The sequence below is a fragment of the Pan troglodytes genome, chromosome 21, assembly GCF_028858775.2.
Source record: "Pan troglodytes isolate AG18354 chromosome 21, NHGRI_mPanTro3-v2.0_pri, whole genome shotgun sequence".
Lineage (NCBI taxonomy): Eukaryota > Metazoa > Chordata > Mammalia > Primates > Hominidae > Pan > Pan troglodytes.
In genome coordinates, this window is record NC_072419.2 from 52,417,755 (window position 1) to 52,703,351 (window position 285,597).

A 285,597-nucleotide genomic window follows, 5' to 3' on the forward strand; every position below is an offset into this window, starting at 1 on the left:
TTATTGAGACAGGGTCTCACTGCCGCCCAGGCCTGGAGTGCAGTGGTGCGACTGTAGCTCACTGCAGCCTCGAACTCCTGGGGTCAAACAATCCTCCTGCTTCAGTATCCTGAGCAGCTAGGACTACAGGCCCATGCCACCAAGCCTGCCTAATTTTTATTTTTAGAGACGGGGTCTCGCTATGTTGCCCAGGCTGGTCTCAAACTCCTGGCCTCAAGACAGCCTCCTGCCTAGGCCTCCCAAAGCCCTAGGATTACAGGTGTGAACTGTAGTGCTTGGTCTGGAAGGAACTATTATTATCTTCCCATTTTATGGGTGAAGAAACTGAGGCTCAGAGAGGATTAGTAACTCCCAAGGCCACGGAGCCAGATTTAATGGCAGAGCCCGGATTAGAAGTCAGGCCATCTCACCCCAGAGGCCCCCTCAACTCAGCCTCAGTTTCCTGATTTTGGATTAAAGTGCGTTTGCCCTGGCCCTGGGTTCCTGGCGTGTCCCTGGGCCCTCGCCGTACTGCCCTCTGCAGCCTGCCTTGTCCAGGACCGGCGGGCGGGCCAGGGACTGAGGGGAAGACAGGGGCTCTCCGTGCCTCATCGCCCTGTCCCCCACCCCGAGGCCCAGCCCAGAGGCGGGCTTCCTCCTCTGCCCCGCGGGGGGCCGCAATAATTGCTAATCAGCCACCGCTAATTATCCGGCCCATGGAGAGGTGAGCGCAGCAAGGGAGCGCGGAGGCGGCGCAGGACCCGGGTTCCAGCCCAGGCTCGCGCAGCGGGACGCTGGCACGACGCTCTTCATGCTCTTCGTTTCTGGGCCTTGGTTTCCCTGGCTACACGTAGGGGTGGGAGAAGGCAGTAAGTAGGGCTCTAACTCTGAAATGCAAGGGAAAGAGCCTCGCTGCCTACCCCAAAGAAAGCTAAGGTGGTTGCACAGCTTTTGATTGGAGGCTGAGCTCAGCCTGGCTGCCTGCTTTAAAACCTGGATGCTGGGGTAACGAGGTGGTCAACTCTCACTTTTCTCATCCATTAAAGTACTGATATCCACTTAAAACGGTTATAAGGGTTCAATATGGTATTTGGAATCGTTCCTGACGTATAGTAAGTGCTCAATAAATGAAGCTTACGGCTAGGGAGCATTATGCTTACGTTATCTCATTTAATTCTCAGAACAACTTGGGGAGGGAGGCATTATGACAGATGGGGAAACTGAGGCTCAGAGAGGAGAAACCCCTTGTTTCGTGAACCAAGCATCCATTCATCCCTGCATCCATGCTGAGCATTTGCTGAGCACTTACCATGCTCCAAGCTCATTGCTGACACAGACAGACTACTACCTCCCGCTGCCTTGGGGCCCAGGCTCCAGCAATTTGAATTTCCACCCCTCTGGCTCTCCCTGAGAGGGACACCTCCCCACTCCCTTGTAGTAGCTGGGGAGGATATAAGGGGAGGCCCACCCCGTGGACACCCTTGGGGTTCGGATGCCTAATGATCCCCCTTCCCATCAACAACTCATGTAAATTTCTTTCGTAATTACACTGAAAGCTATCAAACTATCTAATTTAATTTCTCTGCAAAAATAAATAGCTAAAGTGGCCCTAGGTACTGGCATAAATCCTTCAGGCAGAACAGTCTTAGATTGCTGCTTGTGCAGGCCTGACTGGCCACAATACACACTTAATAAGTACATATTTATTGGGCCCGTGCCCCCCTTTGGAAGAAGAGGCAGGGATTCTGTTGACTCAGCCAGAAGGAGAGGAAAGCGATTGGGGCCATGGTGGTAATGTGAGGAGGAGAGGAGGGAGCGGAGGGAAAATATGCTGGGTAGTTAATTATCCGTCTTTGTACATCCATAACTTTTTATTAAACAAATATGCAAATGCTGCCTAACTGGTTGCCGCTGCCTAACTGGTTGCCTTCACCTGGGTCTGCCTCCAACATGAGTGTTAATGTGCAGTTGGGCCTGTGGGGAGGAGGCCTGTCTGCAAAGTGGGCCAGGGCTGGGTCAGTGTCTCCTCTCTCCCTCACTTGCTGTGGCTCCCCTGGTCCACTGGGCCCCGCATCATTACTCCAATGTGCTTACCCAAGGCCAGTGGGTTATGCCTTCTTAATATCACTCTTCAGCAGTCCCATCTCTCTTCCTGGATGCTATGGCTCAGCATCAGATGACATCCTTTTTTTCTGGCTTGTTTCTTCCTCTCCAACCTCATTTCCTGTCCTTCTCCCTCTTGCCTGGAGTGCCCCCACCCAGGCTCGCTGCACCTCAGGCCCTTTGCACTGGCTTTATCTCTGGAATGCTGTGTTTGCAGGGTCAGCTCTTTCTTTTCATTCAAGTTTAAGGTCAGTGTTGCCTTCCCCAACCACCCAGTTGAAAGTGCCCCTTTTGGTTTTTTGCTACCTTGTTTTGCTGTTTTTTTTTCAATAGTACCTATTACTCTGATAATTTTCCTTTTTTATGTATTAGTTTTTCAAATTTCTTTTTCTCTCCCACTGGAATGTAACTTCCGAGAGACCAGCCTTGTGTTATTTATTGCTGTATCCCCAGTGACTAGAACAATATGCATAGTTGGTCCTTGCAAAATGTGCATTACCTGAATGAATGAATAAAGGGAAGAAGAGCTTCCTCACTCCCATTTTTGTTCCCCAGTCACTCTCTTCTATTTATGCCATTCAAGATAATCTTAAAAACACGAATCCTACTGTGGACAACCTTCCCTGACTCCTTAGTTCTTTGGAATAATATCCAAGTTCCTTTTCCTGCCCCTTTATGACCTGGCCTCTGTTCACCTCTCCAGCACTCTCTCTATCCACCTCAGTTCCCTTCATCCTACACACACATTGGCCTTCACACGAAGCACCAGGCTTCCAGCCCTGCACAAATTGTTCTGGTTGCCAAATTCTCTTTCATACCCTTCTTTGCTTGGTCAACTCCACCTTGTCTTTTGTGTCTCAGTCAGGCATTACCTCCTCCAGGAAGCCCTCCTGTGTAACCTCCTTTTTGCCTTTCTCCGTTGTGACACTTTCCACTTTGCCTTCTTACCTTTCTGTTACCTTTTGTAGATGGAGAGCTTCAGGAAGGCAGGAATGGTATCTAGTTTCTCATCATTTAGGCAACAATTGCAGAACTGGAATATGAACCAGATTCTGAATTAAGAAGATAGGTTCTGGAGCCAGCCTGCCTGGATTCATATGCTAACTCTGCTATTTACCGGCCATAGTAGCTGCCCTCTAAGATGGCCCCCGATGGGGTTGTGGCATCTGGTATTCTTGCCTTAGTGCAGACCCCCTCCCCTAGACTTTGAGCTGGACCTAGTGACCTGCCTCTAATAATACAACATAGCAAAAGTAATAGGATGTCACCTCTGAGATTAGGTTATAAAAGATTGTGGCTTCTTTCCATCTTGCGCACCCTCTCTTGCTTGCTGTCTTGAGGGCAGCCAGCTGCTATGTTGTGAACTGCCCCATGGAGAGGCCCACGTGGCAAGGAGGTGATAGCTCCAGCTCTACAGGCACCGGCTAAACTCCACATGGATTCCTGGCCTGCAGAAACTGTGAGATAACAAATGTTTTATTGTTCTTTTGTTTGTTTGTTTGTTTGTTTTGAGATGGAGTCTCACTCAAGGTGGAGTGCAGTGGTGTGATCTCTGCTCACTGCAACCTCTGCCTCCCGGGTTTAAGTGATTCTCCTGCCTCAGCCTCCTGAGCAGCTGGGATTACAGGCGTGTGCCACCACGTGCGGCTAATTTTTGTATTTTTAGTAGAGACAGCTTTTCACCATGTTGGTCAGCCTGGTCTCAAACTCCTGACCTCGTGATCTGCCCACCTCGGGCTTCCAAAGTGCTGGGATTACAGGCGTGAGCTACCGCGCCTGGCCAGCAGTGGATAATTAAATACTGAGTAATCACGGGGAAGTTACTAGATCTTTCTGTGTGTCAGTTTCTGTATCTATAAAATGGGGATAGGCTGGGCGCGGTGGCTCACGCCTGTAATCCCAGCACTTTGGGAGGCTGAGAAAGGCGGATCACTTGAGGTCAGGAGTTTGAGACCAGCCTGGTCAACATAGTGACCCCCGTCTCTACAAAAAAATATAAAAAATTAGCCTGGTGTAATAGCGCATGCCTGTAGTCCCAGTGACTCGGGAGGTTGAGGCAGGAGAATTGCTTGAACCTGGGAGGTAGAGGTTGCAGTGAGCCGAGATCATGCCACTACACTCCAGCCTGGGCAACAGAGTGAGACTCTTTGTCTCAAAAATAAAATAAAATAAAATAAATAAAATGGGGATAATGATTGTACCCACCTTGTGGGCTTGTTTTGAGGGTTGAATCAGTGTATGTAAAGCTCTTAGCATAGTGCCTGGTATACAGTAAGTGCTGTGTAGGTGTAGCTCTTATATTCTCAGGACCTAGGAGGTGCTTAATAAGTGTTGAGCAGAAATAAACATGATCAGATAGTAGTTACTGTTTACTCCTCCCTCGACATGAAGGTCCCGCTTCTCCAGATGGCATTCGAGGCCCATTATGACTCCCTGACCTCGGCCAGTTTCATGGCTGTGGTGCTGGACACTGTTCAGCCCGCCATATCTCATTTCATTCTTATCATAGAGCTACCCTATGAGGTTGGAACTGTTTCACAAACGTAGAGACCTGGCTTCAGAGAGGTTAAGTAACTTGCTCAAGGTCACACAGTGAGAACAAGGTTAAGCTAAGATTTGAATCCAGGAATGTCTGGCTTCTGGTTCAGCTTATTTGCACGTCCTCAGTGCCTCCCAAGGGCCTGGCATAAGTAGGAAGTGGGTACATGGCCACTGAATGACCAACTGCTTGCCCTGGGTGAATATTAGTTCCCCCATCTCCCGCATTTGTCGGGGAAAAAAACAACAAAAAAGCTCACCCCTGCCGAGAGATTTTGGAGAGCAATGCTTAACCCAGAGGACCGACCCGCCAATGGGGGCCTGGGGCATATGCCCAGCGGCCCTGCTCAGTGGCCTGCTTTAATGCAGGGGGAGGAAGAGGCAGTGGGAGCCAGCAGGGAGAGCTGCCCATTAGCCCTAATTAGCAGCCCGTCTGGAAAAGAGCTTGGGCAGAAATTAAGATGCTGTCAGTGGGTCCCAGCTGGGTCGTAGCAGAGTGGCAGCTGCAACATTTCCAGAGCCTGAGCTTGAAACACTCAGCTGGGAAAGCCTCTCTGCCTGTTTCCACCTGGACCCAGCGGCCCCTGGGAGACAGCCAGACCCTCTTCCAGCCAGACAGTGATCACCCAGACACCCCCACCCCCTACCATGCGTGCAGAGCACTCACAAAGCCCCCACTCCTTGGTTGTCTCTGTGGGGCCTCCTACACTCCTGCAAGATGGAACTTCTATACCTGTTTTGCAGAAGAAGAAACAGAGGTCATGAGAGCTTTACTGCTGTGCCCAAGACCCACAGTTAGGAAATGGCAGAGTTTCGGGGGGACCCTTGGCCCAGTGCCCTAAGCCCAAGGCTTGGGGATGGGAAGAGGAGGCCCCAGAAGGATCCTGACTAGGGCTGGGATAGGCGGTTAGCAGGAGGACAGGGGAAAGTGCCTAGGCCCCAAGTCACCATCATTGACTCCATCCCCTTACCCCAACCCAGGGGAGGGAAGAGTGCCACCAGTGCCACCTCTTCTGCGGGAAGAAACAAGTTATGCCATAGAGGTGGGCCGGGTGGAGGGGAAATAGAAGTGGAAGAACAGGAAAAGCAAACGTCAGGAAGGACCCAGCCTGCCTCCCAAATCTTCACTTCCTCTCTTAAAGTGCTAAGAATAAACTAGGATTTAAAATCAAGCTAAAAATAAAAAAAAATCACAAAACCCTAAAGCTGCCTTCCAAGAAACCAAAGGCAGTGATTCGGGCAGCAGACATGCTGTGGGAAAGCCCTGCTGGACGGCAGGCAGGGCTGTGCAGTGGGAGGTGGGCCAAGGGGGCCAGGGTCCAAGGGGGCCCGCTTCGGGCTGTCAGTGTTGTTATTCATAATAACAACAGGTCAGGTGTCCCGGGTTTATGACACACCAGCTACTTGCTGGGTGCTTTGTAGAGATTAACGCTTTAATCCTTGCAATTAACCTCCTAGGGGTGGGTCCATATCAGTTCTTGTTTCATAGTTGAAGAAATAGGTGCAGGGGGTGAAAGGGCCTGTGCAGGTGGAGGAGAGAGATTTCCACTACAAATCTGTCCATCTCCAGAAGGTTGCGTGTGTCTCAGCTACACCAGACTGAGATGGGGGGATGCTGCCAGCTATGAGGGAGTCCATCATTTTTACCTCAAAGAATGACTTAGATCTTTTACTTTGAATAAGTTTTGAAAGCAGAGCAGAGAGAGAACAGGCAGATATTGACTGCCTGGGAGGCAGCGAGGAAGAATCACTTCCTGGAGGGGAGACTGGGGTCTCATAGGAGACCAACGCCTGACTCATCACAGATCTGGATTTGGTGGAAATTTACCCCAACCTTGGGCCATCTTTCATCCCCCTAGACCTTGACCAGGGGTTGACATTGACAAAGTCCCACCTATGGGCTGCACCTTGCCTATTTTGCCAATAAAGTTTTATTGGAACACAGCACATCCACATCCACTTTTACTTCTTGTCTGTGGCTGCTTTCATGCTATGGTGACAGATGCATAGTTACCAGAGACTGTGTGGCTCTCAAAGCTGGAAAATACTCACTCTCTTGCCCTTTGCAGAAAAAGTTTGCTGATCCAGATCCTAGATGACATAATCATCCCTTTAAGATTTCAGAATCCTGGAACATCAGAGCCAAAGCATTCACACAGAATATACTGTCCAGCTGGGGCACAGGGAGGGGAAGGGACTTGCCCAAGGACACACAGCAAATAGTGAAAGAACCAAGCAGAGAGTCCTCAGCTCTTGCATTGGACTGATGCAGTGGCCAGGCGGGCGACCTTGAGGAAACCCTGACAGCATCAATGCTAGTGCTGACAAGTGCATGGTTTGCACGTCCCTGACAATCCCTACATGGCATTAAATAACACTGAACTGTCACCTAGTGAGAAACGTGGTTCCTCCTCAGTCCTCTTTCAGTCTTTCGATTATGTCAAAGGGAAAGTTGGGTTTGGGGATCGCATGTCTTTATCACTTCTCTAATACTCAGTAATCTTCCTCTGTAATAAAGAGAGTATAGACCCAGACTGAAGCCTTCTGCAGGCAATGTTATCAGACCCGGCATCAGTAGCCCTGTTTAGTGTGCTTATTTTTACATCACCGTCTATGTTCTGTGTTACTGTTTTTCCACTTAATGTACTGATGGAAGTTTTGCTTTCAAAATAAAACTAAGCTTAAAAAGGAGGTTGTTGGGGGAAGAAAAACATTAAGTAAATAATAGTTCAGATTGTACTTGGATAGAGCAGAAATCATGAATATGGTATTTGAATGGCTGAGACAGGGAAAACACCGATCGATTCCATAATGTTTCCAGAACTGCAGTTCCAAGGTTCCGTGATTTAAGAGCAGAACTTGGTCTCAGAGCAAGGGTAGGGCTGCCATCCCGGTGGTGCAGGCTGCCCACTGCACAAAGCCTCCAGGCCCTCATCTGGATGACGAGTGACTTCTAATTCACATGAAGATGTGCTATGGGCCAGCAGGCTCCCCAGCCAGGTGCCCTCATCTCTGCCTTCTGACTTGAGGTACAGATCCCATGGGATGGGGACATCTTGGAGGCAGCCAGGTGATTGGCAGAGGTCAGAGAATAGAGGTCACTGAGATAGGGGTGCTCCCTGTTGCCATCTGGTCACCCTGCCTGCAGTGAGGCTGCTCCTGTCCCAAGCTGCTGCATGACAATGCTGACCTTGGTGGCATGGGCTGTGAACAGCCTTCCATAGGACCAGGCCCTGCAGACAGATCAACCTGGATTAGAGGGCTGCCTCTGCCACATGCTCACTGTGTGACCTTAGGCAGCTTGTCTCCCACCTCTCTGAGCCTCAGTTTCCACAACTGTGCAACAGAGCTCCTTAGTGATTGGACCTGACCCCCAGGGTTGTCCTGAGGATGTGCATTCAGTGGCACAGGGAATGAGTGACACACGGTGAGGGCTGAATAAACGGCAGGTAGGCTGAGCATTCCCCATCCTGAGAGGGACCCTCTGGAAGTGTCACGGGGTGGTCAGCTCTCCCAGAGGTCACGGATGGGTCTGCATGAAGCTGGTGGCTGCAGGGAGGCCAGGCTGACTCCCGCAGCCACTGCCAGGCTGAGTTGATGGCAACTGGCTCTCCAGCTGCCAGGCAGCTCTTGACATTTTTATAGGCAGATCACAGGTAATGAGCTTTCCCTCCAGAACCTAGGGACATTCTGGAAAATTGCGTTCGGATTGAAGTGGGATGGGAGTGGGGAGAGCAGGTCCAGGAGGTGAGAGACTCTCCTTGCCTCTGCCTGCCTCCATTCCTACCCTCATCCCCACTGCAAAGGGGAGAATCAACCAAAACCATCTAGCCACATGGGGGCCCAGACCCCTAGGGACGGTGCGGGAGGCAGATTTCTCTTCCCTCTTGGCATTCCTTTGTGCTGAGCTCTGTGGTCTCAGAGGCAGATTCCCTGGCATTACAGAGGGGCAGCGACTGTGCTCCAAAGGCCTCCTTTCTTCCTTCCATGTGTGCATCCTGCATCACGTGTGCATCCACCATTCCCCCACCTGCCCTCCCACACATCAACAGATGTTTATGGAGCCCTCTCCTTGGCTATGCATTGCACTGTGTAAGGCCCTGAGGACAGGGCGGTAGACAGGACCAAGAAGAGGTGTCCATCCTTCCCAAGAACATTCACTCACTCATTCATTTACTCAACAGATGTTTACTGTGCTTCTGTTATGTGCCAGCCACCATGGCTAGTGGCTATACAATGATGATCAAGAAAGATAAGGTTCCTCTACTCAGGGGCATCAGGAGGATGGCCCTCCAGGCTTCAGGATGGGCACTGATGGGTACTCCTGAGAATAAAGGTGATGGAGCCCTAAGGCTGGTGATGAGTGCTTACGGTGCCCCCAAAGTCATCACTGATGACTTTCATCAGTGATGGTATCCTTTCAGCAATATTGGTATCCTTTCAGCAATATTGGTATCCTTTCAACGATGATAGTATCCTTTCATCAATGATAGCATCCTTTCATCGATGATGGTATCCTTGACATATTAGTGTTAAGTATTGATATGCTTCAAGCACATCAGTTACGGACACTGTCACTCCTAGGGCATCAAGGATGGGTGCTAGTGGGTAGAAACCTTTTGCTTCTGTGAGAGATCTTGGTTCATCCTCCCCATTTGGCCTTTCTTCTTCCACTCAAAGCTCTTGCAGGCAGACAGACCTATGGTGGACTCTGTGGCCCAAGACGTTATATGATGGTGGCCGTCCCACAGCCTCCCCCACTGAAAGGGCTGGCTTCCCACTGGAGGCCAATTGATTCTCTTGCCTGGGCTTCTCTCTGCAGCTAGAATGTCATTTTCCACAAAACCCTCTTTCTTGTAATTACTGAGAATTACTTATGAAGAGAGAGAGGAGAGAGAGAGAGTGTGTGTAGGTATTGATTGCCACCCTGAGAAGCTCAGGAATCATTTAGAGTAGATTAACCTAACTTTCTTTTGCCTTTTGGGAAGTTGGACTCTGAGTTATTTAAGGAGATTAATCAGCTCATAAGAAATCTGGACAGCCTTCCTACCTCTTCTATCTCTTTTTGGATTAGCTGGGGCCATGTCATTTTCACCCTGCCTTCGAAATATCCTTTTCCTCACTCTCTAGCACTCCGTCTACATTTTCACTATTATTGCCCAGTCCATTTAGTTCAGCAGGATTCTCTGCGGCTCCTCTTTTGGGGAATGGGTGGAGGCGTCCCTGGCTGCCATTAGATTACCGTGATAGCCTTGTTGCCTGGATCTTGGGTGGGCACAACCTCAGGGAGAGCTGGGCCACTCCAGGCAAGTCTCCTGCATCCAAGCCCGGGGTCTCTGCAGCTGTCACGTAGGAAGAGTCCAACCATTCCATTCTAAAATGCAGTATTTTCCAGAGTCTTTTCTGCGAGGTTTGCACATTGATTCTGCAGATGCTAATCCTATCCATCCAGTCTTCCGGACTTCCAGGTGCTGCTCATCCATCCCCTCCTCTTCCCTTCCAGGACGCTATCCCAGACTAAGCACTAGTCCTGCTTACTGAGGCAGAGAGGATGGGAAATGAGAGGAGAGAAAGGAAGCCCGAGAGGGGAAAGGGAGAAGAGAAAAGGTGGTGAGTGGCCCCAGGGAAGGAGTCAGCATTTGCCTGACTCTGCGACACATTTTGTAGAGTGCAAAAAGGGCAGGTTCCGGAGCCAGACAGACTTGGGGTTAAATCTCAGCTCTACTCCTTCCTAGCTTGGTGACCTTGGGCAAGTCACTTTACCTCTCTGAGATTTCATTGTTCACATGGGATGATAACAGTTCCTAGCTCACATTACCATTGCCAAATGAGATCTTGTATGTGACATGCTGAAAGCAAGGCCTGGCGCTTAGTGGGTGTGCCATTGACAGCAGGTGGATATCGCCAGGCCCCAAACATGGGGGACTCCCAATGAATCTTCTGTAAAGACTTGATGTATGATATGGAACTTCATCCTTGGGAGCCTCTTCTCCTCTTCCTCATCCCTCTGTCTCCAGGTAGCTGCAGAAGGAGCAGCCAGGATACCTGGGTCTTTGGCAGGTGAGGCCCAGATTCTCAGCTCCTGGGAAGCTGAGAATATTGCAGGTCCTTGCTGCTGCTTCTCTCCTCTTCCAGGAAAAAGTTTGAAGTCAAATGGGTCCCGAGGTGGAATATTTTCCAAATGTCAGTGCAGTCTGTGGTACATTACAGCTAAATGTGATCATCTTAGTGCTGGGCTCTGAATGTCAGCGCACTGGCCGTGATGGAGTGACAAATAGCAGGTTGACAGGTGGGGCTGTGGCCCCCCCTTCCCCTGGGAAATCAGCCTGGGGAACTGGGCCATCTCTGGGTTCAGCAGGTGAGGACCATGGGCCTCTGTGGGGACACAGAGTGGGCTTTGAGGGGTCCTGTGCGTGTGGTGTGTGCATGCATGTGTGCACATGTGGCAATGTCTCTGTGCCTGTACACTTCCTCTTTGGTGTGCACAAATGCTCAGACACCCTGGGAGGGAGTTCACTAAGCACAGCTGGAGATCTGTGTGTGGCTGTTGTATGTGTGTTCTTCATCTCCATCTCCATCATATTCTCTGTGAGTCTACACTCATTAGTAGAACTGCTTGCATGGTGTACACACATTTTCACTAACTGACCGTGAGACTGCGTGTACCTGTATAGATAGACACCATCTATCTCTTGCAGTCTTTTCTATTGTGTACATGTGTGTACATGATCTTCCTGTGCCCATATGTGTAGTTGTGTGTGTGGACAATTGTGTATGGTTCTGTGAATAGTATTTGATTGTATACGTGTGTGTGTGTGTGTGTGGTTGTCTAGGTTTATAAATTCCATCTCAACAGCAAAGGTGGAAGGGGAAACTGGAGTTGGGAGAAGGCTCTCTGCCTCACTGCCCTTGTGGTGGGGCATTTTGATGGTTGCCTGCCCTGTGGGGCCTGTGATTGGCTGGGTGGGATGGGGATTAAATTGCCTCCAATTACCAGAGAGTAAGCAGTGAGCTGTGAGGCCAGGGGGACGGTGCATGGATGCCAGGATCTGACAACCACAACGGGATTAAGAAGCGCTGTGTATGCAAGCGGCCTCATGTATCTGTGTGAGGCTGCGTGCTTGTGAATGCCTGTGACTGTGTGTTTTGCATCTTTGTGGGCGGGTGTATTTGCCCATGAGAATGCAAACAAGCATGTCTGTGTTGTGTGTGTGATTATGAGAACACAGGTGTGTCCCTGTGCATCCTTCTATGTGGCTGTCATTGTGCCTGCGTGGGTGTGCTAGCATGCATCTGTGTGTCTGGGAATGTGTGTGAGTTGTTGTCTGCGTCAATGCATATCTCCATGTCTGTGAGCATGTGTGTCTATGTATATGACTCTGCATGCGTCTTTGTGTGTGAGGGTTCTGCTTTGAGTGTGTGTGTCCTTGTGTGAGACTTCACATATATACGTGGGTCTCTGGTTTTCTCTGAGTAGTGTGTGTGTGTGTGTGTGTGTGTGTGTGTGTGTGTTTAAATGTGAGGGTCTCAGTGAATCAGTGGTTAGGAGGGAAGAGGTAGGGAGAAAACTGTTCTCCATCCCATCCCCATCCCAGCTGGTGATCAGAATTCCAAGGCCTCCTCCCTCTGACCACACCTGAGTACAAGCTTCCACAAAAAATGGGAAGACTCCCCATTAGGGAGCCTGATGAGGGGTCTGTGAGCTGGTGCTGAGCCTGGAATGGGGGATGCCATGGGTTGAGTTGTGTCCCCCTAAAATTCATATGTTGAATTCCTGAAGTAGTTGTACATGAGAACGTGACCTTGTTTGGAAATAGGATCGTTGCAGATGTACATGGCTAAGATGAGGTTATCCTAGAGTCGGATAGGCTGCTAATCCAATATGACTTGTGTCCTTATAAAAGGGAAAATTTGGGCCAGGCACGGTGGCTCACGCCTGTAATCCCAGCACTTTGGGAGGCCGAGGCAGGTGGATCACCTGAGGTCAGGAGTTTGAGACAAGCCTAGCCAATAGTGAAACCCTGTCTCTACTAAAAACACAAAAATTAGCCAGGCGTGGTGGCAGGTGCTTGTAATCCCAGCTACTCGGGAGGCTGAGGCAGCAGGATCGCTTGAACCTGGGAGGCGGAGGTTACAGTGAGCCGAGGTTGCGCCAGTGCACTCCAGCCTGGGCAACAAGAGCGAAACTCCATCTCAATAAATAAATAAATAAATAAAAATAAATAAAAAGGGGAAATTTGGACCCAGACACAGATGTGTTGAGGGAAGACGATGTTAAGAGACACAGAGAGAAGATGGCCATTTGTAAGCCTAGGAGAGAGGCCTGGAACAGATTCTTTCTCACCGCCCTGCTGGCACCTGGATATCGGACTTCCAAGCCTCCAGGCCTGGGAGATCATTTGGTGCTGTTGTTTAAGCCATTCAGTTGATGGTGCTTTATTACAGCAGCCCTAGGACATGAATCCAGGGGATGTGAAGTGCTCAAGGGCTTCTCCTCCCACTGCCCTTCTGCTCCCTATGGACCCATTTCACAGATGTGTGTGTTGTGATCAGCGGTGGCCTCCTCTTCGCTCCGTCTGCTCTGAAGCACTCCTCCCTAGAGGCCTCAGTTTAGTAGCCTCCTTTGGGAGACCTTTCAGATAATCCCACCCCTGTCCCTCTCCCAGCCGTTCCCTGTCCCCGGATCTCACCTTCCTTCAAGCTGTCCTGGCAAGGCCAGGCTTTATCACCTTCTCAAAAGTAAGTACATTTTCTCCCCATTTTTCTCTTCTCTCTGCATAGCTCTGTGTCCTTGCATACAGGAGGTGCCCACTAAAGGTCTCAGTGAGGATTCCCAGGTTTCCAACCTCTTCCTGGGCTTGGGATGGGAAAGAGGATTTGTCCTCACCCCTCCTTCCCCCTACACCATGCCACCTCTTCCATGTCCTAACAGCTGCTGTTTATTTTGTTCTTACTGTATGCCAGGGCTAAGCTAGGTGCTTTAGTGGGGGACCGCTTCCTCCTCTGAACAACCCTATGGGGTAGCTGCTATTTTGGCTTCATTTTCCAAAGGGGAAATGGAATCAGAGGGAGGATAAATAAATGGTCTAAGATCACACCTTAAAATTCACAAATGCCAGATCAGGAAGGAGCTTTAGGAATCTGTTAGGTTACCCCTCTCAGCTGCCCCTATTTCACAGCTGGAGAAACGGAGGTCCAAGTGGCTCTTCTCCCTCCACCTGCCTCTGGTGCTCCACAGGGCTCACCCCTGACTGTCGGATCCCATTGTTTTACACACTGTCCCTGTGCCTCCTACTCTTGCAGCTTCAGCTTTCCTGAAGACACCAGTGAGTAGAAAGACCACTTTAGTCTCCGCTCCTCCTCCTGAGCTCCAGCCCTGCATTTCCACATCTTGTGCATGTGGCCTGCAGGCCCCTCAAACTCAGCATGTCTAAAATCAAACTGATCTCTCCTGACCTCAGAACCAAGGCTTCTCCTGGGTTCTCTGGCTCATTACCAGCTTTGCCGCCCTTGTCACTCAAAGGCTGAAGCCTTTGACCTCCTCTACCCACCATCCCCACACGCGGTCAATTGCCAACTCCTGCTGGCTCTTTCTTCTAAACTATTTCTCAGATCCACTGACCCAGTTTAAGCCTCAATGTCTCTCTCTGAGGGTCCTGTGTCAGCCTTTCATATCAGCTAGAATTAGGTTTGGCTGCTTGAGACAAAAGACCAAAGTGACAGAGACTTTGACAAGTTGGAAGTTTATTTGTCTCTTATGTGAGCCGAGTCTGGAGATGGGAGAGGTTCAGGGCTGGTATGGTAGCTCTATGAGGTTGATAAGAACCAAGTCCATCCATAGGGTATGACCTTTGTCCTCATGGCTCAAGGTGGCTGCTTGAGCTCCAGCCATCTCAGCTGTGTTCAGCCAGCAGAAAGAAGAAAGGGACAGTAAAAAAGAGGCAAAGGGCATGAGTCAGCAGCCTTTTAAAGAGGTGTCCCAGAAGCTGCTACATGGCAATTCTTCTAAGGTTGTATTGGCTGGGACTCAGTTCATGCACAGTTCATACACAGCTGTGAAGGAAGCTGGGAAATGTGGCCCTTGTAATAGAAGGCCACGTGCCTGGTTAAAATTTGGGGCTTCTCTGATTAAGGAAGAAAGTGAGACTGTGACCTCCTCCCTTCCTCACTGGTCTCCCTCTCATTTCTTTCATCCTCTAATCCAGCTTGGGCAAGTAGCCAGGATAATCTTTCTAAAATGCAAATCTATACATAGGGTTGCCAGATTTAGCAAATAAAAATACAAAATTCCCAGTTAAATGTAAATTCCAGATAAGTAATATATAAGTAATTTTGCATAAGTATGTCCTGTGCAATACTTAGAATACTAATACTAGAAAAATTATTTTTTATTTATCTGAAATTTGCATTTAACTGGGCACCCTGCAATTTATCTGTCCAGCCTATCCACATACTTTTCATGGTTCCCCACTGTTGTCAGAAAAAGACCCGAGCTCTCTGGAAGGCTTTGCTGGGCCCTTTGCAATCTGTCCCCCAACTGACCTGTCTAGGTCCTTGTTCCCTGAACAAGCCCTGCACTGCTTCCGCTGTCTCCAAGCCCCCCAAACCTTTGCTTAAGCTCTTTTCCTGGGAGACTGTCCTTCTCTATCTGAGAAGGCCCATGCACCCAGAGGGAACATGGCCCCTGTGGCTCTAGATTCCTGGGGACATGGCAGGGACGAGTGATTATTTGCTGAATGAATGAAATGATGGGTCCAGGGACACGCGCAAATGAGAGGCAAGGTTGGAGTGGCTCCCTCACATTATGACTCCCTGTACAGTGCTCTCTGCACCCAGGTTGGCTCATGTGGGCCCAGCACTGGGATCTCTGTCCCTGGGGCCTTCATTTTCCACAATCCCACGTCTGGGCATGGCACCCCCCAGCACACAAGGGGTTAAGCCAGCCTTGGAGTTGGGAGCTGGAGCCCATGGAGTCCTTCCTGACAATAAAGCTAATGAATCCCTCCTTGCTGTTTTCTCTTGCACAATAACATTTAATCATCATTTGCACAGCAGATGAGAAGTTTGCAGCAGATGCAATTCTGCTTGACTGGCGATTTCTGCGTGTGGGCATCATTCTTGCTGTCCCCAGCACACCTGACGATCTGGGGTTGGGCAGGCTGTGCCCCAGAGAGGGTGTGTGTGCATCCACATGATAGGGATCTGACTCCACACACGTGTGGGAGATGGGCTTTGGAGGCACGTGTCTATGTGCGTGCTTGTCTGTGGGGTTGAGTTAGGCACATGGGGCATGGGTATGAGTGAACTGTGCTGGGCCTGCCTAAAGGTGCACGTGGACAGAGGTGGTTAATGCCTGAGGACACGTTGTCTGGAAGTTGAGGAACCTACATGGAGACAGGCAGATGCACATATACCATTGCATGTGTGTGAGTGCTTGGTGCAGATCTGAGCATTTGTTGGAGGATGGCTGTTTGTTTAGGTGCTTGTACTTGATCGTGTATATTATGTTCATACACACAGACCTATGTCCTCACATGTACAAATGCATCTATGGGACCATGCGTTTGAATTTGGAGTTTGTAATGGACTGTTCCTGAGGTTACATTTGCTTTCCTGTGCGTGCATACAAATGGGCATATGACTGAGAATGAGAGCATGGGGTTGTATGTTCATGCACAGAAGTACATTTGAGGGTATGCACACATATGTGCTATGTATTTGAGTGGGAGTTTCTGGGGACACACATATGTTAGTGAATGGGTACGAATATATGCCTGAATGGGAAAATATGTTTGCTTATTGAAGAGTACCAGTGGACACACATGTACATGCATGTAAAAGAACTTATCTATGGCAGGCATGTGCATGCTCTGAATACAAACATGAGTGCACACATGAGAGCTTGCCTCCCGTGCACGCATAGCATGCTGGCATGTGTCCACATTTGCAGACCTGCAGGGATATGCTCTGTGTGTATCGCTGTGAACATGTCTGCATTGTGCCCACAGGTGCGAACATGTCTGTGGGTACAACCTGTGCATGCATCATGTGCTGGCATGCTCATGCACATGCTGGAACATGAGCCGTCTTGCCTCAGAGTGAGGGCTGACAGGGTTGCATTTTCCAAAAGCTCAGCGACCAGTGACAGAGCTGGCCTGGGAGTGCTTGCTGGCAGGAGGTGAGTGGAGCTGCTGATTTGTGACCTGGGGGTGGGCTGTGATGACGGCTGGCTGATGGATGCAGGCGCTTAGACACCCTGTATGACAGCAGCCAGCTCTCTGAGCTGCCTGAATCAGGAGGTGGGAGTTTAGTTCTTGACCTGTGCTGCTCAATGCTGGCTTCCCACCTCCCTGGTGCTTGTCCACAGCCACATGAGGACACACACACACACCAGAGACACAGACCCAGGCTTGGACAGTGGCCAGCCAGCTAGGCCCCTCTGTCCATCCTGCTCCCAGCTCTGCCATCCCCTGAAGTGCCTCCCCTTCTTACCAACATGCTTCTCTGTTCTCCCAGAAACTTCACTCAGAATCAGAGTCATCTAGGCCCTGTGCAGAGCCGTGGCGTGTGGGAGTGTGAAATCATTTCAGGCCTTTAAAGGCTTCATGGCCTTGGGCAAAGCATGGTTCATCTGTGAGCCCTGGGTTCCTCACCTCATCCTCATAAAACAGGCCTAATGAAAGCACCTGCTTAAAATTAAACAAGGCAAATTATGTAAAAGCACTAAACACAGTAAACACAGCGTCCATTCTCCATGAGATTTACCTATCTTAGTATTAATTATGTACGGTGCTGAGAACAGGGCCTGGCATGCTGCAATGCTATATAAGTGTGCTGTCACCGTCATCACTACTATCGTCGTCGTTGTCATTAATATCCCTGGTTCTGAAATCCTTGGCCAATTGCACCTCAATTCTTGCTCAAGACCCTGAATACTCTTTTATCCCATGATAATGATGGTGATGGTGACGATGATGACAACAAAAGGGGAATATTTTTCTTTTCATCTTCCTAGATGCCTTGTAAGAAGGTCAGGCGTAGTAAATGGAAGGCTGTTTATTTTCTAAGCTCCTTGATAGAGCTGGGTTTGCTCATTTGGAGCTGGGAGCTGGCATGGTTGTATTTTCTGCCTAACACAGAGAGGATGTGGAACTCTTGGGGAACCTGGTGGGAATCAATGAGACAGATGACCAGAGGCTGTGCATCCCATAAAACCCTGCTCTATGACCCCAAGTCATCAGAAAAACTCACAAATGCTTGGCATGAGTAGACACCTTGTGCAACCCAGTGAAAGTGCAGGACTCACTGGATTTCACTCTGGGATGGCTCAGCACCCAGTGGAGACAGCAAGAGTGGATGCAGGAGCTGGAAGCAAAGGGGATCGAGGGAACGTTACCTTTTCCTCCACACCCCACTCTGGAACTAGCAGAAATCACGGGGTGCTTGAGGACTTCTACAGGCTGTGGAATGCAGTGGCGGGTAGAGGAACGAGCTCTCTCAGAGCACAGACAGGGACTTTTGGATACACCCAAGCATATGTTTGGGGCTTCCTGTGTGCTGGACACTGTGTGTACTGCTGACGGGGTAGGTTCTGGGGGTCAGAGCACCCGGGTTTAAATCTCAGCATTTCCAGTTATTCGTCATTTGATCTTGCACAAGTTACTTAACCTCCTTGTGCCTCAGTTTTCTCACCTGTAAAACGAGGGCTGCCTCATTGCATTGTTGTGGGATAAAATGCGTTAATTTATGTAAAATGCTCAGTAAGTGTCAGCTGTTGCTATTGCGTTTTATCCTTATTGCAACCCTATGAAGTAGGTGGTCTGAGCATATGCACTTTATGGATAAGAAAACAGAGGCACACAGAGGGTAAATAACTTGTCTGAAGTCACACAATGGCCGGGCGTGGTGCCTCATGCTTGTAATCCCAGCACTTTGGGAGGCCAAAGCGGGAGGATCACTTGAGTCCAGGAGTTTGAGACCAGCCTCGGCAGCATAGCAAGACGCCATCTCTACAAAAAGTTAGCTAGGTGTGATGGTGCATGTCTGCAGTCCCAACTACCTGGGGGGCTGAGGTGAGAGGATCGGTTGAGCCTGGTATATTGAGGCTGCAGTGAGCCATGATTGTGCCATTGCACTCCAGCTGGGCGACAGAGCAAGACCCTGGAGAGAAAGAAAGAAAGAAAAAGAAAGAAAGAAAGAAAAGGAAAGAAAGAAAGAAGGAAGGAAGGAAAGAAAGAAGATAGAGAGGGAGGGAGAGAAAGAGAGAGAAAGAAAGAGAAAGAAAGAAGGAAAGAAAGGAAGGAAGGAGAAAGAAAAAGAAAGAGAGAGAGAGAAAGAAAGAAAAATAAGTAAAGAAAGAAGAAAAAAGAAAGAAATCATATGGTGGGTAAATCGTAGAGCCAAAGGCTCAGAAGGCGAATCTGGATAAATAATGTTCTTTATTTCTGGCAAGATCTTTGACTCTGTGTGACCTTGGGTAAGTCATTCTCCATGTGTGAGGTTTAGACAGGATGTTCAAGGGACCTATGACTTCATGTCCGTGTGTCCCTCTGGACATATAATCTGCCTGTGACCTCCTTCTTGGCAGGGTCAGTATCTGCTAAGGCAACCAGTGCATGTGGAAGGGACAGGCTTGGAGTCGGGGGAACCTGTGCCGCCTCTGCTCTGTCCCATACTAGCTGGGAGACCTTGAACCAGCCACTTTATTCCCCTGAGTTTCAGTTTCCCCTTTCTACAATGGAGCTGGCAACCAACCTCAGAAATGCTATTGGGCTTCTGTATGTGAGAGCTGGGCACACGAGGCTGAGAGAGGTGGCTGCACATCTCCCCAGGGGTCCCCAAGTTACCATGCCCATTTGTAGCATGAGCTATAGGAACCATGGGTTAAAGGTCCCACATACGATGATTTGGGGGTTCCCAAATATTCCCCCACTTGGGCTTACCATGCTAACCCCACATCCCTGCCACTGGCCACTCTCAATGGACTTTAGAAGGCATGTTCAAGTTGAGCAAGTTATCAAGCTCCTTAACCTGGCCTTCAAGTTCTTTTCACAACTACCTCCAACCAGCCTTCCCTGCCTCACCTCCCACCACTCCTCCACCCTGCGATCCAGCCCCCAGGGCCAAAAACCCTTCCTGAAGCTGCCATACACTTCTTACCTTCTCCCCACCCCCAGCCTTTGCAGATGCTCTTCTCTCTGCTTGGAATACTCTTGCTCGCATGGCCACCTCACATCCCATACTCATTCTTCGAGACCGAGTTGAAGTTACTTCCTCTGGGAAGCCCTCCAGGATTACTCAGTCTTTCTTTAGTGCTTCCAGGATCTTATTCTGTTAATTCTGCTACAATTCTTACCAAACACATTATTTTTGGCTGCTTCAGCTCCCTGATCCACTTCCTTCCTCCAACTTACGTCTTGAGCTACTGGAAGGGAGGAATTACCTATCATCTATGTAACCCTTGGCAGTTTACTACTCTCTTAGCCTCAGTTTCCTCATCTGTGAACTGGGGCTGACAGTACCTAAATGAGAAAAAATAATGCAGGTAAGGCACTGGGACATACTAGCCATCTCTGGATCTATCACAGTGGACCTTGGCAAATGTGGAGGGAATGAATGAGAGCTCCCTGGGAGGGTAAGAAAAATAAGGCTAATAAGCATTTATTGGGAACTTTCCACATGTCAGGAAGGCACTGAGTTCAGAGCTTAACATCCACTATCTCCTTTAAGACTTTTAATAATCCTTTAAGGAAGAGACTATCATTATCCCCATTTTACAGATAAGGCAACTGAGGCTTCAGCAGTGGAGGACCTTGATGAAGGATGCCCAGCTAGCAGGAGCTGGAATTCATGTTGGATCAATGTGGAATGAATGAATCACTTGGGCGTGGGGGGAGGTGGGAGGACAAATAACCTGTATCTTATAATCATATGGTTTTAGAGCTGGAAACTCTTCAGGTGACTTAGTCCAGGGGTTCTTAATTTGGGATCCATGAGTGGGAAGACTGATGGGTTCCAAAGCCAGACAGATAAGGTCCCCCCATCTTGCCCAGTGGTTTCTGACCCCTCTGTCTCCTGCCAATCCTTGCATCCACTCAAGTCCTGGGGTCACCCAGCTTGTTCTTGCTTGGCTCCGCTGGTATTTCAGTGTGGTCTGAGACTCCTGAAGGCTCTGCAGTTGCCGGGAGTGTCCTTATCCCCCATGCAGGGCAGGATCAGGAGCCGACAACTGCAACCTTTTCCCCTCCCCTGGGAGATGTAGGGAAAAGGGGAAGGGCATCTGGAGCAAGGGAGAGAGCTCAGACCTTGGAGGCAGACACACTGGGCTTCTAAGAACCACAAAGATAAGAATAGTAACAAAGCCTAGCATTTATTGAACACCTACTATGTGCCAGGCACTGTCCTAACCACTTGACACATATGAACCCTTTTTAGCCTCACAACTCTTCGAGGTAGGTTCTGTTATTAACCCCATTTGACAGATGAGGAAACTGAGGACCAGAGAAGTGAAGTGACTTGCCCGAGGCCAGGCAGCTGGTCAGTGCCAGAGGCTCTGCCATTCACTGGCCAGGTGCCCTTGGACGGGTCACAGCCACTTCTCTGGGGTCCTTTCCCCTTCTATTCCGTGCAGGACACCACCTCATGGTTTCTCTGACGACTGAGCTGGTCTCTGTACAGTGTCCCAGCACACAGTAGGTGCTTAGTAAATGAACAGCCTTCTTTCCTCTTAACTCTGATGGGGGAAACCTGGGGTGGGGGCATCTCAGCGGCGTGCTCCCTCCAGCATTCTCCCCCAGGCCAGGATTGAGTGACCCGCCCCTTCCCGACTCTGCAACGCCACCCCCATCTCCCATTCTAACCCCAGAGCCACACCGTGCCCGGTCTCGCCTCAGTTTTAATGCCGTTGGTCAGAATCCCGCACCTCTGGGCTCCAAAGCTGCACCCCTAGAGGAGGAGGAGTGGAAGAGTCCGCTCCTAGCAAGTCCCCCCTCCGTCCAGCCGCCAAGGGAGGGTTGGGGGAGGGCAGGAAAGGGGGTCCGCGGGGGAAACGCGTTGTCCTGGGGCCCCGGCGTGTGCTGGGCGGGTGAGCAGCTGCGCCCCGACGGCAGGGCGCGGGGCTAGGAGGCCTGGGCCTCGTCGTCCCCGCGGTGGCCGGCGTAGAGCGCGGCCAGGGGCCGGAAGCGCGGACCCCAGCTGCTGAGATAGGCGAAGTCCTGCTCGGAGCCCGACGAGCCGCTGTGCAGCGAGCTGAGCGAGGCGGCCGGCGAGTCCGCGCCCTCGAAGGCGTAGGTCTGGAAGGCGTCGTAGGGCGGCACCGACAGGTCCCCGTCCGCCAGTGCCACCTTGCGGCTGATGAAGTCCCTGAACACTGAGAAGTCTGGCTCGGGGCTCGGCGGCCCCTGCGGCAGCGAGTGGCGCTCGGAGGGCAGGTGGGCCTGCGGGGGGCTGCCCGCGCCCCCGCCCGAGCCCCCGCCCGCGCTGCCGCCCCCGTCGCCGCCCTTGAGCTCGCCGAAGTCGTAGAGGCTCCGCAGCGCCGACATGTCGTAGGCTTCGGTGTCCTGCTCGCCGCCGCCTTCGTCGTTGTATTTGATGACGTTGTCCCGCATGTCCTCATCCTCGTCCGAGCTCAGGTGGCTCTTGTGGTGGCGCCTGAGGGTGAGGATCAGCAGCACCAGCACTGCGAGGGGGACAGAGGGGGCAACTGAGGGCCAAGCCCCGCCCAGGGCATTAGAAGGACCCTCTACCCCATCTCCTCCCGCCTCCCACCAGCAGAGTGGGCCCAGCTTCAACATTCCCACAGATTTCCTGGATTTCTGTTCAAAAAGCCATTCTTGCAATCAGAACTGAGCTGAGTGTCTGGAGAGGTAGTGAGCCACCCATCTCGGGAGGTATGCAAATCGAGGCTAGATTACTCTGGGGTGGAGGTGGCCAATGGGAGAGCAGTGTTAAAGGTTTTCCTGGGTGTTGAGGCCTGAGGTCTCCCTTCTCAGCCCTATGAAGAGATACACTCTCTGAGGACTCTAGGTGCTGGGGGTGTGTAGCAGGCAGCTGAGAAACAGAAGGAGCTGGAGGAGTGAAAGATGTCCTTCACCCTGACCTCTCTTTCACCCTCACCCTCCTCTGCCACACCAGAAGTCTTGAGCTCCTACTCAATCCTTTGGTTCTCAGGTCAAGGCCTGCAGGAACCCTTCCCTGAGAGCTGCAGGCCAGGTTCCATGCCTTCCCCTGCAAGATTCCCCAGGACGGGGCTCCTTCCTCTATCATACTGGTTCTCAAAGTGCGGCCCCTGGGCAACAGCAGCATCCTCCTGGGAGCTTGTTAGAAATGCAGACCCTTGGATCCTGGCACGGATCTTGTGGCAGTGGAGGGGGATCTGTGTTTTAACAAGACCTGCAGACCTGAAGAGGCAGCTCAAGTTTGAAAGCCACAGCTCTGTCATAGACCAGACCCTGCTGTGTTACCAGGTCTGTCTCCACCCCAAAACACACAGCCTAAGCTAGGACCTGGGAAATGTTCCTCTATCTTGGTGCCTGGCATGCAGTGAGCACTTGAAGCATGCTTGTTGAATGAATGAATGACTAAAGGAAGAGTTGGATGGAGACTTGGGTAAGTGAATGAATGCTTGTCCCCTCTTGGCTTTCTTCACTTGATTTCCAGGACTCCACATTCTCCTCCTCCTCCCACCTCACTGATCACTCATTCTCAATCTTCTAAGCAGGTTTCTCCTCGCCTCTCTTAACTCAGATGTCCTAGGATTCAGACCTCGGTTCTGTATCCATGCTCCCTCTCTTGGAGCTCTCCTTTGGTCTCAACAGCTTTAAAAGTTCCATTTAGAAACTGACAATTCCCATATCTAAGCCTCCAGCCTGGACCTCTCCCCTGAAATCTAGATTGTACATTCAATTTCCTACTCAACATGCCCTCTTGTTGACCAAGCGAATCTCAAACTTAACAGGTTCAAAGGTGAAATACTAATCTTTCCCCCTTCCCCACCCCGAGTCTCCCCCACCTCAGTGTTAGGAACCCCGACTTTTCAATTACTCAGGGCTTCTAAGTCTCTTTTGTTGAGTGCTAAATCTCAGTGTCTAGTACATGGGAGGAACTCACTGGATGGATGTATAGGTAAATGATGATGGGTGGATGGACAGACAGATGGACAGACATGTACGAGGTACTGTGCTGGGCACTGGACTCTTCTTGCTCCTCCAAACAGCTCCAGTGGCCAGAGCTGGCTGTGAGGGCCATGGGGCAGGGCACCTGCTCACCACCTAACAAGGTGGCTTGTGACAGGGAAGAGCACGAGAGCTGGGGACAGGCCCGGAGGGAGGGCACAGGGAAGGAAGGTGTCAGGAGAGAAGTGGGAAAGATGGATGGATGGCTTCTGGAGCCGAGGCTGGGAGCTCTGGAGGGGGATGCCCGCGGGAGCAGATGGTGAGGTTTGCGGGTGGCGGGCGACAGATGTGCCAGGCCTGATCAGCGATTCCACCCGTCACCTTTAGAGCACTGATGTGCACTTTCTTCGTTTGTGGGCAATTAGGCAGAAATTTGTTTGCACTGCCTCGGAAAATGAAACCGCTGTAAAGTGCACCCTCTGGAAAAAGGGTTTCTGAGCCATGGGCTGGGGTGGGGGGAGAAGGGGGGCCTCCCAACTATGAGGAGCCTGCCCAGGGCCTCTGCTGGGACCTGAGGAGGTACAGCCTGGCCACAGGCAGGTCCTCAGAGGGTGGACAGAGGCCGTGCCAGTGCTAGCCAGTGAGGGTGGGGGGAGGCAGCTGACATCTCCCAGGGAGCAGAGCAAGGCTGGAATCTGCACTTGGACCTCCCTTGAGCTCCTCTAGCTTTGGCCTCAGTGCCCTTCTTTACTTGGGTGGTTACAGCTGTGACAGGTGGCATATGGCCACTCAAATCCAGGTTAGCTTCTGAAACTTGACCTCTTCATTGGGGAGACTTTGGGGTGCAAATGGCTGCTAGTGGCCTGGTACCAGTGTAGATTTTGCCCCCCTCCCCCACCACCAATGACTTGAGATTTTGCTCTCAGTTTAGATTCATAGCAGGTGGTGTAGTTAGAGGAGCAGAGGACACAGGGTGAGAAGACCTAATATCAAATCCAAAGATTATCCAGTACCCTTACACCAGCCACCTAACCTCTCTGACCCCCAGTGCTTTCATCTGAAAAATGGGATGATATGCCTGGCCATGTGCTTGTGAGGTTCACAAGAGCCCTTTTTACTAAAAGTCCTACATAGAGACTAAAAAAGGACCATTCACATGAGAAAATTTTTTAAAAATATGCTAGGGTGAGGTTTGGGCTACACGTGTAGGGGGTGGGCCACAGTGAGCTCATCCCTGGAGTTGGTGGCGGGGCCGTTCTGCACTTAGAAGACTCCTCATGGGGGCTGCTTGTTAGAGCTTGGAGATGGTTTGGCCAGCCCATCCTCATGTGGAGAGGGAAGCTGAGGCCCCATGGGGGCTGGTTAGGAAGGAAACCCAGGACTCCAGGATGGGGCCAATCAGGCAGGGCTGGGTGGCTCTCGATGGACTCACCGACCAGGATGAGAACGCAGACCAAGAGGGCGATGAGGGCGCCGGGGCTGAGGGAGGCGGCCATGACAAAGGCCGTGGTGTTGCAGGACTGGATGGCGCCGGAGCTGTCGCAGCCACAGATGCGGATGGTGAGCGTGCCCGTGCTGCTCAGCGTGGGTGGCCCACTGTCTACCACCAGGATGGGCAGGAAGAACACGTCCTGCTCCTGCCGGTTGAAGCCCACGTGCTGCGTGTGCACCGCAGCGGTGTTGTCTGTTCCGGAAGAAGGGGGAGCGGTGTGACTTGGGGCCGGGGGTCAGCATCCTTGTCCTAGCCACCTCCTGATTGCATCGTGAGATTTGCCTCCCTATGCCCCAAACTACAGCCTCCCAATGGACTCATGGGTCTCTTCTCTGATCTCCCAAAATTCTATTACCAGATGCCTCCAAATTCTGCCCCCTGCTGCCCAAAGATTCTGTCCCCCAAAGTCTACCCTCAGCTGCCCAAAATCCTGTCCCCATGTAGCCCACGATTCTGTCCTCAAACCATCCCAAGATTCTGTTTTCAGCTATTCTAAGATTTTGTCCTCAGCTGTGCCAATGTCCCCAGCTATTCCCAGATTCTGTCCCCAGCTAGGCCAAGGTCCCGTCCCTGGTGATGTCTTTTTTTTTTTTTTTTTTGCCATTTGTCTCAACAGCTTGTTTTTGCTCTAGATTCCACCCCAGCTTCCCAGCGTATTCTGGGAAGTCCTATAGGGTCCTTGGGTTGTGGTTTGTTGGGCCCTGACAAGTCCTGGGTCATCAGAAGGGACTGGGAACTCTGGCTGGCATCTGCCTTTGGCTGTGGGATCTTTCTGTCTTTCATACCCCAAGGCCAGTTGAGAGTCCTGGAGCCTGACAAGGAGTCTCTGCCTAAGAGGCTGAGCCTAGAGGGCTTGGGGCGTGGTGAGGGGCCTGATGAGGGGCCCTGGAGCATCGAGGCCTTCTTCTCCACATCTTTCCTTTTCACATAGGCGGCCAGAGAGGACAGTGAACAAACACAAATGGAACTCATGGCACTGGTTCAGCCTGTCACCAGGGAAGCCAGGCAGGACGCAGGGGGATGGTGGCTGGCCTTGGAGCACAGGCTGAGGTGACAGGTGGCACCCCCTTCTCCGCCCTTTCTGCCTCCTTCACACCTGTTCTGTAGGAGTCAGGCTGCCTGACCCTCTGTCATTTTGATGGCCTCTCTCAGTTCTGCACATGCAGGGGTACAAAGTGCCCAGAGCTCCGAAGGCTGCTGCCCCTCCCTTCACAGCCAACTCTGCCAAAGGGGGCCCTGCCTTCCTGCTGGGGGCCTTCAGTCCTCCTTCTCCCCACGGTCTTCAGTCTGCTGTTTCTAATCTGAGAGCCAGATCTGGGAGATCTGTTGGCAGCCTGGGTTCCTTACCCTGCTTCGTGGCCCCAGTTAACCCAGCTCCTTCCCCAGACGCCCCCAATTCAGTGTCCCAGATCTGGCCTTTCTCATCATGGATGCTATGCAGGAAAAGGAGCCCTACGAAGGTCTGACTTGTGGCCTTTGGCACATCTCAGAAGTGGACTGCAGGTCCAGATGCCGCACGACTGGCCGTGAGTTGGAGGCTGCCCACGAGGTGCCGGGAACATGAGGGTTCATTCCATTAGCCTATCTCCTTTTACACACATTTGAGAATTTCCATTAAAATGTTGAAAAATAATGCAAGTCTATCATTTACTAGCTGGGGAAACCCACTGAGCTTCTCTAAGCTTCAGTTTACCCATCTGTAAACTCAGAAAGGGTATCATGCAGGTGTGAGGATTAAATGGTGTAATTCACACATAACCCTTAGAAAAGTTCCCAGCCCATAGAAATGCTCAATAATGCTGATTAATATTTTTTCAGACCCCGCCCCCATCTTCCCTGTGCTGCACCCGCTGCCGGCTCCCTGTCTAGGCCGCCCTGCCTTTCCTCATAAAGTTCCTGCTATCTGGAACACCCTCTTCACCTTCTTGCCTGGGCAAATTCCTCATCCGTCATGCTCCAGCTAAATGTCACCTCCTTTCTTGTGGCCTCCTTTCTCCGCTTCCCTGGGAAGGAAGGATTTATGGCTCCCCCCTCCCTGCTCTGACTACGCAGGTGCCATGCACAGTTCTGTTACAGCACTTGTCACGTTGTGTTAAGTTAGTGTGTGCCTGTTTCTCCACTGCATGGCCGGCCAGGGCTGGCATGGAGCCAGTCTTGAAGAGCAATCCTTGAATGAACCACAGCTTTTGGGAGAACTGGTGGTCTTGGGTCAGCCCCTCAGGTCACTGCTGCCACCCTGTCCCCGGAGCTTACATGGGGTGGTCACACTGGATGGCAGCTCTGGTGGCCACCTCAGCCAAACAGAAGCAATTAAGGCAGAATCTCAGGCCCCTTGGGTTGGAAAGCCTTGTGAACTTGGCAAGGTTGAGTCAAGTTCGACAGTTCAAACTGGCTACATTCAGGCTTGAACTCTAGCTCTCCCGCCAAAGGATGCGTCAACCCCAGCTGGGAAAAATCTGCCTTCTGCAGGGGAAGAAAGGGGGCTGGAGGGCAAGATGGGAGAAAGAGGGAATGGCATGGGATCCATTTGTACTGAATGGATTTTTTTTATGCATCAAGGACTCTCTGCATATTTTAAATACATAGTAATGTTTAATCCTCATAACCTGTTAAGAGTTGTGGCATTATTCCCATTTTGTATATATGGAAATTGTGGCTCAGAGACAAGTGACTTATCTGAATTTTTCCAGTGAAAGCATTCTTCCTTCCTTCCAACCATCCAACAAATCTTTTTTTTTCTTGAGACAAGGTCTCACTCTGTCACCCAGGCTGGAGTGCAGTGGTGTGACCTCAGCTCACTGTGACCTCGGTCTCCCAGGCTCAAGCAATCCTCCCACCTTAGCTTCCTGAGTACCTAGGACTACAGGTGTGCACCACCATGCTCAGCTAATTTTTTTTAATTTTTAAAGTTTGTTTTGTGTGTGTGTGTGTGTGTGTGTGTGTGTGTGCAGATGAGGTCTCATTGTATTGTCTAGGCTGGTCTCGAACTCCTGGGGCTCCTCCTGCCTCAGCCTCCCAAAGTGGTGGCATTACAGGCATAAGCCACCATGACTGGCCTCCATCCAACAAATCTTTATTAACTACTATGTGCTAGGCACCATGCTAGTCGCCATGAGAAAACAATAGAGAGCTACGCCAGCTCGCTGCTGGTCCTGGATCAGAGCTCATATTTTCATGTGAGAAACAATGCTAATCAAATAAACCCATAATTTAGTCTACAATTACAAACCATGGTGAGTGCTGTGAAGGAAGAATATAGGAAGAGCACATAACAGAGCACCTGAGCCAGTCTAGGAGGTCGGGGAGAGCTTCTTGGAAGAAGTGATATGATTCCTGAGCCCGAACAGTGAGTTTAGGGAGAGGGGACAGCGTATGCAAAGGTCCTGAGGTTGGAAGAAGCATAACACACTCAGGGACCCGGGACACTCAGAGGACACTCAGTCCTTTGTGGCTGGAGGAATGAGGGTAATAGCTACAATGAGTCAAGACGAGGCTGGAGGAGGAGGCAGGTGGAAAGTCTGGGAGGCTGTGGTAAGGAATTTGGGTCATTTTCCCTTCCTTCCCTTCCTTCCCTTCCTTCCTTCCCTCCCTCCCTCCCTTCCTTCCTTCTTCCTCCCTCCCTCCTTTCTCTCTTTTCTTTTTCCTTTCCTTTCCCTCTTTCTTTTCTTTCTTTTTTTCTTTCCTTCCTTCCTTCCTTCTTTCTTTCTTTCTTTCTTTCTTTCTTTCTTTCTTTCTTTCTTTCTTTTCTCTCTCTCTCTTTCTCTTTCCTTTCTTTCTTCCTTTCTTCCTTTCACAGAATCTTGCTCTGTCACCCAAATTGGAGTGCAGTGGTGCAATCTTGGCTCACTACAACCTCCGCCTCCTGGGTTCAAGCAATTCTCCTGCCTCAGCCTCCTAAGGAGCTGGGATTACAGGCGTCTGCCACCATGCCTGGCTAATTTTTGTACTTTTTAGTAGAGACGGGGTTTCATGATGTTGGCCAGGCTGGTCTCAAACTCCTGGCCTCAACTGATGTGCCTGCCTCAGCCTCCCAAAGTGCCATGATTACAGGCATGAGCCACCACTACTGGACAGAATTTGGATAATTTTCTTAAAAGCAACAGGAGGCCATTGATTGGTGGGCTTTAAGCAAAGAAGTGACCTAGTGACAAACCCATTCATTCAACAGCAAGTAGGAATTGAGCATCATCTCTCTGTCAGGACTATTCTAGCCCCTGGGGATACTGCAATGGACAGAATGGATGCGGTCCCTGTCCTTGCTGGGCCTGTGTTCTAGTTGAGGCAGCTTATCATCTAAAATGCAGGAGTCGATGTGGAAGAACAGCCAGGAAGCTCTCGTGTGTTTTAGGTGTGAGATAATAGTAGTAGTGGAGGCACAGAGAAGTAGGCAGATTTGAGAAATGAGCGGCTGGCTCCGGCTCAGCTTCAGATTGCCAAGCAAGAAGAGGGATGTTTGTCTCTCAGGGTTGCTGTCTTGGGCCATGGGACCATATGTTCTGGGAACTCTGGTCCCCACCACTCCTCCACCCCATGAAGGGGAATCCCCAGGCATCAACCCTGAATGCATCAAGCTGCCCTCCTGGGCAGCAGCTGGCTTCAGTTGGGGAAGCCTCTGGCCACCCCAGTCCCCTACCCCACCCTTCTAGGTGGGATCTGTGCCCAGCGCTGCATCCATCCATCTGGCCTGACATACATCAGTGTCAATCCCTGGCTGCAAAGGCAATATTTATAAATCACGTTTCCAAACTGGCTACACATTTGTACAAAGAAACAGATGGGTTGGGGTAGCCGTTTGTCACCTAGGATATTTATACAGTGAGGAGGAGGGGGCTTGGCAAGTAGTGGGAAGGGGCTGAGGGACTGGAGGAGGAGGCCTTCCACGGCTGCTGTGACCTCAGCGTGCTGCTGCCACCCTGTCCCCGGAGCTTACACCAGGTGGCACTCTGGATGGCAGCTCTGGTGCCCCTGCCCTCCCCCCCAGCTAAACAAAAGCAATTGAGGCAGAATCTTGGGCCCCTTGGGTTGGAAAGCCTGGTGAACTTGGCAGAGTTGAGCCAAGGCTAGCTGTGTTTCCTGTGACCTGCTCAGGATACTATTGGACTAATGAATAGGCAGGGCCGTACTGGTTGTTAAAATATTGAAATACTTCCAAAAAAGGCTTAAATAGCTGTTGACACTAAGCCCCCCAAATCTCTCCCTGCTGCCTCAGCCTTTTCCCCAGGCAGCCTCCCAACTTTGACACAATCAAGCCACGAAGGAGTTAATGCCTGGTGTAGTAAAGTTTCCAGGGTCCTGCTCCAGGTTTTGGTCAGCGTCCTTTCTGATTGGCCATCTGAGCTGCACTGGTTGTTAAATCTGTTTATTATTTTTCATTATTTATTTTAAATTATTGATTGACTGAGACAAGGTCTCACTCTGTCTCCCAGGCTGGAGTACAGTGGTGCGATCATGGCTCAATGGAGCCTCAAACTCCTAGGCTCAAGTGATTCTCCTGCCTCAGCCTCCTGAGTAGCTGGGACTACAGGTGTGCACCACCATGCCCAGCTAATTATTATTATTATTTTTAAAGAGATGGGTTTTCACTGTGTTGTCCAGGCTATTCTCAAACTCCTTGCCTCAAGGGATCCTCCTGCCTTGTGCTGGAGTTATAAGCATGAGCCTTACATATTTTTAACAGGACTCCCAGGGGTACAGATGGGTCTGGCTTCAGAGGCCACTAAGGCCTCCGCATTGGGTGTGAGTGTGTAAAGGCCTTGAGAAGGATCCCAGACCTGTTCCAAGGCCAGAAGGAACCCACATGATCTGGCCCCCTCGCTGACCACATCTCCTCCCAGTCCTGTCTCTTACTCACTCTAATCACACAGGTCTCCTCCATTGCTAATCCACCCCAGTCCTGCTCACCACAGGGCCTTTGCACTTGCTATTTCTTCCACTGGGGTGGTCGTTTTCTCTCATATCCTTTAGGTCCCTTCTCACTATGGATACCCTTGGAGAGTCCTTCCCAGGCCACCCTATTTAAGAAGATAGCTTCTCCTCTTACCCTGCTTTCTCTCTCTCTCTTTTTTTTTTTTAGATGGAGTTTCGCTCTTGTTGCCCAGGCTGGAGGGCAATGGTGAGATCTCACCTCACTGCAACCTCCGCCTCCTGGGTTCAAGCAATTCTCCTGCCTCAGCCTCTGGAGTAGGTGGGATTACAGGCATGCGCCACCATGCTGGACTAATTTTTGTATTTTTAGTAGAGACTGAGTTTCACTATGTTGGCCAGGCTGGTCTCGAACTTCTGACCTCAAGTAATCCGCCCACTTCAGCCTCCCAAAGTGTTGAGATTACAGGGCTGAGCCACTGTGCCCTGCTTTACTTTTCACTGTTTCATTGAACACATTTTATCAAACACCTACGATATGCCAAGCACTGCTCCAGGCACCTAGGGTTGAACAAAGTCAAGTCCAGACCCTTGTGGAGATTGCATTATTCCTCCACCCCAGCCACTTATCATCCCCAACATACTTTTTTATTTGTGTCATTTCTGTCCAACCTCACTAGAATATAAACTAGGTTTTGTTGTGTTTGCTGTTGCATTTCCAGGACCCGGAGCAGACCCCGACACAGAGGCTTTGTGTCTCAATAAACACTCACTAAATAATTGCTGGATGTAGGAATTGACAGTTCTAGGTATTAATACTATATCTTGGTGGCCCTTATCTTACTGGGGCTACCTAGCCACCCGAGGCAGTAGGTGTTACTCCCATTTTAGATGATGAAACTGAGGCTTAGAGAGGATCAGGCGCCCCAGCACTTTGGTAGGCCGAGGCGGGCAGATCACCTGAGGTCAGGAGTTCGAGACCAGCCTGGCCAACATGGCGAAACCTCGTCTCTACTAAAAATACAAAAATTAGCCTGGCGTGGTAGTGTGTGCCTGTAACCCCAGCTACTCTGAAGGCTGAGGCAGGAGAATCTCTTGACCCTGGGAGGCAGAGGTTGCAGTGAGCTGAGATCGCACCACTGCACTCCAGCCTGGGCAACAGAATGAGATGCTGTCTCAAACAAACAAACAAACAACAAAAAACCCCACACGCATACACACACACACACACACACACACAAACAAAAACAACAACAAACACAAAAAAACCAGAGAGGAACAGGAGCTTGCCACGGTGGTATAGAGCACCCTTCGCTGAGCCTGGTCCCTTATTTCCAGTCTGGTGACTGCCCCCTTCCCTCAGTCTATTCCTTAAAGGTTCAAACATCAACATCATGAGAAACTTGTGAGAGCCAGAGGGGAGGAATCTCACAGTGGACTCAGGCAGGGCAGGGCAGTTTGCTTTCCAGGTGGTGTGCTGAGGCAGGAAGCACACTGGACTTGGGATGGGGGTGGGTTGAATCCTACCCACACCACCGACTCCCTATATGACCCTGGGCAGGGCTGTTTCTCTCTTAGAGTCTCAGTTTCATCACCTGTAAAATGGGGAGAGGAGTCAGAAAACTACCTCACAGGATGGCTGTGAGGTTGCAGAAAGAAATGTGAGTGGGCCTGGCGTGGTGTCTCATGCCTATAATCTCAGCTCTTTGGGAGGCTGAGGCAGGAGGATTGTTTGAGCCCAGGAGCTCGATACCAGCCTGGGCAACACAGCAAGACCCCATTTCTACAAAAAATAAAACAATTAGCCAGATGTGATGGTGTGCATCTGTAGTGCCAGCTACTCAGGAGGCTGACGCAGGACTGCTTGAGCCTAGGAGATCAAGGCTGTAGTGAGCTATGATTGCACCACTGCACTGCTGCCTGGGTGACAGAGCAAGACCTTGTTTCAAGAACAATTCCAAAAACCAAAAAAGGAATGTGAGTGGAATAAAGCAGTTTTTAAACTGCAGAGTGGGCTGGGCACAGTGGCTCACGCCTGTAATCCCAGCACTTTGGGAGGCCGAGGCAGGCCGATAGCTTGAGCTTGGGAGTTCAAGACTAGTCTGGGCAATACGGCAAAAATCCCGTCTCTGCAAAAAATACGAAAAGTAGCTGGGCATGGTGGCACACATCTATGCTCCGAGCTACTTGGGAGGCTGAGGTAGGAGGATTGCTTGTGTCTGGGAGGTGGAGGTTGCAACGAGCCACTGCACTCCAGCCTGGCCGACAGAGCGAGACCCTGTCTCAAAAAAAAAAAAAAAAAAAAAAAATCAAATAAAAAGCCAGAAACCTGCAGGGTGGGGAGTGTGTGCACGTGGCTTACTTCAGTCTCCACTCAGAACGGGGGCTCTTTCCACCCTGGACTCTGGCACAATCATTCCTCATTTATTCCCTGTCTATATCTTCCCATCTGCCATTTCTTATCCTTGGGACGCCCTCCTCCACTCCACCAACCCACACCCTGCTTGTGTTTGGCCAGTGGGCTGGGTAACAGCTCCAGCTTGGCCCAGACTTTCCATGTGATCTTAGATCCAACATAGGCCCTGTGGGCGCCTCCGTCCCTCTGTCTATAATATGGGAACAGGGCAGGGAGACTGTGCCCCTCCCTTCTTGCATCCTAGGGTTTGGAGGCTCACCTTGGATGTCAAGCAGAGAGAAATGAGGGTTGCTGGGAGCTTCAGGCACCAGGCGGAAATAGAAGCGGTGCCCGCCTTGGGGCTCGTCTCTGTCCACCACGCTGATGGTCTGGATGAGCTGAAGGGTGAGGAGGGGATAGAGGGCTAGTGGTGAGGCTGAGACCACTCTGGGTCGAGGTAGAGGGTGCTGCTGGCCAGTCCTGGAAGCAACGCCCAGTCCCCACCCCCTCAGGGGTACCTGGCCTGGCTTGGCATCCTCGCATACAGCTGCCTCGTAGGGTGTGGCCAGTTCTGGGGGATTGTCGTTCACATCCAGGATTCGGATCCTTAGGGATGCCCGGGATAGCTGGGCATGATTGTCTGTAATGAGAGCACAGGAGCAAGGGGAGAGGCATCAAGTGTGAGATCTAGATAGCCTCCTCTCTACTATGAGGACAATAGTAGGCAGTGGGGTCATGCTGAGAAATTTGTGGGTTAACCAAGCTGGTACAAGGACCAGAACTGGGAACATTTGGGCATAAGTTAAGTAATCATCGCTGTAATCACCACCACCATTACCATCAACCTTGGCACCATTGGCATTATCACTACAACGCTTGCCACCACAATCACCAGTAGCACCCACTGCCATCACCAACACCATCACCACTGTCAGCATCAACACCACCATCACCATCCCATCTCCACCATGGCCACCTTTGCCATCACTACCACTATTACTATTACCACTGTCATCATTAAGCCATTACCAATACCACTATTTGCATTATCATCAGTGCGTCTATCAACATAACTATGAGTACCACCATCACGATCCTTACACTGTTACCATCACCACTGCCATCACCACCATCACCATCAGGTCATCACCATCACTACCATCACCATTAGAATTAGCACCACCACCACCAGAACCACATCCTCTAGTACTACACCCATCATCTCTACCATAAATAATACTAAAGCCATCACCATCACTACCCTCACCACCACCACCACCAACCCCATCACCATCACCAATATCACCAATACCACCACCATCTCTTCCATAGTCACAACAACCACAATCACCAGCCCACCTATTACTACTATTACCCCCATCATAATCACCAATATTACCATCACATCCCTGGCCCCCAACAACACTGTCATCACCACTGCCATCCCCACCCCCTCACCACAGAGCACACAGCATGCACGTGGAGCATCTACATTCATTATTTTAAGTATCCTTGCAGAAATCCTGTGGTTTGGTACAATTTCTATCCCCATATTGCAAAGGAGAAACTAAAACGTGGGATGCTTTCTAGACATGGGTTGGGGCAACTAAACTCCAAGACTTCTGCTTTCTCAAGACCTGATCCTAAAAGGGCCAGACAAGTCCAAGGAGGTAGATCTTCGCCAGCAAAACCATGATGTCCCCACCTCTCCAAGTTGGGACGTCTTCAAGATCATGGTCCCTGTCTTATTTATCTCTGGGCTACCAGCATTGTGGGATATGGTACAGGTAAATTCTAATATATTAATATTTGCTGAATGAATGAATGAAGCCTGGAAAAATTGAGACTGCAGGAGGCTTGAATTCCAGGCGTGGCTGTGTCCCTGACCCAGTGTTTGGTCTTGGGTAAGACCCTGCCTTCTCTGATGTCAGTTTCCACACCTGGAAAATGAACAGAGCATAGTGATTATGAGCAGTGCTGGGTAGTTCTGATTCCAGCTCTGCTGTTTTATGTCTGTATAATCCAAGCCAGGTCATTTGACCTCCCTGTGCCTCAATTTTCTCACCTGCGAAATCGGTCTAATATTGACCCAATTATGCCTAGCGTTCCATTATTGGAACGCTAAGCATGTGAGAGTTATTTATATCCTACTGCTCAAGGACTTCGCCAAGGTCTGATTGCAAAAATTCAAAAAATTGCAACCTCAGGCATAAATGGGTTAATAGGTCGGTGAAGAGACAGATTGAGTTAATATCTGCAGGGCATTTGAAACTGTGTGTACAACACGTAGCAAGTGCTATATAACCATTTGTAAATAACCAGACATTCTCGAAGGGTCCTATTAGCAATAACATTAAATAATTCTAGGATGTGGAATACTTCATCCCAGCCTGTCCTCTCTAAGCAGTGCCCTGAATGTTGGTGCTTTCTAACCCCTCACCAGCCCAGACCTCTGAGTGCTCACTGGTGCCCCATCCTCTGCTATCTTGGCTACATGTTCATTACTGACATGTTCATTACTGACATGTTCCACCTGCCAGTGACCTCAGGAACATCTCCTGGAGGAGGAAACCACACCTCACTTCCAAGCAGTGACTTGGAAGATGGGGCTCTCTGGCTGGGCTGGCAGGGAGCTCTCTGAGGGGCAGCCTGAAAGCTTCCAGGCATCCAGGCTCCCCATGAGTTTCACGGGGAGTGGGACTGGTTGGCTGCCTCCTGCTGTAAACTCAGGATCCACTGTGTGCTGACGGCAGCTGCTCACGTGTTGATAAAGAGAGAAACAGAGATAGGAAGGCAGGTGCAGCCACCTCCTGGGGGGGCGGGCGGCGGTCAGGAAAAGGAGGGGGCTGAGTTCTTAATTAATTCAGACCCCAGCTTCTCTCTGGAGTTCCCCTTAGCCAGGGGCACATTATCTTCTAAGCTCACCAGATCTGCCACTCCAGTGATTAGAGGGGGCTTTTCCAGGGCGAGAGATGGGAGTCGTGACTGGGAATGCCGGGTGAACCGTTATTTTTAAGAGTGCGTTGCCGGAGAATTTCAACAGACAGACGGTCGGTGCTTTTGGGAAGAGGGGGGTGAGGCCCACAGCCAGGAACAGGCGCCTCTTTCCCAGCAGAGGCAGAGGGAGAGTAGAGGGGGCGGCCAGGGCCTGAGTGCCCTTACAGGGCACTTTCCCCTGCAGTGGAGGGTGGTGGGGGTGTGTGGGCTGGAGGGAGAGACAGAGTCCTATGGGCCATGTCGAAGGTAGAGCAGGATGGACTGCTGAGTGAGTGATCCGCTCCTGGATGCTCACTGCGGGTGAGACCCCCATTATAGCACCTTTGCTTTGGGCTATGCTCGGCCTCTCTTACCTCTTCTTTTAAAATGTCACAGGTCACCTTGTGAGAAAGCCCTAATGTCCTTGGCATGAGTGAGAGTCTCAGACCTAAGAGGTGGGGCAGCTGAGTGACCCCTAAATTGCCATCTGCAGATCTTATTCTAGGAATTCCTGAATTTAGGGCTGGCCTGGAATCCCAGAGCTCATTGGCTGGCCCCAGGTCAGTACCCATTGCCACTGCCATTGCCCTTGTGGCAGTGGGTCTCCAGCACAGCTGTACATCACAATCACCTGGAGAGCCTTTAAAAACACCGATGCCCAAAGCTTGGTCAGTGATTTTTTTTTTTTTTTTTTTAAACAGCTCCAGAGGATCAGCCCGTAGCAAGGTTTGCAAACCACTATGCTAGGGTGACTGGGAGGCGGGGGGAATCCAGCCTGATTGGCTTCCTCCAAACCCTTCCTATCACAATTAATATCATTTATAAGAATGGAAAATAATCGTATTTTGCCACCTTAAATGTTTCTGGGATAAAACAAGGAATCCATCTGTTGATTAATCTTGATCTCTGTGCAGGATTTTCCAATTCATAACACTCTCTCTTATTATGACCTCATGTCATCCTTGAAATAACCCTTGAAGAAGACCTTGTTAAACCCACTTTCTGGATGAGGAAACTGAGGCCCACGGAGGGGCAGGAGTTTCCCCACAGCCCTAGCGGAGTCAGCAGCAGAGCTGGGGTTGGGTCCGAACCCTCCCGACTCCAAGTTCAGCGCTTGGTCCTGATACAATGTCAGGGGCCCTCCTGCTGCCTGGTCATTTGTCCATTCAGTGGCGGCTACGGCTTAGACCCAGGCCCAGTGGATCTCACCCAATGGCCGGCTGCAGGTGCCCCCTCCAAGGACTGGGTCCCCCACAGCCCTCCCCTCTTGGCTTTTCAGTTCAGCTGACTGACATGCAAATTAGTTTAATTATTTCTTCTTCTAAAATAAATTATATTTTGCAGTAGCTGCAATATGTTGTGTCAGGCAAAATTACATTCAATATTTTTAAACTAATTGATGCAGCCTTGAGGAAGGCTGATTGACAGCCCGGGGCTGAGCAGGCCTGCAGCCTTAACCGATTCCTAAATTAAAATTAAACGTGCTTTGGCCCGGTGCTTCCTCCTTGAACTGCCTCACCATTAATCCGGGGGGGTGGCAGGTGAAGCCCCGGGGGTCTGAGGGACCTGAGGAGTCTGGGCAGCTCAGGGTGCCTAGGGTAGAGACCAAACTTGGGGCAGGAGAACTGCTGTGCAGTGGGGCAGGTCTCTCACCTTCGCTGGGCCTCAGAGTTTCTTCTGTATAATGGACAGGGGATTGGACTGGACAATCTGGAACTGAAACCTGTGGTTTTTGCTGACAGTTGTGGATCAAGCATCTCCTTTGTACCAAGGACTCAGCAGTGAACAAGACAGCATGGTCTCGTTCTAGTGGCAGGTACAGACATTACTCCAGACTGTGATAAGAGCTGAGGGAAGAAAGTTAAGGAGCTGTGAGAGCTTGGAGCAGGGGGTCTTATCTGGTGGGATGCAGGATGTTTTTCCTGGAAAAACATGATATTTCTTCTGAGTCCTGCCGAGTCCTGACTGGGAAGTAATTGTATGAGGGGGATGGGAAAGAAAAGACTGTCTCAGGCAGTGGGATCAGCACGTGCAAAGGCCCTGGGGTGGGAGGGGAGGATGTGGATAATGAGACTCTGGATCTCTTCCAAGGAGGATCCCAGCCCCTACTATAGTTACTCATTTGACATCTGGACCAACCTGAGTGGGCGTGGTGATGGGGATGGGGGCCAATGGGAAGGCAAGAGGAGACGGGGCCTGGCCTGGTGCCCCTGTTAGGGCACTCCTATGAATGTGCTCCTCCCTGGAAGAATGGCAACAAACACACATTAAGCACGTGCCAAGGACCAGGGTCTGGGCTGCCCCATTTCGTCCTGTCAACCACGGTGGGAGGCAGGGAGTGCTGTTGTTGCTGTTTTACTGATGAGGAAACGGGCTCAGAGGGGTGAGAAAACTTGCCCAAAGTCTCATAGGAGCTGGGACTCGAACCTGGGTCTGGTTTTAAAGGGGAGTTGTTAACCACCACATGATGTTGCCTTTCTTGTCTTTAGCTGTCAGAATCCATCTTGCCTTCAAGGCCCTGAACAAATTTCCCTGCTTCCTCCAGGAAGCTTTCCTTGATTGCTCTCAGTTCTGGGCAATCCAAGGATAAGCCCAAGTCCCCCATGCCCACAAGGCCCCCCATGATCATCCTGCTGTGGCCTCTCTGGCCTCGTCGCTACCCCTCCCTCCCTCTTTCACTCTGCTCCAAGTTTGCTCCTTTACCTCCTTCAGGTTTTGGCCCAGATTTCTTCTAGGAGAGGCCTCCCCTAAAGACCTTATTTCCATGTGCCCTTTGCCATCCTACCAAATACCACTTCCCTGCCTTATTCCTCTTTGTAGCATTTACCCAGCACCCTCTGTTTTTATTTAACTTTCTCATCCTCTATCTCCTCCCCTAGTATGTAAGCAGAATTTTTGTATATTTTCTTTACTGCTGTATCCCCAGCAACTGTGTGCACACTACATAGTAGGTGCTTAATAAAGATGTGTCAAATGAATGGATTCCACTGTCTGTGGCATTTCTGACCATGGCCACGCTCCAGGAGGGATGCTGGGGAGGTGCAGGGGGAGAAACTGAGATCTTCTTGGATGAACTGACTCTGTTGTATCAGGGGTTGGGTCCCCTCCATTTCAGAAACAGTCTAGTGCTGGGACTCTTCCTGCCTCTCTCTTTCTCTGTCTCTTGACCAAGGTTTTCTCATCGGTAAAACAAATGGAGTTGGATTCTGTGGCTCTCCTTGGCTGTCACAGAGAAAGACAGAAGCCTGGAGAGAAAGAGAGAAGTGAAGCTGCAAGAGTGGGAGTGGGAAAGAGAGTGGGGGGTGGAGTGGGAGGGGGAGAGAGAGAGAGGAGAGAGGTCAGCTCAAAGAAAGTGCCTTCCCTCTCACTTGCAGTGGCGGGGATAGAGCAGAGCTTGGACCCTCTTCTCCACTATCCCCCCAGCCCCTCCCTCCTCCCCGAGGGAGTTAAATTGCATCCAAACACCAGGCTCTGATTAGAGCTGGCCAGCTGGGCAGGAAGATTTATCATCCCAATTACAAGCCCGCCAAGACAAGCAGGCAGGACAGTGAGGCGCATGGGGCGAGCGGATGGGGGTGCTTCAGGGAAGGGGGTGTCAGGGTAGACAGAAGCGAACTCCTTGCACTCCCTGCCCTGTCCCCATGCCCCCCAGTGGGAGCAGGAGGCTCAGGTGCTCTTCTCTGTCCCTTGAAGGGACTTCAGTGATCTATTTGGTTTCCACATGGAGACTGGAAGCTTTGACCTTATTGGGGGGACGTTTATTCCTCCAAGGAAGGGGTGGGGGAGGACTTCTGGGTGAAGCAGGGACCCTGAAATCATAACATCCCTGAAATTCAAAGGGGAGATGTGGGAACTTTCCTTCCCCAGTGGCTGAGCTGGTCCCTAATGTTCTGGGCTGTCCTACTCCATGGATATCACAAAATCTTTGTTCCCCTTGGGGTCTGTTAGGTACTCAAGGTGGCACAGGATCCCAGGAGTCATCCAGTCCAAGAGGACCCCGGGCCTGATTTGCACACCTCTGGTGACAGGGAGCTCACTGTCTCTTGAAGCAGCCCCTTCCATGCAGAGCTGTGACATGTCTCTTTCCCGGGCAGCCTCCCTGGAGCTCCCAACCACCTGCCCTGGTCCTGCCCTGGACCCTCCAGCCCAAAGCTGAGCCTGACAGCCTCCCATATGTTCCCCCGACTCCATGTTTGCCCCCTCCAAGCCATCCTCCCCACGAACCCGAGGGAACACTGGGGACCAAACATCTGATCACGCCATTCTTCTGCTCAAAGACCTGCGCTGGCTCCCTGTCACCTCCAGGAGATGTCTGGTTCCTCATGGGACACCAAGGCCCTTTCTGTACAGGCCCAGTGAGCTTGTTCACTCACCCCTTGCCTCACCTGCTCTGGACACCCTTCAGCTCCAGAGCCTGGCCACACCCAGCCTCTCTGTTCTCAGAATGGCCTCAGACATCCAAGCTCCCAGGCCTTTGCACACAGGGGGCTTTCTGCCGGGAACACCTGAATCCCCTTTCTGCCTGGCACACCTGAATCCCCTTTCTGCCCATGGAAAAACTTCCTTGGCCTTTGAAACCCAACTCAGATGTCCTCTTGGCCAGGTGCTGGTGCTCATGCCTGTAAGCCCAGTGCTTTGGGAGGCCAAGGTGGGAGGATTGCTTGAGCCCAGGAGTTGGACACAAGCCTGGGTAACACAGTGAGAGCCCCCTCTTTACCAAAAACAAACAAACAAACAAAAACCACACACACAAAAACAAAAAAATAGATGTCCCCTCCTCTGGGAAGGGTTTTCTGGCCCTCGCTGGGTAGGCCAGGCTCTCCCTGCTCCTCAGGAATTGCCGCGACCCCATGACTTTCACTGTGTGTTGTCACTGACTGTCAATGGGTCTCTCCCCACCCACCCGTGAACTCTCAGGTCAGTGGCCAAGCCTCGTTCATCACTGGGTCTCAGAGCCCAGCCCTGGCTGGGGTGGGTGACAAGAGGCCTCAGAAAACACTGGCTGCGGGTACATGGCTTGTTGGTGTGTGTGTGGGTCCCTGCAGGAGAAACTGAGCACTCTCTGCTGCTCAGACCCCACTGCGACCTTCACTCCTCATCCCTGTCCCTTCCTCCAGCCTCCTTAGGCCTCCTCTATGGTCCTTCTGAGAGGCACAGACTGGGAGTCAGAAAGCCTCATGGGGGAACTCCCTTCCTTGGCGTCTGTCTCCCCAGGTTGGGTATGGGGCTGGAGGATGGGTGTAGGGCTGGAGCCCATCATCTCTGACATTCCCTCTCCTCTCAGATTCTCTCCCTGACTATTAAGAGCACCTACTGTGTGTCAGGCACACAGTAGGCACCTGCGCTAGGCACTTGAGGCACATTATTTCTAATCCTTGGGGGATTTATGTTTTATAGAAAGCACTCAGCACAATGCCTGGCATATTGTAAGCTTTAAATAAATAGAAGCTGCTATTATTATTAATTATTTTTTGAGATGGAGTCTCGGTCTGTCTCCCAGGCTGGAGTGCAGTGGTGCAATCTTGGCCCACTGCAACCTCCACCTCCTGGGTTCAAGCAATTCTCCTGCCTCAGCCTCCCAAGTAGTTGGAATTACAGGTGCCCACCACCACACCCGGCTAATTTTTGTACTTTTAGTAGAGATGGGGTTTCACCATGTTGGCCAGGCTGCTCTTGAACTCCTGACCTCAGGTGATCCGCCTGCCTCAGCCTCCCAAAGTGCTAGGATTACAGGCGTGAACCACCGTGCCCAGCCAGGAGCTGCTATTATTAATAGTTACCATTGTCACAGCTATCCGGTAAACTAAGTATGATTGTCACCATTTTGTAGATGAGAAAACCAAGGTAAAAAGATGGGAGTGACCTGTCCAGGCCCACCCAACTGGGAACCATGAGACTAGAAGCATTTCTTCTCCATCATGCATTCCTGTTTTTCCAACTGGGCACGCAAGCCCATTCATTCATCCATTCAGTAAACACACATGCCTACTGTGTGCCTGGCCTGTGTGTGCTGCAGGTATAGACTGGGCCCTGCCCTCATGGAACGTACAGTTTCCCAGGGAAGAGCGATCTTCACTGAATACTCACACAGACGCATCTAAAAATCATAACACGTGCTCTGTGGCATGAAGGGAAAAGCAGGGCGCTGTGAGACGTGACTTGGCCTGGGGTGACCCAGATGGGGAAGCTTCTGGCGAGTCTGGTTAACCCTTTGCTGTCCTGGACATCTAGCTATTACCCCTCCAGATCAGCTTAGGGCTGGATGACTCTTGAGAGTGTGGCTGGGTGCCCCCCTTGGCACTCCCGCCTCCCAGTGTTGGCTTTCCAAGTCTCCCCTAGACGCCCCCCACCCAGTCTCTTTGAAGACTGTCCCTTTACAACTGCCCTTTCCACCGAAGGATTCAGACACAAATTGTACTTTAAATTCAATATCAGTCATTAATATTTCATGATTACAAAACGTTAAAGATAATGTCAGTGGAAGGAGCGTCTGCATGGGCAGAATGGATGACTCAGAAGTTCGGGGAGAGGGGAGCCGGCATACTAAGTGGCTCGGGAGTCTTTGAGGTAATCCAGTATGACAGGCGGCGGCTCCCGGCTGAGTGCAACATTCTCCGAGGTGCTCACCAAGTGCCGCCACTGTGTATAAATATTTCCCCTCTGATTCTTGTCACCTCATGTTTATTATGACCAGGAGCAGGTGGGGCCACCGTGACCCTCTGAGTTTCCCTTCTGTTTTTGAGGAAGCCAAATGGACGCTTTGGCAGGAGGGCATGGGGCTGGGCGGGCAGACCCGATGGCCATGCACCTGGGGCTCTGGCTGGCTCCTGGGAAGCCGGAGGTCTTGGGTCAAGCCTGCCCCTGCCAGGACTTGCTCTGTGATCTTGGGGCCATCCCTGTTCTTCCCTGAGCCTCTGTTTCCTCATCTGTAAAATGGGGATAATAAGTTTGTTCCCATCTCATGGAGATGGTAAAAAGGAAGAGTGGGTCAGTTATTTGTGGCAGCTTTTTTTTTTTTTGAGACAGAGTCTTGCCTGTTGCCCAGGCTGGAGCGCAGGGGCATGATCTTGGCTCATTGCAACCTCTGCCTTTGGGTTCAAGCGATTCTCGTGCCTTAGCCTCCCCAGCAGCTGGGAGTATATGCACGCGCCACCATGCCCAGTTAATTTTTGTATTTTTAGTAGACATGGGGTTTTGCCATGTTGGCCAGGCTGGTCTCGAACTCTTGAACTCAAGTGATCTGACCCCTTTGGCCTCCCAAAGTACTGGGATTACAGGCGTGAGCCACTGTGCCTGGCCTGTGAGAGCTCTTGATTTTGTGCCAGCACCAGGGAAACAGGACTGGAGGGGCAACTGAGGACAGCCAGGCTCTGGAGTCAGGCAGGCTGGGGTTGGGAACCTGGACAAATGACTTCGCCTTGCTGAGTCAGGTTCCTCATCCCCACAGTGAAGATGGCAGTAGAATGGACACCCCTTAGGGGTGAAGATTTCATGAGCTCATCACAAGAAAGGGCCCGGAACAGAGTCAAGACCGACAGATACCATCAACTGAGCACTTACTAAGCACTAACCACTAGGCTAAGTTCTTCCCATGAGCTATGCTGTTTGATCCTTCCACCAGCTCTCTGAAGCAAAACCATTCCTTTTCCCATTAATTAATATCCTGGGTGAGGAGTGGGCAGAGGCTGGGGATCACAGCTCAGAGAAGGGGGGTCTCGAGCCCAGTGGCTATTCTTCTCCTTTCAGAGATACATCTCCTTCCCCACGGTCAGTAACTGGGGTTGATGGATGGGATGGGGGTGGGGCTCAGACAGCAGAGAGTGCCCAGAAAAGGGAGGCCATGCAGCAATGCCGTGGGGACCAAGCATGCCTGGTCCAAATCCCAGCTTTGCCAGTGCACATCTTTGGCAAGCAAGTTTCCAAACTCTCCAAGCCTCAATTTTCCCATCAGGAAAATGGGTGCTAATCATGCTACTGATCATAATTCAATAAAGTATGTGCTGGAAAGCATCTAGGCCAGGATATATATATATATACACATATGAAGCAAAAATTGTAAAATGTTTGTGGAGGAGTACCCCTCCCCCGATTCTGTCTCCTATGAAATGGCAGCCTTACAGGCTTCGTATGCTATTCTAGCTGCTTTCTGAAAGAGATCCACTGGATAGAAGCACAATGCTTAACCCAAGAGGAGATTGTTGCTGGTGGTGGGACATTGGGCCGGTGATAGACTGGTGGCAGGGGTGGGGGGAGGGGGCGGGGGGGGGGCGTGTATCTGAGAGTAGAGAGAGGAGGCATCCCTGCCCAGCAGCCAGGCCAGTCCTCCCTCACTCCATCTGCAGCCCAGAGCCTCAGTTGCTACCCAGGGAACAGGTTTGAGGAGGCAAGGAGGGGGAGCTCTCTTCCCCCAAGTCCAGCCACCACTTCCTCTCCAGCCACCTTTGTTATCTCCCTTTCATGCGGTGGAGGAGTGGATTCAAAGCCTCCAGAGCAGCAAGCACTGAGGTCTGAGCCAGCTTTGTATTTCCTTTTAAACTGCAGTTGAAAGAGACGAAGGGAACTTCAGCCTAGGGACTTCCTCGACCCCAGAATGGGCCAGTGGGGCCTGAGAAATGGGGGGATGGCAGCTAGGGGAGGAGGAAGAGGGCTGGCAGGAGGAGCTTGGGTCGGGAGGGGCCTGGGGCAGAGGGGCCTGGGATCCTGATGGGCAGAGGCGAGTTTGAATGTTGCCTAACCACCTGCAGCTCAGAGACTCAACCATATTCCTGTTGTCATGATTGCTTATTGGTGGCTCTGTTGATGCCTGAGACCTTGAGGGCTGATGGGGTAGAGAAGCTGGGAAAGCAGGTGGAGGCCATGACAGTGGCAGTGTTCTCAAGGGTACTCCCCCTGGCCTCTCTCCCAGTGCTCTCAGCTCCTCACCTGCACAGCCTTACTTACCTGGATGCCATGTCTCAGGGCTCTCTCTCTTTCTCTCCCAGCTCACATTTCTCCCTAGCTGCACCAAAAAGACACACACACACACACACACACACACACACACACACACACACACATATATTCTTCCAGAAACTCAGGCCAAACACCCTGGAGTCATCCTTGACCCTTCTCCATCTCTCCCCAGGACATCAGCCCATAAGCAGATTCCACTGGCTCTATCTTCAGCCTGTATCCCAAAGCCAGCCACTTCTCACCTCCTCCTCCCCTCCTCTGTAGCTACTGCCCTGGGCCAGGCCATGGTCCTATCTCCCAAGCACTATTGCTTTCAGCTTCTAGCTAAGGCCCCGTTTCCCCCTCAGGCTCCAGGCTCTTCTCAATGCAGCTGCCAGAGGTACCCTGACGGAGAACATCCCTCCTCTCCCCAAATGCCTCCAATGACTCTAACTTCATTTGGAGTAAAGTCCAAAGACTCTCCAGTGGCTCTGGCTGACCACGCTGCCCCTCATCAACCACACTGGCCTCTTTGCTGTTCCTCCAACGTGCTTGGCAAATTACACCGCAGGGCCTCTTTGCACTGGCTGTTCCCCCTGCTTGGAATGCTCTTCCTCCAGATGTCAGCATGACTCCCTCCCCTTTTGAGGTCTTTGTTGAAATGTCTTTTCCTCATCTCTTAGATGTTCCCCTAAGAGAAGCAATGCACCTCCTCCTCCCAGTTCCCTTTCCCAGCCTCCTTCTCTCCTTGTTTCTTCTTAGCACTTAGCATCACCTGACATATTATGTCCGTGCTTTCTCTCTGTTGATAGTCTTGTTCTCCCTATGAGGACAGAAGCTTTTCTGTCATGTTCAAGGCTGGATCCCCAACCCCTAAAACAGGGCTTGCGAATAGCAGATGCTCAATTAATGATGAGAGAAGAAAGCCTAGTTTGAGACCAGCCCTACCCCCTTGACTTGGAACCAGCCCTACTCCCTTGACTTGGAACCCTGCTGGATCTTTGCTCGCACCCATCAGCTTTTGCCCTCGCCTTCACCCCTGTGAGATCTTTGTCTAGTTTCTTTCTCTTCGCACCATCCCCAACCTTTGGCCCCTCCCCCGTGGGCTTTGACTGACAGTGCTGCCTTGGCTCTGCCCTCAGCCCTTGGCCCCTCCCTTCAGCTTTTGCTCCTGGGCCCCATATTTGCCCTTGGAGGGGGCGTGGCGCCCAGCTCACCCGCCTCCATGGCCAGCACCGTGATGTTGTGCCAGCCGGCCGTCTCGCGGTCCAGCCCCTTGCCAGTCACGATGGCGCCTGTGTCCGCATCGATATCGAAGATCTGGTCCAAATCTGATTCGCGGTCAATGGCGTACCTGCGGGGGGCAGGGCAGGGCTGATTGAAGGTGCCCCAGTGCCAAATGGAGCCCATGTCCTTTTCTCCCAACCCCACTCCAAGAGAGGGACCGCCTGCCTTGGACACACACAAGGGGCAGAGAAACGCCTTGCGACCGAGGAGGAGCGGGAAGCAACTGGGTGTGCATTTCACTTGCACGGGTAGCTGCTGTGACCATGGGCAGCCCTCAACCTTTCTGAGCCTCAGTTTCCTCAGTTGGAATGGAGCTAATAATTTGTACCTGCAGTTGTCGTGAGGGTTGGAAGCTGGCAAAATGCTTGGCACAGTTAGACTCACTGATACTCTCTTCTTTCCTTTTCTTTTCTTCTTTTTCTTTCTTTCTTTCTTTCTTTCTTTCTTTCTCTCTCTCTCTCTCTCTCTTTCCTTCCTTCCTTCTTTCTTTCTTCTCTCTTTTCTTTTTTGTTTATTTATTTTATTTTATTTACTTATTTTTTGGAGATGGAGTCTCGCACTTTCGCCCAGGCTGGAGTGCAATGGCGCCATCTTGGCTCACTGCAAGCTCCGCCTCCCGGGTTCACGCCATTCTCCTGCCTCAGCCTCCCGAGTAGCTGGGACTACAGGTGCCCGCCACCACACCCGGCTAATTTTTTGTATTTTTTAGTAGAGACGGGGTTTCACCGTGTTAGCCAGGATGGTCTTGATCTCCTGACCTCGTGATCTGCCCGCCTTGGCCTCCCAAAGTGCCTGGGATTACAGGTGTGAGCGACCACGCCCGGCCCTCTTTTCTTTCTTTCTTTAGCCAGGGTCTCACTCTGTTACCCTGGGTAGAGTGCAATGGTGCCATCACGGCTCACTGCAGCCTCCATCTCCTGGGCTCAAGCCATCCTCCTGACTCACTGAGCCTCCCGAGTAGCTGGGACTGCAGGTGCGTGCCACCACGCCCAGCTATTTTTTTTTTTTCAGAGACAGGGTTTCGCTATGTTGCCCACACTGGTCTCGAACTACTGAGCTCCAGCGATCCGCTCGCCTTGGCCTCCCAAAGTGTTGAGGTTACAGGCATGAACCACTGCACCCTGCCGATTCTTATCTTTCCCTGAGAGGTGCCCCTGGAACTGAGCTTGAAGGCAGAGACCGGGAGTGTGGGTGGCGTTCTGGGCAGGGGAAACAGAAGGTGCAAAGGCGCGGCGGCTGAGAATTATCCCAGAAATGGCAAACACTGCAAAATGGTTCGAACCGGGAAGTGGGGAGAATTCGGCACCAGAACACACCGGCACAGCACAGTTGGCGTGTACTGGGGAGCCAACGGGGAATTTTGAGCAGGGGAGAGGGGGGCAGTTGTGGCATTAGGAGGCTTCTCTGGGGGCCGCGGCGTGGACACGCCCAGGGACACGCGCTGGGCGAGTGCCGTGGGAGGGGGCTTGGGGACACGGCCGCCGGCTCCTCCCGCCTGCGCAGCACGCGCGAGCTAATCTGCAGCTTTTCCGTTGCCGCGTGAAAAAGCCCTTTGTTCCGCCTTCTTCCCGGGCCTTTGTGTGGCGGCTCCAGGCCTTAAAGGCCCGTGTCCAAAACATGTCTCTGGCGGCGGCGGCCCAGAGAGGCCTCGCCAGCTCCGGCCGCCGCTTCCCCATGCTGATAACGCTGGTGGGGGCGCCGCGAGGCTGCGCGCGGACAAAGGCCTCGAATGCCAAGCAAGCGCTCATTGTGCGCCAGGACAAAGCAGCCTGGTAAGGCGGGGCCCCTGCGCAGCCACCCGGCCCCTCCCACAGGCAGGAGGAAAGGGGCCTTTTTGTAGCCTCCCAGAGTGGGGAAGGGAGGACCCCAGAAGCATTGCCTGCTGGGGACCCAGAGCCCTGAGATGACCCGTCAGTGAGGCCTTGGCTGCATTGCCAAACCTCTCTGGGCCTCAACTCCCCCATCTCTGAAATGGGGATATTGACACCCAGTGGGACTTCGTGGGTCTGAAAGCAGTCAGAGCTGGGTTTGAATCCTCTGCCACTGATTCTACCTGTGTGACCTTGGGCAAGTCACTCCTTGGCTTCTGTTTGCTCACCTGAAAAAAGAGGATGACTCCTACTCACCCCACATTGTGGTGTTAGAGGAGGGGCGGGCATACAGGACAGTCCTTATGCTTTTCATGTTTACTGTCCTGGAGGTGAATGCCTATGGCAAACTATAAAGGGCTGTGCCTATGGGTGTAGTGGGCATTATAAGCCGATCCCCTGAACCCCCAGTTTAATGCTCCATACTGTTCCTAAGCTGCTAAACCCGTATTCTTCTTGCCCCTGGCCACCTTGAGTCCCGCTAGCCTGGGTGAAAGTACGTGGGGAGGTTCAGACCCACGATTATAATTCCTCCCTAGCATGCACCTAACAGTTTGGAGCCTGCTTCTCCCCCAACCATCCCTCCATTCATTCCTTTATGCCCTAAACACTAATTGAGTGCCTTCTCTGTGCTGGTCTGTGCTAGACTCTGGGGATAAAGTGGCAAGTGAGATAGAAGAGGTCTCGGTCAGGCGTCTTATGAGGCTGATGTGATCTCCCCCATTTTACAGATGAAGACACTGAGGTCCAGAGAGGAAACTTGCCAAGCTTAGAGCTGCCAAGTATGGTTGTGCAGGTTGTGTCATGCACAAAGATACCAGGCCGAAGTGGGGAAGCAGGGGTGAATTCCAGCGAGCCTTCTGCTTGCCCAGCCACGTGTCCTAGACCAGGAAGTATCAAAGGGGGGCCTGTTTCTTATTTATACAAAGGTGACAATGAGCTAGTGATGCCGATGCCCTGCTCAAGGGTGTACAGTGACTCTGTCACAGAACTGAAATTTGAAACCAAATTGGGGATTATCTCCAAGAGTTCTTTTTTTTTTTTTTTTTTTTTTTTTTTTTTTGAGACGGAGTCTTGCTCTGTCGCCCAGGCTGGAGTGCAGTGGTGCGATCTCGGCTCATTGCAAGCTCTGCCTCCTGGGTTCATGCCATTCTCCTGCCTCAGACTCCTGAGTAGCTGGGACTACAGGCGCCCGCCACCACGCCCGGCTAATTTTTTGTATTTTTAGTAGAGACGGGGTTTCACCGTGTTAGCCAGGATGGTCTCAATCTCCTGACCTTGTGATCCGCCCACCTCGGCCTCCCAAAGTGCTGGGATTACAGGTGTGAGCTACCATGCCCGGCCGCCGGAGTTCTTTTTAGCCTGACCGACAGCCCATCCAAAGTTGAACCAGCGAAATCCTCGATGCATGAAGCTTCAGGGTCCCCTTTGCCCCAGCCTGGCCCCGTCAGATATCTGAGTCCAAAGGAGGTTGAAGGAGGCTCTTGAGCATCAGCTCAGCTGGAAAGAACTTTGGAGACCTCCTCCCATTCTACAGGTGGGAGGATAGAGGCCAGGAGAGGACCAGAGACATGACATAGCCTGGGCTTCTGATCCCTCGTCAGGGCTGGGTGAGAGGCCGGGCTGATGGGAGGATGCCAACTGCCTTCTTGTTGTTTCTCCTCCCTTCTTGGCTCAGAGCTGTCTCCTCTCTCCTCCCTCCATGCTGCTGCTGCTCCTCCTCCTCCTCCTCTTCCTCCTTCTCCTTTTCCCTGTTTTTCTCTTTTGTTCTTTCCTCGAGGGGAAGGGAGGGGCTGGAATCTAAATGGAGGCAGCTGTTCCCAAGGCCATAGGGCGGGGGCAGTGGGGACCCGCCATTAACTAGCTAAAGACCTGGGGCTGGGGGTCAGTTTGGCTGGCTGAGCCCAGGTGTTTTTGTTCCAGCTCAGGGAGCCAGAGAGTGAGTGGGAGGGAGGGAAGCAGGGAGGGGTGGGAGGAAGCAGTGTGTGGCAGGGGCTGTGGCCTGGCAAACTTAGGGGTGGAGGGGTGGGGTGGGGGCGAAGCTTGTGCAGCTCACGTGTAGTGCTCGCATGGGTTGTGTATTTGGTCTGTGTTGTGGGTGGACAGTGTGTGTTTTGTGTGGCGTGAATATGTGAGTGGTGTTCCTGTGTGTGTGAGATTGTGCATTATAGTTGAGCAGCGGCTCAAGAGGCAGCAGCTCAGCCCTGGGTCTGGATCCAGGTCTGCATTGCCCCCAGGCAAGTCACTTCCATCTTTAATTCCCAGCAAAATAGAGATGATAATCCTACTTTGTAAGTTGTCGGGAGAATGAAACGCATGTAAGGTGCCTAGCTGAGTTCCAGGAAAATTACTCCATGAATGGGAACTATTGTCACTCTAATTATTATTCAGAGATGTCTGGCAGGGAGTACACAGGAGTCCCCCCAACCCAGTGTGTGGCTTGCATGCCTGGGGGCGGGGAGGTAAGATGTGGGGACACAGTAGTCTGAGAAGGACAGGAGGAAGCTGTGGGTCTAGAAGGTTCTGCTTAAATTTTGCAGTCCTACTTCTCATTTGGTGACAACAACCTGAAGGGCAGCAAGGGGAACTAGAACAGGTGAGGCTGGGGGAATAGGGAGAGAATATAAGTTTGTGGCAGCTCGTGTGTGTGTGCACCCACACATGCAAGGGAGGCCTGGGAATGGTGCTTAGGGGTACAGATCTGATGCCCATCTGCCTAGGTTTGAAACCTAGATGTGTGACCTTGGGCAAGTCACCTAATCTCTCTGTTCTTCAGTTTCCTCTTAAAAATGGAGATAGTAGGCTGGGCACGGTGGCTCACACCTATAATCCCAGCACTTTGGGAGGCTGAGGTGGGAGGATCATGAGGTCAGGAGTTTGAGACCAGCCTGGCCAACGTGGTGAAACTCCGTCTCTACTAAAAATACAAAAAATTAGCTGGGTGTGGTGGCATGTGCTTGTAATCCCAGCTACTCATGAGGCTGAGGCAGGAGAATCGCACGAACCCGGGAGGCAGAGATTGCAGTGAGCCAAGATCGCACCATTGCACTCTGGCTGGGGAGATAGTGTGAGACTCTGTCTCAAAAAAAAAAAAAAAAAAAAAAAAAGAGAGAGAGAGATAGTAATACCTACCTCACAGGCTGGTTGTGAGGTTCGGACAAGTGACTACCAAGAAATCCTTAAGATGGTTCTTGGTGTACAGACTAGCTCTTACTTTTCTTTGTTGAGCAAGACTTTGTATCATGAGCTCTTCGAATCCTAAGATATTGTCATCACTCTCATTTTACAGAGGAGGAAACTGAGGCTCGGAGAAGCCAGGTATCTTGCCCTGGGTCACACAGGGCTAGTTAGTGGCAGAGCCAAGCTCCCATGTCTGTTCAGAGCCAGAGGTCTAACAGCATCCTCTTAAGGAGCCAGCCAGGTACACCTGCTAGCATTTCTGTGTTAGCAACAGCACAAAATGCTGCTGTTGTCAAGGTTAGGGTGGAGAAAATGGGGAGGGTGCTGCTTCCTGGCTGGGGTGCACGTGTGGTTTTCCTCTACATAAATATGTGCATATATAATGCATGCAGGCATAATAAATAGGGAAGGCTGCAGGCTTATGCACATACAGGGTTTCTGGTGTGCCTGTGTGTGAGTGCATGAACATACATGCAGCTGACTGAATGATGCAGCTGCCGCCCAAGCTGCTCGTGTGTGTGTGTGTCGGGGTGTAGTTCGGGAGCCTCTTCCAAAACAAAGCAGCCTGCCTCCTGCTTCACTGTCCCAACCAAGGGATTCCTTTCTGCTCACTCCACCCTATCTGTGACTCTTTTCCCCCACTCCCTTTAGGCATATACAGAAAAGCCCACACATGATGCCTGGAAAATTGTATGTGGTTAACACTAGTTGCAGAATGAAAGGGAAAAAAATGGGTGTGCAGACCACCAAGAAAAATGGGAATGACCATTTCTTGAGGGCCTGCTATATGCTAAGCACTTAATCCTTCTTCCAACCCTGAGAGCACCAGGCACAGAACTTGGTATGTGGTAGACATTTAATACCTATGAATGAGGCACATACTATTATGATGTCTATTTTAGAGATGGGGAAACCGAGGCTCAGAGGGGGTGCATTGACTTGCCCAAGACTCCACAACTGAGCTGGGATTTGAACCCAGGTCTCCTCTGATTCCAAAGCCCTTGCACTTTCTGCTGCACCACACTGTGGAGTGCTGGGTGGAGAAAGGAAGTGTTCGCTTCCTCTGCTGCAGTGTGGACTAGCTGTTTTTGATGCTCAAAGGAGACTCACAATGGGGCTAGGTAGGAACATGGCTGGGCTGATAAATGGCCAGTCTATCTGCAAACCTGCCTAACTGAGAGGTGGGCCCATCTGAGCACTTTCCTCCCTCCTTCTCAAGCCTTCTAAGGCTTCCCACTGCCTACAGGATAAAGTCCCACTTCTTCATGTGGCATTCAATGTCCTTCGCAGCCTGTCTCCAAGTGCTCCCTTGTCCCTTGTCGTGAGCTTGTCCAGCTGGTCTCGCTGCTCCTGAACTTAACCTCCTGGCTCCATGATTCTGTCCCTGCCATCTCTCCTCCCCATCACTCCAACCTGGGGCACACTCTCCCCATTCCAAGCCTTGTCCTCTTCATCCCCCTGCAGGGGCCTTTTGGGGCAAACCTCTGTCACTCCCCTTCCTGGTGCATAAACTACTCACCCCTCCCTGGAGCTCCTCAAGCCCCTGCCTCAGCCCAAGCCCACTTGGACCTGGACCTGTCACTGGATTCGTTCACACGGGCCAAGCCTTCCCACTGGCCCATGTCTGAGGCCATCATCTCTGTGGCCAGTGCACAGGGGAGGACACTGCACCAGTTTAGGAACTGCACTAACCACAAGGAGAGTAAGAAGCAGGAGTGAAATGGCCAAAGGCTGGATTCAGGAAGTGGTGAGTCATGGGTCAAACCCCGGTGCTTCCCCTTTTGAGCTGGGTGGCCTTGGGAAGTCATTTCCCCTCTCTGACTCTCAGTTTCTTCATCTGTCAAATGAGTACAATACCCTCTGAAGGGTAAATGTAGTAACATGAGGCACCTTCTACTATCTCCAGTGCAGAGGCTAAGAAAAATCTCTCTGTACTGTCTGCTTTCCTATAATTTCCAGGCACTCACTGTGCCCTGCAAACCATGCTAGGCAAAGTCTCCCAGGATGCCACCTCATGTCTTCATTTCCAGGGACACGCCAAGCTTGTTCCTGCCTCAGGGCCATTCTACTTGCTGTTCCCTCTACCTGGAATGCTTTTCCTCACATTTTTGCATGGATGGCTCCCCATCATTCTGACCTCAGCTCATGTGTCACATCCCTGACCACTCAATTCAAAGTGGCCCTCTGTGGCCCCAATCCCTCCTTATCCTATCACTCTATTTTCTTCATAGTGCTTTCAGCAGTTATTCCATTTAACCATTTGCTGTCTGTCTCTCTGCAGGAGAAGGCAAACTCCACGTGGGCAGGGATCCTGTTTTATCATCTCTGCTTCCTCACTGTGCACAGAACAGTGCCGGGCACAACTCAATGCGGAGTTGCTGCCTAAGCCTGTGACCCTGAGAACGCAGGTGCTGCCAGAATGGAACCCTTAGAGCGAGCTGGACTCTGGCAGCACACATGGCCTGTGAGGACCCCTTCTCTGTCTCCCACAGACCCTCAATGGCCTCCCATTTCCATTTTTGTACCCCACAGTCTGGGAGCTCCACCCCAGTTCTGTCCTTGGCTGAGTCATCTTGGTGTCCCCAGGCCTGGCTCAGGGCCTGGCATGGAGGAGGAGCTGGGTAAATGTTTGTGGTGTTAAATTGGACCAGTCTCCAGCTCCTCACTGCCTCCACATCTGAGGAGCCCCAGGGAAGGGGCCGACAAAGAGAGATGAAAGAAGGTGAGAAGCAGGTTTCAAAGTTGGCCCTTTCAGTGCAGATAAAAGCAGGAGGGAAGGGAGCCAAAGCGGGGAGGAGGGAGAGGACTGAGAGGGGGCATGGAGAGTGGAATTGGAGAGGAGGGGAGCCGGCAGATGGGAGGACTGACCTGGGGCCAAGGACTCGCCTCCCGCTCCGTGTTCTTACCTCCCTGGGAGAGCCTGCAGAATCCTCCTCCCCTCCCTGGGCCTCAACTCCGAGACAAACAGAGGTGACAGTGCCCTTCCTGGAGAGGTCTGGGCCCAGGCCAGAGGCCAAGGGGGTTGTTCAGAGACTATGCCACCAGCCCGGGTGGAAGGGAGTGGAGGAGTTCAGAGGCAGTGACAGGATGGCATTGGCAGCGAGTGTAGTGAAAGTAGCGTGGGCATTCTCGGCTTCAGGACAGAGTCTGAGCTCCTCAGCCTGCCTCTGAGGCCCTGTTAGACTTCACTTTTGTGCCTCATCTTCCCCAGCCCCCTGTAGCGATCACAGTCTGCTCTTCTCCAGGCACACCAACCACTCCTCTGCCTGTATACCTCTGCACAAGCTGTTTGTCTGTCTGGAATGTGCCTCCCCTAATATTTACACCATACCCAGATACCTAGGTCAGGTCAATTCCTGCCTCCTTCAGAAGTCTTCCCAGACCCCTGGGGCTATCTCCCAGTCTGAGAATCCATGAACAGTTAAGCAGGATAGCATCTGTGTGTCTCACTTAGGGCTGCCATGTAAGGTTGAACAGGCTGTGCACTGCACAATCCTGATAGAGCCATTCAGACAGACAATGACGGAACGTTGCCCTCTGGAGTTGCACAATGCAGAGGTCCTCAAATAAACTTTCCCTCTCCCTCTCCTCAATGCCCAGCACAGGGCTAGGCTCATAGTCAGCTCAGGGGTTACTCATTGAATAGGTACAGGGGTTTTGGGAATGAATCAGGGAGCCCCAGTGCCTCCTTCCCATCCCTCTAACACTGGCCATCCCCCCAGCCCCTAACCTCCTCCTCTGGATCAGTTTCTTCTACCGCCTTTCCTCCCTCTTCTATCTGAACATCTTCCAACCTAGGCTACTGTCAGAGACTCCCCAATACTTACAGCTCCCAGACCCTTCCAGGGACCCCAGCTGCCCCATCCCTGCTCTGCCTCTGGCTTGCCTGTGTCTGTGTCTGTTTCTTCCCTTTTCTGATTTCCTCTCCAAGGTGCCCTTCTGTTTCCACATTGCCAGGTCAGTCCCTCTTGTCCTCTTTTTATGGGCTTTTCTTTCTCTCCAGTCTCTTCCTCTCATTGTTGGTCTCTCTACATCTCTGTGAGTCTGTTTTTCTGCCTCTTTTTTCAGTCTTTATTTTTATTTTTTAGTTTATTTTAATTAATTTATTTATTTATTTATTTTGAGACAGTTTTGCTCTTGTTGCCCAGGCTAGAGTGCAATGGTGCAATCTCGGCTCACTGCAACCCCTGCCTCCGGGTTCAAGCGATTCTCCTGCCTCAGCCTCCAGAGTAGCTGTGACTACAGGTGTGCGCTACCACACCCGGCTAATTTTGTATTTTTAGTAGAGACGGGGTTTCACCATGTTGGTCAGGCTGGTCTCAAACTCCTGACCTCGGGTGATCTGCCCACCTCGGCCTCCCAAAGTGATGGGATTACAGGCATGAGCCACCACGCCCGGCCTCTATTTTTACATATCATTAATTCACCACATATTCAGCACGTGTCCACTGAGTGCTGAGGCCTGGGCTAGGCCCTATGGGTATAGTGGTGAACAAATAGACGTAAATCCCTACCCTCAGACAGCTTACCTTTCAGTAGGAGAGACAAAAAAGGTAATCAGAAAAGCAGGTAGCATGTCAGATGGTGATGAAAGGTAATAAGGAAGCAGCAGAGGAAGACAGGGGATAGGAAGAGTCAGGGCTAAGGGTTGGGGTGGAGTTGAAATTTTAGGAAGAGTGGCCAGAGAAGGTCTCACTGAGAAGATGACTTTTGAGCAAAGACCTGGAGGAAGTGAGAGAGCGAACTATGGGGGCTATTAGGGTGAGAACGTTCTAGGCCGAGGGATCCGCTGTAGCACAGGCCCAGAGTGCAGGTGAGCGTGGTGTGTTTGCAAGGCTGTGAGGGGGCCAGTGTGGCTGCAGCAGAGTGGACTGGAAAGGAGAGGGAGGTGTGGTCTGAGAGGTTCAGGGAGGCCAGAGCTGTCATTGTAAGGGCTTGGGCTTTTATTCTGAGCCTAGTAGGTGTCTTTGGAGGGCTTGGGCAGAGCAGGGCCAGGCTCTGGTTCACATTTGAGCAGGATCAGGCTGGCTCCTGCAACAATTCTAGGTTAAAGAGGGGTGAGGACAGAATCAGGGACACCAGCAAGGAGGCAACTGCAATACTCCAGGCAAGAGAAAACGGTGGCCCGGACCGAGGTGGTAGCAGCAGAGGTGGTGAGAAGTGGTCAGATTCTGGATCCATTTTTAAGGTAGAGACAGCAGAATTCGCTAATGGATTGAAGGGAGGCATGAGAGAATGAGAGGAGGCAAGGATGCCTCCAACGTTTTTAACCTAAACAACTGGAAGGATAGAGCTGTCATTCCCAAGATGGAGATAACGGCAGGCAAACTGGTGGTTTTTTTTTTTTTTCTTTTGATGGAGAGACCAGGAACCCAGTTCTGAACTTAAGTTTGAGGTGTCTAGCGGAACACCAAGGGAGATGATGAGAGGGAAGGGGGTGCAGGGAGAAGACTGGGGGAGTCCTGGGCACAGGGATGGCCCAGTCGAGAGATCAGGCAGCCAGCAGCGCGGAGACCCCGCCAGTGCAGTGCCCGCCTCTGTGTCTGTCCCTCCTGGTTCTCTCCCTTATTGGCCTGGCTCGCCTGCCTGTCTCATTGACTGTTCTCACATCTGCTTCCTTGGCTCTCTGGCTCCGTGCCTGTTTCTCTCCACCCGTGCGCCTCTCTCCGCGCCTCCCTCCCCCACGCAGCCCCTTCCTTCGGCCCTGCCCGCCCCAGCCCTCCTCCCCTCTGCCCGCAGTCTGTCCGCGGGGGCGATGGCGGGATAGCAGGCAGCAGGCGTCGGCCCCGGGCGGGGGTCTCACCGGACGGGCCGGTTGGCGGCGTCGGGGTCCCGCGCCGTCACCACGCCGACCAGGGAGCCCACCTGCGCGTCCTCCTGCACCTCCAGGAGGCCGGAGGGCGGCCGGAACTCGGGGGGCTCGTCCACGTCGGTCACGGCCACGCGCACGATCGCCTGGTCGCGGAACGTGCCCAGGTCGGCGAAGCGGGGGTCCACGAACTTGTTGAGGGCCTCCAGGATCACGGTGTGCACGGGCTGGGATTCGAAGTCCAGGCGCTGGGGGAGGGAGCAGAGGGCCGGTTAGTGGGTGGGGTCTGGTGGACACTGAGGCCTTCACGAGGGAGGCCAAGGCAGGCGGGGTTGGCCCAAGGTCACACGTTGTCTCAGCAGGGGCGGCAGGGATGTTTGGGCTGCATTGCAGAACTGACCCAGACCAATCCGGTGGGTTACGGGTGGAGAAACTGAGGCTCCTCGAGGACAGTCTTGCCTAAGGACACAGCCACTCCAGGCTAACGCGCTGAGCACCCAAACTTCCTGCTTCCCAGCGCAGTGTTGGCGGCATATTTCATTAGCTTAGTTCACGAACACAAAGCACCTACTGTGTGCCAGTGCTTTAAGTATATTAACTCAACTTGACATCAACCCTAAGAGGCTTGTATTCTTATGATCTGATGTTACACATGAGGAAAACAAGGCCCAGAAAGGCTCAGTAACTTGCCCAAGTCACCGGGCAGTGAGTGAGTCCCTAGCAGAGCCAGGATTCCCTGGTATGCAGGAGTTAGCAACTAATGTGAGTTGAGCCCGATAAGCCGGGCTGCCTTAGAGCTTTCCTCTGAGATCTGGCTAAATCCATGCTGAGCCTGTGCTTCTTATCGGGGGGTGCTAATGAGTGACCCTCTGATGAATGAGCTCCATGGCTGTGTGTTAGCTCTGACCGTCTAAAGACACTGCCTATAGCAACGAAAAAGCCATGTCATGGAGCTGCAGGGACCTCAGCTACATGGTGGGGGAGCGATCTGATTGGCAAGAGTGACCTTCCAGGAGACTCACAGGCAGGTGCCTACCCTGTGTATGGGGTCCCCCCATTGCTCTCAGAATCCCCCACCCCCGACTTCTCCAGCAGCAAAAACAGCCGTGTCCTGCCTCCAGCCTGTTGCCTGGGAAATCAGGATGCAGGGAGGCAGGCGGTGGCCTGGCCTAGGAGTGAGTGATGGACTCTGGAGCCAGGCCATCAGTCTGCTCCCTGAGCCATCACCGACTCCGCAGAGACACCCTAGGCGCCACTGCTGGAGTGGGCGGCAGGAGGGGGCCTGAGAGCTGGGGGTGGGGGAGATTAAGCAGCCCAGGGGATGAGAGCAAATGCTGTGCTGGAGTCCCCAGGCTGAGTTTGAAGCCTGATTCTGCTGCTCTGTGAAGCTGGGTTTCTCTGGGCCTCCAATTCTCCATCTGTAAAATGGGCTCATCTAACAGTTAAGGATGGACGGAGATCAAAAGACTGAAAATCACTAGTGCTTAAAAAAGGGAGATTCTAGAGCTGGACCCCCTGAGCCTGTATCCCTACTGAACGATACTAGATGCATGGCCTTGGGAAAGTTACTGAACTTCTTGGGGCCTCAGTTTCTCATCTATAAAATGAACGATAACAGCATCTCAGAGGGTTGATGAAGGGATCAATTGAGTTAATACGCACAAAGTAGTTGAAGGGTGCCTGGCACGTGGCAAGCACTTTATCACAAGTAGTAGCTATTATATTATTATCCTCTGGAAAGGAGCTGAAGGAACTGGGCATTTTCTCTATCCTCAAGCCCTCAATGCCAGGTAAAGAGCGGGTCGTTATGTGCTTGCTGAGCGAAAGAAGTACTGTTGAGGGCAGATGTTGGAAGGCAGAGCTCAGGCTGATAGGCACAGATTTAAGGAGACAGATGCCAGCTGAATGGGAGGAAGAAGAGCTGGACAGTGGCAGAAAGTGAGCATTCTGTCGCTGGAGATATACAAACAAAGGCCTATGACCACTTGTGGGCCAGTGCAAGGGACTTAGACCTCCCATGGGAGAGTGGGGTCGGAGTGGGTGGTCTTAATGGCCTTTGCAGCCCTGAGTTGCCAAGCCCCTGACCAAATCCTGGAAGATGGATTTTTGCCTCTTTATTTGACCTCCCTAGGGATCGCTGAGTTTGCAGTTTTAGTTTCTGGTTCCTGGGCCAGCCAGTGGGCAAGGAAGGCTGTTAGACTCAGGAAGGAAAGAGCTTTGGAGTCACCAGACCTGGGTTCAAATCTCTACCATGTGCCTTACAGGTGTGACCTTGGGCAAGCCCCTTTACCTCTCTCAGCGTCTATTTTCTCAGTTATAAAAATGAGGATAGTAACCTCAGCTTCAGAGGGAAACATGAGGATTAAAGGCAATGAGGAGTGTGAAGAGGCTGGCAAGGATGTGAAGCACACATCAGAGTGTTTGAGGGTGTGGATTCCCATCTGGATTGAACCCTGGCTCTGACAACCAGCTGTGCAACCTCAGACAGGTCACTTCACCTCTCTATGCCTGGTTTGCAAAAGGGGAATGATACCATCAGTGTTTTTCCAGGTTGGTCCTGGACCTCTAGAGAGAACTAATCCATTGAGTGGAGTGAGGTGGGGCTATTCGGCTGCCCAGAGGCCTCCCTGATCCTCCCGCCCCTGAGGCCTGCCTCCCCCATTCCTCCTGAGGCAGCTGCACCTTCTGCACTACGATGATGGCCTCCTGAGTGTCGCTGTCTGTGGTGACCTTGAACACATCGCCGCCGCTGCCGCTCTCGTCCTTAAGGTGGTAAGTCATGTCTGTGTTCTCTCCCACGTCTGAGTCCTCAGCCTTCACACGTCCCACAGCCGTTCCAATGGGGGCTGACTCCTGGATGCTGAACTGGTACATCTCTGTGGGGGACACGGCCATGAGCAGGGATGAAGGCAGCCCCTACCCCAGCCTCTGCCAGCAGTGAGGGAGGGGACAAGGGGGCCCAGGTGAGCCTCTATGGAGGACAGTGCCTGAAAGGGGCTCTCAGCTTGGCCAGAATGGGGGCTGGGAGAGGAATGTCCCCTGCAGAAGTTTGGGTGGCAGTGCAAAAGGAGGGTTTAAATTCTGACCTTTGGGTTTATTCACTGGTTGATTTGGTAAAATGCCTGCAGTTCTTTGGGCCTCAGTTTCCCTACCTAGCCAGTGACAGGGACAGAGGAGCACAGTGATAAAGGCCAAGACTCTGGAGTCAGTCCTAGCTGTGTAACCCCGAGCCTCAGTTTACTCATCTGTAAAATGGAAATAAATAACGATGGTGCCTTCCTAACAGCTGTGTGGTTATGACAACTAACTTAGATGATGACGCCTGTAACATGCTTAGTACAGTGCCTGGCACTTGGTAGCTACTCAAGAAATAGAATAAATTGTGTTAAAATGGTGGGGCTTCATACTGATTTTGCTGTTGATGTTAACGGTAGTTATTCCTTCATTTCAATGTATACATTGAGCACCTATGATGCCCCCAGACATCATGCAGTTCTAGACACTGCAGTTACAGCAACAAATAAAATGGACCAAAATCTCAGCTCTCATGTTGCTTTCCTCTTAATAGAAAGGGAAAGACACTAAACAATCACATCAGTGAAACACATGGTATGTCCAACGGTGATAGGTACTTAGGAGAGAGATAAAGCAGGGAAGGTGTGGGAGTGCTGATGAGGGTGTTGCGCAGTTTTAAATAGGCTGATCTAGAAAGGCCTTGCAGAGAAGATGACATTTCTGCAAAAGTCAGAAGGAGGGGAGGGAGCGAGCCAAGCAGATATTTGGGAAAGAGTATTCTAGACAGAGGGAGCAGCAGGTGCAAAGGCCCTGAGGTGGGTGCTGTGCCTGGCATGTTAGAAGAATGGCAAGATGGCTGTGTGGCTGGAGGGGAGGAGGAGAGGGGAAACCAGAAGGAATGAGATCAGATGGGATGGAGGCTGCAGCTTGCTCTCCAACCAGAGCTGAGGTCGAGGTGAGGATGACTTGCTAAGTGATGGGCCAGCCTAGCTGAAGCAGGGTCTGTGGGGATGTGTCTCTTGGGGGCTCCACAGGTCTTGGTAACCCTTGCGTGGAGTGGCTGCCTCTGATTCATCCTCATACAGCAGCCGGGGTGGGGCACTTTCTGAAACACGAGATGAAGATGCCACTCCCCTGCTTTAATCCCTTTTATAGCTCCCCATTGCCCTTGGGATGGAGTTGTGCAAGTCCCTTGGCCTGCCCTACAAAACACTGCCTGGCCCCTTCTGGCTTCTCCAGCCTTATCCTCCAATCCCCACTCCATCTCTAGCTTCAGCCTTGCTGAAGTTCTTGTGATTCTGCAACTGACTCACTCTCTCTCACCTCCAGGCATCCCCTCTCTGCCTTTGCCTTCCCAATTCCCTCTCTGTCTTCTAGTCTCACTGAATGTTACCTCCTCCAGGGAACCTTCCCAGACCTCCAGGCTCTGCTCCTGTGCTCCCTTGGCCCCCAAGCTTATCCCATTGTTAGAATTACTGCGTTTTTACTCTCATTTTCTGTTTATTCTCTCTCTTGGGTATGAGCTGCTGGAAGAAAGGGACCACATCTCTTATTCATCAGGCATTCCCAGTGCCTGGCAGAATGCCAGGCTGTCGCATAAATGAAATGTGTGAGGGACTAGTGAGTGTATGAATGAAAACCAGCATGAGTTACCAGTAGACACTCACCAGATTAACACAAATCAAAGAACGTGACAGTACCAGGAGTCAGTGAGGATGTGGTACAATGGACATGTGCGTTTCCTCATGGGGGAAAACTGTTTGGCTTTATTTGGTAAAGTTAAAGATGAGTACATCCCATGACCCAGCAATTTCACTCCTCTGTATCCATAGAGAACAAGTGCAAATGGGCACCTGGAGACCTGGGGCAACAAGGTTCAAAGCAGTCTCCTTCCCAATGGCCCCAAACTGGAAATAATGCCAGTGTCCACCACCCCCAGAATAGATAATTATGGAATACTATACAGCAAAGAAAATGAATAAATTACAGCTACCATCAACATAAGTTCATAAACACAATTTTGAGAGGTAAAAAGCAAGACAAAAACAATTTGTATTGTATGATTCATCCCATATATATAAGGTTCAAAAATGGATGAAATTAGACTTGTGACTGGTGATGCCTGCGTAGATGAACAGACTCAAAAGATGACCATCACAAAAGCAGGTAGTGGCTAACTGGAGGGAGGAGTTGGGGAAGAGGCTATGATCAGGAAAGGGCATATTAGGGCTTCTGGGGTCCTGGCTGGTGGTCATAGGATTGTTTGCTTTATAATTATTTGTTGAACTGTTGTTTTTGTGTGTTATAGTTCATGATAAGAAAGACGGAAAGAAAAAGAAAGGAAGGAGGAAAGGAATGACGAGCAGGAAAGCAAACCTTCTAGGGGCCCTGGCCTCCTCTCTGCTCTGCCCCACCCCTTCCAGTTCAGAGCTCATTCAGAGCCTGGCACAAGTGGGCAGAAGACTGGGTGGGGGTGCCTCCCACCCATGCCACCTGTCTGCATGGGGCTGCCTTCAGGGGCTGGGGCTGGGCTGGGAGATTGGGCAGTGGGATGGCTTCTGTGCCAGGCTCCCTGGCACCGGGAAGCCAGTTGGTGAGCTCAGCTCACTCTGCTCTGTGTCTGAGCTGAGGCTGTAGGCCGCAATGATGCTGCGCTCTCAGCTAAGGGATTGGATTCCCTTATCTCTCGGGGGTCAGTCCCCTGTGGCGGGGCCTAATGTGAGAGCAGCAGACCTCAAGTAATGACTCACCCGATAGGAATCAGCCCAGCTCCCACGGCATTTAGTCTCTGCCAGCTTTGGTGGCTTCCCTGTCGTGGCTCTCGGCCTGAGCCTGGGACAGAGGGGTTGGCTGGGCTGATAGGGAGCCGGGAGGCTGGGCCGGAGACATCCCCCAACCCCTGCTGTGCCAGCAGAGGCAGAGGGTGGAAAGGCCTCCTAATTCAGAAGCACAGAGTCTCGCTACCCAGGCTCAGAGGAGGAGGGAAATGCCTGTCACTCAGACTTAGTTTTTCTCTGCACAACCTCTATCTGTCTGGGGGCTGAGCTGCCTCTGCCTAGATCCCTGGGTGCCCCCTTTCTCCCCAATACCTTCCCTCTGCAAGCCCAGGTCAGCGGCATGGGATGGCCCAACAAGTGGCTAGGGGAGGGGGCAGGGGCCAGTGAGGGGTTGGAGGATGGACGGAAGGGTGGATGGGTGGGGCTCCCCCTCTGCCGGAAGCAAGAGGAGGTCTGGGAAGGTGATGGCATGTTACTTGGCTCTGTGGAGCATTGGACAGCCCTGGGGTCTTCCTTGGTAGGAAGCATGGTTGGAGGGGGGCTGGGGGATAGCTGGTGGCTTGGGAGGACAGACAGACAGACAGAAAGAGAGGGGGAAGCCCTTCTTTTGGTGGGAAGTCTAAAGGGAAGCTGGGGTCAGCAGGTGGCTTGGATGGGGTAACAGACAGACACACAGATGCGCCTTCCTCTGGGAAGGCCTCACTCACTCTGCGGGAAACGGGGCGGGTTGTCATTGACGTCGGTGACTACGATGGTGACGGTAGTGGAGCCCGAGAGGCCACCCAGCTGACCTGCCATGTCTGTGGCCTGGATCACCACCTCGTAGCGCTCCTGGCTCTCGCGGTCAAGGTCAGGCACAGCCGTCCGGATTACGCCTGTGGGTGAGTGAGGGTGAGGCCAGGGCGCCCCACACCACCTGCCCACTGATGTGGAGACCCCTGTACAGGCGGGATTCAGACCCTGTGACTCCTGGGAAAATTAAGCTCAGGAGGAGAGTGGGCCACACAAGGACATCCATGTGTCCACCATGTGGGACAGGGCTCAGTGTACACCACACACACTCACACACGCTCATACAGATACAGATACACATGCCCACACAGATATACTCACACATGCTCACACACCCGGTCACACAGATAGATTCACACACTTGCTCATATGGATGCAGATACTCACACATACACACATGCTCACACAGATGCACACACATGCTCATATACTCACATATACTTCTACAGATACATTCACACAGGCTCACACAGAATAACACACACAGGTTTATTCACAGGTTTATTCCCAGATACATTCACACACACACAGATACACACAGATACAAACAGATACATTCACACACACAGATACCTTCACAAACTCATACACACTCCTATAGATACACTCACAAACACATACTCATATACCTTACAGATCCAGACACATGCTGCCACTCATACACTCACAGACTCACACAGAATTACATACAGGCCTATACAGATCACCCACACACATACCTGCCCATGCAGAAATGCACATGGGCTCAGATACACTCACACATCCATACAGAAACACACACACTCACACCTGGCCATACAGATGCACTCTCGCAAATAACTCATACTCACATACACACAAACACACAAACACATAGATACACTCTCAAATACACACTCAACGATCCACACACATTCACACATACTCTCAAATACACATCCTCCCACACAAACACACACAGACACATTAACATATACACACACACTCTCATACACACTGTAACACATACACACACTGAAATACATACACTTTCTTTTTTTCTTTTTCTTTTTTCTTTTCTTTCTTTCTTTTTTTTTTTGAAACAGAATCTCACTTTGTTGCCCAGGCTGGAGTGCAGTGGCGCGATCTCAGCTCACTGCAACCTCCTCCCGGGTTCAAGCAACTCTCCTGCCTCAGCCTCCTGAGTAGCTGGGACTACAGGCATGCACCACTATGCTTGGCTAATCTTTGTATTTTTAGTAGAGACAGGGTTTTGCCGTGTTGGCCAAGCAGGTCTCAAACTCCTGGCCTCAAGTGATCCACCTGCCTCAGCCTCCCAAAGTGCTGAGATTACAGGCGTGAGCCACTGCACTTGGTCTCAAATACATACACTTTCAAACACACTTGCTCACACACATTGCACCTGCATTCTCTCACACACAGACACAACACAAAAGCAACTGTGTGACTCCCCTGGGCAACCAGTCCCACTTTTGGGGCCTCTGTTCCCCCACTTGACATTCTATGCATGAACCAGGCCTGTGTCAGTAACACACAGCCCAGAGCCAGGCATGGAGCAGCAGCTTGGCGGGTGTGAACTGGACTCACGTCCACACTCATGTACACTCACTATGCTGTCACACTCACCTGTATACACACACGCAACGTAGTTCACACATTTGTGGAGTATGGACATAAGAACACATACAAAGTCCCTCACACACATGCACACTCATAGCTACCACCTCACATTCTTATTCACACCCCCTCCCACAACCAAATTATCCCCCAGCCTTAGAGGCGCACCCCAACCCTCTCCAGGCCCTAGATCCTCTATCCAGGCACCAGCTAATCACTGAGCAGACAGTCCTCCAAGCTGTTATTGGAAGCAGGGAGGGCAGCAGGCGGGGGGGTGACCGCAAGATTAATTCTGCTGTGGGGAAGACTGGGCTTCTTGTCTCCCTGCCAGTAGAAGAGACAAGGGTAGGGCGGGGGAGTCGATGAGGCATTCAGAGCCTCTCCCACCACCCACTCCAACCTGCCGAGCACCAGGTGGTGACAGGTGGTGCCCGGGGCCTGTGCGCCAGGTGGAGTCATGCACCAGCAGCCCCATGCTGCGCCCCATAAAACCCAAGCTCTGACACCTGATGTCCCCCAACAGTCCCCAGACTCCCATACAGGCAACAGAATGGAAGGAGAGGCTGTAGGGCGTGTGTGTATGTGTGGTGTTTGTGTGTGTATTTCTGTGTGTACCTGTGGTAGGTAGGCAGAGGTGGGGCAACTAAGGGGTGGTCCTGCTTTCGTGGGATCACATGCAGATATGGAATGGGTATTCTGCCTAATCAAGGTCACACAAACCATCTAACAGTGGCCTTCTCAACGCCTCAGTAGGCCCCCTCCTGACCCCTTCTCTACCACCACTGGTCTTCCCAGGAACAGGGGAGTCTTGGCAGTGGATTGCCTTGGGATAGATTCCAGATCTGCCATTTCTTTGGTCATGTGATTTTGAGCTAATTCCTTCACCTCTTTGAACCTCAGTTTCCTTATCTGTAAAATGGGACAACCACCATACTGACTTAAACAACAGGATTTCTCAAACTTGGCACTGTAGTCATTTTGGGCAGGATAATTCTCTGTAGTGTGTGTGTGTGTGTGTGTGTGTGTGTGTGTGACCTGTATGTTGTAGGATATTTAGTAGCATCCTTGGCCTCCCGCCACTAAATGCCAGCAGCACTAACCGTCGCCTTAGTTCCAAAACTGTCTCCAGACATTGTCAAATGGACCCTGGGGCAAGATTGGTTGAGAACCACTCGTATAGGATTTCATCTCATGAGAATTACATGTAATAAAAACAACTAATGTTTATGTGCATTTGCTCTGTGTCCGGCATTATTCTAATCACCTTAGGTGAATTGCCTCATTTAATCCTCTCAATATTCATATGTGGAAGGTGCTGTGATTATACCTGTTTTACAGATGAGGAGACAGAGGCACGGAGAGGCTAAGTACCTTGTTGAAGGTCACACGTGTAGAAAGTGCATAGCCAGGACGCTGAGGCTTTGCAGCCCTGGACAGCAGGGGCTGTACAGGGAAGGTGGGGTGTGTCATATTCTCCACCCTGGGGGGTTGGAAAGAGAGAACGGAAGGCAGACAGAGGGGAGGAAGAGAGCGAAGGTGATGGACAGGGAAGAGGAGAGAAAGAAGAAAAGGAGTCCCAGGGAAAGAGAGACAGGGAGAAACCTAGTGAGAGACAGGAGGAAAGAGACAGAGAGGAAGGGAAGAAAGGAAGGTAGGGGAGGGGAAGGGAGGGGAACAGACAGAGAGGGAGACTGAAAGGGACAGAAAAAGAGAGAAGGGAAGATTGCGGGGGGAGGTAGATAAACCAGAGAGAAAGCCAGAGATACCCAGAAAGAGACAGTAAGAGAGAAACAGAGACCTAGAGAGAAACAAAGAGGAAGAGAAAGAAAGGAGGGAAGAAAAATGGGCAAAGAACAACTGAGAGAGCGGGAACAGACATACAGAAAACAGAGAGGGAGACGCAGGAAGGGTGAAGAAAGATGGTGGGGGGTGGGGAGGGGAGGGCAGGTAGGCTTACAGTGCAGCAGCCACCAGGCCAGGGAGCAGGGGATCCCAGGTGGAAAGGTGGAGAGGGAGTGACTTTAGCCGAGCACTTGCTGTGTGCTAAGCTTTGTGCTGGTCACTTGCCATCCAGGACCTCAGTGAATGTACAGGATTCGTGGTAGGATGTGGAGTCACTGTGTATCTATGGGCTTGGGCACCAAAGGCTCAGTGTCCCAGCTCTGAGTGGGGACTGGAGCAGGGGCCTGGCTCCACCTCTGTGAGTGAGAGAGGCTCCACGTGGCTGCCTTCTTTGCTGTCCCTGTCACTTCCAGCTCCTGAGGAACTGGGGACACGACACTCTTCTCACTTGGAAACTGGTCCTGAAGCCTTGTGGTGTGTAGGATTCAGGTGCCATCTCTGGGTGTGTGTGAGTTGGGCCCCCTGGGCCTTGTTCTCGGGATCCAGGGAACAGGGTAGGTTGCTATGGTGACAGTGCCCAGTGAACCACACCTTCCGGTATCCACGCCCTTGGGTCATTCCCTCCCACACTGACTCTGGCCAATGGGACATCAGCAAGTGTGCTTTGGCCAATAGGACATCAGCAAGTGCGACAAAAGCAGAGGTTTGATAAGCCCCTGTATGCTGCGGCCTGTCCTCTTGGAATCCTGAGACCATTGTACTGTGAAGAAGCCCAGGATAAAAGGCCACATGGAGAGGGAGGCCTAGTCCTGCCAGCTGTCCCAGTGAAGTCACTCCCAGCGACCCGACAGCTGACTGTTGCTGCATGAGTGACCCCAGCAAAATAACTGCCAAGCTGACACACCAAATTGTGACAAATAATAAATTATTGTTGCTTTAAGCTACCAGGTTTTGGGTTTTTTTTTTTCTTTTTTTTTTTTTTTTTTACATAGCTCTAGATGACTGATAGAGAAATCCAGTTGGCTGGGCCATTCCTCTGCTGATTTTGTCTGGGCTTACTCACGCATCTGAGCCTAAACCGGAGGAGCAGCTGACTGGAAGGTCCAAGATGGCTCATTTACATGTCTGGCAGTTGGTCTTGGCTGTCGGCGGGGACACATTGGTTCTTTCATCCTCCAGTAGGCTGGCTTCCTTACATAGCAGTCTCAGGACTGTGTTCCAGGACAGTAAAAGTGAAAGCTGCAAGGTCTCTTAAGGCCTAATGTCAGAATTTGCATAACATCACTTCTGCCACATTCTATTGGCCAAAGTAGTCCCAGGCGAACCCAGGTTCAAGGGGTAGGGAAACAGACTCCACCTCTTGCCCAGAACAGTGGCAAAGTCACATTAGTAAGCAGCCGTGTGCAGGGCGGGGAGGAATTGATAACATATTTTCCTATCTACTATGTTCCACTCCACTGTCTTCCTCCTGATGTTGGGAGAAGCACGGTGGAGACTATTGCCCTCTGAGAGATCTAGGGGTACAAATATTCCAAAACAGTCCATGAAGTTGTTCTTGAAAGCTTCTGGCTCTTTGACTTCATCCGTTCACTCATTCATTCATTACAGTCTTGCCGAGGGCCTACTACAGGTGCTGGGGCTGCACAGACTCAGATAGGCTGCAGGAGGACTCTGGGGCCAGACAGATATGGGCTCAAGTCTTCCTTCCACCATTTACATGCTAGCTGACCATGGGCAAGTTCCTGGGCCTCTCTGAGCCTCTGTGTCCTCTTATGTGAAATGGAGACACCCACCTGGTAGGGCTGTTGAGAGGACTGAATGAGAGGAAGCTTCCAGCAGCAGGCCTCACATTTTGGAGATGCCTTGCTGATCTCTTTCCTCAAGTTCTGGATTGAGTACCTCCATAAATAAGTTTCACAGAGGCAGAAATCCATGCTGGTCTTGTTCATCTCGTGTCTATAGGGCCTGGCACACAGCAAGTGCTCAAATGACGTTTTGACTGGCTGACTCCCAGTGCCCCTCCACTGCCCCTCTCACAGCCTGGGTGTAGCTATCCATTTGCTTCTCTGCTGGAGCAGAAGCTCCGTGAGGGCAGAAACCGGTCTAGTTCATTATCCTGACCCCAGGATCTGGCACTTAGAAGGTGCTCAACAAATGTTAGTTTCATTCCCTCCCTGTAAAATGGATGACTCTGGCTCAGTTGACAATTTTCAGCAGAGATCTTGAAATCTCGGAGAACATTTCTATTCCTGCTGGGGTGGTGGTGGGCGGGGGCTGGTAATTATAACCTGGCCTCAGCTCCCGCAGCCTTGTCTTCACCCATCGTCCCCAGTTCCAGCTGTTGTCCTGGCCTCCCCTGCCGTCCCCTCCAAATGCTGCAAAAGGGGCCCTGGAGCCCGTGTGATGCCTCATTAGCCCACAAATGCCATCCCTGTCGCCCCTGTGGGGGGCCTGCTGGCAGGCCTGGCCTTTAAAACACACAAGTTAATTCCTCCTCTGGCATTGGGGCCTCGCGGCGCCCCGCCTCCTCCCTTCCCTCACACCTTCCTCCCAGGCCCCGTTCCGGCTCTGCTCCCTGCTATCTGCACAGCAAGAACAGACTGTACCTCGCAGCAGCTGCTAAATATAGACCCGCATCAGCAGAATATTCCTGGTGGGGGAAATAGAGCTGGGGCTGGGAATGGCACCAGGGCAGCTCTTGCCGTGGGGCTGTGGGCAAGGGGAGGCAAAACCTGGTTCTTCCTGGGACGTGCCAGAAAGGACCCTTTCAGATTGAAGAGTTGAGGGGCTCTGGAGCAGGGACCCCATTTGAACTCCTTCGACTGCCTTGCCTGGTCCTCACTTTCTGACCTCTTGGGAACTGTTCTGCTCCCCCAGGCCCGGTGGCCTCCCAGTTGTCACCATCTTCTGGGCCCTCTGCTGCGGGGGATGCTGTTTCTTAGAAACTGGCTGTCCTTCCCACTCTCATGTCCTCCCCACTCTCTGATCCTTCATCTGCCCAGCCCTGCCACCTCCCAAGACTCAGTCTTGGCCCTTCTCTTATTTCTATGTTCTTTCTTCTCCCCATCTCCCCAAGGCTTATCAACCCTAGGGTCCCCCCCTCCTCAGGCTGAATGCATGAAGGCTTCCTCATCACCATCACTATCCTTTTGTGCTGGGGCTCAGGCTGAGCACTTTACATACTTCCTGTTCCCTTGGCCTGCAGTGTTGGTCCCCAGAAATCTGCATGGCTCATACCTTCACTGCACTTGGTCTCTGCCCCAAGGTCACTTCCCCAGAAAGGCCTGTTGTGATTTCTTTCTTTTCCTTTCTTTCTTTCTTTCTCTTTCTTTCTTTCTTTCCTCTTTCTTTTTCTTTCTTTCTTCTTTCTTTCTTTCTTTCTTTCTTCCTTCCTTCCTTCCTTCTTTCTTTCTTTCTTTTCTTTTTGAGATGGAGTCTTGCTCTGTCACTCAGGCTGGAGTGCAGTGGTGCGATCTTGGCTCACTGCAACCTCTGCCTCCTGGGTTCAGGCAATTCTCCTGCCTCAACCTCCCGAGTAGCTGGGATTACAGGCATGTGCCACCACTCCGGGCTAATTTTTGTATTTTAGTAGAGATCGGGTTTCACCATGTTGGCCAGGCTGGTGTCAAACTCCTGGCCTCAAGTGATCCACCCGCTTCGGCCTCCCAAAGTGTTGGGACTACAGGCATGAGTCACCATGCCTGGCTGTGAAGTCTTAATCTAAGTCCTTCCTCTGCATTAGGTTTCGTCCTCACACTCGTCACTGCTTGACGTTATGTTATATGTGTACATGCTCATCTTCTATATTCTCTACTTCAATAAAAGTGCCATGAATGCAGAGCCTTAGATTTGCCTACTGATGCATTCCTAGTGCCTAGCACAGAGCCAGGCACATAATAGGCACTCAATAAATAGTTGTTGAATGAATGAGTGAACTGTCCCATTGAATCCTCACGACCATCAAGTGAGATGGGTATGATTCTCTCCCCTGTGCACATGGGGAAACTGAAGCTTTAAGAGACCCAACCATTCTTGGAGCTCCACACCTGTATTTCACATGGCCTGCTAGAAGTTCTAGGTGTTTCTTTCCCTGTTTTCTCTCATCTTAAAGCCAATATGGTTAAAGCTGAATTTTTTAGCTCTGCATCAGATTCCAGGGCACATTCACTCATTCCTCTGCTCTAGTAGCTTTCTTAATTTACACTCCTCCTGTTTCTGTTGGTGGTACCCCTTGCCTAGATGAATAAATCCTACTACATGGAAAGAAACTCTGCCTCCTCCCCCAACCTAGTCCTGCAGATTCGTGTTGGCCCCCAAGGTTTGTCCTTGGCAGGATCTCACTGCCACCCCCTATTCTCTCTTCTCGGCATCTCAATCAATCCTCACTATGAATTCTTCATCATCCCTGGCCTCCTAGCTAGACAGGTAGGTTAAGGAGTCTGAGTGACTGTCAAGAAAGGGCGCAGGCTTTTGGTTTTTGCCATTTGGGACTCTATGCTGGGCATCCTGGGCTCCAGGGCCTCCCTGCCTCCAATTCCTGCCTCTGAGCCAAGCTCTGTAGCAGCAGCCCAAGGGATCTTGTTAAAATGAAAACCAGAGCATGTCATTTCCTTGCTTAGTAGTCATCAATGAACCTGCACTGTCGGTGAGGAGGAGGGGAAATGGATACTCTCACACGTGGCTCACGGGAGTGTCGTCTGGTACATTTCGGCATTATCTATCGAGATTCCGAATGCATGTGCTCTTTGACCAAGCGTCTCCACTTCCTGAAAATTATCCTGCAGATATACTCACACAAGCACAAAATGATGTATGTGTGAGGTTATTCACTGTAGCATTGTTTGTTGTAGCAAAAGATTGGAAACAGCGTAAGTGTCCATCGGTAGGGGACTGGTGAAATAAATTTTAGTGTATCCATAACACCCATTAAATAAGAGAATGAGGAAGCCCTTTATGTACTGATATGGAATAATCTTCAAGATGTATTGTTAAGTGAAAAAGGCAAGCCGTGTGTATAGTGTGTTTATAGCTACCATTCATGTAAAAAAAATAAATACATGTACCTTATTTTCTTGTACATGTACAGAATAGCTCTGGAAGATGCATGAGAAAATTACATTGGTTGCCTTGGGGATACAGACTAGGTGGCTGGGGGACTGGATGGGGTGAAGAATTGCTACTAAATGCCTGTTTGGACTTTTTGAATTTTGAACCTTGAGATGTATTATCTATTAAATGTGAGTTAATATTTTCGAGTGAATGAGTCTAAGATCTCATAGGATGTATACACCAAGTGGCTACCTTTGGGGCTGCAATTACTGGTGATAGGGAGTGGGAAGCGTTTCTTTTTTTTTTCTTTTTAGCATTTCTTTAATGTTTGAATGTTTTATAAAATGTATTACTTTTTTGGGGAGAAAAAATAATGAAGATACTTTGTGTGAGAAAATACAATTACAACTGTGCTCATGGATTGGAATCCTCTCCCTTCTCCCCCAGACAAAGGAAACACACAAACAAAAACCCAAAACCCAAATCCATCAACTCCCCCCAACCCCACTTCCCAGCTTTGCCCTTAGAATGAAATCCAAGCTCCTTAGCCTGGCTCACACCAGCACAGTCAGGCCCCTGCCACCCTCTCGACGTCACCTCTCAACAAACCTGATTGCCGAAGCCTGAGCTGCTTACAATTCCCCTCATGCCCCAGGCTGTTCCGCTTCTCCCAACTTTTGCCTGAGCCATACCCTGTACCTGGACTGCCCTTCTCTGAAATCTTGGTCTGGCAACACCTTCTTCTTCTTCTTCTTTTTTTTTTTTTTTTTTTTTGAGACAGGGTCTTGCTCTGTTGCTCAGGCTGGAGTGTGATGGTGCCATCATAGCTCACTGCAGCCTCGACCTCCTGGGCTCAAGCAATCATCCCACCTCAGCCTCCTGAGTAGCTGGGACTAGAGGCACCTGTCACTATGCCTAGCTAATTTTTTCTTTTGTAGAGATGGGGTCTCTCTGTGTTACCCAGGCTGGTCTCAAACTCCTGAACTCAAGCAATCCTCCCACCTTGGCCTCCCAAAGTCCTGGGATCACAGGGGTGAGCCACTGCACCCCTTATCCTTTGTAGATTGCTGCTACTTCCTCCGAGAAGCCTTTCATCCTAATCCCCACATATCTGCCTATCCTCCTGCCCCACAGGGCTGTGAGCCTCACAATGGCATTTGATAAACATTCTGTGCTGTCTGACATCTCATTCCCCGCCTTCACCCAAGCCAGGCCCCTCCTATCCCAGGAGCAGTGAGAGCACCCCGCTGGAATTGGCAGCCACTCCCAGCTGTGTGACCTCAAGTGAGTCACTTCACCTCTCTGGTCTTCAGTCTTCTCATCCTGTCCTCCTCGCACTCCCCCAAGGCTTCTCAGAGATTAGTCAGGTTCTAATGTCACCGTGAGTGAAGTGGGGACAGCGGGTGGGCGTGCTGCACCATCGTTTGGTGGTGTTGAGGGGATAAGCAAGAAAGAAGCCACTCTTCCTTAAAGGTCTCTGTGTCTTAGACACCCTTCCTTAAAGATGCTTGTGTTTTTCCATCAGGTCCTTAACAACTGCCATGTGGGCAGAGCTCTCAAAACTGCTGAAACCAGCCGTCCTCCCTTCCCCAAACTACACTTGTGACCCCGGAAGAGCTCAAACGCCTGCTTCAACTTAGCTCCAAGGACAAGCCGCTTAGTTCGGACCTTTGAGGTCCTTTTAGGGCACCCACAGCGGCTGCTTCCTGCCTTTCTGTTTCTCTTCCAGTTTTGGAAGAACCCCCCACCCCATTCCTTTTCTGTTCCTCAGTCCTTCCATCTTCCTGCCTGGCTGCCCCTCCCTCTCCGCGACCCTGGACTCTCCTGCTGTGCACAAGGTGCCCCCTGTGCTGTCCTCAGAGCTTCTGGGACAGAAGGCTCAGAGCAGACGTCTGGGGTGGTCCTCATCCCGCCCCGCCCCTGGCCCCGCCCCACGGCTCCGCCTCTGGCCCCGCCCCGCCCCTCACCGGTCTTGGGGTCCACGGTGAAGTGGTGCTCGCCGTCCAGCACGCTGTACACCAGCCGAGCGCTGCTGCCGTACGTGGGGTCATCCGCATCCGAGGCCATCACCTGCATCACCGACGTGCCTGGGCCCGGGGGACCAAGCGAGACAGGGGTCATCTGGGGCTGCCGAGCTCGTTCCCCCACTTCGCCTCACCCCAGGGAAGCTGGGAGAGGAGACCCTCGGGAGACCTGCGGGAGGCCATCGAATACAGCCCCTCACGGTCCCCATCCCCACTCTGAGCCCCAACCCTCTTCCTGTTTTGAGGCCTTTCTAGTGGCGCAAGTGTGACCATGGAGTCAGATCTGGATTCAAGTCCCCTTGGGGTGGTTCCCAGCTGTAGGACTCTGGCAACGAAAGGCAGCCTCTCTGAGTCTGTTTCCTCTTCAGCAAAGTGAGGCAAATCCTAGTGCTTGGTTCACTAGGTTGAGGGGATGAATTCTAAACTGCCAGCACAGAGCTGTTCACAGAAGTTTCTCAATGATGGCGACAATCATTACAGTCATCACAGTCAGTTGGAGCCAGGACTGGAAACCAGGACCTGACTCTCAACCCAGGGGCCATTCTACCCACTCCAGCTCCTACTGATTCTTCAAGGGACTTCTGCCTCCTCTCCCCACATGATGGTGGTAGGGGACAGCCCAGAGGGACAGACCAATTCATCGGGGGTCAGAGGCCAGTGTCTCTTGGCCCCCGGCAGGAGAGGGCAGCACCCAGCCTTCCCTTTGGAAAGTTGTTGGCTGCGGGCCCTGGTGCCCTCCTCGCCCCTCCCCATGGGTGCCCAGACAGCCCACCCCCAGACACACACACTTCTCATGCTCTGCACGTAGACTGCTGGGGAGAGTATAAATTGGATAAAAGTCCATCAAACAGCGGCAATTAAGTTATTGATTTTTGACGCTGCCTCATTAAACCGGGAGCTTCTTTTGGTCTGTCCCAGAGATGGCTCTAATTTGACATCATGTTCAATTTGACGAAAGCAGGGCTTGGGACGTGAGGCTAGACCAGGTGGGGGTGGGGGTAAGGGTGGGGGAGGGTCAGGTGGAGGGGCCAACAAAGCCATTGAATCCACCCAAACCTTTCCAGAAAGAAGAGGGTGAGCTGCAAGATTCAAGAGTGAGTCTTGGGGGTTCAGGATACGACCCAAAGGGAAGGAGATGGAGACCCCACCTCAGAGAGATGCCCTCTGCTGGGTGCCTGCTGGTGGGGCCAGGCAGGCCCCTCCTGGGCTGGGCTGGGATCCCTGGGCCAGCAGGGCTGCATGCTGGGAGGTGAGGCCAGTTCACTGCCTGGCCAATGAGTGAGAATCTGGAAGTGCTACTGCAGCAATTCTGCTAAGCCCAGCCCGCCGCCCGCCTCTCCCGCCTCCAGCCTGGGGCCCTCGATCATTCCAGACAGACACATGTATTTATTTTTCACTCTTCTGCATTTCTCATTTCCCTCTCCAGGTTCCCCCTCCCAGCCACAGTCTCCTAAAACGTCCCTGCAATGCGCCTCTCTCTTTGGCCACTCCAGCTCCATGTCAACCATGTCAGAGTTGCCCAGAGAAGCTGAGGAAGAGGGATGGGCAAGCCCCTTCCCTCCAGATGCTGGTGCCCAGGGGTCTCCTACTCAGGGAGGACACAGCTCCAGGTGCCTCTTGCTGGACTGGAATTATGTCCTATTGAGCACTTATGACACGCTGGCTTCACCAGCCACTTAAATCCATCATCTCTAATCCTCATAGCATCTCGGAGATGCAGAGTGGGCACCCCCCCCCCAATTTTACAGGTGAGGAATCAAGTCAGACAGGGGAAAAGATTTCACTGAGGGCACAGAGTGAGGAAGTGGTGGAATTTGAACCCGGGACTCTGGGATGCCAAGTCCCTTCTGGGAAGCATATCAGCACAAGTACAGTGACTTTGGGGACAGTGGTCTGGTGTACTGAGTCACAACCAGCGATGGCACTGCCACTTATTAGAAGTTTGACCTTGGATCTGTCATGAACCGCTTTGTGCTTCAATCTCCCCATTTTGTGAAATGAGGGTGGTAGTATTACAAATCTCCTGAGATCATTTTGAGAATTCAATTTCCACGTCCAGCACCAAGGACAGTGCCTGGACCATGCCAAGAACCCAATAAGTGCAGGTTGTTGTTGTCAACTCAAGAGGCACAGCACACCAGTATACAATGGCACAATTATGCCTCCCTCACAGAGGTGCTGAAATGGGAGAAGATACATAAAGCATCAGGCTTATGGTGGGTGCACAATAGCTAGTGGCTGTTGTAATTGTTATGAGAGAGGGTCTCCCTGTCACTCCCCTGGCAAGTCCCTCCCACTCCCTGGGCAAAGCACAATGCAGGGCTGAGTGACTCCCCAGAGACATGGCTGAGCTCTCTCTCTCCCTGGCTGCATCCCAGGGACTCCCGAGGGGATGATGGAACCATTTCCCCAATCCAGGATTCTTTATTGCAGCCATTATAGTTAATGCCGACATGTGGGAATGGTAAAGGGTCAGTGATTCACCACTGGTTTCCCAGGCCCCAGAGGAATGGCTTCCTTGGGCCACACACCCCCTCCCACCTTCTTCAGAAGTCAGCAGCTCCCCAGAATTGGCTGACAAAAGGGTGCCAGGCTTGTAGCTACTATGGGACCACCTCGGGGTGGTCCCACAGGTTCAGCAGTTTATATTTCACAGTGCCGCATCATGTCCATTCTCTCCTGCAGACTTCACACCAGCTCTGTGATATAGACGCAGTGGTTTGTTGGTGAGTCAGCTCTGAGGGGTGGAGGGGTCGGGAGGAGTGCCCTGCTTTGTAATGTTTGCTGATTTCCATGGTGTAAATATTCTCACCATGGCCCAATTTCAAGCTACCAACATGATATCAACTGGCCCACAAAACTCCTGAAAATCAACATGTGGCTCTCGTGAGCTGGTACGAGCTGACTCCAGCACACCCCTGCACCATCCCCGTTTCACAGCTGAGGAGACTGCTATGCACAGTGAAGGGTGAAAACATGAATTAATAATGAAATCCATTATGAATTATGTAACATTATTCAATAACTGATAAAGATAGCTTCCATTTATTAAATAACAACTTTGTACTAGATACTATGATATAAGCCCTTTTTGTATATGATAGAATTTACAAAACAGGGCCTTCAGATAAGCTTTTAATATTTTCACTTTAAAGAGGAGGAAATGGAGGCTGAGTGAAGTTAAGTAATGAACCTCTTAGTGCTTCCATTTCCTCATTAGTGAGATGGGTAAGAATACTACCAAACTCGTGGATCACTGTGAGAACTCAGATTTCTATGCTCAGCACCAAGGACAGTACCTTGACAAGTTCACCTGGTGCAGGAGAGAGGCAGGTTTCAAACCCACGTGGATCTGATGTCAAAGCCCACATATATCCTGCCTTAGAGGGAGGAGGAGGGGCTGCTTGGAGTAGAAGTAGATAGGTGAGACAGAGAGAGGGAGGAGTCAGACACAGGAGCAGGGGGGCAGAGGAGGGGAAGGACAGGAGCTGGGTTTAGATTCTCCCTCCCCTACAGCTGGTTCAAGCCCAGACTTCCAGAAGTAGAGCTGGGACTGGTTGACAGGAGCGGGCTGCTGTCCGTGGTGCTGCCGCCCAGCCCTTCTGCTAAGTGGTGGTGAAGGGCCTAGGTCCAGGCTGGAATGGGAAGGGTTGCCCAACTGATTCTTGGCTAAACAGGATCTCAGGGCCCATGGATCCATGTGGAATGTTAGATATGGAATGGCTTGTCCTTGAAGAGCACAGAAATCAGAGCTTCTCAACTTGGCGGCACGTTAGAATCTCTTGGGAGCTTTAAATAACATTGATGTGGAGCCCCATCCCTGACCAATTAAATAGGACTCTTGGGGAGGAGCCCAGGCAAAGGTATTTTCACAGTCTCCAGAGTGCATCTAAAGTGTCTCTCGGTCTAAAAACTGATGCCCTAGACTGAATCCCTCACTGAACTGATGAGGAAATTGAGTCACAGAGGGGCTCGATGACTTCCCCCGGGACACATCATTAGTAAGCAGTAGGGAAAGATTCAAACTCAGGTCTGCCTAGCCAGCATGCTGCCCTCCTGGACTCATTGAGCCTGTTCTGAGACTGACACCTGAAGGAAGCAGGTAGGATAATGTTGCCACCAAGTCATTAGAGCTCTTCCCAGCTGAAGTCAGCATGAGAAGTCGGACACTCTTCAGAGGAGATGCCCTCGCATCTCCATGGAGACTGGGTGGGCTTTGGCATCACAGAGTCCTGTGGTTTCAGGTCCTACCACTTCCTCACTCTGCACCCTCAGTCAGATCTTTTACCCTTTCTGATCCATTTCCTCACCTGTAACATTAAGGGGTGCCCATTCTGAGCCTCTGAGCTGCTATGAGGATTAGAAATGATGGATTTAAGGACCCAGTGTGTCGTGGGTGCCTAACAGAAGCTCATTCCTTTCCCTTCTCTCCATATCATCAGGAGGCACCTGGGGCTGTGCCTCCCTGAGTAGAAGACCCCTGGACACCAGCATCAGGAGGGAGGGGGCTTGCCTACTCCTCATCTCTGTGTTGTTCTGACTTGGTTTGTTGTGGAACAAGAATTGGAATATGTGTCCTGGATCCCAGGCCAGAATTCTTTTTTTTCTTATCCCTTAATCCTTGCTATCTGTGAAGTGCAGTTGAGGCTCCAGACTCAAGTTCCAGACCCCCCAGGAGGAGCCCCCAGCTGGCTCTGGGAGTGGGTGGTGCTGCATGGAGTGGAGCTCAGGGATTACAGACATACATTCTCATTCCAGCCCTGTCCTTGGCTTTGTGTGGCTGTGGAAAAACTTCCCAATCTGATTGGGCCTCAGTTCCCCTTCTGTAAAATGGAGATAACACTTTATCATTCCTGTCTCCCTGGGTGTGGGAGACCCCTTAATGAGAGAAAGAGATGAAGCACTTTGGAAAAGAACAGAGTTCTCAGCCGAGGTGACCACATGTCATTATTATGAAGACGTTTGTAATTATTATCATCCTGCCTCTTCCCTACCTCCTTTTGCCACCCCACTGGGTCTGGGGAAACCCTAGGCTCACATTTAGCTTCTCAAACATTTATAAAAAATGAGTCCCACCCCTGCTGCTGCCAGCACTGTGCAGAATGCTTTCTATTAAAAATTAAAAACCACTTGTCGAGTCTCTGGGAACGCTCAGATTACACAGGAAACAAGCCCCCTCTCAACATCCACCCCTGCTGCCCTCCTCCCAACTCCCTCTTCGATCATCACTTAGAATGCCAGCTGGCTGGGCTGGCCTCGACCCTGCTTCTAGCCTCCCAGCCAGGGCAGCCTAATGCAGATGAATGGCACACAAGAGATGCAGGAAAGTGGCTGCATGGGAGGAGGCAGGTCCAGAGACAAGTGACAGAGAAGGCGGCACAGAGAGAGGGGTCAAGAAAGCGGGTAAGAGACAGAGAAAGAAGGGTCAGAGGGACAGAAGTTCGTGGGGCAGAGACAGACAGAAAGCAGTAGAAACACAGAGGTTAAGTAGGAAACCAGAGGAATCTAGAAACAGAGACAGAGCAAATAGAACAGAGACAGAGGTACATATGGAGCAGGAAGAGGGGGCAGAGCAGGAGGAGGAACTAGGAGAGGAAGGTGAAGTTTGGCCTGGTGGGGTGAGGGGGCCTGCTGCATTGCACCTTCCTCCAGAGTCTCCAGGGAATGTGAAACACCCTCCCCTCCTCACCTTTTCTTTCCTTATGGATCCTGGCCATGGACATGCCCATCCAGGCGACCCCTGACTGTGTGTGTGTGGATCTGCTATGTCCTCCTGAGAGAGAGCACTCTCTTATATCCCAAATAGACCCACAAGCGCTTCTGTCCTCTCAACATTTACCAGGCCCTCTGTTATGCAATCTAGTGACTTTGTTTGTTTCGGACTGCAACATTTGAAGTATCTGTGATAGCATCCTTCTACTCATGGCAGAAAGCAAACATTTTTGCTTATGATTCAATTCCATTCATTCTCTCAACATCTACAGAGCACCTACTATGTGCTAGACCCTCGAGGGCAAGATGGTAGCTTTATCATCTTTGCACCCTAATGCCATGTGGCCACAGGGCCTGGCATACAGAGAGTGCTCATATTTGTTGGATGATTTGTTGATGGAAAAGACAAAAAGAGACAGGGATATATTCCTCCCTGTCCAGATTACCCGGGCCATGGGGCCAACTCCTGAGGACCAGGGCCTCGGCTCCTGTCTGCTGCTTCTCCCCACCAGAAGCCTCCTGTCCCGTTCCCCCCAGCATGGGTGGTGAGAGCCAGTGCCGTTGCTAGGCAAGGAGATATTGCACGTATAGATCTTCCTGGACTTTAATTAAAAACATCTTTAGAAGTTGTCTCTGCAGAGACCAGCGATTGATTCCTGGCTTGGGCCTGCGGGCTGCTGAGCTACACTCTCTCAAGCTACAGACGGGACAATTGGAGGCTCCCAGCCTGCTGCTGCCCTCTCCAAATGATATCCTTGGGGAACACACTCCTTCCTGCCTTCCTCCTTTCCTCTCTGTTCCCCCAAGCACCGAATTTAAGAATCAGATAGTGTGCTCTCCCAGTTTTACTTTCCTTCCCCTCTTGAGCCTCAGTTTCCATAGCTGTAAAATGGGGATGTCAGTACTTAACCCAAGAGAGTCCCCAGGAGGCTGAAATGATATTAGGGATGTGAAAGTGATTTTCAAGCTGTGAAGTTTTGTGCAAGAAATGATTGTGACTCTTTCCTCAAAGAAAGCTATGGATGCCGAGCCAAGGAACTCAGGTTCTGGTTTCCGCTTCTGGGTCTAGTTCTGGCTTCAGCTCTTACTGTGGAAGCTCAGAAAAATCACTTTGCATTTATTTCTTCATTAGTAACATGAAGACACTAATACTGATCCTGCTTATTCCTCAGGATTGTGAGAATAAAGGGAAATAGCTCTGTGAAAGCAGTGCTTGCTGATAGCTATTATTTAGTGAATATCCCAAGAAGTGCAGGCTGTACTACCAAGACAGTCTTTTCCCATCTATTAAAGATGCTGCTCACAGAGGAATTGAAACACATGGAAAAGTGCCCGTTTCCACATTCTGTTGAGCCTCAATCTCATGGTCTGGCAATGTCAATTCTATGGCATGTGTGCTATGACATTCTCCTTCCTTTGCCCATGGCAGACATCACTAATCCATCATGGCATTTTTTCTACCAAGGCTGAATGAGATCTTAGACTCCTTCTCAATACAGCCCGACAGTCACTACCAATTGATCTGAGTTAGCACAAGAGACGAAACTGATCTGCTACCACTTTGAGGTCAGGGGTAGTGTCTTGCTCATCTGTGATCTCTACATACCTAGCAAAGTGCTATGCACATAGTAGGCCTAATATGTGTTTATTGAATTAAAAGCAACTACTTCTCTGTCCTCTGTGGGGCTATATATAAAGTAGGTGCTAATAAATGTTTGCTAAGTTGGGTGACTCATCTTTGCAAGCCCTACAGAGCCAAGTACATTGGAGGCCTTGTGTATAATGGGTGCTAATAAACATTTGTGGATTTAATTCAATTACTTATCTTTGCATCCTCTGCAGTGCCCAGAATAAAGTAGTGGTTAATAAATGCACATTGAATTGAATTTCTCATTTCTGTCTTCAGTATCTTCAATAGTGCCAGGCATAGTGTCTTGCACAAGATTGGCATGAATAAGTAGGAGGAGTTGTGCTGGGTGTGGGAGACCTGTGAAATCCTCTTGCCATCCCATTCAGGTTGTGACAGCCTAGGGAAGGGGTGTGGCTCCCTGACATTGAAAGAATGTCTAGTCCAATTCTTCTCTATCAAAACTTACTCCCTGTTGACGTATGCAGCATCAAGCTGTAAATTCCCTCTCTCTGCTGCTGACTTCCAAAGTTGTATCTTTAGCCTCATCTCTCTTCTGACGTCTAGACTCATAGATCCAACTGTCCCCTTGACATATGAACTTGGATGTTCAGTAGACACCTCAATCTTAACTTGCCCAAGAATTAATTCTTAATTTGTTCTGCAAACTTGCTCTTCCTGGAGCAGTCCCCATCTCAGCCACAGTACCTCCATCCATTCAGTTGCTCAGGCCCAAAACTTCAGCATCATCCTTGTCTCCTCTGCCTCTTACTCCCCACAACCAATCCCTCACAAACCCTGTTGGCTCTACCTTCAATGTACATCCAGAATTCCATCTTGTCTCACCATCCACACTGGTCCAAGTCACCATCACCTCTTGCTGCACTATTGCAATTGCTTCCTCATTGGCCTCCCTACTCCCAACCTTGCCTCCTACAGTCTATTTTCAACATGGTGGACAACAAGTCATTCTTTTAAAATATAAGCTGGATTAGATTACACCTCTGCTCTCCATCTCACTCAGAGTACAACCAAAAACCTTTCAACGGCTACCAAGTCCTGTGTGATCTATTGTCTGAGGTATTCAGATTCCAGATATTCTCCCACTCACTCACTTCTCTTCAGCCACAGACCTCCGTGCTATTCCTCAAACACGACAAACATGCTATGCCTCAGGACCCTTGCATTTGCTGTTCTCTCTGCCTGGAACATTCTTCTTGTAGCTTAGTGGTTGTCCAAGCATGGTCTCCATGCCAGCAGCATTAGGGAGTTTGTTAGAAATGCAGACATTTCTAACAGCCCAGACCTCGTGAGCCAGAAACGCTGGGGGGACAAGGGCAGCAATTTGTGTTTTAACAAGCCCTCCAGGTAAAGTGGATGCACAAAAAAGTTTGAAAACCACTGTTTCACAGAGCTCCTTGATTCCCTTCCTTCAGATCTTTATTCAGATGTCCTCCTCCAGAAAGACAGGACTTCCCTGACCCCTCTATCTAAAATAACACTCCCTGCAAATTGCTCCTAACTCCTTTATTCTGCATAGCACTCACACCATCAGGCATATTAATATTCATTTTATATATCTACATAAATATATAGATATATAAATATATAGATATATAAATATATAGATATATATTTATATTATAATATTATATATAATATATATTTATATATAAATATATAAATAAATATATAAAAATAAATAAATATATATTATATAAATATTATATATAATATATAATACAAAATATATAGATATATATTAATATCTATATTTGTATATATTTATATATTAATATCTATCTATCTATCTATCTATCTATCTATAGAGAGAAAGAGAGTCTTGCACTGTCACTCAGGCTGGAGTGCAGTGGCATGATCTCTGCTCACGGCAATCTCTGCCTCCCCAGTTCAAGCAATTCTTCTGCCTCAGCCTCCCGAGTAACTGGGACTACAGGTGTATGCCACCATACCTGGCTAATTTTTTTCGTATTTTAGTAGAGACGGGGTTTCACCATGTTGCCCAGCTGGTCTCGAACTCCTGAGCTCAGGCAATTCACCGGCCTTGGCCTCCCAAAGTGCGAGGATTACAGGCATGGGCCACCGCACCTGGCCTATTTTATATTTTTAATTATTTATTTGGATATTATACATTTGCTTGTCTCTGTCCTGACTCTCCCTGCTATAGTATGTAGGTTTGGCACATAGCAGGCACTCAATAAACATCTGATGCTTGAATGAACCCTCTCAATGCTCAGAAGGGAACTTGGGGTCCAGAGGGGGCAGGAAGTCGACCAAGGTCCTGCAGGGAACCAGGCATCCTGACTATCAACTCAGGGCCCACTTGGCTGCATCAGGCTTAAATGACTGGTGTGCCCCTGCTCAGAAGCGTGGCTCATCAGAGGCCCCCCGGCACACTTCCCTTCCCTTTTAAGCTGTGAGTGGTTTAATTTGCAAGCGCTGCTGCCTTTCATGTCCCAAGCTGCGTCCCTGCTCCCTCTGATCTCCGAAGCTGCCCAGACCCTGGTGCTGCTTGTCGGCCCCGCCCTCCACAGCCGGATCAGGAGGCTCAGTAATTGTGACTGATTTTCAAAGCTGCCTGGAGTCTCTGCAAGCACCATGGTGTCAGATTTGCTTCCCCTTCAAATAGTTGCTCAAATGAAATAAACTAATTTAATTTCTGCTTCTCCCTTCCCCCTCCTTGGTTCCCAGCTGGTTCAAATTTAGTCCCCCCCACTCCCGACATTTTTCCTGAGTGGACTGTGAGAGTCAGTGGGCTGGGAGAGGGAGTCAAGACAGAGCTGGGTCTCCATAGGCCAGTGGTCATAAACTGGGGGCTGCCTCTGCCTCCTACTCTCCGCATGACCTTGGATGAGTCCTTGCCCTTCTCTTGGTCTCAGTTTCCCCACCTGTGAAACAAGGACCCTTGCCATTCCAACAACCTGGGAGCCACGCCCAGCAACTTGCTCTGTCACTGACTTGCTATGTAGGTACTTTCTTCTCTCTGAGCCTCAGTGTTCCCATCTGCTCAATGGGGATGCTACCATTAGTCCTGCCACCTCTCAGAGTTGCAGTGAGAGTGAAGTGGTCATGGAGGAGCCACCATGGTGGAGATGAGGCTGCTCTTCCCCTGGCACCTCCCCATCCTCAGCCCTTCTCCACAGTGCAGCAGAGGGAATTTTCCAAAATGCAAGTCTTCCCACGTCACTCCCTCAGTTAGGCCTTTCCCAGGCTACCTGCTTTCCTATAGTCCTTCAGATGGGGCTCCTGCTTCCTTCTCTAGCATCAGCTCTCCCCACCTCTCTGGACTTTTTAATGCAGAAATGTGCAGGTCAGTTTTAAGTGAAGGGAGACAGGGCTGTGAGTTTAAGTCAGTAGGTAGGGGCTGCCGGACCTAGAAAGTCAGGGACTTGCTGTGTGACCTTGGACATGTCACTGTCTCTCTGAGCCCCAGTTTCCCCATTAGCAAAATTGTATGCTAAGTTCTTGCCAGGCTCTGAAATTCCATATGTCTTTGCCATTGATAATATCCAAATTTATCTCTCCAGCCCAGACCTCCTCTGAACCTGGATATTCAACTCTCTTGTTCAAGATCTCCACTCAGCAGCATAATATGTTTTTCTAACTTAACAAACTTCACACCAAACTCCTAATTTCCTCTCATCCCCCAAATCTGTTCCTTCAATCTCAGTAAATGGAAATCTATCTATTTAATTGCTCAGGTTACAATCCTAACAGTCATCCTTGAGTTTTCTTTCTTTCACACTCCATATCCAATCCATTAGTAAATGCTTTCAGCTCTACTTTTAGGATATATCCAAAAGGCAACCTCTTTTCAACACCTCCACCGGTACCATCTTGTTCCAAGCCACCATCACTTCCTGTTCACAGGCCACCTGCTTCTGCTCTTGCCCTCTTTTCTGCCCATCTATTCTTCATGAAAGAGCCATGGGGTCCTGATCATGTCATTTTTCTGAGCAAGACCTTCCATTGACTTCTCAGCTTGTTCAGCATAAAAGGCAACGCCCTGGCTATGGTCTACATGGCTGCATGATCTGGTCACCTTGTTTCTTCTCGGCAGAATTCAACTGCAGGGCCTTTGCATGTGCCATTCCCTCTGCCTGGAATGCTCTTCCCCCCAGGGCCCATGCTCTCACTTCCTCCAGGTCTTCAGAGAAGCCTTACTGGACCAATGATCTAGTTGTTCACTTGCTTATTGTTTGTCTTCCTTAGGAAGAATGGGCCCTCCATGAGAGGAGGGAATCTTCTGCCTTTTCACTGCTCTGTTCCCAGGGCCTAGCATGTAGTAGGTACTCAATAAATATTTGTTGAATGAATGAATATACTCATATAGACACAGCATGTCACATGCACACACAGGCCTTAAAGTGCTTCTTGGTTAGGTGTTTGTGTGTGCACATCTGCATATATATGTGGAACACACATGTACATCAGACATGCATGCATGCATTCCTGTGTGTGTACACCAGTCTGCACTCACATCCACAGCCCCACTGTTCCCTATTTCCCCCTCATCCCTTGCCCACTATTCTCTCTGGTTCACCTCCTCCCCTTCCCCTACTGGCTACTTGCTCATTATCCCAGCAAGCTGCCAGATTTGGCCCAACTTGGGGAAGCTGGGCTGACAGCACCCTCTCCCAGGAGCTCAAGCACTCCTGGCCTCTGACACGCAGCCATAGAGCTGGAAGGTCCAGAGAGGTACAGCATCCAACCTTTGGCCACAGCGAGTCAGCAATGGAGCGTGGCTTAGGACCTAGGGCAGCTGCTTCTTGTCTAGCCTGGCTTGCAGATTACCTCGAGTAACATGGTAGGAAGGAGATGGCAGCTACTGGCTTGTGCCCCTCACCCCATGACTCCCGTTTCTACCAGAGCCCCAGGAGCCCTGAGCTAAGTGGGGCCTTGATGGTCAGAAACGGTCTGGGGGTTTCCTGGTGGGAGAAGGCAGAGTCATGCAGCTTTAGCCTCAGTGTCCTGCTGCTGTGTGCATGGCCCTTTCTGAGTATGGTTGTGTCTGATGTCTACACAGAGATGTATATTTCTGTGTGTGTGCACTTCACTTTCTACGGGCATAATCATGTGTGCAGTGCTCCTGGGTGTGTGCAGTCATACCCAGGTAAGTGCAACTGAATCTGTGTCTGGGGGCTTAGCCATCTCTGTGTGAGGCTCTGTCCCTAGCTGGCTGGATCTTGGTGAGCTGTGGCTTCCTCTGGGCTGTAGACAGAGCTGCCTGTCTCATTCATCTGCCTGTGCCCATGCCTGTCTGCGGCTGCACACCAGGGGAGCTGGACCCCAGGATGCTCATGTCTGCTTGTGGCTTTTGCCTCTGTCTCTGTACATGGCTGAGTCTGTGCAGAAGCACTATCTGCGTAAGGGCCTGTTTCCTGCCTGGGGTTGTGCGTGGCTAGGTCAGGGTGTGAGGTCGTGGGTCTGAGTGTGTGGTTGGGCCCTGTTTCAGCTGTGTCCCAATCTAGCTGTTCCTAGTGGTGGGTGTGCCTGAAGATGGGACTATGTCTGTGTGGAGGTTGTTGCCAAGGGCTGTGCTGTGTCTATGTGCAGTTGAACTTTTGTGAAGGGCTCTGTCAAGGCGTCCAGCTGTGCTGTGTCTGTGACTCTGTCCAGCTGTGCCTGTGTAGGGGACTGAATCTATGAATGAGGTTGTGTACCAGTGTAGTGGTGAGTTGTATGCGGGGCTGGGCTTGTGCATGTGGCATGTCCAGATCTGCAGCTGTGTCTGCATATGTGACTGGGTGTGGCTGTATGAGCATGTCCGAGGGCATCACTATGTCCACATGCAGGTCCACGTTCATGGGGGGCTATGTCCATGGATGTGGCTGAAGTCATGTGTGTGGTTTTGTCCAGGACTATGCTTGACCCCAGGGGGCACCTGAGCTCACACCTGTACCCTGTACCCTAGGTCAGCAGGCTCTGTCTTTTCTGTCCCTCCCCAGAGGATCAGCTACTCCCCTTCCCAGCAGGCTCCACTTGGGGATCACCTTGATCCCATCCCGCACCCCGAGGGCCCACAGCCCACCTGTAGGTGAGAGCTCGGCCACGCTGCCAATATAGGGGCCGTGCAGGAAGCGGGGCTCACTGTCATTGATGTCCTGCACCTTGATGATGAACTCCGACTCGGGCTCCAGTAGGCGGTTGGTGGCGCGATCCCGAGCCTGGGCCCGCAGCGTGTAGAAGGTTTTCTGCTCGCGGTCCAGGCGCTCCATGGCATGAATGTCGCCTGTCAGCTCGTCGATCAGGAAGATGGTCCCAGCACCCTCGCCTGAGATGGTGTACTTGATGGCCCCGTCACCCTCGTCTGAGTCGGAGTGGATCTGGGTAGGCAGAGAAGAAGGCAAGGTGGAGGCTGAGGAGGAAGCTCCTCTTGGCCTCACTGTCCCATGCCATTGGCTGCCTATTCCTAGGCCCATCTCTTCTCCAGCACATACACATCTTTAGTGAGGACACTGAGGCCCAGCAGCCACGCTCACTTCCATCCCTGGCCTGGAGTGTTTCCTCAGCCCGCTGGGGCCCTCCCTGCCCCTGGACTCTGCTTTCCCCTCTGCATTCAGAGCTATCAGCCTTGGAGGCAGATCTGAACATGGCCTCCCTGCTTACAACCCTCCAGTGGCTTCCCATTGCCTTCACAAAGAAGTCCAGCACCACCTCCACACCTCTCTCCCCTTTAGCACGCACAGCTCTGAGGCTTCTGCCTTGAGCCCTGTCCTTGTTTCTCTGCCCGTGGAAAGTCTCTCATCCTGCAAAGTGCAACAAAAATGCCACCTCTTTCAGAAAGCTTTTCTGGATCCTCAGTCTCCCCCTGCCCCCAGGATCTCTCAGTACATCAAGCCATCATGATCATGTTCAGCCTTGTAGGATGGCTGTAGCCAGCACTTCTCAAACGCTAGTATGCATGCAGTTCACCTGGGGATCTTGTTAAAATGCAGATTCTGACTCAGTAGGTCTGGGGCCAGGCCTCAGACTTTGCATTTCTAACAAACTTCCAGGCTGCTGGTCCATGACCTCACTGTGAATTACAGGTCCACTGCTCCCTAGACTCTGCACCCCAGGAGATTGGGGTGGCATCTTCCTCATCTTGGTATATGGAGAACCAGGCTCAAGACATAGCACATGACAGGGAGTGAAGGGAGAGAGGAGGAAGGGATGTTAATTGAAAGAGCACCTTCCATGTGCTAGGCACTGGCTAAGCAATTTATGTACTTTTCTAGTTAAAGATGCTTTTTTAAAAAACCTGCTAGAGTAGGTTTTGCTATCTTTATTTTACAGATTTTTTTCCCACTTCCTAATGAAGATTGGAGAAGTGGGATGGGTTCTTCAAGGTCAGGCCACTGGAAGAGCTGGTCTGACTCCACACTGGGCTTTCCCATTCCATCTAAAGCCTCCGGAGAGGAGCCCAGGGGAAGGGAGAGACAGTGCAGCCTGGCCCAGCCTTGGCTCTGGCATCGCCTCCCTGTGCATCCTCACCCATCACTTTGCCTCTCTGGCCCTCAGTTACTTCATCTGTAACATGGGAATCATATTAGCATTTTCCTCCCAGAGGTACTGAGGGGTTTGCTGAGTTGAGAATCCATACAAGGCCCTTAGCAGGTGTCACCAAGTGACATTTACAATATTTAGCAGCCAGCATGGTGGGGGTACTGCCCAGGCAGTGGTACTGCAGCAGGATCCCTGCTGGGCCAGGCAGGAACCCTTCAGTTGCTGGATCACAGAGAGGCCCAGGGGGCTGAGAGAGTTGGGGCGAGGGAGAGGAGAGGGACTATTTACTGCAAGTATGGAGGTTTTTCATGATTTTAACAACCAGTACAACTACACCAGTTTGTACTAGCTGGAAATAAGCCCTGTCTGAGACATAATAAGTGCCCAATGAATGGTAGCTATCGTTATTATTATATTATTACTGAATGTTAGCTATATATAACCAGGATTTAATCTAGGCACTATTAGGCTCCAGATTCCAGGCTGTTTTCACTGCCCTGAGATCTCTTGGGTGAGGAACCAGCAAGACGTCTGTTTTCTTGCAATCAGAAACACCGAAGTCCTTATCTTCCAATGCCCAAATCTCCCAGGCAGCTTCAAGCAGAGGAAAATCCATTCCGATGAGGCTTTGGGCAGGTCCCTGCTCCTCTCTAAGCTTCCATGGAGATGGAGTGTGGACAAGAGAATCCCTAAAGTTCCTTTCAGGCTGGGGTGCTGGGGACCCCAGCCCACTCAGCAGGAGAACAGGTGCCCATGAAGTCATCACGAAGGGGGACGAAAGCCCATCCCCTGCCACGCAGGAGGAGCCGGGGTATAAATTCTGCTGGTAGAACTTTGTGTCTGAAAGGTGGATTATAGAAGTGCCATTTGGAAGATTGAATGGCCCATAAACATTTTCATATTTCATTAGCCGATTAATGGGCATCTCTCTCTTTTTGGCGAGTCTGCTGATTCTCAGCAGAAATTGCGGGGACTAAATGGAGGTGTCTGGTGGAACCTTTCCGGGTCCCCGTCCTGTTATAGATTGCCCCAATTAATGCCCGTCCTGGGCTCCACTGAGAAGCCTTCTTCCTGTCCAGTTACTGTTAATAGATTTCTCATAAGTGGCTGGATTGTAAAAACCTCATAACTCAGTTTAATGCCCCCAATAAAATTATTTCAGGACATCGGCCCTGAATCATTGGCAGTGCTGAGGATGAGGAGACCTGTCTCTCCTGTTTGCTGTTTATACGTTTTTTCCACCATTGCCCCAGGGGAGATGGGATGAGAGGGGGTGATTCTGTTCCCTTTTGGGGTGCCTCTACCTGCTTCCCAGCCTGATCTGTTGTCTGCTTATTTCATCAGCAAACACTTCTGAGCAGTGTGGTAGAATAGATGCCATTTGAAGAGATGCTTAACAGCTATAATCTTACTAGTCTTCATCATTGCCCTGTGAAACATTATCATTCCCATTTCTCAGGTTAGAAAACTGAGGCACAGAGAGGGGAAGTCATGTGCTGTGTCACATGGCTAAGTGTGGAAAGCACGCTTCTGACTCTACCACTCACTAATGTTGGGACCATGGATTTGTGAATTTTACCTCTCTGAGCCCCTGTGTTTCCACCTGAGAAATCAGACCAAGCCCTACTTGGCACAGGTGTGGGGAGGATTAGATGAGAGCATGTTTACATTGACCTAAGCACTCTGTTAATGGTTGTTTCCTTCCCTTTCCATCTCCTGGGTCTCCATCATGTCCCTGAAGGCCTTGATGTTTTGACTCAGACCCCAGGCAGGGCTCACTTACGAGTGAGGAATGGAGAGGAGGGAGTAGAACCTAGTGGTGATGTCATCTTCTGTGGAATATGACACTGAGCTCACGCTGGGGCCTACTGGCTGCTCTCTGGGGACTGCAGAGTCAGACAGGGGCAATCTGCCTGGGCGGGAGCTAAGATCTGGGAGTTACGAATTCAGGCCCAGCTGGGGCTGCCTGCCCTGCCTGCCTGGGTCCCGGCTCCAGAGTGAAGAGGGAGTGCCTCTGGCTCTGCCCTAGGAAGATATTTCTCAGGACTCTCAGCTGTGAGTGGAGGCTGGAAGATGGTGCTCTCATTTATTGAGAACCTACTATGTGTCAGACATGTGTTGCAGGCCATCTGCAGAAATCCAACTTGACTTTGTGGGGTTTGTAAATGTATCCCTATTTTCCAGGTGAAGAGACTGAGATGGCCCGCAGTCTGTTTGACTCCAAAGCCCAGTTTGGTTTCTCTGCAGTCTCTGGGAATCTGGCTAGTCTGCTTACAATGCCTATAGCAGAGGGTGAGGGAGAAAAGGGGAAGGGGGGAAGGAGTGGGTTACTGGGTGGCCACTGGGTTGCACAGCTTGGGCGGTGGCCTTGACACCAGTCTTTTGCCCTGTGCCGTGCAGGCCACAGTCATCGGTGGCCTCTTCTCTCTAAGCCTCCATTTTACCACTTGGGAAAGAACCTCAAACCACAAATCAGGAAAGATTATGTGCTTTGGAGTCAGAAGCAGCTCTGTACCAGCTTCAGCTTTGCCAGCAACCTGTGCATGACCCTGGGCAAGTGGCTACCCTTCTCTGAGCCTCAGTTTTCTCATCTGTAAATGGGACTGATATTGCTTCACCACATATATTCTGAAGATTCATAAGATAATATATGGAAGTTCCTTGCGCTTAGTAGGTGCTCAATGTAGATTAGTTCCCTCTCCTTTTCCTGTCCCAATCTCAGGAGGGGTCGAGGGGTCACCTAATTCATCCCCTATCTCCTGACACAAGAACCACACAGACTCAAATCCTGACCCACTGGAGATCCAGGGGCCATGATCCAATCAATGCCTTCTTGTCTTTCAAACTCAGCTTGTTTCCTCCTCCAGGCAGCCCTCTCAGATGCCCTCTCATTTGGTTGAAGAGACCTCACCTGCTCCGTTCCTGCCCTGTACACATGCCCCTCTACTCCACACCCTCCTCTAACTTCTAGTGTTGCACATCTGTGTCCCCAGCTGTCATGGGCCTCAAGGTATGGACTAAGTTAGGTTTGTCTCTGTCAGAACTCTCTGTGCCTGGCACACACTAGGTGCCCTGACAATGCCTGCAGAGAAAATACAGGGGGTGGGAAAGTTGAATATGTGTGTGTGTGTGAGTGCACGTGAGTGTGAGCTTGCAAGTTCCTTGAGGGCCAAGCATCTGGCTGTTTATTCCATCTCCCCAGCACCCAGCATGGGGCACAGCACCAAACATATTGAATAAATGAATAATAAAATATACAACAGTCATCAGACTCCCCCAGTTGTCTTCTAGGATTTCTGGAGGATTCAGCCACTCTCAAATCCCAGGTACAGATGGACAGTCGCTGGGAACCTGAAACACTCCAGGCACAGTTCTAGACCTTTTACTGCTATCTCATTGATGTCTCATCTTGTGCATCAGAGCTTACTCTCTCCCCGTCATGTAGATGGGCAAACTGAGGCCCAGAGAGAGTCTAAACCCCACCTAAAGTCACACAGGTAATGAGAGATGGCCCCAAAGCCTGACACCACATTCAGAGTTCTTTCTACCACATCAAGTGTGGCCAGCCCTGGAGGAGAAATCCCCCTCAAGCCCCATCCCTTGATCATAAACAACATGAAAAACACAAGAGCGATGGTTTCTCATCCCAGGGGGCTGAAAAATGGGATTTATGAAGCCATTAATTACTTCCTCCTAATTAAATCAAAATTAAATGCGAGCATAGGTACGTTTTCCTTATTAAAGACAATTAAACGGACAGTGCGGCTACGCAAATAAAATGAGTCCAGGATTTAAACGGAAAGCAAATCAAATAAAAAGCCTCCCCGGGATGAGGGGTGTGTTCACGACTGTGCTACTCGTAAACCAGGAGTTCATCAATTTTCTTTAAATATTAGCAACTTAATTAAATCTGCTCTCCTCCCCACTTTAATCCTGCCGTATATCTAAAATAGATCTCACCGCCTACAGGAGTTGGTCATGAGTGCTGACCCCATAATTCTATCTTTTTTTAAAAAAATTAAAAATCCTACAAAATCCACATCCAGCTGACAGAGGCCTCAGGGGAAATTACAGTTCGGAAAAGGGATTAGTCAGAGTACCCAGATTTTATGGAAATGCTGGGAGGTTGCTTTGAGGGTGGGTGTCGTGAGAAGGTTCGGGGAGAGGTGGGCCAGGGTTGCCAATGGGGGCAGGGCCGCGGAAGGAGCTGTTTGTGTGGGGCCTTGGCGACAACCGCGGGGCCCAGCGGTTCCTGTGGGTGCTGACAGGAGCCTGGCGGTGAGTGATGGAGGAGGCGGTTGTAAAATAGGTTACCGTCGGGCGCCCGGGGTTCACTCTGCGGATGGTGCTGTTGCTAAGCTACCTTTAGAATTCGACAAGGACGGATGCTCTGAGCGGCTCCCTGGGGTGGGGGGAACCAGGAAGCAGTGAATTAACTGAAACCGTGGTGAAGTCCTTTCTTCCTGAAGAGTGAGAAAGCGTGGTATGAGAGTGTGTGTTTGCATTCATACGTGCCCACACAAGCACTCGTACATACGAGGGGCTCAGCTGGAAAGGCGACAGGTGGCTTTTAAAAGCCCAAGCTCATATTCCTAGGGTTGGGGGGTGGGGTGGGCTAATGACAACCTTCCCCCCAATTTAGTGGTAAGAAACTATACTGTTAGGTTGCCAAAAAGACTTTTTGGGATTTGGGGCGGGAGTTCACAGTTAGATGGTACACTCAAGATGGTGGAACTATCCATAATAGTGAGACTTACAAGGTGAGACTTAACAACATAAAAGTGAATACTTACTGAGCACGTGCCAGGACCCAGAAAGTATTCTAGGTTCTTGACAAATGCTAACTCACTGACTCCCCAACGCCAGCCTTTGAGCTAGGTCCCAGTAATAGCCTCACTTAACAGATAAGGAAACTGAGGCACAGAGAGGGTAAAAACAGTTGGCCCTCTGTATCCGTGGGTTCTGCATCAGTGAATGCAGCCAACCCAGGATCAAAAACATTCAGAAACAAAATTGGGTCTGTACTGAATGTGTACAGACGTTTTTCTTGTCATTCTCCAAACAATATAGTATAACAACTACTTGCACAGTATTTACACTGTATTAGGTATTATCAATACTCTAGAGATGATTTAAAGTATATGGGAGGATGTGCATAGGTTATCTGCAAATGTTACGCTATTTTATATTGGGTTTTGGTATCCATGGGAGGTCCTGGAACCAATCCCCCATCGAGAGATACTGAGGGACAACTGTAATGTGCCCAAAGTCAGGAAGATCATAAGCAGCCAAGCTGGGATTTGAGCCCACGCAGTACAGCTCCAGGTGGCCCTTTAACCACACACAATGCCACCTCTCATAAGAAAGTGTACATTGGGCAAATATTTGCTAAGAGATGGAAACTTCTTCTCCCTCCCTGGATGGAGTGTTTTTCTGGAGGTGGCCTTGAGAGTAAGAGAGCAGGGCAGGGGCTCTGGGTGAAGGTGATAGAGAAGGAGGGTGACAAGTCACAACAGCAGTGGCAATGTGGAGAGTGGTTGCTGGGGGAAACAGAAAGGGCCCTGGGCCCAGCACAGTGCTTGGCTCCTGGCAGCTGCTTAATATGAGGCTCTTGAAGTGAGCACGGAGATTGTGTTAGGAGACCTGGTTTCTTGGGTTGGTTCTGCAACTATGCTGTGTAGACTTGGCATGATCTTCTCTGCCTCGGGGCCTCAGTTTCCCCTCCTTCTAATGAAGGGAGCTACAGGGCCCTCCCCTGCTTATAGACTGTGGTTCCATGAGATGGGGATGGGGTCAGCTCATGCTGTTGAGGTGATAAAGGCTAGGTAGGGGCAGATGAAGGCGTGAGTCAGCAGCCGGTTTTCTCATCTTTTCAGGATGTGGGTGGCTGGCGAGGCTTTTGCAGAGCCCCAGCTGCTGGGCAGACAGCAAGGCTGAAGTGCCTGGGATGAGCACCTCCTCTGACGTGTAGGCAGATGCATCAGTCCTTCCCTGTCTCCAGGGTTTTCCTGGACCAAAGGTCTTTTCCCAGGTCTGGGAATCTCTGAGGGGTCTGGAAAATCAGGCTGGGGTTGACCTCTTCTCTTTCTCTTTTGGGGGCTTAAAAACTTCAGCTCAGGGGAACAGGTGTAGTGGCTGACTTCTGTAATCCCAGCACTTTGGGAGGCTGAGGCAGGTGGATCACTTGAGGTCAGGAGTTCAAAGCCAGACTGGCCAACATGGTGAAACCTCATCTCTACTAAAAATACAAAAATTAGCTGGGCATGGTGTAATCCCAGCTACTTGGGAAGCTGAGGCAGGAGAATCGCTTGAACCTGGCCGCGGAGGTTGCTGTGAACTGAGATCGTGTCACCGCCCTCCAGCCTGGGTGGGCAACAGAGCAAGACTCTGTCTCAAAAAACAAAAACAAAACCAACAACAACAACAACAAACACTTTAACTCACACAGGTTCAACTCTTGGCCATGCCACTCGCCCACTCTATGACTTTGCCCTCTGTTACTTTGGTTTCTTTACCTACAAAAGGGAATGATGATTTCTACCTTGCAGTTTAAGGGTTAAGTACTTTATATGGGAATAATAAAAAACAGCAACAACAAACAAACAAGCCGCAGGCTGAACACTTTATGTGCTCTGTTTTCTTCTTTAATCTTCAACAACCTTAGGAAGCTGGCTCTCTGAGCCCCTGTTTTTACAGATGAAGAGACTGAGTGTTGGGGCAGTAAAGTAACTTGTTCAAGGTCACTCAGTGAAGGGATTGGCAGAACCAGGCCTCAAACTCAGGTGTGTCTGCCTCCAAAGCCTTCATTCTTAGCTGTTTCACCATTGGCTACTACCTATCATATAGCAGGCTTGGTCACTCCATCCCCAGCCCTTGCCCCATTCTACCAGCGTCACCATCTCCCACACCTGTCTGGGAGTCAGGAGTCCTAGGCCCTGCCACTAGGTTGCTGGATGATCTCGAGCAAGGCCTTGAACCTATCTGAGCCCTGTCTGTCAAATCCTTGCTCAGCTTAATTGTGGGAATCATTCATTCATTCATTCATTCAGCCACATGTATGGAGGGGAAAGTAGCTTTGGGCCAGGTATTACTGTGTCTAGACCAGAGAAAATCTGAGCTTCCTGCAAGGCAAACCCAAAGGTTTACATCTAGATTTTCCTTCTCTCCTTGTCAAGGATCCTGATCTCTGAGCCTCAGAACTGCCTCCCGGTTCCCAGACTCATTTAAGCACACAGGAAGCTCTGGAGTTTTCTTTCCCCACCCACATTGCTGACCAAGACTTCCTGGAAAGCTAATTGGCCTTAACAAAAGCCAGATACTGTCCCGGGGCACCACCCCACTTTCATGCCCTACAATCACCCTCCACTTCAACACCTCAACTGCTGACAAGGCTCTGAGCAAACCAGCTACCTTCAGGTGTCCAAGTCTTTGATTAGGTTACGTCCTCTTTCCCGCCAGCCTGATGAACTCCTACACATATGTCAAAACCCAGTTCAGGTGTTTTCTCCTCCATGAAGCCAGACAAAATATACTATTTAATGATTGCCTACTCAGTGCCTGGTGCTGACTCATGAAGCTTCTTATGCACCAGGGTGCCTCTGCCACTCTGGGGATCCCCAAAGTGGCAGAGGCTGGATCTCACTCATCTTTTCTCCCCAGCATCACACATGGGCCCCACAAGGGGCTCAGGAATTGAATGGATGAATAAAAGTCCTTCTCAGCTCCTTATATGCCTATGTTATAGATCTTCAGCCAGATTTACCAGCATTTACTCAGAGAGTTTGAGAAAGTAGTTTCATTCATTCATTCATTCATTCACTTAATAAACCGTTTGCAAGCAATGTCTGTGCTAGGCACTGGGGATTTCACGGCGAGCAAAACAAACATGGTCTAATAGAAAAGACACACATTAATTGCACAATCAAACAAACACATGCATAATTAAAGTGTTATGAAGGAAAGATGCTGGGACCTCACGGGGGATGTGACAGCAGATCTGTCCTAGCCTGGTGTGGGCAAGAAGGGTTTCTCTGAGAAAGTGGCATTGGAGCTGTAGTGTGAGTGTAAGGTCATCAGTGGAAGGAGCAGGAAAGGGCAGTCCAGCAGGAGAAACAACTTAGGCAAAGGGGCAGTGGCAGGAGTGTGCATGGGACGTTGACTTTCAGAAGAGCAACGGAAGGGCAGTGAGGCTGAAACTCAGAGAGTGTGGCAGGAGATGAGGCTGGAGGAGCCAGATCTTTGTGGTCAATGGATAGAATCTGGGCTAGACCCCAGTGCATAGGGAGCTGCTGAAGAATTTTAAGCAGAGTGGAGCGGCTAGAGTATGTGTGTGAGATGATCGGATTTGCAAACTCGTTCCTAAATCCCACATGCATCTAGCTACAGGATGGAATGGGATTGCCTGCTGGGCTCTTTCTAAGATGCAAAAGGGAGGGGAAGGAGAGGAGGGCATGGGGCGGAGTGGGAGTGGGAATGGGGCTCTGGTCCCCCTTATCAGTCCTTGGCCAGGGAGCAGAAGAGGCACATGAAACATGGATTTAAAAGGGCAGGTGAACAAGGGTTTCTTGTATCTACCCGTGGGTGTCCCCAGGGTCCTGGGATCTGGAGTTGGAGTGGGGCCCCACTTTACCTTGCCCACATACAGGGGCTCCGTGCCCGTGTACTCCTCTACCACGAAGAACTGGTTCCACACCCAGCCGCGTTTGACGCGGCCGGCTCCCAGCGCGCCGTCCTGCCGAGCTCCGGGCGCCGACGGCGAGGGTGTGCCCGCTGCCCACAGGTGCCCCAGCAGCGTCGGCGGCGGCGGCAGCAGCAGCAGCAGCAGCAGTAGCGCGGGGGACAGCGCGACTCCCGCCCGGAGCCCCCTACCTTCGGGCCTCGGCCTCATCCTTGGCCTGCGCGGGGCTGGGGCCCAGGAGCATGGACGAGAGGCACCAGGGCGCCGCTGCTTGGTCGCACAACGATGCGGCGCCGTGTCACATGGTGGCCTCAGCGCGGCCGCCGGGATGTCGCCCCCGACGGGGCACCCGGACGGGCCCGCGGCCCTGAACGCCGCCCAGCCGCGGGGGTACCCGGCTGGAGGGGGAGGGGGCGCGGCCGCATCCGGGGCATGGACAGCCCCCGGGGTGCCCGCCCGCGCCCCCCTCGCCGCGTCGCGTGCGGATCACCAGGCAGCACCTGGACAGCTCCAGAGTCGGGGAAGCGCCATGGTTCCTGCGCAGAGAGGATGCGGGTTGGGGCCGGCAGATCCTGCCAGGACTAGGGGCCTTCCCCTTCCATCAGGAGCCTGCAAGAGAAACAAGAAAACATTAGAGGGGCTTCTGTGTAGGGGGAGGGCAAGTTGAGTCTATCTTTCCTCTTGTAGGTACTAATTAAACACCTGCTATGTGCCTGGTACTGTGCAGGGTGGGACAGGCATCATAGCAACTCACAGTGGTCCCCTCTTCTTGGATCCCATAGTCTAGTAGGCGCCCTCTCCCGCACATCGCAGCCTCTCCTTTCACCTGGCATCATACGCCCCTGTTCTCCCAATCTCCTATGCCTTTCTCACAGCCCCTGCCCAGCTCAGCCCTCATGCCCACACAAGCAGAGACCCTAGTAGGCGGCGCCCCTGACCTGGCTGACAATCTCTCCAGCCCTGCCCAGCCCCCAGAAATCCCCCACCCTAGGTGCTTCTAGAAGGCATCTTCAAGAGCCCCCAAGACCCAGGCCGCCTTGGTGCACAGAAGTCCAGCACCCAGCCCACCACCAAATATGCCTGCCTTCCTATCCATCGCAGCACAGACAGGTCATTCCATCTGAAACAGGCACCAAGGGAAGGCCCTCTGATGTGCTCGTACCCCCACACCAGCTTCTAGGGATAGAGCACCTGAGTCCCAGAGGGCCTGGCTTGGAGACACCCCCAGTGACTCCGGGCAGGGTCACAACCCCTCTGAGCTTGCCTCTGGTGCCTCCACATTCCCCCAGAAAATATTTCTTTCCCAGAGTCCGAGAGACACCTTTCCTCCCCACTCTTGGACCAGCCTGCCGTCCCCAGATCCATCCATCTCTCTATCAGATCCTGCTTTCAGCAGGAAAGGATCTGAGGGACTAACGCCTACTCAAGCCCTAAGATGAATAATGGCTTAATGTGGGTGTTTACAGGGGACAGCGATGCTGCTTAATGGAGGAATTTCAGGCACAGAGAGGAGTGCGTGGAGGTGAGGGGCTCAATCCCCACTTCTCCTTCTCCTGAGCCCAGTTCAGCTCAGTTCAACAGCTCAGTTCCACCAAGCTTCAACTTTGTGCCAGGTTTGGCCAGTTGCCAGGGGCAAGGTAAATAAGCTCACAGTTTAGTGGGGTGGAAGGTGAAACCCTTCTTATAACAACCTAAATGCTAGGTGGCATATGATCAGGGCTATAAAAGTGTCTGTGTGGACAACCTGAGACCTGTGGGGCTCAGGGAAGGGACTGAGCTCGGGTGTTTGGAAAGGGAAAGTAGGCAGGAGACAATCAGGGTTACTTCTTGGAGGAGGCGGCATCTGAGCAGATGGGAAGAAAGGGATGGGCATTTCAGGCAGAGGAGTGTGCATGGTGGCTGAGTGGTCTGGCCAGTTTGGGGAGTTAGATTGTGAGCAGGGGTGTGTGTTTGGGCAGATGGTGTGTAGTGGGTTGGGGTGGGAGGCTGACCTGGCCCTAGCCAGATCTTCCTGAGAACAAAGAAAGTGGCCTGACTCTAGGAAGGAAGAAATGCAGACCACCTTCTTTAACCCAGCATCACAGTGGGCAATGCCCTTCCCTTTAACTCACGGGAATCACAACTCTGAAAATTGTCTTATGCCTATTTTGCAGATGCCTAATTCCCCAGTGCTTTTTTTTCTAGCATCTCCTCTGGAAAATCTTTATGGAAGGAGTTTCAGGGTGGGGAGTCATTGCTGGAAGGTGAGGGTGATGGTGAGGGGGTTAAGCTGTAGTTCTGGGCAATGAGAGTGGGAAAACGTCCACACTCCATAGGGAGGGATGGAGGGAGGGGTCTGGAACACGCTGTTCCCTCTTTCCCTATAGGTCCAAGCCTGAACTCATGGGGTCAGGAGGACCCATGATCCTGTGGTGAACATACCCTGCCTGGTATGACTTCTATGGGCCTGGGCACGAGGCTCCTCAACCCTGGCAGCCCTGCTCCGCAAGCCCTGCTCTGTGCTGCCACCTCCAGGGATCTGGCTTTGATTCCCTGCATTATGACCTGGGCTGGTCGTAATGAGACTGGAGTTATGGGTGAGGAGGAGGTGCAGCTCCAAAGCCTTCATTTCCTGGAGCGTATGGCTTCCCTGCGTGCCTCATGGGAACTGTTCCCCCAACTCCAACAAGCAGCTCCAGGGCCCATCACAGCCCTGCAGGGATGCAGAGGAGGGGAGAGGCTGAAGGGAGAGAGAATTTGGAGGGAGGCTGCTGTCACTTCTGGAGAGGGCTGTGGAGGTCGATGGAGCGGCATGTCAAGGGGAGATCTGCCAGTGTTCACGGGCACCAAGCTGTTGCTCTCCTTCCCTCCTTTCCTTTATTTCTTTGTTTCTAACACCTTTGACAAGGATGGGAGGCAAGAGATCCGTTCATTCAGTCACCAAACATGAGGGTCTGCTACAAGCAGGGAGACAGAACAGCGTTTTATCCTTTCACTCATTCATTTATTGAACATACGTTAACAATCGCTTTCTGTTTAAGACAGCAAGATGCAATCAGTTATTCAGCGATCTATCAGCAAAGAGATGCATTTCTTCTTGTTATTCCTTCACTCTTTCCACAAATGTTTACCAGCACCTCTCTTATGCCAGTCCATGTGCTGGGCACTGGGGACATAGCAATAAAAAAATGAAGTACTGGCCGAGTGAGGTGGCTTGTGCCTGTAATCCCAGCATTTTGGGAGGCCGAGGCAGGTGGATCACTTTAGGTCAGGAGTTCGAGACCAGCCAGGTAAACATAGTGAAACCCCATCTCTATTAAAAATACAAAAATTAGCCAGACGTGGTGGTGGGTGCCTGTAATCCCAGCTACTCAGGAGGCTCAGACAGGAAAATCGCTTGAACCTGGGAGGTGGAGGTTGTAGTGAGCCGAGACCATGCCACTGCCCTCTAGCCTGGGTGACAAAGTGAAATTCCATCTCAAAAAAAAAAAAAAAAAAATGGAAGTCCTGGCCCTCACGGAACTGACTTTCTGGTGAGGGACACAGATAATAGAGGAATTAATCTGCAGTATAATTTCAGGGAGTGGTAAACATTGAGAAGAAAAGTAAAGAAGGATGAAGTGGAGGGAGAATGATGGAGTGAGTGCGTTGTTAAAGACATGGCATCAGGGAGGGAGGGCCTCTCAGAGGAGGTGGCATTGGGCTGAGTCTGGAAGGATGAGAAGGAGCTGTGCACAAAATAGTTCCACACAGAGGGAACAGCATGCGCAAAGGTCCAGAGGTTGGAATGAGCTGAGATGGCATTTGCAGCTAAAGTGCAGGATGCATCTGGACATGTGGAATTTGGGGTGTTGGGGAGGAGAAGGCACGCTTGTTGTAGAAGGGCTGTCCAAAGCAAAGGCCTGGAGTCAGACCCCCACTTTATATATTTTTAAATTTTTATTTATTTATTTTTGAGACGGAATTTCTTTCTGTCACCCAGGCTGGAGTGCAGTGGCGTGATTTCGGCTCCCTGCAACCCCCGCCTCCCCGGCTCAAGCAGTTCTCCTGCCTCAGCCTCCAAAGTAGCTGGGATTACAGGTGCATGTCACCACACCTGGCTAATTTTTTAATTTTTAGTAGAGATGGGGTTTCACAGGCTGTTCTTGAACTCCTGACCTCAGGTGATCCACCCACCTCGGCCTCCCAAAGTGCTGGGATTACAGATGTGAGCCACCGTGCCTGGCCAAGATCCCCACTTTACAGAGGGGGAAAGTAGAACCCAGGAGGACTCTACCAAGCATACATCATGACAAAGCAGTGCCTCAAACGTGGGACTTGGACTCCCCAGGCATAAGGCATCTTTGGGGAATGGGAAAAAATGCACCTCTAGGTGAATGCAACCCAGTGTCGGAGTCACAACTGGCAGGGCAAGCCTGCCCCACCTTGTGAGGGCACAATCTGTACTACTGTTTGAGGGTGGAGCCCTGGCCCTCCCATCCTCACCTCTCCCTCCCCTTCCTGGCCCTTCATACCTCAGCCTACAGGTCCTCCCTCAGGCATCTTGGCTAGGTGCCCTGGCAGCCTGCCAACTCTTCACTGCTCTGCACAGCCCTGCTAGGGCTGCCACAGACATGTCGGCCTCCTCCCTCCCTTCCTCCCTTCTTCCTTTTCCTGCTCCAGCTGCTTTTCCTGAATGGATGGTGACTACAGGACCCTGTCCTGGCATTCAAAATTGGTCCAGGGAGGCAGCTGTGGAGTCCTGCAGCTGCATTCAGCTCTCCTGGGACCGCCTCCCATGAGACCTGGGGCACGTTGGTGGCCTTCCCTGGTCCTCAGGTCTCAGCCTACTGCACAGAGCTGTTTAATCCCAAATGGGATTAAAAACTGAGCCCAGGCCTGGCTCAATAAATGTTGGCTCTGCCCTGTCCACACTTCAGCCTCACCTCCTATAATCTGTCCGTCTGCCCATGGGTCTACATATATGCCTATGGCTTCTGTGTGCATGCGAACATGTGTCTGCAGTCACATATGTGACTCAGTCACAAATATTTATGAGTTTCCACTCTGTGTTGTTCTAGGCACAGCAAAAAGAAACAGGTAGAGTCCTTGCCAGGTGGGGGCACAGACAATAAACAAATAACGTGTCAGACAATGGCAAGTGCAGTGGAGAGAGCAAAGCAGAGTAAGGGGCAGAAAGTTCTGGGGATGGCGGCATTTGCTGTTTATCCATCTATCATCGTTATTACAAATACTCATTTATACAGGGTAGCCAGGGAAGGCCTTGTCATTAAGATGAGATTTAAACAGAGATCTGAAGTGAGGGACAGAGGGGTTGTGCACAAAGCTGGGAGAAGAGGGTTTCAAGCTGAGGCAACAGCAGGTGCAAAGACCCTGAGGTCAGCAGCATGTGTCTAGTGGGAAGGAGGAACATCGGGGGTCTCGTGTTGCTAAAGTGGAGTGAGTGCAGGGGAAGCAGCAGCAGATGAGGTCAGAGAGTGTGGGGGTGGAGTCAGAGCCTACAGGCTCTCTTGGGATTTTTCTGTGAGTGAGATGAGACCCCTAAGAGGGTTTGAGCAGAAGAGTGACATGATCTGACTTATGTTTTAAAAGATCATTCCGGGCTGGGTGCAGTGGTTCATGCCTGTAATCTCAGCAGTTTGGGAGGCTGAGGCAGGAAGATTCCTTGAGGCCAGGGGTTCAAGAGCAGCCTGGGCAACATATCAAGATCCTGTCTCTACAAAAAACTATTTAAAAAAATTAGCCAGGAATGGTGGCATGTGCCTGTAGTCCCAGCTACTTGGGAGACTGAGGCAGAAGGATTGCTTGAGCCCAGGAGTTCAAGGCTGCAGTGAGCTATGATCACACCATTAACACTCCAGTCTAGGCGACGGAGTGAGACCCTGTCTCTAAAAGAAAAAAAAAAAGGCCAGGCATGGTGGCTCATACCTGTAATCCTAGCACTTTGGGAGGCTGAGGCAGCTAGATCATTTGAGCCCAGGAGTTCAAGACCAGCCTGGGGAACATGGCAAAACCCTGTCTCTACAAAAAAATAGAAAAATTAGCTGGGTGTGCTGGCATGTGCCTGTAGTCCCAGCTACTCAGGAGTCTGAGGTGGAAAAGGATCACCTGAGCTTGGGGAGGTCGAGGCTGCAATGAGACATGATCACACCAGCCTGGGTGACAGTGAGGCCTTGTCTCAAGAAAAAAAAAAAAAAGTCATGCTGGCTATTGTGTTAAGATAGTCAGAAGCTGGGGTTGGGAGGAGCCTATGGCAATATTTCAATAATCCGGCAGAGGACTAGTCAGGGGCTTTGATCAAGGGGGAGCAGTGGAGACGCTGAAAAGTGAGGCTGGGCCACAGAATATGTTGATGGGTCAGAAATGGGGTTCAAGGGAAGACAGCAATTGAGTGTGACCATGCCCTCAGCCTGGGCAGCGGCAATGATGGCGTTTCCTTTCATTCAGAGCTGAAGACGGCAGGAAGAGCAGATTTGGGGGGTGATCAGGAACTGACCTTGATGTGTTACGATCAGTTTTTGGACAGGTTAAACCCCGAAAGCCTGTTAGGCATAAAGCAGAGATGCAGAGCAGGCTCCTGTGCCTATGGCCGGGAGTTCAGGGGTGAGGTCCTGCTGCAGGTAGCAATTTGGGAATTTGAGTGGCATGTAAAGCTGAGACTGGGTGAGAGCACCAGGGAGTGACTGTTGATGGAGAAGAGATCTGGGGACTAAATGCTGGGGGACCACAGCTACAGTGATCCAGGAGATGAGGAGGAAACAGCAGGAGACTGACAGAGAGAAGGGGAGGAAAAGGGAGATATCCTGGGAGCCAACAGAAGAAAGTGCTGTAGGGAGGGAGTGGTGAACTGTGCCGAATGCTGCCATTGAGGGGTAAGCTTCTGTCCAACTTTGCCTGGGACAGCTCCACGGCATAACTGTTAATAATGTTCCCCCAGTTTGGATGATAAATCATGTGATCCTACTGATAGGTCAGATGTGGACTTTGACTTGACCATTGGAGTTAGTGGGGCGGAGGTCATTAGTGATCTTGCTGGCAGCGACTTGGTGGAGTAGTGGGCACACACACATGACTGGAACAGGTTCAAGAGAACTGGGAGGAGGGAAGGTGGGGACATGTGTGGGTGGGCGACGGTCCCTCTTGGGATTTGTGAAGGTCCATTTGCCTGTTGCCCCCACCCCCCAACCGCATCCCAGTAGAGATGGCTCAAGACTGAGGCTCAGGACACAAATCAGCATCCACACAATGCCACCAGGGCAGCTTCAGCTGTGTGGGGAGGGCCAGAAGAGCCTCCTTCTCCCTGCACCCCCTCCTCTACTCTTCCCATCTCTCCTGCCACAGGGCCCAGCCAGACTCATCCCCATGTGCCCAGACTGTGACGGAGCCAACACCATTTGCCTGGGACCCCTGTGGGCCCTAAGCCCCCTAGCAGGACAGGTGAGTCTCTGTCCTTGCCCAGGCTCCTGTGACCTGGCAGATCCTTGCTGCTCCTGCCTAGGGCTGGGTTTCTCTAGTGGGTATGAGAAGAGGAGAGCAGCCCCAACCCTGGGTGTGCCCCCTGCCTCCCAGCTCCCCAGCAGCCTCGGGAAGAGTCCCATAGCTCCAGTTTCTGGCAGTCACCGAGCACCTGCTGTGCTCTGGGTCCTGTTGAGGCTCTGTCACTCTGTGGGACACACACAGGAGGCAGGCACGATGTGAGAAATATTCACAACTTGAGGCAGCATAGACACCAACCACACTGACTGCAGGGTCCCAGGGGCCAAGGAGAGGGGAGGTCCAGGAGATCCCTGTGGTAGGGGCTAGGGTGACAGGGTTGGGTGGTCTTCAGGGGGTTTGGGACAGCGGCTATTTACCAATAGCGATGAAGCATTTCCATACACATTACAGCCACACTACGTGTACTTGACTCTTCTCTGCCCTGGAAATAGGCCAGATGTGGTCCCTGCTCTCAAGGCAGTCACAGCCTAGGGTAGAGACATCCATTCCTTAATTCATCCCACAAACTCTTACAGAACATTCCCTAATGAGCCAGACACACCGTTAGGTACTCTTGAGATGATGGAAACCTAAAGACATAATTCTCCCAAAGAGCTCACCATCTAGAGGGTGGCAACAGCCATTCAGCATTTACAGTGCACCTCACATGTGCCATTTTCTCATTTATCCATTCAATGAACACTTATTGAACTACTAGGTACCAAGTTCTGTGCTGGGTCCCTGGCAAGTTTCACAAATAAGCCTTAACAGGTTTGTGGCCAAATTACCAGATTCTAATGAGAGAAATCCCTGGCAGTTGCTCATTTATCAGTGAACCAAAATCTAGTGAAGACCTACTATGTGCCACACCACCTGTAAGTGCTCTGCAAATTGAATGCACATGCTCGCAGATGAGCAGGAGAGACCAATATTTTTTAAACCCAAACAAAAAAATCCCACAACAAAAAATAAAACCTGGAAAATGGAAAGTATAGGAAACTCATGCACAGATGTGAAGGCTCAGAGGAAGAGCTCCTATCTCCTTGGGTAACCATGGAGGGCTGCCTGGAGGAGGGGGGCATTGGAGTTGATCCTTGAAAGGTGAGGAGGATTTGAACACAGGGAGATGAAGTAGGAAATTACTGGAAGAACAAGCATGAGCAGAGGAAACCTAGGACATGAATGGGATACAGTGAATAGTGTAGTCTGGCTGGGTTTTATGGTGTATAAAAAGAGTGATGGTTGGCAAAAAAGTTATCAAAAGAAAAAAGAACAAAAATGAAATGAGAAAAAAAAAGAGTTATGGGAAATACAAAGGACATGGCTGGCTGCAAACAGCCAATTCATCCCCCATCCTTCTTTCTTGTTTCTATTTCATTTCAACATTCGCCTTCAGCTTGGCCATGTGCTCAGCCCCTCCTCTGTTAATAGTGACTAGTCTAAACCAATAGGAGCCAGACTCCTCTCCCCACCAGTAATTGATTTAGAAAGTAGTATGTGACACAATTCTGGTCAGTGAAATATAAAAATATATCTTCTGTGAGCTTCTGGGAAATTTTTATTATTCTTAAAAAAGAGATGCCTTAAGGAGGACCTTTTTGTTTTCCGCATGTGGAAATAGGTGATGGCTGGTGCAATAGCAGCCACTTTTTGTTGATGAAGGGAACAACACCAAGAGGCCAAAGAGGCCTACTAAGAAAAGACAGAACAATCTATGTCCTTGGAGATGTTGTGGAACTACTGAATTAAGCCACTCTGGGTCTTGAATCCACTTCCAGCCTCTACTTCCTCCAGACTCTCTTTCTCTTTTCTCTGAACTCCCTCAGGCCTGTCTGGCTGGGTCTCCCTTTGGGGTTTGCTGTCGGCTGCATGGCAAACTTCCGAAGGACAAAGACCTCACCTACTCCTTCTTCCATCCCTTTCCCCATTCCCACACACATACCTGGCAGAGCTAAGTACAGAACTGGGGCCTGGGAGGGACTCAGGAGAGGCTTGCTCCAGACAGACTTCAGAGGCTGGTTGGGTAATATGACCTTCCCTCTCACTGGGGAGTTGCCAGCTGTGGGCATCAGTGCTGCTGCTTGCACTTCCGGAGTCTGGCTGGATGGCCAGCATGTCCTTTCTTGATTTCTCAATGCTCTGGCAACATCACTGCCAAGGCTGTATGACTGCCAGCTTGGTGGCTCCAGGCTCTCCCTTGTCATCTGGCTTTCGCCCTATGGACAGGGGAAGGTATTCTTATCCTACCTGTCATGGGATTTCTGTCCTCTCACTCTGCCAAGACCAAGAAGTGGGGCGGCACAGAGCGACCCCCAGACAGAACAAAGTAGAACAGATTTTGTGGAGCTGCCTGGGACTTCTGCACCCCTGCCTCCTCCCCCAAATTCCTGATAATCCTTTTAACATTCAGGGGACCTAAGACCATGAGATCCAAAGTCAGACCAGAGTTTCAGTTCCGGTTCCATTATTTTACTGTATATATGACCTTGGTAATTTGCTTCATTTCTCTGAGCCTCAGTTTTCTCATCTGAAAAATGGGGATAATAGTATTTACCTCCCAGGGCCAACATAAGGTGTAAATGAGATGAGGCATGTGAAGGAATCTGTGGTGTTTGGCAACAAATGTTAGTGAATGTCATCAGAATGACTAGTGTTGTTATTATTATTTCTGGTCCCTGGACAAATACTACTGGACCCTATTATGCACAAAGTATCCTGGCCAGGCGAGGAGAGTTTAGAGATCTTCATCCACTCAGCCATTTATTTATTCAGTCATGTATTTATTTAACAACTGTGCTAATCAGGCCTACAGCGCAGCCTGAGTCAAGAAGAGTGAAGAGTTGCACAGGGTATGGGAGTTGCCTCCTGCTCCAGCGCCAGACTCAGGCTGGGGGAAAGGGTAGTTCAGGAAGAGGCAGCTCATTCATCTGTTCATTCTCTTACTCACTCACTCCTCCCGGCACACCTGGCTTGTATGTGTCCTCTCTCCATGCCTGCCTGGCTTCCAGGGCTGCCAGTGGGAGCGGTGCCTGACAGTCTGGCTCCTGTCTGCCCCCACTGAGTCCCAACGGCACTGTGCCTGCTGGATCCTGAGCCCAGAGCGCTCTGTGCTTGGCTGCCATCTTCTCCCTGGGGGAAAATTATTTCTACCAGCTCAGTGCTCTCCTTTTGGGCCAGAATAGCTCCCGGTGTAATGCAGGAGCTATTGAGGCATGGAGGGGTGCTGGGAAGAGCCACTTTGTCTCTGCTCACCTCTCATTGCCTCCTACCCCTAGGTATAAGGCACGATGGAGCCACAAATGAAGGAGGCAACCAGTTACTGCCTTAGTGTGCCTGCAACTCACATGAGCATGTGTGTGGCTGAACACATGCATGCATGTGCATCACTGATGTGTGCAGGGGTGGCATACACACGCACCACACCCCGGCACCAAGGACAGCTCCCTACACATACTAGGTGCTCAATAAGTGTGGAGCGAGAGACTAAATGGGGGTCTACTCTTCGTGTGCTGAGCCCAAGGGCTCTTTCTGGGGCCTGGGAGTGATGCACGTGTAGTGTTGGGACAGAGGGTGTTTGCATCTCTGAGTGTATTTGTGTGTTGGGGGGGGGCGGTGGTGGAGTGGGGACAGGATATGCCAAAGCTTCTGGGCTTGGTAGCTGAACATCACCCAGGAAGGCAAAGGTGGAAGGTCAGGGGAGAGGGGATGATCAGAGCTGGGGTCTTATGTACCCCATATACACAGTCACCTCATCTGCAAAGGCTGACCTGGGGCCCCCAGTCTTGCCCCCCGCCCCAGGCTATATGTCGAACATGCTGCCGCACAGGTCTTCATGAAGCCCAGCTCAGTCTGGATGGTTCTCCTGTTCCAAACCTTCCTTGCTCCCTTTCCCCTTTAAGATAAAGCCCAGACTCAGGCCTAGCGGTCATTCATTACTGTTTAGAGTAACAAAAGGTTTTTCATGCTCAATAACTCCACACACAGCCTTTTGAGGTGAATACTGTTATTTGCCTCCATTTTTCAGATAAGGAAATGAGACACAAAGAGTTTATGTGATGGGCCCAAGGTCACACAACTGATATGTTGTGGAGTCTGGATTTGAACTCTGATCTGCCAGCTCCAAAGCCTGTACCTTTAGCCACTACCCACGTGGCCCACTCAATGCCCTGCCTGATTGGGACCTGCCTACTCTCCATCTTGCCACTGCCTCTTTTCTTCCTGGGCAGATGGAACCACCTGCTGTTAATGACATTCATGCCTCTGGGCCTTTGCTCCTGCTCTTGCCTCTGCCAACAATGCCCTTCTCCCTTGCTGTCCCACATCCAGCTCTGACTCAATGTTCAGCACCCAGCCCCACTGCCCTCTCCTCCATGCGGTCTCTCAGCCTCCTCCCCTGACCCTGGAGAGCTCACACTTATCTGAGCCTGTGTCTCAGAACCAAGCTCTTCTTTGTCCTGGCCTCAGCATTCTGCCCACTGGCTGTGGGTGCTTCATTCTTGCTCTCTGTCCTTCAGCTCACACTTCAGTGCTGTGCTCAGAGTTTGCACTACTGAATGTGTGAGTGAATCCATGAAGGGATATGTGGATGGATGGATGAATGGATGAACGGAAGGACACATGATGGGGTTGCCTGGTTACTGCTGCACCCCATCCCTCAGACTGCTCTTCTATGCTTGTTCCACTTATGGATTCATCACATATTTATTGAGCACCTACTATGTGCCAGGCTAAGGATGCAGCAGTTAGAAAGTCAAACAAAGTCCCTGTCCCCATGGCCTTCCATTCTGTGTGTGTGTGTGTGTGTGTGTGCGTGTGTGTGCATGTGTGTGTGTGTGTGAAGCAGGGGAAGATACATTTACTCATCCAACAACCTCACAAATAAATGCACAATTACCAACTGTGCCAAGGTCTGCAAAGAGAAAGTACAAGGAGCCCCCACATTTATAGGGGACACTACCTCATTAGGGATGGGTGGGGCAAGTTAGGGAACAGTTCCCTGAGAAGGGGTTTTTTAGCTGAAACCCAAAGGATGAGTGAGATGTACTGAGGCACAGGTGGCAGAATGTGCAGAGCCATATTTAGGGGACCGAAAGGCCAGAGGAAAAGCAGAGTGTGAGGGGAGAAGCTAGGGAAACAGCTGAGGACGGGCCTGGAGGAGTTGAGATTTTGACTCAACCAGAAGGCACTGAAGAGCTTTTGGCAGAGGAGATGTGTTCAAGGTTGTGTCTTAAAAGAGGTCACTGTGCTTGTTGCTGGAAGAACAACTGTGGATGTACAAGGCTGGAATTGGGGACCCGTGAGAAGGTGGTGGCAGCATCTGAGGAAGAGGGTGGTGGTGGCTCGGACCAGGGAGGCTGGCGTGGGATGGAGAAAAGGTAACAGATTTGGAATATTTAGGAAGCAAAATGGATCAGAGTTGGTGATGAATCAGATGTAGTGGACGAGGGAGGGAGGGAGAGACATCAAGAGTGACTCCCCGGATTTTATTTTTGTTTTAGCTGACGTTTGTTGATCACCTACTAAGAGCCAGGCACTGTTCTAGCACTTTATGTGCATTAGCTTATTTATTCCTCACAATAACCCCATAAAGTAAGTTATCATTATCCCCTTCACAATCTCACTTCACTCCAATGAGAAGGCTAGGCAAAGGGACACAGTGGAATGTGTCCCAAGCTTTGTTCCTTTGGGGAACAACCTTGGCAGATCACAGGCACAGGGAAGGAAGAAAGAGAGGCCAGTTGCATACCTTGAGCTGATTCTGAGTCAGTGAGAATAATGATAGATAACATTTATAGCGCTTTTACTATGTGCCAGGCATGGTGCCATCCAATTAGCTAATAATAAGAGGTAACACTGAGTTCCATGCAGGGCACTTTATATCAATGATCTGATTGAATCCTCACAATAGCTGTCTTTAAAATTTCTATTACAGAATCAGGAACAGCGGCTCAGAGAGGTTGAGGGACTTGCCCAAGGTCACACAGCTAGTTAGTGGAGGATCTGGAATTCAAACAGGCTCTGGCAGTGGGAGGGAAATGAGGATGGGCCGGGAGGTGCTCAGTGGCTGCTGGAAAGGACAGGCCTGCATTTGGCTCTCAGCATGAACCATGTCCTTCCCCCACGCTACTTGACGTGACTTAACCCAGGCCTGAGTCCCTCCTTAAGGCCTGACCTCCCGTGCAAATTATGAACATGTATGAGTATGCACACACACACACACACACCGTGCGTACACACACACCGTGCGCACACACACATACCGTGTACACATGCAGACTCCTTGGCTAGCACTGCTCACCTGCCCAGGGGCAACCTGTTAGAACGCTCCACCCCAGGTGCCCCTGGCCTGCACCTGTCTCCCTGCCCTGCCCCCACCCTGCCCGTGTGCCGGTGCCGCAGGCAGAGCCATGCTGTACATCATGTTGACAGTAGAAATTACATCCCGAGCTGCTGTTTTACACCGCGCCCTGTCAGAACTCACTGCAGCCCAGTGATCAGGACAAATTGAATACCATCCTGGCCGTGTCAATATTTATTCCATTTTACAAACGCGTCCGGATGGGGGCAGGGCCCTGCCATAGTGCCAGCCAAGCAGAGTCCCAGGAGGCCCTTCTCCCTCCAAACCGCCTCCTCCTTGCTCTTTTCCCCTCTTCCTCCTCCTCTTTCTCTACTTTTCATAATTAATTAAAATTGTACAATTCAGCCTTGATAATGAAAGCTGCACAAATCATACATGCATAGTTTAACGAAAAGTCATAAAATGAACCCATGAATCCACACTTTGAGCAAAATACTGAAAATAGCCCCCTCCTCAGAAGCTCCTACTGTGTGTCCGTTCTTGAACATAACCCATTGGTTCCTTCTATCCTGGCTTTTATGACTAGTTCCTTGCATTTCCTTATTGTTTGTCTCCCAACTATGCATTTCTGACCATCTTAGTTTTAGTCTTGCTTGTTTTTGAGCTTGTATATCATATTGAATGGTCTTTTGCATCTTGCTTCTTTTTCTCAGCATTATGTTTGTGAGATTCGTCTTTGTTCTTGCATGTGTTCCTTTTCACTGCTGCATAGTACTCCATTGCATGAATATACCGTGACTTAGAAATCCATTCATCCATTCTCCTTTTTCTTCTTCTTTCCCCTTTTCTCCCACTTTTCCTTCCCTTCCACCTTCTTCTCTTCTTCTTCCTACTTCTCTTCCTGTTCCACCTCCTGGTTGCCTGCCCCCTGTTGTTCTATTGTTTTGTCTGCTACATCTGGGAGCTATGCACACATTCACACAGATACACACACACACACACACACACACACACACACATTGATCCCAGCTCCTCCATCCTACTGAACTACTGGGGGCCCAGACGCCCCCTCTGGGTCTCTCTCTCTCTCTCTCTCCCTACCCAGATTTTGGGTATGTGGCTCCAGCCAGAGGGAGGCTGTCTGTGGACCTGAGTCTATTAAAGTTTATCTGTTTTAGAGGATTCCTGGGGCAGAGACTGGGGGAATGGTACAGCAGGGTCCTTTGTCCTCACACATCCTGCCTCTACTCTAGCAGCCTTGGGGAGAAGGCCTCTCTTCCCACTCTCACCTACTCTGGGCTGGGGTGGGAACTGAGGTGGCCCCAAGTGGCCTTATGGCTGTCCGTAGGATGCACAGCTGTGCAGGGAGAGAGGACTGGAACCTGGGTCATTCAGGGGCCAAGCCTCAGCCTCAGCTCTGCTCATTGAAGGTCTTGTGGAGCACCCGTCCTGTGCCTAGCATTGTGTCTCACCAAGGCAGAGAAGGACCTGCAGGCTGGTGTGTGTGGGGCCTCCTAGGAGCCATTACAGAGCAGGTTTGGAGACCCCAGGAGCATGTGTGACACATTTCATTCCAGTCTCCCTTAGCCCCTTCTCTGTCTTGGAGCTGCTTTGATGATGCACATATTGGGGATAGTTAATTTTTATTGTAACCTGAGCAGATGACATTAAAGAATCTGTCCCTTTGTGGTACAGGAGAAAGCTCTCTAGGCTGGACGGCAAGTGGAGTAGGTTGGAGCTTGGCTTTGATCCCATAACACTGGGTGACCTTGGGCAAGTCCCTGCCCTGGACTTCTTTTCTGTACAATGGAAGGTCAGACTGCAGTTCTCAGGGCTCATCAGAGGACTAGGGTCATGCCGGTGTATAGCAAGGTGGGGCTTGTTCAAAATCTCATTGCCAGGCCTCTGGAGCCCCTGATTCAGTAAGGATGATAATAGTACTAACAGGAAGGTCTATAGGGTGCTTTTTTTTTTTGCCTTTTTCCACATGTTCTAATAGGGTGCTTTCTATGTGCCAGAGACTGTGCCTTTGATGAGCAAAAAGAAGAGGCTGTACTTTTTGACCACTCTGCTAAGCACACTCCATAGGTTATCTTGCTTCATCTGTGCCACATCTGTTTTATTGTAATTGTTATATTACAGATAAAGAAACTGGAGCGCCGAGAGGTGAAGTCACTTGTCCAAGATTACAGCCAGGAAGTGGGCGAAGCCAGGACTTGAACTAGGAAAGTCTGGTGCCAGAGCCTGTCCTCAGTCTGGGATAGCTTCTAGCAGATTCTGATGTTGGCCTGAGAGCCTCTGGAGCAGGTGGTCCGCAAGTTGTGGAACAGAGATCAAGCATGGTACACTAACTGTGTGCCCAGCCCCGAGCCAACTGCTACATGTTTTCACAGTGATTCAACAAGGTATGTGTGAAGGGCTCATTCCCACACACAACCAGTGTGAGCTCTTATTGCTATTATTTTAGGCAATTGTCACACCATCCTCCTGAGATGGGCTTTAGTCTCTCCAGTTACCAATGAACAAAGAAAAGTGTCAAGAAGAGAGGTGGCTTGCTGAGAACCACATGGCTAGGGGCCAACTCCAAAGCAGTGAGCTTCCGCCCCAGCATACTCTGCTTCCATTCCCTGACTCAGCTCTGCAGCTGAATGGCGTCTCCCAACTCTCCCAACCTCAGTCTTTCCATCTGTGAAATGGAGGAGTTGGACTATTGGGCTGGGAGCCCCTGACACCATGTGTGACCTTGCATGATTTTCTTCCCTTCCTGCACCTCAGTCTTTCCATCTGTAAAAGAAGTTGCCAGTATCCTACTCCAATGCTACTTATAAACGCTGCTTTAAAACAAACCTCCTGGTGAGGGAAGGCCCTAAGTCCAGCTCCCTGGAAACAGGCCTTGAGCCAGAGCTTTGCCTGCGGGAGGTTCACTGGGGGAGAGTTCTCAGGAACACCGTGGCAGGGGTGAGGGAAGCAGGGCCACGTGGAGGGAGAAGTTGAACTGTGAAGCTCTCTCAGCAGGGGCCTCAGCTGCTCCCACAGGGAACTCTGGAGCTGGGATGCTCCAAATCGAGCAAGGGGCCAGGCCTTTGAATCCATGTATCTACCAGATATTGGACATGGGTTTCTGTCCCCTCACCCGCCTAAAGGCATGACGTGGGGTGAGGCAGCTGACTTTGGCTGAGGGCTGTCAGCAGCTACAGGGTCAAAACCGTCCTGGGTGGTATGATCCATCACATAAAACCTGCTAAAAACTCGGCCCGACCTCAGCCCTGGAGACAATAGCAGGCAAGACGTGGCCTGAGCCTGGGCTTATCCAGCTGGGCCTGGCCCCGCTCCGAGGGTCTGTCACTTGCTGTGATCACAGCAGGATCAGTGCCCCAGATCTTGCTTAAAGCCTGGCGGCCACCGCCTGCCTCGCAGCTCATCTCCCGCAGCTCCCCGAGGTCCCAGCGATTATGCCACTGAAAATTCCGCTTTCATCTTGTCAACCTCGCAGTAAATTACAGGCCTGGGGAGGCGTGGGCCTCCTCCTTAAACAAGATTCAATTCCACTTAGCTGCCCCCATTCCCACCCCACACACGGGTTCCCTCCCTCCCACCACCCCGGGCTCGGGATTTATGGCCTCTCTTTGCAGGCAGCTGGTAACCATGGCAAGCTCCTTAGGGAGGCTTCAGGCTGGAGCCTCCTTAGCCCCAGACTCCAGCACGGCCGGCCGCTTTCTCCTAGGATGGGAGAGGGGAGAGGCCAGAGATGGCAGGAATGGGCTTCAGGGGCCAAGGCCGAGAGGTCATAGTAACCCCAGCAATCATGAGAACTTCAACACTACCACATCTGACCCTCACAATAACCATCATTTCCCCCATTATATAGATGGGCAAACTGGGGCCAGGGAGCATGAGGTCACTGCCAAGGTCACAACCAAGGAAGCAGTTGACTCTGGGGCTGAGGTGTTTAAGCACTCTGGCATACTCCTTCTTTCCCCAGCTGCTGCTTTTGGATGTTCAAATCTCTCTTAGATCTCAGCCCCTGCTTACATTCCCCTAGTGATGGGGAAATCACTCCTCTCTGGCAGGCCTGTTATCTCTCTAACGATTAGACATAGTTGCCAAATAATTGATCAGGCCCTGTGACCCCTCAGAAGGGTTATTTTGACACTGACTGCCCTCTGTGATCTGGCTGCTAACTCTCTTCTGCAAACTGATCTTTCATGGCTTGCCACCACAGCAGGCTGCCTGGGGTCTCCTTGCTGCTCAGTGTCCCGCTCTGCCCCAGGTCTTTCTTATTCATTCCCATCCTGCTCCAATTACCAGCCCTGTCTCCATTCCTATCACAGAATATCAAAGCTGGAAATCCATGACTCCTCATTTTCCTGATGGAGAGAGGCCCAGAGAGGGGGTGCACTTCTCTAGTGCACAGGGTGAGTTGACAGTGTGGGTCCCAAATCTTCCGCCAATAAAATAATAAATAGTACTGAGCATAGCTAACTTTCGTCAAGTGCTTGATAACCACCATTCTAAGCATTCACGAATGTAATCCATTTACTTCTCACATAACCCTATGAGGCAGATCCTATTTCTATTGCCATGTTGCCATGGAGACAAAGTGCAGAGAAGTGACTTGTCCAAGATCACACAGGCAGTCTGACGTCAGAGCCATGCTCCGAACCAGGGGCTCCCCACACCGTGCACCCTCTCTCCATTCCACGTGGCCCGTTGTGGGTGGTTGAGCAGACAGAGGATGCCAAGAGGAGCCAGCCTGCCAGGGACAAGTAAGGGCACCTGCTCTGCCAGGGAAACTGTCCTGTTGCTTTCATTCTTGGGCTGGGGGCCTGAGGTCACCATTCTCCCTGCCCCAAGCCTACCCCCTGCGGATTTCCCCATCCACCTCCTCAGGGACTTCCAGCCTTGTGACTTCTGCCTACTGGACTGCAACCCTGGACCTCTGGAGGCAGGGGCCGAGGTCTGATTCATCTCCATACCCCAGAGCCTCACCCAGGAACCAGTATGTAGTAGGTGCTCAAAAAAGACTTGCTTTTATCCAAGGGAGTCAGGTAGGCTTGCTGCAGCAGGAGACATTTGAACTGATCCTTGAAGGATAAGTAGGGGTTCGCCATATAGAGCAAAGGGGAAAGGAATTCCAGGCAGAGGGAAGAAGCTGAGCAAAGTCTTGGAGGAAGGGCTATTCAGAGAGCCGAGGGGAAGAAAGTAGAAAGGGAAGGCATAGCCAGCCCGAGCACCTTGCTACAGGGCTGGGTCTTAACTTGGAGATGGGAGCACTCATTCTGACCTGATGGTGCCGGGAACAGATGGGGAAGGAGAGAGGGAGAGAATATTTCTCATAGGTCCTACATCCCCAGGTAGGGCCTGCCGGGGCTGCAGGCTGCAGTGCAGTTTGGCCAAATCACTCACCCCAGACTGTGAGCAGGGCCCCATCTGGGGTGACAGGCAGCACTGAGCCAGGCCTGAGGGGGCTTTTACTTTATCCCCTCTCCTGACAAGCGATAGAGCTGGCAGATAAGGCATCTTCTTCCTTAATCTCCGGTCTCGGGCTGGAACAAGAAAGGGGGGCGAGACTGGCACCTTGTTCAAGCCTGAATCCTCTTCTTCCTGAGTTTAAAGCTATGGATTCTAGTCATGGATTCTTCATGGGAATCTTTTCTCCAGGAGACACTGCAGGTGTTGAAAGAAATGGAGTTCCCATACAGGGTTATACTCCAGGGGCTCTGTGCAGGGGTGGCGAGACCCTAAGTCTGTGTTCATCTTTACCCCATGGATGGAACAGTCTGGAACTCCAAGGAGAAGTCCAGGCTGGAGATATAAATCTGTAATTCATCATGTAGATGATATTTAATGCTGATGATATTTAAGGCAGGAGCTGGGTTGACTTGGCAGTGGAACCTGGGCTGGACTTCCAGCTTTGTTGCTACCAAATGTGTGACCTCAGGCAGGCCACCTCATCTCTCTGAGCCTCAGTGCCCTGTTCTGTGAAACAGGGAACAGGAATCCCAGGTTCGTTGTGAAGCTTGAATAGATGATGAATATAAAAGTAATCCTCTGGAAAGAGTCAAGTGCTGTAACCAAGTGAGGTTTGATTATTATTCCCCACAGGCAAGAGTGGAGCAGTCATGAGAGTGGAAGATAATGAATAGCAGCTGCTGTTTGTGGAGGCCGTACCACCTGCTGGGACCACCCTGGGCTGAGCCCACTGTAAACATCCATTTATCAAAGCCCCATCACAGCCCTCCAAGGTAGGCACTGTTATTATCCCATTTTACAGATGAGGAAACACATCCATGTCCATCCTCTATTCTTCCTCTTTGCAACAGAGGAAATGGCCCTTCTCTTTTCTGAGCCTATGCACACCTTCCTGGAATCTGAGAAAGCTTATACTATGGATTCTCCCTTCTCCTGCCTTATTACCTTCAGCCCTCTCTAAGAGGTTTGTAGGCATCAGCATTTAAACGTGCTCAAGTAGATTCCATCTTTAAAAAACAAAACCAAGCACATACCTCCCTATACTCCCCAACCCCTTCCCTTAATAGCAAAACCTCTCAGAAAACTGCCTGATCATACTCACTATCTCCTTTACTCACCTCCTACTCTTCTCAGCCCACTGCCATCTGGCTTCTACTCCCAACATGCACCGAGATGGCTTACTAAGGTCACCTTGACTGCCATGTTGCTAAATCAAATGGATGTTCTCCAGTCTCTATTTTACTTGGCTCTCAGCAGCATTTAGAATATAAAACTAAAGAACTGTGTTCCCTACTACCTCTCTAATAATGCCTTCTGTAAATCCTTTGCAGGTGTGTCCTTCTCTAACCCACCTGCAAACTCCTCACTCTTTCCCTGGGCAATCTCATCCATGCTGATGGTTTCCATTACCATCAATACTATGATGACTCCCAAGCTTAGTATCCTCAGTCCTAACCTCTCCTCTGAAGCCCAAGGATAAACATACAGCTGCTCTCTCATGCCTCCACTTAGATGCCTCCAAAAAACTTCAAACTCAACATATTCCTCTTCCCTAAAACTGACTCTTCTCTGGGGTTTTCCATCTTCGTGAATGACACCCTCATCTGTCAAGTGTTCCAGGCCAGAAGGCTGGAAGTCATGCTTGGCATCTCTCATCCCTGCACCCCCAATGGGCAATCTATTAAGTCTGGTCCACTTTACCTTCTAAATAACTCTCTAAATTGACCACTTCACATCGTTTCCATCCCCATTCTAATTCCATCCAGAAGTTTAAGATGACTCTTAGGTTTTTGGTTTAACACTGGATGGTGGTGTGATACTTACTACGATGGAGCAAATTTGGGGAGGAAGAGTTGGGGAGGCAGCAAGAGTTCCTTTTTGGATGTGTTATGTTTGAGATGTTCCTGAGACGTGCATGTTGAGATGTGTCACAGACAGTGGATGAAACAGTCTGGAACTCCAAGGAGAAATCCAGGCTGGAGATATAAATCTGTAATTCATCAGCAAGTAGATGATATTTAATGCTGAGGAAATGAATGAGATCACCTGGAGAGAGATAGAGAACAGGTCCAGAAGTGAGCCCTGGGGCACACCACCATCAGAGATGAAATAGGGGAGGAGAAGGAAGCACGATGACTGAGAAGAAGCTGCCAGTGAGGTTGGAGGCCATCCAAGAGACTGTCATGGAAACCAAGAGCAGAACTAGAGGTCAGCATGAGGAAAGCTGTTGAGAAGCAAAGTAAACTGAGGACACAGAAATGCCTCCACTAGCAGAGATTGTTAGTATCCTTGCTAAGAGTGTTGATGTCTGTCTTCCCTGCTGGGCTGTAAGTCCCATGAAACAAGTGATGTCATTTGTTTGCTCACATTGTACTGCCAGTGCTTAGCTCATTATGCATTGTTTTCTGGTGTGTCTGGTTATCTTTGACTGCATGTTGGCCATTGTACTTGAATTTTATTTTAAGGAATAATTTAAAGCCCAGGATAAAGGTATTTTTTTCTAGTGAGCATCTGCATATGGCTGTGGGTGTTACCATTCTGTGATTAAATAAAATTAAAGGCTTGAGGTTCCCTGGCATACCCAAGTTGTGTGGATGAGGCTTCCAATCCATGATTTAAGGCTGGGTCATCTCTGGTTCACCCTTACCCCAAGGGTGAATCCTTTGGAGTTCCAGTTTATTTTGGTGAGAATCTCTCACCTGATTTTCCACCTTGTTCAGGCCATGAACTTGGATTTCAATTCCCCTTATGCCGTGAGATCATCAGAAAACAAATTCAGATTTTCAAGGATCAGCAAATGCCCTCTGGACAAAAGTAGTTTCTATGCTCTCTAAGTTCTCTGGGTTTCTGTTTTTCCTTCAGTTTTGACCTAATAATTCCTGGTAATTCCTTACAAAGAGCTTACTTGTCAGCTCTTTGATGCTTTAATAAGATACCTTTTATATTTTATTTAGCATTCTTAGCCCTTTTTAGCTGAAGAGTTGGCCCCAAAAACCTAGTCTCCTGTTTCTAAACACAGAAATGGCTAATCCCTAGGACTTTAGCACAGTGCATGGCACGTCGTTATGGCTCGATAAATATTTGTTGATTAAATGAATGAAGGAAACCCAGGTGTCCAATGTCCCTACCCTTTCTGATGCATCAAACATCACACTCACAGGCCAAGATGCTAACAGAGCGCTGTGCTCAGAGCTCGGTGAGCTGTCCGGAGAGGCAGGGCTGTGAGCTCAGAGGAGGGAAAGACCCATGTAGAATGGGGAGCGACAATGGCAGGGGGTATCAGATAGGTGAGTGCAAGGATGGAACTGCATCTTGGCAGATGAGCCACCGGGTTGTGAAAGGACTCACAGGAAGTAGACATTGTAGTAAAGGCCTGAACTCAAGGCTGGAATGTGTGAGGAATCCAAGAGCTAGGAGTGGGCAGAGAAGCAGGGACCAGCCAGGGAAAGGGGCCAAGGAAGGCCCCAGGGCGCAGTGTGAATGCAGAAGCCAAGTTGGGCTGGGACAGTTCCCTGCAACCACTGGGAGGAGGGAAGAGCAGGGAGAGAGGAGGCAACAGCTTTTGTTGAAATGCACACATGGTAATTGCTACAGAAGAGTATTTCCCTTAGTTTAAAACGCTTTCTCCTCTGCATTTTCCTTGGTCCTAGTTTCAAAGGAATTTTAATTGCAAAGAAAATTTTGTCATCTCCCTTGGGGGAGAGGGCTCCGCAGCTTCGAACAGTCATGCCTGATGCTGATTCTTCTTTAAACTGGGAATTTTCATGCTTTGGCTGCGTGGAAGCTTTCTGGGGATTGGGCAGCATGGAGGGAGGGGTAGGGATACGACAGGGCTCTCTGCTCCTTTCTGGGGCTGGGAAGGCTGGGTTTGCAGCCAGGGTTTCCCTGGCCTAGGTCCTCAACAAGGGTCTTTGGTGCCAACCTGGACACCACGTGCCCAAGTTATGGATGATGGTTCTAATGCCTTTCTCCTTAAACTCAGTGGATTTATTTAATTAATGATATTAATGAAACAATTGGGCCCTTAGCTTCCATCCTTGTTCCACTGTAGATTATTCTCCACATGGCAGTCATTTGGAAAACAGTTTGGTAGTTTCTTTAAAAGTTAAATGTAAATGTACTATACGATCCAGCAATTTCATTCCTAGGTGTCTACACAAGAGAAATGAAAACATATGTCCACATAAAGGCTCATATGAAAATGTTCATAGCAGCATGATTCAACATAGCCAAAAAGCAGAAACAACCCCAAAGCCTCTCAACCAGTGAATGGATAAGCAAATGTGGTATATCCAAACAGAGGAGTACTATTAAGCAATAAAAAGGAATGAGCTGCTGATACCTGCTATAACATGGCTGTACCTCAAAAACATTACGTGCAATGAAATGAGCCAGATGCAAAAAAACAAAACAAAAATCATATATTGTATGCCTTTGCTTATAGGAAATGTCCCGAATAGGCAAATCTATAGAGACAGAAAGCGAAAGAAATGGTTGCCTGGTGCTGGCAGTGGGGATGGAGATTGACTGCAGATGGGCACGGAGGCTCTTTCTGGGGTGAAAGGAATGTTCTGCAACTGCGTGGTGGTTGCACAACTCTGTAATTTACGAAAACTCATTGAATTGTGTGCTTACAATGGGTGAATTTTAGAGCATGTAAATTATACCTCAATAAAGCTTTTGGAAAAAGTGGCCCCCATTTCTCTCAGTACAAAAGCCAGTGTTTCTATAAGGCTCTACACGATCCGCCCCTGTGGCCCCTCTCACCCTGTCCGCTCCCCCTCTCCCTGTTCCTCTGCTCCAGCCCCGCTGGCCTGCTGAGTTTTCCTTTCTTGGCAGGCATTCTTCCACTTGATTGCCTTTGCAGTAGCTGTTCCCCAAGTCTGGATGCTCCTTTCCCCATATCTGTGGGCCTCCCTCCCTTGCCATCTGACTATCTTTGTTCAATGAAAAGCAACCCGACCACTCCACCTAAAATCACAGCCCCTCTCCAAGGCTCTGCCAACTCCCCTTTCTCTATTCTTTACTTTCCATAGCTCTTATCACCTTCTAACATATTATGTGATTTACTTATTTATGATGCTTATTTTTTGCCACCCTCTCTCCTCCATAGCACGTACACTTCAAGGGGATAGGAATCTTTGTTGGTTCAATTCACTGATGTATCCTTAGGGCATAGAATAGTACCTGGCATGGAATGGTGCTCAACAAATATTTGTTGAGTGGTTGAATTAATAAGTGATTCAACAAACGTTGTCTGAACACCCTCTCTGTGCCGGGAGCTGAGCATTCAGAAGCGCATTGAATGAGCAAATCTCTCACCCTTAGATGTGTTGCATTTTAGTGGTAGAGACCATAGGCGAAAAAAAAAAAATTTAAACCAGTAATAGAGGGAAATCCTCTTAGCCCCATCAATAAGAAATCACGAGTGAAAGAAACTTTACAAAAGGCTGCTATGGGAGCAGGATGAGGGAGGGTCTTCCTGGAGAGTGATCCACTAGATAAGTAGAAATTGGCCAGGTGGGGGTGGGAAGAAGAGGGGTTCAGGCCCAGGGAACAGCACATATGATGGCCCAGAGGTCAGGGAGAAAGTATGTCATCCTGTTTGGGGAAATAGATGTTTGTTCCAGCTGAAATACGACCTGTGAGGGGGGCAGAGGAGAGATGCTGGTGAGGTGGTTGCTGGTGCCAGGCTGCAGAGGACTTTGGGCACATCCAAATATGTAGCAGTGAGCTCAGTGGGGCACCCACCAATCAGAGAAGATGCTGGCCACACACAGCTGGAACTCTGACTGAATCTCTGCAGAGCCTGAAGCCAAAGGAGAGACCCTGGACCTTAGACATGTTGGTGATCCCTGAAGCGTTTAAACAAGGGAGTGACAGTGATTAGATTCACCTTTTAAAGGATCACTTCGGCTGTCAAGAGCAGAACAGACTGGAGGGGCCAGAGTTGCTTCAGGGAGGCTGGATAGGAGACTGCTTAGCTAGTCCGGCTGGGAGAATTGACAGTCGTGGGCGATTGATTGGATGTAGGTGGTCAGCAAAGAGAGGGATAAGGATGGATCATGGACACTAATAACCATGGCCAGCATTTAGTAAGCAGATATTTGTGCCAGGAAGGGCTACCCGAGCACCTTCCAGGTTCTATCTCCTTTAATCCACACATCAGCAACTATACTGGGAGGAAGGAACTGCTGGCATCCCCATCTTACAGATGAGGCTCCACAAACATAAGTGGTGTATCCAGCATGCAGACACAGTCTAATGACGATGTTGGACTTTCAGGGGTGACTCCCAGGTTGCTGGCTGGGGTTAGCAGTGGAGCTATCTGGGGAGATGGGTGTGGGCAGGGCCAGAGAAAGTGAGACAGTTTTCTGTTTTCCAGGGAAGATGCCAGATCCACAAAGAGTGTGAGCTTCTCCACCTAAGTGGAGATGTCAAATGGACGGTTGATTTTGCGGGTCTGGAATCCAGAGAAGAAATCAAAGCTGGCAAGAAGTGAATCAGGTCTTATCACCACAAAGACCCCACAGGGTGGCTGAGATGGCTGGCTCAAGGCAGTGTGAAGAGTAAGAAAAGGCCCAGGCCGGGTGCAGTGGCCTATGCCTGTAATCCCAGAACTTTTGGAGGCTGAGGGGAGAGGATTGCTTGAGCCCAGAAGTTTGAGACCAGCCTAGGCGACATAGCGAGACCCTGTCTCTAGTGAGACTCCGCCTCTAAAGAAAAAAAAAAAAAGGAAAGGCCCAGGACAGCCCCGAGATTTAAAGGGTGGCACAAGTACAAATCAGGCTGTTAGAATGGTCCCTTTGGGGTAAATAAACATAATATCAAGACATATATGGTGGTGTATGAACCAAACGTTTTTCTAGAAGGCATTAGAACATAGTGTTGGCAGGGTTTACCTCTGGAGAGCAGCGGGCCAGGTGGGGAGGGTGCTGTCACAGCCTCCCTTGTCCTCTCTGTGGACACAGCATGGGCTTATGCAGGTGGCACACACACCACGTCTATTTTTGCAAAAAATGAATAAGGCAATAACTGGTTGGTAAGATTTTAAGTCATTTTTGTTTGGCTTTTTTCTCTATAGTTCTTTGTTTTAACTAATAAATGTTGTTAACCAATGAAGGGGTAGGTGGGGGAGGAGATGGTGAAGGTGAGTGAAAAGGGGTGGTCAGAGAGGTGGGAGGAATAGCAGAAGAGAGGGGGGTGGAGGAAATCAGAGGGGGGTGAGATTGGAGGAGGGCCCGCCCCCCACCAGTCCAGTGCTGATAAGAGACCAAGGGGGAGGGGCCCCTTGAGGTGAGGATCAGGGTGTCCTCAGTGACAGCACCAGGAAGGCCACCAGTGACCTGGTGATGGTTGTAACGAGGAGGGGGCGGGCACCAGATTGGAGTGGGCTGAGCAGTGAGTGGGAGAGTGAAGCGAAGACAATTTGATAAGTTGGGCTTTGAAGGGAAGGAGGGAGGGGGCGGTAGCTGGAGAGGAAGGCAGGGCCGAGGGAGGGCTTTCTTAAAGGAGAGAGTTGGGTGTGCTCAGTGCTAATGAGAGGGGGCGAAAGTGTAGATCCAGGCAGAAGGTAGGGGGCAGGAGGCGTTGGCCGAGACAAGAGGAAGGAAGGATCCTCCGTGATGACAGGTGACAAGGAGGAGGAGGAGGAGGAGAAGGAGGAGGAGCGAAAGGGTGATCAAGGGGTGGGGGCCCCAGGGAGCTGGGAACAGAACCCAGGCCTCACCCCCTGGGCTCCTAGGCACTCCCTCTGGGGGACCACCCTCCAGTTCTACACTTCTGGGGGCAGTCCCCAGCTTTGCTTCTCGTGCTGGCCACCAGCCCAGCCTGGGCTTGCAGGCCCTTCAGCTGGCCTCAGGGCCCAGGCAGCCTCTTGGTTCTGTGCATCTCTGGTGCATTGCATGACCTTCAGTGAGTCCTCCCCACCTCTGCCCCAGGCCTCAGTTTCTCCTTAAATGTTGTTTCAGCTCCAGGAGACTAGAACTCCATGGTTCAATGCCCCTTCCAGTCCTGCCTCTGCCACCCCAGCCACCAATGTCTGGATTAAGGAAAACTCAGGATGGGCCTTCTGACCGAGAGATGACCTAGACAGACACCTTTCATATCATCAGAAGGGACCTGCCACTTGGAATTTTGTGGACTTTTTGTTTTGTTTTTATTATTATCTATTTTTTTTTGAGACAGGGTCTCACTCTGGCACCCAGGCTGGAGTTCAGTGGCAAAATCACAGCTCACTGCAGCCCTGACCTCCCAGGCTAAGCAATCCTCCCACCTCAGCCTCCCTAGTAACTAGGACTACAGGTGTGTGCCACCACACCTGGCTATTAAACAAATTTTGGGGGGATAGAGATGGGGTCTCACTATGTTGCCCAGGCTGGTCTTGAACTCCTAGCCTCAAGCAATCCTCTCGCCTTGGCCTCCCAAAGTATTGGGATTACAGGTGTGAGCCATTGCACTGGGCCATTTTGTGGATTTCTGGCTCTGGGTCTGGAATGGCCCAGTTAGTTTTTCCAGAGATTCTTGCCCTAAATCTTCAAGAGCAGCAGGAAAGACCACTGCTTGGGGGAGGGGGCTGATTTGGGCTCAGGAAGGCCAAGTTCTGGTCCAGACACTGTTCCAACCCAGCTATGTGGCTCTAAGTGAATCCTGTATCTCTCTGGGTGGACCTCAGCGGTGTCTTCCGAAAACTGGAGAGAATCTTGGCTCCCACGTGGTTTTACTGCAGGGGCTAAATGAGATAATGCGCACACGCTCTCCTACAACATTGCAAAAGCTCGGTATATGATAACTATTATCATTATTAATAAGCCCCACCCTGGTCCATTAACGCTGAAAACGCAGAAAACTCGTGACTCAGGAGTCGGTGTGAGAGAAATATCGGCATGTGTAGCAGGAGGTGTGTACACAGATGGTCACATGGCATGGCTGATGATAAGGGGAAAAGGGGAAACATCTTACGGGTCTATCGCTAAGGGAGTGGACAAATAAAATGGAGTGTATTCATCTGATGGAACACAGCCACTTAAATGGAGTGAACCAGAGCTATATATGACAACATTGATAGCTTTCAAAAACGTTGTTGGAGAGAAAAAAGCAAATTGCAGAGTGATACATCAGTATGAATCCATTTACATTAAAAATACCACAAAACAATGCTAGTTATTTTCTGTGGGTACATATAATGTATGCTAAAGTCTAAAAATGGTCTGCAGTGATACATACTAAGCTCATCCTAGGAGCTGGCGCTGAGGAAGTGGGAGGGGACCAGATTGGAGGTGGTGGGGAAGGGACTTCAGCTTCATCGACAGTGCCCTGATTTCTAAGAGAATGGATTCAGGTATTTCTTATAAAATTAAAATTATTTTTAAAAGAAATTAACCACTTTATTTAAATAATTTCTGCCCTGCCTATTTCACTAAATTGTTTGGAGGATCAAATTATACGTGCAGAGAGAATGTGTAATTCATTTTCTAGTTGACGGAGCATTTTTTTTTAACCCATGTGAACTTACTCCATCCTCCCAACAAGACTTTGAGGGATGGATTATAATTTCTGTGCTATTGAGGAGGAAACCCGGGCACAGAGGGCTGCAGTGATTTGTCCCAGGTCACATACGTGTCATGGGGACGAGTTGGGAGTCACACCTGGGACTGTCTGGTTCCACAGGCTGGGCCTCTTTTTCTGCTGCTTCAAGCTCTGGGGTAAAAACAACAGCCCGGGTGCGGTAGCTCACACCTGTAATCCCAGCACATTGAGAGGCCGAGGCGGGTGTATCACTTGAGCTCAGGTGTTTGAGACCAGCCTGATCAATATGGCAAAACCCCATCTCTACTAAAAATACAAGAATTAGCTAGGTGTGGTGGTGTGGGCCTGTAGTCCCAGCTACTCGGGAGGCTGAGGCAGGAGAATCGCTTGAACCTGGGAGGTGGAGGTTGCAGTGAGCTGAGATCGCGCCACTGCACTCCAGCCTGGGCGACAGAGTGAGGCTCTGAGGACAATAACAACAACAACAACACCTTTTAAACTGCCTGCTGGCCATTGTTGTCATTAGGATAATGATGGTGGGGGCAGAGTCCTCTGAGCACCTTCTCAGGGGGGCTGGCAGTCTCCAGGCAGAAGTACCACAGTCCCATCTGAACCGGCCCTAAAGACCTCAGCATATGGTCTGGGGGCTGCCTTCTCTCTTGAGACCCTCACTCACTATTCCCTGGGAGGCAGTGTAGTGCTGAGGATAGACCTTGGCTATTGGACTCAGGGAGACCTGGATTTGAATCTCAGTTCTGTCATATACGGTGACCTTGAGCAATCCACTTCCTCACTCTGTAAGATAAGACCTAGTTTGCAGGTTGCTGTGGGCAAAATGTATATGGTGGGCACTCAATGAATGTTATGTCCTGCTCTCTTTTCCTCTTCCAACAGCTTCTCCAACTCTGAGCAGGGGCCTGGATAATTCTAGGCAGTGTCTGGCTTAACCCTGAATGCTGTGTGAGCCACAGTGTCCAACACAAAGTAGGTTCTCAGGAAAGTCTGTGATTTGGCTTCAGGAAGTTTGTGGGGTTAAAGGACCAATGACAACAGGAAAAGTCACCACAATCTAACTGGGGTAGCAGACCTACTCACAAGCAAAGGTCTTCCCAATCTCAATTGATTTCTGGGGTCAGCTCACTGGGGCCATCTTGAACTCTACCTTTAGGGCAGTAGGGGGCCATTGAAAGTTTGATCAAGGGAGTGACACGGCTAAATAGACTTCTGAAAGAACATGTTGTCTGTGTGGAGGGTGGCTTTGGAAGGGAAGCCCAGCGGTAGAGAGACTGCCTGGAGGCAGGGAGGCCTTGAGGAGGCTGTGGTGAACAGTTCAGGTGACAGATGGGGCCCTGAGATCCCTTCTAATCCTGTGAGATGCCTGGGGGACTGGAGGAGGCCAGGGAAGAGTAGAGTGGCTGGACTGGATTTTGAAAGATGCTAGGATTTTCTTGGAGATTGAAAGGAAACCTGTGATGTATATGAGGACGTGTTTTGTAAATGGAAAAAAATCACATACGCCTACCCTGATACTCTCTTGTCCTTGTCGACAGCTTTTCTTGGGCATATAACATCCTGCCTTTGTATTCAGGGAGCGTTGACACGGGTCTCAAGGAAATTCCCAGCTCACCTGAATCACTTGGCAGAAACAAGTTTTTATGTCAACTCACAAACTGACCCATGTAAGCCCTCCAACAAACACAGAGTGCATTATTTCGAAGGTAGGTAGCCAACAAAGGGAAATGGTCAGTTTTTCTTTTTTCTTGTTTGTCACAGACACATCTGTCGACCCACACCTGGCATTCAGGATAATATCACAGATGCCCAGACCTTCAGATTCAAGGGAAAGGCAGGAATATGGACAGGATATGAGAAAGGAGTTTACAGTTCATCATAAAAATCACAGCTCCTGGCTTTTGAATGCTTACTATGTGCGGAGCACACGCATTAATTCTTATATCAATGTCTGATGCGGGTGCTGCTATTACAGATGCCTTTTGCAGATGACAGAATGCAGAGCTTAGGGAATGAAAGTATCTTACCGAGATTCACACAGCTGGCAGAGCAGGAGTTGGATCTAAGGTCCACTATGACAGCTTTCTCCTATCACTAGACTTGAATACGAATACCTTGCTTTTTGTCCCCAAAGATACCGATACTGATGAGTCTGATGATCATGCTTCATTTATTCATTGAAAAAATAATTATTGAGTGCCTGCACCATGGTTGGCAAAGAGGGAAGAGAATGGTGGTAGAACAGGATAGACAAAGATCCAGAGACAGAAATGAATACAACGTGCCCAGGATACCCTGAGTTTGGCAGGTTAGATTCCACGGTAGATTTGCCCGGGGGGTGGGAGCAGCACTGGGGAGAAAGGGGTCTCTACACACAGTGGGTGGAGATGCGTGGGGCCAAGTGCCCTGAGAGAGCAGGAAGGAGTCTCGCTTCCTTATTTATTACCTCTGGGCTCTCAAATGCATGACTACTAGGCAGAAGTGACAAAATAAAAAGGGAAAGGAAAAAATGCCAGCTACAGCCAGAATAAAATCAGGGCAAATAGAATAAAACCTGACAGCCAAGTGTAAATAAATATTCGTAAAAGAGTTAAAGGACAGATTAAAATAAAAACACCAAATGCAATTCTTACCCCTTGACAAATGCAGTGCGAATTGGGTTCTTTTAATCAAATGTTTGGCAGGTGTATGAATTATTTATAATTCAATATCGGGTGGTTAAATGGAAAATGGAAGATGTTCCCGTCGTCTTCTCAGAGCTTATCCGCCTCCCCCAGTGAGTTCTCCCCCAGGGGAGGGAAAGGTGGGTGGGTGATTGCCCCTCCCCCATACCAGGTGCAGGCCTGGACGCTGGAACCCGTAATCCCTGCCTAATTCTGGGCGTCACCATTTGTCAACTTGCTCCCTCGTCACAAGCCTCCTTGCTGCTCAGAGCTTTGTTCAGGAAGGCGGGCTCTTCAAAGCTAGGGACAGGAGTGGCAGCAGCTGGCCAGGTCTAGGGGAGCCTGGAGTCCAGAGACCCAGGTTCATGGCCCAGGGCTTCCACAGACTCTGTGCAGCTCTTGCCTCTTCCTGGCCCTCCTCCACTGCCATCCTTTGCTTCCACATCCTTTCATTTTTGTTTACAGCATGCAGTACGGCATGGGGTGCCCCCCACATCCAGTTATGGCAAGAAGCATAACTGTCTCCATTTTACAGAGGAGATGCCTGGATGTACCTCTGGTCACACAAGTGGTGCAAGCTCGAGTTGGGGTTGGAACCTATGTCTTCAGCCTCCAAGTGCACTGGGAATGCATTCTGGGAGCAGGGGGAGGTCTGGAGTCTGAGTAGAGTGGACAGGACATGAGCTCCAGAATTACACAGACTCAGATTCCGATTCCAGCTGCGTGACCTGGGACACGTTCCCTAACATCTCTGGTTTTCCACTTTCCCAACTGTACACTGCAGTAATCATAGGAACTGCCCCCGGGGCTATGGTGAGGATGAAGAGGGGGTGGAATCACTATGCGATGCCTGCCCTCCATGGAAGCTGGATATTGCTGTCATTACCGTAGTTACAAGAAATGACCCTCATTTTACAGATGAGAAAACTGAGGCCTGCAGTCACAGAGACTTCCCCATAGTCATTCAGTGAGTCAGCAACAGGGAATCCAGACCTCTAGGAACTTGGCAGACCATGTGTGTCTGGCTCATGCCAGCACCTCCCCAGGTATCCACCCACCCCTGATTCTGAGTTGGATGTCTACCCTCCCCACTCCCACCGCCATCACCAAAGAGTCCCAGAGAGCAGCTTCACATGGAGTCCTGGGCCTTTCTGCACTTTTCTGCTCCCCAATCCATTTCTCTATGTTTCTGTCTCTCACACACACATATGCACACACACCACACGCATACACACACCCCGTGAGCCAAAGCAGGAGCGGAGGATCCCACCACAGCCAAATGTTGCCTGACTTCCCTGAGCAGCAGATGAATGAGTCCTCACAGCTAACAAACAGCTGTCGGAAAGGTGGGAGAATGAAGGTAATTAGTCCCCTTAATGCCGATTTCAGACTAATCTTTCACACTTAAGGAAATTGTTCCAATGATTTTCTTATTTTCAGGGGAGCTCGTTAAGTAAGAATTAGAAAAATAGATATGGCAGGAGATAAGAAAATGGATTTTGTAGTGACAAGCTGCCTATACACACTGAGAGGGGGCTGGCTGGCCCGGGTCTGACGCACAGACCCAGATCTTCCTGGAGTGCGTGACAGGAAGGTGTGCCAGAGTCCCTGGGCAGGACAAAGACCACCAGGGGGACAAAGGTGATCAGTGAACCCTGATTGCAGTTCGTCTTTGCACCCAGACCATCTTTCTCAGCCTCCCTGCTCCTAAGCCCTGGCTGGAAGAAGCGGTTCACAACTTTCCTCAACATCTGGAAAGAATGATGTCTTTGCAGGGACCCACTGCAGAAAATTCAGACCTCAACACCTTCTGGGATCTTTGGGGGAAGCCAAGGAACATTTATTGAATCCCTGCTGTATGCAAGCTGCTGTGCCGGGTGCTTTCTCTCCATTTCACCTGACAGCCCCAGGAGGTAGATGTACAGAGGTGGAGGTGCAGACTCAGAGGTGGGGCCGATGTTCAGCTAGCCCTGTCAGTTGTTTTCAACTGTCACCTGTTCTGATTGATCAGTGAGTATGCTGGTCCAGTGGCTCAGTAATTTTAATATTGCTCTTTGTCATGTGAGCCAAGGCCACAGGGCTGTAGATTCCCATCTGAAACTGGAACCCATGGTGTCTGACACCAAAGCACGCCATTTCTGTCCCTCCAGGCCGCCTCTGTGTAAGGAGTCCCAGTGGGAAGGAGGCATGGAGGGGATGACTTGGAGCCAGGAGAAACTGTCTCCTGCCGAGATAGTGCAGCTTTACTAGGTGGGAAAATGGGAGGGAAAGTCTGAAAGGTGTTTGTCCTTCTGGGATGGGCACAGATCATTTTTCCCTCACTCCTCATCAGCACTCATTCCTGCCTCTCCATCTCTGCTCAGGCTTTCCCCCGACCCCCAACCTGACCACTGTACCCAGTGCTGATCACTCCTGGTCTTCATTCATCCCCAACAGCCCCAGACTTCTCTTTCGCCCCTGTACCTGGTAGGGACTCATCGGTTCCCAAGTTTAGCTGCATTCTGGGAAGCTTGCCTTTGCATGTGCCGTGACCATCCGGTCTGTGGACCAGGTTGCAGCATTGTTAGCAGAACTGCCTGGTGATTGGCTCTGCCAAAGGAGAATTGTTCTCGAACAGGCCAAATGGGAAAACGAGACTTTGTGAAAATGTCAACATGACATTTTTCCTGGGTCACAGGCCAAATCTCCCCCACTCCCCCACCACAATGTAGACCTCTGCTGTGCAGAATTTGTGTGTTTGGAGAAAGCCCCTAGTGCAGTGCTTCTCAACCAGGGGGGACCTTGCGACCCTTGGGACATTTGCAACGTCTGGAGACATCTTCGCTTGTCACAACTGAGAGGCTGCTACTGGCATCTAGTGGGTGGAGGGCAGGGATGTTGCTAAACATTCCAAAGTGCCCAGGACACCTTCCCCCCAAACACCCATACACAAAATAATTATCAAACCTAAGATATCAGTAGTGCTGATGTTAAGAAACTGCCCTACGGTCATCTGATCCAACGTTCCCTTTAAGCAACTTACCTCAGAGTTGGGGATAGAATCCAGGTCTCCTGACTGTTTCTACCACTGAGATTAAATGATGGAAAGGGAATTGGACCTCTGAGGCAAGATTCAGGGTTCAGACACCTTTTGTTTTCAATTTGACACATATACATTGTGCTCCTGTGACATACCAGGCATTGGACAAGGTGCTGGGTACTCAGTGGTGGATTAAAATATATACAATCTCTGCCCGTTTGGGACTCCCATGTAGTGGATTTTGAGCTGGGTGACCTTAGGCATGTCTCTTCCTCCTCTGAGCCTTAGTTTCCTAATCTCTAAAATGGGCACGACAGGCTGTCTCTCCCAGCATTTTTGTCAGGCCTTCGGGAATTTAAATGTCAAATACAATTGTAGATTCTCGATAAACATTTAAGTGGATTGAATGCTTCTCCTTCCTGGAGAGGGCTGGCAGGTGGTGGGGAGAGTTTTTCTACAAGGAAAAGAGAAAGGGGAGAAAACTAAGACATTATGGAGCACTTACTGTATGCTTTTCATGGGATCTTCCTGTCAACCCTGCAAGGCAGGTGTTCTCTTACTCAAAGAGAAGATGAGGAAACGGGGGCTCAGAGAGGGAAAGAGACATGCTCAAGCTGGATTTGAACCCAGCTCCCTGGCTCTTTCAGCTCTCCCACTCTGATGCTGGGCAGGGAGTCGAGGTCCAAATCTGACCACGCCTGGCCCTCAAGCCTTATTCCCCAGCATCCCCCGGGGTCTCAGTCTCACCCCATTAGCGCTGCTTTAAAAAGTGCGGACCGACCAGGGCGCGTTATTGCCCACATAAATCAGGCAGTTCCAAGTATGGAACACCTTTAAACAAACAGCTGATGGGAGTGAAGTTCCAGGATCATTATTAATAGCTTTTCATTTCAGTGGCCACTGTGCTGTGACATGCCTTCCCAGCAGAAACCCTGCGCAGCCAGCCCCCGATCCGCCGATCCCCCGAGTCTACCAGTCAGAATGAATGACTGTACCTTTGTGTTAATTGTGGAGCCCAGCCACATGCAGAATGCTAATAGGGCCGAGTGGGAGGGGGTGGGTGCCAGCCTTGCCTGGTTGCTGGGCAGGGAAGGACCCCACCTCTGGTCTTCCTCCGTGGCAGCCAGCTGCTATATCTGTCTAACATCCTTATCTGAGCTCTGCCCTCCTCTGCTCTAGAAAGCCCTATGGCTCCTGTGGCCCAGACCCAATTCCAGACTCATCTGTCTGCCATTCAGGGTCCTTCATGTCTCATCCTTTCTGTGGCTCCAGCCTCCTTTCTTGCATTCCAATACCATGGAGTCCTGTGCTGCTCAAACTCTTATTCATTTATTCATCCATTCAATCAATCATCCATTTATTCAATAAACATTTACTAAGCCCTCTGAGGGATAGAGGGGATGAAGCTGTGAACAAGACAAGACGGGCATGGTCCGTCATCCCATGGAATTTAATATCAAGCAGAAAAGACAGACGTTAGGTCTGTGTCAGTTTAGCTCTTTATCATCTGTGTAACCTTGCATGAATAACCTCTTCTGGGCCTCAGTTTCCTCCTCTGTAGAATGGGAATAATAACAGTAGCTACCTCACACGGTGGTGTCAGGACTTAAATAGCTAAAAAGATATGTGAATCACTCAATATTCCTCTGATCATTTACTATGGAGTAAGAAGTACTCCGTAAGTGTTAGCTGTTATTATCATTATTAACTCACGACTTCATTAAAACATGTGATGATGACTATAAAAGAAAGGTACAAGGAGAGCATCTGACAGGGAGCTCGGACTAGTCTGGGGCTCTTGGGAAGGGGTCCCTGAGAAAGTGATTTGTTCTCAGACTGGAGTGTGGGGGTGGCGAGGGTGAGGGCAGCCAGGTGGAGGGAACAGCCTGGGTAGAGGCCCTGAGGCTGGATGGATTTTGCCAAGCTGAGAACCTGAAAGGCAGCGGGGAGGTTGGCACGTCAGGAGCAATGGGGAAGAAGGCTGAGATGAGACAGGAGAAGCAGGCAGGAGGCCACACTGTGCAGGATCTCGTGGGCCTTGTTAAATTTTAGATTTCATTCTAAGAGCAATGGGAAGCTATTGAAAGCTTCCGAAGCAGAGGATTGGCATGAATCTTATTCTGTTTGGAACTCACCCAGGCTACTGTGGGTGTGAAGCAGACTGGCCCCCGCCCCTTCACCTGCTGGGGTCCCCCATCAGGTGGCTGAGAATGAAACACGGACATGGGAGAGGAGGATGTTGTCCAGGTGAACAATAATGGTGGCTTGAAGTAGGTGGGGGCAGTGAGGTTGGAGAGGAGTGGGCTATTTCTAGAGACATACGGAAGGCAGAATCCTCGGGATATAGTAGGAATGCTACGGGGAGCTGCAAGATGAGGACCTGTTCGGTAAGACATTGAGGTGGCCCCATTCACAGATTTGGGGAAGAGAGGGAAGCAGCAAGTTTGGAGGATGAGGAACCATTTATGTAGCTTAACATGCCCCAATGTGTGGAGGCCTCTGAGCCCTTGCATGTACTGTTCCAGGGAGAATGTCCTTCCCCAATCTTGTCTGATGGGGGATTTTGTATGAATCACTCAAAGCCAGGCTCCAATATCCCCTCCAATATATGAATCCCTCCCTGGTACCCCAGATTTGGTCTCTCTCCCCTATGTGTCCACACCTCTCCCAGCACCCTGTACCTCATAGAGCTCTTGGCTCCTTCAGTTTCCTCTGCTGTTTCCATCTCATTTCCCTCCAAATTTTCGAAGGCCCCAGAGCATAGTCCCTGGGCCACTCCTCCTCAGATGACCACATGTAACCCCGCAGCTTGAAACCCCATGGATTTGCTGATGACACCCAAATATGTGTGTCCAACTCAGATGTCTGCCCAAAACCCAACACATAGAGTCTCTTGCCTGTTCAGTGCAGATGTCTAAAACGCCCTTCAAAACCCTCATGTCTGAACCCGGACTCCTGAGTCCTATCCCCAACCACACACAAATAATGAGAACATAAATTCAAAAACTGCTCCTCTTCCAGCATTCCCCAGTTCGGTAACTGGCAACTCCATGCTTCCAGCTGCTTCCGCCAAAAGCCTTGAAGTCAGTCTTGACTTCACACCCCACATCCAATCCATCAGCAAATCTTGCCAGCTCTACCTTAAAATAGATCCAGAATCTGGCCGATCTTGCCACCTTCATTGTTAGCAGCCTGGTCTGGCCACCATCATCTCTCACCTGGATGATTGCAACAGCCTCCTAACTGGTCTCCCTGCTTCTGCCCTGGCCCCCTGCAGACTGTTCTCAGTTACGGTGTTAAAACATAAATCAGGCCGTAACACTCCTTCTCTCAAAATTCTTTTGGCTTCTTGTCTTACTCGGAGTAAAATGGCTCATAAGATCCAACACGAATTGGCTTCTTGTTACTTCTCTGACCTTTTCCTACTCCCCTCTCCCTCTATTTCAGCCACACTGGCCCTCTGGCTCTTCTCTGAATAGACCAGGTATGATCCCACCTTTGGGCCTTTGCACTTGCTGGTCCTCTTGCCTGGAACACCCTCACCCCTGATGTCTGCCTGGCTCACTCTCTCCCTTCCTTCGAGGGTCTGCTCAAATGGCTGACCCCATGCACCTTTCCCTTACAACCTGTGATAAACTAGCTCCTCAGTTCCCCAGGCCATTCATATCCCCTTATCCTGCTTTCTTCACCTTCTCCATAACACTTATCACTATCTGATATATTATAAATGGATGCCTCCTTTCTCTATAATGTGAGTGCCATGATTTTAGGGGTGTTGTCTTTTTTGCTTGATGCTGTATTCCCAGCATTTAGAACAGCGCGTGGCACATAATAGGTGCTCAGTGGATATTTCTTGAATGACTCGCATAGTTTTTATCTATCTGTCTTCCTGTTTGTCTGCTTGTCTGTCTCCCCCAGCAGACAGCGGGAAGCCACTGGATCCAATTCTCCACTGCTTTCCTGGTGTCCAACACAGAGTCTGCAGAGTGGGTGCTCATCAAATGTTTGAATAAACAAATGAATAATAATAGAATTTCCAGATGGATTGCCTGGGGTGATATGAGGGAGGGATTACGGCTAGACAGAGCTGCCTACTGGAAATTTTCCTGCCATTTCTGAAGGACCTGGGGTCACCTGGGAGGGGAGGAAGCTAGAAACATGAGCCAAGGAATCTCTAGAGGCCAGAAGGGATAGAGATTAAAATTTAGGAGCTGGTTATGGAAGGATCTGGAAGTGCAGGTTTCCAACTTGGCTTCATGTTTGAGGCTAACCTGTGGATTTAGAATTCTGTTGGAAGTTCAGGAAACTAAAGTTTTAGAACAGGCCAAGAGTTTAGGGTTAGGGTCTGAATTAAGGTTTGGAGTTTGGAAAACAGGTTGAAGTTTTGGATTTAAAGTTAATATTCAGAATTCTAGTTAGGGCTGAGTGTTTGGGAGCTGGGCCTAATGTTTGTGGTCAACTGGTTTTGAGAATGGGTCAAGAAACGAAAACTTTGGTGAGAAAACTGTACAAAGTTGAAGGTGGCATCAACTTGAGGGGCTCAACTTGAGGATATTTATTAGATTTTCAAAGCTTCTTTGCCAGGACACTATGAGACAGAAGCTCACGATATATAGTCAAGTTCTTGAACAGTTTTTCTCCACCAGGGGCAATTTTGCCACCCAGGGGACATTTAGCAATGACTAGAGATGTTTCTGGTTGTCACAACTGGGTGGGAGGGTGCTGCTGGCATCTAGTGGGTAGAGGCCAGGAATGCTGCTAAACATTCTACAATGCCCGGGACAGCCCTCCACGACAAAGAATTATCCAGCCCCAAATGTCAATAGAGCTGAGGTTGAGAAACCCAGCACTGGAGGATTTATTCATTCTCTGAAGGGTTAGCCAAGGCTAATCCAAGTGGGCCAGGAGTCAGGATATGAGTGTTTAGGGGGAGGGCTAGTGCGATGCGGGCCTGAGCTATAGAGTCAGGTGTGGGCACCCTTGTGTCCCCCTCCTCCTGGATGGAGCTGCTGACAGCTAACTCTGGCTCTGGCAGACTCTAAGGGAGAGGAAGGGGGTTAGGGTGGAGATGGGGAGGGAGAAGGAGGAGAGGGCCAGCCCAATGTGTCAGGGAATTCATGAAGCTAGAGACAAGCAGGGTGGGAGCTGGTGAAAGAGAGAGAGAGAGTAATAGTTTTGCAGAGTTGCAGAGAGCCCAAGCAGGGTCATGGGGGGTGTGTTTGGAAGGAAGGCTGGGGGTGTGGCATGGATAGTCAGAGAGCTGCAGAGAGAGTTGGCATCTGGAGGGCCTGGTGTCCAATGCACCCTCTGCAACTTATGTGACTGCCTTGTTCAAGACAGAATTCAAATAATAACAGCTGGCTGGGCATGGTGGCTCACTCCTGTAATCCCAGCACTGTGGGAAGAGAGGCAGGTGGATCACCTGAGGTCAGGAGTTCGAGACCAGCCTGGCCAACATGGCGAAACCCTGTCTCTACTAAAAATACAAAAATTAGCTGGATGTGGTGGCGTGTGCCTGTAACCCCAGCTACTCAGGAGGCTGAGGTAGGGGAATCACTTGAACCTGGGAGGCAGAGGTTGCAGTGAGCAGAGATTGCGCCACTGCACTCCAGCCTGGGAGACAGAGCGAGATTCCATCTCAAAAATAAATAAATACATAAAACAAAAAACAAACAAAACCAAATAATAATAGCTAACACTTGCATCGCACTTACTCTGTGTCACTCTCAATGCTTTACATCTGTTAACTCATTTTTAATCCTCCACTGAGCCTGTGTGATGGGTACTACTATAATCCCCGTTTTACAGATTGGAAATGGAGGCAAAGGGGTCAGGTAAGTTGCATAAGATCCCATAGCCCTGAGCGGCCCTGCTGGCTCCAGAGCTGGCTCCAGGCTTCTGTTTTCCATTTGCTTCCTCTGCCGTCCACATTCATGATCTCCTCACACCCTCTCAATAGTCTCCCGAGATAGGTGCTCTTGTTACGGCCCCTGCTGCACTGATGAAGTAACCAAGGCACAGAGAGGTGAACGACCTCCCAACACAGCCAGGTCTGCCTGACAGCAAGGCCACTTCTGCTCCTCTGCGTTGCAGCCTGGGGTGCACCTCTGCACAGCCCCATGTGCCCACTCTTGTGGCCATATCTGATCTTCACAAATGGCCTCAGACTTCAGGGTTTCTCAGCCTCAGCAGCAGTGACATTTTGGCTGGATAACCCTTTGATGGTGGGGGCTGTCCTGTGCAGGGTAGGATGGCTGGCCGTATTCTTGGCCTCTACCCATTGAATACCAGTAGCACTCTTTATTCCCAGTTGTGACAACCAAAATTGTCCTCTAGACAATGCCAAATGTTCCCTGGAGGCCAAAATCAACTGCTCTCCCACCCCAATGGAGAATGACTGCTCCAGACAGTAGGCAAAGGAGGATCCTCCTATGACATAGTGGATCATGGAAGAAAGGACCAGAGAGGGTCACACCTTACCCAAGGTCACTCAGAGAGTTGGTGGTAGGACTTAGGTCTCTCCAGCCAACAGGAAGGCATGCCTGCTGAGCTTTCCCACTGGAGGCTCCCTCCCCCAGGGTGAGTGTTGAGTGCCAATGATATGGCAGAAGCTGGCTGCCTGTCCCAGTAAATGCAAAGGTCCCATGAGCAGCCCGTCCTTTTCAGAGCCCTCTGCTCTCCAGCTGAGCTGAGGTGGGGTTCGCTCTGCTCCTAGCTGTGGCACTAGGAAAACAGCTGTGGCTTTGATGTCAAACAGACCAGATTTCAAATCCTAGCTCTGCTACACCCATACTGTGGGACTCCAGGCACAGCACTGAACATCTCTCACCCTCTGTTTCCCCATCTGAAAAATGGGCAGTTTGGATTAGAGAATCGCAAACACCCAACTAGCTCTGATGTTCTGATTTTCTGACAAATTAGGGTATCCGGTGTCTTAGTCCTGGCTGTGCCTGCAACTCAAATTGGCATCTTGGGCAAGTCACTGCCCCTCTCCAGAACCCCCTCTCCTCAATCTGCCATTCACCTTCAAGCAGCCAACACTCCAGTCACACAGAACTTCTCATTGTGATCTAAACCGTGAATTCTTCCCCGCGTTGGTTCATGCTGCCCCTCTGAAATGCTCTCTTGCCCATTATCCACCTGGAGAACTATTCATCTTTTTAAGACTGAGCCCAAGTCATTTGCTCCAGGGGGTCTTTCTGATTCCTGCAGGCAGAGTTAATCACTCCCTCTTTTGTTCTGTTCTGGTGCTTCTAGAAGAGCACCAGCCACTGGTTGTGTGTGTGTGTGTGTGTGTGTGTGTCTTCCCCACTAGCCTGAAAGAGTCCTTGCAGACAGATCCTGGGTCTTCCTAATCCTAATGTTTTTGTGGTCCACACAGTGCCTGGCACAGAGTAGATGCTCAATATATGTTGAGTAAGTAAGAATGAATGAATCGGGGGAGGAGACTGCCAAGACCCCTTAGTGGTTACAACCCTCTAGAATCCAGGGAAGGAGGCCAACCTCTTGCTGTCATCTGGTCTGAAGACTGCCCTCATCCCCAGTCCTAGCAATGGCCTGTCGCCTCAGCCACCCACACATGCTGTGGACTCAGAGAGTACCTTGGACAGCAACCAGACACTTTATAAAAAATGCTTTTATCCTCCATGAAGCTGCCGCTACAGGGAGCTGTCTGTGCTGACCTGCATCTCCGTGTGTGCATGGAGACATGTGCTTGTAGAAGAGGCCTTGCTTCTTCCATTTTTCAATCCATCCCAGGCCTTTCTGAGGATCAGGCAGGGAACCTATGTTTTTCATGTTTATGTTTCTGAATGTGCAGTCTCCGACCCAAGATAGGGGTGGCTGGGGGTAGGGGGAGCACTTTGGAATTCCCTCCCTCTAATAGTCGCTTGAGGAATCCACTCTTCCTCTGAGCCACATGTCCCCAAATTGTCCACAACCCTATTCCACGAAGTCCTCTGACTAAAGAAACCAGATCTCAGTTCCTGGTTTTGGGGGTGGGGAGGAGAGAGGTGGTCTGTGTTCTTTGAGATCCATCCATTCAACAGGTATTTTCTGAGAAGCTATAAAAACACAGAGGCCAGGTGCGGTGGCTCATGCCTGTAATCCCAGCACTTTCGAAGGCCAAGGCGGGCGTATCACGAGGTCAGGAGTTTGAGACCAGCCTGGCCAACATGGTGAAACCCCATCTCTACTAAAATACAAAAAATTAGCCAGCCATGGTGGCTCATGCCTGTAATCCCAGCTACTCAGGAGGCTGAGGCAGGAGAATTGCTTGAACCTGGGAGGCGGAGGTTGCAGTGAGCCGAGATTGCACCACTGCACTCCAGCCTGGGCGACAGAGCGAGGCTCCATCTCAAAACAAAAAAACACTTATATTATGTTTAACTTATTGGAGTCTCAGTTTCTTCACTTGTAAAATGGGGGTCTGCAAGACCAAATCCTTAAAAGGGGGCAGCTTTATGGTTTATGCATTGATCCTCAGTGCAACACATCAGCTTCAACCTTCACCTAAAAGCAGGACTGGATGTCCTCATTCAGCTGCGTCCTTCCTGTGGAGCCCTAGTTAAGCCCCTTCCCTTCCTTGAGTCTCTGGTTGCAAACGAAGTGGGTTCTGTTCTCTAAGTTCTGGTTCAGCTGTGGGGTCCTGAGTTTCTAGGATTCTATAATGATGCTGAGGAGCCATGCAACCTCCTCTTTCTTCCTCCTGCCCCAAGGAAGGGGCTGGGGCCTCAGACAGGAGATGGGGACACACCAGAGCTTCCCAGGGATGGTAGGAGGGTGCAGAAAGAGGAAGATCTGTCCTAGCTGGGGTGTGAGAGACAAGTTAACAGCTCAATTGTTATTTCAATTACACGGATTATTTGAAAACAATGTTATGAGTTTCATCACTGACAACCCCGGGAAATGGCTGCTATGGCAACCAGGGAAAAGAATGGCCCTGACCAGCCAATCAGAAGTTCCAACTGTGCCCCAGTTTGTACAAACTCTCCCTTCTCCACAGGGCTCCCCACAACCTCTGCTGGGGTGGGTAGGTGGGGGCTTGGGAGAAAGAAGGAAAGAAAGGGGCAAGGAAAAGGCTACTCTGCAGAAGGGAAGAGGACAACTGAAAAAACTGAGGCACTAGGAGAAGTGGGATTCCTGGCATTGGCTGTTCATCCCAAATTCTTCAAGGGCAAGAACATATCTGACCCACTGCACCTTCCCGGTGCCCAGCACAGGCCTGGCACCCGGCAGACAGTAACAGGGCTTGTTCCAGAGCTGCCTGTGGCTGAGGAGGGGTTTCTTCTTCACACCCTTCATTCTCTGCTCACTGTCCGGAGGGAGAGAATTCTCCGAGACCTCTTCCACGAAGGGCACGCACAATTGGCCTTGTCTTTCACTGCCAGGAAGAGAACAGGCATGCGAGGAGCCTCTCACTGGCAGGTGAGATCTGTGAGGTTCTCGGGTGTCTCTGAGAGCCCTGGATGTCTTTCCCTGCTGCCCTCTGCAGAGGCCGCCTCTCCATGCAACGTCCTTTGGCCCAGACTTCTCCAAATGAGGCACCCCAGTGGTCTCCAGAAAAAATGTTTTTGCTTTGAGAATATCCTGTGCTCTCCCTATTCAGAAAGAGGCCAACTTGACAGGAAGCTGGCTGGACTCTAGCTCTGCAAAACTCCCTCCTGAAAGCCCATTTGCTACCCAGCCTGAGCTCTCTGCTGTCCACTCCTGTGTTCCCGAATCCCTCATCACATTTACTTTTAAAGAAACCTTTACATAGGGCTTATGAATGCTAGGCACTGTTCTAAGTACTTTACAAACATTAGCTTGTTTCATTCTCACCACAAGCCTGTAACGCAGCTACTGTGATTATCATCTCCACTTTACAGATGCGGAAACTGAGGTGGTTAAGTAACTTGTGTAAGGACAGGCAGCTAGGAAGGGGGGCAGCTCAGGGAGCAGAACCCAGGAAGTCCAGCTTCCAAAATCCAAGTCCAGCTTCCAGAATCCAAGCTCTGGGCTGCCATCCTCATTCCTCCTGATAGGTGATGATCCAGCTTGAGTCTTGCCTGATAGTCAAAAGACTCAAAAGTTCAACTTTTGTTGCCTCATCTATTTATTAGTAGAGGCAGGGTCTCGCTCTGTCACCCAGGCTGGAGTGCAGTGGCATGATCATAGCTCACCACAGCTTCAAACTCCAGGGCTCAAGCGATCCTCCTATCTCAGCCTCTGAAGTAACTGGGATTACAGTCGTGTGCTGCCACTCTTGGCTAATTTTTAAATTTTTGTAGAGATGGGGGTCTTGCTATGTTGCCCAGGCTTGTCTGAAACTCCTGGCCTCAAGTGATCCTCCTGCCTCGGCCTCTCAAAGTGCTGGGATCACAGGTGCGAACCACCATGCCGGGCCTGTTGCCTCATCTTTTTATATCAGGAGCCTCCCAGGTGCTTGTCCTGAAACTCCTGGGCCCTCTTTTTGTATCTTCGCAGTAGGGGAGTGGCAGACAGATAGAAGAGGCACCTGAGGATGTTACCAATAAGTGGACGTCTGTAGATCAATGCTGGTTCTCACAGCCCGAAGTCCTGATCTGGCTGTAAGGCAGGGAGGGGCATCTTCATTAACTTGGTACCCACTGTGAGGACACTATTTGCTCATTATCTCATTCATTCCAGCAAGGGAGGTCTTACACTCCTCATTTTACAGATGAGTAAACAGAGGCTCAGAAAGTCAAACACTTGCCCAAGGCCATCCAGCTAAAATGTATCCAACAGGGATTGGTGCCCAGATCTGTCTGTCTCTGACTGCCATTAGCAAAAGACATTATTCCTGTCCTCAATGGACCAGTTAGAGAGGCAAGACAGGTAACAATGGTTCGCAAAGGGCTGAAACAGGGCACTGAGATTGAATAGATGTAAGGGCTCAGCCCAGGTGAGCAAAGGTTTGCAGGTGGGAATGGGCCCTGGAGCAATGGCCTAGTGGGTATGTGTCTGAGCTCATCAGGTGACCATGTCAGATGATGAGATGGGGCTTTGAACGCCAAGCAGATGGTTTGGCGCTAACAGGCGAGGCCACAGGGAGCCACTGCTGTCTTAGGAGCCTCTTTCCCTCCCTCCTGAGGCAGCCTCCCTCTCGCACAGCAGAGCAATTTCCCAAAGCATTTTCTCTAATTTGTGATTGTTTTTCTAACCAGAAGCAGCAAGAGTCTCCAGCTTCTCCCAGCCCGTAAGCCGAGCCTGATGGAGCTGCCAAAGCTGCAGGTCTCCACCCCCAGCCCAACCCACCTGGGGACTTACAAGTCCCTCTGTCCTAAAAGCCCACCCACGGTACTAGGCAGGCTGCGGGGAGGGTCTTATGGTCCCAAATCCAGGGGCTTCTTTCCCAGCCTGAAGCTGGCTGAGTTGATGCAGAGACCTGGGAGCGACTTTAAGCTGGGGCCACCCACTGCTGGCTGATGGTGCCCCGCGGACATCAAGGGCTGGTACCCTGGGACAGAGGGTGGCATGAGGGCTCGAAGCCAGGGGCTGCTCAAGGGCTCCAGGAGGGGCAGGGGCTGAGTGAGGAGGTCAGGGCTCTGTGAGTAGGGATGAGGGCTCCTTGAGGGAATGCAGGCTCAGAGAGGAGATGAGTCTTCAGTTCAGGGGACAGAAATTCTGTGGGAGAACAGGGGCTCTGGAAGGGGCAGGCATTCCAGAAGGTGACCAGGAGCTAAGTAACAGGAGGTGCTCAGGGATGGAACAGGGGCTCAGGGATGGGATGGGTCTCCAGGAAGTGTGGGGGGCTCCATGGAGGGTTAGAGCTTTCACAGGGGGTGCAGGAGCTCTGTGGAGATTCTGGGGAATTGGGGGCTCTATCTTGAGAGAGGACCAGGCCTCCACAAGGAGATGGGGACTCCAAGAAGAGACGGGCGCTCTGTGGGAGGTGGGGATCTGGCCGGGGCTCAGCTGCAGGGCTGGGGTTTGTGAGCACAAAGGCTCAGAAAAGAGAGTGTGGGCTCAGTGAGGGGATGGGGGCTAACATGCTGGGGACAGAGGTTCTGGGAGGGGCTCGGGGCTTTCCAAGAGGATGAGGGCTTGGAGAGAAATGGTGGCTTATGAAGGGACAGTGGCAGTGAGACAGTGGGAAGGCCCTTCCTCCAAGGTTGTTTTGGGGATTAAATGCAGCCATCTCCTCCCTGACCCACTACCCGGGTGCCCTACCTCGGCTGACCCATCCTAGCCACAGGCTTGTCTCCTTGGCTTACACAGCCCTGTGCCCCTGATGGTCCCCTCACCTTGGTCCTCTGCTCCACCACTCCCCCTACCCACCTCTTCTCAAGGCAAGATCCCAACGCCCCCTCTACTAACTCCTCCACAAATGTCCCACTCTGCACCCATTTCCTCAAAGTCACCTCTATAGATGATATCCCCCTACAGCCCAAATGCATTATCAGATCGGTACTTCAGACACCTGTAATGATCAATAAGGTAGTCCTCCCTCACAGCCAACCTCAATCTGTCTAGCTGCAAGTGCAGCCAATTTCTTCTGTTCTGAACTGGAAATAGAAAAAAAAGGCTCATCTACAGGCCACTGTTCATTCCATTCTTCATCACTTTGGATACATAAAGTCTCCTCTCAAACTTCTCTCTTCTAGGTAAAATCATTCTGGTTCTTTTCCTTGGCTTTTCTAATCATTATCTTTAGTATCAGGTATCTTCAAATGCTGTGTTAAGATTTTATCAGAGCCTGGCACATAGTAGGCTCACAAGAAATGTATCTTGGATGGATGGAGAAGTTGGTAGATTTTGAGGGTGAATGAGGGTGGAGAGATGGATAGTAAGAAGATGGAAAGAAAGGTGGTGATACACGTGTAGGTAAATGACGGGTGGGTGGATAGATGGGTGGAGGTGGGTGAGGGGTGAACTGCAGGCAGATGGATGTTTAAATGGAGGTGGGTGGGCTGGAGGATGAGGGATTGGATAAATGGATGGATTGATGAATGGGTGGATGGATGGATGGATGGGTGGGTGGATGGATGGATGGGTGGGTGGATGGATGAGTGGATGGATGGCTGGCTTAGATGGGATGCTGGCTGGATGAATAATCTCAGCTGGCATCTCAATTTTCCCCTACCTCTCCCAAGTATAGGCTCCCCTAATTTGGTTAATGGACCCCAGTTCTCCCAGACACCAGGCCTGAGACTTTGTCATATTTCATTCCTCCCTCTACCTTATCTCCCACAACCAAGCAGCTCTGAGTCCTATTGATCCTATTTCCTTGGGGCCTTTCTCCCTGGCCCCTGTTCTCTACAACTTCATTAAGCTCCCACCCCACTTATCTCCTGGACAATTTCAGCTGTCCCTGTCTGTTGCCTCCTTTCTCTTTCCTTCAAGTCCATCCTAAAACACTGTCAACAGCAAGATCTTTCTACAGCTTAATTCCAGCCAGCAACCTTCAATAGCTTCCTACTGCTTACATTCCTCAGCCTGGAGCTCCACGCATCTGAATTCAGCTGCACCTTCCCTTTCTGGTCCTCTCTGTCTTTCCTCCCCTCCATGTCCTCTGTGCCCTGGTCAACGGGGCAACCAGCTGACACCCAAGCCTTTGCCAAGCTCCTCCTCTTTGCTCATGCTCTTTCCACCTGCTGAAAACACCTCCACCTGCAGCAGCGTCATCCTAGCTTCAACACACAGCTCAAATACTGCCTCCCCCATGAAGCCTCCCCCAGTGCCTTCGACCAGACAGAGTCAAGCGCATCACTTCCTCAAGAGCATTTATGGAGCACCTACTATGTGCCCAGCTAGCTAATAGGGTCCTGATGGTGGGAGGGCTAGGACACAGGAGAGACACAACCTTTGCCTTCCAAGGTACACAGCCTGCTCATGTAGTCACGTTTGTGTGAGCACGCAGGTGCGTACAAACATATACAGAATTCAAGGGAAAAAAATAAGGGCACAGTGGCTCACGCCTGTGCGAGACTCCGTCTCAAAAAAAAATTAAAAAAAAATAAGGGCAAAATAGCACAGTATTAGTAGCTAGGGCTCACAGAGCACTGAATATGGGCCTAAGTGCACTGTTCTAAGTGCTTTACTTCTAATAATTCATTTCGCCTTCTCAATAATCCTATGAGATAGGTACAGATGAGGAAACTGAGGCAGAAGTTCACTCAGCTAGTAAGTGGCAGGGCAAAGATGGGAACCCTGGTAGTCTGGCTCCCAGGCAGTTCTCTCAACAGCACACAGTAGTGTCATAAATAGCGCTGCTGGAGTGGGGTGGACAGAGAAAAGTCATGACAAGGCTCATTCTGACCTCCCAGTCCCCTCCCACTCTGCCAACTTTATCTCCCTTCTCTTCAAGCCATTTGAATAAATGGACACTGAAATAGACTGAGCTAGGGGCAAAGGATTCAGTCTGCTCTGAGACATCATAGGGCCCTGGGCAAGTTCCAGCCTCTCCCTGGGCCTCAGTTTCCCTTCTGTATCAAGGACTTGGACTCGTCAGTCCCTAAAGGCCCTTTCAACTCAAAAATGCATAACCCTAAACACAGCCACTTGGATCCTAGAAGACGCAAGCCTTGGCAACCTCCTGGCCTGGGGGCTGGGCTGCCTCTCCCAGGAACTCTCTGTTGTCCCTGAATACACAATTTCAGCCTCTGGTCCCTGTGGGCCCCGCTGTGAGGCCACAGTCCTATGTCTGGTTACCTGAGTCTGTCTGGCTTGTCACCTACCCATCATCTTGTCTACCCACTGACCTGGATCCACCTGCTTCTGCTTCCCATCCATCAGCCTGCCCGGGCCCATCCACCTTATGTCCCCCGCCTGCCTGGTGCCTGTCACTCTGCCCATCACACACAAAAGCGCGCGTGTGCGCACGCGTGCACACACACATACACACACACTCCACCTCCCCAGCTCCCCTCCCCTACTCTGCAAGCACTACGGTGACAACAAAGAATATGGGGCGGGGCTTTCTGCTTTTTTGACTCGCAGAGGGGTCTGTGGTGTTAACATCTGGACCAACTTTCCAGAGGCCAAAACAGTTCTCTGCCATCCAGCATCCTTCCCTTCCCCAGGGACCCCCCAGTCCCCTCTTCGCTGGCCCCAAGGGCTTCTACTTGAGGAATCTGGTCAGGGCCACACGACTCCTGCCAAAAACGTCCAAGTGGTCCCTGAAGAAATCATCGGACAAGAGCGTGAAGATGTGTGTACAAGGATGTTCATGGCAGAATTGTTTGTAATAGCGAAGGATTGGAAACAACCCAAATGTCCAACAGTGGGGGCTGGTTAAATGAATTATGGGCAGCCACACAATGGAGAACCATGCAGCTCTTAAAAAATGATGATGTAGATGTATATTTATCGAAATGGCAAGACATTCACAATATATTATAGGGTGAAAAAAAGCAGGTTATGGAGGCATATGTATAAAGCAAGATGCCATTTTTATTTTTTAAAAATCTATATATGTCAAGAAGGATATGCACTGAAATGGTAGCCAAGTGGTGGTAAAATTATGGCTAATTAAAAATGCTTTCATATATAAAAAGATACATACATATATACATATATATAAATTTACACACACACACACACACACACACACACACACATAGAGAATCACTCTGTATTAAATACTTCATATGAGCCCCGTGCAGTGTTAAGTGCTTTGTCTGTATTACTTCATTTCTCCAGTCCTTGGAGGTAGGTTTTATTAGAACCATTTTCTAGATGAGGAAACAGAGGCTCACTCAGCTATTAAGTGGCAGAGCTGGAACTTCAACTCTGCTCTGTCTGGCTCCAGAGCCCATGCACATAATCAGTAGGTTGTCATGTTTCTCATTTTCTCATTTTGTTTATCTGTAACTTGCCTATTAAAAAAAAAAATATATATATATGTATATATATGGCTGGGTGTGGTGGCTCATGCCTGTAATCCCAGCACTTTGGGAGGCCAAGGAGGGTGGACCACCAGAGTTCAGGAGTTCGAGACCAGCCTGGCCAACACGGTGAAACTCTGTCTCTACTAAAAATACAAAAATTGGCCGGGTGTTGTGGTGGGCACCTGTAATCCCAGCTACTCGGGAGGCTGAGGGAGGAGAATTGCTTGAACCCAGGAGGCAGAAGTTGCAGTGAACCGAGATTGTGCCCTTGCATTCCAGCTTGGGCAACAAGAGTGAAACTCCGTCTCAAATATATATATAATATATATATTATATCGACTTGAGTGATAAAGAAACAACAGAAGTTAATAAGACAACGAAAGAATGAGGCTGGTGAACTATACATGGCAATGTGCCCTCAACTTCTGGGCTCCTGGACAGGAGGTCCCCACCAGCCGGTGCATCCTTCTCTCCTCTCTAAGTGCCTGTGTATTAGCATGGTCCAGCTCTCTGGGGAGGGGCCAGGCAACCCTGGTTAGAGTTGGGCCTTAGTCTTGCAGACTTCAAGGCTGCATGGCCTCAGGCCCCCTCTCCTCACACCCAAATTTAATTCAGTGAATGGAGTGAGTGCAGCTTTGCACCATATGCCACGCTAGACCCTAGGGAGGAAAAAATGAAAAAGCCCAGTGCCTGCCTTCAAGATCTTCTCATACAGGGCTTGGTTTCTCAGCCTCCACACTATCAACAGTTTGAGCTACATGAGTCTTTGCAGTGGGGTGGGGGGGACTGTCTTGTGCGTTGTAGGCGGTTTAGCAGCATCCCTGGCCTCTACCCATCAGATGACAGCAGCAGCCTTCTACGCAGTAGTGACAGCCAAAAATGTCTCGAGACATTGCCAAGAGTCCTCTGGGGGGCAAAATTGCCCCCAGTTGAAAAACACTGATCTAATGTGCTGCAGATGACACAAGGCAGGCAGTGAGAAAAGAAAACTAAACTAATTGCTACAGAGGTTCAAAATATAGACAGGAGTCACGTGTGCCTGGCTGGGTCCAAGAAGGCTTCTGGGGATGAACCCGTCCCCGAACCTTGAGAGCGCCTCAAGATTCTTTGCATTTTACAGACTCATCCTGGATGGTGAGCTCCTCCTTCCTCATGGCCTCAAAACTCTATTTCCAGCCCAGAACTCTCTGAGTAGGCCTAGACGTTTTTGCATGACTATCCATCCAGCATCCCCACTCATGTATCCCATTAGGATCTCACCCTCGACCTGTCCACAGCTGGTCCTCACCTCTTCTTGAAAGCCCTTCTCCTCTTCATTTCGCATCTTCACAACCCACACAGCCTCCCGAGCCAGGAATGGGAACTCCTTCTCTCCCCCATGCCCAGGCAGTTACTTAGCCCTGTCCATTCTACTCCCACAACCCTCACAAGTGAGTCCCCCTCCATGCCTCAGACCCAGACACCAGCAGCCCGGTACCTGGTCTTCCCCACCCAGCAGCAGGATGAGGCTTCTAATGGCGAATCTCCACGCGCCACTCCCCTGCTGAAAACCTGTGCGTGGCTCCCCGCTGCTCTCGGGATGAAGGCCAAGCTCCTTGTGTGGCTTTCAAGACCCACGGGACCTGGCTGCTGCCCACCTCGCTGGCCTGGTTTCCCATGACTCCCACTCCCTGAACCCCAACCTCTGTGTGTTCTACTTCAGCCAACTGAAATCTCAGTTCCTCTGCTATTCTCCCTCCCCTTGGGGCCTTGGTACCCCTTGGCATGGAGGCTGCCTTCTCTGCTCTTGTTCCTCCCTACCCTCCTTTATCCCACAGATAACTGCGAGACAGCCTGCAGGTGTGCCTCAACAGCACTTCCTCCTAGAAGCCTCTGCTGCCCCGCCCACTGGCTGTCACAGTTATGAGAATTGTTCATCTTCCTCCCTGGACCACCAGACTCCTGTCAGCTGGGATTCAGGCTGCTTGCTCACCATTGTGTCTCCACCATGCAGCACAATGCTTAACACATAGTAATGCTTTATATGTAAATATATGTAAATGCTTTATATGTAAATATATACATATATATATATATATATATATACATTTTAAACTGGATAATGAATGTATGGTCAGACAGGCAGATGGGTGATGCAAGGAAGAGGTGCTATTTGGGTTGGGTCCTTAATGCTTTGGAATATCTTCGGGGAAGGTTGTTCAGGTGGAAGGGCAGGTGGGGCTGGATGCAGGAGTGTCAGATTGGAGGCACAGTGGGAGATAAAGGAGGATGCAGACGGATTACAAGGACCTTGAATGTCATAGTGCCGAGTCTGGACTTAATTCAGTAGGCAATGGGGAGCCATGGAAGGGTTTTAATCAAGCCAGTGACACGATCCCACCTGCGTTAGAGAACGATCGCTCTGGTTGCCGCAGGGGTTGCAGCGGGAGGGTATCAGAGGCTGGGAGACTAGGGAGGAGGCTGCCACAACAGGTTAGGCATGAACCAGTGAGGTCTGAGCTGGAGCAGGGATCGCGAGATGGATGAGAGGGGAGAAAAGGTAGAGATTAGGATGAAATGAATCTGTGGGACTCTAGAACATGTTCCCACACTGCCGGCTTCATGCAGGGACTCCACCTTCCTCAAGGCAAAGGAAGAAGGATCCTGAAGTCAGAGACGGATCCTGAAGTCAGAGACAGATCCTGGTGGTCCTAACTCTATTCCCCTCCTGCAGGGGTGCAGGCAGCTAAGATCATGTGCAAAACCAAACAAGGAGGAACTGCTGCATTTACCCCATGGGAACCAAGGAATATAAATGGAGGGATATGAACAATAACAATACTGCTTTATGTATGGGGTGTCCTATGTGCCAGGCATTGTGCTCAGCACCATACATGCTCATGCACATTTGATCTTCACAACCCAATGAGACAGGTATTACATTTTCCTCCATTTCACAGAGGAAGAAACTAAGGCTCAGAGAGGTAAAGTAACTTGCCAGCAAGTCACAAACTCAGGCTGGTTGGACTCCAATGCCTACGCGCTTAATCATCTATTTATATTATGCACAGGAAAGAGCTGGTAACAAGTGGATGGCTGAAGGCTTGTGGGTCTGACGACAAAGCAAGAAGTTCCCAGCCTAATCCCAATGTGACAGCAGGAAGGAGCCTGCTGATGGGGCATGGAGGGAAATGTGGGGGAAGAAGGGAATTCCTCCAGGTTGCTGTACCTCATGTGTTTGAAATCAGACCCACATATTCGGAAAGGTGTGTGCCCATTGTAAGAGAGCTGAGCTAAGGAGTGAGTAGTGAATATATCCTTAACCCCCAGATGGGCCACCTTTGGAGTAATTAAACAAAGGGATCCTTTTCTGGGGGTAAGCAGCCCCATAGGCCCATGGCTGGTAAGTATATGAAGCCTTTTTGCAAATTAGAGAAAGATGCCCCCTCCTCCAGGCAGGCACAGCCTGTCTTTGGGGCACCTGACTTGGAGAGTGGAGCTTAAAATAGATTTCAGTCCCCACTCTCCTCCTGCATTAAATGCCCTTGGACAGTCAACAACCTGCCCAACTGCGTATAACAGCCATGCCTCCAGCCTTCCTGTCCTGCACCTCTGTTTCCAAGCAGCCACTGTGTATCATCAACAATGAGAAAACGTCCCTCCTGCCAGATACACAGAGCTCAAATCACTCCACAGACAACTTTCTTGTTAGGCCTTGTCTCCTCCATGGGCGGAAAGACAGTCCTATCATGCCCACTGCCCTGATGAAAAGTTGAGGTCAGAGCCTGTCCTCGTGGTGAAATATCTAGGCTTTCTCTAGAGAGGCCAGAATCAAAACACAAGGTTGTAGGAAGGAGAGGCCTGAGTTGAGAGCTCCATCTTAAAGGTGCTTTGAGGAACCCGGGGTGGAGGGTGTGCCCACTCTTGCGGGGGGCATGAGGCTTTTCTCTCTGAGCCTGACCTGAGGCCTGGGTTTCCTCTCAGCCTGTTTCCCCACCTGGTCCCCAGCCCCTAGCACCCTTCCTGGCTCAGCTATGGGGAGGAATGAGGAAGTCCTTGGCCCCGAGGCCTCAGCCCAGACACCACCGTAGGGTCTTCTATTCCCTCACTCCCTCCCAGGCCATGCAGTGCCAGCTGCTACCCGTGTTATATAAACAGAAATCATTCACTCTCTCTCACTCTACCTGAGGCTGCATTTCAGATTGGAGCTTCCTGATGGAAGAAAAAGGGGAGGGGGAAGAACAGAGAGAGAGAGGAGAGGAAGTTTAATTGGCTGACTCTTATCGCCCATGTGGTAAATAAACTGGCTGCTCCGAACTTTGCCAACTCGGGAGGAGACGGAGGAGACGGGCCCTCCTGGGCTCCCTGCCCTAGCTATGGCCCGGCCCCCTGTCAGACAACTTCAGAATGCAGCGCTCCTGCAAAGCTCTCAGAAAGACCAGTGCCTGGGGAAGCAGCAGGGGCTTTGGGGGTTCCAACCTCTAGGTATGATTATTCCAGAGCACGACCAGAAACATCCAGAGATCACAGCCACCCTTTTGACAGAAAGGCTGTGACTCACCCGGAGGTCACAACACACTTTTAGGGGCCAAACTTTGTCTCTGCTTCTGCTACTCGGCGTCTCTGCTAAAGGCATTCAACAGCTTTCCTCCCGCACTGGCCTGGGAGCACTGGGGGTCTAACTTGAACACCTCATGCTGAATTTAAGCAAGTGTCTTCTTGTCCTGCCTGCAGCGTGAAGCCAAGAAACGGCTCTGTTTTGCCCCAGGCCTACCCAACACATAAGCAGCATTGGTGAGGCCTGGAAGTCAAGATGCCTGGGTTCCTATTCCGGCTCTGGGTATAGCTTACCATGTGACCTCGGGCTGCTGTTGCCAATCCTTGAAAATGGAAAAGAGGGCAGCCCAGGTGGTCTCCAATGTGCTGCTCACAGTTAGGAATAGGGAAAGGGGTTCTTGTCTCCAGGGGTCCCCTGATGGGGCCACCCAAGAGGTACAGGTGCCCCTTAGCTGAGAGAGACCTGGCTGGCTTTATAAAGTACCTGCCCCCGAGGCATTGGCAGTGGTGGACCCGGAAGGGCACACAGACATCTCCAGCAAGCAGTGTTTAAATGTTGGCAATGCCCTTCCCTTCCAGGAGGAATGGAAGGGGAGTGTCCCAGACACTGGGACAAGGAGGGAAATAAGGGTGAAGTAGAGAAATGGCTGGGGCAGGGAACAGTTGAGTGCTACAGAAAAACTGAGGCAGACAGGATAGAAGATGGGTCGGGGTTGGGGGGGACGAGGAAATGGTCATTGGTGGGCAAAGACCAAAGGATGTCACTATGGGTGTAGAGGCCAAGTTTCAACAAGGGCTGTAGACTAGGGGCAACTGAGGGGGACGGAGTGGGCACTGATGGACACATATACGGGATACAAATGAAGGACAGAGAGTCGCGGTGGTTAGGGAGGAGCCTTTGGGCCCTAGGGCAGTGGTGATGCTGATATAGGGTATTGGCGCTGACCAGTGGGAGAAGAGGATGAGATCCTGAACCTGGGTGGAGAGGGAGAGAGAGCTGGCAACAGCCAAAGCCCTCAAATGAGCCGCTGCCTGTGCTGGGGGCACCTCGGCCAGCCCCAGAAACCTGGGGAGTGCTGGAATCAGCCCCACAGAAAAAGAAGCTGGCATGCGCAACCCTGGCGACGCCCGAAGGGTTTGGAGAGAAGAGGTTCCAAGGAGCGAGCACCTCGGAAGACCTGAGCAGCTTCAAACAGCAGCTTCTCTGCCCGCCACAAGGGGGTGCCCTGCACCTCGGGGAGACCTCGGGGGATCCTGGATCAGCCCTGCCCGCTGCAGCCTCGCCTGGGACAGGGCCCGACGTTGCCTGAGAAGAGGCAGCGGGGAGGCGCGAGCGAGACGGGTCCACACTGTGCCCACCCAGGGCTGCCCGGCACCCCGCGCGCCCACGCAGTCCACTCTTCACAGTAAACGCCGCGGCCCCCGAGGGTTAGCCCTAAGTGGCACTCTCTTTGGACGTTAGGCTGTCGGGGGCCCCGTCCTTCTTCCCCAGCGGGGACGGTGTCTCCGGAGTCGGGTCCTAAGGAAGAGAGCAGCGCTGGCTCTCGCTCACCGCCAGCCCGCCCGACGACCATAGGGCAGGGGGGGTCGCGCCGGTGGGGCCGGCAGGGGTCCCTGTGGGCCGCCTCCCCGGCTAAGAGGGGACCAGAACCGTGCGTGTCGCCGCGGCTGGAGTCAGCCTCCGGGTGTCCCCGGACGCGGCACGACCTCGCACATACACACCGCGCGCACACGCTCGCGCCGTGCGGTATTTCCCGGCCCCGGACCCCGCCTCTGGGAGGGGCCGGGGAGCCGAGCCCCGCTAGCAGGGTTGGGGGACCGGGAACGCCTGGGTCCCAGCCCTCGCGTCAGGGCTGTGCGCCACCTTCCCAGCCCCTTTTGGCGCGCCGGCTCGGCCCCTGGCGCTGCCACCCCTCGGCCCGCGGGGGTCCCGGAGGCTCCCGGGCGCGCGGCGGACGAGGTTGTGGGGACGGCTGGGAGCTGCGGGCTTCGGGCCGAGAGGCGGCTCGGCTCCGCGCCGGGGAAAGTTTGGACGTGGGAAACTCCCTCCCCGCCCTCCCGGCCGAGAGGAGGGGGCGCGCAGGGCCGGGCGCAGGCACCCCGGCTCCTCCTGCGGCTGGAGGCTCGCCCCCCGCGCCGCCTGCCCGGCCGCTCCCGCCGGCCAGGGGGCTCCCTCCCTGCCGGCCAGCCTCCCCTCGGCGGCGATCCGGCCGCTCCTCCCGCGGCACCCTGCGCTCTTACCTCGGGGAGCGGCCCGGGGCTCCCCCCAGTCCTGCCGCCTCGGGACGCTGCGTGGGGCGGGAGCCCCGGCGCGGGCAGCGGGCGAGTCCGGAGCCCCGCGGCCGCCCGCAGGAGCCGGAGGGAGAGCGGGAGCGAGAGGGGGAGCCGCGGCGGCGTGTGCGCGCGTGTGTGTGAGCGAGAGAGCGAGAGAGCGAGGGAGTGAGCGAGCGAGCGGGAGCGAGGGAGTGTGCGTGTCTGACTGGGGGGAAGTGTGCAAGGGACGGATCCCTTCCTTCCTCCCGCAGCCTCTGGTGGAGACTCGGAGAATGCAGGGCCCGCCGGGCAGGAGCGCGGCGCAGTGCCAAGCCGCAGGCGGCCGCCGGCCCGGACCCCCGCAGCCGGGGAGCCCCGGCCCCCGCCCCCCGGATCGCGCCCCTCCTACACCAGGAGGGGACAGCCTTTCCCTCTCTCGGGCGGCCCAGTCCCAGGAAACCCCCCAGGGGACAGTGCCCCTCCCTCCTCCAACCCCAGATCCGCGCGAAGGGAGCGCCCCCAGGAGGGGGACCATCTACCTCCTCGCCTGGCAGCTCCCCAGGTGGCCGCAGTTTGAGACCAGAGCCTACTTCCCCACCTGATTTTAGTGCGAATAGGGCTTCCCATTTCCGCCCCCTGACTACTGCGGGAGGCCGCCTTCAGAGGAGCAGGGGCGCAGGCGAGGGTAGGAGCAGGCTTCTCGAACAGTGGCCGCCCCGGCTTGCTGCCCAGAAAGGCACCTTGCACAGACCAGATCTGCCAGTTCAGAAACAGTCACTGTGCATTGAGGTGGACACAGACCAGGTGCCCAGGGCTGAGTCTCCAGGCAGGTGGGAGGTCGGGTGTCCCCGGGAGAGAAACTTGTGGGCTTTTCCTCTGGAGAGTCCCGCTGGACATCCTTGTAACCAACAAAGTAAGCAGGCAAAACAAGACACCTCCATCCTTAATTTGGTGCCACCTTGACCTGGAGAAGTCTCCCAATAAAATCTTCCCACTGCCCAGAAACTCCTTGCTGGTTGGGTTTTCCGTTCTTTTAAAAATCCGGCTGGTCTGCTCCCTGATGTTTTTTCCACCTGGCCCTGTTTCTTTCTCCTGGCTGCCTGGCTCTCCTTACTACTTCATCTCTCTGGGATGAGGCCTAATGGAGGAGACCCTCCCACCCCACTCCTGAGTTCCCAATATGAGGTCGTTGATGGTAGGATAGGACCAGTGACTCCCATAGACCCACCCTTTGTCTTGGGTTGTAGGTCCCCTTAGGAGTTGCCTGCCCCCCTATTCCCCATGGCTTCCAGATAGGTGGGTGAAGGATAGCAGGAGACTGGACAGCTGCAGACCTCTGTCCCGCCAAGCTGCCAATGACCAGCCATTTAATCACCCACAAGCAGCTGCTGAAGTTCATGGCAAAGAGGGGGCAGGGCCCTCCAGGACCCCCAGCTCTACCTCACCCCTATCCTTCTCTCCTCCTCGCCTCCTTCCCCAATTTCCATCTCCATCTCCACACCCTAGTCCGTCTTGCTGATGATTGGAATCACCTCTCCTGCTGGCTGCCCCTCTGGCCCCTCCTACTAAACTCCATCATTCATTTATTTATTTTGAGATGTATTCTCCACTGTGCCAGTCTGTTCCCTCCCCTACGTCCTTCTCTTGGTTTATTTCCCTTCATTGATCTCTTCTAGCCTTGCCTTTCTATCGCCTTCCTTTTCTCCATCTCTCTCCTCCCCTCTCCTCTCTATCCTTAGCCTCCACTCTTTCATGCTTTCAGAGACCAGAGGCCAGCCTTCCAGGTGCATCTCTTCACTTTTGGTTCTCTCCTCCCGCTCTGACTCACTTTTGCTGTTTGCTCCAGTTCCCACTCCTTCTTTGCCTCTTCCTCCAGGCTCTGGTGTGTGCTGTTCATCTCTGGAGTCAGACCTACTTAGTTGTCCACAGGTTGTTTTGGCCTGGGACACTGTTGCTCTCACATCTGCATGCACACAGTAGGTGCTCAATAAATGTTATTGAATGAACTGTTGTCACATCTTTCTCTTTTGCTCTGGTCTCTCTCTTCTCTCTCTTTTATTTTTATTTTTTTTGAGATGGGGGTCTCACTATGTTGTCCAGGCTGGATTCCTGGACTCAGGTGATCATTCTGCCTCAGCCTCTCAAGTAACTGGGACACCAGGCATGTGCTGCTGCACCCAGCTCCCCATGACTCTTTATTAGACCCTCAGGTTTTCCTATCCCAATGTTTCCTATTTTCAGGCTCATTCTACCGTTATTTCCAATTCTTCCTTCCTTCAACAAACTTTCTCTGAGCGTCCACTCTGTTGTGAGCACTATGGCTAGGCTCTGAGAACACATTGAATGTTTATTGAGCACTTGCTGTGTGCCATAGTTTTGCTTTTAAGTCCTCACAATAATCAGATACTAGTATTAGCCCATTTTACAAATGAGGAAACTGAGACACGGTGTTGAAATAGCAAGATCATTCAGACGGCAAGTAGAGAGATCAGGTTGACGCATTGGGCCTGGGTCAGACCTCTCACTCTGGTCTGGGAGAAGGTAAGCTGGGACTCCTGCTGCAGTGTGGCAGGGGCAGCAAGAGGCAGTGTAGTGTGACAGAGGAAGAACTGGGCAGGCCTGGGCTCTGAGAGCAGTTCTGCCCCATGCAGACTGTGTGACACGTGGGCAAGCCACTTCCCCCAGCATTGATGTGAAGAGAAAATGAGATGATAGTAACAACAGTTAACATTTAGTGAACCTGTGCCATGTGTCAAGCCTTCTCCTAAATGTTTTACACAGATAATTTCCTTTTACTTTCAACAAATTTATAAATTCATAATGGGGAAACTGAGGCACAGTGCAACTATGAAACGTGCCCAAGGTCACACAGTTTATGGCAGAGCTGGGATTCAAACCAAGGCAGGCTGGGGCCAAAGCCTGCACACTGAACTGGTGTGCAATATTGCCTCTGGGCAAATAAAATGCCAAGTGCTTTGTAGTTAGAGTTTGAACCTGTGCTTTTTTATATCGTGTGGTGAGTCTACAAATAAGGGAGACACCACTCCTCCAGGGATTGGGTAGGATGAGGAAGGACTTGGGGACAGAGGCATGGCTAGGGAAGGATTCCAAGAGGAGGCGCTTGTGAGAATTCTCCTTCCCACTCCATCAGAAGGGCACACAGCCCTGTCTTGGCACAGGGGACATGTTTTCCCCTGGAGTAGTCATCTGGGTCCATGGGCATTTCTCTCCCTCTAGCCCAGGGTCACTCCACTTTGGCCCTATTGACATTTGGGCCAGATAATTCTTCGTCATTGGGCATGTCCCATGTAGGATGCTTAGCATCATCCCCAGCTTCTACCCACTAGATGCCAGCAGCACACCCCCTCCCCAGTTGTGACAACTAAAAATGTGTCCTGACATTGCCAAATGTCTCCTGAAGGGCAAAGTCACCCCCAGTTGAGAGCCACCGCTCTAGTCTGAACGCCCTAACAGCAGGGTCTGCTCCAGGGAGCCTGCGGGTTTGAGCAGGGGTCAGTGAAGGGTGTGTGTGTGTGTGTGTGTGTGAGTGTGAGTGCGTACACGCGTGTGTGTTGGGGATGGGGAGGCTGCTCTTAGCTCCAGGCTCTGCTATTCTCCCTGGCTCTTTTCCTCTTCTTCTCTACACTTCTCTGTCATCCCTTTATCTGTCTGTCGCCTTCTCATGCACTGTCCATCTGTCCTCGCTTCTCTGACTGCCTCCACTCCTGTCTCTGTCTCCTCCCCCTCAGTGTCTCTGGTCTCTCTGACTGTTTGTGAATGGGTGTCAGTCTCTTGCTACCTGCCCCTACATCTTCTCTAGCACCCTGCTCCCCTCCCCCATCTGCTTATCTCCTAGCTGTGTCCCTGCGTCTGTCGTTCTCTTTCCGTCTCCCCCTCCCTCTGTCCTGTTCTCTCTGCCTCCATGTCTGTCTCCCTCTCTCTGTTTCTCTGTCTCTTCCCATCTCTGTTTCTTCGGGGCACCCAGTCTCCCTCTGTCTCCCTCTTGCCTGTCCTATTCTGGTTCTCTCTGTCCTCATCCCGCACTCTCAGTGCCCCGTTTCCCTTTCTCTCTTCTCCCCACACTTCCTTCTCCTCTTCCTCCTTCCCTCCTTCCTTCCCACTCCCCTCCTCCCGCTCCCTTCCTCTACTCTCCCCACTCTGTGCTTCCCCTCCCTTCCCTCCCTTCCTCCCCCTCCTCCCGCTTTGTCTGTGGGAGCCGGAAGTTAAAAGCTTTTCCGAACTTGTTCTCCAGTCGCTGTTCCCGGCGCCTTTCATCTCGCCAGCACATTTGTAAAACTGCGCAGACTGAAGGGCCGTGACATGAACAACCAAAGAAATGTCAGCGCGGGGACGGGGCCGCCAGCCCGCCGGGGGGCGTAGGGAGCAGCCGGGGCACACCCTAGCCCCTCCCCAGAGGGACCCGGGACCCGAACGAGGGCGCCCCACCTGGGACTCCGGGCGCTCTGCACGTCTGCGAGCCCGCTTTCTCCGCCGGGGCCGACGGGACCGCAGGGAGGGGGAGGGGACTACTTGGGGAGGGGACTCCATGGGGAGGGAACTTCGAGGGGACGGGGAGGCCGCCCTTGGCTGGGGGCGCCAGGAGGGGGAGGGGCGAGCCTGCGGGAGCCACAGGCGCCGAGGCCGCTGCGCCCTTAAGCACCTCCACCTCATCGCGTTAATCCTCGCAGACCCCGCAGCCAGACTGCCTGGGTTCAAATCCCATCACCGCCACTTGCCAGCTGTGTCACCCTGGGCAAGTGACTTCACCTCTCCACATCTCAATTTCCTTATAGTAAAATAGAGATGGTGAAGATTGGATGAGCAAATCCTTGTAAGGCACTTAGAATAAGTGTTTGCTGTAATTAATAAGAAGAATAGCAGCAACAACTCACAAAACAGGGTTATCATCCCCATGCTACCGCTGGGGAAACCAAGGTTTAAGGGGAGAAAGTGACTTGCTGGACGACTCAGACCAAGTCAGGGGACGAACAGGAATTTAAGGCCAGCTCCTTCCTCTCCTTTCCCCTCTTTTTCCTCAAGGAAGTGGGTGCAGGGATGGAACAGAAGTTCTAGGAGCTTAAGAATTGAGTCTGTTTTGTTCACTGCACTATCCTCCGAATGCAGCATATAGTAGATGCTCAATAAATACTTGTTAAAGGTATGCATGCATGAATGAATGCAAATGCTGGAAAGGTGCCAAGGTTAGAAAATGGAAAGGCTACTTTGTCTGTGGTGGGCTGGGGTGGGGCCAGGTGGGAAAAGCAGGAGCCCAGCACCTGCCAAGTTCCAAGCCTTGGGAACTTGGCACTCCATCCAGGGCCTAAGCACAACGGCAGCACTATGGACAGTGGCTATGGCCCAGGCCAGGATCCAGCTTTACACCGGAAGCTCTCCCGCAGCCTGGTGGGCCCGCCCTGCTTCTGGGCATGACATCTCAGCCCACATCCCAGCTCCCTAACCCCGCTCCTGTAACCTCTGTCTGGGGCTAGGTCCCAACCTTCTGTCTCCTACACACACTCTGTCTCTTCTCTCTCTCTCTCTTTGGACCCAGATCCAAAGCCAGTGGGAAAGACGCGCCTCCCCCCTTTCCCTCTCCCTACCTGTCAGCCCTAGACAGCTTCTGCAGCCCTGAGGCCTGACACTGCAGGTGGCTGCGTGGAGATGGGAATAAGAGTCCCCTGAGCTTCCCTGAAAGTCCCTAAAGACACAGCAGAGTACAGCAGAAACTGAGCACTTGGACCTTCCCTCTTGAGCCCCCTTCCCTGGGGTGGTGGGGTGAGACAGCCCTACCACACTCCCCACGCACACTTCAAACACCGACTCTCCCTGAATTATTCACCTGCCTCTCCCCAGGGCTGCTGCAGAGCGCCCAGCCCAGGTGCTGAGGAGGAAAAAAGCAGAAAGGCCCATTAAATTTAAACACCGCTGAGGATTGTCAGATGTGAGTTTCTATTCCTGGCCTAGAGAAGAGCCGCCAGTGGGAAGGGAAAGGGGATCTGCAAGGGGATGAGGACGAGGGACCCACCCCGGGCCGAGTGACCTGCTGAGCACCAGGAGGGCTGGGGCCAACATGCCAGGGAACCCGGACCTTCCTTCACCTGAAGGTTCTCACCCATGAGGAAGTGGGCTTTGCCATACCATTTCATTCATGTTGTTCTGGCAAGAGAGGAGGACCCATCTAAAAATAGCTTCTCTGCAGCTACCTGAAAGCCCACCATTATGGCTTCAGCATGAGGAACAGGGCATTGCCTCTCCAGCTTCCTCTCCAGCTGTTTCCTTCTTGCACCTTATATTCTGGTAGTGCCAAACTCTTTTAGCTTTTATCCACTCTGAGCTTTTTTAACGTTGTCCCTGCCACCTGGAGCTCCCTCTCCTCCTTTGTTTTGCTGGAAAACTCCTATTTATCTTTTGAAATCCAGCTTAAGTATTAATCCAGCAGGTGGCATGAAGCTGTCCCACCTCTGCACTCCACTGGACCTGGAACACATGTCCCTGTTTTCTTCCCTCCTCCTGCCCCTCATGGGTAGCACAGCCCTTGACTCTCATGCCTGATGGGGCCATCACAGATGATGACTTCTTAGGAACAGGCAGTTGGATGCCACGGAGAAAGTGCTAGGTATCCTGAGAAGCCTAAGATCTTCCGGCTGTGGCTCCGACCTCAAATCTCTCTGTGTTTTGGGCAGGTCTCTAGTTCTTTCTTTTCTTGGCCTTGGTTTTCTATTGCACAAAATAAAGGAGGAGAGGTGGGGGAAGATTTCATGATGACCAAGAGCCCTTCCGGGGTCCCGGATTCTCTGCTCCACACGTAATTTTCCAAGCCCTGTCTTGCGTCTTGCCTGTGTGGATGCTGCCTGGCCTTTCTCTTGTTGACACCTGAAGCAGTGATGTGCTGGAACTGGTTCGTGCTGGCTTATCAAAGCCAGTTGTTAGAGTCTTTTTCCAGGAATTTTGCAAGCCAGGTTGGCAAGCCCTTGAAATTGGCCAGGTTGAGAATATTTACACCACAAAAAAGAAATGATAAACAATACAAATCAGGGCTTGCTCCCTGCTTCCCCCAGAGCCAGCTCACCTCTGCCTGAAGGTCTCATTCCTACCTCCAGGCCTTCCACCTCCAGGCCTTTGCCCATGTGGTCTCTGGCTGAGCAGCCTCTGCTCCATCCCTTGCTGTCTGTTCTCTCTCACCAAGGTTTCAGACTTCAACTCATACCTCACCCACTCAGAGCTGAGTGCTTCTTCCTTCACCCGATAGTGCTCCTTACTGCCAGGAATGCTCATTTTTCGTGGGGAAAAATACACACTTTGGAGCAGACAGATCCAAGTGGAAATCCCGGTCCTGCTCTGTGCTCGCAAGGTTGTCTCCTTCTTGTCAGTGGCGCTCCTGCTCAGCTGTTACCTGTTTACAGAGAACATCCCTGACCACCCCACAGCAAATGGCACTTCACCCCTATTCCATCTTGCTGTGACATCACCCAATCTTTTCACCCTGCTTTAACTTCTGAGCTGTTACCCCTTCCTAACATTTACATTTATTTATTAACTCACCCAATGCCCATTTCTCTCTCTAGGATGTGAGTTCTGGGAGGGCAGAGATCTTTTCTGTCCTGATTGCTGCTACATCCTCATCTCCTAGAACCTTGCCTGGCACATAGTAGGTACTCAATCATTTCAGTGACTAAATGAGTGTGACCTTGGGCAAGTCATGTCACCTGCCTGAATTTCAGTTGCCTCAACACCTCACCTGGCAGGATGTTTGGCAGGTGTATTCCTGGCCTGAGCTGCCTTAGAGAAAGGCCAAGGACTGGGATCCTAGTACCAGCCCTGCCACTAACTCGCTGTGTCACCTTGGGCAAGTCTCGCCTCCCCCGGCCTCAGTTTTGCCATCTCTCAGGGGTCAGATGAGATGACAAGCAGGAGTGAGGTGTCATTTCAATCTGTGGGTCCCATCTGCTGCTCCCTCCCACCCCCTCCCCACCTCATTCATTCATTCAACAAATATTAATGAGCATCTACTATGTGGCAAGCACTGAGAATACAGGACCAAATGTGGGGATGACCTCATGGGCTCCTACATCCCAGTTGGGGAGGAAAATAAACAAGATAAATTCACAGAATAAATAGAATGTCAGAGGGTGATGGTACCAAGGAAAAATTAAAAGCTGGAAAGGAGCACGGGGAGAGTTGAAGAGGGGGTGTCAGTTTTAGGAAGCGGCGGGGGAGTCAGGGAAATAACTCACTGGGAAGGGGAAACATAAAGAAAGATGCAAAGAATGCCAGGTGTGGTGGCTCACACCTGTAATCCCAGCACTTTGGAAGGCCGAGGCAGGTGAGTCACATTGAGGTCAGGAATTTGAGACCAGCTTGGCCAACATGGTGAAACCCTGTCTCTATAAAAATACAAAATTAGCCAGGCATGGTGGCGTGTGCCTATAATCCCAGCTACTCGGGGCGCTGTGGCAGGAGAATCGCTTGAACCCAAGAGGCAGAGATTCCACCACTGTACTCCGGCCTGGGCGGCAGAGTGAGACTCTCATCTCAGAAAAAAAAAAAGACATAAAGGAGGTGGCTCCCTAGGGTAGAGGGAATGGCAAGTGCAAAAGCTGGAAGCAGAATGGGCCTGGTGTGTCTGGAACCCAGTGGGCTGAGGCCACAGATGGGACAAGGCATCCTACCCCTCCCTCCATCTCTCATTAGGAAGATGGTCCCAAAGAGTGTGACACAGGAGTCTCAAAAGGAAGATGGAGGGACTCCCCTGTGCCTCCCTCCCTCCCTCGCCGCCTGGGCGTCTCCTGAGTGGGGAGCTCGGGCTCGCTGTGGGTGTCGGCAGCTTTTGGATCAGCAATTTATCTCCTGGTGCCTCGAGTTTCCTGGAGCTGGGCACTTCCTCCCTACTCAGCCCCACTCCCTTGAGCGGCAAAGACAGGTGTGAGGAATTAGCTGTGGGGACTAATGTCGTGACAGGAACCGGCACAAAAGAAGGGGACAGAGTGTAATGTTTATTACGTTTGAAGCAAAGCAAACATGCAGCCTATTTATGTATCTATAGAGAATTAATTGGCGAGCGGCAGCAAGAAGCAGATTATAAATTAGAATCATTTTCGCCAACTGAAACCCATTCATCTTGCTTCAGAATGGGCCTGTCACCTCCTCCTGACTAATTCCTTTTAAATTTGCTGCTTTTTCTCACCAGCCCCCCGCAGCTCTCACCTCGAGACCTGAACCCCACGAGGTTGCCAGTGCCTCCGGGAAGGGCCATGGCCAAGCTCTGTGCTTTTCTGAGCCCACTCTCTTCCCCCTCCAGCCTCCTGGAACTCCCCCCGTGCCCCACAGCTGGTCCTGGGCCTGAGCCCATGCCTTGCACTGCTGTCCCTCCTTCCCCTCTGTTCTGGAACCTCCCTCAGCCCCTCTCTGGCTCTGGCCTGTCCCCTGAGAATCTGGCAGGTTGGGCCCCCCACCAGCCTCACCTTGCAGAGGCTCAGGCCAGGCTGGTGGTTAAGGGAAAAGGGCACATGGGGCTGCCATCCGGGGGACCCTGGGGCACTGGCCACTGCCGCCTGCTTTTGATTCTGGGCTCCACGGGAATCAAAGGGAAGCCACGCTGCTGGGTCCCTCGCAGGTCTGGCTCTGGCTTCTCTCACCTGGAGCCTGTGGAGATGAAAGGCCAGGGCAGGTGCCAGAGGCTGCCATGCCCAAGAGCGGTGCTGTGCCTGCCCTGGGCTGTGGCCCAATTAACCCTTCCCTTCCTTCTGTCTGAGCTGCCGTTGGTCCTTTGAGTCTGGAAACTGCAGGGAAACCTTTGTGGAGAAGAGAAAGTAGCCAGAATGTGAGTGCCTGGGACTGGGACAAGGTAGCTAAACATCAGAAGCCTAATGGTTCAAGGTGCAGGCCCTGGAGTGAGCCCACCCTAGGTTTGAATTCAGGTAGCACCTCCCCACTAGGGTGGCACCTCTCTGAGCCTCAGTTTCTTTGACTGTAAAATGGAGCAGATGGTAGTAGTGCCTATGACCTGAAGCAATATTCAGCCGGGCTTGTTAAAATATTGCAATATGGGGCCGGGCATGGTGGCTCATGCCTTTAAACCCAGCACTTTGGGAGGCTGAGGCGAGCAGATCATTTGAGGTCAGGATTTTGAGACCAGCCTGGCCAACATGGTGAAACCCCGTCTCTACTAAAAATTAAAAAAAAAAAAAAAAGCCAGGCATCGTGGCAGGCACCTGTAATCCCAGCTACTCAGGAGGCTTAAGCAGGAGAATCTCTTGAACCCGGGAGACAGAGGCTGCAGTGAGCCGAGATCATGCCACTGCACTCCAGCCTGGGTGACAGAGTGAGACTCTGTCACACACAAAAAAATATTGCAATACTTTTGTCCTGGCCAGCCCATGGACCAAATGTTCTCTCCTGCTCCCATTTCACCTACGGACACCTCCTCTTGCCAAGGTCCAAAAACTAAAGGTTGACTCCTCTGGCGGCCGTGAGGACCTGCTGCAGCCTCAGTGGTTCTGATTGATCCTACGTGCTGAACTGAGGGTTAAATATTTTGTTTATCTGCCCTGCTTGCATCCCACAGATGTCATGAAGATTAAACAAGATAAGAGTATGGTGCTTGGCATCCAGTAGGTGCTTAACAGAGGTAGGTATCGTTGGCGCTATTATTAATTTGGACCAAGTCTCTAAGCCTGGAATCCTGGCATTCCAGGTCCCCACTTTTCCCCACCTCCCCACCTTTTAAAAACATTCACCAATAACTTCCAGCCTCCCCCATGAATGCGCTGTTCCCACCCCAGCTGTTGGGCCTGAGACTCTCTCTGTGCTGAGCTCCTGGAATGTGCCAGAGCACGGACCTCCTGCGTTGGGAAACCTTCTTCTTTGGGGATGTTGAGTCTCAGAGGCAGACCTGGAGTCCTTAAGGGGAGCACCTCAGCTAACTGACCTCTGTGCTCCCTTCTCCCCAGATTGGCCACAGCCTAGGGGTGTCCAAAAGTCCCAAGACTGAGACAGAGAGACAGATTGGCCCAGTACTGCAGGCAGCATTCAGGCAGTTGTCAAGGGCCTATGGAAAAGTTCAAGATGTGAAAAGGAAAAAAGAAAAGATAAGCTCCAAAACACAAAAAGAAAACTGCAAAATCAAAATTAGTAAGTGTTTAATTAAATGTCTACAAAATCTAGCATTGTGCCAACTAGTCAGTGCCAATTCTGTTCACCCCTCCTCTACTCATGCATAGGAGAGGTCTGAAGTGGGAGTCGGTGCATTTTATGCATGTGCTGTGGTGTGGCATGGGGACCTTCAAAGCAGGAGTGTGCTGGGGTTCAATCTCTTGGGTCACAGCTCTGTTCCTTGCTCACTGGGTGACCTTGGGCGAGTCACCTCCGCTCTCTGGGCCTGTTTCTTCTTTCTTCCTCTGTCAAATGAGGAGAACCACTTCCCAGCTCCCAGAGTGGCTAAGAGGCTATGGAAGCATGTTTCAGGAAAGTCTGGCAAGTGCTGATCTCGTGTTGTGGGAATCCAGCAAGGGGAGGGGGCTTGCCAAGACCTGCTGAAGAAGACTTGAACCTCAACCTCTGAGCTCCTCTCTGCCTTGTTCCCCTGCACAGGGCATGGACAAGGATGATATCCGAATGTGTAACAGTTAATAATGGCCATTGGAGCAAGACCCTGGAGGCCCTGCTGGGCCACTTGTAACCCATTAGTTGCTGGATCCTGGGAAGAGTCAGGTGTTCTGGGGCAGAGCTGGGTGTCAAGGAGGTGGGCTGAGCCCTTGGGAAACTCTACACAGGCAACCACCTATTTGCCCATCAGAATGGAAAGATGTCAGCATTTGAACACCTGGCACAGCCCTAGTGACGTGTGCTGGCTCCACCTAGCCTGTCATGGGTCATCCTCCAAGATGGGCCAGGACACTTTTGTGAGTGACGTGGCATTTAGAGATCATTATTTATATGCTGACCCTATGTCCCAGAGATTCTGCTCCTGGGTGTAAATTTCAGTGAAATTCTCAGCATGACTGGGAGGAACAAGTCTGAGGATTCTTGTGCCCACGCTGTGTTGAGGGGAGTTGGAGGCAACCCACCTCTCCTCCCTGGGGGAGCGGACAGGAAGACATGGGAGACACACCCTGCAGAGGTCCTAGCAACTGTTAGACAAGTGTAGAGATGGCCATGGACGGATCTTTAAAACATGAGATGAAAGGAGCGAGGAACCAACTGGGATATACGGCATAATACCATCTATTTGAATTAAATGTGCATTCGGATGGTGCTTATATGAATTTATATGTGTGTTGAAATTTATAGAACTATGCGCCCAAAGAAAGTCAATGTTACTTTGTGATAATTGAAATAAAATAAAACAATATAAAATAAGACAAGTGACCACTTTCAGAGGGCTCATAGTCTAGGAGGGTAGATACATATGAAAAATTGCATTTATACAAAATCATGCTCATTTGCAAGAACACATATAAAACAAAGGATCTCTTGTGATCTTGCTCCATTATCTTGCTCCAGGAGCTCCCAGGTTAATGCAGAAGACAGACAGAAAAATCCTTACTCCAGTATCATCAGGGCTGTGCATCCATATGAGGCACTCTGGGACCACAGAGGAAGGAACAATTTATTCTGTCTAGGGGAACCCCAGAAAGCTGCCCCTGAAAACAGTGATATGTAATTTGAGTCCTCAATGCTGTCTACGAAGAGTTCATGGCATAATATGATCTCCCTACCAGAGAACAGGCAACACTTAATCCAAGGGAATGAAATTGAAATAGTGGGTTTTAGGTGCCATGGGAGAAGATGTAGTTGGCCAGGGGTCCTTTCGGGCTGGGGACACTTCTTGCCTTATCAGCTTCTGGTGTCTGGGCCCCCTGCAACTCAAGCTGGGATTGAATAGGCAGGCTGTGTCCCCATCCCGAGAGGCCTAGCGTGGTTCCCTGAGTCGGAGAAGAAAGGTGGCTGTCCTTGCATCTGCCTGGGAGGCTGCTGTGGTCTTCCTGGACTCCTCCATCCTGCTTCCACCTTCAATCCATCACCTTTTGCTTGCTCCCCTTCCATCCCAGTAGCACATGGCCCAAGCACAATCCCTGGCCAGCCCTTTCCTGCTTTATCACCAGTCTCCCTTGTCTCTCTCTCACACAATTCCCTTTATCCTGTAGTCCAGAGAGAGCATCCTGAAGTCAGGTCTTCTCTGGGGCTCTCCATGTACAGATCTTCATGGCCCTCAGTGCAGTTCCATCCCCTCTCCTGGGCTCCCCAGCATGTTATCTCCCTGTTCTCACTGCACTCCTTACCCTCAGATATCGCTAGACCACCTGAGTGCTGCCTGCTTTGCTCACAGTGCCCCATCTTTTGGAATTCCTTTCTACTTTCCCTCCTACTTCCCCCAGCTAACTCCTATGCACCCCTCAAGACCCAGACCTCACCCCCTCCTGGAAGCCTCACTCATCACCCAGGACTACAACCCCCAAACCTCTCCTATTCCAGACTAGAGCACACTGAATTAAAACCGTCTTCTTATTTCTCTGTTAAAGGGCTTGGGTTCAAAGAGCTGGCTTTAGATCCAGGGGCCTGAATTCACATACTGATTCTGCTGTACTGCACTCTTGGACCAGTTATTTGACCTTTCTGGGCCTTCTATTTCTCATCCGTACAATGGAAATAGAAAGAGTACCTATCAGAAAAATAAAAACAAACAAAAACGCTCCAAACCACACAAATACCCACCTCATGGGGATTTGGGGAGGAATAAATGAAGCAGTGGGCATGAGTTCTTGGCTCAGTGCCCAGCACATAGTAAGTGATCAATAAATGTTGGCCATTATTGTCTGTCTCCCTCCACCAAGCCAGGAGTTCCTGGAGATCAAGGCAGAATCTGATCTGCGTTTGGGGGCCCAGCACCTCCCCAGGGTCTACTTGTTGAACAGTTATCTGCCAGACACTCCATTACTGTGTACTAAGAGATTCCACATAGGTGCCCACCATTAGCATATTTGAGCCATGGGTCTTAGAACTGGCACTCAGATTGGAGTTGTTCCATGCTTTTGATCTGGGGCCTGGCAGTGTCTATGATGGGAGTGAAGGGGCCACCGCTAGCCAGATCTCTTTCCCTGGCCTCCACTCACCTGCCCCCTGGCCGGGTTCCAGCCTCCCACTCAAGCCATCCTCTCTGAGTGATGTAGCATGTGAGGCAGAGGACAGGGTCCAGGGTAGGAGCCATCACCGGCCAGACTGCCCTCGGTCTTGCCAGAGGCCTCCTTGGTGCCCGCCTGCCTGGCTCCTGCCTGGCTCCCAGCTCAGTTGCAACCTTTCCCAACTAGGCTTTCCTGCCTGGGTGGCCCTTGGCCTTATTAACAAGGAAGTTTTCCTTGGCAGCATTACTAATTAGCATCAAAAGACGATTAGTGTCATTAACAGACTCAAAACATTTGTATTATGAGCTCCTTGGTGGTTTGGGGTTGCCTGGACCTAGGTAGGGATGGGAGCCTCCCGGGTGGAGAGTGGACTTGAGAGGGAGCTGGCAGGAGAGGCAGTGAGACAGAGGTGGCGGGGAGGGAGCTGGTGAGAAAAAAAAAACACGAAATTTAAAGTGAATGAATTATTTACTGCAGGAAACAATCCCGGACTCACTCACTCTGACTCAGAACATCCCAAACTGTAATCTGCGGCATTTTTCACATCTCCCTACTGTGCGGAGTGATTTTCTTTACAATTGGATACCAGAGGCCGGGGGAATCTTGTAAGAGATTGGCTTAGTATTGATCATGTGTGTCTTCCTGGGTCCCTGGCTCCCACCCACCCTCGAGGCTGGCATCTCCAGCTTGGACAACACCCTAAGGCTGGCTGGGGCCAGAGTCAGCCCCAAGTGGGAGCTGATGAGGGGGCCATGACCCTGGTGAGAATTTGGAGCCACGAGAATAGGCCCCTTGCCCTAAAATGAGCTGAATGTCCCTGTTTTGGAGTCACCTCACCCCAGCATGGTCACTGAAGGAGCCCCTGCCATGTTGCCATATGTTTCAGATGCATTATGTCATTATCCCTTCCAAGAGTCCTAGGCTAGATATTATTAATCCCATTTTTCAGATAACAATAAGAGCTACTCTTTATCGACCTCTGCCTAGGTCCTAGGCACTGTGCTAATATCTTTCATTTATTATCGAATTGTTTCCTTAAAGCAGCCCTGGTTACGGAGAGACTCAGAGAGGTGACGTGGCTTGCCTAGAGTCACACAGCAAGTGGCAGAATTGGCTCCAAATCCTGGTCTTCCCCTTGCCGTCACGGGGCACACACCGACCCCTCTACCCCGGGGAGCAATGGAAGGAGGGTCAAAAGATAAGGGACATAAAACCCAGGGTAAGGAAAGACAGCAGGTGTTCCCTGCTACTCGGGTGCCCCTCCCCGTGACTTCCTGACAGGGCCATGCTTCACCTGGAAGGACGTGTCTCCAACAGGGAGCATCAGGGGGCGTGGAGCACGTGGAGCACAGCATTGCTCACTCATGGCCAGAGGCTGTCTTCAGAGCAGAGATGAGGAGTCTGGCTGGCTGGGAGGACCAGAAGGACCCTGCTGGGCTGACAAGTTTCGCCTGCTGCAAGGTGCCTCTGGCCCTGAGGGTGGGGGATCTCCATGGAGTCAAGGAGGAGAGAGGCAGCGCTGAGTGCAAGGAGGCAGAGAAAGCTTCCCAGCAACGGCAAAATCCAGGCTCTGGATCTGCCTCTGGCCTCTCTGCTTCCCTTCTAAGGAGGAAGGGAAGGAACCTGAGTCCCAGGCTCTGGTCCTGACAGGGCTGGGCAACTTTAAGTGGGTGCCCGCTCTTCTCTGGGCTTCTGACTTTTCATCTGTAAGGTGAAATCTTTGTTGCTTAAAAGGGCTCCTTACTTGAGTTCCAGTCAATGAGGCCAGCCGTTGCCCTAGGTGTAAAGGTGGGGACAGGGTAGTAGGTGCCAAATCTCCTCCCACCACTGCCTACACCCCCACCCCCCACCCTGGAATGCTAGCCTGTCGGTGTGGCAGTGACCTCCAATATCGGTGGTGCCAACCTACCCATTTTATAGATGGGGAAACTGATTTATAGAGATGGGAGTGGAGGTCACATAAGGGATCCGAGCCTATGCATTCTGACCCTTGGCCAAACTCCTCTTTAGTCAGCCTTACCCAGGCTGCAGGGGCAATTTGGCTCTAAGGCCACTTTGTTTGGGACTGAGGGACCACAGGCACAGGACAGGCAGAGGGAGCAAGAAGTGGATCCCACAACAGGCTTGTGGCTCTGGCATTCGGCCACTTTTCTCTGTCATCGTAACTGTAAATAAGGCATCTGGGAGGACTCCCAGCACTTTAACAGATTTAACAAGCAGTAGCATGCGACCCGCAGTCCAAATGGATTTTTTAATAATGAATAAGCATTTATTTAACAAGTAATAACAGTTTTACCACCCTCCGGATCCTCGGAAGTCCAGAGGTCTTGCATTAACGCCTTACACTGGCATCTTCTGCTGCTATCTTTTGTCCATTTTTCTGGTTGTTTTTCTCCTATTGATTGGCAAAAGCTCTTTGTATATTAAGGGTATTAACCCTTTACCTGTGATATGCAAATATTTTAAGTCTGTATAATTATTAAGTTTTCCTTAGGGCATATAGAAGTTTAAATATTTTATGTTGCAAGGTGTTTTTTTGTTTGTTTGTTTTTTGTTTTAATTTAGAGACTTCTGAGTTTTCAGAATTGCTTGTGAGCCTGAGGAATCCTGTGGCTCTGTTGCAGAAATCCTCAGCTGAGTTCAAACACAAGAGCCCTGGCCATGGAGTACAACTGTGGGTGAATGCCTCTCTTGAGACCTCGGTGGCCTCCATATAATAATGTGTTGAAATAGACAACCTCTCAGCTGCCCCCTGCAGGAATGTCCCATGATTGTAAGATGGGATTTTGCAGGGAAGAGGCTGCAGTGCACTCTGAGAGAGGTCCCAGCCATACAGTCTTTCACAGGTCTATCTCCCCCACCACTTCCAGCCCCTTTGAGAACAGGAACTGCGTCTTTTCATTGCGCTGTCCTTAGCACCTTGCAGAAGGCTGCCTGCCTCATAGTATGCCCTCAGGAGAAATTTACCCATCTGCACTGCTGATTGTACCTGGAAGTGAGCCCTGGCTCCATTTCATGCCCCTGTCTAGAGGTGGTAGAATGGAGTGTATAAGACAGTGTGCTCCCTGGGTTTGGATATTGACTTTTGTTTGCTGGCTGTGTGGCCTTGGGTAAGTCGCTTCACCTCTCTGAGCATGTTTCTTCATCTGTAAAACTGGGGCAAGTCCTCCCAGAGCTGTCTGGCAGCATGAATGAAAAACTGATCTAGCAGCCAAAACACATGATTCCTGCCATGTCGTGGGCAATCAATACACGTCAGGCCTCTTGTATCTCCACTGCTGAGTAGAGTGCATTCCATCTTGAGATGCTAAAAAATCTTCAGTGTTCCCACAGTTTGGGTTCCAGAGTAGACCCTGAGAAATGGATTCAAGGGCAAGTAATTTATTTGGGAAATGATCCCAGGAAGCACCAGTAGGACAGTGGGAAAGTGATACAGGAAAGGCAGGCAACCAATACCGGGTCTTTATCAAGCCTGTTACTACTGTGGGAAACTGGAGCTCAACTCTGCTGGGGAATTCTGGGAGGGAGAATAGGACTCACATCACAGAGCAATCCACTCCCATTCCCCAGCAAAGGGTGAGGGAGCTGGGGTACTTATACTCTGGCTTCAAAGAGTCATCAGTTAAGAGCTGGACATTAATTTCCTGACTCTTTCAGTCTGCCCACTGGGAAGCAAAGTGGCTCTGGAGGCCTGAGAAAGGAACTCAGCCAGGCATGCCCTGAAAGGCTAAAGATGAGGTCCTGACACCTTTTTGGAAGGGCAGGTGAAGCAGACATCTCAAGTAGGATGGCCCCAAAAGATTTAAAGGTAGGATTCGGTGGCAGAAGGGGAGTTAATGGGGCCTGATTCTTTGTTGCTCTCCACTCTGATTGCCACCTGAAATTGATAGCTGGTACCAAAGGGCAGTAGTGTCACCTTTCAATAAGATGAAATCTATGTCTCAAGCGGATGGAGACGACAGGAAGATTTATCAAGGCCCTGGCAAAATTAACATTTGGACGGGGGACACGGCAAGAACAGCCTCCAGAGGGGGTCTCTTTGCATTTATTCTGGCTGGTTCCTGCCAGCGGCTGGACTAGAAAGAGCTGCAGGGGTCAGCCATCCAGCTGGCCTCTCAGGGAGGGACGCCTGGACAGACAGATGCGGACACCCAGGGCAAAAGGAGACTGGAAGGAGAACTGTCATCTTTGCTGAGCAGGGAGGCCACCAGGGCACTTGGAGCTGAGTCCTTGCCCTGCCACTCACTTGTTGAAACCCTTTGCCTCAGTTTCCCCATTTGAAAGACAAGGGTATTGTGCTCAATGCTTCTAGCTCTGGCAATCTCTGAGACCATGACACAGAGCAAAGCTCTGCCCGGGTGCTATCCCAGCAGTCTTGGGAGGTGAGCATGAATACGTCCACAGAATGATGGCTAGCCTGGGTTGAGTACCTATTACGTGTCAGGCACTGTGATAAGTGCTTTACTTGTACTTCCTGTAATACTTACAATAGCCCCATAAGGTAGGCACGGTGGTTTCTGCATTTTGCCTTTGAGCTCAGAGAAGCCAAGTGACTCACCCAGGACTACACAGTGAGTTTGGGGCCAGGTAGACATCGAAACCCAGGTCTACCGGTTCCCAGTGCAGGGCTCCTTCCACTGTAGTCATCCTGGGTTCCAGTTCCAGGCCCTCTGATACTGAACTTCCAAAGGAGTCTCAACTTCTCTCTTGCACAGGAGGATGTATCCAGAGCTCAGGTTCTGGATCAAGATAAACCTGGGTTTGAATCTCAGCTCACTCAGGTCCTTGCCGTGTGGCCTGGCCTGAAACATTCCACGGGAGCCTCTGTTTCTTTGTAAAATGGGCATTGGAGCCATGTCTATCATGAAGATGACATGAGGCAACATGCGTAAAGGGCCGGTCTCTAGGGTCACTGGGAAACAGGCTTCCATGTACGGCCTCCTCCCCTCTCCATTATTCCACTGTGGACTTGCAGAGCTGTGTGGTTTGCATCTGGGGCACATGTGGGAATTAATTTGTGCTAAGGAGGTGAGGTCCTCCCTCCAGGTGAGCAGTGTGGGGCAAGGGACCCCAGCAGGCCTGGAGGATGCTGGGACAGAGGCCTCCGCTCAGAGAAGGAGAAAGGCGGGGCCGATGGAGGAAAGGCAGATGTTGGGAGCAAGTTCCCCTGCCCCACCTCAGACACTTGCACTGAATGCGCCCTCTGAAGCCCCAGCCTTCTACCCTGGAAACACCCTGGGCCCTGGGGTGGAGGAGAAGGAAGGGAGCCCTTGGTGGGAGCCACAGAAAATTAAAGCTAAAAATACGTCTGGGTCAGACCTCAGTTTCCCCATCGGTGAAATGGGTGCAGGCAGTAACACCCCCACCTTAGGCCTATTTGAGTGTAACGGGGTTTTTAAAGTTGGGATTCTAGGCCCCTCACAAACCTGAAAGACATTCACTGTGGGTGCTGTCTGGACTCTGAGCAACTTACTTAACCCCTCCATTCCTCAGTTTACTCATCTGTGCAATGAACGTAATCATACTTAATGCACTGGGCTGTTGTTAGGATGAGGGGGTGAGGAGTGCTGTCCTGAATAGCACTAAGAACAGTGTCTATGTCTAGGAAATGCTATGCAAATCATGGTTGTTGTTTTTATTACTAATATTATTAATATCATTATCATCATCTCAGGTGAGGGAATGCGGGGCCCGGAGAGGGGCAGAGGCTTGGGAAGGCCACATCATGGTCAGGACTGTAGCCTAGGAGTCTGGCCTTGGACCACAGCCTCAGCCCAAGTCCTCAAACATCCCCTCCCCCATCAAGGCTGCCACATCCCCCTCCCTCACCAGGGAGTGAGAGGAGGCCCAAATCCAATTAGCCTGGGAGCCAACTGCAGAGCGTCGCCCCCTTTAATATCGCAGGAGAAGCTACAGAGATAAATGAGAAATTAGAATTCCGCTGGGGTCCCTGAGACCCGCCTGCCGGCCCGCCCTGAGCTGGGGCTGCGGCAATTCTCCTAGGGACCCAAGGAGCTGTCTGAGCCCCAGTGGAGGAGGTGCCCCTGAGGGGCCCTGGGCCAGTGCCTGGGTTTCTCCTTAGGCCTGCCAGCCGCTCCTACTCCCAGCCTCCCATTGCCCACCCACCTTTCCCGCTGCCGCCATCCCACTCCCCTCCCCGTCAACCATAGAATTCACCTTTCCTCTCGAGAGACCCATTCCTCTCCTCCTTCCACAGCCCCTCGCTCCCAGTATCCGAGGGCATCAGGGCAAGGTCTAACCGCATTCTTGGCACGCCCCCGCTTCCCCTTCCCACTCCCCTCCTCTCAGTCCTAACAAAACCCAGGATCCTTCCCTCCTTGGGCTAGGACTGACTCTGCAGCTGAGGCCTCTCTTGGGCCTGGGGGATTCTGGGGAGGACATCACTAGTCCCCCTCAAGGAAGAGGGGGTTCAGGGTCTGCAACAGGAGCTCCTCCTGAGCGTTCCAGAGTAGGTGTGCAAATAAGGCATCTGCAGCCCCCTCCTCTAGAGGGTAATGGGCTGTCATACAAAGCCCCCAGGTCACCACCACAGCCCTGCTGTGGCCTTCCATAGCTCCCTGTCTTGCACAAGACTCAGTTTCCCCTTATGTACAATGGAGAGGGGCTGACATAGGTGCAGGCCTAAGATCTTGGCTTGGACACTTGGCCCAACCCTGGGAAGCAGGCAGGCCCCCCTATCATCAACCCAGCCCACCCACCTGCCTCCCTCCCTCGGGGGACATATTTGCTGCTGGGAAAGTTAATCCATTACAGTTTAAAGGCTCCGTTCCTCGCTGGCAGTAAATTACCTGCTTTGCATTTTGCAGCAACAACTTAACGGTATTAATTTATTGTGCTCTGTCTTTAACAAACATCATTATCATATTGCCAGCCAGGATTATGCAAATGGGAGGGACAAGGGAGAAAGAGGCTGAATCTTGTCCCCAAAGTCACCTTGATTTATTAACTTTGGGGCCCTGCAATTGGCCAGGTCTGGGAGGTGCAGGTGAGTGCAGAGGCCAGGAGAACCCACAAAGTCTGGGCAGAGAGAGTCCTGAGGCCAGAGGGGGACTCCCAGGGGAGGGCACCCTTGGAGGGAAGGGCTGGCTGGGGCTTAGAGGGATTCCCTTGTCAGGTGACTTTGGACAAGTCCATTCTGTCTTGGGCTTCAGTTTCCCCACCTGTAAATGGAGGTTGAATTAAGAGGTCCCTGGAGCTCATAACATATGAACTTGAGATTCAGCAATACATTGTGAATGAGTGAGAGAGAGAGAGAGAGAGTTTATGTGTTTGGGCAGGGTGGGCTGAGTAGAGAAGAAGCCACGTGGTCCTGGGGCTGCAGTGCCCCCATGCCGGGCTCCCTGGCTGCTGTGGCTCCTGCGCACCAGGCTAGTCATGGATGGGCACATGGTGGGAGATGGGTGAGCTGGGGCTGAGAAGAGAGGGGTCTAAGGGAAGGGGCTACTTCTGGGCTGAGGGTCTAAAGGCTGACGGCAGGGGCCGGTTCATGAGAGGGTCTGAGAATTTTAGGCTATACACCAAGATGCTGGGTTGGGAAGAGGAGGCAGGACCATGCCAGGCTGGGAGGCAGCACCCTTTAGCTCCTGATTTTGCATCTGGCCTGGGGGCTGGGATGGCTGGAGGTCTACTCATGGGGTCCTAGCCCCCTGCACAGCCTCCGGCAGCTCCTCCTGAGCCTCCTGGACTCTGAGTTCCCCCCGAGAGACTCTAGGTTGGGCTGCCAGGGGAGCTGGAGGCAGGTGGGCCGGGCCCCCCTCTGCCCCTCCCTGTGCGCCTCCTCCCTTGGGCTGGCTGTGGTGAGAACCCGCCTGATTACACAGCTGGCTGCCCCCGGCCACTGGGCCTGCTCCCCACCACCTGCAGACTGGCTCTGCCAGGAACTCACTGGGACTACATCCAAGCACCCGTGGGCGCCAGCCCAGGGTTCTGCCCTGGCCATCAGGGTCCTTCCCGGGCCCTGAAGAGGCGCCAAGGTGGAAGCTGGAGAGGGGCCAACAGAGAGGAGATGACACCAACCTGGCTGGCCAAAGCTCTGGCCTGGCGGGTGTGGGGTGGTGGGGAACTCCACCGGGAGGGTGGCACCCCCTGTCTACTGAATTCCTGAGTGGCCCCCTCTGTGGCCCCATCCCTGCCCTGCCTTTGGTGTTTTGCCAAACCTGCCCTTGCCTCCTGGTGCCCCGATCTCTGCCTCAGTCTCTGAGCACCCCCACTGCCCCCTCTACTTGCTCTGTCCTGCATCGTTGTCTCTGGGTCTCTCCCTGTCATGGGGGATGGGGCTAGGGAGGGAGCAGGAAGCAGAGGGAAGAGGTATTGAGGGGGCATGGAGTGGGGGAGCAATTCAATTTCCAGAGTTGGCCCTGGCAATCCCGGTTGTGTCGTGATAAGAAAGCCATTTCCCGTCATGGCTCCTAATCCACACCCTCCTGCCTTTGCATGCAGCAGCTCCCTTCATCTGCCCGTGGCCAGAGGCTGGAAGGGATCCCTGTCCACTATGGAAGGGGCCATGTCTGCTCCAAATGAACCATGCTGAGCAGCATCTGTGTGGCCGGGACAAAGACCCATGCCGAAATCTACAAGCCCAGGAGAAGCCGTCAAACCCAATGAATAATCCCTGGGACTGTTCTAAATTCACATGGACATGCACAGCTGTGATCTAATTTGAGCCATACATCTGCCCTTGAGAGAAGTAGGGATCACTCCCATTTTACAGATGGGGAAAGTGAGGCTCAAAGTGGTTCAGTGATTTGCCCGAAGCTACACAGCAAGTGCGTGTAGAGAGAAGCGCAAGTTGATGTGTGCAGGGCTGAAGTGTGAGGTGAGGGTGCAGTGTGGGAGCCAGCAGCCTGGGCTTCGAAGGTCGGGGGAGTAGGGGAAGGAGGGGAGGGAGACAGGCAGGGAGTATGAGGAGAGGTGAGGAGAGGTGTGTGCTGGGCAGCGGCTCGGTGGGAGCCCAGCTAGGAAAGGAGCCTCGGGGTGGCCTCGAGAGGATTTTAGTGCTGTCTGGGCAGGGGGTCTGTGGGATACAGACCTGGGAGGGATGGGGGCATGGCGGTCAGAGAAAGAAGCTGCTGGAGGACACAGGCGAGCCAGGACCACAGTCAGGGAGGCAGCTGTGACTGTCAGCAGGAACACGGGAATCCTCTACGAGACACCTACACCTGAGTCCTGACATCAAAGGGGTTTCTCGCCTCTCTGGTCGCCTGGTTTGGAGCTCAGCTTTCTTGAAAACTTTCTTCCTGCCAGTCTCCTGCACAGGCCCTGGACACTCCTTGGGCTGGACTGGGCCCCTTTTCCAGCCACACCCTTCACTGGCTGGGAGGGTTGCAGGGAGGCCTCAGGCTGAGCCAGGCCCTTCTGCTGGCTCCCCTGTGGCCCGCGGGGGCAGAGGAGGGAGGGCAGCTGGGCTGGGGATTCAACAGGAGGGGCAGTCTAGATGAAGCCAGCCAGGCCCTCCTTCTGATTTGCTCCCCACCAGGAAGTTTTCTTTGTTTGTTTTGGTTTTTCCTTTCTGTTTTATTGAGACAAGGTGTTGCTCTGTCGCCCTGGCTGGAGTGCAGTGGTGTGATCACAGCTTACTGCAGCCTTGACCTCCCAGGCTCAAGTAATCCTCCAGCCTCAGCCTCCCAAGTAGCTGGAATTACAGGCACGTGCCACCTTGCCTGGCTAATTTTTAAACTTTGTAGAGACGAGGTCCCACTGTATTGCGCAGGCTGATCTCAAACTCCTGGCCTCAAGATCAAAGTCTTGGCTTCAAGTGATCCTCCTGCCTGCGCCTCCCAGAGTGCTGGGATTACAGGCATGAGGAGAACTGACCAGGAATACAAGCAAGGATGGATCCCGAATCCTGTTTGTCTCCCTCTGCATCCCTACCCCCAACTGCTGACTCCAGAAGGCCTGGTGGGGAGCGGTGGTGGATCTGGGGGCTACAAAGCCGGGCAGGATTGTTTACCCTCTCCCTACCTTCCCCTCACTGGCCCAACTGTGATGGGGGTGAGATGGCAGGCTGGGGCTGTGGGAGGCTCCCAGAACAGCTGGTGGCTGTGCAGGGCCGTGGGTGGTGGCAAGTGGGGACCTGCTGGAGCAGGCAAGCTAATCTCATTTGGTTGCTGCAGTCGCAAACCAGGGCTGCATGCTAAGTGGCCAGAGGCAGCAGCGGGACTCAGGGCCGATCCAGGCCCCACGCATGCCTGGGAGCACCTAGAGGCCAGCCCTGGTTTGAATGAGGAGCCATGTTGGGCAGGGGCAGGGGAATAAGGAGGGGGAGGATGCGTCTTGTGGGGTAAGAGGTTACTCCCCGGGAAATACCTGCTGGGAGATAGGGCGCCAGGGTCAGCCAGCTCCTCCCAATCCTCTGGCCTCTCCCCCTCTAGCCCTCCTCCTGTAGGGTCCTGGATCAGATGCCACTGGGCAGGAGGCATCTGGAGAGCAAGCTTCATCCCCTTTGCCAGCAGAATTGTGATTGAAGAGAGGGACCCGCCTGTTCACAGCAGAGCATGAGGGAGGCATCGGGGAAGGTGCTGGAAGGGGGAGGGGAGGGGGCTGGGGGAGCCTTGAGCCTCGAGGCCCTGCCCAGTCACTCCACTCCTCTGAGCCTCTACGGGCTTGTTTAGAGGCAGGGCCAGGGAGGTCCAAGAAGATGCCCTGGCTGTAAAAAGGTGATTGGGCTTGGGACTCTTGTGAAATGGTCTGAAACTATCTTTAGCTTAGATGGGAGTGCCAGGCTTGCAGGGCCCGCGTTTGGCAGATGAGCCAGGCCAGAAGCCAGTGCCCTGAGGGCCTCCTGACTGCCACCCACACTCTCCGCCCGGCTACCACCTCTTGGAGCAGCTGGTACCATCAGCTCCCAGGGAGAATCCTGAAATCACATAGGTAGCTCTGGTCTTTGGGCAAAGGTTTGTGCTGTAGACGGGGGTGGCCTGAACTTGGGGCTGCATCATGGTGACAGATGGATTTGAAGCCAGAGCTTGCAAGGGAGTCCAGATGGCCACAGCCACCATCCAGGTCTGTTTTTGGTACTTGCTGGGCCCCTGTGGGCAGCTCCATTTGCAACCCCTTTGGAGCTCCTTAGTTCAGGTCTTGCTGATAAAAATAAGCCCTGCCAATCACAGGGGGCTTGAACCACTCTGTGACTCAGCTTCCATATCTACCCCTGAGGGGCTGCTAATGAAATGAAATGAGGCATCTCAAGTGTCCTGCCCAGAAGCCAGTGCAAAGGAAGTTCTGTTTTCGTTTTGCAGCATCTCAGCCCACTGTACCACAATGTTCTATCATTACAGTCTGATGGGCCTTTAGAAAAACGGCTCTGCCTCACTTGCTGTGTGACTGTGGGCAAATATCTTCACCTCTCTGAACCTCAGATTCTCCATCTGTAAAGTGGCAACAATAATACGTACTTTATAGGAATGTTGCGAGGAGCTAAAGAAGAATATAAGCAAACATGAGTAAGTCAATAAATATAAATACAGAACAGTATCCAGTTGGCAATAGGTGCTTGATCAATATCTGTTGCCTGTGCAACACTTTACTTTTCAGGGGGATACACTGAGGTCCAGAGAGGGGAAAGAGTTCATCCAGGATCCCAGCTGGATCAAAGGTCTCCTGATGTCTGCTGGAGGAACAAGAGAGAGGAAATCCCTGGCCTTTTGTTTCACCAACTGTAAAATGAGAGGGCTTCACCGATCTATGGTTTCCAGCTGGGATCTGGGCTCTTGGGGGCCACTGTTGGAGTCAACACCAAGCCCGCGGAGCTCCGGGACCACCTTTTCTGGTTCTCAGTCCACGTCTCTTTCACTCGTGGAGGGCTGCGGAAGGCTCCACGTGAACAAAGCTTCCTGCCCCTCAGCCTTGAATGTGTGAAAGCCCCCTACTTGTTTATTTTCAGGGCTCCTGGCAGCGCAGACTCTCTGGGACAGGGATTCCTCCCAAGACCTCTGCCCAGGTAGACCCCCTATGTCCTGGCCTGGGTCAGGGTTGGCTCAGCTGCCTGGAGTGGGTGAGCAGACCAGAAGCATGACCCTGCCCCACCCCCAGCCAGCTGCAGCACGGGCCTGGGATGCTGGTTCCGCCAGCAGTTAAAGTCCCCCTGGTTGTCTAATTTAATCACAGCTGTGTGCACGGTGACTCTATAAATAATTTTTAGTGCGACATAACCATTATTTCACTAATTGCTTCACGCGCACCCCTGGCCTGTGAGATAAATTAAGGTTTGCTGAGTCAGCACCTTTGGCTGATGCCGCTTTGGGGTTTGGAAGTACAGCCCCAACAACTGGGCTGTTCCCACAGCAGCCTCAGCCCAGCACTGAGGGGAGGGCGCCCCTCACGTGAAGTGGCCAAGGGTAGAATGAGTGAGGAGGAATGAGGAAAGGGCTAATAAGGGTGGCCACGTACAGTTGCACAGGTTGTGTCCTGCACCAGGGTGCTGGCTAAGGGGGCAAGTGGGGGCTGAAATCCAGCCCATACTACACTTTTGCAATCCACGTGCTCTGACATGGGATTTTGTTGGCCCAGAAGAAGGTGGTACCTTCTTTTAATTTGCACAAAGGCTAGGAAGGAATCAGCAGCTCCAGAATGAACTACCACATAGCAGGTTGTCAGGGCCACCTCTCTGAGAGAGGAGGCCAGGCAGAATACCCTTAAGGATCTTCTCATGTTAGCAACAGCATGGAGACCCAGGCTCTAGATCTGATGCTGAGTGACCTTGGGCAAGTGACCTTCCCTCCTCTGGGTTTTAATATCTTGACAGTTTGATCCCATCCAGAGCCTGTGTTCTTTCCTCTGCCTATCATACTCCAAATTCAGTAGGTGTGGCTGGAAAAAAAGGTTCACATGGTCAAGTACATTTGAGAAACGTCGAGTTAAGTGGTTTCTTTCTGTAGAAATTTTCAGAGAGCCTACAGTGTGTTCAGGAGCAGCAGACTTGCAGGGAGGGGTGGAGATGGTGTAGCTTTTCCCAGTGCATTTGGCTGTGGAATCCTTCATTTTAGGACTCTTATTCATCCTGGGATCCTAGTGTCTATCTCTGGGCTTATTAGTGAGTGGATGTCATCCCCAAGGACAGAGAACGCTCCTATTCCTGGCCATAACTCTAGACTCAAGGCACTTCCCTATCTGTCATCTAGATCTGATGCTGAGTGACCTTGGGCAAGTGATGCAAGATTGCGAGTGGGCAAGATTGCTAGATCTTGCCTTCCTTCTTTGAAGGAAAATCTAGCAAAAACAGGTCTCCCTTCAAATCGGTGAAGTGTGGGGGGAGCATCCTGAGTCCACGGGACTCGAAGTTTCTTGAGGGCAGGTGCTATGTCTACCTTATTTATTGCCAGTTCCCTGGGGCTTAGCTTGGGACCATCTCTTGAGTGAATGAATGAGTGTCTATTTTGAAAAGAGACAGGAAAGGAGATAATTGGCTTCATATCCTGCCCCAAACCCTACTGGCTGGTGACCTTTGAGCAGATTGCTTCTGAGAGTCCAATGCCACCACAGCTCTGTGTCTCTTTTGTCAAATGTAGATCAAGGGCCAGATATGGTGGCTCACGCCTGTAATCCCAGCACTTTGGGAGGCCAAGGCGGGTGAATCACCTGAGGTCAGGAGTTCGAAACTAGCCTGGCCAACACGGTGAAACTCCGTCTCTACTAAAAATACAAAAATTAGCCGGGCATGGTGGTGCACACTTGTAATCCTAGCTACTTGGGAGGCTGAGGCAGGAGAATCGCTTGAACCCGGGAGACGGAGGCTGCAGTGAGCCAAGATCGCTCCACTGCACTCCAGCCTGAGCAGCAGAGTGAAACTCCGTCTCAAAAAAAAAAAAAAAAAAAGTAAATTAAACTCTCGGTACTTCAGCCATAAAAAAGGAACGAGATCATGTCCTTTGCAGAGATACGGATGGAACTGAAGGCCATCATCCTTAGCAGACTAACACAGGACCAGAAAACCAAATACTGCATGTTCTTACTTACAAGTGGGAGCTAAATGATGAGAACACATGGACCCAAAGGGGGAACAACACACACTGGGGCCTGTTGGAGGGTGGAGGGTGGGAGGAGGGACAGGAGCAGGGGAAAATAACTAATAGGTGCTAGGCTTAGTATCTGGGTGACAAAATAATCTGTACAACAAACCCTCAAGACATGGGTTTACCTATATAACAAATCTGCACTTGTAACCCCTGAACTTAAAATTTAAAAACTCTCCATCCTCTCATTCCTAAAGTGCTGAAGCGAGGCTCAGATGCAAAGACGGTTGTGAGCGAGTGCTCCTTCCACAGTGTGAAACGCTTGACAAATGCAAGGGATTAATCCTATGATCTGTATCCTCCTTGGTTCCCTCTCTGGGCTGGGCTGTGATCACGTATTCCAAGCTGCTGTTGACTGAGTGCTGACCTCAGATCAGGGCCTGTCCCAGAGGTCTTTCACACATTCTGTGCACACTTGTCCAGTAACCCTCACAGCACTGTGAGAAGAAGGGATTACCTTTGTTTTATGAAAAAGAAAAGTGAGGTTCAGAGAGGTGATGTGGTTTACCTGAGGTCACACAGCTGTAAACTGCAGAGCTTGGGATTTGAATCCAGACATGGTTCCAAAACATGTCTTTTCTCTTCATTCCCAGCTTATTGGCTCCCAGGTTACCACCTTATTCTCCTCCTACTCCGTTTTGGGCAGGGTGTTGAGGCAGGTTATGAAGGGATGCTGGCTTCAGAGGACTACTGGCCTCCTTGTCAAGTCATTTTGCTATTTTCACAAGGACAAGGGCAACCATTTGTTGAGCATCTACCATGCATCTGGCATTGAGCTGGCTGCTTTAGATCTGTTATTTTCCCACATTAAATCCTCACCCAAAATCTATGATGTAGAAAAAACCACTCTCATTTTAGAAAGGGACACTGAGCTGGGCGTGGTGGCCCACACCTGTAATCCCAGTGCTTTGGAAAGCTCAGGTAGGAGGATCACTTGAGTCCAGGAGTTATAGACCAGCCTGGGCAACATAGGGAGACCCTGGCTCTACAAAAAGCTAGAAAATTCGGTAGGCCTGGTGGTGCATGCCTGTAGTCCCAGCTACCTGGGAGGCTGAGTGGAAGGATCGCTTAAGCCCTGGAACTTGAGGCTGCAGTGGGTCAAGATTGCACCACTGCACTCTAGCCTGGGAGACAGAGTGACACCCTGTCTCAAGGAAAAAAAAATGGAGACCAAGGCTTGGAGTGGTTATGTGACCTGCTCAATCGCATGCAATTAGTAAACAAGCAGCCAAGCTGAAATTCCACCCAAGTGGGTCTGATCCCAGAAGCTGGCTATTTCCCTGGCTTCTCATTCGTGGCCCTGAATATCCAGCCCTAGTTGGGGAGGGGTGACCTGTGGCTCCTGGGTCCAACACACTGGGTCTGTCTGCAATAGCTGCCGTGGAGACGTCCCCGCGGTGCATCATGACCTCTGGGGCTCTCCTTCCCCAAAGCCCCGTGGGCCCTGCCCTTGGTGCCTGGCACACTATTACTGCCTGGGAAACGCTGAAGAATGATGACAGGGCTTTAAGCCTGGCTTCTCCAAGTTTCTGCTTAACCTCCAAGGGACCAGAGGAGAAGCGGGGAGAGCAGGGAGTGGAGTGGCTGCCGACATCCACAGCTGATGCAGGGACTCGTGTGTGCCTGGGCCTCCCTCTGAAAGCTGCCTTTGGAAGGTGGTCACAGCCAGTCTGCTCACGCCCCCAGTCACGCCACCTATTAGCCTGGCTGCCTTGGGCACAGTGACCTCTCCCAGGCTGGTGTCCCCTCCCAGGGTGAGTCCATCACCACCAGTCACAGCCGAGCTCCTGTGCTTGGCTTTCAAGGCCCCTCGCATCTGCCTCAAGCCTCCCTGTCTTTCCAGCCTCCTCTATTGCTTATTCATTTATTTAAAAAATATTTGTTGATCAACTATGTGCCTGGCAGATGTTCTAGGTCCTGAAAATACAGCAGAGAACAGAACAGATAAAATCTCTGCTCTTCTGGGAAAAATTGACAGAAAGCAAGTTGACGAATAAATGTATGATGTTGGGTAGTGAAAGGGACTTATAAAAAAAAAAAAAAAAAGAACCAGACCCTCCCCCTGCCCCAAGGCATCTAGAGATAGAATTCAGGGGGTCAGTGAAGTTAGAGGAGGAAAAAAATTATATTTTTATCTCACTAACCTGTAACTAAAATATCGCATTTTTCTTCAATTATAAATGTTGGCAACATACCACGGTAGTATTAGCAGTGCCTGTGACTTTGTCACCAACAGAAATCAGATATTTCCTATCACATTACAGTTGTTGCATACATTTTGAAATATCATTGACACTCATCACTGCTTCAAAATTGTTGTGGTTAATAGAACTGCCACGAGATCTTGTTATTTAATGCATTAATAAAGAAGTGCATCTAGTACTGTATCACTCATTTGTTTTGTAACTATTTTGAAAACGATTTCTATATAATTGGCTGCCTTGATAAATCTATGTATTTTCGTCTATGCCTTTAAAATCATTATTCTGAGAAGGGCTTCACCAGGGCCAAGGGGTCCATGGCCCCAGATGCATTAACTCCTGGAGTGGAGATGGATGGGGAGGAGGGGCGGGTTTTTAGCTGGAGTGGTCAAGGAAGCCTCTCCGGGGAGGTGGTATTTGATCAGCAACATAAAGTGGGCAAAGGAGCTGCCATGCGAAGATTTGAGTCAAATTCATTGCAGGCAGAGGGAACAGCAAGTCTAAGGGCTCTGGGGTAAGAAGGAACGATGAGGCCAAGGTGGCTGGAACAAAGTGACCAGCGAAGGGAGAAGACAGAGAGGCGCAGGGACCACACATGATGTAAGGTCTGGCTTTGGTGAGGACTCGGGATTGTATTCCCAGCAAGGTGGGATGCTACGGAAGGGTTCTGAGTCGGGCGTGATGCATTCAGATTTCTCAATTAGAAGGATCCCTTTGGCTGTGGGGCAGAGAATGGGGCACTGAGTAGTGGGTAGGAGGGGAAGCAGGGAGACCAGGAGCTAGGGGTCTGCAGCCATCCAGTGAAAGATCACGTGGCTTGGAGCAGGCTGAGACTGGAGAAGTGGCCCCATTCAGGATGCATCTTGAGACTTGAGCCTGCAGAGCTTATGAGGAACTAAAAGAGCCATTAACTTTCACCCTTCTGCTTTGGCTTATGCCACTCCTGGAACTCGCTTTCCTGCCATCTCCATCCTCCAGCCAGCTCTCTCCCTGGATTTTTCACCCATGTGGCAAAAACTGCTAGTAGCCTCCTCTTTTTCCATTTCCTTACTAATAGCCCCCAATATTACCTGGGGGAGCAATGTGCCCAGCTCAGAGGCCAATTCTCCCAGCCTCCTCTGCAGTGAGGGGTTGCTTTGGAGATACTGGAGCTGTCATCTGGTGGGGCTTCCAGGAACAGGCTTTTTATAGGAAGCTGACTCCTTCTTTTGCCCCTCTTTTTCCTCCCTGGAACATGAACAGGATGGTTGAAGGTCACTTTCCCCAAAAGCATTTTGGGACCATGAGGAAATCACAGTGACCTTGACCCTGATATTCTTGATATCAAGGTGGGGCTTTATGGAGTCAAGAAATTCTAATTAGGTTTTGTTATTAGCAGTAGAATAAAATTCCCACCGGGTACAACTACAAATTTAACTGCTTATTGGACATCTCCCTCCGAATAACATAGCCCCCCAGACTCATTGTGTCTAATTCCGGGTCTGCCGTCTTTGTCTTAAGTAATTTCTTTTCAGGGAATCCATATATCTGTAAGAAAAGAGAACTAATAGGCCGGGGGCGGTGGCTCACACCTGTAATCCCAGCACTTTGGGAGGCTGAGGCGGGCGGATCCGAGGTCAGGAGATCGAGACCATCCTGGCTAACACAGTGAAATCCCATCTCTACTAAAAATACAAAAAATTAGCCGGGCGTGGTGGCGGGCACCTGTAGTCCCAGCTACTCGGGAGGCTGAGGCAGGAGAATGGCATGAACCCGGGAGGCAGAGGTTGCAGTGAGCAGAGATAGCGCCACTGCAGTCCAGCCTGGGCAAAAGAGCGAGACTCCATCTCAAAAAAAAAGAAAAGAGAAATAATAGTTTAAGAGCTGCGTCTATTTACCCATCTACCACTGACCCTCCCACCCACCCATCCTTCATCCACTTCTGTTCATCTGGGCATGCATCCATTCAACATGCTTTTATTGAGCACCTACTATGCACTGGGCCCCGTGCTAGATGGGGGGCTGGAGGTATGAATAACATATTTTTTTTTTTTTTGAGACAGAGTCTCACTCTGTTGCCAAGGCTGGAGTGCAATGGTTTGATCTTGGCTCACTGCAGCCTCTGCCTCCCAGATTCAAGCAATTCTCTTGCCTCAGCCTCCTCAGTAGCTGGGTTACAGGCGTCTGCCACCACACCCAGCTAATTTTTGTATTTTTAGTAGAGACGGGGGTTTTGCCATATTGGCCAGGCTGGTCTTGAACTCCTGACCTCAAGTGATCAACCTGCCTCGGCCTCCCAAAGTGCTGGGATTACAGGCGTGAGCCACCGCACTCGGCCAATATATCTTATTTTAGGCCCATCTGTGTCTATATAAGCAGAATATCTCTAGAAGAATCCACCAGATGCTGGGAACTAGGAGTGCCCCTATGGAGGGAAACTCAGCACCAGGACACATGGGTTTTTATTCCTTTTGAATCTTCTGAATTCTGTATCATGTGTATGTTTTCACCCTCTAAACGTTTTTAATTAACAATATATGTACATCTCATTCGGATCTTCAGAATTTGCCTTGCTCCTGAAAGGATTTGAGGCAGCTTGTGAGAATACACAGAGATGAATAGACGCAGCCCTGCTGTCAGGGAGCTAACAGTCTCGTGGGTAAGAGAGATGAATAAACAATTCCAATACAGCGTTGCAGGAGGGGCAGAGGGGCGCAGACAACAGGCCACTTGGCATGCTCTTGAGGGATCATGGGGCTGCACTCAGCCACTGCCCCTGAGTAATGACCTGACACGGCCACCTTCTCCTTGCCCCCGTCTGGGCTTGAAAACCAAGATGTTCACATTTGGAACATACATAATGGAGACACCCCCGTCCCTCCCTGCCCACTCCCAAGTTCAGGCACTTGTGCTGAGCTGACCCCTAAGTCACCAGGCACCACAGTGCCCCTGTGCCCACATGTCCAGGTCGGGGGTGGCTGCAGTAGCACGGCGTGTTGTCTCTGTGTTTCTGCTTGCCCTGCGGATGAACGCACAGAGCGCACGAGGGAGGCTGTCTCCAGCGCCCTGATGTCCAGCACAGCTACAACCCCTTTTGCAGCCTCAGGCTGGGAAGTGGGGATGGGGGCTGAGGGAGGGCAGGAGCTGGGATGGCATGGCGGGGACGGCGGAGAGGACCAGCCACGCTGCTTGGAGAATGTGGTCTTTTCAGAGCAGCCCTTTGAAATCGAGCAAGAATAACTTTAAACAATAAGATGCTTCTCTCTCCCCCTCAGTTGTTGCCCAGGCAACGCCAGAGTGCTCAACAACTGTTTAGTTTTTTAAGAAACCAAATCTCCCTCCTTTTGGTCAGCTACCGCCAGGAAGATGAAGAGGCGGCGGCACTGCCCCTTGCGGCCCATTGTGTTGGACCCGGGTCAGCCGCCTGCAGCAGTGACATTTAAATCTGATGCTACATATTATATATGAACCCCGAGCCGCACTCCTTCACGACTTGTGCTCCCTAACCGGGGAGGCTTCAATCTCCCACCCCAGACTTCTTGCCCGCTTGTGGCTCTGGCAGTCCTGGGGAGTCACAGCTGAGAGGCTGACCTCTGCCTGGCAAAGCAGCTGGGAGCTGAGGAGGACATTGGGTGGTGATCCGTCCCCAACCCTCTGCATCACGGACCCATGAGAGCCCTCATCAAGCCAGCAGTCACCTCATCCACCCAGGCAGTGTTTAACCCCCAGCAGCTCTGCTAAACTGTTTTTGAGGGGCCTTGACCTCTGCACCAGCAGCTCACCTGTTTTACATTTGCCTGCTCAAAAGGCAGATTGGTGCCCTTTATCTCTGTAGGGTCTTCCACAATCCAGCGAGAGACGTTTTTTGTTATCCCCAGTTACAGATAAAGCAGCCCAGGTGCAGAGAGCTCTGAAAGCTGACTACGAGATGTCAGGCACTTCCAAACGGAAGCCCTGATGGCCGCCCAAGGAGCCAGGTGCTACCTCAAGCCCATTCCTCCAGAAGTGGAAACTGAGGCTCCAGGGGTTAAAGTGATGACCAGTGGGTATGGCAGGATTTGGACCTGGGCCAGCCCAACTGCAGGGCCTTGCATCTCATCCTACACTGCCTTGGTGAGACCCTGTGACTCAAGGACAGATGGGCAGATCTCTCCTGGCTTCCAGGCTTGGCCAGCGTGCCCTCCTAGAGTGGGGATCGGTGCCCCACTTCGCCTCTAAGGAAGGAACATGATAAACTTTGGCAACATGAAGTTCTGGGTTATGTGTCCTTAGGCAAGTTCAAAGAAGGTATTTAAATCCTCACTTTGCTTATCTGTAGAATGGGGACGGTCTCCAGCTGGCAGCACTGTTGTGAAGAAGCAAGTAATGACAGCTGCCCCGTAGAGAGAGCTGACATGTTTTGAGCAGTGTCTAACCACTCCGTTTAATCATCACAGTGACTCCAGACTCAGGTCTTATGATCATCTCCATTTTCAGATGAAGGAACAGACACCCCGGGAGGTGGAGTCACATGGCTAGAAACTAAAGCCAACGAACATAACCCACAGGGACAGGTCCTGGCACATAGTAGGTTCAAAGCGGACATTGGCTGTCTTCTCCTAGGAAGATAAATAGAGGGGATTCTGTCTCCTGGGAAACAAAACCTGGGAGAAAGTTAAATTTAGAAAAACGAAACCAGGTTAGCGCAAGCCCCTTATCCAGCTCGGCAGCACAGTCAGGATGGGAAATTGGCTTCAGACACAACAAAAACTAGAAGGGGAAGTCTCGACATTTGTGAAATGAGAGAGCAGGGGTAGGGGAGGCCAGGGCCCCGGACTCTGAGGAGGGATCTGCTCTTCCCTACCCAGGGCTTGATGGGCTGCACGAGGGGGGACGCCACCAGCAGAGGGTGGGGCAGGGCCGGTTCCAGGCCCAGACGGGGTGAGGGAGCCCCACACCTGAGACAGATGGCCTTGCCCCGTCTGGGAATCCCTGGAGGTTGTGCCGAGTCCCTAGCAGTGACAGGAAACACAGGCAGATGACAAGCTGCCAAGGTGCAGGGATCACATTTCCTAGCTGATGCTTCCGCCCCATCTCCTAGGGCCCTTTCTCTCCCAGGAAACTGGTGGACACTCATCCTCCAGTTCCCACCTCCCCCTGCAGAAGGCTCCTGTCCCCGCGTGTCCCCCCTTCCTGCCCCCGCCAGCGCATCTCGTTTAGCACCGCTAAATGGCAAGCCCAGAGGTACAATGTCGGAAGGGGCTGGGGTAATGAACTCCCATTGGCTTCCTTCACGAGATCACTGCCTTAATTTACGAGGCCTGAGTGAGTCTCATTTCCCCAGTGCGCGTTGAGTAATTAACTATTAATAAAAGCATTACTGAGTTAACCATGGGGGCATGTTTAATTCATGGGGCAGCCCAGGAACAGGATGGGAGGCTTGGGCTCAGTGGGGGATTCCTCGCAAAGCAAAATATTGCCAGCAGGATGCCGCCAGGCCCTGGGCCCCCTACAGTGGGCCATCTTTTCTGTCCCTAGCCAGAGTAACCTAATCTCAGGAGGGTAGTGAGGCTGCCTGCCATCCCAACCGCAGGGCTGCTGAGCTCTGGGAGGTGTAAGCCCCTGCTGGGCTATAGGGCTGTCTGCTTGGTGGCTAAAGAGCTGAGTGACCTTGGGCAAGTCACTTGGCCTCTCTGAGCCTGTTTCATATCTGGAAAGCAGGGCTGTTCAGAACCAACAGCTTCCCAGGGTGGATTGCAGGACTAAGGAGTTCAAGCATGGAAAAGGATGTGGTAAATGACCCAATGCTCTTCACTCGCATGAAATTATTTTAGGACCTCCCTCTTCCCCCTCCTCATGCTAGAGATACCACTGTTGAGTGTTAGGGGGCGGGGAGAGGATCTACTTACTTGTTCAAAATAACATGATAGAACAATCCTATCAGGATACCTCCTCTTTTCAAAGATGGATCAGTAGCCCCGCTCCCCCTCCTCTTTCCCCATGTGCACCCCTGGCCAGCCACGGTGAACAAATTCTTACAGCAGCCAAACACACCAACCTCAAGCTCACGCACATCTCTGCACCTTCGCATCTGCTTTCCCCTTGCAAGGTACGCCTTTCTTTTGTCTGCTTAGCAAACTTCTATTTAGTCTTCAAGACTCAATTCAAAAGGGTCAACTCTTCCTGGAAGTCTGCTCTCCTCCTGACCCAGACGGTTGCTCCCTTTCCTGTGGCTCCCATACATTCAACTATTATGGCATCTGTCCATCCACCCATCCATCCATCATCCATCCACCCATCCATCCACCTATCCATCTACCATCCATTCATCCATCATCCAACCATCCATCCACCCACCCATTCATCCATCCATCATATATCTACCCATCCATCCATCAACCTATCCATCTATCCATCCATTATCCATCTCTCCATCCATCCATCCAACCATCCATCCATCCATCCATCATCCATCTACCCCTCCATCCATCTACCTAACTGTCCATCCACCCATCCAGCCATCCACCAACCCATCCATCGATTATCCATCCATCCGTCCTTTTATATTTGTTGAACAACTACCATGTACATCTCTGATCACATGGTTTTGAATGAGTCTGGCTTTCCATAGACCAATGATTCTTAATCTTTTGGGGGTCAAGGACACTGTCTCCCAGAAAAACATGTAAATGCACACACATGCTAGATGCTGCTTTCCTCTTCAAAGATCCCTGGTCATCCCTGAAGCCAGACTGTGGACCCTGGTTGTGGTAGACACTGTGGTGTGGTGTTCAGGTCTCCAGTTGGGAGTGAAGGACTTATTTCCTCAGTTGCTGGGAGTCCGGCAGTCATCCTTCTTTGGGGTTTGTCTTGAAGAAACTGCCTTACCCAAAGTCACATCTCCTTCCAGGGGCAGGCTCACTTCCAATGACAGGTCAATGCTGTGGTGTAAGGCCATGAGCCTCTCACCCCAACTCGGGACAACTCTGAAAGGCATCTCAGCTTTAGAGTTCCCCATGGGGTTGGCTGAGGCTTTTGGTAGGACTGCCTTGAAGCTCAACTTCCCCTCTGCCCTGACCTGCCGCCTTCTCCTTTCCACAGGTAATTTTTCCAAGACCACTTTCTAATAAATGTCCTGCACTCTAATCTCCATCTCTGAATCTAATTCCCAGGGAATCCACTGGATTAAAAAGCCCTGCAGAAGCCAGGCATGGTGGCACAAGCCTGCAGTCCCAGCAACTCAGGAGGCTAAGGTGGGAGGATCACTTGAGCCCAGGAGGTCAAGGTAGCAGTAAGCTATGATTGTGCCACTGCACTCCAGCCTGGAAGACATAGGAAGACCCCATCTCTAATAAATAAAATAAAATAAAAAGCCCTACAGAAGTTCCTTGAGGACAGAGACCATGTTTTAATGACTTCGATATCTCCAGCAGCGATCACCGGCCAGGGCACATTGTAGACGGTCCAGAAACACTGATGGAATGCATTTGAATGCATTTTCCTCTGGTTCTATGTTCTGTCCTTCTGTTGTTCCCCAGCAGGAGAGTTCTCATCTGACATCCAGAAGAGAACGGCCCCACCAGCAGGATGGTGGTGGGACTGGGAGATGCTGGCCTGTTTCTGGGAAGTATGTTAGTTGCCAACGAAACTAAATAACCATGGGAACAGACGTTAAGCTAATTGGTTACTACAAAGCAGGGGTGAAGGGACGTGGCTGATGTCAGGGCTGTGCAGTTAGGGTGAAAACTCCATGGGATGGCTGGGAGACCGGAGGCTGGCAGGAATGGGCGGTGGTGGGAGGGAGCAGCCCCTTCTTACAGGGCAAGTCATTTGGAAGTTAGAACCTGTAAAATCCTCACTTTAGTTTCCGCTAGTGGAAATTCCTTCAAAAAACAAGCATCTGGGCCGGGTGGGATGGCTCACACCTGTAATCCCAGCACTTTGGGAGGTCAAGGCAGGTGGATTACCTGAGGTCAGGAGTTCAAGACCGGCCTGGCCAACATGTACTGAAATACAAAAATACAAAATACTAAAAATACAAAAAATGCTGTGGCATAAAGCCATGAACCTCTCACCCCAACTTGGGACAACTCTGAAAGGCATCTCAGCTTTAGAGCTCCCTGTACTAAACATACAAAAAATTAGCCAGGCATGGTGGTGGGTGCCTGTAATCCCAGCTACTTGGGAAGCTGAGACAGGAGAATCACTTGAACCCGGGAGGTGGAGGTTGCAGCGAGCCAAGATCGTGCCATTGCACTCCAGCCTGGGCAATAAGAGCGAAACTCCATGTCAAAAAAAAAAAAAAAAAAAAAAAAAAGCATCTGTTAAGTGCATGCTTAGTACCAGACACTGCAGCAGAGATGGGGATCTTGGAAGGCCAGAGCTCCAACGCTGGCTCCTCCTCTCATTTGGGCGAGTTATGTGATGTCCTTCCTGCTCCATTTCCTGAGTGGTGATGACTATGAGCCGAGCACTGTGTGCTTTACCTACATTATTTTATTTCACCTTCACAGTAGCTTCCTTCAGGTGTATGTATTATTATTCCTTCTGTAGAGACAAGGAAACAGGCTCAGAGAAGATCAGCAACGTGTCCCCAAAAGCACGCAGCTAATCACAGCAGAGAGAGACACGTCTCTCACTCTACGGCGTCTGCAGGCTGTATCCTTAGCCATCGTTATGCTTAGCCACTTGGAACTTAGTTTCCACAGCTAGGAAAGAAATACAATCAGTCCTTACTGCACCGGGCTGTTACAGATTAAATAACCTATGGCAAAGGCCTAGATGGTGCCCAGTGAACGGTCTTTTCTGTTCTTTCTTCCCCATTCCCCAGCCCACTGCCTCATCACTTTCCTGGGTTGGGAGGAAGGCTGACTCCAAAAACGAATGTCTCTGTCCCCATGTCCGGCAGTGTCTGCCATGTAGCCAGTACTCACTGAATGCTGTTGACCTAAATGGATGGCCTGGGAGTCCCCACCCTCAGTCCATCACTAGTGTGTGATGCAGGAAGCTGCAGCAAGTACCATGAGGAGAATTCTCTTGGTGCCATGTAACTACTCTCAAGACACTGGGATTTTCAGGTTTTTCACAGCAGGATAAAGCAGAAACAGATGGAGACAATCCCTTGAGCCCTCAAGGTAGAAAAGGGTACCGGAGTGAAGATGAAGGTATGCCGGGCCCTGCCTGATGGCTCAGGTCCCTCCCACAGGCAAACTGCAGCCCATTCTCACCGCCACCACAACACCAACTGTGGACGTCCTCACATATTGGAGCCATTAACCTTCCTTCCACTGTGGGCCCCTGGGAGAGGTGGTGGGCATGTAAGCACTTGAAACTCGAACCTGCAGGTCAGTGCTCCTCTCTCCACCCCCTTCTGCAGAAGCCTCAGAGCTGGGGCTGTGTGGGGACAGACACCACAGCCTTGGAGAGACAAGTCACATCCTCAGCTTCCCCTCAACCTGTGCAAGCACCGCGTTGCCATGGTGATGCTGCAGTCCTGAGATGCAATGGCTGCAGACAGCATGGGTGGTTCTAGGGCTCAATGCCGAGGTGGACGCTGTCTGGCCTGGGAGGCCAGGCGATTGGGTGGGCTGGGTGGGGGAGGAGAGGGAGCCCTCCTTTAGGTTCAGCTGGTAATTGCTGCTAAATGAAGGGCTGTCATTGAACCCAACATGTGCGAGGTAAGGGCCCCCGATCTGCACCTTGTAATTACTGCACCAGACAGCAACGCTTGCTCCCTGTGCTGGGAGGCGGGCAGTGGGGGAGCAGACAGGAAGCTCTCATCCACCTGAGCCAGCGGGGCTCTGGCAGGCTCCCCCTGCCGCCCAAGCAGCCTGCATCCCAAGCAGCCTCTAAGACGGAGGAGGCCCTGGTCCCCCTCCTTGGCTGGCTCTTCCCAAATCATCCAGCTGGAGCACGAGCCTCCTTTAATCTTGGCCTCTGAGCTTGTGGAATCCAAGGGGGGCAGAGGTGCAGGAGCCAGATAAGAGGCCGCTTCCAAGCGCCCTTGGTGCTCCACCTCCGCCTGCTGAGTCTGTGCTGGGAATCTGAATTAGAGGCAGATCTCGGTCTGACTCCTGAGCACGGAGGCTCTGAGGGCCTTGGGCTAGTTACCGCCCCCTCCTGGCTTCAGTCTCCTGCTGCAGAAGTGGAAGTTGGACTCGAGAATTCTTGAGGGTTCTCCTGCTGGTAAACTTCAGCCAGCAAGCTGGATCCTACTTTTGTAAATGAGGTTTCACTGGGACAGCCACACCCTGGGTCTGTGTCATCTATGGCTGCTTTTGTGCTACGATGGCAGAGTAGCTGCAACAGACACCATATGGTCCCCAAACCCCAAATATTTACTATCTGGCCCTTTACAGGAAGTTTGGAGACCCATTTTTAAAGTATTAAAGTTCTCCTGGGCTTAACTGAACGAGCTTTAGTGACTCCAACCTGATGGAAACAATTTTAGAACAAGCCCCATCCTTGTCCCCACCCATGGATACCCACTGTCCTCTTCCAAGCACCCCTTTTCTGCTGGTGTCTGGATAGCCGTGGCAGGGCAGCTGGGCTCTGGGAGCCAGTGTGGTGCAATGGCGCCACCTGCTGTGAGTGCCTAGGAGCACTTCGCCTGGAAAGTTTTGTCCCCAACGGCGGGGGTCTCCCAGGGCCCGGGAACCAGTTTACAGGAGTAGACTCAGTCCACAGCACATCAGAGCTGGGGTCTTGCCCCCTCCCTTCCTCATTTGAGAGAGGCCTGCAGTCTAGAGAAGACGTGGGACTTGGCCAAGGAGGAGTGGAAAGCCCAAGCCCCAGGGGCCCATGAAGTTCCAGGAGGCTGTGTGGATGTCACGTGCAGCACGTGCACACACAGACGTACACAGACTTGGACGTGAACCTCAGCCCGGCCACTTAAGCAGCTCTTTATCTTTTCCAGGCTTTAGTCTCTTAGTTGTTAAAAGGATTAAAAGAAATGCTTATATAACATTTAATCTGTTACTAATAATGACTCAATCTTCAAAAGGACTCTGAGATAGACATTATCCCCATTTCACAGATTAAAAAACTACGGCACAGACAGGTTAGGTCATTTGCTTAGGGTCACACAGCTAGTGACAAAGCCAGGATTCAAACTAGGCTGTGAAAACATGTTAAGGTCTCCGGAATGCAGTACTCAGTAAACATTCATTTATTTCCTGCCAGCAGGTGCAGTGGGGCCCCATTGGGGAACAGGAGCGAGAAAATGAAGGAGGCCTGGCTTAAGACCAGACATTTGAAGAAGGCTCCAGGCAGGGAAAGGAGAGGCCAGGCCCACACTGTCCCCTCCCTGCCCCCACGTCTCCAGCAACACAAGGCGGCCAGTGGACCGTGAACCATTTATTTCCAAACTATAAAGAAACCTGCTCTCTGAGAAAAGACACTGCCCAGGTGATGAAGCTCCAGCCCCTCGAGGTCCAAAACCCAGTCCAAACTCAGTCCCTTTAGAAAGCTGCTGTGCCTTGGAAATGAGTCTCGGCTGTCAGAGCCTGGGAAGTGGTGGGAAGAACCAGCCCACTCCCCTCTCCTGCTGTGATTCCAGCACAGCTTGGGCCCAGCTCTGGCCAGTCCCAGGCTGGCCTGGTGCTCGCCCCTTGTGTGACCAGGCTCTGAAGGGAGGGGCAAAAGTCATGAGTCCCTGGCTTGGTCCCACCACCTGGTGACTCCCGTCCACAGCTCCCAGCTACCATGATGAGCCCCGGCGGCTTGAGCACAGTGAGTGCTGGCAGCAGGGTGGGGAGTGGCCTGCTTCTAAGCCATTTGCCCTGGCCGGTCACTGCTGCCCCTGGGCCACAAAGTACTCCTCCTCCTCATTGTCACCTTCCTCCCGCTGGCTGCTCCGGAGCAGCAGCTCCAGGTCGGGGCTGGAGCCCAGCCCCTTCAAGGCCTTGGGGCCACCATCACCTTGGGATAGAGAGAGACCACAGTTACAGGCCCAGTCGTGGTTTTCTTGGTTTGCTCTGATTTGCATGTGTGCTGAGTCACCCAGGCCCCACCCACCCACTCTGGAGATGACCCCCACATCTTCCTAGAGGAGTGACGGCAGCAGAGCCACCGGGCACACTTCCTGCATCAGAATCACTAAGAGTCACAGGGAGAAGAACAGAAAACAGAGGCTTCTGGAAGGGACTCTGGGTTACCTCTGGAATGCAGGGCTTTGAGGGCAACATGGAGGGATATTCCCGAGAGGCAGAGGGCGAAGCCCAGCCAGTTCAGGAGGCTGATCTGATCGCCCAGCAGATGAGCTGCCAACAGCAAAGTGCAGACTTCCTGGGTGCAGAGAAGCAGGAGGGAGCATGATCAACAGGCAGATTTGGCTGCTTGACCCGGAGGGTGGAAGGTGGGGGCACTAGGTACACTCAGGTGGGCAGATCAAGATCTGCCTGAAATCCTGGGCCCAGGCAGGCAGAGAGGTCAGGGGACCCGGCCGGCTTGCGGCGCTGTCCCGCTAGCCTCCTTCTGTGAGATGCAACAAAGGAGGTGCTTGTCATGGAATTCTGTCAGGAATAAAAGAGGCAAACCAGATCCCAGGCTGGGGACCAGGGTGTCCAGATCGCGCCTTATCCACAAGGATAAAGGACGGCTGCCCCAGAAGGCAGCCACAGAAGAGAGCCCTGAGCCTATGTGTGAGAATGCTGTGTTACCCCGGACTGAAGACACAACTGGTCCCGGGGCTCTCTATAAACAGAGACTCCAAATAGGACTGGCAAGGCCGTTCATCCAAGAACCACAGCCATGCCTCAGCATGCGGCTGGCCACCAGAAGACCCTCGGACAGGCCTGCATTTCTGGGTTTAGGCAACACTGCTTCAATACTGGTGTGTGCCTGGCCAAAGAGAAAAGTCCCTCCCTGCCCCTGAACAGGGAGGACTGTTGAAATGTGTGGGAGGGAGAGGGAGAAGTGAGAAGAGGTATGAGAGGGAAGGACAGGCCTGCGAGGCAGAGGTACAGCAAGGCTGGCCACAGGGGTGCTTTCTCAGGGTCTCACTAGCCCTGGCCATGGCCTTGGAGGACACCGCCAGTCAATCACGGAACTCTTTCCTGATGAGTCTGGATAGGGGCTGTTCAACCTGTGGCTCCAGGCCACTGCCCAGTGCCAGAGTTGGCAGTCAAGGTAAAATGTGAATGCGTTCCAGGCCTGGCGGAGTCAGAGCTGGCTTTGAGGCCCCTGCTGTGCCCTTGGGGAGGGGCGGCTCTCCATCTGTGTCCCTGTCTGTGGGATGGGAGTGATCATACCCTCTCACAGGGCTGTGGTCAAGGCAGAAGGACGGGCCAGCACAGCACTCAGCAAAGTGCCTGGCACCTAATGGGGCACTTCCTTCTCTTCTCTGCAGGGCCCTGGGGTGCAGGAGCTGGGACTGAAGCTGCTGGTGAGAAACCCCTGGGGGCTCCCTCTCTAAGACAGGACTGGCATCACGCCCGAGTCTGTACCTTAAAAATGCCAGCAATGGAGAGAGTGAGGCTGGAGGTTCTGGAGACCAGGAGGAACTCAGAGAAGCCCAAACCAAAGGCGAGAATCCCGCCAAGGAAGAGGCTCCCAAGTACCCGCAGGAGCAGCCCTGTGTCCTGGAAACGGAAGATTTTCTCAGATGTGGACAAATGGAGACCTGAAAGCAACAGGGAGAGAGAGTGGGAGGCCGGGTCCTGGGCTGCCTCGGCCAGCCCAATGCCAACCACACAAGATCTTCCATTGTAGTAGTGAGTCCTTACTGAGACCTGCTAACTGTCTGCAGCCCAGAGAAAAAGCATGGAAGGTATAAAGTGATCCCACACAGATGGCCTGAGACCTGGGGAAACCAGGGAAGCAGTGATGGCTGCCAGAGAGCCTGGGGGCAATACAAGCCAGATCCTAGCAGGATGATGCGGATCCTAGCGGGATGATGGGGATCCTAGCGGGATGATGGGGATCCTAGCGGGATGATGGGGATCCTAGCGGGATGATGATGGGATCCTAGCGGGATGATGATGGGATCCTAGCGGGATGATGATGGGATCCTAGCGGGATGATGGGATCCTAGTGGGATGATGGGGATCCTAGCGGGATGATGGGGATCCTAGCGGGATGATGATGGGATCCTAGCGGGATGATGGGGATCCTAGCGGGATGATGGGGATCCTAGCGGGATGATGGGGATCCTAGCGGGATGATGATGGGATCCTAGCGGGATGATGATGGGATCCTAGCGGGATGATGATGGGATCCTAGCGGGATGATGATGGGATCCTAGCGGGATGATGATGGGATCCTAGCGGGATGATGATGGGATCCTAGCGGGATGATGATGGGATCCTAGCAGGATGATGGGATCCTAGTGGAATGATGGGGATCCTAGTGGGATGATGGGGAGGGCTCATCTGAGCCTCTGGGGTAAAGTAGAGGGGGGTGGCCCTGCATGGAAAGACGGATGGAAGTGCCCTGCACCTTTGGACAGTATTCCCTTACTGGTCTGTGGGGAGGGGCTCATGGCTGCTGACTTCATGGGGTCTTTGGAGCTGTGGTAACTACTGGGCTAAAGAAGGTAGGGCGGCTACCAAGTGACGAAGGACCAACAGTGCCCCAGCCCACTCAGGGAGCTCCTTGGTCTACATTTCAGCCAGTTCACCTACAAACAGGGACAAAATTCTATCCCTACAAACGTTCATTTTAATCTAGGTCTTGCTAGTACAGAGCTGTGGGACTTGGGCTGAGATGTGTCCCCTTTCTGGACCTCAGTTTCCTTACTGATAAAATGAGAGGCCTGGGACCAGACTGGTATTTCTCCAACCCGTGGTATCACTTGATGAACATTTCCCAAAAAGAAAATGCAAACACATGGCCCCTTGCTCCAGAAACACAGGCATGCACAACCCCTACCCCAAATTTAGCTTAGACTTTCGGAGGAGTCATGGTCCCTCCAACACTGTCCATCTGGGAGAATGACTCCCGGCGTCCCTCCCACAGGAAAGTCCCTGTGGTGTATTAGCACAGGGTGAAGGGGGGCCCGGAACTGGGCACAAGAGACAACTGTGGTAGCTGGAAGCTGGACGAGTATTTTGAGATTTTTGGAGGGAAGCACCAAAGAAATGCCAAGTGACAGTCCCCCCAGGCAAAACAGCCTCACAGTGTAAGACATCTTGTTTGGTGCTGGGCTCAGCAGAACTGCAAAGGCGTCGGCACATTGAAGGGAATTCGGGGAAGAGCAACATAAGTAATGAAGGCGCTTGGGGGATTAATTTACCAGAAAAGATTAAAGGAGCTAAATCCATGCAGCTTTGCTAAGTGACGACTACCAGGGGCTTTCAGATGAGGTTTTGCAGAGATGGGGCATGGTGTAAACACCCGGGAGGGGAGGGAGAGTGTGGCGTTTGGTACAAGGGGGCATAATGAAGGAATGGGGAGAGATTTTAAAGAAGGAAAAAAAACGAGGCCCTGAACAGAAGTTTCCTGGACAACGGGGCTTCAGAATAATTTTCTTGGGGAGGTTCAAGACGCTTCACTGCTTGAAACTTAAATGGATGTGGGACAGAATTTTCTGTAATGACCCTGAGGGCATTACAGACGGGACTCTGGGAGGAAGGATAAACAGAAAGGGGACAAAGGCTAATCCCAAAACATCAAAGAAACGAAGGTGGCGTCACACCTCCCAGCCTACACAGTTCTCCAGGGCTCTCCTCATCCCTGGAGGACGACAGTGGAGGAACAACTGACCATGTCCCCGGGCTCCTGTGTGCTGGCTCCTGGTCTTCAGCCCCCAGCTCTGGAAGCCCACCCTCTGCTGATCCTGCGTGGCCCACACTCCCTGAACACACATCCCCAGGTTATATGCCTGGACATGGCTGAACCTCCTATTCCTACTTCCGAGATGCCTTGCTCCCTGCAGCCTGCCAAAATCCCACTCACCCTCCAAAACCACGGCCTGGGAAGCCTTTCTGACTTGCCTGATTACTCCAGCATCTTGGAACAATCCCTGATTCCCCACTCCTTAGAGGCAGGATAGGGTGGTTAAGAGTAGGGCTGGACCACTTGGAGCCAGGCTGCTGGCTTCAAATTCTGGCTCATTTACGAGCTATGGGACCTTGGGCAAGTTATCTTTACTTCTCTGGGCCTCACTTTGTTCTACCTGCAAAATGGGGGATAATAATAGTACTGCCACACCGGGTTTTTGGAAGGATGAAATGAGTTCCTATGTTTAAAAAGATCAGAACAGCCCTGGTGCACTTTCAGGGCTCTGTGCACACTTACTGTTACTGTTCCCTGAATTTTATATGTGCTTTCTCTGTAGCATTTATCATGCTGAACCCCAAACCATGCGCTTCCAGGGGAGGGACTGCATCTTTGATCTCAATAATCTCTGCAGCTACCACTGTGTTGGGCTCAGGGCGAGGATCTGTGGTCTGCTGCACTGAGGTGCCCTTGAGAGGGAAGGCCCAACGTACCTTCAAATACAGCAAAGAGAGGGAAGAGCCCCAGGAACATGAGTGGCTGCAGGTGGAACATGGTGTCGATGGGATTCTGGAGGCCTGCAGGGCAGGGGACAGGCACCATCAGGTCTGGTCCGGCCCTGCCCTGCCTCCGCCCTGCCTGTGCCGGGGTTCCTCTCTCTGGAGGATGAGTGGCACGTGCTCACCGAGTTCAGCCTTCTGCAGGAGCATCTGGGTGAGGGTCCAGCGAATGCCACCGATGAACGAGGCCCCCAGCACCAAGGCGAAGCCCTCCACGTTGAACTGTGTGGACTTGTAGGTGAACATGAAGAGACCCCCGGCGATGAGGAGGACCACCAGGACCAGTGCCGCGCGCTGGTAGGATGGGGAGCAGTGGCAGCTAACTCGGGGGTCTTGAGGGTCAAGGGTTCATCACATTTGGAGCCTGGGGTCAGCAGCCATCTTGGCTGCCCCTGGGGCAAGAAATCCTTCCACCCTTCAGCTCCATCCCAGGGGGTCCTGGACAGTCCTTGCCCACCAATGTCAGCATGTAGGGCTGACGGTCAGCTGGTATGCCAACAGCCCTGCTTGCTCTGCCACACTGACAGCTGTCCTAGGCCCCCAAGTGGTCCCACCTCCTCCCTGGGCCTAACACACAGGGCTACTGCCTCCCACAGCAGGGTGCTTCCTAGACCCAGCTCTGCTGGGACCCTCATCCCGCAGTGCTTTCACCTTTGGTCATTACCCTGCCACACTGGTTTCTAAATATTCTGAGTATTGCCCATGTCTAGGTCCCTTCTCAGAAAGGGATCTACTGCCACCTGGACTGGGCTTGTCTCCTCTGTCACACAGCAGGACAAGCCACTGCTCAGACTCCCACTTTATTCTTAGCATCTGTGGGGGCAGGAAGGACACAAGAGACGCTGGGGCCTCACCAGCTCCTCCAGCTTGAAGATCAGAGAGAAGATCAAGATGAAGAGGACAGCTGAGGATTTGGTCATTGTGTACCTGGAAGCAAAATTACCCACAATGCACTGCTGGAGCTCAGGGCTCAGACCCATCACCGAGAAAGGAGCAGGAGCACAAATCACTGAGTGAAATGACCAAACAGAGCTGGGCTGTCATCTGAGTGATAAGCGACCTTTAATCAGAAGGAATCTCTGACTAAGAGGCCTCTGGTTATCACCAGAGAGAAGAGGTTACAGGTCTGACGTTGAGCTCCCTGAGTCCTGTTCTTTACCTAACCCTCGGCAGAGCCCAGGAGCGGGAAGGAAGGATGAGAAGTAGGAGGACAAGAAGGCAGGAACAGTGCTCTCTGAAGCAAAACATCAGAGGGAAGAAGAAACTCTTGTGTAGCCCCCAGGCCACATAGGGCTCTGCTGCGGCTGCGTGTACCACCCACCAGTGGCCACCTGTCTGTGGCCTTGCAGCCTGCCTTCCCCTGCTCTGATGATGGGGTTCTGGGAGAGCTCCCTGGCTTCCCCACGCTGCCTGGCAGGTGGGCACAGCATCTCCTCTGCGCTGGGCTTACGGAAGAGGCTGGCGACTTCCCGGAGAGCTGCTGGGTGCCAGGGAGAGGCTGAGAGAGCAAGGGCTGGTCCCAGAGTGGTGGAGTGGCTGGCCTGGCAGCCGGGTGTGCAGACACCCCGCTGGACAGACAGACAGCTTCAGCCTGAAGGGAGGCAGCAGGGCATGGCCAGTACTCACAGCGAGACGGTGACATAGAGGAAGCTCCAGTTGGACAAGCCCACGTCAAGCGCCGTCGCCAGAGCTGTGAAGACACAGGCACCCACAGGACAGTGTGGGAGGTCCACACTCTGCTGGGGTGGGCTGGTACCCTGAGGCACCTGAGTGTCCCCCACTTCTGAACCATCCCGGTGCCTCCTGTGGGGCCCTTGGGCCTTCTTTTCCACCAGCAACTAAAGGGTTAATATCTGGCCCCCCCAAAGGTGGGGGGCTGCTCTAGCATTAGGGCTGGGGCCCATTCCAACTGGCTGGGCCGGTATGGTTTCCACAAACACTCCGGCAAGCCCCCTGAGCAGAGGTATTAACCTGATCTGGTTGATCCCTTACTGGAAACCCTTTTCCCTCAGGATGGAACACAAACTCCTCCACGGGGAATCCGGCCTCCAGGACATGACCCCTGCCCACCCTCTCAGTTCTCATTTTTCCCACTTCCTCTGGCCAGCACCGGGTTCTCAGTATCCTGAAACACTCTGAGTTCCCTTCCAGACCCCACAGCTGGCACTAAATCTCCCTCGGGCCACGAGGGCCCCTCCTCCCAGGGCCAACCAGTCCCATGCATCCTTCAGGGCTCTGCCTACTTGGCACCTGGCCTAGGAAATCTTCCTCTACCAGTCATGGGCCCCGGCCTTGGGTTGGTCCCCTCCCTGGGCTCCGTAGTGCCCTCCATGTCCGTGTCACAGCCCTGCGAGGGCAGGGACCCTGCCTGCTCACCACTTATCTCCAGGCCTGAGGGCTGCACTCCAGGCTCGGTGTCTGCTGGCGGGAGAGGGAGCTGCGGGGCCGCAGGTGCAGAGGGGGTTTTGTGGGTGTGTGGTGGGGCAGTGGGAAGGCACGCAGTGCGCAAGAGGCAGCAGCGTGGGTGGAGGGAGGCCAGGTCAAGAGGGCAGAGGAGGAACAGTGCAGGAAGAGGGGAGGGACTCGGCTTCCAGACATGCGGGTGTCTCTCTTGTTCTCATCCTATGGTTCCCCAGCCCCTCTTCCTGCTCTGCCCTCACTGAGGTCCCCCACCTACCTGTGGGAGCCACTCTTCTGAGGTAGTCGGCCCAGCTCAGCACCACACGGGCCCTGTGGCTGGAGCACTGAACCAGCGCCCTGGACAGGGCGGAGAAGAGGAAGATCACGGCCAGGTGCAGCATCGTCATGAAGAGGGGGAAATGGAAGCTCTGTATGGAGCCCAAAGCAGACACCCCAGCTCGGTTTAGACAGCCTGCCCCCCACCGGCTCCCTCTTCCTCTTCGCCCCTCTGCTGGAGTGGGGCTTATTCGGTGGTTCATGAGGACCTTGCTATGTGTGTAGGGCCCTTAGTTACAGTATCATCGCTTGGAATGACAGACTCTTAGGTCACGAAGACAGGTGGCAGCCAAGAGACTCAATCCTAGCCTGGTGCTGTCTCCACCATTTCAACACACCTGTGAGCTACCTGCCCAGCCTTCCTCACGGCCTATGCCCAAGTGAGAGCCACTGCGGCCCACTACGTTGTATCACTTATTAAAATATTGAAATACTTCTCTAGTGGGGTAAATAGCTGCTGCTTGAGCCCCAGTTTCCCCAGCTCATCCCTTCACACCCCCCGCTCTCCTTGGTTTTCCTGGATCCAAACACTGAAGGGGAACCCTGGCACGGCAGGCTTGGAGGGCCCTGTTCCAGCCCAGCCGTGACTGGCTTCCAGTTAGACTGGTTGAAGCTTGTGCCTTCCTGTTAAACATGAAGGGCACCGTAGCCATGGCTCTGGCCACCTTCATCCCAGCGCCCCGCCCCAGCAAGGCCTCCTGGTACCTTTGTCAGCCATTTGTTGTAGAAGGTGATGCCGATGGAGAAGCAGTAGTAGAGAAGCACCAGCCCCAGGGTCAACACCGCCTTCCACAAAAAGGCCACATCGAGGGCCCACCTCCCCATTCGTGGCGGCTGCAGCACCGGAGCTCCTGAGTCAGCGGGGACAGGCACCCCTCTTGAATACAATGTGCAGGAAGAGCCGGTGGAGTTAGACCACAGCTTTCACCAAGAACGTCTCCTGGCTGGAGGAGCTCTCTGCAGCTCCATGATTCGGAACCATCAGCGGAGCCCCAGGCAGAGTCCTCACCTAAGGGGCTGGTGGCTGGTGCTGACCCTTCCCATGGTTAATTGGATGCAGCGCTCACAGGTCCCAAGGTCTGCTGCTGGGGAAAAAGGGCCGCTCTGGAGCCTCAGGCAGAGACTGTGCTTCTCGTAGCCATGGTTGCCTCTGAAGGCTGCGTGACTCAGGGCTCTGGAGGGGCTGCCCACAACGGCACAGGCAGTCCCAGAGACCCATGTCATGTCTGCTGTCTTGTCACCTCAAGCTATTCTCCATGAACTGCCACCAAAGTGACCTTTTAAAACACAAACTGATCATGTCAGGCCACTGCTTAAAACCCTTTAGCAGCTTCCGGTGCTTTTCTGATAAAGACTAGCACCCTTCTTTGGGCTCCCATGGCCTGATCTGGCCTTGCTGGTCTTCCCAGTCTCAGCCACAGGCTCTCCAGGACCTGGCCCCACTGGGCGCCTTTCAGCTCCCCAAACACACCAGCTTTCTTCCCGTTGTCTGAAGGAAATGAACGAACACTGCACCCACCCTTCAGTCCTTCATCGATCCTACCTATCTTCAGCTCAGAGGTCACTTCTTCAGGGAACCCCACCCCATCCCCTGAATCAGTCCCCTGAGATACATGTTGCTTTCACGGCTCTCCTACTTCTCCTTCATAGCACTTGTGCAGGGTGTGATTTGAGTAATGTCTGTCCCCTGAGAGGCTACGAGCGGCACAAAGATAGGGACCAGTAAGACCACACTGGCCTTACGCACAGCTGGTGTACTTTAAGTTCTCCGTCTGGTTTGATGACTGACAGAGAGCAGGCATGCGGTTTTCAGGGGACTGGTCTGGTCTTTAGGGGTTAAAAATGGAGAAGGAAACCAACACTCTAACGGCTGGAACACTGTAAGACCAGTCTGTAACCACTACTCCCTGGAAGCAGAGCCTGCCTTACGGTATTGCCAAATGAAACCACTCCCAGCCTCCCTGTCAATCCAGCCAACCCTGATGAGTGCCCGGAGCATGCCGGGTAGACCTGTCTGTGCCTGGAGGAGCCTCAGGTCCAGTGTTATGTGATGATACCTGCTGCTTCATCTGGGTGCCCCCCTCAACCACAGATCCTCCTTTGAGACATTCCCATCCTACTGAAACGCCACCTTCTTCTCGAAGCCTTCCTAGGCTTCACGATCAGACACATTCTCCATCTCCCACCCCAACATTTCTGAAGGGAGCAGTTACATTCCATTCTGCACTCTGGAACTCTTGTTACTATTTCCCCTCCCCGGGGCAAACAGGGAGCTGGCTGTGTCCACATGAATCTCTGGGGCTACAGTTGTCTTCAGAGGAGCTTTGGAAACCTGTGGCGGTATTTCGGGGATATGCTCCTGGCGTTCAGTAAGCAGGGATAAAGAAGGGGCAGTCCACATAGCCAATTACTGCTCTGCATCCCGCACGACTTTGACATCCATACAGGTGAAAGATTAGCTTATAATTATCTGAACCTAGAATGTAACTCTGTTTACATGTAAACACAGTGCAGTGTTTCCATGGTTCTGCTGTGAACTAACACTTCCAAGAATAAGACGCCTATGTACAATGAAGGGAGACTGAAAATGGTCAAAATTGGTCTCAAAATGGCACCAAAAGTTTCCATTCTGGAAAAACCACATCATCTACAGCAATGGCACTAGTGGTTTTCGAGGTGCGACACAACACGGCTGTGTCAGTCTGTGTCTGTGGCCATCACACTCCTAGAGGGTCCACACAGAAGGGACAGCTTCACTGCAACTTCCAGCACTATTGTGCCCAGAAACTTACATATTGAAACATATTTTGTTTTACTATCAATTACTTTCCTTTTATGTTATAGGGCATGGTTATTTATATTTTATTTTATTTTTTTTTGAGACGAAGTTTCGCTCCTGTTGCCCAGGCTGGAGTGCAATGGTATAATCTCGGCTCACCACAAGCTCCGCCTCCCAGGTTCAAGCGATTCTCCTGCCTCAGGCTCCCTAGTAGCTGGGACTGATTACAGGCATGCACCACCACGCCCGGCTAATTTTTTATATTTTTAGTAGAGATGGGGTTTCTCCATGTTGGTCAGGCTGGTCTTGAACTCCCAACCTCAGGTGATCTGCCCACCTTGCCTCCCAAAGTGCTGGGATTACAGGCGTGAGCCACCGCGCCCGGCTGCATTTGTTGATTTTTAAAAAATTATGTGTAGGCAGTTTTTATTAATCATATGTTTCATTTTAGGGTAATAAAAGGGACTGTTACAAAATATTTGTAATAAAAAAGAGGTGTCAGATCCAATGAGTTGAGACTCCTACCTGACCTAATGCATTCTCATTCCTTCAAATGCCTTCTGTAAGCTGACGTCTTCCCAATATATGCCCTGGCTCTGATTCATGTGAACTCCAGAAGAATATCCAATGCCTACCCAACCTCTTCTTCCCTTAGATATCTAATATCAGGCATCTCACTCACATCTAGAGTGTCTGAAACTGACTCGTGTTTTCCACACCCCCCTTTCATCCAAGCCTGTTCCTTTTCCTACTTCCCATCCCAGCAAATGGCTCCACTACTCTCCTAGTTGCTCAGGCCAAAAGCCTTAGGCTCATCTGATTCCTCTCTTCCCCTTAGCCCACATTCAATCAATAAATACCGTCAGCTCTATCTTCAGAAATATCCCAAATATGAGCACATGTCCTGAACTCCACCACTACCATCTCAGCCACCATCCTCTCCCCAAATGACTGCAGGAGTCTCCTACATGGTTCTCTCTACTTCTCCTGCAACCACCACCATCAGGCTCCTCCAACAAAGAGGGCGCATGGGCCTCAAACATACGTCTACAGATCTCAAAACCCACACTCTTTCCTCTACGCCAGGGTTTCTCAACCTGGGCGTTACTGCTGTTTGGGGACAGATAATTCTTTGTGAGAAGACCCATCCTCTACATGGCAGGATGTTTAGCAACATTTCTGGCCCATACCCACCAGACACCTGTCACATCCTTCCCCCCATCCCAAGTTGTGATACCCAAGAAATGTCTCTAGACACTGCCATATGTCACCTGAGGATCAAACCTGCTCCCTGTTGAGAACCACTGCTGACCCTGTCCTGTGACAGGCACTCACAGGACATGCTGGCACTAACAGAGCTTTCTTCTGAGCACTCTTCCCTCATGGCTCCTCCTGTGGCTTCCAAGCCAGGGAAGTCTGTTCACTCTTCTGTTAACCAACTTCTTGCAGTTCCTGCTTTTGCTGCATTTCCTGCTGCAGCACTGCAACACCCTCCCTCCACTGTTCAAATGCTGACCTTCCTTCACAGACCTGGCCCAGCTCCCCTGCCTCCAATAAGTCCCTATGGCTACCCCGCCTACAAGAAGCACTGTCTCAAATTTAACTCATTTTCTTATTGGGATTCAGAAGGTCACCTATGCCCAAACACAAAGCCAAATCTCAGCTAGAAGGGTCCCTGGAGATCATCTAGGCACTTAATGAGCATTTATTAAGCACTCCTGTAGGCCCACCACTGGAGACACAGACGTGAAACTGAAAAGGTCCCCACCCTTATTTTATAAGGGAAACAAGATTTAAAGGAGTAAACAACTCTTTTTGAAATCTCATTTGCTCAGGAAGGAAAGTCCATATTCTGCCCCACTTTCCACAGAGAGCAGCTTAGCTGGGGGCAGCAGTCACATCAAGGTAAGGCTGGCTGGTGCATCACTGCCACACCTGCTTCCCTCCATCTTCCTAACTGTAACTTGGGCAGCATGGTTTAGTGCTTAAGAGTGTGGGCTTTGGAGTTAGACACTGAGAATCAAATCCTGGTGTCCCTACTCACTACTGTGTGACCCTAAGTTACTTGACCTCTGGACTCAGTTTCTCCAACTGTAAAGTGGCATCAGGTACAGCATTAAATGCTAGCTCATGGTAGAGGCTTACTCCCCTCCTGGTCCCCTTAACAGTGAAACTTCCCCAGAGGACCCTGCACTGCCAGTCCAACTCCTTCACCCCCTGCTCTCACTTCAGCCCATCTCCACTGCTCCAGTGAGTCACCACACCCTCCTCCCTGCTGCCCCTTCAAAGGCTTAATCTCTACTCTTTTTGTTGTTGTTGTTGTTGTTTTGAGATGGAGTTTCAAGGCTGGAGTGCAATGGCGTGATCTCGGCTCACCGCAACCTCCGCCTCCCGGGTTCAAGTGATTCTCCCGCCTCAGGCTCCCGAGGAGCTGGGAATACAGGCATGTGCCACCATGCCCGGCTAATTTTGTATTTTTAGTGGAGACAGGGTTTCTCCATGTTGGTCAGGCTGGTCTCGAACTCCCGACCTCAGGTGATCTGCCCGCCTTGGCCTCCCAAAGTCCTGGGATTACAGGCGTGAGCCACCGTGCCGGGCCGGCTTAGTCTCTATTCTTACCTTACACAATGGATCACTTCCTCCTCCTAGAAAAAACCTTCTCTTGGGTGCCACGATACCACATTCTCCTGGTTTTTCTTCTGCTTTTCTGGACTCTTTATTGGTCTTTTTTGCTGGCACCTTCTTGTCAACTCAATCTATAAAAATTGGGTGCCTAGAGCTTGGAACCTGGCTTCTCTTCTCTCTTAAATCTTACCCTACATAATCTCATCCTACCCAATCCACTTGCCAATGATTTCTAAATTCTTTACATCAGCCCTGATCTTTTCTGTATCAGACTCATATATCTAACTGCCTATTTGGTAGCTGCACTCCAAATATCTAAAACTTAAGATGCCCTAAGAAGATTTCGTAATTATTTCTCACGCTCCCAATCTATCCCAAAGTCATTTAGTAAATGCCAGCATAATACACTTGGTTACTTAAGCCAAAACCAAAAATCTATGATGAAGTCATCTTTGACCACTTATTTCTGTCATTTCTCAAATCCTGCCCTGTCAGTTCCACTTTCAATACACTTCTTGACCCCTCTACTTCTCTTCCTCTCCATTCCCACTACCACAGTCTAAGCCACAATTATCTTTCACCTGCTGACTGCCACTGGTCTAACTGGTCTCCCCGTTTCCTCTTTCGCCCCTAAGGCCTGGAATCTATAAAGCAGCCAGAGAGATGGTACACGAAACAGATCATGCCCTAAGGCTAAGCCCAGCTCCTCAGCCTGGTCCACAAGGAAGGCCTCTGTAACCTCATTCTTCTGCCACCGGTCCCAGCACCCGCCACAGCGGCCCCCTGCCACGTGTCAAACACATCAAACCTGTGTTTTTCTTTACTTGCTGCTCTTCCTGCCTTCAGCTCCCTTCCGCAGACCTCCGCTTGGCTGAATACTTTCTCCAATGCCCCACCCCTCCCAATCCTCGTGGCACTCCCACCTCTGACGTTTCCTTGTTTGCTCACGTGTTTACTGCCCGCCCCAATCCCACCGCGGGAAGCAGCCTCTCAGAGGGCAGAGCCGTGTCCGATTCCGGCCCGGGTCCCGCACCCAGGACGTCGCAGGTGCTCAGGAAATACCAGATGAGCCGGCGTCCGGCAGGTGCCTTGCAGGAGGGCGCTTGGAGACCCCTGCCCTCTCCACAGACGGCGAAACTGAGGCCCGGGGAGGGGCAGGGGCGTGGCGTACCCCATGTCAACCCGCGCATTTCCCGGGCGGGGAGCCCGCTTCCCGTCTCCAGCCCCGGCCCCCCAGCCTCTGGGAGTGCGCCGGGAGGCCGGCCGCGCACCCACTCACCTCGGCCCTGGGAGCTCCAGGCCGGAATCTTCCCACCGGAAGTGCGAGGCCGGATGCCGCCGCCGAACCGCGGCACGGGCGGTAACTTCCGCCGGAAGCTACCCAGGGGCTGGGCGGAGCCGGGGCGAAAAGACGGGGCGGGGCAGCACGGGGGCGGGGCAGCACGGGGGCGGGGCGTCTGTTGTGGTCGGGTTCTGAGGTGGTCTGGTCTTTCTGAGGTACAGCGTAGTTTTGTCCTCCGCGAAGTCCCTCAGGCTCAGAGCACAGCCGTGTAATTGTCTGCGTCTCTCCCGCGCTCAATCAGGGGCTTGCTTTGGAACCCCGGTGACTGCTAGTGTTCTGCATACAGTGAGCATCCAAAAAATGGTAACTTGTTTACTTTTACTGAACAAATTGTTTTTCTTATGTCCAGTCTAATGCTGGGCAACCATGGAATGAACCACGAAGATAAGTATCTCATGGGCTTTTTCTTCTGGGAGCTCAGGCGAGCTGGGGCCATTACAACTTAAAACTTGGGCGATCCAGAAGTAATACGAAACATTTGTGAAATATTTTCTGTATGAAACTTTCTAAGAGTTATCTCAACTTCAATAGGTTGAGTAGGGAGAGAGCATCCCAGATAGAGGAAATGGGAGAATCCTAAAGGAGGGTGAGAAAGGTCCAGCCGTGCCTGGGGCTCACAGGTTGTTTATAACTGTGGTGGTTAAAGTAGCCAAGAGGCAGGTTGCAGTGGCCCCAAAATGCCAGCCTAGGGAGTTCAGATTTTCTTCATCTTGCGGGATGGATTAAAAGGGCAGCATTTGCAGTCAAGAATGTTAGGCCAGGGCAAGCTAGGGTTGCACATTCAGACCCAGTTTTGTGCCTTTTGCCCTCCTCTAGCCTCCTCCTGGGCTCTCTGGCAGTAAGACCAGCTGCAAACATGGATCCTTACAAGTGACTCAGCTGGGATCCCTGGCCCCTCTGAACAGAAGGCTCCAGGCCAGAGTGTAAGCAGTGTTTTATGCAAACTGCGGCTGTCACCGCCGCCAGCTGGCATCATGCAGGCATTAGTTCATTGAGTGCTTACCAAGCACCTACAATGGTACCCATCACTGCCCAAGGTCTTGGCTTTATTCAGTCCTCAGGCTTGTATTGCATGCACTTTCTATGCCTTTTGAAAGAGCTTGCCCTCACACCCTTCTCTCTCAGAGGCAAGAGAAAGTATCTATTTTCATCACCACCCTCATTTAAGTCTCCCAGCTACCAAGGCCAAGGTTTGGAGCAACAGCCTAAAACACCAGCTGGAAGGCTGGGCACTAAGCACAGGCAACACACAGGGTAAAGAGCGTGTCTTCTTTGTAAGGCACAAGTACTCGAGCTGTTCCCTGGCTGTGTCCCTGGCAGGGAGAAGAGGGAGGATGTGTTCATGGGGGTGTACAGTATGCCTTACCTTGCTGTACCCGGCAGGGTTGAGCAGAAAACGCTTTGTCCCAGTGCAGCAATCTGTGAACACTCTTAACCAGCAGGTGTGTGTCTGTGTGTGTGTATGTGTGGGAGGAGCGAATGATGAGGAGGAAGGGACTCTTGGAAGGTGACTAAGGGCTCCAGCTGGAGCTCTCCAGAGTCTCCCAGATACATGGAGATCAAGTCTTGTCAAGGTGAAATCTTCACCATTGGGCAGGGGGCAAGTACAGACAAACAGCTGTTAACAGGAACCACGGTTTGTACATGAAAGAGTATTTATTGAAAACATGGTTACTGACAGGAAGCTCCTGGCTGCTCTCTGGTTACAATCTTGGCTCACAACTGGAAGTGTTACATACTTTTTACTTCCCCTCAATTTTATTTTTCCCCAAGGTTCCATCCTAAGATAGGTAGATCTTATATAAATATATATACACGTCTGTATAAGTATGGCCTATAGTAATGAAAATATATAGTACACTCTTCATTGGGTAGTACCTACCATGCCAGGCCACCAATACTGAATGCCAATGTGCTAACGTATGTCCAGGGAGAGAGGCTGTGTGTGTGGTTTACAAGTGCTGCAGCACCAGGGAAGCCCCACTGGCACAGGTGTGGCCTCAGCCGGCCTCAGCCAGCTCCCTGAAATCATGGCCAATGGCAGAAACCATAGCACTAGGAAGGGAAGGCAAACTTCCTGGGGTCTGGAAGGCCAAAGGAAAGCAAACTGGAGGGGGCTGCAATTCAGGTTAGGGGAGATTTCTCTCTGAGGAAGGAAAAGGTATTAATGTGGGGGAAGAGCAGTAGAATCTAGTGACCTCACCACAGTCTAGGCCCAGGCCTCAGCTGGGTTTTCCCTGCAGCGTTCCTGGAGACTTAAGAGGGCAGGACTTGGCCAGGAGGTCTTTGACTTGCTGGGATGAGACTGAGCGCTTGCAGGGAGAAATTTCCGTCTGCTCTGATATCTGTATGGGCCAGAGAGATCTGGTGGCTCTAAAGACCAGAGATGTTAGAGCCAACCTCAGAAGCAGCAACATCGTGGCACCATATGAAGCTGGAGTGAGCCCTCATCAAAAAAGACAAAAGCAAAGGCCTCAGGCTTGTACTCAGATCTAAGATACAGGTAGTCACTCCAAGGCTCTCAACACGCCCAACACACCTGTCCTCTGCAGGCAGCCTTTCCTGGGCCAGCTCTTGCTCACGTGGGGATCCAGCTGATCAGAGAGCAGGCTCAGGAGGAAAAGGTGAGTGGCTGTTGTTAAATCCATTTCAAGAAGCAGTTTCTTGGACTGGAAGGCAAGGGCATCTGCTGTTTGTTCCTCGTGGCCCAATCCCAGGCTTCATGGTGATGGAGTGGGCAGAGCACCCTGCCTTCATGACTCTTAGTAGACAGGGACCAAGAGGAAACTCTGGGTGGTCCGAGGTGGGTTTGAGAAATGGCTGGCATTTACTGGCCACCAAAATCACTACAGATTCTGTACAAGCAAAAGACAAGGCACCAGAATGTAAGTGTTTCTCCTGGGCCCAAAATCCCTTCTCCTGGGTACCGTCGTTTCTGGCTCCAGGCTCAGCCATAGTGATAGACAAAGTCATAGCTGCTGGGCTCCTTGGGGATGGGGGGTGGGGCTTCGGGAATCTGGATGTTCTCCAGGTCCAGGAGCCGCAGCTTCATCTCCATGCTCAGCAGGGTGTCCAGGTCACTTTTGGTCAGCTCGCTGGACATGTCCTTCCCCAGAAGGGCACTGAGGCCGTCAATCCAGATGCAGTACTGTGGGGAGCAAGTTGCAAAATGTCACATCGTGACCCCTGGTCAGCAGGAGATCCTGCCAAGGTCTCTTTTCTGATGGGGCTCACAACAGTTCCTTTTGGAACTAATCAGTATAGGCAAAACTGATTTGGAATGATAGCAAAGATAAATTAGGAGGTGATCCTTCACTTTCTCAAGAGATCTGGTTTTTATAAGGGGTTTTATATTACAACTCCTTACAATAATATGAAGTAGAACCTAAAAATGCAATGAACGAATACAGCAAAATGAGATCTGAGTACTGGGGCATCATCTACCTGAAGTTACCCCAAAATCAGAAGCGAGAAGGGAAATATGTATTAGGTGAAAAGAAGCAAGACATAAACAGAAGTCACTGTGGGATCTCAATTTTGTCTCCCCTCCCCCCGAAAAAAAAATTAAAAATAATCCAGTCAATACATATTAAAGAGTAAATACTAAAGAAATGGAACTGGTGGGTCTCATGCTAAGAGGGGGTGACCAGGAAGCCTTCTGATCCCACCGCTCCCTGACTCTTCCTGCTTCCTCTGCTGCCATTTTCCTTTTTCCACACCGTTGCTCACCTGGTTCCCCACTTGCTTGTTCTTCATTTCCTCTCAACAGAATTCCACTAGCGGCAGCTCAGGCCCTGCCCAAGTGTCTCCTCTGCCAGAAGTCCCACCTCTAGTTCCCAGTGATGGCTCTCAGAGCTCACCAGGCACATAGGGTCTCAAATGCAATCACTCATTTAATATCTAGTATCTTCCAGTGCTGCAGAGGGAACTACAGGGCCCTTGTCAGAAGGACCAGTTCCATCTGGCTTCAAAGTCCACACTGGATCCACTACAACATGTGACCAGGAGCCCCTAGGAGGAAGGATCTGTCAAGTTCTCTTGGGTAGCTGACCACAGAGAAACTGAAAAGGGGAGAATTTTCCCAGTCCCAGGTAAATAAGTCATTCCTAGTTGACCTTATCTTTGTAATGACAACCTATGGCTGCTGCTGAAGAGTAATGTGGAGAGCCCAGCTCACAGATAAACAATCCAGAGTGTGACAGATCCTCGGCAGCCACCCAATGCGCCTGGAGGAACCTCAGGTCCAACATTATGTAATGATACCTGCTGCTTCATCTGGGTGCCCCCCCAACCACAGCTCCTCCTTTGAGACATTCCCATCCTATTGAAACGCCACCTTCTTCTCAAAGCCTTCCTAGGCTTCAAGATACACTGCAGCCACCCACCACAGGGGACTTTCCTGTTTTGCTCATTCCTGCCACCAACTGAAGAGTTACAGAAATGGCTCTGTTGTCTAAGGCAGCGCCACACTGCTCACCTCATATTTATTAGGTGCGATGAAGTTTAAGGTCTCATCAGGGTCATACAGGATGGAGAAGGCCAATTCCAACACCTCCTGAAGGAGAAAGGGTTTAAATTAGAGCGATGGAACAGCCTGGGGTCTGCACATCAAGATCTTGGCCAAAGTCCTAGTGACTCGGCATCATCACCAAACATGCTGATTCAGATGAATGTCATCAATGCTCCTAGGCATTGATGAGGAGATGCCTCATCAATGATATGGAGATGAGGCCCAGCATAAATCAACCTTAACTTACCCACTCCCTGCCCAAGTCACATCAAAGATGTTGTGATATTTTTAAGATTGGAAAAAAGTCATTTTCAACACTCAGAACCCTGGAAGGTCACGATCCATGACTGTAAGTTATCCTAAAAGTTTTTATATTACCAAGATGACTAACAACTTCTATCGTGCTGTATTTGGCATAGGAATGTCTTAACAATTAAAAAACAAAACAAAACACACGCACACACAAAATTGGTCACTGTTGCATGATACCAAGGAACTAACTCATTATTTTGAAAGTAAGTACATAAAAGAAGAATCAGCATTTATTCTCGTTTCCTATATAAACTGTACCACTGGGAAACCAATAGTAGATAAGGGCAAGTTTCATGGTTCAGCTCATAAATGAAAAGCAATGACTGCATCAAAATATCATGAGTTTGCAAACCTTAGTTGACTAATGGAATGAGGCACTGAGCTTCAACAGTCTGCTAATTATCACAAAAGGAGAGACCACCAGACATGATGTGCCTCTTGATAGAACATAATACCACTGATGACACTGGCCAGAAAAAAAGTTAAACCTGAACTGGATCAAACCTCTAGATCCCTCTTCCAATTTACAGATCTGGGACAGAGGAACAAGTTAAACTGTACCACGGGGAAACAATCAGCAAAATTCAGATGCTAGGAAACTACCAAACAAGCAATCTGGTTCTTCAGCTAATAAACTGCAAAGGAAAAGATGGTGGGGGATGGGGGGCGGGGGAACTTATGAATTAAGAAACTTAAAAGACCAGTCTTAGACTCTGGTTTAGACAAGACGGGTGTGTGTGTGTGTGTGTGTATCCATATAAACATTTATATATCTGTAGAGAAATTATGACATTTATAAGACAATTGGTAGAAAGTCAACATCAGTGGTATATTTGATCTGAAATAACTACTTTCATTTCCTGTTATGTGTGCTAATGGACTGGTGGCAATGTTATATACTATACGATGTACACTAAATATTTACAGATGAAACAGTGTGATACTTGGGACTTTCTTCAAAGCGATAAAGGAGAGAAACAAGTGGATGGGCAGAACTGGCCACGGTTGCTGAGTCTGGGTGATGTGTATACAGAGGTTCCATCTATTTTTGTGTATGTTCAAAATTCTTAATAAAACATTCAGGAATAGAGAGGGGAAGATGCCAAGAATGCACCTGGAAAAAACCACCACCAATGGCACTCTCCAAGTATCACTGAGCCAGCTGCTCAAACTGGCCTCTCTACTCACCTTGTTCTGTTTCAGAGCACTTTTCTCTTTCATGTGGGGACAATCTTTCCCAGTGACAATGGCCTTAATGTCTGCAACAGGAACTGATAAATGATGGGAATTAGTCTCTGGAAGTTCATGCTGCAAGCTGGTCAGTGCCTACATCAGTGCTGGAAGGGAGGTACTGGGGCAGATGCATAGAAAGCCTCAGCCCCAAACTCCAAGGGCTGCTGTATGAGCTCAGTGAGGGTGGTGGGGAGGGTGGCCTTGTACTGTTCCCTCCTTGGTCACTCCTGTAGACCACAGCCCAGTGAGGCTGTGTCAAAGCTAACTGAGGGTCACTTCAGGGCTCTTGGATTTATATCCCCAAGGAACAGGACTTTGGTGACTCCCTTCCCCTCTCCTTCACAATAATGGCGATGATGATGCCATCATCGCCAACAGCAGTGGCAGCTGCTAACAGTTATGCTGACTACCTGCCAACCACTCTTCTAAGTGCTTTGCATACATTACTCATGCAATCCTCTTAGGAGGAAAGTGTGGCTATTATTCCCACTTTACAGGAGAAGAAACCAAGGCAGAGGGGAGAACTAACTTGCAATTAATTAGAATTCAAGTTAATTAGGAGCAAAGCCAGGATTTGAATGTGGGCAGTCTGGCTTCACAGCTTCTCCTCTTAACTACTGCCTTTCGACTTAGTCATGTACCACCCTTTACAATCTACACAATACATTCACACCTGTGAACTCATTGTTTCTCCAAACCACCCCACCGAGTAGGCCAGGTAGAGGAAATCGCTGACAGATAAGGAAACAGGTCCAGAGAGGTTAACAGGTACAAGCCCAGATGATCAGCTACAAACAGCTGGACTAGAACTCCTGTCTCCTGACAAGTCCAGCGACCATGACACATCAACAGAGAAATGAACCTACTTTTCTCCTGCAGGGATTCAAATGTCACCTCCCCTTGTGGGTTGTCATCCAAGTCACCATAGTGAAGGACCTTGTGGTTCAGTGCCAACCGGCAGTACCAGAACCGTTCTGGAACACAAGGGAAGCCAAACAGGTGAGCAACGACAGTATTGGGAAAGGCCTGGGCACAAAAGGGGCCATCCAGGCAGGCTCTTCCCGGCACCAAGAATTGCCCCGTCTCCTCTCACCTTGCCTTCGGCGGTTCCCAATCTTTCGGAAGCTGCTGCCCTCACAGAGCCGGTTCAGGCGCTGCTGCTTGATCAGCTCAAGGATCTCGGGCTGGATCTTCTCCCTCAGCTCCCTGGGGCGGACACACACTGGAGTGAGCGGAAGGTCATGGGGACAGTGGAGCTCTGGAAGGAAAGCAGAGCTGGCAGCCACCTCCCCCGCCAGCCTCCCCTGAGATGGAACTTACACAATTGGCGGGGACTGGAAGTCATCCTGACTCATCCTCTCAGACTGGCGCAGTCGTAGAATCTCAGAGTAACTCAGGCTACGCAATTTGCTCTTGAACTGATCCAAAGAGTTGGGTTTGGAGGGCAAAGCTCGAGTGATTTGCTCTCGGACGACTTGCATAACCTAAGAGGAGAAGAACCCAGCCAACTCACACCACTACTCTTGAGAAATGGACAGGCCTATTATGGAGCACCAAGGCTCTTTCCTGCCCCAGGGTCTTGAGCAGGGCAGGCACTACAGACATCTGCTGGGTGAGTAAGGTATACCTTCTTAGACGGTTATTCAGGTCACATGACTGACACTGATAGATGCTTTATTTCCCATATATTTCAATTGGTCAATGGTGTGGGGGAAATGAGCATGGATTTTTGTAGTCAGAAAGAAGTGGGTTCACATCTTGACTCTGTCCCTTCAGCAAGTCACTTAACATCCTTAGGTGTGCATCTACTCATCTCTAAACCGAGAGAAAGGAAGACACATCTCCTGATAGGTGTTGCCATAAAGAATATGAGATACCAGCCGGTTGCAGTAGCTCATGCTTTGGGAGGCTGAGGCAGGCGGATCACCTGAGGTCAGGAGTTTGAGACCAGCCTGGCCAACATGGTAAAAATTACAAAAATTAGCCAGGTGTGGTGGCTCACGCCTGTAGTCCCAGCTACTCAGGAAGCTGAAGTAGAAGGATCACTTCAACCTCAGAGGTGGAGGTTGCAGTGAGCCGAGACAGTGCCACTGCACTCCAGCCTGGGTGACAAGAGTGAAACTCTGTCTCAAACAAACAAACAAACAAACAAACAAACAAAAGAATAGAAAGGCAAGCGCAGTGCCTGGCATGCTGTGGTGTTTTAAAAAAAATGCATTGGTCCCCTTAAAACAACTATTAAAGAAAACAACAGGATACCACACTGCATGCGCAGTATGATCTTGCTAATGAAGGAAAAACCTGTAGGGGATAAAAAAGACTAGAGGAAAACAAAAATGTTTGTCACTGGATGGTGTAAATACAGGTAACTTTTTATTCTTTATACTTTCCAAATTTTTTATGATGAGATGATCAACTTCAAAACACTTGATCCCTAGATGATCAGCTTTTGAGGGCCTGGCACAACAGTGCTCTGCATAGAGTGAGGACTGAAAGCACCGAGGGATAACTATCGATTAAGTACCCAGGGTGTGCACATCATGCCAGTCCACTCTTCTCTAACCTTCCCAGTTCACAAAACTACAGCAGTACCTGCACAGTAAGCACTCAATAAACCACAGTGAGTCTTCTAATGCTTATCCTCCTGACCTCTCTGGAGGACGGGAGGGACAGGTGCTAACTTCAATGGACAAATGAGGGCCTACGGCACCAAGTGGAAGACAAGCTCAAGGTCACAGAGGGAGCAACAACCAGATGGGGCTGAGGCTCCCCAATGCCTCAGTCTTGTGACACAGTTCTGCAGACCAAGCTGCTTTTCCAGCTCGGATTCTCCAGGTGCCAGCCAGCTGTCAAAGGCTGTCGTGTGATGGTCTCCTCCCGTGGGCCTCAGAGCAGCCCGGAGACACTGACCTTGTTGAAGTCCTCTGCTGTTGCCCTCATCTCCTTCCAGGTCTTGTTCAACAGCTGGATGCAGATTCCAAAGAGCTCTTCAAAGGCTCGGTCATGGGTAAAGAACATCGGGTGGTAGTCATTGCGTCCTTCATTTGCTGTGGAAGTGAAAAAACAGGGAGAAGATGAAGCCTCTGTCCACAAGGGCCTGGGAGCTCATGTCTGGAAACTTTGCACCAAAGTCCCGAGGAACAACAGCAGCCCAAGGCGCGCAGTTAACAGGGAGTGTGGGATGGGCGTTTCTCACTTCCTTAGCTTTCTTCTCCAGGGTGCATTTTCTTGCCTTCCCTCTACCCTGTTACAGACTCAGCCAGCCCTTACCCACAGGCATGGGGTAGCTTTGGAATATGATTCAAATTGCCAGTTCAAACAAAGCAACAACCATGATTCCCATAAATAAGGATAAGATGGAATTATCAGCTGATGCAGTGATTTAAAACAAAAAACAAAATTAAAAACCCACCTAAGGTTGTCTAGTCCCACTGACATCTTTTTTTTTTTTTTTTTTAAGATAGAGTCTCACTCTGTCGCCCAGGCTGGAATGCAGTGGCATGACTATGCTCACTATAGCCTTGACCTCCTGACACAGTGATCCTCCTACCTCAGCTTCCTGAGTAGTTGGGACCAGAGGCATGCACTACCAGTTGGCTAATTTTTGGTTTTGTTTTTTTTTTTTTTTTTTTTTAGAGATGGGGTCTCACTATGTTGCCCAGACTGGTTTTGGACTCCTGGGCTCAAGTGATCCTCCTGCCTCAGTCTCCCAAAGTGCTGAGATTACAGGTGTGAACCACCACGCCCGACCCCACTGACCTGTAACTGTTTATAATTTCAAGTCTCACTGAGCTCTTGATGACAAGGAATGGCTGAAGAAGAGGGAGCTGCAGAGACTTACGTAGTTCCCCAACCTGCAGTATTTCACAGAGCATTTTGGTGAGCTCAATGGCACTGCGGCCAAAGGGGCATTCATGTTTGTCTTCCCGGCTACTGTTCTCCAAGACAATCTGTCGGGGGAAGAGAAAGGGAGGATTAGGGAGATGAAGGAGGAAGGCAGGAGATGTGGCACCAGGACTGAGAAGGCCAGCTCCCCTGCCTTTACCCGGATGTAGGTGTCCTGGTGGACTTTAGCCAAGTACAGCATGTTGTCCAAGGCCAGCATTCCAGGAGGAGTCTGGGTAAAGTCCATGGCTGGATTGATGTGGTTCTAGAGAAATAAAGACACCCAATTTGAGATGCGGCAGTCTCCGTGTGTGCAGGGACCTGAGGGGATGCCCTCTCGCCTCTCCTCTTGATGCTGCTACCACTCAGCACCCACCTCTGTCCTAGCTCTTTTCACACCCATCACCACCACTGAACTGTGAGCTCTTGAGTGCTGGACGGTGGCTGCCTCACCATGCATCCCAGAACCTACTTCACATGCTGCTGCACACTGAGTAGGTACGCAAGAAATACTTCTTCCAGTTAACCCCATCCTCAAGCCCTACTCTATCACAAAATATTCACACTAGGTTTGCAAAGAACCTAGCAGTTTGGGTAAGAGGACAGGTCCCCTCTCTACCCACTCTAGCTGACCGCAACCCCCCTACAGATGGATTCGTTTCACAGGACCAAACTTTGCACATAAAGTCACAGACTCACCATCAACAAAGCAAAGCAAAGCAAGCATTAAAGCTCCACCAGCTTCCTAACTGTCATCTATTCCAGGGCCACCATGGGGTTGGTTGTCAGTGCTCTGTCTGGGTGGGACCATTGACTTCCCATCAGGGGAGAGGGCCTACCACCGTCTATGCTCTGAGATACTTACGGTAAATCCCAGCATTTTGTAGTCCTTTGTGTACATGGCTTTGCGTTTTTCGGTCCCACTCCCAGGGGCATTGCTAGGATCAGACTCTGCGTCAAATGCAATCCTCCTCAGTTCAAATATGATGTCCCTTTGAGCCTGCGAGGTGAAACAGTCAGTCAGCAGGTGAATCGGCTAACCAAGGGAGCAAGGAAAAGAAACAGTGGGTCAGGCTTTTCTGGGCCAAACTTTGGCCCCAATCAATCCCTTAGGAAGCATCACCTCTACCACAGCAGGACAGAAATGGGCTTGGCTCATGGTGCAGATCATGCTAGATTTTCTAGGGCAGATGCAAACTACTTCTGCAGACAAAGACCAAGCACAGTGCCTGGCACATAGACTAAGGCTGGACTGCACCACAGCCATGAGAAAACAGCTGCTCCACTTAGCACCCACCTGGTCATTGGGGTCCATCTTGGTCATCATCCTTTCTTCCAGAAGGTTAAAGGTTAGGACTTGAAGGACATACAGCTGATGGGCCATCTCAGTTTTGATGGGGCGGTTCCCTCGGATCACATGCTAGAAAAAGCACAGGCAGGGAGCAGGGGACTGAACTGATCTCTTTTAATGAAGGGCCACATCCATGCTAAGGAAAAGGAATGTATGTTGGGAAGGGAACAGAGCTTTCCTCCCACACACGAGGACTTCATATTCTAGAAGGCGATGGAGCATGAATGGGCTTGGTTCAGGCAGAGATGACTCACTGCAGGCCTGAAAGGCGCCATCCCTTCCTCTGCATTCCCCTGGGCAGGGGAAGTAGAGTGAAGGCAGGGGCTATACCCAACCACACCAGAAATGGGGGAGGCTACTCCATCAAGGCTATGATACAGAACATTGGGGGCTGGACCTTCCTCCAATCAGGCATTTCACAGGCCTACTAAATGCAAAACAATAGATGGTGTGCATGGAGGCAGAGTTGTTTTTCCCTTAGAAAAATAAAATGTTTTGGATGGCTTCACCCAGCAGAGAGGCTTTGGGAAAGGCCATTTTCTTTCAATGATACTGAGATAGCAACACAAAGGAGGAACAGTTCACTCTCCCACCAGCTCCCTCCCACGGCCCTCTCCTTCCTTCCTTCCTCTCACTTGTCCTCTCCTCTCTCCTATCACTCTGTCCCTGCTCCCTGTGCCGCCCACACCATGTCCCTCTCCCTCCTGACTCTCCCTCCCCACTGTCTCTGTGCACCCACATTCCCCTGTCGGTTCATCACCTCCTCCTTTGTCCCTCTGATGCCCACACCCCACTTTAGGTCCCCTGGTCCTGTCTCATGTTCTGTCTCTGTCTTTCTCTTGCATGCTGTGTCTCCCTCTGTCTGTCCTAGCTGATCAACCCTTGATTACATTCCTGTCTCTCACCATCCTGTCCTCACTCCCACAATATCCTGCTTCCCTTCTTGCTCCCTTGTATTTGTCACTCCCTCTGTCTCACCCACCATTATGAATCCTGTCCCTCTTGGTTCTTTCTTGCCCAAATGAGACTGTCCTCCATTTTCCACATGTACCACCACTATGTCCTTCAATTTCCCTACTCAGTAGCTCTGTCTCTAGGGCTGTGCTGTCCAGTATAGCAGCCACTAGCCATATGCGGCTATTTGCATTTAAATCAGTTAAAACAAATTTAAGTTGAAAATTTGGTTCCTTAGTTGCACCAGCCACATTTTAAGTGCTTAGTAGTCACCGTGGCTAGCGGCTACAGCAATGCAGATACGGAACACTTCCATTAACAGAGTTCTACTGAATAGCAATGCTCTAGAGCGCTCTGACTTTAGAGAGGTATCTGACTCAGTATCTTTTTAAAGCTCCTTCTAACTTTGGATCAGCTCTCCCTAGAGTTTGCTCTGACTCTAGATCAATCTCTTTAGACCTGTGAGGTCCAGTTTGGTAGCCCCCAGGCCCATGAAATGTTGTTAGGCCAAACTGAGAAGTGCTGTGAGTATAAATGCATACCGGATCTTGAAGCCTTAGTAGGAAAAAAGAAAATGTAAAATGTCTTATTAATAATATTTCATATTTATTACTTGTTGAAATGGTAACGTTTTCGATATCATGGGCTGAATAAAATATATTATTGAACTTAATGTCCCTATTCCTTTTTCATGCTGCTACTAAAATGTTTAAAATCATGTGCATGGTTTGGGTTCTATGTCCACTGGACGGTCCTGCTCTAGATCTCTTCCCCTACTGTGACTCCAGTGCTCTCTCCTTTTTCTAGCTGTTTCTCTAGATCTACACTTCCTAATACAGCAGCCATGAGCCACATATGGATATTTAAATTTAAAATGAAATTAAAATTACAAATTAGGTCCTCAGCCACAACAGACTTATTTAAAGTACTACACATGACTAGTGGCCACCATTGTGGACAGCACTTCCATAGCACATGCTAACATGCTGGAGTTAGGCCTCTGCCTGCATCCCTCCCTCCCTCTGAATCGGTGATCATGTCCAGTCCTGTAGCTCCCGCCCTGTCACAGGCACGCCCTCTGTCTCTTAAGCGTGAGATCGCTCTTCTTAGCTCAGTCTCACTGTTTCTTTCATCTCTCTAGCCTTACTCTCTTGTTCTCTCCTCTGTGCCCCCTGCCCCATAACTTCCCTTCCTTCCGACTCCCCCAGTCTCTCTCATGGCCAGGGGCTCTTCCCTGCCATCGCCACTTCTTTTCCCCTCCACACCTCTTCCTTTGCCTCACTCTGAGGTTTTCTTCTCCACTGCTCCCTCTCTCTACCTTCGTCTATCCTATTCCTCTCTCCTCACTCTTCTCCCTAATTTATAAAACAGCTTTGAATAGAGGTAGAAGTTAATGTGATTCTGATTTTCATTCTCTTTAATTCTCTTTCTCCAACTTAAGAAACATCAGGGCAGGAAGGTAATTAGTTATCCTAGCATCAATGACTTAAAGAAGTACAGCTCCAGTCTGATGAGTGACAGTTTGAGGTTTCACCTGAAGTCTCACTTAACTGTCAAGTATCTCAGGGTCTTAGTTCTCCGGCTTGACTCAGTGAAATCCCTGGACTTCAGTGACCATGCATTAGCCATTTCCTGCCAGGCCACTTAAGTCCTGAGTCCTGATGCTGAACTGCCTTCTATAGTGAAATCTTTACTTGTTCACAAGGTTTGTCCAGAAATGAGTTGAACTTCTAACCCGATTAAATAGTAAGTCTCAAACATAATTAAATTTCCCTCAGAAGGGCGCACTCATCCCCACACATGCAGAAGAGGGTGACCAGGAGAGCTGCTCAGGAGTGTAGGCAGGAATGTGTGGGAACCTGTGTACTCCTGTCACTTGTGGGCTTGGGGCCCCTCCTGCCAGGCTGGTAGCTGGGTGTGACCAGGGAAGCAGCCAGCAGGGAGAAGCTGGTTCTGCAAGGTGAAGTCTGGCAGACTCTGCATTTTAGAGCAGCTGACTGCTCAGCTTCACAAGTGCTCAGAGCTTACTTCTTCAATCCTATCACCTCTGCATCCTGTTCTGCCAATACAAGCAAAGTGCTTACTGAGTGCCAGACACCCTGCTAAGCACAGTATGTATATTAGCTCACTTAGTCCTCATATCCAGATGAGCAAACTGAAGTCCAGAGAAGTTATGTGAAATGCTCAAGATCAAAGATTGGAAAATGGGGACTCCAAAGTCCATGTTTAGCTTAAGTCTTAAACTTGACTTCTAATTTTTCATTTTATTCCCTTCACTGTGGTCTCCCAGGTTTCCCTTGTTTCTGACAGTTGATAAAGTTGCCTCCTTTTTTTTTGAGACAGAGTTTCGCTCTTGTTGTCCAGGCTAGAGCGCAATGGCCTGGTCTCGGCTCACTGCAACCTCCACCTCCCGGGTTTCAAGCAATTCTCCTGCCTCAGCCTCCTGAGTAGCTGGGATTACAGGCACCCATCACCACGCCCGGCTAATTTTTGTATTTTTAGTAAAGACAAGGTTTCACCATGTCGGTCAGGCTGGTCTTGAACTCCTGACCTCAGGCAATCCACCCGCCTCAGCCTCCCAAAATGCTGGGATTACAGGTGTGAGCCACCACGTCCGGCCAAAGTTGCCTCCTTTTAATTCAGATCCTTGGCTCTCCTCCTCCACTCCCACCGGCCCCACCTCCCAACGTCAGCCCTACTCCACCCCACAGATGGTAACAGGGATTTATACCTCTTTCCAGATCCCCCTGCCAGCTCCTGCTCTGCGCTCCTCCCTCAGGCACCCCTTAGCAAACACATGTCTTTCATGTGCTCTTTCTAAAATGCAAATCTGGTTACTTCACAAGCTCAATTAAATGCCCTCAGCTGTCCTTAGGAATGAGACTAACCTTTCCTGATCTGGTCCTCGCTACCTCTCTAGCCTCCTCACCTACTTGCTCCTTGCTCTGTGCCTAATCACACACTCCTTCTGGGTTCTGGCTACCCTCTGACTGAAATTCCTGTTATTCCCGGTCTGCCTACTCATCCTCTAAGGGTCACCTGAAGACATTCCTCTAAAGGTTTCCGGAAACACTCTCCTTCAAGGCAGAAATCACTGCTCCTCCTCCATCCTTTCCTAGACCACAGACCCAGATCACACCCCACTATGATCACTAGTATTTCCTACCAGGCCAGAAGGTCTTTGAGAGCAAATACACTTGCTTACTTAGTTCTGTCAGTGCCCTACACAATTCAGATTTTTAATCAGTGTCAGCTGGATGAGTTATTTTCCCCCTTTGTGCCTATTTTAACATATTCCCTCTGGATAAAAATTCTGGAGTTGCAGGGCAACAAACAGTAGAGCTGGCCTTGGTCCCTCCCTGGACGCACTGCAATTGCTGGTGAGATGGCTGCCTAGAGGCAACTCTGCTCACAGAAGATCACGGGAAAAAGCTCTTCAGTTCGAGAGGTATTTACCTATTGATAAGGTTCCTCTGTGTGTCCTCCTCACTCATTAATAATTTCAATAATAATATATTAACAATAACAGTAATAATTGTTGTTAATAGTAACAAAATAGTAACAAAATACAGTGTGCTCCAGGAACTCACATTCAGGATTATAGACCGGAGATGCTTCTGTGCAAATGCATTTGCCATATCCTGTGGAGGAAAATAAGCAAATATAAGGCAGGGTGGCAGGCACACACCTGTGACTACTATCGAGAGGAAGGTGATGTCAAAATTCTGGGCCTTTTTTGCTTTCTTAAATTTTTTTCCTCCCAAATGAAAAGTGGGTGAATGAACGAAAATCCACTGACCATCAGATGTATTTTACACTCTGCAACATTCCCTATTTTTGTGAGTGCAAATTAATTCAAATAGGATTTCCTTTCCTAATGGCACAATCAACTCCACTGTCTTCAAAGAGAGATGAGGACTGCTTGAAGATGAGACGCTTGTGTCACAAGGACATTGCACATGGACACAGAGCAGTGTGATGGTTTCTAAGCCACATGTATCGTGCCAGGTAGACCCCACTGCTAAGGCTAGAAGGAACTCTAGTGAAGCACTGACTCCAAACAAGGAAGGGCTTTGGTCCAGCAACCCCCTCCCACCCTACAGCAGACGGCTGGGGTCTGGACGCTCTACAACAGTAAGTAGTCTAGGATTCCGTTCTAACTGGCTTAGAGAACAATGGGTCTGGTGTTTTGGGTAATTTTTTATAACAGGCTCACTTTTTTAATAATATTTGATCCAGACTTTGATAGTTATGCTTTATTTATTTAGCCCACCCAGGAAATCAAGCATCCTACATAAATGAATCTTCCAGGGAGCAAAGCTTTAAGGGTTCTCTCAGAACCATTATTTTGACCATTCTTATGCAAATCTTTTAAAGACATATTATATACATTTATTTCTGAAGTGACTACAGTGATAATTTAATCACTGCTAAGGAGTCGGCTTCATCAAAAAGAACATCAGTGATTATTCTGTGTTGTGACACTGTGATACCCTGAGGAGCTACTGAGATGTGAAGCTATTTTCCCATAAACAAAATGGTCCCAGATTACAATGCCTTTAATTTTTCTGACAGCTTTTCATAATTCTTGTCTCCTCCTTCCAATGTCGACCATCACTTCTTACTGATGTTAATTACCATGACTTCATTTTCTAAACTGCCGCCTTCATTTAATTTTATAGAGAATCCTAAATCAGTGGGCCTGAGGGAGCTGTCACACCTCTCCTATGGAGTAGTATCTGTGAGCTCTCTGTCATTTTTCTCAGAGCTGAAAGGCCCCTCTGTCACACTTCTGGATTTCTAGCCATATTCCAAATGGCTAATGCTGCCAGGAACATTAAATTTTACTTTGCATTCTCTGAATACATACTGGCTAGCAGAGGAGGACAGTGGCCTAGAAACTTCTCTGGTAACTATAGGAGGTCGACTGAGATTAAATCTTGCTGTGGACAACTCATAAAGTGGGTAATTGACAGTGGTCTGCAGCTAGAATATAAAGGTCTTAGACCAAAAGCTTCTCTGTGGTGTCAGGGGGAGGCACTTATCCCCTTTCATCTCCTCGCAAAGCTGACCTCTCTAAAGCTCCCTATAATGAAGAAATGAGCATCCAAATTCCCTTTTGTCGATTGTCTAAACCTTTTCGGATTCCTACGGTCTAGTAAGAGTCCAAAAAGGGCATGGATACCTTTTCTCTTCCACTAAAGCAAGTAAGAAGGTGACGCATCCATGGTATTGTCTAGATCAAAGTTACGAGCTGTTTCTGAGTCTGGTCTTCCCTAGTTGAACTACAGACCCATGCAAAGGCACGTTATAAAGGAAGGCTGGGGCCACACTCCCTGGGGCAGGTACCCCCTTAATCCTTTCTGTGACTCTAATCTGCGGTACTTCCCTAAGTGTCCTGACAAAGGAGATTCACAGCACACAACCTTTCCCTGGGTCTTGGCATGCCCTGAACATCTAGATCAGACCATGAGATTCTTGCCTAGCTTTGACTTCCCCACCTGCAAGAGCCGGGGCCCTTTCCACATGGCAGTGCTACTTACAGTGACAGGCAGGTCTAGAGGATTAAGGTGCTTGTCCTGCCGGCAGAAAGCAAAAGCACAGAGAGAAGCAGACGGAATGAGCTTTCAGCTTACATTCAAACAAGGACCGGGAAGGCAGATTAACAGAGCCAAGCCATCCAAGAAAGACAAGGACAGACAGAACCACAGATGCTTCTGGTCTTCCCTCTAGAATCTACCAAGAGCTGGGTACATACATGATCCCACTTGAATTTCATCTTACTGAGCCCATGAGATTGTCAGAGAACTAAAATGTCTTACTTTTAACACCACTTGGGCTTTTCTCAGAGAAATCTAGAATGTTAGTATTGGAAGGGCTGTCAGAGATCATTTAAACTGGCCCTTTCATTTTACAGAAAGAGAAACTGAGACCCAAAGAGGTTACAAACACTTGCCCAGCCAGCAGCAGGGAGAATACTTAGTCCCAGGCCCCTCGGCTCTTAGGTCGGTGCTTGTTCCACCACCCAGCTGATTGTTAGTTTCCTCATTTGTGAAACAGGGATCTTGTTTTTCCTCGGACATCCTTGCGAGGTAAACAAGGCAGATGTTGTTGCTCCCATGTGACAGGTGAGGAAACTAAGGTTCACAGAGGCAGAGCTATCTGCATAATGTCACAGTTAATGAACAGGGGAAGGAAGATGTTTAGAATCTCCATCAGAGAACCTTTAAACATAAGATTTAGTGTGAAATCCCATTCATATTGGACTCGTTGGACTCAGGGTACCCACAGGGTCTCCTCTTCCTTATTCTTGATTCTGTAACCCAGGAGTTGGCAAACTATGGCCATATTAGGCTTGTTGCCTGTTTTTGTAAATAAATTTTATTGGAAGACAGCCATACCCATTCATTTACCTACTGGCCGAGGCTGCTTTTGGCTACAATGGCAAGGTTGAGTAGCTATCACATAGACCATATGGCCCATAAAGTCAAACATATTTATTCTCTGGCCCTTTAGAGGAAAAAGTTTGAAGGGCCCTGCTCTCATCTAAGACCCAGCTGGTTTCCCCTCATAGTTCTTCCCTGGGTCTTCCTTAGCAAAGCCACCCTGCTGGGCTCCAGACCAGACAGCTAGGAGGAAGAACTCTTGGGAAAATGGCTGGATTTGTGCTCTCTGCATAGCAAAGAGTGCATGGGGTGAGAATTATCTCAGAAGAGCCCAGATGAAAAATGTGAAAAGGCAGCCACAGACCTGTCGTTTGTCCTCAGGAGCCTTCAGAAAAAGTGCATTAATCAGTGCAATGGCGTAGGTCTGAATCTCCTGGTTGGAGCTGTGTCAATGGAGAAAGAAGGCAGAGGGAGATTAGAAGACTGAACAGCAAGATGATGCTTAGAAATGGTTTAAAACAATCACTCACAGATTATAAGCAAATAATGATCTGGAGCTCAGTCTCAAAAGCATTCAAAGTGGGCGTGCTCTTGACCCAGCAATTTCACTAATAGGAATTTATCCTAAGACAGTAATCAGAGAGCTATGCAAGATTTACTGACAAGGCGTTTCATTAAAGTACTACTTAAAAAAGAATGGAAAGTAATCCAAATGGTCACATTAGCCAACATTTATACATATGAGAATCTTAAGTAGTTATTAAAAGTCATGTTTTAGGGTAAAGATTCTTAACCTGGGATTCAGGGATGGGCTTAGAGTATTTGTGAACCCCAGGAATGATACAGAAATTATTCTATGTAGTTTGCCAACTAAGTGGTATTTTTTCCAAACTGGTGAGAGTATATACTTGTTACCAGATTTTCAAAGGTGTCTAGGTTGCAAAAAAGACTTAGAACTACCCTTTTAGAAAAATCTTTGACATAGAGAAATGTTCAAGATGTATTATTCAGTTAAAAAAAATCAAGGTACACATAGTATATATAATGAGATCCCAATTTTGTTAAAAATATGCATAAAAATACTGAAGGGACATTCAATTTAATGTTTAACAGTGGGTATGTCTGGAGGTGAGATAATGGGCAAATAATTTACTTTTTGCGTTTTTCTGTATTTTTAAAGTCTTTGACGATAAACTTATTTTATTATGAACAAACAAAATAACTACTATCGTTCTCTGGAATCTTACAATCCTGGTACCTGACATCTCCACCTGCCATGTCTTGGGTGCATTCTGTGGCTGTCTTTCCAGAGGGTCTGATGGGCTTCCTGGTTAGTCACATGGTACCCAGGGAGTCTAACAGAGGGCACTAAGTGTCCCTCAGCCCAAAAAGGAAAGCATATAAGTTCTGGTGACAGCTGTGGGCTGAAAGTATTGGCTCCTATGAAATGCCATGTTCCCCTATCATCCCTAGGGAGGCAACTGGGGCCACTCTGAATTCAGAGACAAAAAAAAACCAGAGAGGTAGATGTGAGGTTACAGGAAAATCAGAATTCTCTATCTGGAGTTTATAATGTCCCTCTCACCTTAATCAACCTTGGTGGCTCGCTGGGTATGAAAGCTGAGGCTAGACCAGGCATGGTAACTCACACCTGTAGTCCCAGCTACTCAGGAGGCTGGGGTGGGAGGACTGCTTGAGCCCAACAGTTTGAGACCAGCCTGGACAACACAGCGAGACCCTGTCTCTACAAAAAAAAAAAAAAAAAAAAAAACTAGCCAGGTGTTGTGGAGTGTGCCTGTGATTCCAGCTACTCGGGAGGCTGAGATGGGGAGGATCGCTTGAGCCTGCAGTGAGTTATGATCATGCCACTGCGCTCCAGCTTGGGCGGCAGAGTGAGACCCTGTCTCAAAAAAGAAAAGCAAAGAAAGCTGAGGCTGAAAATTCCTTAAAAGTGACAAGGAGAAATCAGAGTTGCAAAGAAATAATTGTGCTTTCTTTTTACTTGGATTAGTGGGGAAAAACAAGTTGGGAGCATAGCTGAGTGAAGACAGGGCCACTATAAACTCCCAAATCTGGGAGCTATGACTTCCCCTCGAACTGGTGGGGGATTCTGGCAACATTCTGACAATGTCTAAAAAACAGAAGTGAACAACAGTCAGAAGAGAATCAACAGGAGTGCCACCACTGTTTTCCAAAGTCCAGCTTCCTTACATGGTGTAGGTTGGTTGGAAGTGAGGTAAAAACAGCGGAGACGGGAGAAACATTGCTCCAATGGGTTCATTTGTCATATGGTCTCAGTATCTGGTAAAATGTTTTAGGATGTGATAAGAGTCTTAACAAACAAACAAAGGAAAAAAGCCCCTGAATTTACTGAATACCTAACCCAGGTTGGCCTCTATGCTGGACCTTTTTAAAATCTCCTTTGATCCTCACAGTGTGAGAGGTGAAGGTGATTAACCTATTCTAGAGATGAAGAAACTGAGGCCAGAAGAGACTAGGTTACTTGCTGATGGCAGAGACCTAGTATGCAGAAGAGCCTGGATTTGAACTGATATTCCAAACTCACACCTGTGTGATATTTCTTACAAATCACCCACAGTGCATTGTCGGTTCAGTGAGCATTCATTCAACAAGCACTAATTGAGCCTCTACTTAAATCAAAACAGGGGATACAACAATGATTGGTCTCTGTTTCAAGGGGGCTGTATGTTCAAAATGGGCAACAGATAATAAAAATCCAGTATTTTATATAATTATCATAGGTACAGAGACTACTGGGCCCATGTGAGAAAGCATCTAATTTTGCCTGGTACCACCCTGGTATGGGAAGACTGGGAAAATCTTCATTTTAACCTAAGGGGCAGAGAGAGTTACAGAGGATTTTGGGCAGGAGCATGACATGATCAAGTCTGAATGATGGGAGAAATTCTGGCAGGAGTGTGGAAGAGGTGATGAATGAAGAAGCCAACCAGCAGCTTGGAATATAAGCAAAGGAGAGTAGGATTGGAAGACTTAAAATAAGAGGAGAAAAGAGGACAGACAAGTGAAGGGAGGGAGGTGTAGGGTTTTTTACTCACACCTGGAGGTGTGAGATGAGCTGTCCCACGGTGATTTCCTCGGCTATCTTCTGGTACAGACTCTGGCTGTTCAAGACCATGCTCTCCAGGATGGCCAGGGACCTCTGAAGGATTGACACGTCCACCATGGGCTGGCTCACATACCCTGCAATCTAGACCCAGAGATGGCACATCAATTGAGAAGCTCAGGGCCCAAGAAAGATAGAAGCTTAGCATCTGATGCTAGCCCTTGAAGCTCTCTCTGCTTCACATTTGGGCAGCTGTTGCTAGGTGGATAGTGGTATCTGGTTTATGGCTACCCTGGCCAATGTGCCAGGGATTCCCTTGGCATGGATACCTTAATCTCAGATTATAGTATCCACTTAATTGTTTCCTCAAAATCTAAAAGCTTAATTCTTTTTATCAAAATAAGGGTTCCAGTTTGAGAAAGTGGGGTATAAAAAAGCAGAGGATTTTACTGATACTGGGATCTCATTTTATCTCCATGTACCTCCCCTGACACACACTCCCGCTAAACACACTTAGACTTTGAGAGGTAGAAAGGACCTTGAAGCCTTTTACTCTAATCCTTCTTCTCAGTCCCCATTATAATATCCTTGACACATGGTCATTTCACTTGTGTCCAGTGTCGGGGAGTCCCAATGTCCTAAGCCAATGATAGCTGAAGTTCTAGGGCAGCAGATACAATATTATTCATTGGTTTTAGTTCAGTTTTCTGAATTGACACTGCTCCTTTGTGTAAAAGAAAGGAGGGTAAAACCAGAAGTACCCTCTCCCACCCACTGAACTTAGTCTGACAATCCAAACAGGCTACCTTGCAGATTTGTAAATAGAAGGCAAATTTACAAATGAAATGCAAATTTTTATATATATATATATAAAAAGAAGAGAGAGCTCAGGAAGTCGGTCAAAAGACTCAGGGCTAGTACTGGTTGACTGGCTGGCTTTATCCCCAGTCTCACTGACAATCTAATTCTACTTTGATCATATTTAGTTCTGACGGTCCAGTTCCATCTCAGTGCAGGCCCTGAGAATATAACAAAATGCAAATCTTTCAGAAGCCACAGAAGACTAGAGCTTGAGGATGAAAAATCTGGCCCCAGGGAATATAAAGCTGATCTCACCAGAATGGCAATATTGCCTGTATCTCCCCTTAAGCCTTGTGAACTGGCAGCTGAGGGAGGAGAGAAAGACAGAATGTTGGAGGCCTCACCTGCTTAATAAAGGTGATTGAAACCATGTCCCAGGAGACAATGCCATGGTCCATGAGCTCTAGGAAGGCAGTCAGGGTGAATGCCAGCATCTCACTGTAGCTGAGACACGTGCAACACACACACAAAATAGACAAAGATTCAGATCGGGAAACACAGGTGTGAGGGCAGCCACAAAAAAGATGAATTTTAATGTGAACACCCCATGGGAAATCAGTCGATGCAACTGTAACTGTAAGTGCCTGTGTGCACACCTAGCCAGTGTAGAGCAGATTCAGCCCAGGTATCTATCGCTGCAAAAAAAAAAAAAAAAAAAAAATGTTGCTGGGTAATTAGATCTTCCTTCTCCATATGCTTCATCCCAGGGACACAGAATCACTTATCTATTTCCCAAGACCAAAGAAGACATTGGACCTTTGTCAAACTCCAACACCTGTTGGGAGAACCTAAGGAAGTGTAAGTGCCATGTTAACCTTTGGGCCAAGAGGCAGTAGAGTGCAAGAGATGGGTTCAGTTCCTGTCCACCTTACTAACCAAGCAAATTTTATCTTTTCAAAATTCAGTGTCTTCCTCTGTAAAATCAAGTTAGTCTCACAGCATTAACCTCACAGGGTTGTGGAGACGACAAGATGATGATGTATGCAAAGCTCTTATTCTAGTGCTGGTAGAGAATAAGGATTAAAATGTTTTCTCTTTTTTCTCTTCTCCTTATACATTTAATCCTTTATACATCTGTACAGTGCTCTAGAATTAACAGATGATATTCCTATTTACAAAGCATGTTCAGACACATTCTCATTAACAATACTTCTCACAATAATACTGCAAGGTAGCTATTATTATCCTCAGGCTGAAGAGAGTGAAACTAAGGCCAGTCTAACCCTGCACCCTTGGGAGACTGTAGAACTATGTCAGTGCTGATGGCAGCTGAAGGCTTCAGGACTTCAATACAGCTGGAAGATCCAATATGTAAAACAAATATCTATGATTAGTTACTCGATTTGGCTAACAATTTCAATAGTTGATCTATGGGCTGAGAAGATTTCTGACTCCCTCTTTGGCAGGTTAGGCTCCAAGCACCTGTTTACTGATTGCTGCTCACAAGGCACAACTGCCCACCGCATGCATGTGAACTCTGGGGTATGATGAAGATGCTTGTGGGTATCACAAAGTTCTGGTCTCCTCCTCCCTGTGCAAAAGTGTGGCAGGGAGATGGTGAATGGGTAGGTTGACACCTGTGGTAAACACAAAGGAAGGCGTGTGTGTGTGTGTGTGTGTGTATGGGGTGGGAGGTGACTGAAGAGGGAGGAGCAGGGGATGATTACAAACAGACACCTGGGAGATACTGGACCATCTGCTCACTAACCCTCATCAAACCAAACATTTCCAGCAATTAACAGGTCTGTCACGACATGACTCCTCCTGACTTCTCTAGCCCCTATTTTCACTGCTCACTTGGCACAGTACTGTTTTGTACTATTATTTAATTTGTGAGAGCCCAAATAGACTACATGATTTAGAATCACAATATGGAATTATATCTCTTGGTATGGACTCTAGTGCTTGGCACACTGCTCTGCACACAGGTGGTATTCAATAAACTCCTTATTTGACTCAAGGGAAATGAGACTAGGATGCCCTGTGGGATGTAGTAAATCGTCAAAGTCCTTGGAACGAGACCTTAGTCATACTCACTGGGACAAGAGCTTGGTTCCACTTTCCACGAGCCTTGTCAGCACAATGATGCCATCCATGTTGATGAACTCAGTAGCGAAAGTCACGTCGGCAGAGAGCTTGGCCAGCTCCTTCATGGCATCCAGCCGGGTCTCCATGTTGGAAGACTGGGTCCTCTCCATCAGCTGGCGTGCAGCCCGGGACTAGGAGGCCAGGGACAAGATATGTGCCATCTGCTCCTTGGAGCAGGTTACTACTCTGTGGATAGCTCACAGAGGCCCTTCTGTGGACATCCAAACCTGAGGCAGAACTAGTTTTTTCACACAGCTTAGGAGTTGCTAAATAAATGTTTGTGGAATCAATCAGGGAGTTATTAGTATGCCAAAACCAATCTGTAGTTATCTGCATCTTTTCTGTACCGCTTTGGCCTATGGATTTAAAAAATTCCTACCAAGGGAATACTGGAGGCATCTGGGAGGCCCACTAACGATGGTAAGTCACAGAGAAAGAGATACTGGTTTAATAGAGGAAGGTTTTCTATTTAAGCTGTCTTGCTGGGTGCGTGGCTCATGCCTGTAATCCCAAGGCTTTGAAAGGCCAAGGCAGGATTGCTTGAAGCCAGGAGTTAGACACCAGCCTGGGCAACAGAGTGACACCCTGACTCCAAAAAATGTTTTAAAATGAGCCAGGTGTGGTGGTGCACACCTGTAGTCCTAGCTACTCAGGAGGCTGAGGTGGGAAGACTGCTTGAGCCCAGGAATTCAAGGTTGCAGTGAGCTAGGACTGCACCACTGCACTGCAGCCTGGGTAACAGAGAAAGACTCTCAAAAATAAAAAATAAAATAAAATTGGCCAGGCACAGTGGCTTACACCTGTAATCCCAGCACTTTGGGAGGCCAAGGCGGGCAGATCACGAGGTCAGGAGTTCGAGACCAACCTGACCAACATGATGAAACCCCGTCTCTACTAAAAACACAAAAATTAGCTGGGCATGGTGGCATGCGCCTGTAATCCCAGCTACTCAGGAGGCTGAGGCAGGAGAATTGCTTGAACCCAGGAGGCAGAGGCTGCAGTGAGCCGAGATCGTGCCACTGCACTCCAGCCTGGGCAACAGAGTGAGACTCCATCTCAAAAAAAATAAAATAAAATAAAATAAAATTTATAAAACTGTTAGACAGCAGAAGAGGTTTCTCTTGAGGTATTAAGCTCCCTGTCAGCAGAAGCAATCAAGGAGAATCTGGACAACCATCTGTCAAAGACGCTGTAGAAGGGATTCTTGCATTGGGTGAAGAATTTAATCTGATGTCCTCTAAGGTCCCTTTTAATCCTAAAATGTGAAAAGCCTGGCAATTTTTTAAAAACTTTCTCTTAAAATCCATATGATTGTTCCTCAAAGTGACAGTTCTGGGGAAACTTTAAGAACATCAAGGAGCCAGAAACAATTTCCCAATCATTTTTTGAAAATGAAGGCTGGTGAAGACAAAACCTCCTCCTGGCACATGAACTTTTCCTAGCAGGATGCCTGCCTCCTTTTCTGCAAGCTGCGGCTAAAATCCCTCCTCTAGTATTCAGTGGGCTTTCCTTCTGCTGAGCTCGTTACTACATAGTGCCTCACAATTTATTGTTTCATCATTCTCTGTTTTTTGGGTGTTAATTTAATGTTCTCCACTAGAAAGCAAGAGACTTAAGAACAAAAACACTCCTGTCTTCTTTCCTTTTTCTCAGTGTTAAGCAAGTGACTGGAGCCCAATTCCTGCTGCTGCCAAGGAGTCAGGCCTGCTGGCCCTCTCCCCTTTGCCTCTCCTCTTTTACTATTACAAAGCTGGCCCTTCAAAGCACAGTGCTCTCTGCAATACAGAAGCCCTCGCTATCTCTACAGTGGAGAAAATGTGCACCACGGGAAAAGGTCATAGCATAGAACAATCTGAAGAGCACTGGTCTGCATCCCACTTAGAAACCTCCAACTCCAAATGTCAGTTTTCCTCCTGAGACAGCATTTCTGGGCTGCTGCCTCCCGCTCCAGAGAGATGTGCTTCTGGGAAAGTCAACTACACCGTGCAAGAGGTCTGTGAAATGTGTCGGCACTTCCATAAAAGTGAGTAACTCCCAGACTGTCGTATTAAACTACCAGAGCTTAGGAGGGAAGAATGAAGTCCTTAAGATGAGAAGAGTTCAGGAGAAGAGGGGGAGGCAGAAGAACATGATGGGAGGAATATGGGCCTAGAGTCAGACAGACCTGGGTCTGAGAGCGGGCTTGGCTACTTTATTAGCTGTGTGACAAGTGGCAAGTAATTTAACCTCTCTAACCCTCAGTTTCCTTGCCTACAGAATGGGGCTATCAAGAGTACCTATCTCATGGGATGTCTGTAAAGATTAGATGATTTAATTACACAAAGTATTTAGCAAAATATAGGCATTCAGTAAACGTTGGCTGATATCACTTCATACCTCCCCTCCTCTCAGATGAACCAGTCTCTCTCTGCACCAAGAAAAGAGGTGCCATCATGCCCTTAATTTTCTGGCTGCCCTTCTACAAATGTAACCAAAGGTGCAACCATATTGGCTGTCTTCTTCATGGGCCTAGCAGTCAAAGTGATTCCCTCCACCTGGGCTTTGAGTCCTTCTTCTCCTGGTCCACTAAGGTCCTGTTCTATTGATTACCTGCTTTCCTGCACCTTCAACCTTCCTCTCTTCCATCTGAACACATTCTTAAGGGCACATAAAAAATTGCAACAGAAACAACCACCAAGAAGGGTCAGAAAGGTGGGGAACTGGGCAGATGGGGACAGGAGTTGCGGGGAGACCTTTTGCTACATCTCTGTGAAAATTTTTGATTTGTGAAACACATGAATGCCTTACCTGCTTTTAAAAAGCACATCTTTTTGACTCCACGTCCCCTTCGCGTTATCACCTTCTCTGTGTTTTAAAACCAAGCTTCTTGATACAGCAGTAGACTCAAAGTCCTCACTGTTTTACCTTTCTTTTACTTGACCCACTTCAGTCTGGCCACCTGGCCTCCCCACCATAACTTTTTTGTGAGTATCACCAGTGTCCTCTAACCTCCCATGTCATTAGACAGCTTTTCTGCTCTCAGTTTACTAAATCTCTCTGCTTATTAAAAATTGCAGACATTACTCTCCTCAGTCCTGACACTCTCCCTGCCCAAAGCTCCTCAGTCACTTCACCTTCTTGGTGTTCTTTCTACCCTTCTGGTTGCTTCCTTAGTGACCTTTAAGGGCTGCTCTCACAGAAACCAGGGTCATCCTCCATTCTCCCCTTTCCTTCCACATCCAGCATATCACCATACTCATAAAGCTTACCTCCTAGATACTCTTCATATCCATCCTTTCATCTCCATTACCATTTGCCTTCACTGGGCTGTTAACATTCCTTATTAGCCTCTTCAAAGGTTCCTACTACCACCAACCTTCTTCTTAAGGCCCATCTTCCACATGGTCACTAAAGTGATCTTTCTAAAACTTAAAATCTAAACATAACATATCTTCCTGCTTAAAATTCTTCAATGTCCTCAGTTTCCTTCTGGACAGAGTTGAAACCTATGAGTAGGCCATCAAGGAACCTTGAATATCTGGCTTCTCAATGACTGCTACAAGCCTCCAGCCACCCAGCACTCCTGCTTTTCCCAAACACAGCATACCTCTGTGCCTTGGCATATGCTGATTTCTCTGACTGGAATACTTTTCCTTTTCTTATTTCTCTAGCTAATTCTTGCTCATCCTTTAACATCTGAGCTAAGTGACACCTTCTCTGGCAAGACTTTCTGGAAATCTCCAGGCTGAGTTAGGTGGTCCCCTTTGTGAGTTCCCACAGCTCCCTAAGCAACTTTCTCTCAAGACCCTTGAGACAGGCCTTCTATTGCATTTGTTTACTCCCCACTAGGTGGTGAGAACCAAGACAGACTTATTTTCCTGTACTATTTCCTGATACAAAAAGACTGACTTTCTTATCTCCAGAGTCCTTATTTCTAGAACAGAGTCTGGCCCATGGTAGGTGTTCATATTTGTTTGTGACATGAATAAACTCATAAGGAAGAAAGAATACCTACCGGGGAGATAGCCAGTTGTAAGATTGTCCCATTCTTAATGTCACTGCGAGTCTGGGTAGTGAAAAACAAACAAAAAAAGTAACTAAGATAAAATGTTAAAGTGGTACAAGCAAGTTGAATCAACAATAATGTTTTGTCTTTTTTACAGTAGATGTAACTGAGGCTCTTCAGTCGGGCCCTCTTCTCCTGCTTATTCCTTGGCAAAGAGTTTCTAAGATCCTCCTCTAGCACCCTGGGCACTCAGGAAGTAAAAGCCACCTTTTTCTAGCCACTAGGGAAGAACAAGGGCTGGTGTTTCCCAGTCTGTCCGGAGAGTGACTCTTTACCCAACACATGGAAGCTACCTGGATGCTGAGTGAAGATAAATAGTGCCGTCTCCTTGGGTCGTTTACTTCCAAGCAAGGCCCATATTGATTTTGCCTCTCCCTGTACTAACCTGTTCGGTGATGTACAGCTGAGGACCATCTGCGTAACGGAGGGTATAATACTCTGGGTTTGGCAACGACCACCTATGCAAGAGAAAAACAGTATATCCCACTTGGCCACTCTCTTGTTCAGAAGCTGCTCATAAGTAATTTTCAAAAGAGTTGCTCAAGGGATTGGGTGGCCTATTTGGAATACAGCGGAAACAAAGCTTTAGGTTGTCATGTTGAAAAAATCATGGCCTCAGCCTTTTGTAAAGATGAGCACCACAATAGGAGGTGTGCAGAACTGAGGAGGGGTCTCAGATCCTACCTCAATAGGGCAATGCTAGACTTTAAGGAAAAAATTAAGAAGTATAAACGTCTTAGGAGTATGGTTGTCAACTGTACTTCCTTCCCAAGACAATGATTCCCAAGACCCCCATGCTGAGGACCTGCCTAACTGGAGATCCTTCCCAGAACTCCCCTCAAGGTGTGGGAGTGCTCTTTCAGTCGGAGCTGCCACTGTTGAAAACGAGGTCCATTTCAACCTACCCATCACAAACTTCCTTGATAATGGATGCCAGGGGCCGTTTCTGAAAGAGAGAGAGAGAAAGCCTTCAACAGCAGCAACATCCTACTCATGCCAAGGTTCTGACAAGAGGCCTGCCAAGCAGGGTCAAGCTGGGGTATGAGAATGAACTTCTTTCCTAACAGCTTTTGTTGAAGAGGAAGCCTCTCCCAAGCCATGGTGACCGACCTTCCCTAGGGTGGGCCAGGCCCAAAGCTTAGCCTTCCTGTTGCTCGTTCTTACTCTTGATGCCGGTGGTCCCCATCCCTCAAGATGTCCTCTGCCATGCACTCCCCAGGTGCCTTTCCTTGAACCAATGCTTCTCACTTCAGGAGCATACCTGGTCGATTTCAAGGAGCTGGGCGTTAGCACCTGGCCACTCAATGGCCACTTTGACAATGTCTGACGGTGGTGGCATCGTTCCCAATGGGCTCTAATTCTGCGAGACAAAAACACAGACACGGCTGCCTGGGGAGAAAGAATCAGAAAGGTAGAAAAAGAGTATTTCTTCATTTTTCACTCTTGTTACATGTTTTGAAGAGTCTGAAGACAGACACTGCATAAAGTAACACATGAAACTACTTGGTTTGAATTTTTCTAGATCATACCACAACTTCTGCTTAGGATTTTGTCTCTTGAGATTAAATCAGCAAGAAGAAATGGGACAAACTATCTATCATCCACAGATCAGCCAGTCCAAGATATGCCAATGTGGCACTTCAGTTTAAGAGTCAAGAAGACACAGTGGTAGAGGAATGTATTTACTGCAAATTCCTGTCTTGAGACCTTGGGAGGAGAGAAGCATATGCTCCGAGACAGATAAGAATAGACAGCCTTTTCTTGGTTGAGTGGTTAGCTGGAGGAGCCAGGCTACTTCTTTCTGCAGTCATCCTAGGAAGATCCCAGCGTCAGCAGGGCCCAGCTACATGCTCTCTTGCTTCCTCCCCACTCATCGATGCCACCCCTTTCCCCTCAAAGGACACAATGCAAAGCCTCCTCTGTGTGGGACGACATCAGAAAATGGGGAAGATAACTGGGACAGGAAATGCTATTTTCGTCCCTACTGCCAAGGGCAAGGGCGGCTGACAACTCAAGTGGAGAGAGGTAAGGATATCCTCACACAAGGGCCCCTCTTATAAGGATAAGGCTTTGCAAGTACCTCTGACCCCCTCCCCCACTTCTCTCCAAAATAAAGGAAAATAAATCATCCCGAGCAAGTCTGGAAGATGGGCCCATGTGACTGGTATCCTAGGCAACTCTGATAGCTTACTGGTATTCCAAGCAGTAACTAAAGCATTCTCTCTCCAAGGTCTGACGAAGGGAAGTCACTTGGCTGATGGATTATTTCAATGTATATTTACACTCCTTGCCTACAAGTTCAGGAGAGGCCTCTCTCTTAATGAAAAAGACCTTTCTGCATCCTCCAGGTTTAGCCATTCACCCACAATTCATGCCTCGCTAATGGGGACCACCTGCCTCTCCTGGCGTACAAAGCATAGCTGTCGCGAGGCTATTATGCATGTATGCTATCAATTTTTCAGCCCAAACACAGATGTCAGTTCTCACAGCCTGGTAAGTATAAACCTCTTAGATGAAAAGGAGTAAAAGTCCTGTCCCCCACAAGCCCATCGGCCTCAGAAAGAGGGATGCTTTCATGACCATTTCCTAGTCAGGATGGGATGCTTCAGAAGTCTACTGTCATAAAAAGCCAGCATTTCCAGAACACGACAATGTAAAGGAACTAGTTTTCCAAGTGCTTTCACTTATTTTATTGTGTCCTCCCAGCAGCCCCACGAATTAGGCAGAACAGGATTATCACCTCCATTTGAAGATGGCACAACTAAAGCTCAGTGTTTTGTTAAGTGCCCAAGGTCACCCAGCTAGTAAGTCATAACGGTTGACAGAACTTGGACTGGCTTTGGCCAGTGCTTTCCCCTTTTCCTTTGAGCCAGCCTCAACTTCTGTCCACTGCAATTAAACGCAGCCTAAAGGGATTGAAGTGGGTTGGCCTTATGGCCCCCAAGGCTTCCATAACTTCTGCAGCTCATGGCAGAATTTTTCACATGTAATTTTTATGTGCCTAGACACACGACAAACCTCAGAAAAGAAACTGGCCCTATCTGCATAATTTCTGGGGAAAATGCTCTGCTCCAGTTACAGCAAGACAGGGAGTTCTTGTTCTAGGGGTGGCGCCATCAATCTCTGGATGCCTAGAGATGCATCCTTATCCTTATCGGCAAAGCTGCTGCAATTAGTAGACAGGACTGCACGGTTGTGAGGTCAATTTTAAAAACTGAGATATAATTTACATACAATAAAATGCAGAGGGCTTAAGGGTACATATGTTTGTATATATAAATATACATCATATAAATATACACATGCATCTCCCTGTAACCAGCACTCAAAACGAGACACTGAACATTTTCATCACCCTAGAAAATTACTTCATACTTCCTCTTCCTGTCAATCCTTCCAGTCCTTTAAAGGGGAATTTCTGACTTATCATCATTCATGAGTTTTGCCTGGTTTTGTACTTCATATAAATGGAACTATACGATATGACTTTTTAGATCATTTGTTTAGTTTGGCTTCTTCTTATTTTTAAAATAAGCAGGCACAGAAGGTACAACAGAAAGAGCACTGGGCTGGGATAATTGTCCCTGCTGAAACAAGTGACTGGATTTAGAACCAAAGGCCTCAGGACCCAATCCTAGGTCTTTCACAATGTATACATGGCCCTTTAACCAAATCTCAGTTTTCTTCTATTGAAAGATGTGAGTGTAGAACTAAAGCATGTCTCAGGTGCCTTCTAAGTCTAAAAGTCCATGATTCTTAAGTGGAATTTTAAAAACCCAAGTGAGGATGCCCATTTTAAAGTCCTTACCAAATGAAGTTACACCCTTCCTTAATTTCGATGGTGCTGCTAAGAAACAAACCACATGATTTTTAACTCCTTTCTGAACGCCGTCTTTGGAGATTAAGCTAAAGCTCATTAGGTTATAGCTATTATTTTCTCTTGACCCCATATGACATATCCTAGATTGACTCTCTCTTTATTAAAGTTAGCCCTGAATGATTCTCGGCTGTTTAAAAATCCATATACATTTTAAAGCATGGAGATTTGCAACCACCAAACTATTTGAAAGATATTATTAATAAGCCCCCATTCTCAGTGACTCTGTCCTTCCCACAAAGCCCAGGCAGCCTCTCTGAACTGAATGACACTCTCCACAACCCTGCCATAGCTGATGGGACTAAAGTGAATACCCAACTTTAGCTGAACTATTCCAGTTCTTTCTCTTGAATTTAAAAGACAGAGACTGGCTGGGCGTGGTGGCTCATGTCTATAATCCCAGCACTTTGGGAGGCCAAGGTGGGTGGATCGCCTGAGGTCAGGAGTTTGAGACCACCCTGGCCAACATGGCAAAACCCCGTCTCTAGTAAAAATACAAAAAGTAGCCAGGCATGATGGTGGGCGCCTGTAATCCCAACTACTTGGGAGACTGAGGCAGGGAGGACAGCTTGAACCCGGGAGGCGGAGGTTTCAGTGAGCACAGATTGCACCATTACACTCCAGCCTGGGCGACGGAATGAGACTCCATCATAAATAAATACACACATACATACATACATACAAATAAAAGACACAGACTAAGGGAACTGGGTGATAATGACCCTGGAGAAGTAAGATCATAGTAAGCTTCAGAGCAAATACCATGGCAAGCCAAAGATCCGCACGAGCCAAAGATATGGAGAATAAAAAACCAAGAGCCTTTCAGAGGAAGTGATTCTGCAGGAGGAATCCATAAATATCTAAATGAACTGAGGCCAGAAATCAGAAAGAGATGGAAAAGCCATTACCTGCTAACTTTCCAGATTATGTGGCTATTACTTCCTATGCTCGGGGTACCTGAAAGTCCACTGTATCCTGCCAATAAAACTCCTATAAATTAAGCTAGTCTATGTTTCTACTCATTGCAACTAATAAGCCTAAGACCACAGCTGCCCCCAAGCTCTGCAGGAACTCTAAAATGGAGGTCTGAGCAGACAGCAGCATCACTAGCATATGATGATGGTACTGGGTAAGCACTTAATTAACAATGGCTGAATTAATGAGAGCAAAACCCATGGGTTTGCTCTGGTTTGCTCTTACCCACTAGATAGGTCTGATTTGTTTGAAACAGATCGGTTATATGGTAACTTCATAGTAATCATATATCTAGTAGTAACGTACAGGTAGCCTCTTTATTTTTATTTTTTTTTTAATTTTTTTTAAAAGATGGAGTCTTGCTCTTGTCACCCAGGCTGAAGTGCAATGGCATGATTTCAGCTCACTTCAACCTCTGTCTCCTGGGTTCAAGCGATTCTCCTGCCTCAGCTTCCTGAGTAGCTGGAATTACAGATACTCACCACCACGCCCAGCTAATTTTTGTATTTTTAGTAGAGACGGGGTTTCACCATGTTGGCCAGGCTGGTCTTGAACTCCTGACCTCAGGTGATCCATCTGCCTCGGCCTCTCAAAGTGCTGGGATTACAGGCGTGAGCCACTGTGCCCAGCCCAGGTAGCCTCTTTATAGTTGATTGCTCACTTCTATATCATTATTATAGTTGATGCTCATAAGAACTCTGAAAAACATTCCTATCTTACAGGTAAGGCAACTGAAGTTCAGACGGATTGACAAACTTGTTCTCCATGTACCTCTTTCTACACCTCCCTCCTAAAAGAAGGAAGGAAAGAAAAAAAATGAAGGGAGGGAAAAGAAATAAAACTAAATCAACCCAACACATCAGAACTGGGTCTCAAGCCTAGGTCTTAGGACTCCAAAGCCAGTTCTCATCACTCTATATAATACTTCCTTAGATGATGACATTAGCTAGCAATTACATAATGCTAAGGCACTATTTTAAGGGCTTTACATATATTAATTCATTTAATCCACACAGCAATGCTGTGTGGTATGTTATTATCCCCACCTTAGAGATAAGAAAATGGAGGCACAGAGGAGTTAAGTAGAAGGCTCAGTGTCACATAGCTAGCAAGTGGCACAGCCAGAATTTGATACCAGGTTGTCTGGTGTTGCTGGAAAGCCATGAGAAAGCAGGTGGCTCTGCACCTGACCCGCAGCAGGTGCTTTGTGGAGATTTCTGGTTTGTGTATCTGAAACCAAAGCACACTGAGGCTAAGAAACCTTCACAGCAAGAACTCACCATTGTAACAGAAGACAGCTCTCCACTGTCTACAGGTGGGCCACACTCCCTCGTGTGCTATTTGGTCCTTTACAATCTAGCCATCCTGGATTACGGGCTATTTCTATAAGGCAGGCCATGTTCTTTCAATTCTTCTGTACCTCTGCCCATTCTCTTCCTCCTACTGACTGTCAGAAGAGCTCCTATTCAAGCATCAGAGCCTAGTTCAGATGTTACCTCCTCCTTGTACTAGTCTTAGCTTTCTCTACTTTCCCTGGCAAAAGTAAATAGGATAGGGGCCTCTGTGTTCTCACAGCATCCTGTTCATACTTCCGTTAATGAGTACGATTTTGTCACACTCTATTACAGTTACATATTTACACATCTCCACTAGCTCCTCCTCCAGAACAGGTATAACTCTGCAGTCTCATAACCTAGCACCGCACTTGGTGTCCAGTGAAGGCTCAGTAAGCACCTGTGTCTGCTTAAACCCAATGGCTCTGATTTCTTCCACTCCTGTGAACCAGGCTGGCTCCAAACAGACAGGGACAGGCATGAACTGTGCAGGCTGTCTGGTGTTCCCTCTGCGTCCCAATACCCTCTAACTACACAGTATTTCCATTGTTTAACGGTTTGTTTTGGCTGGGCGCAGTGGCTCACACCTGTAATCCCAATGCTTTGGGAGGTCAAGGCAGGAGGATCACTTCAGGCCAGGAGTTCGAGACATTTCTCTACAAAAAATAAAAATTAGCTGGGCATGGTGGCGTGTGCCTGTAGTCCCTAGCTACTCAGGAGGCTGAGGCAGGAGAGTTGCTTGAGCCCAGGAGTTCGAGGCTGCAGTGAACTATGATCATGTCACTGAACTCTAGCCTGGGTGACAAAGTGAGATCCTGTCTCTATTAAAAAGTAAAAATAAAATAAAAAACTGTTGTTTTCATATCAAACATTAGAATAAGTCTTACTGAAAAATCAGGGTTAGCACCCCTAACTCTAGTTGAAAGAAAGAGGAAAACATCCCTCTGCTTTTCTCCCTATCGAAAAGAAACATCAGGAGATAGGAGACTAGAAATAATTCTGTTCTCCAGATAATATTCCCAGGATAAAGGATCTCCTTATAGGGAACCCTTCCAGCACGTGTTTGCTTACTCCCTTCATTTTCATTCTAGAAAGGAAGTGGAAATTAGGTCAAAGGAATTCAGTAACATTGCAAAATTCTCAGGGTTATAAATAGCCTCTTGCTCCGCCACTCAGCAGTACTGTAGCTCAATTGCAAACCACCAGCATAAGGGAGCTGTAGTTCCATATCCAGGCCCAGAGGGCCCCTTCCAGATTAAACAACTCTCCACCCTTCTACCTTCCACTCCTCTTTAAGCATTACAGATATAAGGATGATTTGGAAAACTCAAAATGCCACAAAACAGGAGACAGGCACACACTGACCTGATGACAATTTTACTATAAGTCATAAGAATGAAAGGCCAGTTTTTCAAACACAGAGCTGGGAAAAGTAGAGAAAAATAGGAACATTAGTGTCTCCAATGGAGCAGTCTCTAAGTGGCTTCTAGAAGGTGTGCTTATAAAATCAGCACTGTTACAGAAGCCCCGTGGAGCTTTATCAATCACCCATGCAGTGACTGCTGCTTCACGGAGCTGGATTCTGAGAGCAGGGTTGGAAACCGAATCTTAAGGAATGAAGTGAAAGATGATCTCCTCCTATTAGTAAGGAATTTGGGATGAAGAATGCCAGGTTTCCAGCTCCCCTCCTTCCCCCTATTCCTTTAAGGATAAGAACGGATGTGTACTTTTTGTTCAGTTATTTGGCTTTTGATTTGGTGAAGGAGGCATGGGTAAGTTTGGTTTATGTTTCCTGCAACAGAATGCAACCTCATCAAGAAGGCAAGTTGGAGTCACGCCCTTTCTAATCGAGAACACAATCTCTATAAAGGCTTCCCCCTCTGAAATCTTCTCATCTGAGAAGTGATTCAACTTCCCTTAGTTCAGTCCACTGAATGACGATCAGACTCTGAGGTACAGAAAAGGGAGGATTTGACTGGCAGAGATTAAGGTTCTTATGTTTACTGCTGGAAGCCCTGGGAAGGACCACCATACCAACAGCAGCTGAGGTTTCCCCTTTTTGTTGAAGTATGTTAGACACAGGACTCATTCACACATGGTTAAAAGCCACAAACTTACATAGAGGCAAAGGTGTGGTGAGAAGGGGTGTGGGGGCAGGGGAACTATTTGGGTTTCTTCACCTTGATTCCTGCTGTAAGAATGGCCTGGGTCTTCTCTTATTCTGCACAGACACCTTCTGTAGTGTTCCTATACTTAAAGAACAGTGCTTAAGTAAGCTCCTTAGCAGAGCTTTCAACTTACTCCAGTTCCACAGTGGCTCTGTGGTGGAACTGGCTTTCAGATTCGCTTTTGCAGATGCCATGTTCTCACCAGACCACCTGTTCCCTGAAAAACCATGCTCTTCTGAGTCTGTATGTTTGCTTGTGCTATTATTTCCTCTTCCTTGTCCAGCTGGCAAACTTCTACTCAACCTTCAAGGCCCAGCTAAGATAATCACTCTTCTATGTGGCTTTCCTAATCCTCTCACCTCAGGGAAAATTAATTGCAGCCTCATCTGTGATCCCAGTCTTCTGTACATACCTTCATGATCCTACTGATTTATAATTCTCTATGTGCAGTCTCTTCCCTGGCTACGATAGGTGTGATGTGCATACCAGCAGCAGCAGTATCCCTGGGAGCCCAGACCCACCCAATCAGAATCTGCCTTCAAACAAGATCCTGAGGTGGTTCAAGTGCATGTTCAAGTCTGGGACATAGGCTCTAGATCAGATAAAGTCCAAGAAACAGTGGTTCTCAACTCTGGTTGTGCACCATCAACACACACCCTAGGTCATTTATAAACTCTCAGATGCTCAGGGTTGACCCACAGCTCCAGGAGAGTTGACAACCTGAGGGCAAGGACTCATGAAGCCTAAGTCTATTCCCCCATCTACTCTTCCCCCAGTTTGCAGCACACTGCCTGCCACATAGCTGTGTCCATAGAATTCCACAGGAAAATTCCCTCCAGGGTGCCTCCAGACCTAGATGCCTTTAGAAGAGAGTGAAAACACTACTGACTGAGGATTATTAATTGCCTAGAACTTTCCAAATCCCTAACCACAATGACTGAAGAGATGAATTTACAAAAAGTCAGTGTTTACAAACCACTTACCTCAGTTTTTGGAAATGAGAGGAAACAGAAACTGAGATGGAAAATACAGACGAACTTCAGAATTAAACTTTAGAAAACTGTGATTGCACAAGGAGATGGAGCTTGGGTAGGGAGGGAGTGTGGTGTGCTGGGAAGAGTCCTGGGTTACGACTAAAATCTCGGGCTGTGAACTCCTTCAATACCGACCAGAACAGCACAGCATTGTTCTCAGCGTAAAATCAGGCCAAGCCCTTTCATTACATAAATAAGGGAACTGAAGTCCAGAGAAGCTGGCAAGGCCATGCCACCAGTTAGGGACAAAAGAAGGCGTAGGCCCCCACTTCTGGTTTAGTCCTCCTCCTGCAGCACAGCTTCGCCACAAACACAAGCCTTTCTGGACCTCAGGTCCTGATCTACATGGGGGGCTGGACTAGATGTTTTTGAGCTTTCTTCCAACTTTGGCCTTCTAGTGAGGAAGTGTAGCTTAACAAGTTAGGAGCTGTGTTCTGGAGAGGGAAAGGCCTGAACTTGGATCTTAGCACTAACGATTTTCTTACCTGTAAAATGGGGATTAGCATCAACTCTACCCCGTAAAGCTGTTGTGAGCATCAAGTGGGATAATAAAGCACTAAGCATAATAGCAGAATTCTAACCGTGTGAACCTGAAGAAACTGCAAAAGCTCTGAAACCACGTTTCCCCAACACAGTAAGCCCTACCTGCTAGGCAGGTATGTTGTGTATTGTTGACAAAATAAGAGAGCATATGTGAAGGCAGTCCGGGAGGAAAGTCAATACAAAAGGCAAAGCATTTGTTGGTGTTCCACTATTATTATTACTATTTCCCAGTGGAAGAACTTTGGAAAATGTTATGATCAGTTCCAAAGCAGCAGCTAATACAATGCCTGGCAAATAAGAAGTGCTCAACAAATATTTTCTAGTGACTCACATGAAACCAGCATAGCATGCCTAATAGGGTTATAAATTCAAATGTCTTGGGCAGCCAAGCAGGTAAGTAAATAAAACAAGCAGCCTCCATGTAGGGTCTGTAACACTGCAAAGTACCACCTTGCCTAGAGGAGTTTAAATCCAACATTTTTAAAAACACATCATGCAGCTTGGCCAAGACAGCCACTTTGCAGCCTCTAGCCCATACTGATTCTGGCTCTTCATTACACCTCATGATGCCTTGCATACCATCTAGTCATTTTATGTGATCCAGTCTTGTCTTTGCAAGTATACCTGAAGCATCCTGAAGATGAAGGCTATGACATACACCGCCCAATCACCAAAAATGGCTTACAACAGTGCTGGTCACGTGGTAGATACTCAGTGAGCAATTGCTGAACTGGGGCTGTAGGCCGGGCGCCATGGCTCATGCCTGTAATCTCAGAACTTTGGGAGGCTGAGGTGGGCGGGTCACTTGAGATCAGGAGTTCAATACCAGCCTGGCCAACATGGTGAAACCCCGTCTCTACTAAAAATACAAAAATCAGCCGGGCACGGTGGCAGGCGCCTGTAATCCCAGCCGCTCAGGAGGCTGAGGCACAAGAATCGCTTGAACGCGGGAGGTGGAGGTTGCAGTGAGCCGAGATGGCACCAATGCACTCCAGCCTGGGCGACAAGAGTAAAACTCCATCTCAAAAAAAAAAAAAAAAAAAAAAAAAAAGAAAAGCCAGGCTATAAACTCAAGCCTAGTATTCTCAGCATCTCTGAGATGCTGCATGGTATGTGTTTTTTTCTATCCAGGTCCTGGGACCAGACTTAGTCCAGGCTGGGCCGAGGTATGGTGACCAGGTCAAAGGACTTGCCTTGCAGGCTTTTCTTCAACTGCATCAAATATGCTTCTTGCTGGGCCACCTTGGCAGGTGGTACTGCTACATCTGGACACATTATCTGAGCACAGAACAAGCTAGAATATGTTGTACACTGAAGTTTTTAAAGAAGTTTGGTCCTGACTTCCTGTACCCTCAAACTTCCTTTGCACCTCCTAGAGTCCGCATCAGATATATAGAAAGACCAGACTGAAGATGAACAGATAGGGCTCCTAATCTCACCTCCTCCACTTACAAACTCTAGAATTATCCCTGGCAGGCAACCTCTTTTAGAAGCTTCACTATCGATATCAGTAAAGTGCAGATAACAACAGTTATCTCAAAAGACTCTAGAGGGTATACAAAGTGTGTGACACTGTACAGCCCAATACCACAATCCCTGGCCATAGGTGGTTACTAACCACTTGAAAAGTGGCACAGGCTGCCCTCTGTGTAAAATACAAACCAGGTTTCAAAAACTTAGTACAAAAAGCAAGAACGTAAAATATCCCATTAATAATGTTTTAATATTGATTATGTTATAATAATATAATTTTGGAATATATTGTGTTAAATATATTACTAAAATAATTTCAGCTGTTCCATTTTTTAATGTGGCTACTAGAAAATTTAAAATTATATCTATAGCTCACATTACATTTCTATTAGACAGCAGCATCACTCTAGCATAGAGCCTGGCACACAAAAAGCATTCCAAATGTCAGTTTCATTCCCCTGCAGGTAGGACATCAGTGACCACGATTCACATCCCCTTCCTCTTGCCAAATTCAAACCCTGCATCTATTTATTTGGTAAATATTTATATTGCCTGGCCCTGTGTGAGATGCTAGAGATGCTACATGAAGCAAAACCGACACTATCTTCTTCGTGGACCTTACAATCTGGTGGGATGGACAGAGAAATATCAATACTTTTGTAAATAAATGTAAAACTGCAGTTGTGCAAGTATTGTTAAGGACAAGTACCCAGGGTGATAAAAGTGGGGTACTGGTCGAAAAGGCAGGGACAGGGATGCCTCCCCTGCAGAAGTGATGCTTAAGCGGAGATCTGAAGGATGAAGAAGAGTTTACAAGACTAAGCCAGGGGAGGAAGAGCAGACCAGGGAGGAGGAATACTAAATAAAAAGCCCCAAGGAAGGCAGGAGCTTGGGATGTAGAAGGAACAGAGAGAGGCCAGTGTGTGGAGAGCACTGAGCAAGCGGACGGACGAGTAGACAGACTTGGGAGAGGTCAGCGGGACCAGATCTCCAGGGCCTGGGTGAGGTTCTGGATCTGACCCTACAAAGGGGTGGGACGCCGGGCCAGTTTCATGCCCTAAGTATCCAGATCTGCTCTGCATTTCTCGGCTGGGCGCGGTGGCTCACGCCTGTAATCCCAGCACTCTGGGAGGCCGAGACACGCGGATCACTTGAGGTCAGGAGTTCGAGACCACCCTAACACGGTGAAACCCCGTCTCTACTAAAAATACAAAAATTAGCTGGGCGTGGTGGCAGGCGCCCGTAATCCCAGCTACCCGGGAGGCTGAGGCAGGAGAAGAGCTGGAACCTGGGAGGCGGAGGTTGCAGTGAGCCGAGATCGCGCCATTGCACTCCAGCCTGGGCGGCAGAGCGAGACTCCGTCTCGGAAAGGTTTCAAAAAAAAAAAAAAAAAAAAAGGAAAGGTTTCTCTGGGCACGGTGCAAGGCCGACAGGAGAAGGGCCCCGTGCCTGCGCAGGGCAGACCACTTAAGACACTGCAACTGCCCAGGCAGGAAGCGAGAGGGGCCTGAACTGAAGGGTGAGCGCAGGAGGTGGAAAGTACATGCACCGGGGTGCTACTGAGCCAGCAGGATCCACGGGGCGGACTGGTGGACGCGGGCAGCCGGGTCCAGGTTGAGCATGACCCCGGGCTTTCAACTCGTGCGGGCCCGCCCCGAGCGCTCTCCGGCTTCTTCCCAGCCCTCTCCTTGCCGCCCCTCCTTCCCACCCAACGCCTCCCTCCTTCTCCCTCCGACCGCTGCCCAGCCCAGCCCCCGCGCCTGACTGCCTGGCCCGCCCTCTTCCGCCACGCGACGCCCCTTCTGGGTCCAGGACCCGGTCTCTCCTCCCTTCCTAAGGCCCCGGCAGGGCCGCCACCCCTCGGGGGCCTGACGAACCGGCGCGGTCCAGCCCAGGCCCGCCCTCTCAGCCCCTCAGCCTCCGGAGCAGACGCTAGTCGCAACGCTCGGCCCGGCCTCTCTTCCCTGCGTCTTTCGGGCCGGGCCCCTCTCCACCGCCTGCGGCGCCCCGACCCCCAGGGCGCCCCTCACTCACCAGGGCGCAGACCTAGGCCCAGCTCCCGCTCCCGGGTCTCCGCTAGGCGGCTCCTCCAGCCTCCGCCCGCCCCGCCTTCTTGGGACCCCGCCCCGCACAGGCCGGGCCCGGCTTCTATTGCTCCGACTCGCCGTCACGCTGAACTCTCTTTCTTCAATTAGGTTGCTTGTCTGTCACTCAAGAAGGGGCGGGCACAGCTGCCGGTAGAGGGGAAAAACGCCGGCCGTCCCCGCCCCCCTAGTGGAGGCCTCTTAAAGAAACAGGACGCCTTTCCCCTGCGGGCTACAGGGTCTGAAGGAAGGTAATTTCCCAGCTAACCCAAGAGGCAGCTTTCTTTTTCCCCCAAACTTTTTTTTTCTTTTTGGTATGCAGTCCTAGAGTGAAGGAAGAGGCTTTTGTTCGCTGTGTCAAATCATAGGTTGTGAGCTCTAAGCGGGCCTCTGGTGGCACTCCGCCCTGTGCCCAGCGGGCACTTACCGCACACTCAACAGTGGGGATAGCTGTGGTTTGGGGAACTGAGTGGGAGGTGACAGTCGTGTCAGAGGCTGTGAGCAGCCGCGCTGCTCACCACCGAGTTGGAGCTAATTATACCGGCACCCAGGGCTGACCGTGGGCGCTGAGCAGAGGCAGAAGGGTACAACTCAGCTGTGCTGTTGGAAGGGATCCGTGGGAGGTGGCATTCGTCACTGCACCTGCGGATCGGAACAAGGCCGGGCACCGCGCCAAGGACTCACTCCTGCTGTCTCTCTTCATGCTCACAGCAGCCGTGTGATGGAGGGAGCACCGTGATCCCTTCGCTGCAGATGAGGAAACTGAGGCTCAGAGAGGGTCCGAGATCTTACAGCTGGTGAGAGGCAGAGCAAGATGCCAACCTATGCCTGTTGGATTCCAAAGTTTATACTTTAATCGTTCGTCTAGCAGATTCTTACAACAATCCTGGGAGGTGTGTATTCAGCTGTCCCTTTGCAGATAAAGAAACTGATACTCAGCAAAGAGACGATGTAGTGACTACCACTTATAGGCCACTGCGCAGTCTGCAAAGCAGTTTTAAATATGTTGTTTCATTTGATCCTCGAAACATCTTGGAATTAAAGATGATTTTTGTTAGTCCTATTTTACAGGTGAATAAAGTGAGGCTTGGGGAGGTTGAGGCTTAGCCATAGCTAACATTGCTAAAGCTCTGGCAGGAGTTACTCTTCCTCCTTCTCACTGGCTGGACCCAGCCTTGACCTTGTGATGATGACGATGATGTGCTAGGGGACAGAGCTACAGCACAGGAGGTGCCAAATGCTACCTGCCTACTTGGGACACTCACTTCATACTCTTATGTGAAAGCGAAATGATCTTCTCCGTTCCTTTTATTATTAACTTTGATAGCAGGGAGGGCTGTTTGAGCCAACCCTGCACTCACACAACACTGAGGAAGAAAGGCTTAAATTTTGTACCCTGGGTGCCTCAGTTTGCTTCATCCTAGTCCTGGCTCTGCTTAATAACACATTTATCCAAGGAATGAATCACTCACTTGAGAGCTTTACAAGACTGTGTCATTTTTTTTTTCCCTGATATTGCCAGTGCAGGTTCTTTGATTGCAAGTCTTAGGAATCAATTCTGGCTAAATTTACCCAAAAAAGATTTTATTGGCAGGCTAGTGTTTAACTCACAGAGGTAACAGGAAGCTGGAGAATCAGGCTTAGAAAAGGACAGAAAGTGGAGATGCTTTGAGAGTTTAGGCAGGCAAGTGAATCAATTCCATGTTTTTCTTCCCTTTCTTGACCAGAGTTTTCTTTGATGAGTCAAAGTCCCTGGAGCAAGGGTTCGATTGGCTGAGCTCAGGTAACATGTCCACACTTTAGCTAAGGAGGGCAGGCAACTTGATGGACAGCTCCACCAAGACTGCACAGAAGTGCAGAGTTCCAGATCCCTCTTCCTCCACCTCAGCTGCTCCCAGTGGGCAACTAGGTTCAGGTGCCCTGTTTTCAGGCTGGAATCAAATAGGAGGAGTACCTGCAGCTGAATGTCATGATTACACAAATGCAATTGTGTCTGGCACGTGGGAGAGGATAGTAGAGATTCTGAGCTTTGTAACCTTGCAGACCTTTGTGCTATTTACCAGCTGTTTGTCCCTGGGTAAGTTACTAGATCTCTCTGAGCCTGTCTCCTCATGTGTACAATGGGGAGAATAACAGTACCAGCCTTAATGGATTGTTTTGAGAAATGAGATCACTGTAAATATACAACAGTTAGCAAAATGTCTGCATTTAAGTGCTCAATAAATTGTAAATTATAAAATTTTAAAATTATAGTAGGCCTTCCATAAGTACTTATTGTGTGAGTGAATTATCTACCCCTCTCAGTTCTCTAATCCATTTGACTTTTGTTTGTTTTTTGTTTTTGAGACAGAGTCTCCCTCTGTCACTCGGGCTGGAGCGCAGCAGCATGATCTTGGTTCACTGCAACCTCTGCCTCCCAGTTTCAAGAGATTCTCCTGCCTCAGCCTCCCAAGTAGCTGGGACTACAGGTGTGCACCACCACACCTGGCTAATTTTTGTATTTTTAGTAGAGACGGGGTTTCACCATGTTGGCCAGGCTGGTCTTGAACTCCTGACTTCAAGTGATCTGCCTGCCTCAGCCTCCCAAAGTGCTGGGATTACAGGTATCAGCCACCACACCGGGCAAATATGGCCCATCTTTAGAGTGGTGGGGAGCTTAGAGACAAAATCTTTACCACGGTCTACAAGACCCTAGATGATCTGGCACTTTACTTCTCAGACTTAATCTATTCCTACTCTCGCCCTAACTTACTGTTTGAGTCTTACATACTAATTTCCCATTCTGTGAACACACAGTTTCTTCTCATCTCTGTGCCTTTGCACTTGCTCTTCCCTCTCCTGGAATGCTCTTCCCCCAGCTCATCACATGGCTACCATCTTCACTTTATTCAGGCCATGCTCTGTTATCTCCTCTTCCAAGTCTTCCCTGACAGCACTGTCTCCTATCATCCAGCCGCTCCACCCTTCTCTTCCCTTAACCTGCTCTAGTCTTCTCCCTAGCACTGCATGTCATATTACTTTGTTTTGTTTTCTGACTTCCCCATTAGTTGTAAGCTCCATGATGGCAGAGATCTTGACTGTCTTGTTCATAGCTGTATCTCTGCTACCTAGAACATATCTATTATAGTACATAATATGGGGTCAATATCTTATTTTGACCATGTAAAATAATGGTTGCATCACTGAGTAAACAAAAATGACCTATGGGTAAATGGAAGGTCTCTATGAACTTGACTTATACTTAAATCTTTCTAAACAGTTACAGATTAATCATGGCCCTTCTCACATAGAATTATTGTCAAATACAATCCCTGCCACCACAACAAAAGGCTTTTTTGTTTTGTTTTTTTTGAGATGGAGTCTTGCTCTGTTGCCTAGGCTGAAGTGCAGTGGCGTGATCTCGGCTCACCACAACTTCCACCCACTAGGTTCAAGTAATTCTCCCGCCTCAGCCTCCCAAGTAGCTGGGATTACAGGTATCTGCTGCCACACCAGGCTAATTTTTTTTTTTTTTGTATTTTTATTAGAGACGGGGGTTTCACCATGTTGGCCAGGTTGGTCTCGAACTCCTGACCTCAAGTGATCTGCCCACCTTGGCCTCCCAAAGTGCTGGGATTACAGGCGTAAGCCACTGTGCCCGTCCCAAAAGGATTTTTACATGGTAGCTCATAAATGTCAAAACCTTCATTTATCTGCTAAAGGAAATAGAACTAGCATTTATCATGGGTTTACTATGTGCCAAGAGTTATACTGGAGGCTGTTATACACATTACCACACTTAAAACTGTCAACTTTCAATGGCAGATTAGTGTGCCCATTTTGCAGATGAGAAAGATTGAAGATTAGAGATGTGAAAAGCTTGCTAAGGCACCTCAGCCTGGCTGGTACTCAGTCAGTCCGACTTTCTGTTTACACCACTCAGTGGAAACAGCATTCCACTGCGCATTTAATTCTTCATTTTTTTCACACTTATTAATCCTGGATATAGATGAGACTATGTATTAAGGTCTTTACATGATTTATCTCATTTGATCCTCATGTTTCTACGAAGCACATACTGCTATCACCTTTATTTTACAAACGAGGAAACTGAGGCACAGAGACTTTAGACATTTGCCCACGGTTACCTGGTTGAGTGGTGAAGCCAGTATTTAAACCCGGCTCTATTTAATTTCAAGGCCTCTGTCTTTTCTGCAATAGCGCGCTGTCTCCGTTAAGACCACTCTCTGCCTCAGATAGAAAGAGAAGAAAAATGGCTAAAACAGGCGAATAAAGTATCATTAAGAAAATTCATGGTGACTTGGTTCTTGAAACGGGAAGCAAAAGGGCAGGAGGCAGCCAGCCAGTCTAGCACCAGCGCTTGCAGGCTAGGGGTTCACATAACTCACAATAACTTAATTTTCGAAGATCGTTCTTCCAGGAACTGGGGGGCGGGGGACGTGGTTATGGTGTATTTGTGTGAGTGGAGCCCAGGAAGGGGCCGGACTCTTGGTGAGCAGTGGCTGTCAGCCCCTGGAAGGCGTGCTCAAGCCGCCTGCGGGAGACCAGCGCCCTCTGCTGGCATCGGAAGCCACCTTCCAACATCAAGCAAGCCGGTTGTATGGGGGGGGGGGGGGGGGGGTGTGTGTGTGTGTGTGTGTGTGTGTGTGTGTGTGGTGTGTGTGTGTGTGTGTGTGTGTGTGTGTGTGTGTGTGTGTGTGTGAGTGATTGGGGAAGCAATGAGATTTGAAAATTTGTGTGTGTGTGTGTGGGGGGGGCATTGGGGAAACAATGAGATTTGAAATTTTTCATTTCTTTTTTTTTTTGAGACAGCGTCTCACTCTGTTGCCCAGGCTGGAGTGCAGCGGCGCGGTCATGGCTCACTGTAGCCTCAACCTCCTGGGCTCAAGCGATCCTCCTGCCTCAGCCTCCCGAGTAGCTGTGACTACAGGCGCGCGCCACCATGCCCGGGTAATTTTAAAGTTTTTTGTAGAGATGGGGGCCTCACTATGTTGCCCAGGCTGGTCTCGAACTCCTGGGCTCAAGTGATCCTCCTGCCTTAGCCTCCCTAAGTTTTGGGATTACAGGCATGAGCCACTGCAGCTGGCTGAGATTTGCAAAATTTCTAATGCACACAGTAAATAAAAATAATAGCTGCCACTTAGCAATATAACATTGGGGTGGGGATCAGGGGCTGTTTAAGGATTTTACATTAATTTATTTACTCCTAAGGACTTTACATACTGCATCTAACTTAACCTTTACCCTGACCCCCTGAATTAGGAATTATTGTTAGGACTTCGATTTTTCACACGAGGAAGCTGACAGAGAGATTAGGTCATTTGCTGTACCGCTATTAAGTGGCAGATCAGAGGCTTGAACAAGTGGACTCTGACCTTCCAGGTCTGTGCCCTGGAAATGACCACGTTGCCCTTCTTTGGGTCTGGAGTGCCCCCTGGCAAGTCTCCTTGTACAGAGCCTCACTCAGAGCAGACACACAGCAAGGGCTCAGTGCTTCTGAAAATGGTAACCAGGCTGGGACTTGGTGGTGAGTTTGCTGCTTTTTGTATTCAAGCTCAGGGAGGCTGTAGACTCACTGGGTGGCTGGCCTTAGAATCCCCTGCATCTGTCTGAACCAGAGACAAGCCCCCAGCCAGTGCTCAGCTTGGCCCTTGGGATCTGCTTGTCCAATAGTAACAACATTACAATAGTACAACATTTTGTTTGGCTACAACAAAGCAGACAGTCCTAATGAACAATGCAAAACATTTAGCACCCAGGGAGGCACCAGTACTGACAGATCAGAACAGACAGCACCCCCCCCCCGCCGCCCCCCAGGGTCCCAGGAGACAGTCCCTCTGCCTCCCCCACAGTATATCCAAGGCTTTAACCCTTTTACTTACTGGAATGTGGGGCATTGGAGGTGGAAGATGAGGTCAGCGTTGCTGGGGAAGAGTGGTTTGAGGCAGCTACTATTTACCAATGAATATGGAAGAATTTCAATATTTTAACAGTTGGTGTGGCTATGCTGGCTGAATACTGCCAACCTTACTGTGGGTCCTGCGGTAATAGTAGGAACTAACTCATGGGTCTGGTGCAGGGGTTACACAAAGAAAAGCAAGTAAAGTTCCTGCTTCTACTTCAGAGAGGTATTCAGTCAATGAGAGTTGGTCTTAATGGCCTGAACAGATGTGTGTGTGTGTGGGGGGGGGCGGTTGTTGGGGTGGGGAGAATGAGCTAGTCTTGCTGACTCCCGACCCTGTCTCACCATCCATTGTGTTCATCCTCTTCAATTGTAGCTGAGTCCTGGAACCCAGAGCCTGGGGCGGGTTTGGGGGTTCCTTAACCGGTGTATGGTCACTTTGCTTCACTAGACACCTCCCTGAGTGTCTACACTCAGTTCTACAGAACTGGCTCAGTTTGTCCAGAGCAGCTGCCCATTTGTTGAAAAGTTGAGGTAGCCATGATAGAGGAAGTGAAGGCCTGGCTGTGGAGGGCTGGCTGCGGGAAGTGACCATGAGACGAGGCTCTGGTTTATCTAGGAAGACCTCTACATATGATCGTCTATCTATTCTTTCCACAAACATCTGTTGAGTGCTCCGTGTCTGCTAGCTAGTGGCTGTATGTTAGTGATCAAAACAAACATGGTCCCTGTCCTCCTGGCATTCACAGTGATACAGGGGAGACAGACAGCATATAAAGAAGCAAACAAACATATCAGTGTGACTATAAACTGTGATAAATGTAATAGGAAAATGGTTAGGCTCACCTCCCTACATTCCAGCAATCAAAGCAGGAGGAGAGCGTAGTCATGGAGGTCCTCCCTGTGGAGGTGATGATTCTATTGAGACCTGGTAGATGAATAGGAGTTTTCCAGGTAAGAAGTGAAAGGTGGGGTGTTCCAGGTAGAAGGAACAGCAAAAAAAAAAAAAAAAGACTTCAACTGGGTGGTTGGATTACAAAAGCAGAGAGAAGAGAAGAAGAGAAGACAAGAGAAGAGAAGAGAAGAGAAGGGTTAAGGAGAAGGCAGGCAGCTACTACTAAGGGCCTTGTTGGCCCTGCTGTGGAGAGGGTTAGTTTTATTCTGTGTATAATAGGAATCCATTGGAAGCTTGCAAACAGGGGAATGACAAAATCTGATTTAAGTTTTGAAAAATATCTAGTTGGTTGCTGTGACCAGATTGTGTTGAGACTAGCTTGTAGAATACAAAGATGGAAGCAAGGAGTCCGAGTGGGATGTGAATATTAAGAAGCCCCCACCCTCATAGGAAAAGACTGATTGTTCTATGGCCTTAGTAATGAGTAAACACCAGAACTGGTCTTAAGCCTAATAGGTTAATGACAACTCATCTCACTGAATCTGCATCTGAAACCAACCAATCAGTGATAGTCTGTGCTTTGAGAATCAGCCAAGCTGCCCCAGATTCACTGCAGTGAGTATGTTTCTCAGGCTGGTGTCACCCCTCTCTCTGCGTGGAAACCAAACTCATCCCCAAACAAATTATTCCCCAAACCTATATAAGATTAACAGTTTGTTTTGCTCATCCAGACTATACCTGACCATTGAAGGGCTCCTGTGCTTAAAGAAGCAAGAAATGCAGCTGGTTGCAGACACTAAGGGGTGGTTTTATCCTCCAGTAGAGGTTACCTTAGGCTGATCAGGCTGCTACAACAAAATACCACAGGCTGGGTGGCTTATAAACAACAAATATTTATTTCTTACAGTTCTAGGGGCTGGGAAGTCCAAGATCAAAGTGTCATCAGATTTGATGTCTAATGAGGGCTGCCTTATTAGTTCACAGATGGCCATCTTCTCACTGTGTCTTCACGTGGCAGAAGGGGAAAGGAGCTCTCTGAAGTCTCTTTTTTTAAGGGCACCAATCCCATTCATGAAGGTTCCACACTCATGACCTAATCACCTCCTAAAAGCTCCACTCTAAATACAATCACATTGGGGATTCGTTTTCAACATATGAATGGGCAGTGGGGTGGAGGGTAGGGGGCACATGAAGCAGTTATTCAGTCTATAGCAGGAGTCTGTACAGTCATCCAGGCTATGGATGGTGGTGGTCTGTTCTCTTGTCACTGCTGAGGATGTCATCCTGGGGTTTATTCTCTGACCCTCCCTGGGCCAGGTGCCTATGGCTGACAAGCCCTTTTCTGAAGGACATTATCTTTCTTTGAAGATTTTATGTCTTTATTTAGGTGTACCGTTGCATCTTGTCTCAGGGGATGTTCTGCCCCCTCAAGGGAATGTGTCATTCGGGGTTGAGTCAGGAGAGAGAAACCACACCAGTTATTTGAACAGACATAAGTCAATATAAAGAATTGTTAACCAGGTATAAAGTTGTTAAGTAGGTCTCTGGAAAGGATCAAAAGAACTCTAAGGTCTCATGGGGGTAGCGACTGCAGAAAGCATCTACCACCTCTAGGGCTGAAAGAAACAAAGAAAAGACATTGAAATTATTAAGACTTAGAATCTGGTCTGCAAGTTTTGAAGAAACTTGCAAACTGGACTCAGCTGGTGTTACAAGAAGACACTGCACCGCTGTTGCCAAGGTGAATAAGTGATGCTCAAAACAATTCCACAAAAAGCAAACAGGAAAGAGCAAAGCCTTTTCCTCTTCTAGACTTGTAGCTCCCTTGAGCACTCCCATTAGCAGAGACTAAGAGAGCTGCTGGTGAAGCAGAAGTGCAGTTTTTCAGAATTCCAGCTCCAGCACCACAGACCAGGGTATGGAAAGGTAGGTTTGGAGCTGAGAGCCAGCAGCTTAATAACTGGAACAGGGGACATTATATTTCTCTGTTTCTATGCCGTTTTTACAAAGCGTTTAATTATCAGAGGTCAGCCTCATTTCTAAAATTTGGGGGACTCATCTCATTGTCACCTCAAGTGCTTCTCTTAAGTTGCTTTCCGTTTGGTTGTGGGAGCAGATGCATGTACAATCAGCTGATTCTTAGCAACATGTGATGCTTTTGGTGAATGAAGGGCCGGAGGAAGTGGCGGAATGTGGGGACATGTGGGGACAGTTCAGCCTGAATGGTTCTAATCCTTAGAAGTGGCACAATGCATTTGTACTAGGCATTGAAGCATGAGTGATGAGTAGAATTCCAACTGAGTTGACAAAAGAGTCACTGTAAGGTCCATTTTACAGAAGAAGAAACTGAGGCCCAGAGAGTTCGTTTCTGGAGTCACAAAGAACCACGTCTGTCCATCCAACTGCTTAGCCTGGAGTCCTAAACCATTGCCCTGTGACCACAGCTTGCAATTTCTTCAGGTTTATCATCCTATAAAACTGGAATAATGATATTTGCCTTTTGGGGTAGTGGTGAGGGTTAACTGGTGTCATATATTAAAAACATAAACCCATTTTGGAAGACAGATGCTGGGCACATTTCCACGCCCACTCACCAGCCTTGCTACTTGTAGTTCAAATTCGTGCCTCAGCAAAGTTATAAATCAGTCCATGTCATAGATCTGAAGGTAGGAGGGGTGGTGGCGTTCTTACATAGTTGAAACCAAGAACATAAAATCCTTGAATGTCATTATCTCAGTGAATGCTAATAATAAGGATAATGATAATAATGGTAATATGCTTCCACTTAATGAATACCTACTATGTATGTGCCAGGTATTTTACATATATTATATCACTTTTGCCTATTCGGCAAATAGGTATTTAGTGTGCAACACATGCCTGGCATTATGTTAACGCTAACTGCCATAATGAAACTGAGTGTAGGTCTTATCATTCCTGTTTAACAGATGATGAGGTTGAGACTCACCCCTCTGGCCTCTTCTCACTTGTACAACAGGGACAATAATAATCCTACCTGCAGGATGCATCAGGGAATACAGTTCATATAGCATATTGCCTGGGACATAGCAGATACTCAATGTATGCTTGTTACTTAATAGATTAGCACTACTATTTCTGCTAGTGCAACCACTGCTCAGGGTCACAGAGCTAGCAAATGGCCTATCTGACTCCACAGCCTCTGCTCTGTCCCCTCTGTCATGCTCTTTATGCTACGTCAGTCTTTCTACTATGGCTGCCTTCCCACAAAGGCAGGCCTGGCTTTACTGTAAATTCTGTTGGAAGAAAAGGAGGAGCAGCCAGAGGGCACCAAGTCACAGCAGAAACAGCTGTTTTGAAACAGAGGCAGGTCCCAGGAGTAGCTATTATCATTTTTTTCTCATAAAAGTGATCTACGGATGATTGGGTCAAGATGGCAGATGGGACACCTAACGGCAGCCTCGCCCAACCCCTAAATATCTAGAAATAACAGAAATGTGTGTGTGTGTGTGTGTTCCAAAACCATATGGAAAATCAGGAAGGCATATGTCTCCAGTGGTTTAGAAACTACAAAAGATGAGATTAAAGAGAAGTGAAAAAAGCCTCAAACACACCAAGGCAGTAACTAATGGGTGTCATTCCAAGGGTGGTACATACCTAGAGCAAAGAGGTTGGGGACATAGGGGATTGATTTGGAGCAGTGCAATAGAAGCCGTCAGGCATGGTGACCAGCTCCCTCCCATCCACCCTGCTTTGGCTAAATAGTAAGTTACATAAGTGTCTCCCCACAGATGGCAGCAGTAAGTCTGAATACAAAACTGTGTCCTGGGTGAGCAGGTTGAGAAACAGAGGTCTCCAAGTCCAGAAAACAAATTTATATTCTATCCCTGGAGTTAGACTGTGGTGAACAGATAAAGCACTTTCAGATAGGCTGACAGGAAATTTTAAACTTCAAAATAAAAACATAGCCAAGAGTCACCAGATATTTGGAAAACCCAACACATGAAACAGTAACATCAAAAACAACAAACCAAAGAACTTACACCTGAGGAAACAAAGAGAGCAAATAGAACCAGACTATGGAATAAGTATCATTATATACCTTGGACAAATGGCAGAGCCTACTGTATTCATATTTTAAAAAAATAAAAAATGCATCGAGGTTTTAGAAATTAAAAAAATTATTCTTGAAATAAAAATCTCAATAGATGGGTTGAATAGCAAAATGGATCGAAGAGTATATCAGTGAATCAGAATATCATGCTAAGTAATTCTCCCGGAATGCAGTGCAAAACAATAAATAGATGGGTAGAATGAACAAAATGTTATGAGACATGAATGACAGATGTAAAAGTTCCACTATCTGCTTAATGTGAATTAGAGGAGAGAAGAAAATTAAGGAAGGAGAGTGCCTAAAACAAGGCAAAAATTTAAGACAATTTCTTAGAAATTGGAAATACTCACATTGAGAGGAACCAGTGAATATTTACAGGAAGAATGTAAAAACACTGACATGTAAGTAAATCATGATGAAATTTCAGGACATTAAGGATAAGGAGGAAACTCTGAATGTTTTCAGAGTGAAAAAAAATTAGGCAGGATGGAATAAGAAGAAGATTGACACCAGACTTTACATTTGCAACATAGTAAGTAAGAAAACAGAATAACATGTTTAAAGTTTTCTGGTGAAAATACTTGTGAACTTATGATTCTTGTTAAAGCGAACTAAATATGGCCTGAGAAGGACTCCATACTTGTGGACTAACCATAACCTAACTTAATAGACAAGATTGAAAACCTAGCTTAGGAGTATGCATCTGTAACAGTAGCTGAGTCGTGGCCAATCCCAGCAGCCATACTCCAATCACTCATATGCTGCTCCGTGTTCCAACTGTGTTCAGATAAGTCAAAGCCAACCTGTAACCAATCTAGCTGTTTCTTTTTCTTTCTTTTTTTTTTGAGACGGAGTCTCGCTCTGTCCCCGAGGCTGGAGTGCCATGGCGCGATCTCGGCTTACTGCAAGCTCCGCCTCCCGGGTTCACGCCATTCTCCTGCCTCAGGCTCCCAGGTAGCTGGGACTACAGGCGCCCACCACCACGCCCAGCTAATTTTTTCTATTTTTTAGTAGAGACGGGGTTTCACCGTGTTAGCCAGGATGGTCTCGATCTCCTGACCTCGTGATCCGCCCGCCTCGGCCTCCCAAAGTGCTGGGATTACAGGCGTGAGCCACAGCGCCCGGCCTGTTTCTTTACCTCACTTTCAATTTCTGTGTGTCACTTTCCTTTTTTTGTCTATAAATTTGTCCTGATTATGAGGCATCCCTGAAGTCTCTCTGAATCTACTGCAGTTCTGGAGGCTCCCCGACTTGTGAATTGTTTTTTCTTCTTGCTCAATTAAACTCCATTAAGTTCAATTTGAAGTGTTCTTTTAACATTCTTTAACCAGCCAAACTGCAAGTGAATGTGAGGACATCATAAAGACATTTTAAGACACACAAACAGATTCAAAAAGTTTATAATTCACTGTCCACATAGAGTAACCTTTCTCAACAGGGTACCACTGGCATTTGGGGTGGAACAATTCTTCATTGTGTAAGACTGATCCACACATTGCAGGTTACTTAGTCTCCTTGACCATCATCCATTAAATGCCAGTAGCATTTCTCCTCCCCGTGACAATACACAGCAGCCCCACATTTGGAGGGGGTGCTGTATCACCTCTGGTTGAGAAACCATGGTGTAGAAAATATATTCAAAGAGAAAATAAATCTAGGAAGAAAAAAAGGGATATAAGAAGCACAGGTGAGCAAGAAAATCAGTAAAGTTTACTTTTAAGTCTAAATAAATTATAACAATAAACCTATAATAATAAACTAAAATCTGAGATAACTCAGGATGGAGAGTTATGAAGTCTGGAAAGGAGGTAAGAGAGAGAAGTAAAAGCATGCTAGGAGCCTCATTTTATTTATACAATTAGCTCTGGATGTCAATTAATAATATGTGCAACTATGTATATAAAAATACAAAGATACAGAAACTAAACATATACTTTTCAAGTCATTAGAAGAAAAGTTAGTTGGGAACAAGTAAAATGCTAGCAGCTAACCAAAGATCAGGGATGAAAAAGAAACACAAAAACAGCATATAAAATAGAAAGCACAAGGTAAATTGGTAGAAAATGTGCAAATATATCAGTAACCATAATAAATATGACTATATCAAATTCGCTGCTAAAAGACAGTGACTTTCGAATTGAGTTTAAAAAGAGTCAAACCGTGTGTTGTTGTATAAGAGACAGTAAAACACAGTAATATAGAAAGGTTGAAAATAAAGAGTTGGAAAAGGTAACTGGGAAAATGCCAGGAAAAGGAAAGCAAGTGGTACAAGCAATCTTATCATTTGACAAAACGGATTTTAAGAAAAAATAATCATTGTTACTCAAAAAGACAAAAAATAATATTTCATAGTGATAAAATACTCAATCTACTAATCAGTTTAGCCTTATGCTTGTGTGTGCCTAGTAACATAGGATTGAAATTTGTAATACAAAAACAGAATTATAAGAGAAAACAAATCCATGACTTCGTGGGAAACTTTACCTTTAGAAATCTATAGAACAAGTAGTCAAAAATCAAGTAAGAAACAAAGATCTAGTACCATGATCCACAAGGTTTTATTATTAATATTATTACTATTTATTTATTTATTACTATTTTATTTACTATTTTATTTTATTTATTACTATTGTTCTATCACCCGAGCTGGAGTGCAGTGGTGCCATCTCAGCTCACTGCAGCCTCAACTTCCCAGGCTCCAGCAGTCCTCTCATCTCAGCCTCCCAAGTAGCTGGGACCACAAGTGCACACCACCATGCCCGGCTAATTTTTGTATTTTTGGTAGAAATGGGGTTTCACCATGTTGCCTAGGCTGGTCTCAAACTCCTGAACTCAAGCGATTTACCCACCTCGGCCTCCCAAAGAGCTGAAATCACAGACATGAGCCACTGCACCCAGCCCACCAAATTTAATCAAATAAATTTATATAGAGATAAATGTTTGCCTTTTTCAAACACACATGATAACTTTATAAAAATTGTCCTGACTTGAAATAATAGCTTTTTTTCCTTTTAACCTTTTATTTCTTCTTTTCTGTCCAATGATGCTGCCTGCTTCTCCTCTTCCCAGGTAACATTGCTAGCAGAGTGACTGTATCCATCTATATCTTTCTTCATGCTCATAAAATCATATCTAAATATATACATATATATGTAGATTTCTCTTCCTATAGCTTACAAAAATAGAACCACAGTTTATAAATTTCTCTGCATCTTTCAGAAATGGAAGATGGAAGTGCTCGCCAGTCAGTAGACAGAGGTTTCAGTTATTCTTGTTAAATGGCTGCATTATGTCATGATATAAATGTACTGCAATTTACTCAATAATTCTACTGTCTATGGGCATTCACATTGCTTTCAGGTTTTTTCCCCCCGTTGCAATCATGATCACTGTTGATGTGAACATCCATAGACACATATATTCTGGTGTTTTTATTTCTATGGGAAGAATTCCCATGCGTGGGATTGCCGGGTGAAAGAATGTGTGGAGTTGTTTTCTTTTGATATACGTTGCCAGATTGCTCTCCAACAAGGTCACAGCTACTGGCGATGTGGTGAAGAGTGTCCCTTTCCAGCCTGTAGTAGGTGTTATCATGTTCCCAATTTGCTAGTCTGATGTGAGTAAAGTGATAACTCATTGTTGTGTAATTTACATTTCCTTAACTCTTAGGGAGACCGAACATCTTTTTACATTTATTCGACATTTGGACCTGTTCTTCTGGGAATTGTCTAGGATAGCTTTTGATCATTTTTATGCTGATACCATTTTTATTCTGATACGCACATAGGTATTAACCCTTTATCTGCCATCTGATTTGCAAATAAATGGAAAGATCTCATCAAGTACTAGGTTGATGTAATGTCACATGTTTTCTTCTAAAATGGTTTCAGTTTTTTAGATTTAAGTCTTTAATTCATCTGGAGCTCATTTCTGTCTAAATGACATAAAATAAAGTCCCAATTTTATTTCTTTTGTCTCTGCAATGTCCAATACAGTAGCCATAGCCACTTGCGGCTATTGAGCACTTGAAATATTACTCTTCAGAACTGGAATGGGCTGTAAGTCTAAAATATACACTGATTTCCAAGACTCAGTATGGAAAACAAAGACTGTAAAATGTCTAATTTATAACTTTTATATTGATCATATGTTGAAATGTGAATGTTTTGGATGCATTAGAATAAATAAAATATTTACGTAAATTAACTGTATATTTCTTTTTACTTCTTAATGTGGCTACTAGAAAAATTTTAGGCCAGGCATGGTGCCTCACGCCTGTAATCTCAGCACTTTGGGAGGCTGAGGTGGGAGGATTGCTTGAGCCCAGGAGTTTGAGACAAGCCTGGACAACACAGTGAGATCCAATCTTTAAAAAATTTTTAAAAAAAATTAACCAGGCATGGCGATGTATGCCAGTGGTCCCACCTACATGGGAGGCTGAGGCAGGAAGATCGCTTGATGCTGGGAGGTTGAGGCTGCAGTGAGCCATGTTAGAGACACAGCACTCCAGCTTGGGTGACAGAACAAGACCCTGTCTCAAAAAAAAAAAAAAAAAAGACATTTTAATTACATGCGTAGCTTACATTATATTTCTATTGGACAGCTCTATTTCAGATGATCAGTTGCGCCAGAGCTATTTCTTAAACATTTTTGCTCTCTTTCACTTATCTTTTATCTGCCTCATGAGGGATATATCTATTTTATGTCTCATAGTAGACATCTGTCTTATTCATCACTTGCCATCATCTTTGAATAGCCCTTTTCTGTTGGGAGAAATTCACAATCATGAGTTTCACCTCTCCAGGGTAGGAGTTAGACCTCAAATTCCCAATCTCTCTCACAGTTAAGATATGCATATTTGACGTTTGTAGAATGAATTGGAAGTCAGTTACATGAGGGATCAAGTTCTGCATGGAGTTTTTATTTCCATAGGCGCAGGTGGCACATGCAACCAGCTTTGATGGTGGCGGTTCCAGAAGAGGTTGCGAGGTCAAGGCCCTGCCTTTGGTGGGTGGTGACAGCAGTGGCAGTTTCTTTATCAGGCCAGCACTGGGTATACTTTGGGCATTGCTTAACCTTGAATCTGACTTTTCAGCCCTCCCGATAATACTGTGAGCTACTTGGCCAGGCGTGATGGCTCACTCCTATAATCCCAGCATTTTGGGAGGCTGAGGTGGGCGGATCACTTGAGGTCAGGAGTTTGAGACCAGCCTGACCAACATGGTGAAGCCCACAAAAATTGGTCAGGCATGGTGATGTGTGCCTGTAGTCCCAGCTACTCGGGTGGCTGAAGCAGGAGAATCGCTTGAACCTGGGAGGCAGAGGCTTGCAGTGAGCTGAAATCACGCCACTCTCCTCCAACCCGGGCAATAGAGTGATACTCCTTCTCAAAAAAAAAAAAATACTATGAGCTACTCAATATCTTTTTAATAAATTTGCTTTCTGCTTAATCATCCAAATCAGCTTCTGTTGCTTGCAATATAGAATCCTGACTGATATACTGGGATTTTTTTTCCTTAAAGACATAGATTTTGGATTTATTTTTTCCTGGTATTTCCCCTTACTATTTCTAAAGTATTATCTTCCATCTTAATGAGTTTCCCCTTCCCCCAGCTAATTTTCTTGTCCTTTTTCTATTTCTCAAGAATATTGTTTTAGCCTGGATTCTCTAGAAAACAGAACCTTTGGCAAGTTTGTATGCTAACACCTCACTGGGGAGTGCAACCTCAGAGAAACCAGATTGAGGGAAAAATGAGGCAAGAAGGAGAAATGCAAAGATAAGAGGCATTACTGAGAGGACCCGAGTTTTGTAATTAATGAAGCTAACTGCTTGGACTCACAGTACATCTTCAGATCTTCAGAGAAGTTGTATGAACTACCCTGTCTTGGAACATCCTCAGGAGGAGAAAGTGAGTAGAATTTAACCATGGCTCCTTCCTGTCTCTTGTCTCATCCCCTGTGGCTCAAAGTCTCCCCCACAGGGCATTAACCCTCCAGCACGTTCAGGCTGTATTACCTGGTCTCTCCAGACAGCAGCCGGGGAAGCCAGAGCCTTCCAGACCAATCTAGCTAGTGCAGGTAGTAGCTTGTCTCTCCTTTTCTGACAGTGCCACTGTGGGGATTCTCCATCTATAGTGTAGTCAATGGCAGAGGCATTGACCTCGTTCCATGACCAGGGACTAGCTTGCTGTCCCCTGTAGCTCTCTTCTATCTAGGATTGAAGGCAAGGGGTTTAGGCCTGAGGTTGGTGAGTATAGGGCTTAGGGAGAAGATATCACAGAGAGATCTACGGCAGTGCATACCAAGTCTGGTACATTCCACTTTGCACCATTCAGACCTACTTTCACCCTCTTATAATATCTGGAGCACATATAAGAACGATGCCTTCATTTCGTCTCCTAGGGGAGAGATGCAAGTCAGTCCTCCAAGGTGGTGACTTGTTGCAGCTTCTGGCAATTTTAGAGGGTTGGCAAACCAAGTACAGTTTTTGCTGCTGTAACCTGTTCCAGGATAGTAATTCCAATTCATTGTCTTCCTCCTCTGCTACCTATTCTGGATTTCCCTCCCTCTTGGCTATTATGCAACTGAAATGGGTTGCTTCCTGGTGGAGTGACTCAGACCTTCCTCCTCAAGGGATCTGAGGGATCTGAGCCCTTGCTCTTGTCTAACTGTAGTTGCTGCAAGGAATTTAGGACTGTCCTTTGCATGGAAGTCCTAAGAGATGCCCAGGGATTCCCTGGATTCTCATTGTGTAGCAGTTACCCCAGCTCCTCATGTTACAGAGTGGATTATCTCAGCAGGTAAAACCATTCTTTCTTTATCTGCTAGTCAACTGGCATGAATGACCAAAATGGCCCCAAATGGCCAGCTGGTTTGAGAGGCTAATCTTACTTCCAGTCCTTTGCTCCTGGGGATATCACACTGTATATTGGCCATTAATTCAGTGTATGTACCATATTCTGGAGGAAAGCACCTCATCCCCAGAAGGTGTCGTCTCCAAGCTGGTACCTTAACTAAACCTTGGAGAGGCCATTTCTGTCAGTCTGATTGCTTTTGGGTGATGATGTATAGCCTTGCTACTTAAAGTTTGTGTGTGTGTGTGTGTGTGTGTGTGTGTGTGTGTGTGTGTGTGTGTGTGTAGGGGACCAGTAGCAGCAGAAGAACCTGGGAGCATTTTAGAAGTGCAAATTCTCAGCCAGCTGTGGTGGCTTACACCTGTAATCCCAGCACTTTGCAGGCGAAGGCAGGAAGATCGCTTGAGCTCAGAGTTCAAGACCAGCCTGCACAACATAGTGAGGCCCTGCCTCTACAAAGACAAAAAAATTAGCCAGGCTCAGTGGTGTGCATCTGCAGTGAGCTGAGCTATTATTCTAACAGTGCAGTCTATCCCGGGTGACAGAGCAAGACCCTGTCTTAAAAAAAATTGCAAATTCTCAGGCTCCCCTCCAGACCTACTGAAGCAGAATCTGCATTTTAACAAGATTCCTAGGTGATCTGTAGGCACATTAAAGTTTGATACCTGGTTTACATGGTAAGACCTATGTGATGTTCACTGAAGCAGGGCAATGGTTGATGTCAGAGGAGGAAGCGTGGGGTACAGGGTTGCTATGGATCTGTAGCAATACATAAACTGAGTCATATACAAGTATTAAGTTCATTTATTGACAAAGTTACTTAAGCCTATACAACTTCCATTGACTGCAGCTTTTTCTGTCTTCCATTAGCTTTTGAATGACGAGGTCTCCTTTCCATTGTTTTCCAGATAATTTGTAATTTTATTTTTTATTTCCTTTGATCCAACGGTTACCTAACACTGTATTTCTTACACTTAATTTCCGAATCAGTAGCATATTTTGGTAATATTTTAAATTATTTACTTCTATTTTTATTGGATGATGAATGGAAAAGATAGCCTATAAAATACCTAATTTATTTAATTTTTCAAGATTTTCCTTATGACCCAATAGGAGATAAATTTTGGTAAATACTCCATGTATGCATAAAAATCTATATTCAGTAGTTGAAGAAATACTTATTTGAGTTTGCTGATTCTATTTTTAATCCTTCTACGCATCCATTTTTCCTATTAGAGCTACTGACTTTGAAACAGACATGTTGAAGTCTCCCATCAAAATTGTATTTTTATGAGGCTCTCTTTATATTTCTAATACTTTTTTGCTTTCTATATTTATTTGCTATATCGTTTGGTGCATAAAGTTTTATGCTCATTAAATCCTCTTCTTAAATTTTGTAGTAATAATATCCCTCTTTATCCAGTTTGGAATTTTATTCTTAAAATCCAACCCATGTGATGTGGATATTGCTACTCAAACTTTTTGTTTGTTTCCAGATCAAAACTAATTTTTGGATCCTGAACACACTGAGCAAGAATATCCGTTGTGGCCTTGAGACCAGCTGCACTGGCTGGGTTGGTAGTGTCTCCCTCTAACCCTCCTTTTAAGTTTCTCCCAGGAAAGATGCCCACGGGAATCCTGGAGTTGTAGCTCCTGGCACCTAAGTGAAAAAGTGGCTCTGTGTGGCAAACGGGCAGACTGTAGTGGACACTTGGTGTACTGCCCAGATTCCCCCTCAAGAGTGAAGGACTTATTTCTATAGCTGCTGGCAGTGTTGCCAGCAAATAGCCATCAGATATCAGCTCTTTTCTGGAAGTGCCTGGGTTGAAGAGTCCAGGCTTACCCAAGGTCACGCCCTCTCCCAAGGCAGTTCATGCCTTATTACTGGTGGACATGAAGGCACAAAGCCCCAGCTCCCCTCACTCCAACTTGGGACAACCCTGAAGTGCCATTACAGCTTCAAAGCTCCTCAAGGAGATGACTGTTGCTTTTATTGAATCTGTATCACAGTCCACTTCCTCACTTTGCCTGATCCTTCTTCCTTCCAAGATGTTGATCCCAAGAGCTCTCCTTAATAAACTTCCTGCATGCACATCTCTGAGTCTTCCTTCTACGGAGGCCAGTTTATGACAATTGGAGGTTGTCCTTATTCTTAGGGGATGTATACTTAAGAGTGAAGGGTCATAACATGGGTAACTTATTTTCAAATTATTCTGGAAAAATGTGTATGCATATATGTATAAAAAGGAGACAGAGATAAAGCAAGTGTGGTAACATCTTAACAACTGGTGAATCTGGATGATTCATATACGGATGTTTATTGTAGCATTCTTCTGCCTTTTCTGAGGATTTGACATTTACAAAATATCAAGGTGAAAACAAAATCCCTTTCCTCTATTTTTAATAGGTGTTTCAGTGGGAACAAAATTAGGCTTGTATATTCAATCTGTATCTTTACCTGGGACCTCTTCATTATTTTTAAACCTTTGTTTTGTTTTTCTAATACAATTATTTAAATCTGTACAGGCATACCTTGTTTTATTGCACTTTCCAGCTATTGTGTTTTTATAAATTGAAGAATTGTGGCAACACTGCATAGAGCAACTCCACCATTTTTTTCTAACACCATGTCCTCACTTCATGTCTCTGTGTCACATTTTGGTAGTTCTCACAATATTTCAAACTTTTTCACGACGATTGTATTTGTTACGGTGATTTGTGATCAGTAATCTCTGGTGTTACTATTTTAATTGTTTTGGGGTACGAATGTGCCCATATGACAGTGAACTTGATCCATAAATATTATAGGTGCTCTGAATGCTCCACTTACCAGCCATTCCCTTATCTCTATACTTCTCCTTGGGCCTCCCTATTCCCTGAGACACAGAATATTGAAATTAGGCCAATTAATGACCCTACAATGGCTTCTGTGTGTTCAAGTGAAAGGAAGTGTTGCACATATCTCATTTTAAATCAAAGGCTAGAAATGATCCCCACAAGCACAAGTAACTAAAGCAAAAATGGACAAATGGGTCACATTAAGTTAAAAAGCTTCTGCCCAGTGAAAGAAACAACAACATGAAAAGACAACCCACAGAATGGATGAAAATACTTGCAAACTATCCACATGACAAGAGATCAATAACCAAAATATATAAGGAGCTCAAACAACTCTATAGGAACAAAATTTAATAATCTAATTTAAAAATGGGCAAAAGATCTGATGAATAGACATTTTTCAAAAGAGGACATACAAATGAGAAACAGGTGTACGAAAAGGTGCTCAACATCACTGATCATCACATAAATGCAAGTCAAAACTATAATGAAGCATCATCTCACCCCAGTTAAAATGGTATTTATCCAAAAGACAGACAATAACAAGTGCTGGTGAGGATGTGGAAACAGGAGAACCCTCATACACTGTTGGTGGGAACGTAAATTAGTACAATCACTATCAAGAACAATTCAGAGGTTCCTAAAAAAACTAAAAATAGAGCTACCATATGATCCAGCAATCCCACTGCCAGGTATATACACAAAAAAATGGAAATCAGTGTATTGAAGAGATATCTGCATTCCCATGTTTATTGAACCACTATTCACAATAGCCAAGATTTAGAAACAACCTAAGTGTCCATCAACGATGAATTGATAAAGAAAACGTGGTTGATTTATACAATGGAGTACTATTCAGTCATAAGAATGAACGAGATCCTGTCATTTGCAATGACGTAGATGGAACTGGCAGTCAGTGCATTAAGTGAAATAGGCCAGGAGCAGAAAGACAAACTTGGCATGTTCTCACTTATTTGTGGGAGCTAAAAATTAAAAGAATTGAACTCATGGAGATAGAGAGTCAAATGATGGTTACCAGAGGCTGGGAAGGGTAATTGGGAGAGGGGTAGGGGAGTGAGGATGGTTAATGGGTCCAAAAAAATAGAAAGAATGAGTAACACCTAATATTTGACAGCATAACAGGGTGATGACAGTCAATAATAATTTAATTATACATTTAAAAGCAACAAAGAGTACAATTGGATTGTTTGTAACACAAAGGAAAAATGCTTGAGGTGATGGATACCTAGTTTATCCTGATGTGATTATTACACATTGTATGCTAGTATCAAAATATCTTATGTAGCCCATAAATATACATAACTACTATGTCTCCACAAAAATTAAAAATTAAAATTAAAAAAAGAGAAATGATTAAGCTTAGTGAGGGAGGCATGTTGAAAGCCAAGAAAGGTCAAAAGCTAGGCATCTTGCACCAAACAGCCAAGTGGTGAATGCAAAGAAAAACTTCTTGAAGGAAATTAAAAGTGCTAATTCAGAACACATGAATGATAAGAAAACAAAAGAGGCTTATTGCTGATACAGAGAAAGTTTGAGTGGTCTGGATAGAAGATCAAACCAGCTGCAACATTCCCATAAACCGAAACCGAATCCAGAGCAAGCCCCTAACTCTCTTCAATTCTGTGAAGACAGAGAGGTGAAGAAGCTGCAGAAGAAAAGTTTGAAGTTATCAGAGGTTGGTTTATGAGGGTTAAGGAAAGAAGCCATCTCTATAGCATAAAAATGCAAAGTGAAGCAGCAAGTGCTGATGGAGAAGCTGCAGCAAGTTCTCCAGAAGATCTAGCTAAGATCATTGATGAAGGTGGCTACACTAAAAAACAGATCTTCGATGTAGACAAAACAGCCTTCTATTGGGAGATGATGCCATTAAGGACTTTCACAGATAGAGAGAAGTCAATGCTTGGCTTCAAAGCTTCAAATGATAGGCTGACTCTCTTGTTAGGAGCTAAGGTAGTTGGTGACTTTAAGTTGAAGCCAATGCATATTTCCCATTTCTCAAGTCTTAGAGCCCCTTAGAATTATGTTACATCTCTTTGGCCTGTGCTCCATAAATGTAACAACAAAGCCTGGATGACAGCACATCTGCTTATAGCAAGTTTTACTGATTATTTTAAGCCCACTGTTGAGAACTCTGCTCAGAATAAAAAAGATTCCTTTCAAAATATTACTGCTCATCGACAAAACACCAGGTCACCCAGAAACTCTGATGAAGATGTACAAGGAGACAAATGTTGTTCCTATCCCTGCTAACACAGTATCCATTCTGTAGCCCATGGATCAAAGAGTAACTTTGACTTTCAAGTCTTATTATTTAAGAAATACATTTTGTAAGGCTATAGCTGCCATAAATAGTAATTCCTCTGATAGGTCTGGGAAAAATACATTGAAAACCTCCTAGAAAGAACTTACTATTCTAGATTACATCAAGAATGCTTGTGATTCAGGAGAAGAGGTCAAAATATCAACATTAATAATAATTTAGAAGAAGTTGATTCCAACTTTTATGGATAACTTTGAGAGACTCAAGGCTTCGGTGGAGGAAGTAAATGCAGAGTGATAGAAATAGCAAGACAACTAGAATTAGAAGTGGAGCCTGAAGGTGTGCCTGAACTGCTGCAGTCTCATGAGAAAACTTTAATGAGTGTGGAGTTACTTTTTATGAATGCTCAAAGAAAGCAATTTATTGAGATGGCAACTACTTCTGGTGAAGAGTCTATGAACATCGTTAAAATGACAACAAAGGATTTAGAATATTACATAAATTTAGTCGATAAAGCAACGGCAGGGTTTGAGAGGACTGACTCCAATTTTGAACGTTCTACTGTGGGATAAATGCTATCAAACAGCATCACATGCTACAAAGAAAGCTTTCATGAAAGGAAGAGTTGATTGATGCAGCCAACTTCATTGTTGTTTTAAGAAACTGCCACAGTCACCCCGAACTTCAGCAAACTACCACTCAGATCAGTCAGTAGCCATCAACACTGAGGTAAGACCCTCCCACCAGCAAAAAGATTACGACTCACTGAAAGCTCAGATGATCATCAATATTTTTTAGCAATAAAGTATTTTAAAATTAAGGCATGTACATTTATAGACATAATGCTATTGCCCACTTAATTGATGACAGTATAGAGGAAACATAACTTTTATATGCACTGGGAAACCAAAAAATTCATATGACTCACTTAATTGCAATATTAGCTTTATTGTGGTGGTCTGATACTGAAGTTGCATTATCTCTGAGATATGCCTGTATATCTTCCTTTGAATGCTTCTTCGATCATAGTTCACAGATTTTTTATTTTTTGTGCCCTCATTGTTATTCATTAGAAATAATTTATAATTTCTACTTTAATTTTTCTTTTGAACCCAATAGATAGTTAAAAGAGTAGGTTTTGAATATTCATGTCTATAGGGGTTTTGTTGGTAATGAGGTTTTTGTTTGTTTGGCTATTCTTTGGCGATTTCTAGTTTTATTGCATTGTGGTCTGTGAACATATTTCTGCCATTTAGAATATAGTGGAATTTCCTCTGAGAATTCTGTGGAGATGGTTGTTGAATACATCTGTGCTGCCTTCATCCTTCAATTTAAAACCGGCTACTGAGCCTTTTGTGAGCCAAGCAGCTTCTGGGGTTTAGAGATCTAGTGCATCTCTGGGGTCCAGAAGAAGGGAGTTGGCAGAGCAAGTTTCTGCTTCTGAGCCCCACGACAGTCCGGGGACTGGAGGTGCAGAGCCCAGGAGTAATGGTCAGAAGAAAAGTGAAATCGGGAACACTTGACCTACGGAAATCCAAGGACCTCCCAAGGGAGAGGCTGCAGCTGCCCCCGTGAGCACTCTATGGTCTCATTGTTCCAGCTCATACAAAGCTGTGGGGGAAAACAAAAGTGCTAAATCCTCTCCTCAACTGGGAAAATGCCAGTCTTTGCAGCTGAAGAGACTAGCGGGCAGAGGGAGACCTTTTGGGACCAACCACTTGCCAGCGGACCCAGCAAGTCAAAGACTGTTGCAACATCCATTACTCGAGAGACTGGCCTTGCTCTAGATCCCCAGCAGCTGAACATGGGCCCCAGTGGGTCAGCAAAGGAAAATACCAACCCATCCTGGGGGACCCAGAAGTGAGAAAGTGAAAGAACCAGCATATTGCAGAGAACAACAGCTACAAACCTTCTGGGGGAGAGAGAGGACAGCCTGAACCAAAAACAATGATGACAACAACACGTAAGGAACCACAAATACAGTGTGCATAAACGCACGCATACACACACGCATGCACACACACACACACGCATGCACAACACGCGCACATACATGCATGCACACATGCGCACACACATGCACGCACACATACACATGCACACATGCACACACATGCATGCAACACGCACACACGCATGCACACACCCACATGCACACCCACATGCACACATGCATGCACACATGCACACACATGCATGCACACGCACACACGCATGCACACACACACGCACACACACACATGCACACACACACATGTTCTGGATCTAAAGAATCTCATTTTCAGACTAAAAATTTCAAGAGATGAATCAAAGGATTGCAGAGTCACTGTTGAAACCTGACCTAGAATGCCAAATGGAGAAATGAAACAAAACACAAATCAAAAATGCAAAGAGAGGAAAATTATGAGGTGAAATAAACAGTTTGAGGAAATGATGCAGGCAATCAAATACTTGCATATTTGGATTATTCTATGTTGGAATTATTATTATTAGGATAATAGAAATTTGTAAAATAAAGCAGATGGAAGACAGGCAATAATTAAACAAATAATAGAGGAAATTGTCCTTGAAAATTTTCCAATAAAGACTTGATCTGAGATTTGAAGGACCCACTGAATTCCAAACAGAACTTACACAAAATAATACTCATCTTTAGCCATGTCCTGAAAACAATGACTGAAATCTCAACTGTTAATATAAAAGCTTACTCATTTCTAGAGAGGGAAAATAAGTAACTTACAAAGAAACAATGAGATGTCATTTGACTTCTCATCTGCATCCGTGGAAGCAAACTATGCTGTAAGTATATATACAGATTTCTGAGAGAACAGGAATCCTAAAAGAAAGACTAATAGTAATGTCAGACTGTAAGTCCTGAAGGATGTCAGCCTAGTGTTTAGGGAAGGGGCGGAAGAAGATGGAAGGTAAAAGTGTTTCAATATCTTTGCGGGCTGTGGAGATAGAAAAACACTACAAATAGGTCTCTTTAATGTGGGGAAATAGATGCTTTTCTCACATAATGGAGGATTATATAATTGCAATTGTGTATTTTATTCCGAATGTGAAAAAAATACAGATAACCACTCACGGCATGGAAAAGTATAGCACTTCTCTAAGAAACCTATAAGAATCTATAAGAAAATCTAAAAGAAAAAAATCTACAAGAAAATAAAAATCTAATAAATGGCCATGTTACCAAGCCATCAAAAACAAGAAAAAGAGAGAAAGGACAAAGTAAAATAAATAGTGAACCTGAGTTAACATGGAAGAAATAAAATAAATTATATCCAGGTTTACACAAACCTCAAATGAGCCGAATTCTCCCATTAAAACGCAAAGTTCATTAAATAGGATCGAAGAACAAAAACCAGCCATATGCTGTTGTTAGAAATACTATATCAGTCAGAATTGGTGTAACAGAAACCCAACTTACAGTGGTTGAAATATGTAAGAAATTTAATTTTCCTTGCAGCAGAGAGCTGCCGATATAGGCAGCTGCCCAGAAAACCTCTACCCTCTTCCAGCTTCCCTCACCCTCAGCACCTCTGCTGGGCTTGGTAGCTTACCTGATGGTGTGACCCCAACCTTCATTCCTAAGCGATCTGAGCCCTTCTTGGTCACCATGCCTCTCATGTATGAGGCCATGATGGATGTACGTGTCCATTTACCATCAAAACTGGGCACCTGATCCATATACCAAGCTCAGGCTCCTTCCTCCTCTGTTGGCTGGTCATAAAGGACCCTTCTCTCCACCCCATGCAGCCATCGGTATGAGCTGAGAGCAAGACAACAGGTGGATGAGATGGGGGTCTGGTTACCTGCTCACGCAGCTCGCTTATGCCATCTGGTCCTCCTTCTGCTCAATCCTCCATGTCCCACTTCTATTCTGGCATGCTGCTGGGCCCACCTGATCTTACGACTTGGTTGATCTGACAAATATCTGACTCACTGTGGATAGTTTTGGCTGCACAATCGTTTGCTTTCCCGTGATCGGGTGTTCCCTCCCTCCGGGGCCAAGTAGCCCTCAGGAGCTTGTGATGGTTAATTTTAGGTGTCAACCGGACTGGGTTAAGGAATAGCTAGAGAACTTGTAAAGCATCACTTCTGGGTGTGTCCGTGAGGGTGTTTCCAGAGGACATTGGCCTGGGACTTGGTGGACTGAGAGGAGGAGATCTGCCCTCATTATGGGCAGGCACCATCCAATCAGCTGGCACCTGCATAGAACAAAAAAGGCAGAAACAAAACAAAACAAAACAATTTTCTCTCTCTCTCTCTCCCTCCCTCTCTTCTTCTCTCTCCTGGAGCTGGAACACACTTTTTTCTCCTGCCTTTGGACATCGGAACTCCAGGCTCTCCAGGCTTTCCAGCCTCTGGACTTAACAGCAGTCTCTGGACTTAACAACAGCAGCCCCCTGGATCCTCAAGCGTTTGGCCTCAGACTAAGAATTATATCAGCAACTTCCTGGTTCTGAGGCTTTTGGGCAGCCATGCATAGCTCTGGCGAAACACTTTTTTGCAGTTATGTGTGTCACTACGCTTCCATCAAAGAGTCAAATCAGATAGCTTTACATTTTCATTACAATACTGCTTTTTCCCATGCATTCATCTCTAACAGCGTCTTTGGGCCTTTGTTTCCTTATGAAGGCTCCTGTGCAGGTAGAACTTGCATTAAATAACTGTGTGTGCTTTTCTCCTGTTGATCTGTCTCATGTCAATTTCATTTTCAGGCCCAGTTAGAAAAAAACTCTAAAAGGGTAAGGTAAAATTTTTCCTTTCCTACAATACTTTATTTTTCACATTTTTATATTATAGCAAATATATTCTGTCACGCCAGAGATTACATATGTAATATGTGTTTTCCGTCCTCTGGAGAGATGTTCCAGAAAATTGTCTTGGCATAACTGGATGTGGTTGTCAACTCCCTGCTCTCTGAAGGATGGATATGAATATTTGACATCTCTTAAGAAGTCTTCCTAGGAAAGAATCCTTTTGAATTACAGAAGGTGGCTCCCTCCCCCAGAGAGGCCCCACTGCCTGGGGAAAGAGACTTTAATCAGCCCCTTTGTTAAAAAGTCAAACAAACGCTTGCCATAAAACCCAGTGATTCTACTCCTAGGTACTCACTCAAGAGAAATAATTTTAAAAAATTAGTCAGATGTGGTGATCTACACCTGTAGTTCCAGCTACTTGGGAGGCTGAGGTGGGAGGATCATTTGAGCCCTGGAGGTTGAGGCTGCAGTGAGCTGTGACCCCATCACTGCGTTCCTGCCTGGGCAACAGAGTGAGATCCTGTCTCTAAAAAACCAATAATAAAAAAAGAGAAGTGAGCACATATGTCCATACAAAAACTTATACATTCATAGTCATAGCAGCTTTATTCACGACAGCCCCAAGCTGGACACAACCCAAATATCCACCAAGTGAATGAAAGAATAAATTGGGCTATGATTCCACTTATATAACACCCTCTAGAAAATGCTCACTAATCTAGAGTGACACGACACAGATCAGTGGTTCCTTGGGGATGGGGGATGGGGGGATGGGAGGGAGGGAGTATGAAGGAGCAAGAGGAAACTCTGGGGTTGATGAGAGCAGAGCACTGGAACTTAAGTTCTCCCTGGGGTGGGGGTGAGGTGCGTGGGATGTTTTAAACAATGACAGGACCTGCAGTTAGAACTGCTGAGGTTGGACAGTGTCATGCGTACCCCACGTTCCAGGAAAGACTTGTCTTATGTGTCCCTAACTCCAAGTGTGTGACAATGATGGTATCTTCTCTTGATTCATCTTCCCTCATTTCAGTGTTGCTCAACCCTTATTTTTAAACTTATAGCTCCTCCAAGGAACCATTTTACATTTTTTTTTAATTGTCCACCTCCCCATGAAAATATAATACTGGCCGGGTGCGGTGGCTCACGCCTGTAATCCCAGCACTTTGGGAGGCCGAGGTGGGTGGATCATGAGGTCAGGAGATCGAGACCATCCTGGCTAACACGGTGAAACCCTGTCTCTACTAAAAATACAAAAAATTAGCTGGGCGTGGTGGCGGGCGCCTGTAGTCCCAGCTACTTGGGAGGCTGAGGCAGGAGAATGGCATGAACCTGGGAGGCGGAGCTTGCAGTGAGCTAAGATCGCGCCACTGCACTCCAGCCTGGGTGACAGAGCGAGACTCCGTCTCAAAAAAAAAAAAAAAAAAAATATATATATATATATATGTATATATATATATAAAATACTGCAGATATACTGTGTGTCTGTTTACGTACTGTGGTCTCCTGGAGGGCCGCAAATAGACGTAACAGCTAAGATGTTGGGGGCATCCTAAGAACCAATGTTCATTCCTGTGGGGGCTCTCTTGACCTGTTGAGAAATCATGACTTATTCCCATCAGAAAAAAATCCAAGTAGGCAGGGAAAAAGCAGTATTGTAATGAAAATGTAAAGCTATCTGATTTGACTCTTTCATGGAAGCGTAGTGACACACATAACTGCAAAAAAGTGTTTCGCCAGAGCTATGCATTGATGTAGGTTCATGAAAATGGGAGCCCGAAATGAGGCAGGCAGAGAGCTTTCAACCCAGGCAGAGAAGTGGCAGTCTTTTCTGTGCAACTAGAGCCCTCTGCTGGGCATTTCAGGAACATTCTCCAATAAATTGAACGCAGCCCATTCATTTAGCAGCTGTTTGCCCAGCATCCATCACAGGCCGTGCACTGAGAGCTAGGCTTGGGTTTGTGGCCCAGCAAGGTTTAATAACTGGGTCAGAACCACACAGTGGTGAGGGAGTCACAATGGCATTCAGAGTCACTTTTCTCTGACTCCAAAGCCCACAGTCCCCTCCTCTGGAGTTCCCAAGCCAGGTTCTTACTGGCTTTAGAGGGGAGTCCCCTCCCTGGCCTCTGAGACAGAAAGGAAGATGAGGGGCAGGTAGGAGTAGGGTAGAAGTTTGGGATATTTAGGGCATTATCACCTGATGATTTCCCTTTTCTCCTAGAAGTTGGAGCAGAAGAGGAGTGAGAATGACTTGGGTTAAGTCTTGCGGTGCTGGCTTTTTGCAAAGGGCTGTTCCACAAAGACTGAGAAAAAAACTGAGGCTCTGTAGAAACAGAGGCAGAAGTGGCAGAAGAAAATCTTGATGCTTCCCCAGTAAATTCCCATCAATTGTAGAGGTTAAAGAAAATGTGGTACATATACACCATGGATTATGTAGCCATAAAAAGGAACAAGATCCTGTCCTTTGCAGGGACATGGATGGAGCTGGAGGCCATTATCCTTAGCAAACTAACGCAGGAACAGAAAACCAAATACTGCATGTTCTCACTTATAAGTGGAAGCTAAGTGATGAGAACACATGGACGCATGGAGGGGAAAAACACACACTGGGGTGGGGGTCAAAGGGCAGAGGTGGGAAGAAGGAGAGCATCAGGAAGAATAGCTAATGGATGATGGGCTTAATACCTGGGTGATGGGATGCTCTATGCAGCAAACCACCATGGCACATATTTACCTATGTAACAAACCTGCACATCCTGCACCTGTACCCCTGAACTTAAAATAAAAGTTGGAAATGAAAGAGATACTCAGGTAAGACTAAACCACACATGAGGAATTGGAACCAGGGTCCTGTGAATCTAACTCGCATGGCTCAGGAGGGTTGGTTCCCCTAGGGAGCTGCTCCTTCCTCTTGGTGCAGTGTAGACAGGGTGTTAGGAAAGAGCCCCAGGCTCACTGAGGATGGCCAGGAGTAAACCTGCCATGGCTCTAGAGGTCCCCAAGGCAGGCAACAGATGAGAGCAAGACAGTTTCTCACTCCAAGCGCAGCAAGCAGCATGTGCATCTACAGAGCTGCGCTGGTTTCCCTGCCCGCAGGTCCCACAGGCGACGCCATGGGCTCGGATGGATGCTACCCACTCCATGGGCTGCCGTGAAGCTGTGGAACTCAAGGCCAAAGGTTCAGCATGCTTTGAGAAAGCAGCAAACACTGTGGCAAGCAGCAAATAAGCCAGTCTCTCCCCTAGGGAGCAAGCGGTGACACAGGAATCACACGGAGGTCTCCTCACTCAGTGTACAGGGGCCTGCGTGACTAGCTGCTAGTTGTTTATTACCTGTGAGCAACCGGAGACATTATGAAGACAGCCTGAGGTCTCATCCAGGGGCAAGGGAAGAACTAGCCCTATAGAACAGATTTAAAGGGACAGTGGAAAATAAAAATAAAGCTGCTTTATAATTTTATACCATGAGTACCATGAATACCATGAGTCATGTTTGGTCACGACATGGCTGGGACAGCCTTGCTGGGAAGCAGTGGGTGATGTGGTTCCTCGCCATGGATGAGCACCCTAGTGGGCTAAGGTGCACTAAGTCAGTGCCTAGGGTCCACGCGAGCAGTATCCATGGAACCCCATGCAACACCAGTGCCAAGGACCAGTTTCTTCCAGGAGCAGGAGGCAAGATAAATATTGAGACAATCTCTACCAAGATGGGATGGAGAAAGAGCATTCTCTCCCCACCACTGCCTCAGCAGTGCATCTGTGCACCCCTCCGTCCCCCAAGTTCAGCATTCATCCTAAAGAGGAGGAGGTGAAAGGAGAAAAAACAATTCTGTGTCTGAGTTCTCCATCTGAAAAGATTCAGAAGTCTCTGAATTTGATTTAGTTTATCAGTATGGGACTAGATTAGGCCTTCTTCATAAAGCAGAATGAGGACGCAGAGTCAGACATGCAGCTGCTTGCATAACTAGCTACTAGTTGTTTATTACCTAAGAGCAATCATAGAGGTTATGGGGACTGCCTGCCTGAGGTCCCATCCAGGTGCAGGGCGAGGGCTAGCCCTATTGTACAGATTTAAAGGGATAATGGAAAATACCACACCAACTGCACTCTAGACATGTATCCCAGAGAAATGAAAATTTATGTTCACTCCAAAAGATGGACATGAATGTCTATAGCAGCTTTATTTGCAACAGCCAAAACTGAAACAATCTAGATGTCCTTCACTGGGCAAATGGTTGGTTAAACAAACGGTGGTGCACACGC

General features: G+C 49.6%; 3 protein-coding genes and 3 long non-coding RNA genes across 37 annotated transcripts; 3 read left to right on the top strand and 3 right to left on the bottom strand.

Moving 5' to 3' along the window:
• Positions 1-20,970: 20,970 nt before the first annotated feature.
• Positions 20,971-155,585, bottom strand: CDH22 (cadherin 22). Of its 2 annotated transcripts, XM_016938033.3 has the most exons (12): positions 155,210-155,585; positions 98,105-98,761; positions 88,019-88,313; positions 74,571-74,690; positions 64,032-64,199; positions 60,215-60,408; positions 57,527-57,780; positions 46,606-46,742; positions 34,000-34,121; positions 33,762-33,879; positions 25,165-25,416; positions 20,971-22,297 (listed from the first exon to the last, which is right to left on the bottom strand). In XM_016938033.3, the coding sequence occupies exons 2-12, from the start codon at positions 98,360-98,362 to the stop codon at positions 21,738-21,740; spliced, it is 2,478 nt and encodes an 825-aa protein (XP_016793522.1). In that variant the 5' UTR covers positions 98,363-98,761; positions 155,210-155,585; the 3' UTR covers positions 20,971-21,737. The 2 variants fall into 2 exon arrangements, with proteins under 2 accessions (XP_016793522.1, XP_054530965.1); XM_054674990.2 differs by lacking the exon at positions 155,210-155,585 and having other exon boundaries at positions 98,105-98,763.
• LOC107970039 (uncharacterized) lies at positions 116,567-124,204 on the top strand. The gene is made up of 3 exons (XR_001712265.2): positions 116,567-116,671; positions 118,011-118,150; positions 123,763-124,204. It is a non-coding gene; the product is annotated as an uncharacterized LOC107970039 (long non-coding RNA).
• A 41,089-nt stretch (positions 155,586-196,674) lies between the features above and the next one.
• On the bottom strand, positions 196,675-211,747 carry SLC35C2 (solute carrier family 35 member C2). 24 transcript variants are annotated; one of them, XR_010154011.1, is made up of 10 exons: positions 211,446-211,651; positions 205,468-205,844; positions 204,704-204,854; positions 203,653-203,716; positions 202,881-202,953; positions 202,152-202,320; positions 201,961-202,044; positions 198,976-199,151; positions 197,686-198,042; positions 196,675-197,449 (listed from the first exon to the last, which is right to left on the bottom strand). XR_010154011.1 is itself a non-coding variant. In XM_009437210.3 (10 exons), the coding sequence occupies exons 2-10, from the start codon at positions 205,585-205,587 to the stop codon at positions 197,319-197,321; spliced, it is 1,098 nt and encodes a 365-aa protein (XP_009435485.1). In that variant the 5' UTR covers positions 205,588-205,844; positions 211,446-211,747; the 3' UTR covers positions 196,675-197,318.
• A 1,398-nt stretch (positions 211,748-213,145) lies between these two features.
• Positions 213,146-253,729, bottom strand: ELMO2 (engulfment and cell motility 2). 8 transcript variants are annotated; one of them, XM_063802565.1, is made up of 21 exons: positions 253,657-253,729; positions 241,480-241,607; positions 241,124-241,164; positions 240,604-240,676; positions 240,168-240,218; positions 236,123-236,304; positions 234,430-234,529; positions 233,217-233,368; positions 230,504-230,582; positions 227,344-227,394; positions 222,746-222,868; positions 222,314-222,448; positions 221,609-221,713; positions 221,405-221,513; positions 220,474-220,610; positions 218,884-219,047; positions 218,657-218,769; positions 218,430-218,537; positions 217,519-217,601; positions 215,986-216,063; positions 213,146-214,656 (listed from the first exon to the last, which is right to left on the bottom strand). In XM_063802565.1, the coding sequence occupies exons 2-21, from the start codon at positions 241,555-241,557 to the stop codon at positions 214,456-214,458; spliced, it is 2,163 nt and encodes a 720-aa protein (XP_063658635.1). In that variant the 5' UTR covers positions 241,558-241,607; positions 253,657-253,729; the 3' UTR covers positions 213,146-214,455. The 8 variants fall into 8 exon arrangements, with proteins under 8 accessions (XP_063658635.1, XP_063658636.1, XP_009435605.1 ...); XM_063802566.1 differs by having other exon boundaries at positions 241,480-241,578; positions 253,657-253,700; XM_009437330.3 differs by lacking the exon at positions 253,657-253,729 and adding an exon at positions 229,297-229,332 and having other exon boundaries at positions 241,480-241,572.
• Positions 234,793-241,594, top strand: LOC134809140 (uncharacterized). The gene is made up of 3 exons (XR_010154038.1): positions 234,793-234,883; positions 237,827-238,196; positions 240,316-241,594. It is a non-coding gene; the product is annotated as an uncharacterized LOC134809140 (long non-coding RNA).
• On the top strand, positions 253,166-255,956 carry LOC134809139 (uncharacterized). Its single transcript, XR_010154037.1, has 3 exons — positions 253,166-253,235; positions 253,818-253,957; positions 254,418-255,956. It is a non-coding gene; the product is annotated as an uncharacterized LOC134809139 (long non-coding RNA).
• The last annotated feature ends 29,641 nt before the right edge of the window (positions 255,957-285,597 follow it).

What these genes read in the sequence shown, in the direction of transcription:
- SLC35C2 (XM_009437210.3), bottom strand. Translation starts at nt 205,587, where the DNA reads ATGGGGAGGTGGGCCCTCGATGTGGCCTTTTTGTGGAAGGCGGTGTTG. An exon ending in CTCTATGTCACCGTCTCGCT is followed by an intron (nt 202,954 to 203,652) that starts GTGAGTACTGGC and finishes TTTTGCTTCCAG; the next exon opens with GTACACAATGACCAAATCCT. An exon ending in CAAAGCCCTGCATTCCAGAG is followed by an intron (nt 197,450 to 197,685) that starts GTAACCCAGAGT and finishes CTCTATCCCAAG; the next exon opens with GTGATGGTGGCCCCAAGGCC.
- ELMO2 (XM_009437330.3), bottom strand. Translation starts at nt 241,557, where the DNA reads ATGCCACCACCGTCAGACATTGTCAAAGTGGCCATTGAGTGGCCAGGT. An exon ending in ATCAAGGAAGTTTGTGATGG is followed by an intron (nt 240,677 to 241,123) that starts GTAGGTTGAAAT and finishes TCTCTTGCATAG; the next exon opens with GTGGTCGTTGCCAAACCCAG. An exon ending in GGAACCAAGCTCTTGTCCCA is followed by an intron (nt 234,530 to 236,122) that starts GTGAGTATGACT and finishes CACGTGTCTCAG; the next exon opens with CTACAGTGAGATGCTGGCAT.
- CDH22 (XM_016938033.3), bottom strand. Translation starts at nt 98,362, where the DNA reads ATGAGGCCGAGGCCCGAAGGTAGGGGGCTCCGGGCGGGAGTCGCGCTG. An exon ending in GGCCGAGCTCTCACCTACAG is followed by an intron (nt 74,691 to 88,018) that starts GTGGGCTGTGGG and finishes CCCCGGGCCCAG; the next exon opens with GCACGTCGGTGATGCAGGTG. An exon ending in CCATCATCGTAGTGCAGAAG is followed by an intron (nt 57,781 to 60,214) that starts GTGCAGCTGCCT and finishes TCCCTCCCCCAG; the next exon opens with CGCCTGGACTTCGAATCCCA.